This window comes from Emys orbicularis, chromosome 7, assembly GCF_028017835.1.
Source record: "Emys orbicularis isolate rEmyOrb1 chromosome 7, rEmyOrb1.hap1, whole genome shotgun sequence".
Lineage (NCBI taxonomy): Eukaryota > Metazoa > Chordata > Testudines > Emydidae > Emys > Emys orbicularis.
Window position 1 is genome coordinate 78419495 of NC_088689.1, and position 286082 is coordinate 78705576.

The 286082-nt window shown below is 50.4% G+C and overlaps 3 protein-coding genes across 3 annotated transcripts; 1 reads left to right on the plus strand and 2 right to left on the minus strand.

The window, feature by feature from the left end:
- Positions 1-31343: 31343 nt before the first annotated feature.
- On the plus strand, positions 31344-168017 carry RNF123 (ring finger protein 123). Its single transcript, XM_065408775.1, is given in 41 exon segments — positions 31344-31381; positions 44920-45037; positions 45885-45969; positions 48457-48536; positions 49503-49600; positions 51075-51129; positions 51475-51560; positions 52525-52611; positions 54808-54875; positions 59089-59214; positions 59963-60077; positions 72282-72386; positions 73513-73638; positions 78968-79060; positions 87973-88046; positions 88597-88714; positions 91653-91752; positions 92098-92159; positions 93137-93208; positions 94557-94677; positions 96598-96699; positions 99852-99958; positions 100368-100560; positions 100801-100830; positions 100833-100895; positions 101614-101759; positions 103746-103829; positions 104677-104784; positions 106496-106673; positions 108203-108277; positions 109000-109087; positions 109444-109531; positions 109740-109824; positions 113263-113402; positions 113595-113783; positions 116621-116696; positions 117905-117989; positions 158151-158293; positions 166677-166771; positions 167449-167534; positions 167918-168017. Coding segments are annotated over 40 exon segments (4014 nt in total). The 5' UTR covers positions 31344-31381; positions 44920-44955.
- On the minus strand, positions 144856-146391 carry AMIGO3 (adhesion molecule with Ig like domain 3). Its single transcript, XM_065408758.1, has one exon. It carries the CDS (start codon positions 146389-146391, stop codon positions 144856-144858), a length of 1536 nt encoding a protein of 511 aa, XP_065264830.1.
- Positions 168018-169342: 1325 nt separating the features above from the next.
- Positions 169343-180121, minus strand: GMPPB (GDP-mannose pyrophosphorylase B). Its single transcript, XM_065408776.1, has 9 exons — positions 179970-180121; positions 179813-179893; positions 179484-179532; positions 179078-179220; positions 177244-177402; positions 176737-176815; positions 176332-176459; positions 170198-170380; positions 169343-169527 (listed from the first exon to the last, which is right to left on the minus strand). The coding sequence occupies exons 1-9, from the start codon at positions 180096-180098 to the stop codon at positions 169396-169398; spliced, it is 1083 nt and encodes a 360-aa protein (XP_065264848.1). The 5' UTR covers positions 180099-180121; the 3' UTR covers positions 169343-169395.
- Between the last annotated feature and the right edge of the window lie 105961 nt (positions 180122-286082).

Consider the following 286082-nt stretch of genomic DNA (forward strand, 5'->3'; position numbering starts at 1 on the left):
AACCCTGTTATAGTTTTGGCCTTCACAACAACCCCTGGCAAAAAGTTTCATGGGTTGACTGTGTTGTGTGAAGAAGTACTTCCTTTTGTTTGTTTTAAACCTGATGCCTATTAATTTGATTGGGTGACGCCTAGTTCTTGTGTTATGTGAAGGAGCTTATTCCCTTTCTCCTCACCAGTCAAGATTTTATAGACCTCTATCATATCCCCTCTTAGTCCTCTTTTTTCCAAGCTGAAAAGTTAGCCTTTTAAATCTCTCCTTATATAGAAACTGTTCTATACCCCTAATCATTTTAGTTGCCCTTCTCTTTATCTTTTCCAACTCCAGTATATCTTTTTTGAGAGGGGGCGACCAGAACTGTATGCAGTATTCAAAAGGTGAGCATACCATGGATTTCTATAGTAAAAGTGGAGGAGCTTGGCTTGCCAGACTGATCAGCAAAGCCAATGCTGACAAACTATGTGAAAAGGCTGCAAAACACCAATCCTCTGGACTGTATTGACATACAGGCCTGGTGTACACGATGAGTTTAATTCTAATTTAGCAGCGTTAAATCGAATTAACCCTGCACCCGTCCACACAACGAAGCCATTTATTTCGAAATAAAGGGCTCTTAAAATCTATTTCTGTACTCCTCCCCGACGAGCGGAGTAGCACCAAAATCAATATTGCCATTTCGAATTAGGGTTAGTGTGGCCGCAATTCGATGGTATTGGCCTCCGGGAGCTATCCCACAGTGAACCATTGTGACCGCTCTGGGCAGCAATCTGAACTCGGATGCACTGGCCAGGTAGACAGGAAAAGCCCCGTGAACATTTGAATTTTATTTCCTGTTTGCCCAGCGTGGAGAGCACAGGTGACCACAGAGAGCTCATCAGCACAGGTAACCATGCAGGCCGATAATCGAAAAAGAGCACCAGCATGGACCGTACGGGAGGTACTGGATCTGATCGGTATATGGGGAGAGGATTCAGTGCTAGCAGAACTTCGTTCTAAAAGACAAAATGCCAAAACTTTTGAAAAAATCTCCAAGGGCATGATGGAGAGAGGCCACAATAGGGACTCAGATCAGTGCCGCGTGAAAGTCAAGGAGCTCAGACAAGCCTATCAAAAAACAAAGGAGGCAAACGGTCGCTCCGGGTCAGAGCCGCGGACATGCCGCTTCTACACTGAGCTACATGCAATTCTAGGGGGGGCCGCCACCACTACCCCACCTCTGACCGTGGATTCCGAGGCGGGGGTAATCTCATCAGCCATTCTGCGGACGGGGAAGAGGAGGACGAGCTTGCGGAGAGCATACAGCACTCCGTTCTCCCCAACAACCAGGATCTTTTTCTCAGCCTGACTGAAGTACCCTCCCAAGACCATGACCCCATGGAAGGGACCTCAGGTGAGTTTACCTTTTAAAATATAAAACATGGTTTAAAAGCAAGCGTTTTTTAATGATTAATTTGCCCTGAGGACTTGGGATGCATTCGCGGCCAGTACAGCTACTGGAAGAATCTGTTAACGTGTCTGGGGATGGAGCGGAAATCCTCCAGGGACATCTCCATGAAGCTCTCCTGGAGGTACTCCAAAAGCCTTTGCAGAAGGTTTCTGGGCAGTGCAGCCTTATTCTGTCCTCCATGGTAGGACACTTGACCACGCCATGCTAGTAGCAAGTAATCTGGTATCATTGCATGACAAAGCCTGGCAGCGTATGGTCCCGGTGTTTGCTGGCATTCAAGCAACATCCGTTCTTTATCTCGCTGTGTAATCCTCAGGAGAGTGATATCGCTCATGGTAACCTGGTTGAAATATGGGAATTTAATTAAGGGGACAGAGGTGGCCGTTCCTACTGAGCTGTTTGCCTGTGGTTGAAAAGAAATCCTTCCCTGCAGTTAGCCAAGCGCGGGGGGGAGGGGGTGGAATTGGCCCTGAGCTTTTCACGTTTCGCTAGCAGGGATCTTCCCTGATACCAGCCACGCAGTGGGGGGAGGGATAAAGCGATCATCCAGAGAATTGGATGGGGGGGGGGGGTAGTTTGTTTGCTGCTGCTGAAGGTTAACAGGAAAACCGCAGCACTCAACAGGCTTTGCTTGGTATGTGGGAAAGGAGGGCGCAGAAGCCGAAAGACAATGGCTTACCATGGCCGCATGCAAGCCGAATTCTGTTGCCCGGACCTGCGTCTGTGATCTCTAGCAGCAAAGCCACAGGCACTCAATATTTACGAGGCAAAATGCGACCTTGCACAGAAATCACATGTGCTATGTAATGTGAATAGTGTTGTTCACTGTGAAAGAGTATAAGCATTGTTTTGTAAAATGTATCTTTTTAAAAAATTCTCTCCTTTTTTCCCTCCCTCCAGCAGCTGCAAATTTTTCAAGCCTCCCTCCTCCGTCCCGAAGGCTATCTCAGATAAGGCGTCGGGAAAAAAAGGACGTGAGACGAGATGTTCGCGGAAAACATGGAATCCACCCGCAGTGAAAGAGCTCATCTGAATGAGTGGAAGGACACGGTTTCAAAGTATAGGAAAGATGCCAGTGAACGTGAGGACAGGAGGGACCAACGTGAGGAGAGGAGAGACGCTCGAGATGAGAGGTGGCGGCAGGAAGATCAGAGGAGGCAGGATGCAACGCTGGGGCTGCTGCGTGAGCAAACAGACATGCTCTGGCGTCTGGTGGAGCTTCAGGAATGGCAGCAGGATCACAGACTGGCGCTACAGCCCCTGTATAATCCCCCTCCCCATGTTCCATAGCCTCCTCACCCAGACGTGTAAGAATGCGGGGGGGCTCCATGCACCCTCCCATTCCACCCCAGTGGACAGCCCAAGCAAAAGGCTGTCATTTTTTTAACCTTTTTTTTAGTGGCCTTTTCCTTCCCGCCGATCCTCCTCCCAAACCCCACCCGGGTTCTCTCCCTCTTTTTATAATCAATTAATAAAGAATAAATGATTTTTAAACGATAGTGACTTTATTTCCTTTGAAAGCAAGCTGTGATCGAAGGGGGAGGGTGGGCTCCTTACAGAGAATGAGTCAATAAAGGGGGCGGGTTTTCATCAAGGAGAAACAAAGAGAAATTTCACACTGTAGCCTGGCCAGTCATGAAACTGGTTTTCAAAGCTTCTCTGATGTGCAGCGCTTCCTGGTGTGCTCTTCTAATCGCCCTGGTGTCTGGCTGCACGTAATCAGCAGCCAGGCAATTTGCCTCAGCCTCCCACCCTGCCATAAAGGTCTCCCCCTTACTTTCACAGAGATTGTGGAGCACACAGCAAGCAGCAATAACAATGGGGATATTGGTTTGGCTGAGGTCTGACCGAGTCAGTAACGATCGCCAGCAACCTTTTAAACGTCCAAATGCACATTCTACCACCATTCTGCAGTTGCTCAGCCTGTAGTTGAACAGCTCCTGACTCCTGTCCAGGCTGCCTGTGAATGGCTTCATGAGCCATGGCATTAAGGGATAGGCTGGGTCCCCAAGGATAACTATTGGCATTTCAACATCCCCAACGGTTATTTTCTGGTCCGGGAAGTAAGTCCCTTGCTGCAGCCATTTAAACAGAGTAGTGTTCCTGAAGACGCGAGCATCATGAACCCTTCCCGGCCAGCCCACGTTGATGTTGGTGAAACGTCCCTTGTGATCCACCAATGCTTGCAGCACCATTGAAAAGTACCCCTTGCGGTTTATGTACTGGGTACCCTGGTGCTCCAGTGCCAAGATAGGGATATGGGTTCCATCTATCGCCCCACCACAGTTAGGGAATACCATTGCAGCAAAGCCATCCACTATGACCTGCACATTTCCCAGAGTCACTACCTTTCGTAGCAGCAGCTCAGTGATTGCTTTGGCCACTTGCATCACAGCAGCCCCCAACAGTAGATTTGTCCACTCCAAATTGATTCCTGACTGACCGGTAGCTGTCTGGCGTTGCAAGCTTCCACAGGGCTATCGCCACTCGCTTCTCAACTGTGAGGGCTGCTCTCATCTTGGTATTCTGGCGCTTCAGGGCAGGGGAAAGCAAGTCACAAAGTTCCATGAAAGTGCCCTTACGCATGCGAAAGTTTCGCAGCCACTGGGAATCGTCCCACACCTGCAACACTATGCGGTCCCACCAGTCTGTGCTTGTTTCCCGGGCCCAGAATCGGCGTTCCACGGATAGAACCTGCCCCATTAACAACATGATCTCCAAAGCACCGGGGCCCGCGGTTTGAGAGAATTCTGTGTCCGTGTCCATGTCCTCATCACTCTTCTCGCTGCGCTGCTGTCGCCACCTCCTCCTCGCCTCGTTTTTCTGGTCCTGGTTCAGCATAAACTGCACAAGAATGCGCGAGGTGTTTACAATGTTCATGACTGCTGTCTTGAGCTGAGCGGGCTCCATGCTTGCCGTGGTATGGCATCTGCAGTGTTCAACCAGGAAAAAAGGCGTGAAACGGTTGTCTGCCGTTGCTTTCATGGAGGGAGGGGTGAGGCTGTACCCAGAACCACCTGCGACAATGTTTTTTGCCCCATCAGGCACTGGGATCTCAACCCAGAATTCCAATGGGCGGGGGAGACTGCGGGAACTATGGGATAGCTATGGGATAACTACCCACAGTGCAACGCTCCGGAAATCGACGCTAGCCCCGGTACATGGACGCACACCGCCGAATTAATGTGCTTAGTGTGGCTGCATACATTTGACTTTATACAATCTGTTTCCAAAATTCAAATTCTGTAAATTCGGATTAATCCCGTAGTGTAGACATACCCACGGAAAGCCTTATAAACCAGTCATTGTCAAAGCCAATTTTAGTAGTACTTAACGAGGCTGTTAAAAATGCTGGAGACACAACACGGTTTATTCAAACAAACACGGCTGTCACACAATACTTTCTCTTTAAGCAAGAGATGCCACACACCAGAAACTGGAGACCAAAGTTAAGTGCACTGTCATTTGTTAATCCTGAAGTTGGACACTGGTTCCGACCAAGACCAGCAAATGCTCACTATCTTTCTGCAAGAAACTCAACTGACTGGTTAGAATCATGCAGTGTAACAGTGAAAGACTCAGCTGTTGAAAAAGTGAAGAACTCTCACCGCATTCAGAAAATATGCATACATGGCTGATGAATGAACCGATGCAAATGGGTGTTAAGTAGTATTAAGTCACTGCATACGTTTTCTTGATGTCAGTGGTAGGGCAGTAGATGAATTTCTAGATGTTCAGGTTATAGAAGACACATTGGCTGTATCTCTGACAACCCACATCTTAGAAGAGTTAAATGCTTGTAAATTGAACCCCAAAGAGATGGCTGCTTGTGCATTTGATGGAGCTGCAAACTTCTCTGGAAAACGTGGTGGAGTACAAGCTTTGCTCAGAGAAAAGTGTAACTAAACTCTCCTATATACACTGCAGAGGCCATCTGTGATGGGTTCGGTCACAGAGACACCCCCTTGGGACTGTCACCTGATGTGCTGAAATTACCTCTGAGCCCGTTTTCCCTGCCAGCTTGGGACTCCAGAACCCTGCCTTGTTGAGCCAGACACGCTAGCCTGCTGCAACACAGACTCAGGGTCTGGGCCACGCCCTCAAAGCTGCAGACTTTAACCAAAAACAGTTCATCAGGTTACCTCTCCAGTACCCAGACATGCAGTTCCCAATGGGATCCAAACCCAAATAAATCTGTTTTATTCTGTATAAAGCTTATACCAGGTAAATTCATAAATTGTCCGCCCTCTATAACACTGATAGATTTGCACAGCTGTTTGCTCCCCCAGGTATTAATCACTTTGAGTTCATTAATAAACAAAAGTGATTGTATTAAGTATAAAAAGTAGGATTTAAATGGTTTCAAGTAATAACGGACAGAACAAAGTAAGTCACCAAGCAAAATAAAGCAAAAACATGCAAGTCTAAGCCTAATACATTAAGAAACTGATTACAGGTAATATCTCACCCTCAGAGATGTTCCAATAAGCTTCTTTCAGAGACTAGACTCCTTCCTAGTCTGGGCCCAATCCTTTCCCCTGGTACAGTCCTTGTTAGTTCCAGCAGACATCTCAGATGGTAAGCCGGGGCTTTCTCATGACTGGCAGCCTCCTTTGTCCTGCTCCACCCCCTTTTCTAGCTTTGGCACAAGGCAGGAATCTTTTGTTTCTCTGGGTCCCCACCCCTCCTTTAAATGGAAAAGTACCAGATTTAAGATGGATTCCAGTGTCATGTGACATTGTCCTGTGAGACCCCAGCCTCCATTCTTCATGGGCTGGCCCATACCTACACAGGAAGGTTTGCAAGTAAACAGAGCTATTTACAGTTCATTGATTCGGAAGCACCCTTAATGGCTTCCACTTAATATGTTTACATCAGTAATACAAGTTTATATCTTATTCTCCTAACTCCAGACATAGAAATAATACATGCAAACAAATAGGATGAACACACTCAATAGATTATAAGCTTTGTAATGATACCTTACAAGAGACCTTTTGCATAAAGCATATTCCAGTTAATTCATATTCACATTCATAAGCATATTTTCATAAAGCATATGGAGTGCAACATCACACCATCTACTTCAACTAGTACTAGCATGAGCTGCAGAATCTTCAAAAGGAATTTAAAAAGCTATAAATTTAATGTCTTTCTTTTTTCAGCATGAGTCCAAAGGGACTGAACGTCTTGGAAAATATAGAAGATACACTGGGACTGAAGTTCAAATTTGTCAAATTTGAAAAACTCGCTGGCTTTCTCATGAGCAATCCTTGGCTGTTGTCTTAAATTTACTGCAACCATTATTATTGGCTTTGGAAAGTATCTACCGAGATGGGATGGATCTAAGTAGTGAGGCTGGTGGACTACTTTTGCTACTAATTTCAGAGAAGACAATCACCATTCTCTCTTGTAAGTCTACTGTTGAAACCACTTCGGTCATTAAACAATGCCATCCAGACATCTGCTACAACAGTACTAGATCTCTGTCTAGCAATGGAAGCTACTCTTGGATCAATCAGAGAGATATCCATTGAAAACGTACTGGAAGAAACAAAGACTTCAGTTCAGAAATTGACTAATTGGGGCACTTATATTTACTCCTTAAATGAAGAGGACAAGAAGTGTTTGGTAAGCCGGCTGAAAAAGTAAAATACACAGACTTGATTTTTACATCTCTACAACAGCAACTTCTGGATTCTGTCAACCTCTACGTAGCTTTTACAGATGCCTGTCTTATAAAACACTGACAGTTGAGTGGAGTGAGGCACTACCTGCAATGGGGCTGCCATGTGATCAGGACAGAATAGAGAATTTGAACAGAGTGGAATATCATATGATGAATAAATGAAGATTTGACTTCAACTTCTTCTTTATCATCACTAGTGGTTCAACCCAATTTTTGTGCTATGTTTCCTGGGATGAAAGAAGTAGGAATTCATCTTTTTCTACTCCCAGTCACAACGGCTGCAGTTGAGCATTCTTTTGTGTTCTGAAAGAAGTCGCCTTCTGCATGATCATGAGCATATCATGAGGGACTGGAAGTCCCGGACACATGAGGACTGTGACAGGGTAATAATCCAGCACCCTGTTCAGTAAAGCTCTCCCAGACTGGGCCCTATTACCTCGCCTGCATTAGCGGCAGAAGGACTCGCACCCACCTTCTCGGCCGCTGTGTGGCTTAATCCAGAGCACTACTAGATCCCCAAGGGCAGCTGAGTGTGTTTTCAACCATCATTTCCAGGCTGGAGATTCCAAAACCTGGGATGAAGCCCCACCCCATCCACAAACGAGCTGAGGCCGCTGAGTCAGACTCATCCTTGAGTAACTGTGCCAGGGTTCCAAGGTTCCATCCTTCACGGGTGTGTAGGATAGTCCTAGAGCTAATATGGGGGAGGGATGGCTGCTGCTGCCACAGCTGTGCCAGCCTGGGGCTTCCTATCTTTGCCCTAGCACCCTTCAGGGTGCACAGAAGCTCCGTTGCTCCATTCTCATCTGGCCACTAGGGAGGAGGGGCTGAAGTCTTTGGTGGGAGACATGGACTTGAATATGGACTCCAGCGAGCAAATGTGTGTGAAAAAGCTAAAAAATGAGTACTCTGTGGGAAGAAGACTTCACTGCCAGCCCCTAGTAAGATCTGGAAATGTATGGTTTTCAAATTCATATTCACTAATTTCACAAGTAACTCAATTCAAAGTCGTTTTCAGATTATACATGACACAGTAAAGTCAGGCGATTCTGCCTCCCAGTTAGGTTGTAGGGTGAGGTGCCCTCTCTCACATCAACAGGGACTTGTCCTGCTATCGCTTATTTGGGGTCTAGGATTAAGCAAAAAATTCTACTGATCACAGGGTAAAATAGGCCTTTGGCCCTCTCAGCTTTTCTTTTAGATCTCTAACCTCTTATGAACTTTCTAGACCAGCATAAGTTTCCATGCACTTGTCTAATTCTAGATCCCAAGATTATTATGCAAGGACTTGGAAACAATGCCTTCCTTTCACCGAGACAGAGTAGCAGGGGAGTTTGGCTTCTCTTCATGACGGACACGTTTTCTCTCACATTTCAAGATAAACAGCAAACCTTCATTGCTTTTAGAACACATTTTTATTAAGTCAATACAAACCACCCTAATGTCAACAAGCCAATACATTTTAGTCATTTTGTTTTTCCATACCAGTCACATTCCTGCTGCTCTGTGTCACTATTCAGAACTATCAATATCAAGAGAAGAGCTGGGTGAAGAATTTTTGGTTTGCTGACAATTTTGAAAAAAATACTCTGTTTCAGGTGGAACCAAAAATAGTGTTTAAAAAATGTTCAGCAAATTGAAAAGTCAAAACCATCTCAAGTTGGGTCAAAATGAACCTTTTTTTTTTCAACCCAATTCAAAACTTTTCATTTTGATTTCAGGCGTTTTGACAAAAGCAAAGGAAGACAAGAGTTACAAAATGGCCAGGGAACGGAATATAGCCTTTCTTACAATGTTTAGCCCAGGGGTTAGGGATCTCACCTAGACTGTGGGAGACCCATATCTCCCAGAGGAGGTAATTGAACCCAAATCTCATGTCCTGGGTGAGTTCGTTAACTACTGGGCTAAAGGTTGTGAGGGAGCCCTCCTCCTCAGATCAAAATATTTTCATTTTTTTTAGTTTGGTTACAACTATTTGGCAAAAGCAACACAAATTCACAGATACTTTTGGGTTAACCAAAACTCAATTTTGACCAACTCTACTCAAGAACATGGTTATCTGATTTAGTGTGGGCAAGTGGCGGGTGGCAACCTCACTGGGATGAGTACACATGATAAACAAGATTTTGATACTTTTGATATCCCTCTAGCATCTACTTTCCTTCAAATGTATTACATCTGTATGATCATAGATAAATATAAAAATGGCTATCTTGGATCAGACCAATGGTCCTTCTAACCCAGTATCATGTTTTCCAAGAGAGGCCAATGAGGATGCTTCAGGGGGAATGAACAGAACAGGGCTATTATTGAGTGATCCATCCCCTGTCACCCAGTCCCAGCTTCTGGCAGTCAGAGGTTTAGGGACACCCAGATCATGTGGTTGCATCACTGACTATCTTAGCTAATAGCCATTGATGGATTTATCATCCATGAACTTATCTAATTTTTTTGGACTCAGTTAGTTTTGGCCTTCATAACATCCCCTGGCAATGAGTTCACCAGGTTGACTGTGCATTGTGTGAAGAAGTACTTCCTTTTGTTTGTTTTAAACCTGTGGCCTGTTAATTTCATTGGGTGACCCCTGGTTCTTGTGTTATGCGAAGGGGTAAATAACACTTCCCTAATTGCTTTCTCCACACCATTCATGACTGTATAGACCTCTCCTTCTTAGTTGCCTCTTTTCCAAGCTGAACAGTCCAAGGCTTATTATTCTCCCCTTATATGGAAGCTGTTCCACACCCCTAATAATTTTTGCTGTCCTTTTCTGTATTTTCCCCCAACTCTAATATTTTTTTTTTGAGATGGGGTGACCAGAACTTCATGCAGTATTCAAGGTGGGGGAGTACTATGGAGTTATATAGTGGCATCATGATATTTACTGTCTTATTATCTATCCATTTCCTAGTGGTTCCTAACATTGTTAGCTTTCTTAACTGCCCCTGCACATTGAGCAGATGTTTTCAGAGAACTATCCACAGTGACTCCAAGATCTCTTTCTTGAGTGGCAACAGCTAATTTAGACCCCATCATATCATATCTATAGTTGGAATTATGTTTTCCGATGTATATTACTTTGCATTTATCAATATTGAATTTAATCTGCTATTTTATTGCCCAGTTGTGTGAGAGCCCTTTGTAACTCTTCAGTCAGCTTTGGAATTAACTATCTTGAGTAATTTAGTGTCGTCTGCAAACTTTGCCATCTCACCATTTACCCTTTTTTCCAGATAATTTATGAATATGTTGAACAGTACTGGTACCATTACAGATCCCTAAGAGACACCACTATTTACCTTTCTCCATTCTGAAAACTGACAATCTATTCCTACCCTTTGTTCCCTGTCTTTTAACCAGTTACTGATCCATGAGAGGACTTTCCCTCTTATCCCTTGACTCTCTACTTACGAGCCTTTGATGTGGGACCTTGTGAAAGGCTTTCTGAAAGTCCACGTATACTATATCTACTGGATCACCCTTGTCCACATGTTTGTTGATCTCCTCAAAGAATTCTAATAGATTGGTGAGGCATGATTTCCCTTTCCAAAAGCCATGTTGACTCTTCCCCACAAATCATGTTCATCTATGTGTCTGATAATTCTGTTCTTTACTATAGTTTCAGCCAGTTTGCATGGTACTGAAGTTAGACTTAAGGGGCTGTAATTGCCAGGATTACATAAGAACATAAGAAAGGCCGTACTGGGTCAGACCAAAGGTCCATCTAGCCCAGTATCTGTCTACCGACAGTGGCCAATGCCAGGTGCCCCAGAGGGAGTGAACCTAACAGGCAATGATCAAGTGATCTCTCTCCTGCCATCCATCTCCATCCTCTGACGAACAGAGGCTAGGGACACCATTCTTACCCATCCTGGCTAATAGCCATTTATGGACTTAGCCACCATGAATTTATCCAGTCCCCTTTTAAACATTGTTATAGTCCTAGCCTTCACAACCTCCTCAGGTAAGGAGTTCCACAAGTTGACTGTGCGCTGCGTGAAGAAGAACTTCCTTTTATTTGTTTTAAACCTGCTGCCTATTAATTTCTTTTGGTGACCCCTAGTTCTTGTATTATGGGAATAAGTAAATAACTTTTCCTTATCCACTTTCTCCACATCACTCATGATTTTATATACCTCTATCATGTCCCCCCTTAGTCTTCTCTTTTCCAAACTGAAGAGTCCTAGCCTCTTTAATCTTTCCTCATATGGGACCCTCTCTAAACCCTTAATCATTTTAGTTGCTCTTTTCTGAACCTTTTCTAGTGCTAGAATATCTTTTTTGAGGTGAGGAGACCACATCTGTACACAGTATTCGAGATGTGGGCGAACCATGGATTTATATAAGGGCAATAATATATTCTCAGTCTTATTCTCTATCCCCTTTTTAATGATTCCTAACATCCTGTTTGCTTCTTTGACCGCCTCTGCACACTGCGTGGACATCTTTAGAGAACTATCCACGATGACGCCAAGATCTTTTTCCTGACTCGTTGTAGCTAAATTAGCCCCCATCATGTTGTATGTATAGTTGGGGTTATTTTTTCCAATGTGCATTACTTTACATTTATCCACATTAAATTTCATTTGCCATTTTGTTGCCCAATCACTTAGTTTTGTGAGATCTTTTTGAAGTTCTTCACAATCTGCTTTGGTCTTAACTATCTTGAGTAGTTTAGTATCATCTGCAAACTTTGCCACCTCACTGTTTACCCCTTTCTCCAGATCATTTATGAATAAATTGAATAGGATAGGTCCTAGGACTGACCCTTGGGGAACACCACTAGTTACCCCTCTCCATTCTGAGAATTTACCATTAATTCCTACCCTTTGTTCCCTGTCCTTTAACCAGTTCTCAATCCATGAAAGGACCTTCCCTTTTATCCCATGACAGCTTAATTTACGTAAGAGCCTTTGGTGAGGGACCTTGTCAAAGGCTTTCTGGAAATCTAAGTACACTATGTCCACCGGATCCCCCTTGTCCACATGTTTGTTGACCCCTTCAAAGAACTCTAATAGATTAGTAAGACACGATTTCCCTTTACAGAAACCATGTTGACTATTGCTCAAGAGTTTATGTTTTTCTATGTGTCTGACAATTTTGTTCTTTACTATTGTTTCAACTAATTTGCCCGGTACCGACGTTAGACTTACCGGTCTGTAATTGCCAGGATCACCCCTAGAGCCCTTTTTAAATATTGGCGTTACATTAGCTAACTTCCAGTCATTGGGTACCGAAGCCGATTTAAAGGACAGGTTACAAACCTTAGTTAATAGTTCCGCAACTTCACATTTGAGTTCTTTCAGAACTCTTGGGTGAATGCCATCTGGTCCCGGTGACTTGTTAATGTTGAGTTTATCAATTAATTCCAAAACCTCCTCTAGTGATACTTCAATCTGTGACAGTTCCTCAGATTTGTCACCTACAAAAGCCAGCTCAGGTTTGGGAATCTCCCTAACATCCTCAGCCGTGAAGACTGAAGCAAAGAATCCATTTAGTTTCTCCGCAATGACTTTATCATCTTTAAGCGCTCCTTTTGTATTTTCATCGTCAAGGGGCCCCACTGGTTGTTTAGCAGGCTTCCTGCTTCTGATGTACTTAAAAAACATTTTGTTATTACCTTTGGAGTTTTTGGCTAGCCGTTCTTCAAACTCCTCTTTGGCTTTTCTTATTACACTCTTGCACTTAAGTTGGCAGTGTTTGTGCTCCTTTCTATTTGCCTCACTAGGATTTGACTTCCACTTTTTAAAGGAAGTCTTTTTATCTCTCACTGCTTCTTTTACATGGTTGTTAAGCCACGGTGGCTCTTTTTTAGTTCTTTTACTGTTTTTCTTAATTTGGGGTATACATTGAAGTTGAGCCTCTATTATGGTGTCTTTAAAAAGGGCCCACGCAACTTGCAGGGATTTCACTTTAGTCACTGAACCTTTTAACTTTTGTCTAACTAACCCCCTCATTTTTGTATAGTTCCCCCTTTTGAAATTAAAGGCCACAGTGTTGGGCAGTTGAGGTGTTCTTCCCACCACAGGGATGTTGAATGCTATTGTATTATGGTCACTATTTCCAAGCGGTCCCGCTATAGTTACCTCTTGGACCAGCTCCTGCGCTCCACTCAGGATTAAATCTAGAGTCGCCTCTCCCCTTGTGGGTTCCCGTACCAGCTGCTCCATGAAGCAGTCATTTAAAGTATCGAGAAATTTTATCTCTGCATTTCGTCCTGAAGTGAAATGTTCCCAGTCAATATGGGGATAATTGAAATCCCCCACTATTATTGGGTTCTTAATTTTGATAGCCTCTCTAATTTCCCTTAGCATTTCATCATCACTATTACTGTCCTGGTCAGGTGGTCGATAATAGATCCCTAATGTTATATTTTTACTAGAGCATGAAATTTCTATCCATAGAGACTCTATGGAACCTGTGGAATCGCTTAAGATTTTTACTTCATTTGAATCTACACTTTCTTTAACATATAGTGCCACTCCTCCCCCTGCACGGCCTGTTCTGTCCTTCCGATATATTTTGTACCCCGGAGTGATTGTGTCCCATTGATTGCTCTCAGTCCACCAGGTTTCTGTGATGCCTATTATATCTATATCCTCCTTTATCACAAGGCACTCTAGTTCACCCATCTTATTATTTAGACTTCTGGCATTTGTGTACAAGCACTTTAAAAACTTGTCCCTGTTTATTAGCCTGCCTTTTTCTGATGTGCCAGATTCTTTTTTATGTGGCTGTTTATCATCTGATCCGGCCCTTACATTATACTTTTCAGTCCTCTGCTTCTGACTATAACCTGGAGATTCTCTATCATCAGACTCTCCCCTAAGAGAAGTCTGTGTCCGATCCACACGCTCCTGTGCAGCAGTCGGCTTTCCCCCATCTCCTAGTTTAAAAACTGCTCTACAACCTTTTTAATGTTTAGTGCCAGCAGTCTGGTTCCACTTTGGTTTAGGTGGAGCCCATCTCTCCTGTATAGGCTCCCCCCATCCCAGAAGTTTCCCCAGTTCCTAATGAACGTGAACCCCTCCTCTCTACACCATCGTCTCATCCACGCATTGAGACTCTGAAGCTCTGCCTGCCTACCTGGCCCTGCGCGTGGAACTGGGAGCATTTCTGAAAATGCCACCATAGAGGTCCTGGATTTCAGTCTCTTCCCTAGCAGCCTAAATTTGGCTTCCAGGACATCTCTCCTACCCTTCCCTATGTCATTGGTACCTACATGTACCACGACCACCGGCTCCTCCCCAGCACTACACATAAGTCTATCTAGATGCCTCGAGAGATCCGCAACCTTCGCACCAGGCAGGCAAGTCACCATACGGTTCTCCCGGTCATCACAGACCCAGCTATCTACATTTCTAATAATCGAATCTCCCATTACTAACACCTGCCTTTTCCTAGAAACTGGAGTTCCCTCCCCCGGAGAGGCAACCTCAGTGCGAGAGGCAACCCCAGAACCATCTGGAAGGAGGGTCCCAACTACGGGAAAGTTTCCCTCTGCTCCCATTGACTGCTCTACTTCCCTGGGCCCTTCTTCCTCCTTAACAGCACAGGTGCTGTCTAAGCGGAGGTGGGACAATTCTACAGTGTCCCGGAAAGCCTCATCAACATACCTCTCTGCCTCTCTCAGCTCCTCCAGTCCCGCCACCCTGGCCTCCAAAGTCCGTACATGGTCTCTGAGGGCCAGGAGCTCCTTGCACCAACTGCACACATACGCCACCCGCCCACAGGGCAGGTAATCATACATGCAACAGTTGGTGCAATAAACTGGATAGCCCCCACTCTGCTGCTGGGCTTCTGCCTGCATTGTATCCTAGTTAGTGAAAGGGTGGTTTACAGAAGGGAGTTTTGGAATGTGGTTTGGTTTATAGGTTTTAGGGGGGGGCCACGGGGATGGGGTTACGGCTGGCGAGGGACTCCCACTCCCTTCACACTCCCCTTCTAAACTCCCTTGCGAAACTCCCTGTTAGCAGCCCCTGGTCGCTTGTGTGCGGCTTTATAAAGCCCTGGCCTGAGTGAATGCCCCGCCCACTGATTAAGGCTCAGCCAATTACCAGAGGCTTCGAGCTTTCAAACCTGCCTCCAACTGCCAGCCAGAGCACACGGTCCCTCAAACAACCAAACACAAGCTCAGCACACAGCAAGTAACCCCCAAACACAAACACACACTACAGACAGTCACTTACCCCACAGATGCTGTATTAGCTCCTCCTTCACCTGGAGAACTCCCTTGCGAAACTCCCTGTTAGCAGCCCCTGGTCGCAAAGCTCCCTGGTCGCTTGTGTGCGGCTTTATAAAGCCCTGGCCTGAGTGAATGCCCCGCCCACTGATTAAGGCTCAGCCAATTACCAGAGGCTTCGAGCTTTCAAACCTGCCTCCAACTGCCAGCCAGAGCACACGGTCCCTCAAACAACCAAACACAAGCTCAGCACACAGCAAGTAACCCCCAAACACAAACAAACACACACTACAGACAGTCACTTACCCCACAGATGCTGTATTAGCTCCTCCTTCACCTGGAGAACTCCCTTGCGAAACTCCCTTTTAGCAGCCCCTGGTCGCTTGTGTGCGGCTTTATAAAGCCCTGGCCTGAGTGAATGCCCCGCCCACTGATTAAGGCTCAGCCAATTACCAGAGGCTTCGAGCTTTCAAACCTGCCTCCAACTGCCAGCCAGAGCACACGGTCCCTCAAACAACCAAACACAAGCTCAGCACACAGCAAGTAACCCCCAAACACAAACAAACACACACTACAGACAGTCACTTACCCCACAGATGCTGTATTAGCTCCTCCTTCACCTGGAGAACTCCCTTGCGAAACTCCCTGTTAGCAGCCCCTGGTCGCTTGTGTGCGGCTTTATAAAGCCCTGGCCTGAGTGAATGCCCCGCCCACTGATTAAGGCTCAGCCAATTACCAGAGGCTTCGAGCTTTCAAACCTGCCTCCAACTGCCAGCCAGAGCACACGGTCCCTCAAACAACCAAACACAAGCTCAGCACACAGCAAGTAACCCCCAAACACAAACAAACACACACTACAGACAGTCACTTACCCCACAGATGCTGTATTAGCTCCTCCTTCACCTGGAGAACTCCCTTGCGAAACTCCCTGTTAGCAGCCCCTGGTCGCTTGTGTGCGGCTTTATAAAGCCCTGGCCTGAGTGAATGCCCCGCCCACTGATTAAGGCTCAGCCAATTACCAGAGGCTTTGAGCTTTCAAACCTGCCTCCAACTGCCAGCCAGAGCACACGGTCCCTCAAACAACCAAACACAAGCTCAGCACACAGCAAGTAACCCCCAAACACAAACAAACACACACTACAGACAGTCACTTACCCCACAGATGCTGTATTAGCTCCTCCTTCACCTGGAGAACTCCCTTGCGAAACTCCTTGACTCTGGAACCTTTTTAAAAAATCAGCTTGATAGACTGACCTGATCTTGAACAAACCTTATGGAATTAAAATAAACTCTATCAAATTAAGTTAAATCTTACTGAGTTAGGGTTAATACCTTTGGGGTATATTGTATTAAAAATGAAATTAAGTATGTGTTACTGTGGCATTGTATGTATTTTCTTTAGTAGCAGGAGGAGGCTAATGTACTTCCTCCATTATCTGCCCTTTGAAGCCACCCGCTGGAGATGTCCATGTATACTAGTACAAACCAGATTCTCCGTGGACCAATAGACAAAGAGGATTTTTGGATAAAGAGCCTGGTTTTAAACTGGCTCAGGGCCTTCTTTCTGATGAAGCAAACATAGGACTCCTGGTCCATGGAGGCCCTCCCATCCTTACGAAAGTGTTGGAAGGACTGGGCTGCTGAAGCCCCATGAGACTGGGTGCTTGTTCTGAACTGATCTGTGACCACACAGGAGACCCCATGGATGTTTAAAGACTGCTGTTGCCAGAGACCATGTTAGGACTGGGGTGAGCTGTGGTAACCGTATTAGCAGGCATGTAGGCTCTTTTATTGTTATTTATTTGTTTTTGGTTTTTTTTGTAATGCTTTCACCTTAAGAATAAGACAGGCTTGCATAAGTAGTACAGTGTGGTAATTTATTGACAGTCACTCTTATCCCTCTCTAAAGAGAAAGCAAGCCTCTGCTGGGAATAACACAGTGAAGGCAGAGAGCTGGCAGCCTGGAAATAACCCCAGTCAGAAGGGAGAGAGACATAGGTCTCCACCCAGAAAGGCAACAGTTGGGGAGTTTGAAAGCCCGGGAGCGGGTGCCCTTCCTGGATCACAGTCGGGAAATACAGGTCCAGTTGCTCTCAACTGTGACAACAAAGTCAGAATTCAAAGCCAGAAGGCACCAGATCATCTAGTTCAGTGGCTCTCAACTTTTTCAGACTACTGTACCCCTTTCAGTTGTCTGATTTGTCTTGCATATCCCCAAGTTTCGCCTCACTTAAAAACTACTTGCTTACAAAATCAGACATAAAAATACAAAAGTATCACAGCACACTATTGCAGAAAAATTGCTTATGTTCTCATTTTTACCATATAATCATAAAATAAATCAACTGGTTTATAAATATTGTACTTACATTTCAGTGTTTAGTATATAGAGCAGTATAAACAAGTCGTATGAAATTTTAGTTTGTACTGACTTCACTAGTGTTTTTTATGTAGCCTGTTGTAAAACTAGGCATGTATCTAGATGAGTTGATGTACCCCTGGAAGACCTCTGCGTATCCATGGTTGAGAACCGCTGCTCTAATCTGACCACCTGCTGTATAGCACAGGCCCCCAGCACCTGCCCACTAAACCCAACAAACAAAATTAGACCCAAGTATTACAGCACACGGGAGACAAGACTATTATGTGCCACAGGCAGAGAACAGGAGGGACTGGGTGCTGAAGGCTCCTGCAATGGCAGGGAAATGATGAAGTGAGAGAGACTCAGATAATCCTGGCAAGTGACCCATACCCCACATTGCAAAGAAAGGTAAAAAAATCCCCAAGGTCCCTCTCAGTCTGACCTGGGGGAAAATTCCTTCCTGACCCCACATACGGTGATCATTTTAGATCCTGAGCACATGAGCAAGAATCAACCAGCCAAGCACCTGAGAGAGAATGCCCAGTTCCACCTCAGAGCCCTGGCCCACCTTGCCCAATGTCCCATCTCCATCCATGGCCATCCCTGATGCAGAGGAAGGAGACCAACCCTCATCCCCCTTAAAGCTCCAGAAGGTGGCTGAAACCCTGAAGCATGAGCTGTAGGCACATAAGACAATAACCCGAAGGGACCCTCCAGTGCTGCTGAGCCCCGCCCCCTACTATCACAAGCATAGGGGCTGACTCCATGGGTGCTCCAACCCTGGAGCACCCACGGGAAAAAATTAGCGGGTGCTTTGCACCCACTGGCAGCCAAGCTCCCCTCTTGCCCTTGCTCCTCCCACCTGCCGGTGGCCCCACTGATCAACTCTTCACCCTCCTCCCATTGCCTCCTGCATGTTCCGTGGCATGCAGGAGGCACCGGGAGGGAGGGGGAGCAGTGGGGATGGGGCATGCTCGGGGGAGGGGGCGGGAAGAGGCAGAGCGAGGGTGGGAACAGGCAGGACAGGGGTACGGTTTGGGGAAAGGGGTATAGTGGGGGTGGGCCTGGGGCAGGTCAAGCACCCCCCCGGGGAAGAGAGGAAGTCGGCACCTATGATCACTAGCAACCCTGTCGTACAATCTCACTCATAAATTTGTCCAGCTCGCTCTTAAAACTAAGTAAGTTGTTTGGCCTCACAACTCCTAGTGGGAGGCTGTTTCAGAACCTGGTCCTCTGCGAGTCGGTCTCTTGAGGTTCCACTCAGCTCTCTGTGATTTCAGCTCTCAAGGGGGGAACCTTACAGCGCGTGCAGGCTGGGCTGTTTTTTCCACAGAAATGCTGTCCTGCAGCAGATCTAATCACTCAGACCTGATTACACTGCTCTACAGCCAAAATGCTTCTGAAATAAATGTAGTCAAACTTTACTAATTCTGGCCACTGAGAACGAAAATGATGCTTAAAATTGTTGATTGGCTCTAGTTTTCAAGATATGCTATTGGGTCAGTATATACGACCCTTGACTTGGGAATGGCGGAGGATAAGTGAGTTATAAAGGGAAGGGATCTCAATTTAAACCAGAAATGACTAAAATACATCTTTGACTGGATCTATGAATAAATCTATGACTGGGTTTGGACAGTACTTGCTTTTTAGGCAAAACAAGGAATGATGCAATCTGAAGCTGGTATTGCGTCATACATGATATGAATTGCATCATGTTATTCCTAGAAGTCATGGATGATGCAATCATAACGAAGCTTACATCACTCTGCTGAACAAATTGCCCTATATCAGCTCTAGAAATCATACAGTGTCGTGCTCTCTTATTTGTCAGTGTTTGATTTTGCAAAGGGACACATTTCTGTTTAGCCAAAGTGAGCAGAGATGCCTCGTACTTGTGTGAACAGTGCAGATAACTTCTGCTATGTTTGTGGTGAAGTGACTTTTGCATCACAAAAGCGCAGTATAACCACTATGGTTAAGAAAGCCTAACACCTTTATTTTGGCTGCAAAATTAGAATCAGGACAAGAGGTGGGCCCCACACATATGCTGCAACACTTGTGCAACAAATCTTCGCCAGTGGTTGAACAGGAAAAGGAAATCTATGCCTTTTGCAGTGCCAATGATTTGGAGAGAGCCAACAGATCATACCAGCAATTGTTACTTCTGCATGGTGCCTCCAGTGGGGAAAGGTGTGTAAAGAAGAAAAAGTGGACTGTGCATTATCCAAACATTCCATCAGCTATACGCCCAGTACCCCACGGAGAAGGACTGCCGGTTCCTGATGCACCAGAATCATTCTCACTTGAGTCAGACGAGGAAGAGGATGAAACTTCTGGTCCTGAACCATCAATGTCACAGGACCCCCATTTTCTCCCATCCTCCTCCTCTGAACCACACCTCATAACACAAGGTGAACTGAATGACCTTGTCAGGGATTTGGAACTACCCAAAAGTAAGGCAGAGCTGTTGGGCTCCAGACTACAGCAGTGGAATCTCCTGGCAGGTGATGTTAGGGTTTCCATATTCCATGACCGTCAAAAGGATCTTGTCCCATCCTTCTTCATGGAAGGTGATCTTGTAGCCTGCAACAACATGGATGGTGTGATGGCAGCCCTCAACATTGTTCACGATCCAGATGAGTGGAGACTGTTCATTGATTCATCGAAGACGAGTCTTAAAGCTGTTTTACTGCATAATGGCAATGTTTTGCCATCAATTCCAGTTGGTCATGCAGTCCATATGAAGGAAACCTATGACAACATGAAACAACTTTTGAGGTGCATAAACTATGACCAACATCAGTGGCAGCTTTGTGGCGATTTGAAGGTTGTTGCTCTCTTGCTTGGTCTGCAGACTGGATACACAAAGTACTGCTGTTTTCTCTGCGAATGGGATAGTCGTGCAAGAGATTCCCACTACATCAAGAAAGATTGGCCACTCCGACAGTCATTGGAGCCTGGGAGGAAAAGTGTTCAGCATCCACCACTTGTTGAATCAAGGAAGATTTTGTTACCACCCTTACACATCAAGCTGGGTCTGATGAAGAACTTTGTCAAGGCCATTGACAAAACACAAGCAGCTTTCAAGTACCTCCGTGGAAAATTTCCAAGGTTAAGTGAAGCTAAGATAAAGGAAGGTGTCTTTGTTGGTCCTCAGATTCGTGAACTTCTTCGAGATGATGCATTTGACCATGCACTGCGTGGCAAGGAAAAGACGGCATGGAAAGCCTTCCAGTTAGTGGCAATAAATTTTCTCAGAAACAACAAGGCAGACAACTACAGGTTGTTGGTGGAAAATCTCCTCAAGGCATACAAAAGCCTTGGTTGCAACATGTCACTAAAGATACATTTTTTGCACTCTCATCTAGATTTTTTTCCCACCGAACTGCGGAGCAGTGAGCGACGAGCAAGGCGAGCGATTTCACCAGGACATTGCAACAATGGAGAAACGCTATCAGGGCAAATGGAGCCCATCAATGCTTGCAGACTATTGCTGGACAGTGACAAGAGATGCTCCATTTAATGAATACAAGAGACAAGCCAAGAAGCGCCGAGTAGACACTGAATAGGACTAAACTATGTACATAGTAGTTTTTTGCCTTTTGTTTCATAATAAATTTTATTTATATAACCCTTTTGCTGATTTTTAAAAAGTGTTACATAAACAGGACAGGTGAAATATTATCATGTAAAGCAACCATAAACACATGAAAAGACCTAGGTTTACAATTTATGATTAAAACTCTACTATCTACACAATATACATAGACATAAAATGTAAAAACTTAAATATCTTAGAAACAGTAGCCAATCAGTTGTTTTAATTGTCATATTTGAATTCAGCACATCAAAATACATAATAAATAGCACATTTTATCTCTGAAGCAGACGACTTCTCAAAAATTGTAGACCAGTGTTATTAGTGATTTCAACTCTAGTGGTCACTTAACAAAACAAAAGACTCTCTATGGAGCCTAATAAGCTCTATCTTTAAATAGGGGAGAGGGGCAAGTTAAATAGTGCCTGTGACTCTTAGGTCCCATCTACACTGGCAAGTTTGTGCGCAGTAAAGCAGCTTTAAACGCTGTAACTCCTGAGGTGTACACACTGCCAAGCCACTTAGTGTGCAGAAACTGCACAGATGCAGCACTCTAAAAAAACCACCTCGACGAGAGGCATAGAGCTTTCTGCGCCGGGGCTACAGCGCTGCGGTGCCACTGTAGACACTGTGGTGATTACAGCGCTGTGATTGGCCTCTGGGAGCTGTCCCACCATGCCTGTTCTCACCTCTCTGGCCATCAGTTTGAACTCTACTGCCCTGCCCTCCGGTGACCAACCATCAGCCCCACCCCATACTTCCTTTGCAAATTTGAAAGTCCCCTTCCTGTTTGCTCAGTGATGTGTGCAGTGGTCACAGCGCATCTTTCCAGGTGGCCATGCCTGCTCCATGCACCAGGCGATCCCGCACTTGGAGCAATGCCAAGCTGCTGGACATCATCAGCATTTGGGGAGAGGAGGCAGTGCAGTCACAGCTGTGTTCCAGCCATTGGAATTATGATACCTATGGACAGATTTCTAGGTGCATGATAGAAAAGGGCCATGACCGGGACACATTGCAGTGCAGGGGCGAAGTGAAGGAGCTGCGGAACGCCTACCAATCGCCGCTCCAGTGCTGCGTCCACGAGCTGCCGGTTCTACAAAGAGCAGGACACGATACTCGGTGGTGACCCCACCTTCACTGCGAAGGCCCCTGTGGATACTTTGTTGGCTCATGTGCCAGTCAAGAGTGGACCGAGCCAGGAGGAGGCAATCTTGGATGAAGAGGGGGAGGGGGAACCAGAGGCAGAGGATGATTCGGAGGCCAGAGATGCATGCAGCCAGGAGCTCTTTTCTTCCCTGGAGGAGCCTAGCCAGTCACAGCAGTTGGATCTTGGCAAAGCGCAAGCAGGAGAGGAGGCCCTTGGTAAGTCAATCTGATTTTGGGAATTGCTGAAGCGAGTTGTTGGTGGCAGGAGGGTTGCAGAAAGCAGGCTTGTCTCCCACCTCATGCCTAGTTTGAGCAGCAGAACAGCTGTTGATACACTCCCTCACTTCATGAGAATCTCCCTCAGAGATCACCAGGAAACTCTGGTGGAGACACTGGGCAATCCGCTCCCACAGGTTCCTCGGCAGAGCTGCTTTGTTTCGTGCCCCATTAACGATAACTTTCCCGCGCCACTGTGCCGTCACGGGTGCAGAGTGGGTGGACCATTGCTGTACACAGGCTAGCCACATAGGGGCCAGGGCAGAAGCCGCAGGCTTGGAGAAGACCCTCCCTTGATTCCCTGCTCAGCCTCAGCAGCAAGATATCTTCCATAATGATCACCTCCTGTGGAAAGTGTGGGGACAGGAATGATTATCAGGCCCACTCTACAGTGCTGGCTCTCCCCAAGTGCCCAAGAGCCACGTGTCCAGTGTACAGCAGGGTCCAGGAATAGTGATTTACCCTGCCCCTGCAGCTACTCACCATTTTGGGGGTCTTGTGGCTTATGTGTGCTTGCCTGGGGGTCAGCCAGTTAGTGACAGGTGTGTGAGTACTGGCTGTGTTTTAAAGCACTGAAACAGTATTGTCTGTGTTGCAAACAATACTACTTCTGTAAAATGTTGCATTTAAACTTCACAGAGATGACTTTGGGAGCACAGCCTCCCTCTTTGTTATTGGTGGCAGAATGGTTGCGAAGAATTAGGAAGCGTCCAAGAAAAACTAGGATAGGGTGACCAGACAGCAAATGTGAAAAATCGGGACGGGGTGGGGGGTAATAGGAGCCTATATAAGAAAAAGACCCCAAAATTGGGACTGTCCCTATAAAATTGGGCATCTGGTCACTCTAACTAAGGAGGACTTTATGCATGAGGTTATGATGCACTCCGCTGCTGAGAAAAAGGAATTGAAGGAGTGGCGGGACAGCAAGAAGAGGGAATGAAAGGAGAACGTGGCACACCAGAAAGAAGCCACGGAACGGCTCTTAACAGTTATGGAGTGCCAAGCAGACACGCTCCAGGCAATACTAGCTCTTTAAACCGAGCAACTCTGCACCCGCCCTCCCCTGCAGCTGCTGTCACAACACTCTTTCCCATGCGCCCCTTCCCCCCCCACACACCGCCAACACACTCTTATCAACATCCTGCTCCACTCTCTACCCGCAGCATTCCACTCCTCCCTCCTCACAGTCCAGCAGTGTGGACTCCCAATACCCACTGCACTCAACACCCATCCATTTGCAGTTTGGCCCTGCTGAAGTACAGCACCCGCTGCATCATACTCCAAAGGAGAAGGTTGGGTATGATCCCTGGACGTACACAAATCTGTAGCCGTCCCGAGACCCCTCCTCCTCGTGAGACCTTCCATTCCCCCATCCCCCTCCCTGCTGATGAATTTTTTTGTTTCACTATCTCCTCTGGTTGTTGTCTTTCAATAAAAGAATTGTGTTTGTTTGAAAGCAATCTTTATTCTATTAAGTGAAAGCAAAAAGAGCACTGCAAAGCAACATACAATTATGTTAAGGCCCCTTCTTGCATAATGTGCACCAATCACCTCCTAGCATCACAAGCACTGCAATCCTGAGCATAGCAACAAATATTAGTGGCTTTCAGTTTCTAATTTCTGCCCCAAAGCATCCCTGATCCTTATGGCCCCGCGCTGTGCCCTTCTAATAGTCTTGGTCTCTGGCTGTTCAAACTCAGCCTCCAGGCGCTGAGCCTCTGCGGTTAGGGCCGGCTTTAGGCCGATTCAGCCGAATCAGAGGTTCGCGGGAAGTCTGAAAAGAAGCAGGGGCGGACAGGCAGCACCAGGTAAGCTGGGGTGGCGGGGGGCGCGAGAAGGGCTCCGGGGAGGCGCGGCCCAGTCCGGCCCCGGTTCCGGCCGAGCACGCAGGCCCCAGCGGCTCTGGCCCGGCTCGGGTCCGGCCCGGCCCCCGCGGCGCGGCTCGGGTCCGGCGCGGCTCGGGTCCCGCGGCGCGGGTCCGGCGCAGCTCCGGCCCAGCGCGGCCCCCGCGGCGCGGCTCCGGCCCGGCCCGGCCCCCGTGGCGCGGCTCGGGCCCGGCCCAGCCCCTGCGGCGCGGCTCCGGCCCGGTGCGGCCCCCGCGGCGCGGCGCAGCTCCGGCCCGGCCCCCGCGGCACGGCTCCGGGCCGGACCCAAGCCCGGCAACCCCAGCCGGAGCGCGGCTCGATTCCTGGGGGCGGGGCTTGCAGCAAGCTTTCACCCTTCCCTTCCCAAATATTATGGAGCATACAGATGCGGCTATAAGCATAGGAATATTGTCATCAGCCATGTCCAGCTTCCCATACAGACATCGCCAGCGGGATTTTAAACAGCCAAATGCACACTCCACAGTCATTCTGCACTTGCTCAGCCTGTTGTTAAACCGCTCCTTGTGGCTGTCAAGTTGCCCTGTGTATGGCTTCATGAGCCACGGCATTAGGGGTAAGCGGGGTCTCCCAGGATCACAATGGGCATTTCGACTTCCCCATGGTGATCTTCTGGTCCGGGAAGAAAGTCCCTTCTTGCAGCTTCTTGAACAGGCCAGTGTTCCGAAAGATGCGTGCGTCATGCACCTTTCCAGACCAGCCTGCGTTAATGTCTGTGAAACGCCCACGGTGATCCACAAGCGCCTGGAGAACCATTGAGAAATATCCTTTGGGATTAATGTACTCGGTGGTTAGGTGGTCTGGTGCCAGAATTGGAATGTGCATGCCATCTATCGCCCCTCCGCAGTTAGGGAAGCCCATTTATGCAAAGCCATCCACAATCTCACGCACATTGCCCAGAGTCACGGTCTTTTGAAGCAGGATGCGATTAATGGCCCTGCACACTTCCATCAACACGACTCCAATGGTCTACTTTCCCATTCCGAACTGGGTAGTGACCGATCGGTAGCAGTCTGGAGTAGCCAGCTTCCACAGTGCAATCGCCATGCACTTCTCCAGTGACAGGGCAGCTCTCATTCTCGTGTCCTTGTGCCGCAGGGCTGGGGCGAGCTCATCACACAGTCCCATGAATGTGGCTTCCGCTTTCCTCATGTGAAAGTTCTGCAGCCACTGCTCGTCATCCCAGATGTGCATCACGATGTGATCCCACCATTCAGTGCTTGTTTCCCGAGCTCAAAAGCAGCACTCCATTGTGGTCAGCACCTCCATGAATGCCACAAGCATTCTCGTATCATAGCTACTACGTGTGGCGAGATCAGTGTCACACTCCTCTTGCCTTTGTAGTTTAAGGAATAACTCCACTGCCATTCGTGACGTGTTGGTCAGTGCGAGCAGCATTCTGGTCAACAGCTCGGGATCCATTCCTGCAGCCAGAAAGAGGCAGAGCAGGGCGTGCAGTACACAAACCATTGAAAGATGGTGCCAAATGCAGACGGAAGCACAGGGATTGCTGGGATGCGAAGCAATGCATCACAGGGCATTGGGACAGGACCCAGGATGCCCCGCGACCCCTTCTGCCTTCCCACAAGTCTTAGCGGCAAAAGAGAAAGAGGTGCTCTGTGGGATAGCTGCCCAGAGTGCATTGCTCTGAATAGCGCCGCAAATGTGAACACACTATTGTGCAGGCAGCTGTCAGTGTGAACACACAACAGCGGTTTTTCTTCAGCAATCTCTGAGCTGTGCTGTAACTTTGCCAGTGTAGACGTGCCCTAAGGCACAGCCCACACCACCAAGCAAAACCCCTGTGTCCCGTCCCCCCCAGCTCTCTCTCCACTGGGATCTGCCATCCAAACCCCTAGTGTGACGGGTTGGATCACAAAAACCCCCTTGGGGCTGCCAACTGATGTGCCAAGACTACTTCTGCCCCTGCTTTCCTGCCCTGGAAGCTTGGGACTTCAGTGCCCTGCCTGGTTTGAGCCAGCCCCGCTAGCCTGCTGCAAACCCAGACCCAGGTCTGAACCACGTCCCCTAACAGCTGTAAGCTTAATTGAAAGCAGCTTAAGAAGTGTTCCTGTCTTTAACACTCAGATGCCCAACTCCCAATGGGGGTAAACTCATAAATTGTTCGCCCTCTATAACACTGATAGAGAGATATGCACAGCTATTTGCCCCCTCCCCCTGGTATTAATACATACTCTAGGTTAATTAATAAGTAAAAGGTGATTTTATTAAATACAGAAAGTGGGATTTAAATAGTTCCAAGTAGTAACAGACAGAACAAAGTGAATTACCAAGTAAAATAAAACAAAATACGCAAGTCTAAGGGCTTGGCTACACTTGCGAGTTAGTGTACAATAAAGGAGCCCCTTGCGCACTAGCTCACTCCCCGTGCACACTGGCAAGGCACCTAGAGCGCTCTGACTCCGTGGCTAGAGCGTTCCTGGTACTCCACCTCGGCGAGAGGAATAATGTTTGCTGCGCTCCCGCTGGAGCGCTGCGGCGCCAGTGTGAACGAGGTGTTGCATTACTGCGCTCTGATCAGCCTCCGAAAACGTCACATAATCCCCTTAAGTCAAGTGGCCACTTTTGTCATTGTTTTGAATTGCTTCAGGAATGCGGAAGTGCCCTTTGAAAGTTCTGTTTCTGACAGCCGGCTGCTTATCTGCTCCGAGACAAATCAACCATTACTGTGGAACGCTGTGTGTGAGAGAGAGAGGCGGGGGGAGAGAGGGGGCCTTCTGCTGTCTGAACTTACAAGACAGCATGCTGACATGCTCTCAGACCCCCAAAAACCCAGTCTCTCTCCCCCCGCATACACACAACATACTCCCTGTCACACTCCACCCCACCACCCCCATTTGAAAAGCATGTTGCAGTCACTTGCATGCTGGGATAGCTGCCCATAATGCACCGCTCCCAATGCCGCTGCAAGTGCTGCAAATGTGGCCACGCCAGTGTGCTTGAAGCTGTCAGTGTGGACAGACTGCTGCACTTTCCCTACTGCGCTCTCCGAAGGCTGGTTTAACTCAAAGCGCTCTACGTCTGCAAGTGTAGCCATGCCCTAAGCCTAATACAGTAATAAAACTGAATACAGCTAAAACCTCACCCTCAGAGGTGTTCCAGTAAGCTTCCTTTTACAGACTAGTCTCCTTCTAGTCTGGGTCCAGCAATCACTCACACCCCCTGTAGTTACTGTCCTTTGTTCCAGTTTCTCTCAGGTATCCTTGGGGGTGGAGAGGCTATCTCTTGAGTCAGCTGAAGACAAAATGGAGGGGTCTCCCAAGGGTTTAAACAGACTTTCTCTTGTGGGTGGAGACCCCCTCCTCTCTCCTATGCAAAGTCCAGCTCCAAGATGGAGTTTTGGAGTCACATAGGCAAGTCACATGTCCATGCATGACTCAGAACTTACAGGTAAGCAGCCATGGTTCACATGCTGCCTTGAACGTCCTCAAGTAGACTTCTTATGTGGATTGGAGCCTTCCAAGATCCATTGTCCATTAAGTGCTTCTTGATTGGGCTCTTAACTTGCACATTCCTTTCTCAAGAAGCTGACCAAAGGCTACTTAGAAATCAAGCAAGTACACAGCCAATATTCATAACTTCGAACACAAAAATGATACATGCATACAAATAGGAGGAATAGATTCAGCAGATCATAACCTTCACCGAAATATGTTATATGGCATAGGTAGCATAAAACATATTCCAGTTATGTCATATATACATTTATAAGCAAATTTCCATAAAGCCTTATGGGGTGCAACGTCACACCTTGCTTAGTGAGTGCTGTTCAGTTAAGGGTGACCAGTGCTTAATTTGTAATGAAAGAGGTGCCAGGGCTCAAGCAAGTTTTTTACTTTCGTAACTGATGCAGCAAGCCCAGAGGTCCCGGGGCTATGAACTGCCAAGCCTAGAGGTGCCGGGCTCAGCCCTGGCAAAAATTAAGCATTGAGGGTGACCCCCTCAATCAGGACAGGCTAAGTATAGTTCTGCTGTCCTTTACTCATACAATAAGGGTAACAACATTCCATGACCCCCACATTCAATACTAAAGTCATTTTTAACCCAACACCAGCCAAAACTGATCACTTGGACAACACAAGCTCTGTCTGCTGGATACCTAGGTACAATAGGTGAGTTCATGTAAATACAGTCTGGTCCTAAAGCCTTCCCTCCCTCCCTTGGCTCATCACTAGCTGTCAGGGAAGAGCTCATTCAGACATTGCTTACAAATTATAATGTGAAATTATAAGGTTGGCCAACATTGCTGAAACGAATCTGCCAACATTGTCAAAAAAAACAACAGCTGCATGAAGACAAGATGCTAGTCTTTGTTCATACTTTTCAAACCTATTACACTTTTCCAGGTACAAGTATTTTATCATACACTGTATATGCTTTTAAAGTGTGTATTAATGTTTATATTTCAATTACAATTTCCAACCAATGACTCAATTGGTAACACTGCATGTGACCAGTTGACCACTGGGGGGTGTTGGGGAAATTCAGGGGGGTGTAGGGAAATCCCTGCCTGCATGGGCATGGGCGACAGGTTTGTATAATTTTTGGTGGTGCCCAGAACGGGTTGAAGCAGAGCCGTCCCGTCCATAGGACATAAGAACGTAAGACCAGCCGTACCGGGTCAGACCAAAGGTCCATCTAGCCCAGTATCCTGTCTACCGACAGTGGCCAATGCCAGGTGCCCCAGAGGGAGTGGACCAACAGGCAATGATCAAGTGATCTCTCTCCTGCCATCCATCTCCATCCTCTGACAAACACAGGCTAGGGACACCATTCCTTACCCATCCTAGCTAATAGCCATTAATGGACTTAACCACCATGAATTTATCCAGTTCTCTTTTAAACGCTGTTATAGTCCTAGCCTTCACAACCACCTCAGGTAAGGAGTTCCACAAGTTGACTGTGCGCTGCGTGAAGAAGAACTTCCTTGTATTTGTTTTAAACCTGCTCCCTATTAATTTCATTTGGTGACCCCTAGTTCTTGTATTATGGGAATAAGTAAATAACTTTTCCTTATCCACTTTCTCCACATCACTCATGATTTTATATACCTCTATCATATCCCCCCTTAGTCTCCTCTTTTCCAAGCTGAAGAGTCCTAACCTCTTTAATCTCTCCTCATATGGGACCCGTTCCAAACCCCTAATCATTTTAGTTGCCCTTTTCTGAACCTTTTCTAGTGCCAGTATATCTTTTTTTAGATGAGGAGACCACATCTGTACGCAGTATTCGAGATGTGGGCGTACCATCGATTTATATAAGGGCAATAATATATTCTCTGTCTTATTCTCTATCCCCTTTTTAATGATCCCTAACATCCTGTTTGCTTTTTTGATCGCCTCTGCACACTGCGCGGACATCTTCAGAGAACTATCCACGATGACTCCAAGATCTTTTTCCTGACTTGTTGTAGCTAAATTAGCCCCCATCATATTGTATGTATAGTTGGGGTTATTTTTTCCTATGTGCATTACTTTACATTTATCCACATTAAATTTCATTTGCCATCTTGTTGCCCAATCACTTAGTTTTGTGAGATCTTTTTGAAGTTCATCACAGTCTGCTTTGGTCTTAACTATCTTGAGCAGTTTAGTATCATCTGCAAACTTTGCCACCTCACTGTTTACCCCTTTCTCCAGATCATTTATAAATAAGTTGAATAGGATTGGTCCGAGGACTGACCCTTGGGGAACACCACTAGTTACCCCTCTCCATTCTGAGAATTTACCATTAATTCCTACCCTTTGTTCCCTGTCTTTTAACCAGTTCTCAATCCATGAAAGGACCTTCCCTTTTATCCCATGACAACTTACTTTACTTAAGAGCCTTTGGTGAGGGACCTTGTCAAAGGCTTTCTGGAAATCTAAGTACACTATGTCCACTGGATCCCCCTTGTCCACATGTTTGTTGACCCCTTCAAAGAACTCTAATAGATTAGTAAGACATGATTCCCCTTTACAGAAACCATGTTGACAATTGCTTTGGGGGCCCCTGTGTTTCAGGGGTGTGTGGGGTCCAGGGTGGCCTGGAAGGGTTAGCAGGGGGGCCTGGCGCTGGCAGCAGCAAGCGACCTGGCCCCAGCCCACCCTGCTGGCTCCCAGCGTTACTTGGGGGAAGAGGCAGAAGCAGGAAAGAAGGGGACCAAGGGCTTGGGGGCAGGGGCGGGGCCAGGTGGCTCGCTGCTGCTGTCGCCAGGCCCCCTGCTAGCCCCCCAGGCTGCCCTGGACCCCACGTGCCCAGTCTGTCCTCTGGACGGGATGGCTCTGATTAAATATAAGCCCAAACATTGGTGGAGCTAGGCCCATGTTCCTAAATATTGGTGGAGCCTGGGAAGGCTGGCTGTATTTTATATAGATAAGCTAACATAATATGCAGATGAGGGAGCCCGCAATCTCCACATCCCTGGCCCCCAGATCTGACAGCGCGCCCCCCAACGGACCCGGACTCGGCTCCGGGCCTGCTGCAGGGCCGCTCCGTGCAGCACCGACCGGGGCCCCTCCAGGTTCAGCACGGCACGGAGAAGCCGAGATCCCGCAGCTCCCGTGCACGCGCGAGACACCAGGCGCTAAGGCTGAGCCGGCGCTCTCCCCCAGCAGGGGGCGCTGCGCCGCCAGTCCAGCCCAGCGCTCCGCCCACGGGGAGCTGCCGGTTCCGCCAATCAGGCTGTCCGCGCGGAGAGGCGGGGCCTGTGGCGCGGCCCCGCCCCGGCCGCAGTGTCCCTGCCGGGGCTCCGTCCGTAGCCGGGTGGTTGTTGTGACTGAGGGGCGCGGGCGGGTGAGTGTCCGCGGGCCTGGCCCGAGCCCGGCTCCCGAGCGCCCTGGGCTGTGGGCGCTGTAGCCCCTGGGTGTGTCGGGGGCTGGGAGGCTGTCCCTGGGCGGGAGCGGACGGTCGGGGGCTGGAACTGAGGGGAAGGGGTCCTGGGCGGGAGTGGATGGATTAGGGGCTGGTGGGTGTGTGTGTGGTGTCCTTGGGCGGGAGTGGGCGTGTCGGGGGTTGGAGCTGGGGGGGCCTGGGCGGGAGTGGGTGGGTCGGTCGGTCGGGGGCTGGTGGTGGGGGGGGAGCAGGGGCCCTGATGGGAAGTGGGTGTTCCTAGACTAAAAGCCCATGGGCTCCCTCACAATAAAAGCAGTGAGACAGGTGAGTTAACTTTGCACCCAGCTGAAGCCTAGGGTAGTTCAGCAGGGAGCCTGTGCCTGCTGGGAGCAGGAGAACGGTGGTAGATTATTCAGGGTGATGGGGACTAAGTGCCCGCTGTGCTGGGTGTAGGGCTGCTTGCCTGGGTCCTAGGACAGATGTATCAGCAACTAGTGCAAGCAGCCTGTGGGCGTTGGAGCCCAAGTCCATCTTCTGCAGTCAGCGTTGCTGTGCTGCAGGCCCAAAGAGATGGCTCTAGTATGCATGTGGTAGCACCTCTGGGGTTCCCCCTTTCACTTCAGGCATTCATTCACTTTGTTCTGCATGAAAAGTGTGTTGTATATTCCCCCAGTGTGTAGCAATGATCTTTAGGTAAAACATGAATTTTCTGACAGATTAACTAAATCTGAGTTTATTTGTGAAAATTAATTAAAAGTGGGCTTTTTAAGAACTTTCTCCAGCATTTGACCTGTTGTTCCTCTCTTTCTTGCTAACAAAGGGCTGGCTTTCTGTATAGTTGAAGCTTGTTGCCAGCATTCCTCAAATGTATGCTGAGGCCTGGTCTACACCTAAAATTTACGTCAAACTAGCTACATGGCTCAGGGCTGTGAAAAATTTCGCGCTGGCACTTAGGTTGACCTAACCACTGTGGTCGCAGCCAGGTCAATGGGTGAACACCTCTCCACGGGTGGATCTGCTACAGCAGTGTTTCTCAACCTTTTTGTGCTGGTCACCCTGCCCCCCCCCCAAATTGTGACCCTTGCCCTTAAATATCATTAAGTAAATTATGATTAATACTTAGGGCTGGCAAGCAGGGCCCCGTGCCACATGGGGCCCCATAAAGCTAAGTTACATGCTTCAGCCCCAGGTGGGGCTCAGGCTTTGGTGTGGGCCACCTAGCCCGTGGGTCAGTGTCAATGCTTCCCGTCCAGTGCTGGCTCTGCTCCCAGAGACCATTGCACGTGCCTTCTGTGGGGTCCCACTCTTTAGTTTCTGCCCTGGTCCCCTGCAAGTCTTACTCCGGCCTTGCTTGTGACCCCTCTAAAACTGTCCTGCAATCCCCAGGTTGAGAGAAACTGTACTACAAGGACAGGAAAAACCCCTTTAGTCACTGTAATAAGTGTCTACACTACAGAGCTACAGCGGCATAGCAGCTGTGCCAGTGTAGTGCTTATAATGTAGACATACGCTTAAAAGATTGGGTTGTAAGGTAAGCAAAGTTTGTCTTTCTGTCTTGCCCGTTATATTACAATTTTCCTTTCCTTGAAATGGCTGTCAGTTCATATAACTTACAATGGACAGAAATTACTTATACTCTTAGTAAAAATGGTTGCAATTTAACTGGTGTGGGGGCCTTTGTTTCCAAGAGGACTGAAGCTACAGGCTGTTGTCAAGAGAAGTGGCCTCCATTTCCCTAAAGCCTCTGGCAGTTTTGGAGCAAGCCACTAGAACGTAGATTAGAATGGCTTTTCACTATAACATCTGGTTTTAAGACTATTTTCTTACTGTATGAAAAGATAAACATGTTTTAAGAGGGCACTGGAAAAAAGGAATGCTGTCCTCCTGTGGCCCATAAGACGCCCTAATAGTATTGAGCAAAACCTTAATTGCAGCCTTCCCATTCCCCATAAATACAGAATGCATAGTATGGCAACCCTGAATGTTTGCTGCTGTTGCTGAGTGTGTAGTCCAGGCTTTCTTGTAACCTGTGAGGGAGGTGAGTGTGCTGTGTAGCGTGTTTTCTTATTTGGAGTCAGTAGGAGGTTCAGCATGGTGTGGAGCCTATTGCTTTCTCTGGAAGTGGTGCTACATGGGTAGTTTGGTCCAGATAAGAGCTGTTCCATAACTTGCTTTTTAGGGTTTGCAGTAGAGGGGATATCATGTGTACCGAGTCTTAGTCCCTTTTAAGCACAAGCTTTTGTTTATGGCTATTATAGTGGCAATAGGGGCAGTAAAGTGGGCTGATCTCAGAACTGCCTGCTCTGATCATCTAGTTGATGAAACTGGCCTCATGAAGTGAGGGACAAAATAGAGGTAAGACAAGTGGATCATTCCTCACATGCTGGAGGTCACTAGAAGAGGGGGGTATAGTAGTGAGAGAGGCTGTGGTAAGGACACACTTGTGTGGGCATCATTATACTTTATCTCGTAAAACAGCCTAAAAATTTACTGTCTTGTGAATGCTGTTGTGTACTGAACAGATGTCTCCACTAGTCACCGATTTCTTTCCTGAGAATTTACAGATTTTACAGAACTTGTTTGTTTCCTATGTGCATTATGACCTTTTACATGCCTTCGCTGAACAACTTCTTCTCTTGTGCTGCTACTTCTGTTTGGCCTTTGTGGCACTCCTCACTGTTTTTTCTAGTATATGCTAACCAAAGTCAACATGTGCCTTTGGTAGATTGCTACAAACCACTCCATCTCCTCTCCCAGATAGTTATCAAATATCTTGGACCTCACCAGCTCTAGCACTAATCCATAAGTACCCAGCTTCTAGTCTTTCCATACTGAGAATTGGCCCTCTATCCCTGTGCCTTGCTTCCTTTTGCATTAAGCAGTTGTTAAATTAATTGCAGTGGCAGCGCTTCACCTTTCACACTGTTGCTATCATTTTTCCTTAACACTTGTTGGGGACTCTGTCAAAATTCTTTAGAAAATCCAAAGTGCTATACATTGGTGCCTGTTCTGCTGGTTTTTTTTAGCTGTTTTAAAGTGTTCTGGCAGGTTAAAATAAGTACAGTTTTGAGAAGGTGTGACGGAGCAGGGAGTGGGGCAGATTTGACCTGGGAATGTTGCAGGGGGGTTGCATTGGGGATGGGGGACTTCCCTTGAAGGAAGCTACCTGAGCTGTAACCTGAGCCAGGAGGGGGGTTGGGAGAAGTAACACCTTCTGCCTGGGAGACTGAACAAAGGAGGGAGGGGCTGCTAGGGAAGAAAGGAGTTTGGTCTTCGGAGGGCTAGGCTGGGTGGTGCAACGCAGGGAACCCCAAGCTGGGGTCTAAGCTCCCTGAACCTCCCAGAAGGGCCTAATTGAGGGGTTCTGGTCGTACCTACACGCTCTGCTTGAGACTGTATTCCTGTCTCCTAATAAACCTTCTGTTTTACTGGCTGGTTGAGAGTCACAGTCGATCTCAGGAAGAGGGGTGCGGGGCCCTGACTCCCCCTTACTCCGTGACAACTGGTGGCAGCGGTGGGATCTACTGCACCCCGTGGACAGCGCTTCCTGCAGTAAGTGACTGGGGAGAAGTAAAACGAAGGGGGATTGACGGGGACCAGGCGTGCTGAGGAGTCAGAGAGAGACGGTTATCACCCCTGGGAGTGTGTGACCAGCGAGAAGGACTTTTGCAGTAACAGGGTCCCCCGGGGGATCGCAGCGAGTGGTCCCAGGGGCGGAGGAGTCTGCAGCTCGACCCTGGGAGAGAGGTGGTGACCTCGAGAAGGGCTGGCACACTAGGGGTCTCCCTGGAAACTGTGGGGAGCGGTGGGCACACAGGCCTGTGAGTGGCCAGCAGGAAGATGTATGCCAAGCGGCTTAAGAGCGACCTGGTGGAGCTGTGCAAGCAGAGGGGGCTGCGCATTGGGAAGCTCACCAAAGAACAGCTCATTGCCCAGCTGGAGAAGGGAGATCGCGCGAATAAACTGATCCCTGTCTCTGAGGGAAGCAGCCTGACAGATGCAGCGCAGGCCCCAGTGTCTGTCCCAGCTGGGAGTGGTCAGCCGGCTGCTGAGGGCTTCCCGAGACCCCTCCTTCCTACACCTAGGGGAAGGGTGGGGAGGAGCCCAGCAAATACCGAGGGCGCAGGGACCCCCCCGGCCAGCAGGGGATCCTCCCGGCAACGCTCGCCGGCCAGCAGGGGATCCTCCCGGCCACGCGCAGCATCCGTGGAGCGGAATGGGCTGGAATGGGAGATAGAGCTAAAACTGAGAGAGCTGGAGGATCGTGAACACCAGAGACAGCATGAAGAGAAACTGAGGCAGCATGAACGGGAGGAGAATGAGAGACAAAGGCAGCATGAAGAGAGAGAGAGGCTGAGGCATCATGAACTGGAACTGGCGAGGCTGAAGGGCCGCGAGCCCCCGGCTGCGGTGAGTGAGGGGGGACCCAGGACTGCACGAAGCTTTGATAAGTGCATCCTGGCCCCACGTAAGGAGGGGGAGGACATGGATGACTTCCTGGATGCCTTTGAGACGGCCTGCGAGCTGCACCAGGTTGATCCTGCAGACAAACTCCGGGTTCTCACCCCCTTACTGGACCCCAAAGCCTTGGCCTTGTACCGCCAACTGGAAGAGGCGGAAAAAGGGGACTATGAACTATTCAAAAAGGCCCTGCTACGTGAGTTTGGGCTGACTTCTGAGATGTACCGGGAAAGGTTCCGGAGTCAGGATAAAACCCCGGAGATCTCATATCTGCAACTAGCCGTCCGCATGGAAGGATATGCCAGCAAGTGGGCTGCTGGGGCCCAGACAAAGGAGGACCTGGTTAAACTGCTGGTACTGGAGCAACTGTATGAGCGGTGCCCATCCGACCTGAGGCTGTGGTTGAGGGACAAAAAACCAGAGAACCCGCGACATGCAGGCCGGCTGGCCGATGAGTTTGTGAAGAGCCGGTCAGGGGCTGGCAGGGAGGAGTCCCAAAGGAGCAGGCCCGCCGCGATGCAGAGAGAGAGTCACCCGGGTACCTCCCAAAGGGGGAATATGGGGAACCCCCTTCCAAAAGGAATGCCCAGCGTCAGGGACAACCGACCGGCTCGAGGGGACCCACGGGACATGAGCTGCTATTACTGCGGCCGAAGAGGCCACATTCGGGCCAAGTGCCCCAAGCTCAAGGACAGACTGAGCAGACCGAACCCACACCGGATTAACTTGGTAGAGGCCCAGACGGACGGGGGGACGGCTTTCCAGGCAAGGGGGGCTGGCAGCTTATCAACTGCTCAAGAGAGAGAAGGGCCTCAGGCCAGCTTCTCTGGGGGGCCGGATGCTCCGGACTCAAAGTTCTCCGTTTACAGGGTGGGCGCGGGGCTGCCCCTGCGGAGCGAGTGCCTTGTCCCCCTGGAGGTGGATGGGAAGGAAGTTTATGGATACTGGGACACAGGCGCAGAGGTGACACTGGCCCGGCCCGAGGTGGTGGCCCCAGATCGGGTGGTGCCCAACGCCTTCCTGACCCTGACAGGGGTGGGCGGGACCCCATTCAAGGTTCCCGTGGCGAGGGTACACCTGAAATGGGGGGCCAAGGAGGGCCCCAAGGACGTGGGAGTGCACCACCATTTGCCCACTGAGGTGTTGATGGGGGGGACCTAGAGGACTGGCCAAGCAACCCCCAGACCGCCTTAGTCGTGACCCGTAGCCAGAGCCGGCGAGGGGCACTACGCCCTGACCTTGGGAAGGATGTCACATCGGAGGCACAGAACCCTACCCTGGTGGGGAGGGAACACCCAAGGACAAGGCTCGGGGTGGCTGTGGCTTCTGACCCAGCCGACAAGAGGGAGCAGGTTCCCGTCCCTTCCCCAGCTGCCGAGTTCCAGGCCGAGTTGCAGAAGGACCCCTCCCTGCGGAAGCTAAGGGACCTGGCTGACCTCAGTGTGGTACAGACCATGATGAGAGGTTGCAAGGAGAGGTTCCTGTGGGAGAAGGGATTCCTATACCGAGAGTGGGCTCCCCCAGGGGAAGTGGAGTCCTGGGGGGTCAGGAGGCAGCTGGTTGTTCCCCAGAAGTTTCGCCACAAGCTACTGCACCTGGCCCATGACATCCCTCTCGCAGGGCACCAGGGGATCCGGCGCACCAGGCAGAGGCTGCTACAGAACTTTTACTGGCCTGGGGTCTTTACCAACGTCCGACAGTACTGCCGATCCTGTGACCCCTGTCAGAGGGTGGGGAAGGCCCGGGACAAGGGGAAAGCGGCATTGAGACCTTTGCCCATCATAGAGGAGCCTTTCCAGAAGGTGGCCATGGACATAGTGGGACCTCTCAGCAAGACGACCCGGTCAGGGAAGAAATACATTCTGGTGGTGGTAGATTTCGCCACCCGCTACCCCGAGGCAGTGCCCTTATCGTCCATCGAGGCAGACACTGTGGCAGATGCGCTGCTGACCATTTTCAGCCGAGTGGGGTTCCCCAAGGAAGTCCTGACGGACCAAGGGTCCAACTTCATGTCGGCCCTACTCCGGTGCTTGTGGGAGAAATGTGGGGTTCGGCACAACTGGGCCTCGGCGTATCACCCCCAATCCAACGGGCTGGTGGAGAGGTTCAATGGGACGCTAAAAATGATGCTGAAAACATTTATGAATCAGCACCCGCAGGACTGGGACAAGTATTTACCTCACCTGCTGTTCGCGTACCGGGAGGTACCCCAGGAGTCTACCGGGTTTTCACCTTTCGAACTGTTATATGGAAGGCGGGTAAGGGGGCCCCTGGACCTGATGAGAGCCGAATGGGAGGGGAAGGCCACTTCTGATGGAGAGTCGGTGGTGGAGTATGTCCTGACCTTCCGGGAACGATTTGCCGAGCTCATGGGCCTGGCCAGGGAGAATCTGGCCAGAGCCCAGAGGAAGCAGAAGGTCTGGTATGACCGCACAGCACGGGCCCGCGCCTTCGCCACTGGGGACCAGGTGATGGTCCTCATCCCCGTGAGGAAAAACAAACTCCAGGCCGCCTGGGAAGGGCCCTTCAAGGTCGTCAAGCAACTAAACGAGGTAAACTATGTGGTGGAGCTGTCGAACCGGGCACACCACCACCGGGTGTACCATGTGAATATGATGAAGCCATATTACGACAGGGGGAATGTGGTGTTGGCTGTGTGTGGACACTGGGAGGGGCAGGGAGATGACCCTTTGGTAGATCTATTCCCTGGGACAAGAGCTGGTTCCCCCCTGGAAGCAATTCCCCTCTCTGAGCAGCTGACCCCGGCCCAGCAAGCTGAGATCAGAGGGGTGCTGCATCTGTACCAACAGCTGTTTTCCAACCAGCCTGGACGCACTAATCTGACTGTCCACCGGGTGCAGACAGGATCGCACCCGCCTATAAAATGCCCCCCCTTCCGGGTCACAGGGAAAACTGCTCAGGACCTGGAAAGAGAGGTCAATGACATGCTGGCTTTGGGGGTGATCCAGCCGTCTTCCAGCCCTTGGGCCTCGCCGGTGGTGCTGGTCCCCAAAAAGGACGGGTCGATCCGGTTCTGTGTGGACTATCGCAAGCTCAGTGCCATCACTGTAGCCGATGCCTACCCCATGCCCAGGCCTGACTAGCTCCTAGACAAGCTGGGAGGTGCTCGGTACCTTACCACCATGGATCTTACAAAGGGCTACTGGCAAGTGCCGCTGGAGGCCGATGCCAGGCTGAAATCGGCCTTTATCACCCCTCTGGGGCTCTATGAGTTCCTGACCCTGCCTTTCGGCCTCAAGGGAGCGCCGGCCACCTTCCAGCGCCTGGTGGATCAGCTGCTGAGGGGGATGGAGAGTTTTGCCGTGGCGTATATTGACGACATCTGTGTCTTTAGCCAGACCTGGGAGGACCATGTGTCCCAGGTTAGACAAGTGCTGGACCGACTCCAGGAGGCTGGGCTGACCGTAAAACCGGAGAAGTGCAAGGTGGGGATGGCTGAGGTATCCTACCTAGGCCACCGGGTGGGGAGCGGCTGCCTAAAGCCAGAACCAGCCAAAGTGGAGGTGATCAGAGACTGGCCCGCCCCGCAAACCAAAAAGCAGGTCCAAGCCTTTATTGGGATGGCGGGGTACTATCGAAGGTTCGTGCCCCACTTTAGCTCCATAGCCGCCCCCATCACTGAGCTGTGCAAGAAGGGGAAGCCAGACAAGGTGGTCTGGACCGAGGAGTGCCAGGGGGCTCTCCAGGAGCTGAAGGAGGCTCTGGTCAGTGGCCCAGTTCTAGCAAACCCCGACTTTGACAAGCCCTTTATGGTGTTCACCGATGCCTCAGACACGGGGCTGGGGGCGGTGTTAATGCAGGAGGATGAAAAGGGGGAGAGACACCCCATCGTGTACCTGAGCAAGAAGTTGCTACCTCGGGAGCAGAACTACGCGGCTATCGAGAAGGAATGCCTGGCCATGGTGTGGGCCCTCAAGAAGCTAGAGCCATATCTCTTTGGGCGACACTTCACCGTGCACACCGACCACTCTCCCCTGACCTGGCTGCACCAGATGAAAGGAGCCAACGCCAAGCTCCTGAGGTGGAGCCTGCTCCTGCAGGATTATGACATGGACGTGGTCCATGTGAAGGGAAGTGCCAACCTAATAGCGGATGCGTTGTCCCGGAGAGGGGGCCCTGAACTTCCCCAGGTCACTGGGCAGAGTGACCCCGCTCAGTTCAGTCTCGAAGGGGGGAGAGATGTGACGGAGCAGGGAGTGGGGCAGATTTGACCTGGGAATGTTGCAGGGGGGTTGCATTGGGGATGGGGGACTTCCCTTGAAGGAAGCTACCTGAGCTGTAACCTGAGCCAGGAGGGGGGTTGGGAGAAGTAACACCTTCTGCCTGGGAGACTGAACAAAGGAGGGAGGGGCTGCTAGGGAAGAAAGGAGTTTGGTCTTCGGAGGGCTAGGCTGGGTGGTGCAACGCAGGGAACCCCAAGCTGGGGTCTAAGCTCCCTGAACCTCCCAGAAGGGCCTAATTGAGGGGTTCTGGTCGTACCTACACGCTCTGCTTGAGACTGTATTCCTGTCTCCTAATAAACCTTCTGTTTTACTGGCTGGTTGAGAGTCACAGTCGATCTCAGGAAGAGGGGTGCGGGGCCCTGACTCCCCCTTACTCCGTGACAGAAGGGTAAACTGAGTTCCCTATCTCATAATACACCTCAAGGTGTTGTATTAACCTGCCCTCACCTCGTTTTCACAGCTATTTTTTCTGAAGCTAAAGTAAAGTGTCATGCTTGTTGACCGTTCCCAAACAACTTTTAAAACTGCACATGCAGCATAGCAACTAGCTTTAAGGGTAAAACATAGAACTGTGGAACTGGAAGGGATCTTGATATGTCTAGTCCAGTCCCCTGCACTGAGGCAGGGCTCAGTATTATCTTCTGGACCATCCCTGACAGATGTCTAACCTCTTCTTAAAAAAACCCACTGACAGATATTCCACAACCTCCCTAGGCAATTTGTTCCAGTGTTGAACTACCCTGACAGGAAGTTTTTCCTAATGTCCAACCTAAACCTCCCTTGTTGCAATTTAAGCCCATTGCTTCTTTCCCTATCCTCAGTGGCTAAGGAGAACAAATTATCACTCTCCTTTTAATGACAACCTTTTATGTACTTGAAGACTGTTATGTTCTCGCTCAGTCTTCTCTTCTCCAGACTAAACAAACCCAGTTTTTTCAATCTCTCTTCATAGGTCATGTTTTCTAGACCGTTGATCATTATTGGTGCTTTCCTCTGGGCTTTCTCCAATTTGTCCACATCTTCCTTGAAGTGTCGTGCCCAGAACTGGACACAATATTACAGTTGAGGCCTTATCAGCTCTGAGTGGAGTGGAAGAATTATTTCTTGTGTTTTGTTTACAACACTCCTACTAATACAGCTGTCACTGATCCACAGGATTGGTGCTATGCCCTAGTTTTGGGACACCCTGTAGGACAGGGGTGGGCAAACTACGGTCCGCCAGCCATTTTAAGCTGGCCCTCGAGCTCCCACTGGGGAGTGGGGTCTGGGGCTTGCCCCACTTGGCACTCCAGCCGAGGAGTTGGGGGCCACTCCACGTGGCTCTGGGAAGCTGTGGCATGGCCCCCCTCCAGTGCTTCAGCCAGGGAGCAGGGTCGGGGGCCACGCCACGTGGCTCCCCGAAGCCAGAGCGTGGCTCCCCGAAGCCAGAGCGTGGCTCCCCGAAGCCAGAGCATGGCCCCCCTCCGGCGCTCCAACCGGGGAGCAGGGTCAGGGGCCGCTCCACGTGGCTCCCGGAAGCAGCTGCATGGCCCCACTCTGGTGCTTCAGCTGGGGCACAGGGTTGGGGGACGCTCCACGTGGCTCCTGGAAGCTGCAGCATGGCCCTGCTCCAGTGCTCCAATGGGAGCTGCAGGGGTGGTGCTTGCGGGGCGGTGTGCAGAGCCGTCTGACCGCGCCTTCGTGTAGGAGTCGGAGAAGGGATATGCTGCTGCTTCCGGGAGCTGCTTGAGGTAAGCGCCGCCCGGAGCCTGCACCCCTGAGCCTCTCCCAATGCCCCAACCCCCTGCCCTGTCCCCGATCCCCTTCCTACTCTCTGAACCTTTGATCCCAGCCCGGAGCACCCTCCTGCAACCCAAACTCCTCATCCCCAGCCCCACCCCAGAGCCCACAACCCCAGCTGGAGCCTGCACCCCAACCTCCTGCCCCAGCTCTGATCCCCCTCCCGCCCTCCGAACCCCTCAATCCCAGCCCAGAGCACCCTCCTACACCCCAAACTCCTCATCCCCAGCCCCACCCCAGAGCCCACACCCCGAGCTGGAACTCTCCCTGCCCCCCTGCACCCCACTCTCCAGCTCAGAGCCCCCTCCCGCATTCTGAAGTCCTCATTTCTGGCCCCACCCAGAGCCTGCACCCCCAACTAGAGCCCGCACCCCCTCCCGCACTTCAACCCCAATTTTCTGAGCATTCATGGCCCGCCATACAATTTCTATTCCCAGATGTGGCCCTTGGGTCAACATTTGCCCACCCGTGCTCTAGGAGGAACCTCTTCAGTGTGCTGGACCCCCTAGGGCCTCACCCATCCTGCACAGGATTAGACTCTTTAGACTGAACTTCTGGTGCTCCAGCACTCCTGCCTCACCCCGTGAGCTCTGTTAAAGCTAGATGGACCCCGATAGACTTGTACATTCTTTAGGGATTAATGTGCCTCTCCAAACATTTGCAGTGATACTTCAACACCATTGTCAAAACAGTCAGGTTTATTAGTCAACTGGAACTCAGCTTAGGAAGTCCTTAGAGTAGCCCAGAGAACTGAAAGTTAAAGCATAGCCCAAGTCCATTCTGATTAGTCAGAGCCCAGACAAGCTGTCTCTCTCTCTCTGTCTGACCTCCTTGGTCAGTTCCCAGGTGAGAGTCCCAACTTCTTCCAGCAGCCAGGTCCTATTCCCCGCCACCTCACATCTCCCGGCCTTTGTTCTCAAGCTGGGGGATGTTACTCAGTTTTCCTACTGAGAGGTGGGGAAATCTATCTCCCTCTGGGTTGTTGGTTACTAGACGTTGATGTCCTGGTGACTGGTTTGCTATTGTTTTCTTGGCCAGGCTTTTCCCAATGACTCATTTAGTCTGACAGGTAGGCAGCATTCATACTGTACCTGAGTCACTTAGCCTGCCTTGAGAGCGAACAGTCCTTTCCCACCCACTGGGTATCACTACTATGTACAGGAGAAACTGAGGCACACAAAGGTTCATAAAAATTACAGAAAATTCTCACATCCTCACAACATCCCAGAATGATTATTTATTTATTTTTTGCATCAGTATTACACTGTTGACTCCTATTTAGTCTGTGATGTACTATAACCACCCCATCCTTCTCTGCAGTACTTCTTCCTAGGCAGTCATTTACCATTTTGTATTTGCACAGTTGATTATTCCTTCTGAAGTGGAATATCTTGCGTTTGTCCTAATTGAATTTCAATCTGTTTAATTCAGACTTTCTCCAGATTGTCAAGATCATTGTGAATTCTGTGTGGTGTGTTGCTTTCATTGTTGGGTTCTTGTCCGGCTCTCAGATGAAAGCTATTCTGGGGGTTTAGTACATCCTAACTTTGAGTTGTTCCCATAATTTTGTTTTTCATTACACTCCACTGGAGAGGTGAGAGAGTGCCCCACCATCACTACAGTCCAGGGCAACTGTGCAGTAGGGATTGCTCCATTGCTCTGGTGGAATTGGAAGAAATCCTGTTTTCTCTCTACAGTCCCTTGTTTCTTCCTTTGCTGCCTGTTGGCCTAGCAGTCCCAACTTAACCTCCCACCAATGGGCTTCCTGCGGTACTTAAATTGTTGGCTTGGGTCTCAATTTTTCCTCTGAGCTGCCCTAGTCTCCACCCGCACTTTGCTTGGTGCTGTTTCCACTGGGTGCAGGCACTTGCTTTGCACTGCCTGCTTCCTGTCTGCTCCTTTTCTTCAGAGCAGGGAACACACTGAAGTTGATCAGACAGCTGTTCTCCAAAGGACTTGTGGGAGGATTGTAGTGATTTTCAATAGAGTGCTTGCTCACAAACAGTAGATGCACAGCACTTGTGAGCCAGAACACAGCTGGCAACTGACACATCTGCTGTCCTTGGCAGCAGCCTTTAAACAACATGGGTGATGTCTAGAGAACCGTGCTTTCTGCCGGTGATCTGCTCAGGGTGAGAACTTGGGTACCTGGGGGTAGCTCCGAGGTAGTACTCTGTTCCCACTATTACTAGAACTCAATCAGAAATATTCAGGTTATGCTAGGTTTTCACCTTGAAAACTGCTTCACCAGTAGCTCATTCACTTCCAGCCAAATTAGTTGCTGTCCCTGTAAAAACCCCTTGGTGCTCTGTGGCTCCTCTGCTTTGTAAGCAATGTGGTTCTGCTTTTGTCTGGTTCAGGCCTCTCTCTGCCTTCCGCCATCCCTCTTGTACAACCTGTCAAACAGAAGAATGAGGTGTCAGTCTATTTCTATCTCTGCGGGCATGTGGGGTATTGTCAGGATGAGTGTGGGAACTGCTAGGTTGGTATTTGTTCCACATGGCTGTCCCTGAGCCCCTTCTCTAATGAGGCGTGTCTATGCTGGGCACTTCTGTACTGCTGCTGCCCAGTTTCTGTGCAGTGGTTCTAGTGTGGGGCAGCCTAAGCTCTTTGGTGGCTGTAGAGCCCATGGGGGTCGAGGGCACTATCTGGTGCATGCAGGCGCTGAGTCGCATGACCTGGGTCAGGTGTTGGGTATGGCTGAATTACAATGTGTTATGATTGCCTTGTCTCCCACTCCCCCAGGCCTCAGGTGAGACTGAGGGTGGGGCTGGCAGCCTACTCCAGTTAACGTCCCTGGTTGGATGGCAAGCTCTTCGGGCAGGGACCCTGTTAATTGACTGACATCATCATGTACACGTTTAGTGCCATGTTGGGCACTTCTAAAGCCAGGGAAACCTAAGTGACAGTCTGTACTTGCCTCTGATTCATAATGATGGGCAAGAGCTAAGGGACCTTTCTCACCAACAAGTCTCCTTGCTCCTAATGACAGACTGGTGTGCCTTCCTGTTTCAGCTTCGGCCTCTGTGGTGGTTCACACAGCCGTGAAGAATGACGTCGAGAGGTGCTGGGACTGCCTTTTCCCGGAAGAACTACAGGCTGAGCATTGAATCTGAGAAGCCCAAGGTCACAGGTACGTGCCCTTGCATAGTGTGTAGATGTGGGGGTAGGCTGGCACTCCTGTTTCCTAGGCTGAGTTCTTCGCAAAAGCCAGTTAGCAGTTTCTAGTTGACACTGAGGATTTTCCCCACTTCCACCCTTTAGTGCTGCTGTACCACTGCCACCTCCCCAGTGTGACAAGAGTAGCTGCAATTTGCACTGGGGCATCTTACCCCACTTTTGGGCAGGGACAAGCTGTCCTGGTGCCAATGGCAGTGAACTTACTTGTTGCCCCAGTGCAGCTGCACTGGGGGCTGCAGTTGGGCAAAATTCCAGGGCAGACAAGACCCAAACCCTTCCTAAGAGCCCAGAGGGGTTTTGTTTCTCCTGGGGTGGGGGCCCTTTTCATTGCTCTAAGAGCTTCTCCCTCTTGTCTGTGTCCAAGACTCCCTTGCCATAGTGGTTTTCCTCTGCACGCAGCTCCTCTACCTGAGGCAAAAACGTGATGCCTCAGACTCCTTGTCTTCACCCCTTCTGACTTGGGGAGCTGCTTGTGCAGTACTTCGAGGCTGCAGGGGATTATAGTTTTCATCTGAACCCCTTTCTGGGCAGCTTAAATGTCCACCAGGAACTCATCTTCCCATTTATAAGTCCATTGTTTCTGGGTGCAGCATCAGAGGCCTTGAAGTAAGAAGCTGTGCCAATGTTGTGCAGATGATTTTCCTTTGGGTGAAGTAGAGTGTAAGGGCTTGTCTGTATGGCAAGTTAATGTGCGACAAGCTGGGCTGTGAATGTACCATAGCAAAGGAGGTGCAGTTGATATTTCTGGGGTGTTCTTCCTGACTTCCCATTGCTTATCTTTCTTTTGCTGTTCACTACAGGGATAGTGAACAGCAAGCTGCTGAATGACTATCTGCACCGCATCTTCCCCAGTGCTGATGGGATCCAGCCTGCAGCTGCTTACAGGTACTGGTTGCCTTCTAACTCTTACATGGCGAGTGAAGCTGCACTTGCCTTCCTCCGGACACGTCATGACATGTCGGACTGGGAGATCCTTTCCAGAGTCAGTCAGTAACAAAGCCTCTCTGTGATGCTGGCATTAGGGAAAAACAAGCCAGTGGAAGTGCATTGTATTACAGAAGTCTCTTCTTTAATGGCTTCTCACAATTAGACTTCCAGTGCCTGACTTATAGAATTGTGCACATGTAATTGCAGGCCTAAGTTGCTTGGAGATGTACAGTAAATGTAGTGATTGCATGTACTTAGGGCCAGCTATGCATCTACCTGATCAATCATGCACACGCTTGCCCAGTTTGCTTATGCAGTGACAAGTGCTGCAGAAATGTTGTGTAAGCATTTGTGAAAATTGGGCAGTCAGTGCCCTGTAAACTAGACACAATGCTACTATTGTCATGTGTAATACAGAGACACTTCCTATGACAGTAATATTCCTTCTGTTGTCTCAGTCTTGGGAGCACTGTATGGTGACCTCTTTATTACTAAAACAACGAGGAGTCTGGTGGCACCTTAAAGACTAACAGACTTATTTGGGCATAAGCTTTCGTGGGTAAAAAACCCACTTCTTCAGATGCATGGAGTGAAAATTACAGATACAGGCATAAATATATATTGGCACATGAAGAGAAGGGAGTTACCTTATAAGTGGAGAACCAATGTTGAAGGCCAATTTAGTCAGGGTGGATGTGGTCCACTCACAATAATTGCTGAGGAGGTGTCAATACGAAGAGAGGGAAAATTGCTTTTGTAGTGAGCCAACCACTCCCAGTCCCTATTCAAGTCCAAATTGATGATGTACGTTTGCAAATGAATTGTCCATCCACCCTGACTAAATTGGCCTTCAACATTGGTTCTCCACTTATAAGGTAACTCCCTTCTCTTCATGTGCCAATATATATTTGTCTGTATCTGTAATTTTCACTCCATGCATCTGAAGAAGTGGGTTTTTTACCCACGAAAGCTTATGCCCAAATAAGTCTGTTAGTCTTTAAGGTGCCATCAGACTCCTCATTGTTTTTGTGGATACAGACTAACACGGCTACCTCTCTGATACTTGGTATCTTTATTATTAGGTGTCATCTGAAGGAAATTGCTTGTGCAGGGCAAAAGTAAAGCTAGACACCAAGCTGTGGCATTGAAATTCTTTTTATGCTTTCAACTCTGCTTCACATTCTGTGGGTCAGAATCCTGGGGCCTCTTGTTGCGTAACTCTTGTGTTCAGCTTTGCCACTGGAAGGCCTGTAGGCTCGGGGTGGGTACAGTTGCAGTTGGAATGGTGAGGAGCCCCTCTGGTGAAATGTTCCTCTTTCTGTCTGGCTGTGTTTAAAAGGCGCTAGGGGTCACATTCCTCCCACTATGCTTAGATTCTGAGCTCACATCTGATCTGTCATCACCTCTAAAAATAACACTGGGCCCTCTTGGCTGTTGGTAAGCTGAGGTTATGGGGGGAGGAGGGAGGACTGTCTCATGTTACTTTGCCACAAACTTTCCAGCCAGCATGCCTTGGAATATTCCATTTGCACCAGCGTGTCAGTTTTCAGAACTCCAATTCTTTTGTTTGATGACTGGAGCCTTAAGGACATAGGGGCTGATGACCAGGAAAGGGTGACTGGTCCAACAAACTGGCTTCTATTTGGTTTTCTCCTCTCTGCTTCCCTGGACTTAGCTGAGAAGTGGAAGGCTGTTGCCTGATCCCAGTACATTACCATCTCAACTCAGGTGCAGACAAACAGAGCTCTTGGCTAATGGAACTTGCCATATTGAAGCAGATCTTCTAGGCTGCTGTGCTCTCTGGTAGTGATCTGTACTGTGCTTGGGTGGAGCTCCCTTTAAACATCCGCACAGCTATCTCATTATCCTCCTTCAAAGCCCTCCTGCAGGTGCGCCAAGACCAATTCCTGTCATGCTGCCCAATACTGTCTCATTGTTTCCTTGAGCGCCCTCATCTGTCTGTCTACATTGTCTCTCGTTTTATATTTAGATTGTCAGCTCTCTGGGCCAGGGACTGTCCTTTTGCTCTGTTTGTTCAGCACCTAACACAATGTGTTCCTGGTCCATGAATGGGGCTTTAGGCACTGTGGTAATAGTAATGCAGTTGGCCAGTTTCACAGTACTCCCCATGGGATTGCTTCTGACCTCAGCTGATCAGCACCAAGACTTGAGGGCCTTTGGTAATTTAGCTTATCTCTCTGCAAATACTGTTCTTCACATGTCTCAGCCTTTGATCCTAGCATGCCTGTCTGCCTCAAGTTCCTTCCGTTAATGATATGTAACACAGATAAGTGGAACTTCTTACTGTGAGCTTTACTATAAATAGCAGCAAAGGACAATGCAGGGGACAGTCAAGCAGCTCTGGCTTACAAGCCACCCAAGGTGTGAACTCGTTAAACCTTGGTGACACACTGAGTTTTGAAGGACTCTCTTCTTTATTCCCAGGAAGCCACTGACATTCCAGAACCTGCAGGAGCACCTCGACAAATTGCTGGCAAAGGACAGTGGTGCGGAGGACAGTCGAGGTAGGAGATATTGGGTGTCTGGTCCTCTTGGAGCTTCCTTGTGTGCCTTATTGGGAGAAGAATCAGTCTCTTGGGAGACTGATTCCTAAATGAGCTTGGTTCTTGCTTTCCTATGTTCTGATTCATCATCTATTTAACTCCTGGATTCTAAGTACTTGTGGGCTAACCCTGCAACAGATCAGTTCTTAGTTGTAACAGCCATGTTTCCAGATGGATAGTGGGGTGCTTGCTCCAAAGAATGGACAAACTCATTATGCAGTGAACTCTTGTTTGGGCAGGTGTGTTGGAGACATCTCCTTAGCAATGATATAGCAAGCTCTTGCTGTTGAGATTTCATACTGCAGAATAGCTGGAGTGTCCCATTCTTCAATGGAATATGCAGGCTTGTTGATAGTCTCTGTGGCTTGTTCTTCTGATGCATTCCCCTACTATTGTTGAATTTCCTCAGCCCCACGCTTTTACCTGCCATGATCTGAGGCATTTGTTCCCTCCCCCAGTCATTAAAGCACAGTCCATAAGAGGTGATGCTTTGCCTCGTCATGTATCTAGTCATGAGCCTATATCTACTGTGTGAGTGTCTTGCTACCACTAGATGGGAATGTTTTTGGTCTAATGTTTGGCTTGGGGTTTAGCTTTGATGGCCTCCAGACTGTTTTGAGGCTACTGAAACTGTTGGGATAAATTTTCCAGGTGCTATATGAGACTGGGCATGTAACTTGGGTGCTGCATGGCTAAAACATCATGCATTGCTTTGAGAACTTCTGTTTAAATTCCACCCTGAGCCTGCTGCCTCCTGGAAGTGCTGATAATCTGATGCTATAACTCTGTTCTACTGCTCCTCCTCAGCTGCAGAATCCAGGTGTTCTTTTCTAGTCTATACCATGGTGTCCACGAAACTCTTGTACTGCAAGTGCCACGTGTCTTTCTCTGCTGCTCTGACTGGCTTTCATGCCACTCTCATTTCAGATCAGATATTAGAGGGGCGACTTGGTCCCTCTACTGTGGTGTTGGACCACACCAGTGGTTTTGAGGGACTCCTCCTGGTTGATGATGACCTACTTGGGGTGAGTGTGACAAGGAGTACAGTGTGTGTGGAATGGCCCATGGGGATTTAAAGGTCTCTCTTCAGGCCTGTGTTGTCCCCTTGCAACATGTTCTTCAAAGCAAATCCCCCCTGCCGCCGTTTTGGTGTGTTGTTAAATGATGCTCTGGGAGGCTGTAATACTCCTGAGTGAAACAGATTCTCCAAGAGGAGGAGTTCTGGCAGTGCCTTCAAACTGCATTTCGGGCAAGCTGCTCCTGCTCTGGTGGTATTGCATAGTCTGTATGAGATTCTGAGGTGGTTCTCAATTGTTTTTTGAAGTCACCTCGAGGTTGCATTGCACTTAGCCTGTATTCTGTGATACCCTGGTGCTGCAGGTTCAGTCAGTGAAAGATCAAACAAAAATCAAAAGCAGCATGCAGGGCCATTGGGTAACCAGAGGTCTCTGGTCAGCAGGGGCCAGGCAGTTCCCTCATCGTTCCCTTCACTAGCCTGTTGTCCATTCTCACTCCCTGGTTCACTCCCAACATCCATTCCCTCTGCTCCTGCCATGGTGCTGTGGGAGCCCCCAACACTGCACTGACTTGTTCTCTCCTCCTTCACTTGCTCTACCCCATTGGCCAAGCAGCCCTGCTTCCTGCCACCCTCTGCCCCCCCATGGAGCCCTACTGCCTCCACTTACTGCAGCCTTTTCTCCCCCAGCACACTCATTGAAAGAGCAAACTGGCCCAGTCTGCTGGGATCTAGCAGATTCTCCACCTGCCTTCAACGATCCTGCCCCTCACTGCCCCCTTATGTCCCTTGCCCCATGCTTACACCTCTATCTCAATCTCTCGTTGTTCTTCCTCCTCGGTCCTTCTTGCTTTGCCCACCACCGCCCCATCTCTATCCTCCCCTGGATCTAGAGTGCGTTGTCAAACTGATGTGTGTGTAAATTGCCTGTCACTCCCTGAACCCACATCTCCTTGTCTGCCCTGAAATCAGGAGCCCCTTAGAGCATGGGTTGTCATTTCTCAGTGTCCGGAAAGAACCCGGTGGGAACCCTAATAAATACTCACTAGTCCTTGTCTCCAGGCTGTCTATACTGAACCTGTAACTTCATCCTAGCTTCACATGGCTTATCTAGGATCCAGACATTTCTCCCGCTCCTCCTTGTACTCTCAGCAGCACCTGCAGCAAGCTATATTTACTTGGTGGCTGCTGCTGCTGGGCCCTCCTGGTGCTGCTGAGCTCCTACTAAGCTCCTAATGTATTTGCAAACACCATGCGTTATGGGATGTATGCAATCCAGGTAGCTCCAAACTGTTTGCTGCTGAAGATCCTGGGAATTGATATGCTTCCTTTGATAGCAACTGTCTCCCTGACTTATGATGGAAAAGTCTCCCCTGTGACTTGGGCTGCATGCAGTGGGAAGTGCCAGTGGTGGGGCCTGGGCTGGGGGAATCTATGGGCCTGCCTCAGCTGTACAAATCTCCCTTGTTTGTTCCTTGGTTCAGGTGATTGGCCACAGCAACTTTGGCTCCATCAGGGCCACAACCTGCGTGTATAAAGGTAAGTGCAGTGAGTGGATGGTGTGGCTAGAGAGCCTGCCATGGCAGAAGGGAGTTACAGGTTACCCAGCTGGAGAGGCAAGGGTGTTTGTGATATGCTGCAGCCTCATCAAGCCTTTAAAACCCCAATCCTTCCACTTGGTCTGTGGGGATGGAAGGGAGGGAAGCCATTGTCTGATACCAAATGGGAGGAGTTGGCAGAGGGGGTTGGTCTTGACTTTAAGGTCCCCCGGACATCACATCCTCTCCTGCAGTGGCAGTGTAGCTGCCTGCTCTTCTGTTGCACTGAGCTTTTAGCCTGTGCTGTCTGGCTCTGTCATCCCTGCTCTTCTCCTCTCTCTTACAGGGAAATGGATCTACGAGGTGCTCATCTCCTCCCAAGGTCTCATGCAGATTGGCTGGTGCACTCTCAACTGCAGGTTTAATCAGGAGGTACTGTAACTGCACAGCTCTGCAGCTTGTTCCTGGCCTGCATGCCGAGGTGGGGGGCGTGTTCTGTTGTCTTAGTGCGCTAAAGCTGCTTCCCAGCACGTGTGTACACTGTAAATGTCACATCTTCATAAAATAATAAAGACCTCATAAAAGCGGTTTCTGCTGCATTTGCAGACTAGGGTACAGTGCAGGTGTCCTCCAAATCCCTCGTGTGTTATGTGCTCATGCTGGATACACAACTGGGGACAGCAAATGCTGCATCTCAGGATACATAGGGCTCCCTGCTGCTCTCTCCTCTGGCACCCTGTTAGCATGATATACAGGGCTGATGGGAACAGTGGTGGCATCTGGGCCTCAACATGGTTCTTGCCAACAGATGCTACATGGCTTCTCAGGCTGGCATAAGCAAAGCCTGGTAACTTTTGCCAGGCATTTGGGGGCTGTTTGTTTCACTTGGAGTCTGGCCTGCCTGTTTTCAGTTTGTCCTTGAATGTTGATGTGTGATTGGCAGGGGGGACGGGGAGCAGCTGGTGGTGTCTCACTGGCTAGAGTGTTGGGTGTGTGGTTTGCTCCTGTTCTTTTTTTTGGGTTGAAGGTCAGTGGGGTGGTGGTCTGTAAAAAGGCATAGGAAGTGGGAGTGCAAGTGCCACTGGGTAACAGGATCTTTGCAGGTGCTGTAGGAGTGCAGAGAGCAATCTGCTGCTGCCCTGGGAGGATCACAGGTGATGCTCTGTGTTAGACTACAGATCTGGGGGCTGTGTGTGTCAATTACTAGAATTCTGGTCCAACGCTCTTTTCCTTCCCCCAGCAGAGTGCTCATGCTGCTGAGTGCCAGAAAGCCCACTTTCTCTGCCCCATGGCTTTGCTCCCATTGCAGTGGCTGCCCCTCTGGGTGTGAGGTGCTTGGGATGGGCTCCTTGCGCCCAGACAGCTTGACTCTATTCTTGGCCTCCTCTCTATGCAGGAGGGGGTTGGAGACACTCCGGATTCGTATGCATATGATGGAAACAGGGTGCGCAAGTGGAATGTCACCACCACCAACTACGGTAAAGTAAGTGCCTGCGCTCAGTGGCTCCCAAGAGGGAGCTCCCCTTTGCTCTTGGGCCTTCCCACTAGGTCACAAGTTAGGTCGCTAGTGGAGCACTGTGATTGCCGGGTCTAGCATTCCCCAGCTGCAGTGATGAGCTCTGCAGAAGCCTTAATTGGCATCGGCAGTGACACGGAGGTGTTGAGAGGAGCAGGCTCTGCAGGAGGGTGTGCAGCAGTTAGCAGAGCCCCGAGAGGCAGTGCTGCTCTCAAACCAAACTGAACCCCATCATCGTCTTTGTGAATGTCAGCTGGGGAAGAGCTGCTCTTTCCTTTGGGCAGGGGAAGAGAAGAGCTAGCAGAGCCATGTTCCCTTTAAAAGGGAAGGAAGAAGGTGGTCCCCTGGACTTTGTAAAACACTCCTGAGTAGTTTGGCGAAACAAGGGGCCAGCCCCAGGTGAGCTTGGGGATGCAGGCAGCCTGATGATCACTGACCTGTGCTCCTGGTAGCACATTGCACCCTTACAGCACCTACGTATTCAGACCTAGCTGCTTGGCCATCTAGTTTAGTTCAGTTCACTGAGCAGCTGCTGATGGGAATGAACCTCAGCTTGGCGCTGTTACTGCTCTTGGGAGGGCACCATTTGGATTGCTCCTTGTTAAACAGTGCTGCTGCCCTGTGGCTAATTCTGCTGGGTTTGTGGGTCTGACACAGCCACGGTCCTACGCATAAACCTAGTGATGGCCAACAAGGAGAGCCTCTGAGTGTTGTGTGCACAACTGTGCAGAGGTGGCTGACGATGCTGTGTGAGCTTCTGTGGGAAGGAGAAGTCCCGTGCTTTTCTCACTAGACTTGGCCAAAAAAGGTTGTTGGAAAACAACCCAAATTGTTCTCTTTGCAAAACTGAAATCTTCACTGTGAAAACTTCTGATTTCTGTCAGGAAAGTCAGAATGAGTGGTCCTGGCTGTGCCTGCCTGCAAGGCTCATTCTTAGAGAGACAATGATTCTATGATTCTAAGGTGGGTGAGATCATATCTCTTATTGACCAATTTCTGTTGCGGACTGAGACAGGCTTCTCAGGTCTGTGAAATGTACTCCAAGTGCCACAGCTAAATACAAGATGGAACAGATTATTGAAGTAAACACATTTCAAGGGACCATTCAAGGTGAAGTGGCCTGTTAACAGCCCTCCATTCATAGGGAGGAAAGGAAGGGCATGGGGAGCAGCTGGGGGAGGTTGGTAGTGGGTTATAGATTATTGTAATAAGCCATAAATCCAGTATCTCTATTCAGCCCATGATTTTTAGAGCCTAGCAAAGTTATGAATTTAAGCTCCCAGGCTTGTCTTTTGAGGGAATTGTGCAGGCTTCTTTGAGGATGAGGACTGAGAGGTCGGATATAGAGTGATCACTTTGGGAAAAGTGTTCACCCACAGGTGCTTGGGTGTGTTTTGTCTTTGGAAGGCTCTTGTCAGCTTCGCTTTCTGCAAATGAAATTGACACAAGCTTTTCCGGGGGGCTGCTGAGACATAGTGCCTGGGAGCACAGTGCCTGGTCCCCCACCAGCTCTGGGAGGCAGAGCCTCCCACTGTACAGACTACCCTGAGGTGAGGGACCCCAGTTTTCCATGGTGTCTGACTCTAGGGCAGCCTGGCTTTTCCAGAGCTTCCAGGGCCCCTGCTGTGGATCGGGGAGCCCTGACTCTAACTGGGGGTGGCTCCAGGGGCCCTGGAAGCTCCTGAGAACCTTGGATTGAGCCCAGACTTACAGGGCTTCCCAAACTGCCTGCTGAGAAACCAGGAGCTTGGAAGCCCTGAGACTTTCTTGGGATCTGTGACAGCACTGCCATGTGGACTGCCCTGGGCCAGGGACCCCCAGGGCTTCCAGACTCGTGGGCAGTGGGCTCCCTAAACTGACACTAGTGTTTGTTTTGGAAACATGTCCGTGTTACTGAAATGAATTTGGTGTGTGTGTGTGTGTGGGGGGGGGATTTCTGGTTCATGGGACACTTACACAAATTTTGATTCATTCCTTTTTGTAATGAAACCAAATTGCAAAAATGCAAAATTTCCCATAAACCCCATGTTTTGGCCAGTTTTTCTCTTCCCAGTCCAAGAGTCTGGGATAGGTATCTGGTCCTGCTCTGGTTTGGGAATATCTAATGGGAAGCTGGTCGAACACCTGGATAAGCCTCTAAACCTTTTCCTTCTCTTTGTGCAGTCCTGGGCGGCAGGAGACATCGTCAGCTGTCTGATAGACCTGGATGAGGGGACCATTGCTTTCTGCCTGTAAGCATCTTTGCAGGGCTCCCTGCTGCATTGACTAGCCCTGCTTAGTGTAAATATTCCTCTTTCCTCTATTCTCAGCAGATGCTGCCAGGCCTTGGTTGAGCTCCTCCTGGCAACCGCCAGGAATATTGTACTCCCATGGCTGAATTCTTGGCCAAAGTAGCAGCTTGGTAGGGTACTTACCCTTTCTCCCTGGCTCCTAATAGGCATGGAACCCACATGGTTTACTTCTGAGCATGACTTAAAGCACGGGTAGGCAACCTATGGCACGCGTGCGAAAGGCGGCACGCGAGCTGATTTGCAGTGGCACTCACACTGCCCGGGTCCTGGCCACCGGTCCAGGGGGCTCTGCATTTTAATTTAATTTTAAATGAAGCCTCTTAAACATTTTAAAAACCTTATTTACTTTACATACAACATAGTTTAGTTATATATTATAGACTTATAGAAAGAGACCTTCTAAAAACATTAAAATGTATTACTGGCACGCCAAACCTTAAATTAGAGTGAATAAATGAAGACTCGGCACACCACTTCTGAAAGGTTGCTGACCCCTGACTTAAAGGGTCTGTCTTTGGTGCAGAGCTAACACAGGTGAATGGCGCTTGGGTTAACCTAGCCCAGATGTGAGCAGCCACACTGCGAAGACCTGGTCAAGTTATTGGGTCCACACCTAAGTTCCCTCTAAGCTGCGCAGTCGCACAGCAGCCTATTAAGTGCCGTGCAGGCACTCAGGGCTGTGGCAGGGAGAGATGCCTCTTCCCCAGCCCTGGGCCTGCCGTCGCTGGGGCAGAGGCGCCCCTCCCCGCTGACCCGGGCCTGCTGCGGCCGGGGGAGAGGTGCCCCTCCCCACTGGCCCCAGCCCAGCCCCGGGCCTGCCGCAGCTGGTGGAGAGGCGCCTATTCTCCCCAGCCCAGGTGCTGATGCAGGGAGAGAGAGCTGGGGGAAGTCCTCTTTCCCTGCTGTAGCTCTGGGGCAGCCTGTCCTGCACCCGAAACCCCTCATTCCTGGCCCCACCCCAGAGCCTGCAACCCCAGCTGGAGCCCCCACGCTCTGAACCCCTTGGCACCACCCCCACCACGTGAATTTTGTGACACATCACCTCCATATTGGTGCACATAACAAAATTTGTTCCGCACATGTGTGGGGGGAAAATTAGAGGGAACACTGGTCCACACTGGTGCTGCACTCCTCCGAGTGTGTTGCTAGGACTACTGGGGGCATATCCCATGGTTCTTAGCACTGCAGTAAGCTGAGATGCTCTGATCGTTTTGCAGTGAGTCATGGGAGAACTTGTCTGTCCTGGGCACATGAGGAATTGTGGGAAGGTATTGGAGTACTATTGGCATAAACCTGCTTCCTTACTGCAAACTGGGTGGGTTACAAGCCCAAGTGAAAGCAGCACCTGGGCTTTAGCCTATAGCCCCAGATGAGCTAGCTGGTCTGGGTTGAAAGCTCTGTCAAATGTAGGTCAGAGGTTTGTTTGTATATGGGAGCCAGGTTAACTTTGTAGTGAAGACAGCTTAAAGCCCAGGGGTTCAGGCTGTGCCCTCAGGAGTGGGGCAGTGCCACTAGGCAGGCTAGGCGTGGTGGGGAATCACTCAGGTTCTCAGGGCTCTGGGTCAGGTGTCTGTGGCGTTGCATGGAGTTCTGCACCATCGCAATATTGCACTTGTGAAAACTCCCCCTGCCCCATTCCATGGACTCCCCTGCAGCAGTAGCTATCTGACAGATGCAGAGCTGTTGCAGGCACGCAAAGTGGTGAGCAGAGGGACTGTGCTAATGGGAAGGGCAAGTCTGCATCAGATCTTGGTTTTAAACTTCTAAAAGGCTGGTACAAAGCTAGAGAACTAGATGTAGGTGAGTGCTGGAATTAGCTGTTAAAGGGAGCTGCAAAGCAGACTGCGAATGGGGCTTGTTCTTTGCACTGTCTAGTGACTACAGAAAGCCTGAAAAGTGTCTTTAGAAACACTTTTTTTTTTCTGCTTGTGTTTTCCATGAAAAATTCCATTCGTGTCTAGCCTGGAAGACTCTGGGGCTGGAGAGCTAGTAAAATAATAGTGCATGATGCCGGAGAGTGAAAGTTGAGTGAGTGAGGAAAGGGAGCTCCAGTCAGACTGTCTAATGCTGCTGTAAATTGAACAGCTGTTTATCTTCAGTGACTTTGTTAAAGAGTCTATCCCCAGCCCTCTGATTAAAGGGTGAGAGTTCCAAATATGCCACCCACACCCCCAGCCATCCTGTGTGGGGGAGGGGTGGTGGTAGGGGAACCCTTGCAAGCTGCCTTTGGGCCTTTTTTGCTGCGTTCCAATGGATAATCTCTTGGGGGGAAAAAAAAAAAAATCCCTTGAAGGTCACCTTTAAACTCAGTCCCAGGCAGCTATGTGGCGAAGGGTAGATGAGCTCCCCCTTCTGGGGCACTTAGGGTGTAACAGCCTGCAATCCTGTTCCCGTTGAGTGTGAGGCACTTTCTCCGGGGCCAGGGCAAGTTGGGGGTTGCTGGGCTTGGCTCTATGACAGCTGGTTGATTGGCAAAACAGGCCCAGTGGAGTGTGGCAGTATTCTCTCCAGGGAATGGGAATCTCCGGTGTGGAGCAAACTGCTGCTGGGTGCCGGCCAGAGGCGGGGAGTCCAGAAAGTGATGGGCGTTTCTGATGCGCGGCAAGGACTGAATGCAGGTGCTTTGTGGAGAAGATGCTCTAAGGCTGCACAGTAGTACAGACTGCAGGTGTGTGAACTGCAGTGTCCACCAAAGTACTGCACTGTAGCTGCAGTGTGGACGCTGCTGGCATGAACTGCAAGGTGCCTAGTTTGCTCTGTACACACAAGACTACGTTAATGTGAAATAGAATAATGGAAGCATAGGACTGGAAGGGACTTCGAGAGGTTATCTAGTCCAGTCTCCTGCACTCATGGCAGGACTAAGTTCACGTCAGCATGGTCCAGTGCAGTTACATCACAGCACTTCAATGCATGCTGCAGTTTGCACCCCTGTAGTCCACATGAGGGACTGTGTAGACAAGCCCTTAGCTTCCCAGTCGGAATGGGAACAGCTCATGGCCCCTCCCTCCTAATTACATTGGCACCAGGGTTTGCTTCCTCCTGCTGGGAACTGGGAGTAGCACCATGAGAACACATTGCTGTTGGACCTGGTGGGCAAAGCACAGAGCACTTTCTGGCCCTGAAAAGTAAAGCCTATGGAGGGGCTGACGTTGAGAGTTCAGGGGCGCTGTGGGTGCCCAGCATCTGCAGACCAGGCCCTGCTGGAGTCCGGCTAGGCACAGGGCCTCTACTGGGGGGGGGAACGTCCTTCACCCAGGCGTGTCTGTTTTCAGTATTCCTTGCTAAACCGGTTAGCAAAGTGTTACCCTGCAATGCCTGTCCCAGTGCTAACATGGTCTGTCTGTGACATCCCTCACGTTCCCACCCCGCAGGCCCACAGCCATGGCTCTGGAGAAAATCCTCTTCAACATAACTTGCTTGATTTTGATGCTGGGTTCTTGTTGTGCTTGCTGACTGCAGGGACCTTGGCAGCATCGATTATGCCCAGGCCTGCCAATCTGTGTTGGAGACGGGGCAGCTTGTAGCCAGCATCAGCAGCTCATCTGCAGCTGCCTTGCTGCTCCAGCTGCACTTCCGGCTCCCTGGCTTCAATTCTACCTCTCTGACCCCCGCATTGCCTGGCACTATAGATCTGTGCAGGGAGCATACACTGGGGACCAAGAGGCAGCTGAAGGCAGGTCCCAGCCAGGCAGGGGGACAGGAAACCGGATGTGGGCAGCCTGATCAGCTGTGGAATTCACCCTGTGCTGCAAGTTGAATGCTGTGGCTGAGGAATCTGAGATCTGCGGGGCCCTGACATAGATGAACAGGGCAAATCACACCCGCTGAGTGTTATCTGTGGTGTATTGGATACCATTATTGCTACACATTCTGTTCATGTTTTCAGGGTTACCTCAGCACTAAAAAGGCTAGACACACATTTTCTGAATGAGATTCTGGAGCGCACGTCTGGTATGGATTCATGGGCCCCTGGTGCTTGGCGGTGATTTCCGTATCTGCCAGTGCACATCTCCCCCTTGCTGTGTGATCACAGTAAATAAGAGAAGTCTCTGGTCTATTGCCTCCTCCTCCAAACATGGTCTCTGAGATGGATCAACCACTAACCTCTTCCAGGCTAGTTAAGCCCCATGGAGGTTGTCTCTTCTTTCAGGAATGGTGTGTCTCTGGGAACAGCTTTCGATAACATCACCAGGGGAGCTGGCATGGCGTACTTCCCCGCTATCAGCCTCTCCTTTAAAGAATCAGTCGCTTTTAACTTCGGCAGCCGCCCACTCCGATATCCTTTCACAGTAAGCCTGGGGGAAGAACAGCCGGCACCTAGACCATTCTGGGTGAGGGGTGCTGAGTGCACAGCCAAACTCTGCAATCCATGATCCTGCCCTCGCTCATCCTGCTCAGATGCGCTCTTCGCTGTCCCTAGGGTGGGAAGTTAAGCAGGGGTGGCAATACGAAGGGCCTTCTCCTGTACTGGGGGTGTTTCACTTTGCTCTGAAGTGAAGTGGGTATAATGCTGCCTCAGCTGTAGGCTGACTGGTCTTTAGTGCCAAGACCCCTTCACTGTATCTTACTCTAAGTGTAGAAGTCCCAAAGGGGCCAGGAGTATGGGCCCCCTTTGCTATGGGCCCTTCCCATCCTCCACTCTGGGCTGAGGGTGCTCTAATGTATCTCCTAGCATGGCAAAACTGCCTCACACATTGGTGGGTGGGTTGGGAATGGCAGCCCATAGCTGTGTGGCTCTCTGGTCTGAGGAGCCCAGAGGTGATCTCAGTCACTGAGATGCAGAAGAGGGTCCTAGCAGTAGTTCAGTGAGCAAAGTCTGAAATACTTGTACTTCCTTGTGGCCTCTTGGAATGTCTGCGCCCTGCTTGCCACGCAGACTTGCAAGCATGGGGTGGCCTCAAGCTCTGACCAGAGACTATATGGACTGTATAATACAGCACATGCATGGCAGTCTCCTTGCAGAGCCAGTGGGACAGGTCTTCTGTTGCGTTCTGGCTAGTAGACTTTTCTTAACACTCCAGCACTTATCCGGTGGAGGGATATCACCCCCTGCAGGACCCGCCCAGCATGGACCTGGTGGAAGCTCACAAGCTGTTGGGCTATCTGAAGAATGTTATTCACATTGGGATAGACGTGTTGGTAAGTTGGCATCATCAGGTTAGTGAGGCTAAGATTCTAGGAAATTTATGCTGCTGCCTTCCCTCTGCCTGCCGCTTTAAAATCTCTTAAAACTCTGAGGATACTCCCTACCTTCAGAGGTATGTGCTTGTGGGGGCTCCTGTGACTTGGTGACTCCTAATTGCCTATCACTCAAAAGTTGTAATAGGTCATCTCTAGCTTGTTTAAAATATTTTTTGTTTGCAGTGGTGTTGTAGCCATGTTGGTCCCAGGACATTAGAGAGACAAGGTGAGTGAGGTCATGTCTCTTCCACCAACAGAAGCTGGTCCAGTAAGAGAGAAGTTTTCGAACTGCACAGAGGAGTTCTTCAGGTCTGGGAAAGGTCCTCAGTGTCGCAGCTAAATACAAGGTGGAACAGATTAAACATGAGGGGTTAACACACATTGCAAGAAACCACTTTAAACAAAGTGGTCAATTAATACCTCTGCAGTATCAGAAGTGAGCTCCCCACAGACCAGGACCCACAACTCAGAGGCACCAGACTCTGGCAGAATAAAGGATGCAAAACCTGCAGACATAGCTCCACCGTTAAGATGATCAGTACCCCCATAACACTTTTTAGGATCCATGGGTCCTACATATGTCTATCACAACCTGTGGTATACCTCATCCCATGCATCAAATGCTCCACAACACCAATGTGGGCAAGCTTGCACAGAAAAATGATAAAAGACCAAAACACCCTCGCACTTGTGGGGAATGCCTTTCCCAAAGCGATCTCTCAATGTCTGACCTCTCAGGCCTCATCCTCAAAGGAAACCTGCACAACACCTTCAAAAAATGAGCTTGGGAACATAAATTCATAACTCTGCTGGACTCAAAGTCCTGGTCTACATGCAAAGTTGGGTCTTTTAAGCTGCCTTGTGTTGACCTAGTTGTGCATGTGTCTACACTTAAGCGTGTGTCCTACTGATGTAAGCACCCTGTTACAGCAACACAGCATCACCACTTTCCCAAGGGGCACTGAGCCATGGTCGATTGTATGGAGGTGGCTGCAGCATGAATGTAGACACTGCATTACTTATGTCTACCCTAACAGTCCTCCAGCAGCCGTCCCACAATGCCTGACACTGACTGCTCTGGTCACGATTGTGAACTCCACTGCCCAGGGGTCACAGAGACCGGAAGGCCCCCCACTACATCTTTAAAGCCGTGTGAATTTTTGAAATGTCTTTGCTTGATTGGCTTGACGAGCACATCAAGCAGCTCTCTATTGTGTGCAACTGCCCAACTCACCATGCCAGCTACGTGCTCCAGACATTCTGGCTTGGAGTAGACAGGGAGCTATTGGATTCCTGGGCCTGTGGGGAGAAGAGGCTCTGCAGGCACAGCTACGGACCAGTAGTAGAAATCTGGACATCCATGAGCAGATTGTATGGGGGATGCAGGAGAAGGGGTATGACAAGGACCAGCACCATGCTGTGTGAAAGTGTAAGAATGCAACAGCTGTATCAGAAGGCCAGGGAGGCCAACAGTCAATCCATTGCCAAGCTGTAGACCTGCCGCTTTTACATACTCTGCGGAGACCCCATCACCACCCCACAGACCATCAGGGATACCTCCAAGGAGCCTGAGCCATAGGCCCCTGACGTGAACAGTGAGGAGGTGGAGGAAGAAGAGGATGGGGAATGTGTGACTGGGGGGTCCAGATATGCCACGAGCCAGGACCTGTTTGAGATTCCACTGCAGTCCCAGCTTTCGAGCATGGGCGAGCCCGATGTAGGGGAAGGAACCTCAGGTAAGTGTGTAATTGTATTTCCCATTACAATGCTATACCGATGGTGCTCCCATCTTAACAGGACACAACTATCAACTTTTCATTAATTTACTTGTACAAGAAGAGGTAGCGGTGGAACAAAGAGGTAGCATTATCATCTGCTTTTCAGTGCCCTGTAGAGTTAAGCAAGGGTGGTGGGGGGTGGGGGGGTACGCCAAGCAGTTTATGTACACAGGGATGTTCCTTGAATCTTCCTGAGAGATTTTGGTGAAACTTTCATGGAGGTTCTCTGCAATCCTCTCCCAAAGGTTTCTAGGGATGACGGCCTTATTACTTCCTCCTCGGTAGGACACTTCCCACTGCACTCAGCAATAACTTCAGCAGGCACCATTTATTTGCCTCAGTCTTCACAGACTAGGTCAGCTCCCAGACTACTGCACTGGGCAGCACAGTATGGAGAGGAGGTGAGCAGCCCTCAGTGGTGAAAGAACAGGTTCAGGACTATTTAGAAAAGCTGGACATGCACAAGTCCATGGGGCCGAATGCAATGCACCCAAGGGAGTTGGCTGATGTGATTGCAGAGCCATTGGCCATTATCTTTGAAAACTCGTGGTGATCGGGGGAGGTCCTGGACGATTGGAACAAGGCAAATATAGTGCCCATCTTTAAAAAAGGGAAGAAGGAGAATCCGGGAAATACAGACTGGTCAGCCTCACCTCAGTCCCTGGAAAAATCATGGAGCAGGTCCTCAAGGAATCCATTTTGAAGCACTTGGAGGAGAGGAAGGTGATCAGGAACAGTCAACATGGATTCACCAAGGGCAAGTCATGCCTGACCAACCTGATTGCCTTCTATGATGAGATAACTGGCTCTGTGGATATGGGGAAAGCAGTGGACGTGATATACCTTGACTTTAGCAAAGCTTTTGATACGGTCTCCCACAGTATTCTTGCCAGCAAGTTAAAAAAGTATGGATTGGATGGATGGACTATAAGGTGGATAGAAAGCTGGCTAGATCATCGGGCTCAACAGGTAGTGATCAACGGCTCGATGTCTAGTTGGCAGCCAGTATCAAGCTGAGTGCCCCAGGGGTCTGTCCTGGAGCCAGTTTTGTTCAGCATCTTTATGTAATGATCTGGATGATGGGATGGATTACACCGGGGTTCTCAAACTGGGGGTTGGGACCTCTCGGGGGGTTGTGAGGTGGTTTTATGGGGGGTTGCGAGCTGTCAGCCTCCACCCCAAACCCCGCTTTGCGTCCAGCATTTATAATGGTGTTAAATATATTTTAAAGTGTTTTTAATTTATAAGGGGGGTTGCACTCAGGGGCTTGCTATGTGAAAGGGGTCACCAGTACAAAAGTTTGAGAACCACTGGATTACACCCTCAGCAAGTTTTCTAATGACACTAAGCTGGGGGGAGAGGTAGATATGCTCGAGGGTAGGGATACGGTCCAGAGTGATCTAGACAAATTGGAGGATTGGGCCAAAATAAATCTGATGAGGTTCAACAAGGGCAAGAGCAGCGTCCTGCACTTAGGACAGAAGAATCCCATGCACTGCTACCGGCTGGGAACCGACTGGCTAAGCAGCAGTTCTGCAGAAAAGGATCTGGGGATTACAGTGGATGAGAAGCTGGATATGAGTCAGCAGTGTGTCCTTGTTGCCAGGATGGCTAACGGCATATTGGGCTGCATTAGTAGGAGCATTGCCAGCAGATCGAGGGAAGTGATTATTTCCCTTTCTTCGGCACTGGTGAGGCCACATCTGGAGTATTGCGTCCATTTTTGGGCTCCCTACTACAGAAAGGATGTGGACAAATTGGAGAGAGTCCAGCGGAGGGCAACGAAAATGATTAGGGGGCTGGGGCACATGACTTATGAGGAGCGGCTGAAGGAACTGGGCTTATTTAGTCTGCAGAAGAGAAAAGTGGGGGGGGGGGGATTTGATAGCAGCCTTCAACTACCTGAAGGGGGGTTCCAAAGATGATGGAGCTAGGCTGTTCTCAATGTTGGTAGATGACAGAACAAGGAGCAATGATCTCAAGTTGCAGTGGGGGAGGTCTCAGTTGAATAGGAAAAACTATTTCACTAGGAGGGTGGTGAAGCACTGGAATGGGTTACCTAGGGAGGTGGTGGAATCTCCTTCCTTAGAGGTTTTTAAGGCCTGGCTTGACAAAGCCCTGGCTGGGATGTTTTAGTTTGGTTGGTCCTGCTTTGAGTAGAGGGTTGGACTAGATGACCTCCTCAAGTCTCTTTCATCCCTAATCTTCTATGATTCTATCTGGGTCTGGGTGGCTTCGTGATGCCAATAGCAGCTGTGCTCTGTGCCTTTTGTTAGCCTCAGGAGTGAGAGATCTGCTAAAATCACTATTGTGTCTGGAAAACTGCCAGTATTGAATGCCATTGCCCTGTACTCGGTTTCATGGAGCCAAGCAGTTCCCTCCGCATTTCGCTCACCCCTTGCGAGCCGTACTCACCGTGGCTGGTGCTGAGTGGGGAGTCGTGCACAAGCACTCCAAAGCAGAAGTGTCAATAAGCACAGACATTCTTGTTTAAAGCTTTAGGGGAGCAAGAGAAGGGATTTCTGAAGCTTAATGTTCACTTTCCATTGGGCCTATATCAACAGTGGTACTTGTGTGTGTTATCTGCCTCTGCTGCCGTTGTCGCCTTGTGGGGTTCCCACTCCATGCCTGCGGGACACCTGAGCTAGGTGAGGGGAAAGGAGGATCCGGAATGGCATGTTCAGTGAGATCCTGCAAGCCAGTGCTGCATCAGAGTGTGAGCACAGGGCCTGGAGGGTGAACACTGCAGACAGCCCGGAGAAGGAAGGAAAGTCCCAGGAGTCCCATCAGGAAAAGGAGAGGGAGATGCACCAGGATGCAATGGGCTTCTCTGGCAGCAAATATAGGTGCTGCAGACTTTTGTGGATCTACAGGTTCAACAATCCGGGGTTCGTCTCCCTTTGCAGTCAATGGAGAACTCCACTGCAGCACCTCCTGACATCCCCCAATATTCCACATGACATCAGGGGCTGAATCCCTACCCTACCACTCCACCCCGAGGGACATTAAGGACAACCTCGGCTTCATGTGCACTGACCTGTGATAGCCACGGTTGTTGTAGGTGTAGGTAAAATGGACATGAATGTTCTTTCCCCTTAAGTTTTGTTCCATTAATTTATTAAGTTTTTAGTGTATTTGCTTTTAAATGGCACAGGTTTCTTTGCACTGGGTTTGTGACTGAATAAAATCCGGTCTGGAAAATAATTCATCTTCATAAGTTCACAACATATGCTTACAGCCTGCCTAGCAGTTCTGAAAGCACCCACTTGTTACTGGTTTCAGAGTAGCAGCAGTGTTAGTCTGTATCCTCAAAAAGAACAGGAGTACTTGTGGCACCTTAGAAACTAACACATTTATTTGAGCATAAGCTTTTGTGGGCTACAGCCCACTTCTTCGGATGCATAGAATGGAACATACATTGAGGAGATATATATACACATACAGAGAGCATGAAAAGGTGGGAGTTGTCTTACCAACTCTGAGAGGCCAATTAAGTAAGAGAAAAAAACTTTTGAAGTGATAATCAAGATAGCTGGAATCATAATACTCAAAAACCAGTGGGAGAACACTTTAACCTGTCTGGCCATTCTATGACAGACCTGCGGGTGGCTATCTTAAAACAGAAAAACTTCAAAAACAGACTCCAATGAGAGACTGCTGAGCTGGAATTGATATGCAAACTAGACACAATCAACTCAGGATTAAATAAGGACTGGGAATGGCTGAGCCATTACAAACATTGAATCTATCTCCCCTTGTAAGTATTTTCACACTTGCTTCTTATCAAACTGTCTGTACTGAGCTATCTTGATTATCACTTCAAAAGTTTTTTTTCTCTTACTTAATTGGCCTCTCAGAGTTGGTAAGACAACTCCCACCTGTTCATGTCCTCTGTATGTGTGTATATATATCTCCTCAATATATGTTTCACTCTATATGCATCCGAAGAAGTGGGTTGTAGCCCACGAAAGCTTATGCTCTAATAAATTTGTTAGTCTCTAAGGTGCCACAAGTACTCCTGTTCTTTTTACTGATTTGGTGGTTCTTGTGGCTCTGGAAATGCCAGAGGATAGTTCATCCTGTACTTGCAATGCTTATGACAATAGTGCAGAGCTGGGCAGGCTCCATACTGCAGTCAGATGGCGGACAGCGAGGAGGGCTGCATAGGTTCATAGGATTTTTAAAACAAATGCAAAAATTATGGGATATAGATGACATTATGTGGTGGAGACAGTTGCAAGCTGTGAAGTTAACCCCTTATTCGCAGTCATCCCTGCATGACTCTTTCCTGCCCCAGTATGCATTGCCAAAACTTCCCAAAAGACTCTGCTAGACAGTGGTGGATTGCACACTGGGATACCTGCCCATAGTGCATCACATTGTGCCTTGACACAACACTCCTGGTGAGTATGCTCAGCGCTGACACAAGGAACCAAGTATGCACACGCATAAACTATACACTAACTGCTGTGGCTTATACCAATGTAACTTGTGTAGCATAGACATGGCCTAAAAATCATGGGCTCACCAGAGAGCCCGGCTTTGTCTCATTACAACAGCTTGTAACCTTGTAATCCTCTTCAGTCCCATGACTGCAAGGATGTTAATTGCCCTGTTCATTTTAAGTAGTTTCTTGCATTGTGTTAATCTCTTATGCATTAACAATCTGTCCCAGCTTGTATTTAGTTGTGATACTCTGGTTACTTTTTCCAGACTTAAAGAAATTCTGTGAAGCTCAAAAGCTTGTCTCTCACCAACAAAATATTTCTTGTATCACAGCTTTCAGCAGTGAGAGTTCCCATCGATGCTATCCACTAAGGGAGACTGAATTTATAGCTTGTATGGTCATAACCACAGAATGTATTTATTTTTGCAACTATGTGAAACTGTTCTGCATATTTAACTCTCACTCGATCCCAACTCTACTAGTCCAATTTTTGACATGCCCCTCATGGCAGCAGTGTGGGCACATTTTAGAGAATCTGTATTCTCATCCCTGGCATCCAGCATCAGGCAAGAGAGGGAGATGAAAATAACCATTGCTGACGGTAGCTAGAGAATGCTTCTCTAGCAGTGACACTTACGAGGCTGCCTCATCATTACCCAGGCTGGAAACACTTGCTTTATCCCCCGGTGGGCTTGGCCTTCTGCTTTCCCACAGAGGGCAGGACTTGGATCTAGCCCCGGTCATGATTGCACACCACAAATCTTTCCTACCTCGCCTAGTTTAGAAACTTGCTCAGTTAGAACCTGTTGGGATAGGAAGTGCAGGCAGGTTGGGGGAGTAGCAAATAATGAAGAGGACAGGTGTGTCAGATTCACAGGGTTTGGTCTGTGCCCCAGCCTGGAGTGACCCTTTAATGTTCCAGATCTCAAGGGTCCACACAGTTCAACAGGTCAGGCCTATGGCCTCCACAACTCTGAGCTGTCTGCCCCTAGCAGCAATTCCTGTCTCTTTCCATGGCTCCCTGCAGCAAATCCAGCCGAGCCAGACTCCTGTGGGAGGTCTGTATGGTACCCCTCAGGGAGCAGTGCTCTCTGTAGGTATTTGCAGTGACACCAGACAACCTTTTCAAAAACAAGGTAACGCTTTAATAGTCATCTGGCCTACAGAATATGAAAGTCCTGATGCTCGTAGAGGGAAACCAAGGTTCAGACAGTCCATACTGCTGAAAGCCAGGGCTCTACCCAGTCAAGCTGCCCGTAGAATGTATGTTGGCTCTGTCCTTTTTTTTTTTTTCTTTTTTCTTTTTTCTTTCTTTCCCTCTTGTTTGTCTAGGGCACCCACATTTATCCTGTTCCTAGGGCTCAAGGCATAACCCTCTTAATTGAGGCACCCATCCATACCCCATTCCTAGGGCTCAGGGTGTAATAATCAATGCTCCTGATAAGGCAAATGAACTTTTCCTGGTGGCCAGTCAGGATCAGGTCATCTGGGGACTCCAGCTTCTGCATGATATGGCTGGCAGGATGTTGAGGTCTGGCAGCTCTGATCTTGGGCTGCATCCTGGAGTTGGTTCCCAAGAACTTCCTTTTGGACCCCAGTTTATATTGTGAAATTTGAGTCCTGCTTAGCTGTACCTTAACCAATCATTTTACTACAATATTACAAGATAATTCTTTGACCAATCCTAACATATTGTGAAATAATTCTTTAACCAACCAGACCCCACCACCTTAGTTGATTTAAATCTTGTAAAATTAATTATGCAACAGACAGAAAAAATCAAAGAACCAGACAGAAACCTTACAGATCAACAATAGAGAAGTAGGGACCATAAAGGCCAAACAGTAGAAGTATAGATTTCATAATCGCAACTATCAAACAGTTTTCTTTAAGGATCTGAAGATGTGTTTCTTTATCTGGTGATGGTGGGTGCTATTAGGACAGGATCGCCTTCTTAATAGCCTGATATTTCATTGTTTTAATGTAATTTAGATGGGATGTGACTTTCTGCTTCTTGGCTCATGGCTGCTGCTCTCCTAATATGGCTGCAGAAAAAAGCCTCAGACGTTGAAGTCAGTCCAGGTGAGAGCTCTTTGTCTCTCCAAAGGCCAGCTCTTAACTTAGCTACCTGCCACTTTCCCCCATTGTTCTCCAACTCTCTGCTTCCCAGCAGAGAGGTGGGTGTGGCCGGGGGAATCTTGCTTCTGGTTGGTGGTTGCTAGGTGTGAATGGCCTGGCCAGTGACATTCCCGTTTGTCTTTTGGACCCTCAATTGAGATGGGTCGCTTTCATCCTGTCTTTAATGGCCAATTCATCCCACCCCAGACAGGTAATCCAAAAACTTCATGCCTTCTGCTTCGCCCCAGGAGCATTTTAAACCTTCTGCATCCACTAGTTAGCAAGCCCTAGTCAGGTAAGTCCCTGGCAGGCACATCATCCATACAATGTTATGGACAATTCCCACTTTGTCACAACAGGTCACTGACAGAGCCAACTGGATGGCTTGGCAAACTGGGTGCAAGCAAACACTGTGTTCTGACGCAGCTAAGTGTAAATGTATACAGCTGGGAGCCAAGAATGTAGGTCAGAAGGGGGAGTTTCTTGGTGTGCTCTGGTGTGACCAGTGCTGGATACAAGTGCTGCACTCCCTGCAAAGCAGGGGGAGGTCAAACTTACAGGACGGGACTATTCAGGGAAGCAGTGATATTGCAAAAGATATGGGGGTCATGGTGGATAATCAGCTGAACATGAGTTCCAAGTGCGATGCTGCGGCTAGAAGGGCTAACGTGATTCTTGGATGCATAAATGGGTGAATCTCCAGTAGGAGCAGAGAGGTTATTTTATCTCTGGTTTTGGCACTGGTGTGACCACTGTGGGAATACTGTGTCCAGTTCTGGTGTCCACAATTCAAGAAGGATGTTGATAAAATTGGAGAGGAGTCAGAGAAGAGCACCAAGAATGATTAAAGGATTGGAAAACCTGCCTTATAATGAGACTCATAGCTTGGTCCATTCAGACTTGATTTCAGTGTATAAGTACCAGCTGGAAAGCAAATATTGGATAATGGATTCCTCAATCTAGCAGAAAAAGGTCTAACATGAGCCAATGGCTGGAAGCTGAAGCTAGAGAAATTCAGACTGGAAATAAGGTGTAAACTTTAACAGTGAGGCTAACTAATAATTGGAACAATGTACCAAGAGTTGTGGTGGATTCTCCATCACGGACAATTTTACAATCTAGGCTAGATGGTTTTCTAACAGCTCTGCTCTAGGAATTATTGTGGAGCAGGTCTCTGGCCTGGGTTACACAGGAGCTCAGACTAGATGAGCACAGTGGTCCCTTCTGGCCTTGGAGTCTCTGGATCTGTGGGTGCTCTCCTCACTCTGCATCTTGGGTACCATTGGTTTCTGTAGTGACTGTGCCTTACGGTATCTAAGGCCATTCTGCCCTGCACGTGGGGAGAGGGAAAAGAGCACTAATCATGTTCTGAACTCTTGTCTAAACTGCTCTGTGAAATGTGCAGCTTAACCAGGGCATGTGCTGGTGTGTGTTTAAAGTTCCAGTTCACCCCTGCACACGGCAGCTTAGCCCATCCCCCCCCATCCTTATTTGCCCCAATGCGTGGTGGCTTAGCTCATCCCCCATCCCCTGCTACCCTAGTTCACTCCAAAGCATGGCAGCCTAGCCCATCTCCCCTCCCTTCTCCTGCTCCCCCCCCTGTCATCCTAAGTCACTCCAGCCTGGGGGCAGTCTAACCCATCCCCCCTGCTGTCCTAGTTCAGCCAGGCATTTGGCAGCAGGTTGGCGTTAGGGCGTGCACCATGGCTCCTTCAGTGATTTTTCCCAAAGGGCTGTTAGGGTGTGACTTCTCCCATGATTCCCCAGGGCTCTGCAGTGCCTTTCATCATTTCCCAGTGCATGTTGCGGCAGGGAGCTGAGTCAGGTTCTGTGGGAGAGGTAGACAGAGAAGCATTGAAGCTGAGCAATAGTGTGGCCAGGGGCCACAACTGAAAGTGTCATTAATACAGTTCAGCCAGCTGATGCAGGAGCACGGACTACAGATATGCTGCTCTCTACTATAGGTAGGGCCCTACCAAATTCACGGTCCATTTTGGTAAATTTCACTGTCATAGCATTTTTAAAATCTTGAATTTCATGGTTTCAGATATTTGAATCTTAAATTTCACAGTGTTGTAACAAACCATGAATATGTATTTAAAAATGGTGAAATATACATGTGGAATGCCCTTTTGTCAGCATTTCTCAAACTGGGGGTCTTGACCCAAAAGGGGGTTGCAAGGCTAGTGGGAGGGGGGAGGTTTGTAGTATTGCCATCCTTCTCTGCTGCAGTCAGAGCTGGACGGCCGGGGAGGGGCAGCTCCTGGCCTGGTACCCAGCTCTGAAGACAGTGCTGCGCGGTGCCAGCAGCAGCACACAAGTAAGGCTAGGAATACTATGCCACCCTTACTTCACCGCTGCTGCTGGCAGTGGTCAGAGGAATGACGCCTCTGCTTCTCCATAAGCTGCTGCTTTTTTAACCCTACTGTTGACAAGCTAACTGAAACAGAAAGAAGCACACTATCTGCGACCAAACTAACTACTACCCAGGAACGAATTAACTACCAACTGCCGGTCTAATGACCAAGTAACAAGATTACTAGGGAGCAACATGGTTGTTCCCACTTCCTGCCTGAAATGGTTAGAAGGAACTGAGTGGCAACTGGGGTTGCTGTGCCCTTAATGACCTCAGAGGAGTGGGCGTGTGAGGCCATGCAGGGTGTGTGTACAACCCCCTCCCCCCCTTGGACACTGCTGGTGAAAACATTCCGAGCTCCTGTGCTGGGCACACGGACACTGTGAGTAGGATGCACACATGCAGTAACTTGAAGAGCTGAGCATGTCCCATGGCATGGTGGGAAAGGCTAGTGCTCTCTAGTCACCATCCCTGTAAATTCTTGTGCCTTCTTTTGTCCTAGCACAGTGGTTCTCAAACTTTTGTACTGGTGACCCCTTTCACACAGCAAGCCTATGAGTGTGACCCCCCCCCCACCTTCTAAAGTAAAAACACTTTTTTATATTTAACACCATTATAAATGCTGGAGGCAAAGCGGGGTTTGGGGAGGAGGCTGACAGCTTGCGACCCTGCATGTAATAACCTCACGACCCCCAGTTTGAGAACCCCTGTCCTAGCATCTGAGACGTAATGAACTCACATACATCCCCATGTCTGCATTCCACCCACTGCCTCCTGATTGGTCCCTTCCCCAACAGCTGAGCAACGGGGTGAAACAAACATAACTGTGGGCCTGGCGCCCAGCTGTACCAGGCAGCACCTGGAGATGCAGCTGCTGAGCCAGCACTGCCTGGTGGGCTCAGAGCACTCCTGGCACCCCCACAGCTGTCTGTATTTTGGAAAATTCCTTCCAGTGCTGGGAGTTGAGCCTCAGGCCTGCAGGCCTCTCTCTCACCTCCTCTGAGTGTGGATGGTGGGAGAGGAGGGAAAATGCACTTTGGGGGGAGGGGGGTATGGAGAAAATGAATGGGGTGGGGGTTTCATATAGCGGCGCAGTAACATGCATTTGTTTCTAAACATGTGCACCATCAGGCTGTCCTGGGGATGCAGGTTTATGGAAGGGGTTTTGCCTGACATCTGGTGTCAGGCCTGGCTGAGCTAGAACTCACCGCCCAAAGGCTGTTTCGGCATTGTGGCGTTTTGGATGCTGAGTTCTATAATGGCATCCCTGCTGAAAGCCGCCTTATGGGGCGGGGGGGATGTGCATGCCTTTGGGCATCCCTTCAGGGACATCCCCTGTGCTGCTGTCCTCTCTGCAGAGGCAGGGAGTGCTGCCCCCTCCCTCCAGCGTGCGTCTGATGATGGCGCTGCAGGCGGGATTGGGGTTGCTCAGAGCCTTATGTCTCCTGGGATTGGTTTTGCAGGAGGGGAAGTTGGTGGAGAAGGACATGTCGACGTGGCAGCTGCAAGGAGAGCCCACGATGCTGATCACCCTGGCACACATCTTTAACCACTTTGCCCCTCTCATGGTGAGTGCTGGCTGCTGGATGTGCGTGTGCTCCCCCCCAGTGCTTGCAGGGAGGGGGACCCACAACTCCTCCTTGGTTTTCATAGCTGCCTGCTCAGGCAGGAGAGGTGACATGCTCTGGTATCGGAGAATTCACAGGCCTAGAGTTATTTGTCAGGTAGTCCCAAGTCATGAATGGCCCCTCTCCCATGGGGTGGCAGCTCCTGCTACAGCCTGAATGAGGGAGTGATGTTGCAGAGCGAGTGTGAAGGCTTTGCGTTTACCAGGGTGTGTGCTTGCTATCTGGTCAGTGAACTGCAGAGTGGTGATGATAGGGGTGAGGTTGGCGCTGCATTGCAGGGGGTTAATGCATAGGCGCCAACTTTCTCCGGCGCCGGTGGGTGCCCGTGCCCCCCGCCCCTGCCCCTATTCCAACCCCATCCCCAAAGTCCCCACCCTAACTCCGCCCCCTCTCTGCCCCTATTGGATCCCTTCCCCAAATCCCCGCCCCAGCCCCGCCTCTTCCCCCAGTGCGCTGCGTTCTCCCTCCCTCCCTGCCCCACTAATCAGCTGTTTCGTGGCGCAAGCGCTGGGAGGGAGGGGGCAGAAGCAGGATATGGCAACGCGCTCGTGGAGGAGGTGGAGGTAAGCTGGAGCAGGGGGGTGGGGCGGGGCCATGGGGAGCTGCATCACCCACCAATTTTTTTCTGTGGGTGCTCCAGCCCCGGAGCACCCACAGAGTCGCCACCTATGGGTTAATGGGCTGCAGGACACACTCTTTTGGAGCCCTTTGTACCCTGAGTTCGGTAGTCAGGCTCTGCTTTCTTGCTTTCACATCTACTGTGGCCCACTTTTGCCTGGCACTTGTCAGAAATGGTACGGTTTCCATGTACTCCTGGAGTGGGCTGGGCTGTTCATGGCACCGAGCCGGGCACTGCTGCCAGACGTGTCATCTTCAGCCTGCTGTAACAGGAATATCCCATGGGCAGCAGTAAGTCACCGTTCCTACCTGATGCTGGCTCCCAGCAAATCTACAGCTTTCCACCTGAGCCTAGACCCTCTGTCTAGTGCTGAGAACCCATTCTCTGCTGCTGTTTGGCGGTGCTGCTGCTGGCTAGAGCTGCTGACCACAGGCTTTCTGTTTGCAGTGCAAAGTGTATCTGGTGGAAGATGTGCTCATGAACTTCCTGCTGAGCATTCTGGAGCGGGGAGGGGCTGTGGAAGCACATCCTCTCATCCAGCAGCTACTGGATCTCATGTGGCTTCTCATGGAGGTGAGTTGCTCAGGCACTTCCCCCTCTCTCTTTTAACTCTGCATCCCCTTGGTTCTCTGTGACAACGGGCAGGTGTCAGGATCTCGGCTGGGTGTTGGGCTTCCCCATTTGCCCATCTTGTCTGCACTCTGCACTGGCACGGTTTAACAGTTGAGTTGGTTTCTTGCCACCATCCCCCAAAGCAGCTTTGCCTGCCAGCTGCACTCCCTTAAGAATGCAGTACCAGCGTCTGGTGCCCTGGCACTGGCTGTTCTCAGCACGCCAGGCCCTGGCTACAGTGACTGCAGGGAGGGAGCTGGGAAGAACTAGATTTATAATTAGAAATTGCTGGCCATAGTGAGTTTCTCCTCCCACCCAGAACCCAGTGACCAGGTCCTTTCAGTGTTAACAACTGTCCCTTGTGGAGAGGGAAAGGCCGAGCTGCTACTAGGGAACTGGGAAGAGAGGAGGAAAGAGTTTGGTATTCTTGACCTCTGAAAAGCGATTTCAGAATCGGACTTTTCTAGCTTCCCTAACTGTAAATAAATGCCGATGTTAATTATTTAACTTCCTGCTTGTGTGACAGTAAAACTGTTACTCTTGATTAAAACTCTTTGAAAATAACCACTATTTAGTAATACTTCTGTAACACTGCTCTACAGCCAAAATGCTTCTGAAATAAATGTAGTCAAACTTTACTAATTCTGGGTCACTGAGAACGAAAATGATGCTTAAAATTGTTGATTGGCTCTAGTTTTCAAGATATGCTATTGGGTCAGTATATACGACCCTTGACTTGGGAATGGCGGAGGATAAGTGAGTTATAAAGGGAAGGGATCTCAATTTAACCAGAAATGACTAAAATACATCTTTGACTGGATCTATGAATAAATCTATGACTGGGTTTGGACAGTACTTGCTTTTTAGGCAAAACAATGAATGATGCAAACTAAAGCTGGTATTGCGTCATACATGATATGAATTGCATCATGTTATTCTTAGAAGTCATGGATGATGCAATCATAACGAAGCTTACATCACTCTGCTGAACAAATTGCCCTATATCAGCTCTAGAAATCATACAGTGTCGTGCTCTCTTATTTGTCAGTGTTTGATTTTGCAAAGGGACACATTTCTGTTTAGCCAAAGTGAGCAGAGATGCCTCGTACTTGTGTGAACAGTGCAGATAACTTCTGCTATGTTTGTGGTGAAGTGACTTTTGCATCACAAAAGTGCAGTATAACCACTATGGTTAAGAAAGCCTATCACCTTTATTTTGGCTGCAAAATTGGAGATCAGGACAAGAGGTGGGCCCCACACATATGCTGCAACACTTGTGCAACAAATCTTCGCCAGTGGTTGAACAGGAAAAGGAAATCTATGCCTTTTGCAGTGCCAATGATTTGGAGAGAGCCAACAGATCATACCAGCAATTGTTACTTCTGCATGGTGCCTCCAGTTGGGAAAGGTGTGTCAAAGAAGAAAAAGTGGACTGTGCATTATCCAAACATTCCATCAGCTATACGCCCAGTACCCCACAGAGAAGGACTGCCGGTTCCTGATGCACCAGAATCATTCTCACTTGAGTAAGATGAGGAAGAGGAAGAGGATGAAACTTCTGGTCCTGAACCATCAATGTCACAGGACCCACATTTTCTCCCATCCTCCTCCTCTGAACCACACCTCATAACACAAGGTGAACTGAATGACCTTGTCAGGGATTTGGAACTACCCAAGAGTAAGGCAGAGCTGTTGGGCTCCAGACTACAGCAGTGGAATCTCCTGGCAGGTGATGTTAGGGTTTCCATGTTCCGTGACCGTCAAAAGGATCTTGTCCCATTCTTCTTCATGGAAGGTGATCTTGTAGCCTGCAACAACATCGATGGTGTGATGGCAGCCCTCAACATCGTTCACGATCCAGATGAGTGGAGACTGTTCATTGATTCATCGAAGACGAGTCTTAAAGCTGTTTTACTGCATAATGGCAATGTTTTGCCATCAATTCCAGTTGGTCATGCAGTCCATATGAAGGAAACCTATGACAACGTGAAACAACTTTTGAGGTGCATAAACTATGACCAACATCAGTGGCAGCTTTGTGGCGATTTGAAGGTTGTTGCTCTCTTGCTTGGTCTGCAGACTGGATACACAAAGTACTGCTGTTTTCTCTGCGAATGGGATAGTCGTGCAAGAGATTCCCACTACATCAAGAAAGATTGGCCACTCCGACAGTCATTGGAGCCTGGGAGGAAAAGTGTTCAGCATCCACCACTTGTTGAATCAAGGAAGATTTTGTTACCACCCTTACACATCAAGCTGGGTCCGATGAAGAACTTTGTCAAGGCCATTGACAAAACACAAGCAGCTTTCAAGTACCTCCGTGGAAAATTTCCAAGGTTAAGTGAAGCTAAGATAAAGGAAGGTGTCTTTGTTGGTCCTCAGATTCGTGAACTTCTTCGAGATGATGCATTTGACCGTGCACTGCGTGGCAAGGAAAAGACGGCATGGAAAGCCTTCCAGTTAGTGGCAATAAATTTTCTCGGAAACAACAAGGCAGACAACTACAGGTTGTTGGTGGAAAACCTCCTCAAGGCATACAAAAGCCTTGGTTGCAACATGTCACTAAAGATACATTTTTTTGCACTCTCATCTAGATTTTTTTCCACCGAACTGCGGAGCAGTGAGCGACAAGCACAGCGAGCGATTTCACCAGGACATTGCAACAATGGAGAAACGCTATCAGGGCAAATGGAGCCCATCAATGCTTGCAGACTATTGCTGGACAGTGACAAGAGATGCTCCATTTAATGAATACAAGAGACAAGCCAAGAAGCGCCGAGTAGACACTGAATAGGACTAAACTATGTACATAGTAGTTTTTTGCCTTTTGTTTCACAATAAATTTTATTTATATAACCCTTTTGCTGATTTTTAAAGTGTTCCATAAACAGGACAGGTGAAATATTATCATGTAAAGCAACCATAAACACATGAAAAGACCTAGGTTTACAATTTATGATTAAAACTACTATCTACACAATATACATAGACATAAAATGTAAAAACTTAAATATCTTAGAAACAGTAGCCAATCAGTTGTTTTAATTGTCATATTTGAATTCAGCACATCAAAATACATAATAAATAGCACATTTTATCTCTGAAGCAGACGACTTCTCAAAAGTTGTAGACCAGTGTAATTATAAAGTTCTCTTCACTGGAGCGGCCGGGGCTACCTGGGAAATGTTATAGACCATGACATTGCATTGGCTGCAGTGGCAACTAGTGTCACACCATTGCCCTCTTAGTAGGGTTAATGAAATACAACCCATCCTCTGGCCCAGGCTCAGCCAGGCCAGGAGGTTGTGCCCCTTCCTGGGAGGTGTATGAGCTGGGCTTTGGCAGGTGTCTCCTGGGAACCCCCTGCTGAGAGTATCCTGGTGGGTCTAAACCCAGAACTGGCAGAAGCAGCCTGGCAGCTGATCTAACTGTTCCAGGAGCTGTAGGGAAGAGACACTCTTGGGTAGCTGGGGTCAGGCTTGAATAGGGTGTCCAGATGTCCCAATTTTATAGGGACAGTCCCGATTTTGGGGGCTTTTTCTAATATAGGCACCTATTATCCCCACCCCCGTCCTGATTTTTTTACACTTGCTATCTGGTCACCCTAGGCTTGCAGGAGTTCCAGGGTATTGCCCACCCCTGTGGTTGCACCTGGCTAGCAGATGGCTGCTACTAGCCCTCATCACCGTGGATCAGATGCTGCAGTGAAATCTCCCCTAGCATGTTCTGGACACTTGCTGGCCCCTAGCTCAGGTGACAGATTGGCCCCTGCCTCCCTCTCCTCCTCCCTCTCTCTCTCATTGCTGTCCTCCAGGAGTGAAATCAGAAGCCTTGGCAGGATGAAGTCCTGAGAGGTACCTAGAGGTACCTTTCGGTCTGGTATGGACCCGGGGAGCTGCATTGGCTTTCTGGGCTCTTCGCCAACAGAACCCGGGCCACATGGTGTCTAGGAGATGACTTGTCTCAATGTTCACTCTGGTATTAGACAGCTATTACTCTCTGCTGCCGACGCTGTGTCAGAGGCAGAGTGCCAGACTGCCCATCAGGTGGGTGGGTTCAGAGTGCTTGAGTGCAGGTCAGCTTCCAGAAACTAACCCTCCTCCCTCTTCATAAAGTCCATTGTTGGACTGTCTCTAGGGAATGGGATTTGCAGCCTGGCGAGGGCTGCAGAACAGAACTTCCCAGGTGTCCTCTGGATCTACAATAGGTGATGGGGTCTGGTGGGGCCATGCAGCAGGGGCGGGGCCTTCCCAAAAATGGTGGTGGGGGAGAGCCCCCCGCTCCCTCCTTGGCCCCTTCTGCACCAGGCCCTGGCCAAGCCAAAGCAGGCCAGGAGCCGCGGACCCTCCACCTGCCTGGGGTGATAGGGCCAAGAGCAGCCCCTGGCCCCACCCCGTGGGCCCCCAGGGCAGGTGGAGGGTTTGCGGTTCCCCACAGCTGCCTGCGCAGCTCTCCCTGATCTGGCTCTGGCTGGGGCCCGGGCCTTGGAGCCACAGCCAGGCAGCTGTGGGGAGCCGCAGCACGGACCCTCCACCTGCCCTGGGCGGAAGGTCTGGGGGGTGGGGACACGGGCTGGGGACTGATCTCAGCCCTCCCACCCCAGGCAAGTGGAGGGTCCTCAGCGCCCCACACAGCCCAGGCTCCCCGGCCAGGCTCCAGCTGCTGGCCTGGCCGGGCGGGGAGGCCTGTGGTGAAAAGTCCACTTTCAAAAAGTGGGAGGGCCATGGCCCCCTGGTCCCCCGGTTCTGACACCACTGGGGCTATGCTGGGCTAGAGGTGGCTTTGCATTCCTTGATTCAGGGGCTGGTTTGTACCTGAGGGCTGCTGCTGGCTGGTTCCAATAGCTGCAGACTGCTGATGTGTTAGAATGCCCTGGCATGCCCCGGGGTGTAGGCGCTGCTATCCCAGCTCTTGGCCATCTGGGGGTTCCTCCTGTGCAGGGAAATCTCGGGGCGGGGAGGAGTGTGAATCTGAGAATCGGGCCCTCTCTTTCTAGAACTCTTATGTTATGACTAAGCAAAAGCCAGGAAGGAAGGTAATGCCTACATGTGCTCTGTACTGTGAGATGCCTGGTTCATATCACTAGTGTCCGGCTGCAGTATGGGGGTCACATACAACCCAGGGGACTCCACTCTTTCCTGCCTAGGCAAACACCATTTCCATGTGTTCAGCTAGAGGCGATGCCTCTCTTGGTCCTGATTTGGTTATTTCTGAAATGCACACCTTCCAGCCCTCCCCACATCCCCGCAGATGTCGATTTCTGTTGAGTCTTTCTCTTACTCTCTCTCAGGATTACGAGGTGCATGAATGCCTCAAGCAGCTGCTGATGTCCCTGCTGCGGGCTTACAGGTTCTCTCCCATCATCCCAGACCTGGGTTTACAGGTGAGTGGTAACTGAGAGTGCCCGAGAACAATGACTAGCCAAGGATTCATCCTGCCCTGGCTTCGTGTCCCAACGCAGGGAGTAGTCTGGAGTCAGACAGATTTCTGCACCAGAAGGGACCACTGTGCTCATCTAGGGTGACTTCCTGAATAACACGGGCCAGAGACCTGCCCCAAAATAACACCTAACTCAGGTCTTTCAGAAAAACATCTAAACCATTTCAGTGATGGTCCCTATTGTATTCCATTGAGGGTAATGCACGTGCTCCTGGAACCAGAACTTTTCAAAGTAGTAGTGTTTGTCAGTCCGCAGATGCACCTCTGTGTTGCCTCATGGTTTTGCCCAAGGCAATAAAGGGCAGGGTGGACTTGACTGCATCTTCAGTTTCTTCTTACCACTGCATGGTCTGAGTTGGAGTTTCTGCTGTCCTCTCGTCCTTGGTGACACATTTCCTGGAAAACTGTTTTTATTCTTTACTTAGGAATTTTAATGTTTTGTGTAATAGTTTTGTTTCTCAAGGTTTCGTAGGGCTAAGGACTGGGGATGCCACTCCAGTGGTTTTCAGCCAAACAGTCCCCAACACCCCCACCCCCCAGCATCTGCATCTGGGTACTGAACGAAGTCAGGATCTTCCATGGTTTTTGGTAATAACTTTCTTTTGGGATGCCGCTTTGGCCTCTCCTGCCAAACGATCCTCCCCACCCAAGTCTGCGCTTCCTACCCTCGTTTGTTCTCCCTCAACGATGTGCATCAACATTGTCTGTACTGTTTGGGGGACGCCCACACCATGGCCAGGTGCAGGATCTGTCTCTCCTTCCCTGCTACACACGGGAAGGCAGAGCCCTCCGCCTTAAGAAGCACCTCATGGAGGTTGCCACAGGGCGGCAGTTGGATCCTGGCCAGGGAACAAGCCCCCCAACACCCTCTCTCCCTTCGGTCATACACCGCCCTGAACAATCCATGAGTGCACTTCTTACCACGGAGCCCCAATCCAACGTTGCTGGTATCAGTATTCTGGACCCCGCAGTGGGACCTAGCTATGAATTACGGAAGCATGCACATAAGCATGGAAGGAAGTCTCCCTCCAGATCTAAGAGAGACACTGTGCCATCCATGAATTCCAGCCAAGGGGGAGCACCATGCTCCAAGGCCCACAAGACCGACAAAAGACTGCATTGTTCGCCAGATCTGCTGGTACTGGTTATGGACCCACACGCCCTGGCATCGGTTCCAGTGAATTTCTGGTCCTGAGATAGGGCCTGTTACCAGCTCCAGTCCCATCCATAGACCTGGTACTACTGACTCTGGGGAGACTTGGAGATGCTCCCGGGCCTCATGAATTGTTCACCCTGGAAAGGATGACGTCTCTACGCGCTCTGGTACTCTTATCTACCAAGGGAGCTCTGTCCCCTGCATCTGATCTGCCGCCACCTGGCAGTGTTCATGTAACACACCCCATTCTGTCGGCTCCGTTGGCACTGCCATTGGTGCAAGATTCTGGTTCTTCCTCTGAGTCTGAGGATCCGGACATTACCCATGGCCTGCTGCTCCTGTTCCAAAAACATGATTATCAGATGGTTCTGACATGTAACCTTTTATGTTATTTAAAGTACATTTAGTGATGATGTATGACACCACTGTGGGTTATGTTCTGGTGGCTAAAGTCTCATGTTCTGGTGGCTAAAGTCTCAAGTTCAACAGAGTTACCTCTGCCACTTGTTTCAGATCTAGAGCTTCTAGGAATATATGAAGATCAAAGAAAGTAACCCATACAGTCACAAGAACAATGTCCAATATCTTTTATCAATTTTATTATAGTTACCGCAAAGTTATGACTATCCAAGCATATATAAATCCTAAATATATCCATGCATAATTTATAGCGACAGTCATACTCACATCCTCCTAGACAGTGTTAGGGTCTGGTAGGTTTCTCATTGATTGAGCATCAGTAGAAGGATGGTTCCTGCTGGAGTTTTCCCATAGGGAGCTCAATTTTTCCCAATCTGGGCACCCTCTTTTATAATGTGATTCTGACTGTATCTCATACCCTGCACATGTGCGTGAAAGTGTCAACCCTCTCTTTCCCTATCTATATTGTGTCCCCCTCATAATATTGTTGTACCCCATTTTCTATAGGTTGTGTATAGTTCCTTTTATTCTCATTAACATTGATGCACAACCTGTATCCTGTGGTTAAGGGAAAAAATGTGCCTCTAGAGTGTTTTGTGATCTAAAATTAAACTTATGGCTAATTTTTCGCAATATCACCCCTTGGCACATCTATTCCTGTAATCTTATGGCATTGGGTTACTCTTTGGTTACTTATGTCAAGCATTTCTTAACTCCTAAGGCCTAAAATGGCTAAGCTAAAATCTTACAGGCCTCCGCCTGTGGGCCTTGCATTTCAGCCCTCCTTACTTAGATACCTAATCCATATTTATCCCTTCTAACTACTGATCAATCTTATACTTCTATAATCCTAACATCACACAGCACACGATAAAATAAAATAATTGGCTACAGATGGCACCATGACAATTCCCTTACTTACCTCAGCCCAGGAGCCACTGGTACCCGACTCCCTGATGTTGCAGTGGTGGTACCAGGATTAACCAGGATAACTCAGCTGCAGCTTTTGGCCCCAATATTTGCCTTCAGAACTGTCCTGTTTGGCATGGGAGGGTTCTCCAGTATCACTATAGAATCATAGAAGTTTAGGGTTGGAAGAGACCTCAGGAGGTCATCTAGTCCAACCTCTTGCTCAAAGCAGGACCAACACCAACTAAATCATCCCAGCCAGGGCTTTGTCACGCCGGACCTTAAAAACCTCTAAGGATGGAGATTCCACCAGCTCCCTAGGTAACCCATTCCATCCTGTCCTTCATTGAGTAGAAGGGAGAGAAGGTGTTCCGCCTGCCAGGGCCGTGCTGCTCCTTTCTCTGGACAGGGGCTTGTCCATGCTGTTGGCTGAATGTGCCTGTGGAGTGGCCCAAGCATGGATATGGCCATGAGCACAGGATCATGCTAAATTCCAAGTGTGATGTTGCACTCCGTATGTTTTATGGAAGTATGCTTATGAGTGTGAATACAGGGATGAAAGTAATTTACAGGATTTACCGGTACTGCCGGAGTCCTGAGGGGGACGTGGCTTCATCCGGAAAAGGCGTGGCCTCAACTGGAAGTGGCGGGGCCTCTCGGGATTTAAAGGCCCTGGGGCACCAGCTGTGGCTGGGAGCCCCAGGGCTTTTAAATCAACCCGGGGCTCCCAGCTGCAGAGGTGGCTGGGAGCCCCCGGGGCTCACGGGCAAATTAAAGGGCCTGGGGCTCCAGCCGCCGCGGAGCTCCGGGCCCTTTAAATCACCACAGCAGCTCCAGCTGGGATTTAAAGGGCTCAGAGCTCCCGCAGCGGCGGGGAGCTCTGAGCCCTTTAAATCCCGGCCCCAGCCCGGCCGCCGAAGCTGCGGGTGGGATTTAAAGGACTCTGGGCTCTCCGCAGCGGTGGGGAGCTCTGAGCCCTTTTAATCCCGGCCGCGGAAGCCGGTGAGGTCCGGCACGGGGTACTGGCTCTTGCCGGTACACCGGACTGGACCGGCTTACTTTCACCTCTGTGTGAATATGATGTAACTGGAATATGCTTTATGCAAAAGATCTCTTGTAAGGTATCATAACAAAGGTTATAAACTACTGAATATATTCCTCCTATTTGTATGCATGTATCATTCTTGTATCTGAAGCTAGAAATATGAAGTATAACTCTGAGGTCCTATTGTAATTATGCGAAGTGTGGGCCATTAATGGTGATTTAGAATCTTGATGGCTCCCATTGACCCAGACAGTTGGTTGTAAATTGTTTATTTACCTGCAAACCTTCCTGTGTACGTGTGGGGCAACCCAGGAAGAATGGAGACACGGGCTCTTACCGTGACATGTGACTATGTCACATGATGCTGGAATCTATCATAATCCTTGTATTTTTCCATTGATGAGGCAGGAGTGGGGACAAGCACAGACAAAAGATTCCCGCCTTGTGCCAAAGCTATAAAAGGGGGTGAAGCAAGACAAAAAGGGCTGCCAGTCACGAGAGAACCCCTGCTTACCACCTGAGATGTCTGCTGGATCTAACAACGACTGTACCAGGGGAAGGGATTAGGCCCAGACTAGGAAGGAGTCTAGTCTGTAAAAGAAGCTTATTGGAACATCTCTTGTAATCAGTTTCTTAATATATTAGGCTTAGACTTGTGTGTTTTGTTTTATTTTGCTTTGTGACTTACTTTGTCCTGGCTGTTGTTACTTGAAACCACTTAAATACTACTTTTTATACTTAATAAAATTACTTTTGTTTATTAGCAAGATATTAATACCTGGGGGAGCAAACAGCTGTGCATATCTCTCTGTCAGTGTTACAGAGGGCAGACAATTTATGAATTTACCCTGTATAAGCATTATACAGAGTAAAACGGATTTATTTGGGGTTTGGATCCCATTGGGAGCTGGGTGTCTGGGTGCTGGAGACAGGTAACCTGCTGAGCTGTTTTTAGTTAAAGTCTGAAGCTTTGGGGGCATGTCCCAGACCCTGGGTCTGTGTTGCAGCAGGCTAGCGTGTCTGACTCAACAAGGCAGGGTTCTGGAGTCCCAAGCTGGCAGGGAAAACGGGCTCAGAGGTAATTTCAACACATCAATGACAGTCCCAAGGGGATCTCTTTGACCGAACCCATCACACCAAGCTAGTCTAGAGGAAGGCAGGTTGATAGCTATGTCCATACTTCAGGCCATGGTTGATTCAGCAGACACATCCTCGTGCATTTTGGCAACTGGAATCGTCATGAGGAGGGAATCCTGGTTCCACTCCTCTGGCTTCCATAGAGAAGTGCAGAACACGATCAAAGATGTCCCTTTTGACGAGTCACACCTGTTCAACCAAAAGATGGATGACTCGTTGCACTCGCAGAAAGATTCTAGAGCCACCTTGTGATCATTAGTCATTTACACGTCCGCATCAAAGTGAAAGCCGTATTGCCCACCGCCACGCAACGTTACAGAACTTCCCAATTTTACCACCAACGGGCCTACAAACCTCCACAGAAACGCCCCAAGGTTCACAGACCCCATCCATCTGTTTCGACAACGCAGTCCTCCATACAACACACTCAGTCTGTGTGTAAACAGTATTTCTGATTATGACCAGAGACCCATTATCCACACTGCACACACTGGCCTTGCCAGTCACTCCTTTCGTGGGCAGTCTCAAACTCTTTTTGCCAGCATGGAGCGGGATTACAATGGACAGGTGGGTTCTGAATGTCTTTCGGTGCAGCTACACTATTAAGCTTATGATGCTACGTCCCCCACCCCGCTCCTGTTCCAAGGATCATTCTCATGACGGTTTTCTTGCCCTAGAGGTGGACTCCCTCCTGCAAAGAGGAGTGGTGGAGCCAGTCCCTACACCCCTCCAAGGCACAGGGTTCTACTCCAACTATTTCTTCGTACCCAAGAAGACGGGAAGATGGAGACCAATCTTGGATCTCCGATGCCTCAATCGATACATTTGGAAACCAAAGTTCCACATGGTATGCTTTCGGCAATCATTCCCTCACTAGAAAAAGGTATGTGGTTTATGACTCTCGATTTGCAGGATGCTTGCTTCCATATCGACGTACATGCAACCCACAGACAATTCCTGAGGTTCATGGTGGGTCCTCAGCACTTTCAATACAGAGGTCTCCCATTTGGACTTATCATTTCCTCATGAGTCTTCACAAAGGTTTTCTCTGTGGTAGCAGCTTATCTCTGACCACGAGGAATCCTTGTCTTCCCTTACCTAGACAATTGGCTGCTGACGGGGCGGTCCAGAACAGAAACTAGTGTGTCAGCATTCCAGCTTCTTCAAGTCCTTATTGTATTCAACTGAGGAGGATTAACAAGCAGTACATAGGTAGGAGGAGGATGTAAAGAAGATGATGGAATTGTGGAACGGAGGGCCGCCACGCCGAAAGAGGCGTCTGTCGCAGAATTATGCACTAGGGCATAGAGAGAAGAAAAGGCGGGTACCAAACTCCATGTGACCGCCTTACATATATCTGTGATGGGGCACGTCATGGAGCGCTGCAGCAGCTAATGCCTGCGCTCTTGTGGAATGTGCCCCATCCCACCTGCTATCCCGATAATTGATAGCAGAGCGTAATGCACCCTGAGACCCACTTCGAGAGACTCTGGTGGGAGATGGCCTGCTCTTCAATTCTCTCTGGTATGGCAACAAAGAGTCTGGGAGACTTCCGGAATGGCTTTGTCCTTTGCAGGTAAATGGCCAGGGCCCTATGTACATCGAGGGAGTTGAGTTGTCATTCTGCACTGGAGGCGTGTGCTTTGGGGAAGAAAATGGGCAGGTGTATGGGTTGGTTGAGGTGGAAACGAGCTTTGGTAGGAACCTGGGATGCAGGTGAGACCATGTCCTTATGGAATGTGGTGAAAGGACGGGTTGCCAGCATAGCCCCCTAACCCAGTTCATTAACCCTCCTTGCAGAGATAATGGCGATCAGAAAGATGACTTCCATAGAAAGAAGAGAAAGGGGGCAGGAGGCCAAAGGTTCAAAGGGGAAGTTCATTAATGATGGGAGGACTAAATTGAGGAGCAACAGCCTGGATGGGTGGGTATTTGCATACAAGGCCCTTCCAGAACCTGGCAGTTAAGGGGTGGGTGAAGACAGAATGTCCATCCGTGGGAGGGTAGAAGGCACTAATGGCTGCTACATGCGTTTTGATGGAGTTGAGAATGAGCCCCTAGGTCTTTAGAAAGAGCAGATAGTCTAATAGCAAGGGGATGCCCATGGCCTCTGGGGCAAGACCTCTATGCTGGGCCCAGGTAATGAAACAAGCCCATTTGGCCTGATAGGACTACCTTGTGGACTCCTTTCTGCTATTGGAGAGAATTTCTCAGACCGCCTGCGAGCATTTGTGTGTTAGCGGAGGCATCCATCCAAATACCATGCTGTCAGGTGGAGCGCCCTCAGATCAGGGTGTCTGAGTCCGCAGTTGTGTTGCGTGAGTAGTTGCAGGAACATTGGGAGTGGGAGTGATGGACCCTGACATGTGGAGAAGAGGAGGAAACCACAACTGGTGAGGCCAATATGGGGTGATCAGGATGACCATCACCCCCTCCCATCTGAGATTGTATAGAATGCGTGGCAGGGACATTAATGGAAGGAAGGCATAGTTGATCTGGTCTGACCAGTTGATGATCAGGGTGTCCTTCTACGAGTGGGTAATGAGTCCTCCCCTCGAACAATACTGAACGCACTTGGTATTGGTGTGAGATGCAAAGAGGTCCCTGATGGGTTCCCCAGTGGCCGAAGATGTCTGCAACTATCAGTCGTGTAACTCCCATTCGTGGTCAGTCGCAAAGTTCCTGCTGAGAGCATTGGCAAGTACATTCTGGGTTCACGGTAGGTAGGCTGCCGACAGGAGGATATGATGTGAAATGCACCATTTCCACAGTGGCAAAACCGCAGTGGTGTTGTCTGACATGAGAAAAACAGACAGCTGTTAAGGACACGTGGCATGCCTTGTGTACCATACAAGGTTCCCGGATGTTGATGTGCACCCTGGTTTCCTGAACATTCCAAGTGCCTTACGTCATGTGGTATCCCATGTGGGCGCCCCAGTCTTCGAGCGACACATCTGTTATAATTGTAACGCTTGGCGAGGATGGAAGAAAGGGCATTCTGGAGCAAACGTGGAATGGGTTTGTCCACCATCGGAGGGAAGAGAGGACTCCACAGTTCCACCGGGTGTCCATGGACTGGTGCATGGGGGAGTAGACTCCCTGTAGCCAGAGCTGGAGACATCAGAACCACAGATGAGTGAAGGGCATGACATATGTGCACACTGCCATCTGACCAAGGAGGGAAAGGCAAGTTCTGGCTGATATTGAAGGGCTGGAGGTCACTAAGGTGAGCAGGTTCAGTAAGCTCAGGAATCTTGTCTTTTGGCAGATAAGCACAGGAGGCCGCATCAATGTGTGCTCCTATGAATTCTAGGGATTGTGTAGGGTGCAAAGTTGATTTTTCGACGTGGATGCTCACTTCTAGGGAGGAGAATGGGAGGTTACTTGTAACTGGGGTTTCTTTGAGATGTATGGTCCCTACCTGTACTCCAAACCTACCCTCCCTCCCGTCCGCTGCGGAAAAAGAACCGAAGACGCGAACCCATGAGGAGCCAGGAGCGTGAAGAGACTGACGGAGCTCTCTGAATCTATTTGGCTTAACAGAGACACGGTTCAGGGGTGACTTGGGAAACAAATATTTAACAATATGTTCTTCAATCTAGCCACAAAAGGTAAGATCTAGTGACTGGAAGCTGAAGCTAGATAAATTCAGACTGGAAATAAGGAGTAAATTTTCCACTGAGGGCAATGCGCATGCGCACAGAGCTACTTTGAAAGCTCCAGCTCTGTGCACATGCGCATTGCCCTCAGTGGAAAACAGACACGGACCATCCATCTCAAAGAACCTCCTGTTACAGGTAAGTAACTTCTCCTTTTGATTGAAAAATTGCCAGTGATGGAGAATCCAGCATGACCCTTGGTAAATTGTTCCAATGGTTAATTACCTCACTGTTAAAAATTTACTCCTTATTTCCAGTCTGAATTTATCTAGCTTCAGCTTCCAGTCACTAGATCTTACCTTTAGTGGCTAGATTGAAGAACATATTGTTAAATATTTGTTTCCCAAGTCACCCCTGAACCATGTCTCTGTTAAGCCAAATCGATTCAGAGAGCGCAGTCAGTCTCTTGAGTTGTTGACTTGAAACGTGGCAGCTCTTTGTTCCGGCTGTACTTGTATTGGTAACTGAACCCTTGTCGCTTCCCTGGGATACAGCTTTTCCTGTTGACTCTGTTTTATCTCTCTCCCCAGATCCATTACCTCCGGCTCACCATTGCAGTCCTGAAGCACGAGAAGTCCAGGAAATATCTGCTCAACAATGTCCTGTATCTTTTGCATTTACTCCCATTCCGACATACCCTCTAGAAAATCCAGTCAGTTTCCTCTCCCTGGGTGCCCCGTGTTCTGAGGCGAGTCATGCTGGGGGCATCTTGTATCTGCAGGAATGGCTGGTTCCATTCTCCATGGAACCTCACTTTTGAAGAAGGGAGGGGAGCTCTCCAGACTGTGCTGCATCCTGTTGGGTTCTTTCTCCTGTCCCGTGCCCTGCTTCTCTCTGTCTGTGCAAACCCCACACTCTATATCCATTAGCTGACTCATGGAGTGAAACCACAGAGAATTCACCAAAGCAGCTTTCACAGCAATCAGCCCCCCCCCTCCCCCCCGGGCACCCAGCCTGTCCGTTTCAGTGGGATCCCCCCAGTTTCAGAGCACCTCATGAAGATGGATTCAAGAGTTTGTTTGGAAAGGTGCCTAACCTCTAACCTCATCTTAGCGACGGGGTTGCTTTTCCCTCCCCTGGGGCTCTTTGTATGGCTGACCTCCTGTGCGTGCTCCCAGCTGAGCTGCTGGGCTTCTCACTTAACTCCTGCACAGCTTCGACGTGCTCCGCTCAGTGGTGTTCTTCTTCATCAAGAGCCCCCTGCGTGTGGAGGAGGCTGGCCTGCAGGAGCTCATCCCCACCACCTGGTGGCCAAACCGCTTCACCAAAGAGGTGTGCAACGACATGCCTCTGCTGGGAGTGGGAAAGATGCCTGGCCTGCCCAGTTGGGGGTGTGTGTGTGTGTGTGTGTGTATGTGCGCGCCTGTGATCATAGAGTGAAGGCCTAGCTGTGCTGCCACTGGCTAAGTAGGTGAAGCTGACTGCCTCGCCTGGTGTCTGGCTGAGACCTGAGGCAGGCGTGATGGTGGCAGGCTGGGGAAGGCATAGCTGCCTCCTGCTGGGGGGTGCCCCATTATCTGGGACATGCTTGCACTTTGAGGCTGGGTTAGATAGCCAGGTAGCCGTGCCAACTGGGATGGGTTTTCAGCTGTGTCTGGCCCGGAGGTTGTGGCCATTTCTTTCTATGTGGGGACCTCTGTCCCCTCCAGACCAGACTGCTGCGGTGTGGTGTTCAAGGATGTGGAGTCAGAACGATGGGTAGCAATCCTCCTCCATGATCAGAGCACTTGACACCAAAGGTTGGTATCCTCCCGTTTGACAGAGCCAGGGACTGGCCCAGCGACAGCATGGCAGTCCTGGGGATAGAACCCAGTTCCTGGGTCCCAGGTCGTTGCATTGTTATTGACACGTTCTGGCAGCACCTCAGGGCCCTGCTGGGGCCCGTTGTGCCAGCGCTGTACAAACATGGTCCCTATCTGGAGAGCTCAGTCTGCCGGGCACAGACGAGCCAGGTGCTGGGGCTGGAGAGTTGCCTGAGCGACTTAAGTGTGGTAGGGATGGTCCCGTTTGTAGTTGGGCCTTTGTTTGAAAGGTCTAACCAGGTTGCGGGGGGGAGAGCGAGGGGGAGAGACAGCACAGCCCCTACTGAGTGGCATCCCCAGGCCAGTTCTTGCAGCACCACAGTGGTGTGGAGACGCGAAAAGTGCGGTTTTGAGGGGGTAAAGGCAGTGGCTGGCTGGGGTTTCTGTGAGGCATGGGAGGAGCTGACAGGTGGGTGATGAAGGCTGGGGATGTTGGTGGGGTGAAGGCAGGTTGGGGAGGTACACTGCTGGGGAGGTGATGAGCCATGTTGGAGGCGGAGGTGAGTGGGGCGTGCAGGGTTTGGTAGGGGTGAGAGGGCAGAGCAGTGAGTCAGGAAGGTGACTGAGCTGCCTGCTCTGCGTGGAGCCCAGGGGAGTGAGGGGCCAGAGCCAGCCGGGAGGAGGTGGCAGCACCAAGGAGCGATACCCTGGGTGTGGCAGAGTGTGAAGAGGAAGCATCAGGGTTTGGACGTGGCCTGAATGCTGGGTCCAGTAAGAGGCGGAGTCAGCGAGCGACCTGGTTACGGGCCCAAGTGATGGGCAGGAGTGTGGTGGCTGGGGAGGAGGAGGTTTTGGGAGGAAGGTCCAGTGCTGCCCACTAGCCCCTGTTGTCTCTGGGGTTAACGGCAGTGAGTACCTTGCTGTGACCCTGTGCCAAGGAGCTGCACTGGCTGCTGACTGGCTTCTATGTAGGGACTGGGGGCTGTTAGCTCCCAGAGCTGCCTCTCTCTGCCTAGCATGCAGCTGCGATCGACAGAGGGGCTTGAGCAGGAGCCCCAGCAGGATGCTGGCAGGGCATTCTCTATGGAGGTTAAAATAGCTCACAGTGACTGAGCTGCTGTCTGCTGTCTCCAGCTGCTGGGGACAAGCTGGGTGGGGTGTCTGTCTGCTGGAGTGGGGTGGGGTGGGCTTGGCTGAGTCTGATATGTGGATGATGTGTCAAAAGCACCCTGAGCTGGAGAGAGAGAGATTAACTAGTGCTGTGCACGGGGCACCAGGGGGTTGAGGCTGGTGCAGTGGGACATGCTGAGGCCAGGGAGTGGAGGGATGTGTTGAAAAACTCCCTGATAGCTCCTTATTTTGTTCCCAGGCTGGGCAAGGGAGCAAAGCAGCCTTCAAGCTGTAGCTCCAGTGACAGGAAGGCGGGAGGGAGAGAGCAGGAGTTGAGCCCTGGACCCTTCAGTGGAGGGGGGCAGCTGGGGCTCCCAGGAGATGGAGCTCTCAGTAGGGTTTAGGGGCTCCCCTCCTTGCTCCCCACTGTGGTTGGTTTTAGGGGTGGGGGGTGGTTTGAGTGACTGACTTTAATTGGTTTGGGAGAAGGGAGAATTGCTTTTGGGAAGGTGTGTCAGGGGTTGGGGTTGAACTGAGGGATCCTGTACTGTGAGGGGGTCCTGGGGGAGGGGTTGGGTTCGGGGCTGTTCCTGGGAGTGGGTGCAGGGGGAGATGAGGCTGGGGGCTCCTGGGAAAGGAATGGTGTTTCGGGGGAGGGGGGAGAGACAGAGCTGGGTCACTCTGTGGGACAAGGCACTAAAAGCAGGGCTCTAACAAGGCAGCTGCTGCTTCCTTCTCCCAGCCCAGTGGGACTCAGCAGCTGCCAGCCCCCCAGCTCAGTGCTGCTTGTAGGCTCCTAGTTCAGTGTCTGAAGAACGTTGGAGAGGACTGCAGGGGGTAGCAGCCCTGTTCCCTTGCTGACCTCTTGACACTTTGGGGTGCAGTCCACTGGCTGGGTAGGCAGGGGAACCCCCTGGCTGTGCTCACACGAGAACTAGCAGATCTGTGCTGTATCCTCTGTGTGCCAAGGGCTCCCAGCCCCTCCACCGCCATCTGTCACGGTCTGACCTGGGTTGTGTGCTGCTGCGGGGTGGGGGCAGATATACCTTACAGGAGGGTAAGGGGCAGGGCTTCCCTCCCAAGTTGCTGTTGCAATTCTGCGGGGTTGTCCAGTTGCTCTCCACCCCTCAGAGGTCTGGCACTGTGGCAGGGGCGTGGCTCTGAGCAGGGTGGCTCCTTCCTGGCTCCCGTGTCTGCTGGGGGACCTGTGACACTCCAGGGAGGGCTCCCAGCTTGGCCGCCAGCTGCTAGGCCGCTCGCTGTCCCTGGGGGGGGAAGTGCCGCTGTCCCTCTGTGGTGCTGGGCTTGGTGTGCCGGTCCTGGGCTGGGGTTAACGGTTGACCACCCTCTCACCCCAGGGCAAGGAGAGCAAGGAGGTGAAGGAGGAGAGTGCCGAGGAGAGGCTGCGCCGGCGGGCATATGACAGAGGCTGCCAGCGGCTCAAAAAACGCATTGAAGGTCTGTGAGGGGGTCACTACTGGGGGACCAGCGCCTTGTAGAGCCGTGTGGTGAAATGCACTCACACCATCATAGAACGGGTATCTGAGCTGCCTCCAAGTGCCCTTGGCAGCCAGAAGCCAGCTGCGCGCCCATGTGTGCCGAGCTGGTCAGTGTTCCCATGGCCGCGCAGTGGGAGCCGGGGGCCAGGCCGAGAGGGCCCAGCAGCCATGGACAGTGCCGTGCTGGCCTGAGCATGCCTTCCTGACTCCTGGGGGGCAGTCTCTGCCCATGGCACGGGGGTGAATGGGCTCTGAGCTCTCAGGGCACTTCCTCTGATGGCTGACTTGTGTGTCCCTTTCTCAGTGGTGGAAGAACTCCAGGTTCAGATCCTGAAGCTGCTTCTGAACAACAAAGACCGAGGAGGGGTAAGTAGAATGGAAACACCTTGTGGGCCCCTCTAATGCGGCATCCATGGACTGCAGGGCTTTCAAGGCAGAGCTGCTCAGCCTTTCCCCACCCAGGGCTACTTCTGCCATACCATACCAATCACCCCCAGTCTTGGATGCGGAGAGGCAGCCTTGGAGAGGGCAGCGCTCCGTGTTGATCTGTGCAGGCAAGCTGCATTGCTCCCTGAGCTGTGGACTCTGTGTTAAGGGGGAGTGGAGGATCTCTGAACTGCATTTTCTCATTCTGTGAGTCACCTGCTTTGGCCCTTGGTGTCCAACACAGAAACCAGAGCTCTTCCCTCGCTCTGAATTTCCTTCCTCTGTGGGATTCTAGTGAAATGTTAGCCCGCACCCCATGGGTATGTGGCCTCTAAAAGCCTCTGCACATGTGCATTGCATACTGTGTTCACACTAACTGGCCACACTGGCAGATCCCAGCAGGGTCCTACTGACTAACCTGCACTCACATCAGGAGGCACTGATGATATTGGCAGGAAGGTGGAGTGGGTACTGGCCCTGCTAAGCCTAGCTCCCAGGTTACTTAGTGGCACTTGTTAAATTGCTGTCCAAATGGCAACAGAACATAGCTGTCCATAGGTCACTGGCTCCGTGGGGAGGGACCAAGTGTTGTTCTCAGGACATCGGTGCCAGTGGTGCGGGATGCATGTCTGCAGTGGGAATAGCTTGGTCTGCCTTAGTGCAGGCCAGAAGGGGAGCTGGGAGGGAGAAGTGGAGTGCACCGGGCATGCAGGCTAGCACGAGAAGACTTAAAAGGTCCCCAAAGATGAAACTGGCCCTTGTGCAGAGGGTTGTGCCAAGGCCTGTGTGGCACTCGATTCCCAAGGGGCTTCTGGGGGTGAATTTTGGGCCAGGTGAGCAGAGCAGTCCCAAAGCAGAGAGAAGAGCACAGGGGATTCTCACAGCTGGGTAAGCACCGCTGTTCTTTCTCCTGGCAGGGGGAAGCCTCCAGATACATCTTCCTGAACAAATTCCGCAAGTTCCTTCAGGAAAATGCTAGCAACCGAGGGGTAAGTCGTGGCGCCAGCACTCCTGTGAGGGGCCAGTGTTGTTCTCTAGTGCCTCCGGACTGGGCAGCCCAGCCCTGCGCCAATGTGAGCTGGCTGTGTGGCTGCACTGGGCCCTCTTGGCACAGGAAAGGATTGGCGCAGTGACTGTCCAGGGGATAGAACCCAGGGGCTTCAGCTCTTCCCCCTGTAACTGCCAGGCGTGCTGTCCTCCGGAGTGTGGCTTACGCACGCAGCGTGCACTGGGGAGGGACAGGTGCTGGGGTTGAGGCAGGCTGCGGGGAGGGAGAAGCCAAATGTTTTTAACCCCTCTCCCAGCCAAGGTTCTCATCCCTTTAGGACCCCATTGCTAGCCCCTCACAGGGAGAATATGACCCTACCTTCACTCAGGCACTGAGAGCAACACGCCGTTAGGGGCATGTTGGGTCTGTTGGGGAGGTGCTGTCGGAAGGCAGACAGCATGGTGATAGCTGGAGGTGCTCACGGCCCTGCTGTGATGCTGCTGCTGTCCTCACCTTCCCAGGCCGGACCCACTCGAGGGTAGTGAAGGGAATTGTGCCGCTGTCAATGATACAAAGCTGCCTGGTTCTTGCAAGAGGCTGTTTGTGATACCCTCATAGGCTCAGCACCCAGGAGGGATTGTCATCTTGGGACACAGCCTGTGTCTGCCCCAGCCTTCCCCTCTGATCTCATGGCTGCACTGGCCCCAGTGCAGTCCCACTACAGTAGCTGTGGGGGATACTAGTGTAGGTGGAGCACTGGCGCTTAACCCTGGTCAGAGCATCTCTGGGGACAAGATGTCAGTGACTAGCTAGGGTTAGTGCTTTCTCGCTGCTGCCGGTGGTGGAGCTGCTCCACAGTTAGTGCAATGGTGGGAAATTTGGGAGAAAGCCAGTGCAGCCCTGGCTCCAGGGAACCCCAGCTGGCAGCCTGCTTCACTTGCTGCTGTTGAAGGTCTCTGTGATGCTAGTGGTCACAGCTAACTCTGTGCTAGGTATTTGTGCTCTTCCCCACTGCATGGTTACGTTATTTAGCAGCTTGCCTTCTCTGCCACTGAGAGTGCCCAGCTGGTGTTCAAACGTTTGTCTGCTAGCATGCCTTCAGGCCAGCGGGCTGGCCCAGCACTCGATTTTGTGATGCCACCTGGCGATGCCATGGGGAGGGGCACTGTGCGAGAGGCTGCTGCCTTCTGGGGAGGTGCTGGGGCTGGGCTCTGCGGCCAATGCTCCATGCGGTCTGCAAGACCGCGGAGTGTACAGAGTGGGGCTGGGAGCAGAAAGTCCAAGCCGTGCTGCTGCTGTGACTTCCAAGTGTGACCCTCCCTCACTGTACGCTCTGCCGCCCCCTCCAGAACCTGACTGTACTGTGCCCGCCAGAATACATGGTCTGCTTCCTGCATCGACTCATCTCCACCTTGCGCTGCTACTGGGACGGGCACAAGGCCAAGGCTCCTGCAGCCCTGAGCAGTGAGGGTAAGGCCTCTCTATGCTCCAGCAATCAGCAGGGGAGCGGCGTTGCCGTGGAGGCCCCGCTACACTGGGGATGGGAATGGGATGGGGCCTGGCTGCTGTTTTCCAGGAGGTTGGACACTTGAGCTCCGTTCAGGAGCAGTGACCTTTCATGACCGTGCAGCCTGGGAACCTTTACACTTGGGCAGTGGTGCAAGTAGAAATCATTTTTTGCTGGTACGCTGCACTTATGGGAGGGACACAAAAGGGGGGGGCATGTGACCTCCCACATGACTCCTTCCTGCCCTACCCCCAGCCCAGGGCCCCGTGCTCTCCCCATCCCTTCCCCATGATCCACATCCATCCCACGTTACGGGGGGGGGGGGAGGAGGGCGGCTCTGTCCTCCTCCTGCTGCACTGGAGGCTTCTGCTGTACAGGTCTGTCTCATCTTACGCTGGGGTTACGTTCCGTGGTCAGCGCGTAAAGCGAAAACCGCGTATAGTCAAAATTACATTGAGTGTAATGGCGGGCGGAATTGCCCACACTACAGGAACAGTATTTAAATTGTTATTTTTCTTTTTTGTTTTTGTTTTTTTGTTTTTTCCTACCGCATAAAGCTGAATTTGCGCATGTTAAATGCCCGTAAGATGTGACAGACCTGTACAGACCCCAGTCAGGAGGACTCAGGAGATGCAGCTGTGTGGAAGGGCTAGGGGCAGTACAGCCGCGCTGGAGTAAGCTGCCGGCGTTCTCCTTTCGCCGCTGTGGTTCCTAGGGGATCAGGGCTTTCCGGAACTGCAGCAGCGAAAGGAGCAGAAGAACATGGGGCTGCTGGGCAGCCCCCTGCCGGCAGCTCCTCCGGCATGGCTGCTGTACTGCCCCCAGCCCTTCCACGCAGCTGCGTCTCCTGAGTCATCCTGCCTGGGGTCTGTACAGCAGCGCCGCCAGAGGACGGGGCTGGGAGGGGGCATGGCTGGTGGCGGTACAGCCATGCGGGAGGAGCTGCTGGCATTCTGTTCCTTTTCCCTGCTGCGGTTCCCAGCGGGTAAAGGAGCAGAACGCTGGCAGCTCCTCCGGCAGCTCTACCGCCCCCAGCCCTGTCCTCCGGCGGGGCTGCTATACGGAAGGAGGAGATGCAGCTCCGTGGAAGGGCAGGGGGCGGGGCTGGGGGTGGGTTCTTCCTCTGTCTTTCCGGTATGCAGTACCAGCTATAAATATCTTACTGGTATGGCATAATGAACCGTACCACTGCACTTGGGGCTTGGCAACACCTGGGAGGTTACTGGCATCGCTAATGCGGGATAGTGTGCTCCAGCCAGGTAACTCCACCGTGCACACTCACTGTTTCGGAATGGTCCTTCTGAGGACATGCCTCCGTAGCTCTGCCACTCAGGTTCCTCACACAGACCAGCCCTCCGAGGGGAGTGGATGGGCTTGTCACAGCCCTGAAGTGCAGGATGAACAGCACTGTCTGGCCAGTGGGGCCTGTGCTAGCTGCTTTTACCCCCTCTATCCCAGCATCATCTATTCCTCCTCAGTCCTGGCCTGCCACACCCTGCTATTCCAGCCTTAGCCCCGCCTCCCACTCTGTCCAGCCTGGAATTGGTCAGGAGCACCCCACTGTGTGGCTCGGTGGTTGGAGTGTGTTGCTAGGAACTGGGTGGAGACTTGCCCCACTCGTGGAATGAGTAGGCTGTCGAGGACAAGGCAGCTGCGGGGGAGCAGTGTGTGGCCAGTCAGGGCTCTGAGTGCCCTGTCTCTGTGCTCGTGTGGGGTGTGTTCCGCTCTGGAAACCAACTCTGCCAGAGTGGATTTGTGACACATCTGCGGGGCTGTCTGGCTCCCCAGGCTGGGGCCAGTGCTTAGTGCTCTCTGTCTCTTTGTGTTAGCTGGGCCACAGCCTGGGACGCTCGCCATAAATCTCTCTGTTCCCTTCCTGCCAGAGGCATATGTTCCTCCTCAGCTCTTCTATAACGGGAAGGTGGATTACTTTGACCTGCAGCGACTCGGTGGACTCCTGTCTCATCTCAAGAAGACTCTGAAAGGTGAGTGCTGGATCGGATCGCTTCACTTTACTGGCATGGTGTGGAGTCCTACCCTTCAGAGACCTTGGTCTAAATCGGGGGGAAGGGCAAGGAGGAGGTTGAGGGCAATGCAGTCTGCGGTAGCTTAGGGAGTAATGGGCATCTCCTTGTCCTTTAACTGCAGTGGGAAGGGGTTGGTTTCTGGGCACGTGCGGAGGGAGGGGCTGGCGTTCTGACTACAAGGAGAGGGCTGTCCGTTGCCCAGATTATCATCAATAGTAATGCAGAAAAGGCAGACGTGTTCAATAAATATTTCTGATCTGTATTTGGGGAAAAAACAGATGATGCAGTCTCATATGGCGATGAGAACACTTTCTATTCTATTGGTATCTTGGGAGGATGTTAAATAGATCCCGGGATGCATAAACAGACATTTGTAAATCAGCAGGTCCAAATAACTTGCATCCAAGAGTTTAAAAGAGCTGGGTGAGGAGCTTGCTGGACCATTAATGTTAATTTTCAATATGTCTTGGAGCACTGGGGAAGTTCTAGAAGAGTGAAAGAAAGCTAATGTGCCAATTTTCAAAAAGGATAAATGGGATGACCTGACTAATTGTGGGCCTGTCAATCTGACATCAATCCCTGGCAAGAGAATGGAGCAGCAGATACAGGACTCCTTTAATAAAGAATTAAAGGAGGGTAATATAATTAATGCAAATCAATGTGGGTTTAAGGAACTTAAAATATCTCTTTGATGAGATTACGAGTTTGGCTGATATATTACATCGACACTAGTAAATTTATGTGGACTTCAGTAAGATGTTTGACTTGGTACCATGTCATTTTAATTAAAAAAAAAAAATTAGAATGATATAAAATTAACATGGTACACCTTAATGGATTAAAAACTAGCTAACTGATAGGTCTCAAAATGTAACTGCATATGGGGAATCATCGTTGAGCCAGTGTGTTTCCAGTGGGGTCCTACAAGGGTCTGTTCTTGGCCCTACGCTACTTAACATTTTTATCAATGACATGGAGGAAGACATAAAATCATTACTAATACTTTTGTACATAACACAAAAATTGGTGGATTGGTAAATAATGAAGAGGACAGGTCACCGGTACAGAGCAACCTGGATTGCTTGATAAACTGGGCTCAGGCAAACAAGATGTGTTTTAATATGGCTCAATGTAAATGTATGTGTCTGGGAACAAAGAATGTAGGCTGTATGTACAGGCTGGGGGACACTCTTCTGGGAAGCAGTGACTCTGAAAAATCTTTGGTGATCGTGGTGGATAATCAGGTGAACAGGAGCTCCCAGTCTGACTCTGTGGCCAGAAGTGCTAATGAGATTCTGGGATGCATAAATGGGAATCTCAGTAGGAATAGAGGTTATTTTACCTCTGGATTTGGCACTGGTGCAACCACTGCTGGAATCCTGTGTCCAGTTCTGGTGTCCACAATTCAAGAAGGATGTGGATAAACTGGAGAGGGGTCAGAGAAGAGTCACAAGAATGATGAAAGGATTGGAAAACCTGCTTTCTAGTGAGAGACTCAAGGAGCTCAATCTATTTAACTTAACAGAGAGAAGGTTAAAGGTTGACTTGACCACAATCTATCAGTACTTACATGGGGAACAAATATTTAACAATGGGCTCTGCCGTCTAGCAGAGAAAGGTCTGACACAATCCAATGGGTGGAAGCTGAAGTTAGACAAATTCAGACTGGAAATCAGGCCTACATTTTTAACAGTGAGGATAATTAACTATTGGAACAACTTACCCAGGGGCATGGTGGATTCTCCATCATCTCTAACAATTTTTAACTCTGGATTGGCTGTTTCTCTAAAAGCTCTGCTGCAGAATGCTTGTGGGGCCGGTCTGTGGCCTGTGCTCTACCAGGGGTCAGACTAGGTGAGCACAATGGTCCCTAGTGGCCTGGGAATCTAGGCACCCCTAGGTGGAGTCTGCTGTGTCATTTGGCCCTAGCTGCCTTGCATGCTTCCCTTCCCTACTGCGTTATTTTAAATGGTGCCCTTCCTGGTGTGAGGATTGATTGATTGATAGAGAGGTTTGGGGGCAGGGAGAGGGGGGACAACGATAGCCCCATGGAGGGGGCCATGCCCAGGTTGGAGGGACTGGTGGCTAACAGACTGAAGGATGGAAGGTGGTGGGAGCCCTCAAGGTGCAGGGAGAACCTGAAGGAGAGGTGAGGGAGACTCTGGGGAAGGGAAGATGGAGGGGCCTGAGGGACTCAAAGGGGAGAGCAGGGGATTCCAGGATTGGGGAGGAGGGGAAGGGCACTGGACCCAGTGGAGGGAGGAAGGGCTTGCTGGGGGATGTCTGGGCTCTGGCCCCATTGCTATGATGCCTGAGCACCCCCAGCACTTACCCTGTCAGCACGAGGGAGCTTACCATGCCAAGGGACAGTTCACTTCATGCTCAGCAATGGTGGGCATTGCCTTGCTGTGAAGCCTGGGCAGCAACGGAGGAACCTGGACCCACAGCGTGGCCTACCTGCATGCCAGGCTGGCAGTACTATTGCCTTGGTTTAGCTTTCTGGCTTTCCCATGGCTGTTTGGCACCTGTGTCCCACAGTGCACACCTGGGGAGCTGGAATGGGGGTGCTAGGATCTCGCTGCGCAGGCAGCGCTGCAGTAATGGACAGGATCTTCCCCAGGTTAGATGGGGCAGAACAGTGCCCTGGTGTGTGCCCCGGCTGGGGGCACTGCTCCATCTCCCAGGAGTACCCCTTCTGCTTGCTCTGCGGCCCTGGCTCATTCCTCCAGCTCGGGCATGTCTGGTCCCTGGAGCCTGCCCATGGCCTCTCACGGGGGTGCCGCAGTGGGCAGAGCTGGGGCTGTCTCCAGTTCTGCAGCGTTGTTATTGTCATAGTGGGGTTGTGCCAGGGATGTGTGATGGCAGCACCAGCCCTGCTTCTGGTGTAGCAGACTTGGACTGTGCTAGCCCAGCTAGGGAGTAGTGGAGAGGAGCATAGGCTCACGTGAAATGGCAGGGGTGGGGAGAGCAAAGGGACCAGAAGCTGTGACTTCACTGGGACAGCGTCAGTGTCTCCCTCCCTGTACCCTCTGGGGCTGGCCATGTGCCATTTTGCGCTCCAAGAGAGCGGGTCCACAGCGAACCCTGATCCCATGGCTCCTTTCACGCAGATGACCTGGCTTTGAAAGCAAATATCCTGATTGATCCTGCGGAGCTGCAGGCTGTGACCATGGACGACCTGGATGAGGATGAGGAGTCTGCAACGTCCACAGCCCAGGTGGGCCCCGTGGGCATGTGCCCCCAGCAGCGGCTAGAGAAGCCACATGATGGGGAAGAGAGGGGACTTGGCCCTACTGCTCCAGTCCCTGCTGAGTGAGCCTGGCGGCTTCCGGTGTCCAGTGTTCAAGTGTTGCTGCCATCAGAGAAGTACCTGTAAAGGCGATTTCATCTCTGCACAGCTCTGCTCCCTGTGTGGCCGGAGCAGGGTGCTGCATCCTGTTGGTCCTGCACAGCCAGCCCAGTTGCGGCAGGGAGGGAGGGAGCAAGCTGGGGTCTGTCACATTAGCCCTGGGAAGCTAGGGAAGCTTTGGGCTGGCACAGTTGCGACCCTTGGAGATGGAGGGCTCGGAGTCAGTGGTCAGCCTAACGAATGGAGCTGCTTACATTTCTGACCTTCTGTGTCTCAGCGCCCAGTTGCAGCACTGGCCATTGGTGGTGCCCTTGCCAGGCCCAGTTGGCTCAGCTCACCCACCCTGGGCCGTGCCAACCGCTTCCTCAGTACAGCCGCCGTCAGCCTGATGAACCCGCGGCGGTCCCTGGGCACCCTGGAGAAGATGAAAGCACGCACGCTGAGTGTGGAGCAGCGGACAGAGGATGACAGTGAGTAGTTCCCACTGCATGCTTGCCAAGGTGTAAGGTAGGGGTGGGGGAAGCAGGCAAAGGAAAAGGCCCAGCCAGTCCCCGGGGAATGGATCAGCCCTGAGCCTAGCTGAGAAAGGGTGGCAGCAATTGCTCGCTGTCTGACTGAGGAGTTGTCGCTCAGCTGGTGAACTCAGTGTGTTGCTCAAAGCCTGGAGATGCTGGGGGCTGGCAATGACCTGGGCATGGCCCTGCTTGCAGGAGCTGCGGGAGAGGCGGGGTGCGTCCATGCGCTGTCACGGCAGCGCTGATCCTGGCGCAGGCAGCCTGGGCTGGTGAAGTGTCTCCTGAAGCAGGTTATCAAAGTGCCTGTATTTTCTTGAAAAATCATCCGGTTGCCTACCCAAAGGCGAGGAGGTGAGCCCGGTGGCTGAGGACTCAGCCCCGGCTGCTGCAGTGCAGGGGCAGGCCAGGCGGTGGGGCTCGGGGCTCACATGGGGGCAGGTTAGAGCCCAGGTGGTGGGGCCCAAGTCTGTAGTCAGAGGCACTCAGCACTGTGGACTAATGGCATGTAACGCAGACCTTGGGGCTGAGTTCCCGGCCCTGCCAACTCTTGATGATCTTAGCCTCACTCTGATTTTGGCAGAAGCTGTTGGGTTTGGCTCATTTGCCTGGCAGTGCCTGGAATGCCCCAGTTGTGCCCAGTCCTTTCCCAGCATGCAGTGGAAAGGGTTGGAGGCTCACACCGTTCTGCTCAATGAGTGTTTGCCAGGCACTTCCCTCCTTGGCCTGGGGAGGATAGGGGCTGTGCGCAGGGCCGGACTGCAGTAGCATGTCAGACAGGAGCACTGCTCACACTCTGAGAGCCAGCTTGGCCCCTTTGTGTGAGGCCCCCAGGCCTGTAGAGAGGGAACGAGGGCTGGGGAAAGGCATGGAGTGGGAGGGAGCTGTGCTATGGGCATGGTCCCTGAGAACACTGCACACTGGGGCGATGCATTGGCTGGGAGGCGTGCAGGCCTCGCACTGCCAGTGATGCTGCTGAGAAAACTCTTCTGTCTCGGGGCTGGGTTGCAGTAGAAGGCAGCCATGGAAATGAGGGTCTGTTACTGGGGAGACCCCCCGAGGAGCCGGAGCAGTCAATCACTGAGAACTCCCTTCTGGAGATCCTGGATGGAATAGTGATGATGTACAACCTCAGCGTCCACCAGCAGCTTGGTAAGGTGAGCATGATCCATAGGGGAGAAGGTCACAGCCCTTGTCGTGCTGCCCCACACTCGGCCGGCGCCCGTGGGTCCTTGCAGTGAGCCAGCTCCCTTGTGCCCATCGAGCCACCAGAGAGGGAGGGCCACCTTGGCCGGTGTGCACGTCTGTCTGTGGTACAGCCCTGTTTCTTTTGTTGTTGCACTCATCCCGGGGTGATGGCTCTGGCAGGAGGGGACCATGTGTCTCCAGTAGGGACTGCAGATCCTGTCCCAAATTGCATTTGCTATGCTTCAGTGTCACTGGAGGTTGCAGCTGAGTCCCTGATCTCCAGCCCTCTTCTCCTCCCCCCCTCCTCCCCGTTAGCGGTAGGGCTGAATCCCTTTCCTGGAGAATGGGAACTGAGTAACAGCAGCATGCTGGGGCCTAGAGCACAAGGATGCTGGGCCAGATGGCTGTTCACCTGAGTAGCCCAGGCCACGTTGGGATCTGGACGTCTGTGCTCAGTCCACCCAGTTCAATCCAGGACAGCGCAGGGCTCACTACTAGCATAGCATAGAGTGTTACAAGCTAGCATAAGTCTTGCTTTTGGTCCTTTAGCGTTTGCTCTGTTTGAGCAAGTGCCTGGGTTTGGTGAGGAGGAATTGCTCCTGTATCTGCAGTGAGAGCAAATCACAGCAGCTCCAGCCTTCTGACCCCCTGGCTTAGAATCATAGAATATCAGGGTTGGAAGGGACCTCAGGAGGTCATCTAGTCCAACCCCCTGCTCAAAGCAGGACCAATTCCCCACTAAATCATCCCAGCCAGGGCTTTGTCAAGCCTGACCTTAAAAACCTCTAAGGAAGGAGATTCCACCCCCTCCCTAGGTAACCCATTCCAGTGCTTCATCACCCTCTTAGTGAAAAAGTTTTTCCTAATATCCAACCAGTAGCATAGCTAGTGGGGTTCAGGGGAAGCGGCCGCTTCCCCTGACCATGTTCCCCAAAAGTGGCGCCTGCGGAACAGGGCCGCGGGCTGGCTCCCGGCGCTCCGGCCGGCGGAACGGGGCCGCGGGCTGGCTCCCGGCGCTCCGGCCGGCGGAACGGGGCCGCGGGCTGGCTCCCGGCGCTCCGGCCGGCGGAACGGGGCCGCGGGCTGGCTCCCGGCGCTCCGGCCGGCGGAATGCCGCCAAAGGACTTGCGCCTTTTTTCTCCGCCGCTCCTCCTCGGCTGCAACCCTGGCTACGCCACTGTATCCAACCTAAACCGCACCCACTGCAATTTGAGACCATTACTCCTTGTTCTGTCATCAGGTACCACTGAGAACAGTCTAGATCCATCCTCTTTGGAACCCCCTTTCAGGTAGTTGAAAGCAGCTATCAAATCCTCCCTCATTCTTCTCTTCTGCAGGCTTGCAGAGAGTAGCCCAGCCAGGGGACCGGAGTGCCACGATTCTGATTTATGAGGAGAGGCTGAAGGAACTGGGATTATTTAGTCTGCAGAAGAGAAGAATGAGGAGGCATTTGATAGCTGCTTTCAACTACCTGAAAGGGGGTTCCAAAGAGGATGGATCTAGACTATTCTCAGTGGTACCAGATGACAGGACAAGGAGTAATGGTCTCAAGTTGCAGTAGGGGAGGTTTAGGTTGGATATTAGGAAAAACTTTTTCACTAGGAGGGTGATGAAGCACTGGAATGGGTTACCTAGGGAGGGGGTAGAATCTCCTTTCTTAGAGGTTTTTAAGGTCAGGCTTGACAAAGCCCTGGCTGGGATGATTTAGTTGGGTATTGGTCCTGCTTTGAGCAGGGGGTTGGACTAGATGACCTCCTGAGGTCCCTTCCAACCCTGATATTCTATGATTCTATGGATGGTTTGCTGCTCTCAGGGGTCAGGCTGCTGAGAGCAGCCCAGCCAGGGGACCGGAGCGCCACGATGCTGGCCGAGTTGCTGCTCTCCGGGGTCGGGCTGCTCTTGACCATTCTGGAAAAGCTCTGTGCTGGCATCACTGGTCCCCGCTTGCCTTTCAGATGGTGGGTGTGTCCGATGATGTAAACGAATACGCCCTGGCACTGAAGGACACAGAGGAGAAGATTAGCCGATGTCCAAAGAGGGTAAGGAGTCCCTCCGGTAGCCCCCCCCAACTTCCATCTTTGTAACCTTGGCAGAGCCCTGTGGCAAAGGGCTCTGCTGGAGGATAGCTCAAGCCGGGGGCTGCAAGGAGGCTGGCAGGGAGGAGGGGCATGTGCACTGTGCGGTCCAGTTGCTGCTTCTCTAGAGTGCAGGCCTCAGCAGCAGGCCAGGAGGAACAAAAGCACTGGTGTTGCTCTCCATTTACCTCTGGGGCTCGCAGGCTGAGGGCCCTGCCTCATGGGACAGGTGCACCAGACTGGTCTGTTACAGGGTGTAGAGTTTCTATCCCCAAGAGTATTAAATAAAATAACCCTCCAACCCGAGCCCATGGCATAGATGCCTCCCCCCCCCCCCCAGCTTTTGGGGCTGGGCACCGCCACATGCAGCACTGGGGCTTAGTGGAAGGACACCTGGCTGGTGGTGCCACCGAGAAACCAGACAGGAAATGCCCAGAATGGTTTCTGGCTCAGGGCTCCTGCAGGTGGAGGGTAACTCCATCTGACCAGTCCTACCAAAGGCCACCTCTTAGAGCAGGTGATTTGAAAGCACTTGGACACCTAGGGGCTAATACCTGGCCAAGGTTCCTGGTCCTGGGGTTCTTGCTGGTCAGGGCAGCGATGGATCCCACCTGGGCGTTGCTTTGCTTCTGGCTTCCACTCCCCCAGCTTTCACATGGATGCCTCTTGGCTGGGCAAAACTGGACTCCGGCCCCCCTGTCCTCCCTTGCGAACCATAGAAGGGGGAACCTCTTGTGTCCTGTCCATTCTGCTCTGCACCGTGCCTGTCCGGTCAGGGAGGGGCTCCTCACACCCGCTATGCTTCTTTCAGAGGAGGGACATCTACGAGGAGCTGGTGAAAAGCCAGAAGGTTTTCTCAGAGAAACTCAACCACCTGAGTCGCCGGCTAGCCTGGATCAATGTCACCATCTACTCCAAGGTGAGAGAAGCGCGTGGTGGGAGGAGCCTGGGGGAGGGTGGGCAGCGGTTCAGCCTGACCCCTGTGAAATTCTGACCTGTGGTTTTGATTTTGATGGACTACATGGGCCCAGAGAGTCCCAGGGGTAAACGTGACCCTGCCACTGTTCCTGTTTAAAACTCTTTAATGTTGATTTGGAGCGGGGTGAGCAGAGATCTCGGCCAGCTAGTACCATGGCAAATGCACCATTACAAACCAGTCAGCATTTCAGTAAAGATCTAGAAAAAGAAGGAAACCCAGTTAAAATACTGGAAATGTGAAGTTAAATGGGGCTTTCATTGTAACAATATTTCTTCTCCTACCCTCATTCCCCCCCTTTGAGCTGTAGAGCCTTTCGCAGGAACCCCTCCCCCGGGACTGAGCCTTAGGTGGAAGTAAAGATGGTACTAGCTATTCTCTTTGGGGAAAAGAGAAACCGTGAGTTGGAATGGGCTGGAGCTGCCACTGCTGTTAAAGTTCAGTCCCCTTTCCTACAAAACAGAGCGAGACAAGCACATGAAAAGGGGAAAAAAACACAAAGAGAAAATGCAGCTTCCGTCTCTGGGGCTGGCTCTGACTTGCATCCTCGTTGCTGGAGAAACGCGGGCTCAGCATGTGGTCTGATCAGCCACTTCCGCACTTGGCAACTTGTCCCTGCACAGGTCTGTCCAGGGAATTGCTTTTAGCTGTGTTTTTGGTTACAGGCTTACAGCAGTGTTGCAGAGCATATGGTCCTTAGACAGAAGGAAAAAGAGGGCTAGGAAAACATAAAGCAGGGGGGAGGAGGGGGAAGAGACAGGCACCAATATCTTCATCCCAGGGGGTGATTGGGGTTTAGCTGGAACTGGTGGAGACAGCGATGTGTTTTGGCTCCCTTTCTCTGACCCAGTCTGGTCAGAACATTTTTTCAGAATTCGGACAGTAAAGGCCCAGTGGTGGCTCCTGGAGGCCCTGGAAATTGTGAGGGTGACGGCTCACTACTTTTGGGCAGTCCATCTCCCAGCTAGCATTTGTTGTTCGGCAGCTTTTTCGTTTGTCCCCCAAAGTCTTTTAAGGAACCTCAAAAAAAGTAATGGGCAAAATAGCACCTCCCCTCATTATTTTCTTTACCATTGGGCCTAATTCTCGACACCGGTTTTGGGTTACTAACTTATGGTCCCATTCCTCTTTTGTTTGCCAGGCATGATCCTAACCCAGTCCTTGAGTTATACCGGTAGGGCTTTTTGCTTGAACAAACCCAGTCCTTTTGTCTCTCTTTTGGATGTTTTCCCATTAACATTTATTGTTATAGTTATTGTCTAGGCAGCTGTTGATCCACTGCGTTATGGTGTACGCGTAAAAGGTCTAGTTAGGTGCCTGCTGAATCCGCTTATGGCTGACCAGCCCAATTTAAGGGTGACACAGCTTGCTAGAAGTTTTACAGATGCATCCATGTGTTGTCTGAGTTGGAGTCCAAGATGACAGCACTCTGCTTTCTTCTTTCACGCTTAGCTTCCATTCTCTGGTTCAAAGCTGCTTTGGGTTGAGCTGCCTGTGGCTATCCACATGGCATGGTGCTGGGGCTCTCCACTCAGTTCTCAGCCTCTTATCCTTCGTGCCCACAGCAACAGTCACTTTGGTATGTTGCCTAGAACCTTTTCTGGCCTGCCTGGGGTGGAAGCTGAGTCTTTCGTGGCTGTGTTCTCCCCGGCAGGAGAAGATGCAGGACATATACTGGCTGCTGCGAGTGTGCATCCGCACCATTGAGCACGGGGACAGGACGGGCTCGCTCTTCGCCTTCATGCCGGAGTTCTACCTCAGTGTGGCCATGAACAGCTACAGCGCGCTGAAGAACTACTTCAGCCCTGTCCATAGCATGGAGGAGCTCCCCGGTGAGGAGGGGGCTCGCGCTGCCATCACTGCTAACTTATGCTGGGCTGGGGCATGGTGCTGGGCAGGACAAAGCTGCGCCCTGGCTGCGAGCTCCCAGGAGACGGCGGGGCTGCTTCCCCTGCCATGTGCTCATCTCTGCACCGAGTGCTGGCCATTTCCTTGGGGGGGGGGCGGTGCAGCTTGTTGAGTTAGACTGGGGTTCCAAAGGGGCCCATTGGGATTTCCTGGGCTTGGTCATCTGCTCGCCCTCCACCTGCGGCATGTGGGGACCTGCAGGCAGCCAGGAGACCAGGCCGTCTTTGGCCATTGTGTTGCCTTTATTGTATGCTGCCCCTGCTCCTGCAGTGTGTTGTGGAGTTTGCCCTGTGGGTGTCTAGCTTGCCGCAATGGTGACTGGGGCGGGAGGGGGCTACTCCTGGCTCTTTGCGTAGCCAATGGCAATGCAAGCCTCCCTGCTGAGTCCTTTGGGTCTGAGAGCCAGGCTGGCCAAGACTGCTCCAGCGCCCCCTGGTTCTGTGCCATGTGCTCCTATGTCAGGGAGGAGGCCGTTTGGTGTGTTGTTCTGGCGGGTTTGAGTGAAAATCTGCTTGCTCTTTGAGGAGGGAAGGAGAGTGGGCAGGCAGGTGGGTGATACACTGCTTCTCTCCCAGCGAGAGGCAGCATGGGGCCGATGTGGGCATCCCCCCAGGATGAGGGCTGTGCCGACTGGGGAGCGAGAAGGTCTGAGGGGCGACGCTGGCCTGGGCTCTGTCAGCGTGTGCAGTGCCTGGCCCGGCTGGCCCGCTGCTGCCGAAGTGCTACTCCAAAATGGCCCTGTGTGTACAGCTGATTGAAGGGACTCCCAGACCTGCCAGCTCCTCTTGTCCAGCCCAGCCTGGTGTGCCATGGAGCCAGAGCCCTGCTCCTGAAGGGTTCAAACCCTGAGGCAGAGAATGGCAGTGTCCAGCATCCCCAGTGGGGTACCCTGGCAGTGTTTTCTAGCAGCGTGTAGCACAATGTTACATTGCTCCTAACTGTATCCCTTGAGCACATGGGCCACTCAGGGCCGCACTGCTGAGCCAGCTGCAGGAGCCATACCCTTTGTGTTCCCAGCTCGAAGGGGCAGTTGGGCTCAGGAGTGCTATCCTGAGCGTCCCGGAGCTGCCTCCTGTCCTTCCCTGCTGTGCTGGGGCTTCCCTATGTCCAGCACCCCTCGTCCCCATATGCGCAGCTAAGACTTGGAACTGTTGGTTATTTGCATGGCTGGCCTTTTGCTGAATTCTCCAGGCACCTGGCAGCCGCTACATCCGGGGAGGCTGACTCAAAACGGCCCCCTCAGAGCGATGATGTCAGGCTCTCTGCAGACTCAGGCAGAGATGCCTTGTCAGTTACTGTTCCCATGGTTATCGCTGCCCCACATGGGTGAGACCTAGTTATATTACATAGGAACCGACTCTGCCGCCCAGCTCCGCAGCAGGGGTGGTTCCCGTGGCTGCCTGAGGGCGTGGGACTGTGCCCCTCTCCACCTGCTCAATCCCTTTCCTTGCAGGCTATGAAGAGACTCTGACGCGTCTTGCTGCCATCCTGGCCAAGCACTTTGCTGACTCCAGGATCGTCGGCACTGGTGAGGCTGCTCTCTTGGGGTGACTGGTGACTGCTCTGCCTGTTGGGGGTGAGGGCCAGGCAATGACCAGCCCCCAGCTTGCTGCCAGACCCTGCCATGGAGCAGCAAGGGGCTGCTGGAGTGCAGCAAAGGGGGCAGGCTGGCTGTGTCAGGGCTGCTGGGCACCCTGGGGTGGCTTTCCTAGCAATTGCTGAGGTTATTGCATTAGTAGGGGAAGGGAAGGGGGGCAGAGAGTCCTAGCTACTGGCATGGGGTGGGTTCTCCTGGGTGGGCTCCTCTGCCGATGGCAAACCCTGGGCAGCTGCCTGGAGGTTCTCAGCACCATCCCTGGAGTCTTGGCTGGGCGCAGACTGGCCATTTCTCAGAGAGGTCTTGCATTTCCCAGCTGCATGGGGTAGGGGAATCCATGACCTCCCTGTTGTGCAGGTGATGGGCAGAGATGAGCAGGGACTAGGCAGTTCCCCTGTGACTGGAGAAGGCCTGAGGTGGCTCCAAGCCTGGCCCCTGGCCTGGCAGGGCCTGGGAGGCCGCAGGATGGAGCGATCCTGCAGGAGGGGACCCGTTGCCTGTGTTACTAGGGCCCTAGCTAGCCCCTGGATTGTACCATTTAAAATGCCACTTGTCCCTTCTGCCGGAGGCCAGTCCCTTCCCTGGCTCCCTGCACGGCTCAGCCATGGGCCTGGCCCTGCTGCTTCAGCCTAGCCCCTCTCGTCTGCCCCCAGACATCCGGGACTCTCTGATGCAGGCGCTGGCCAGCTACGTCTGCTACCCACACTCGCTGCGGGCCGTGGAGAGGATCCCAGAGGAGCAGTAAGTCCCGTCCCGCACCCTGAACTGCCATGGGGAGCTGGGGCAAAGGAGCTGGGAGTGGAAGAGTGGGTGTCAGGACAATGGGGCTGAGAGGTCCCTGGGCTGGGCTAAGGGCAGTAGCAGTGATTATGGCTGCTGGGGTAGATCAGCTGCAGACTAGCTGGGGACGGGAAGATATAGCTTAATTTTAACCCCTCCCCCGAGTGTGCCGCAGGTGCTGGCCCCGCCCCTCCCCCGGGTGTGCTGGCCCTACAGACATTGGTGCCCTGCCATCTCCCTTCCCCCTAGGAGCCCCGAATGTGCCACCCTGCCCTCCCTATATTCCTGGCTGCCAACCTGTGCCTTCCATCTGGCAGGCGAATATCCATGATGAGGAACCTGCTGGCTCCCTACGAGCAGCGGCCATGGGCGCAGACCAACTGGATCCTTGTTCGGCTGTGGCGGGTAAGGTCCCACTACCTGTCGCTGCCAGCAGCCTAGGCCCATGCCTCTGGGGCCATCACTCAGCTGCAGGCTAGAGGTCTCAGCCCTCTCCCTGGCAGGCTGGGCAGCACCTGCGGTGTCCCCTTCAGCCTCCTGGCACAGCTCAGCGCTCTGCCGTGGTGGCCTGGTGAGCCCTGCCCTAACCTTTCCCTTGTCTCCCTCCCTGCAGGGCTGTGGGTTTGGATACAGGTACACGCGGCTCCCGCACCTGCTGAAAACCAAGCCCGAGGATGCCAATCTCCCCAGCCTGCAGAGTGAGTGGGGCTGGGGCAGGGTCTTGCGCCGGGGCGCTCACAACATTGCGGGGGGGTGTGTGTGTCTGGTGCTGGAGCACTCACGACATTGGGGGGGAGGCTGGGATCTGGCGCCAGGGCAATCGCGGCTGTGGAGGGGGAGAGTGGGGTCTGGCGCGAGACGCTTGCGGCATTGGGAGCGGTGGGGGGGGCAGGGTCTGGTGCTGGGGCGCTCGCAGCCTGGGGGGGAGAGTGGGGTCTGGTGCCAAGGTGCTCACAGCATTGGGGGCGGTATGGGGGGGTGGGGTCTGGCGCCGGGATCTAGCGGGGCTCTACTGGTGGGGAACCAGGGATGTGTCCAGCAGGCCCAGCCGGGGGTGCTGGGAACAGCCCCAGCAGTGTGCAAATGCTGAGCCAGGGGTTCTTCAGCAGGTGATGGAGGAGGCGTGAGCAGAGGCTTCTTGGGACACCAGGGAGCATAAGATGGCAGAAGCCTGAGTAGGGCCTGTTCCCTTCTCCATACCCTGGTGCCCTTGTTCCATCGCACTCCTGTGCTGCTGTGGCCTGGGGCCTTGCTTGTGGACAGCAGCGGGGGCTAGGGCAGCTGGCCGCAGCCGGCTTTGCTGCAGCAGTGACTGGAGCCGTGTCCCTCTGGCTCCAGCCAACCGGGAGTTGGAAGGGCCAGTCTTGGTCTGTTCACTGGGGCAACAGGTGATCTGGGGAGCCAGCAAGTTCTGTAAGCAGGCCATGCTGTTCCCAAGCGCCCCGTCTCCACCCAAGCCCTGGGCAAACCAGCTGCACTAGTGTCAGTGGAGGCCACAGAACAACAAACAAATCCAAATGTCACACGGCCACCCAGGCACCTGGCATGCCCACGCTGGTTAATAGAGGAGTGACGGTGGCATTTTCCTTTGTGTCCTCCCTTTGTCTGTTCCCTTTGCTGCTCAGCCCCTGGAGCTCTGCTCCCTATGTGGAGCTGTGTGAGGGCCACTGGGCCTTGGGGGCGTGCGTGTGTGTGTGTGTGTACACGCGCACACAAGCCGCTGGGTCTTGGGGGGGGGTGTGCGCACGTGCAGCTGGGCTCTCGGGGGGGGGGGGGGGAGAGTGTGTGCGCATACAAGCCGCTGGGCCTCCGGTGGGGTGTGTGTGTGTGTGTGCGTGCGTGCACGAGATGCTGGGCCTCGCTCTCATCCGATGGAGAGCTCTGGTGATGCCAGGTCAGCGGCTGGCGCGCCGCTCTGGGTGTGGGTGTAGGGCCCTGCAGCCATAGGTGCTGCACCCAGGCGGCACTGCCCCCTCTGTAATGCCGCTGTCTTGTCTCTCTCTCTCTTGGGGGCTCAGGAGATCTGTCTGTTGCTAGCCTCCAGCGTAAGTTTGCTGTTTGCTCGGCCCTGTCTTGCGTGGTGGTGCAGTAGCTCTTAGTCCCCTGGTGGTGCTTCCCCTCCAGGTGTGCCTCTGGCCCTCCCCCCACCCACTCCAGTCCTGGTGGGAGCCCTAGCGGGGGAGGGGCTCCTTGGCCTTCATCTCAGCTCTGTGCCAGGGAGAGGGGGCAGCTCATGCCAGTGCCCTGAGCCCCTGCTGCAGCTGTGCAGAGGGGAGCCACTCACCTAGGGCTGCCATCACCATGGTGGTGGCTTCCTGACTCATGGAGCAGGGCGGCTGCCTCCTGCCTGAGAGATGGGGGAGTTGCTGTGACTGGAGGGTGGACAGAGCTGGCAGATCCAGGGTATGAGCTGCACCAGCCTCTGCCTTGGCCTGCGGGCTAGAGAGCGCCATGGCAACATCCCCATGTCCTGTGCTGGCAGCTGTGTGGCACGCTTGCTGCACCCCGAGGGGCAGCGGTGGTGTGGCTCTGCTCCTGGGTGCCCCTGCATCTGATTGGGAAAGGTCTGAGCAGGCAGAGGAATGGGCCTGGCTCCTGGCACTGCTGGTCTGTGCAGCCCCTGAACCAATAATGAATGCTGCTCTAATTGCAAGGGAGCATGTTCTGCAGAGGTGCCCTTGGGTCCTGCCCCTGCCTGGGTGGGGCAGGGGGACAAGGGGCTGATTCCAATGCAGTTCCCATTTGCATGGGCTGTGTCTCAGGGGCGGCTTGAGGGAAGTGCTGCTCCCCCACCCCAGAGCACCAGGTCCAACTGCCAGAGGTGCCCCCCAAGCAGCTTGAGCCATTGGGAGTCCATGCAGGCAGTCCACGCTGGCACAGCCCTTGCTCCCTTCCGGCCTGGTGGCCCTGGAAAGCAGGCCCACCTCCCTTAGACCCGGGCATCTTGGCCCTTGCTAGAGGCAGGAGGGAGTGTTCAGAGGAGCAGCACGCTGCCAGGCCAGGCACCCTTCCCTCCCTCAGGAGGGCAGGGAAGAGTGCCCTGGTCTGCAGCATGCGGGCTCCCTGCTGCAAGGGGGAGGGCAAGGGCCAGGAAGCTTCAGGCCCTGCTGCTCATTGTCTGAGCCAGTCCCAGGGTCGCTGTTGGCGCCAGTCGGTCCCTCCTGGGAGCGGGGCTCTGGCTGCTGAGACCGGGGTGGCTCCACTCAGCAGGACATGCGGGGGCACTGCGCTGCAGCTGCAGGGAGCTGCTGCTATCTGCTTTCCCCGCCGGGGCTCTGCCCCACACGCAGGAACATGACAGCTCTCCTGCTGCAGCAGGCATGGCTCAGTGCTGGGCCCTGCGGCTGTGGCAGTGATTAGGGGCTGCGGTGCAGTGTTCGTTCCCCTCCCTTCCCCTTCCCTGTTGGGCAGTGCCTAGGCCCGAGCCCCAACTGTGCCAGGGAGGGACGCTGGCTGAGCCACATTGGGCCCCAGTGTGTTTGTGCCGGGGGCTGCCAACGCCGAGAGGGCTGAGCCGGGGAGCAGTGGTGGGAGTGCCAAGAAACAGCCTTAGGTTCTCTGCAACAGCCTGCCTGGGCCGTGGGAGTGCAGCCCTGGGGGAGGGCTCTGCCCCATCTTAGGGAGGGAGCACCTTCCTCACTGGCCTTCTGAGTGCAGCCGGGCAGACCAGGGCCCACGTGAGGGGGTGGGTGTCTGGGCGCGGGGCAGCGACTGAGATGCTGGCATCAGGAGAGTTACTGCTGAGCTGGTCTGGGGCTTTCTGGAGCCGAGCACGAGAGGCTTGGTTAGCACTCGGCTGCAGGGCTGCTGTTCCCCTGGGAGGAAGGAAGGGAGCAAGAGCCGCAACGGTGCACAGCTGTGGCCCAGTTTATGCAGGGCAGTGCTGGCAGCCCATGGGCAAGCTCTGCTCAGAATAGTCTCTGCACCTAGCCTTGCAGGGCACCTGCCATCTCTACTCACTGTCCAGCAGCCAGGCACGAGGGGCTTCATGCTCAGTCTCCTGCCTGGCCTTAAAGTGCTGCATGGCACCAGGCCTCTGCCTACCCCAGCTGCCCGCCTCCCTGAGCTGGGCATCCCAGGCTGCCCCCTGCCCCAGTGCTGGGTCTGCCCTTGATGCTACTGCCCTTTGGTCCTAGAGCCGTGCCCCTCCACCCTTCTGCAGCGGCACATGGCCGATCTGCTGAGCAGTGACTGCGACATGGCACCCAGCTTCCTCAACAGCGTCCTCAACCAGCTCAACTGGGCCTTCTCGGAGTTCATTGGCATGATCCAGGAGGTGAGTGCCAGGGCTTGGCTGGACGGCACCTAGCGGGGACCCCAGCAGGCTATGCAGGGGTGGGTTCTGGGAGCCAGGCCAGGGCAGCCTGCCTATGGAGTCCAGCAGCACAGCCCTGATGGGTGCATGAGCGGGTGGAGGCCTCTGTTCCTTTCAAGGCCCTGTACTGAGCTGTGCCCTGTGCCCGGGCAGATCCAGCAGGCAGCAGAGCGCCTGGAGAGGAACTTCGTGGACAGCCGTCAGCTGAAGGTGTGCGCGACGTGCTTCGACTTGTCCGTGAGCCTGCTCAGAGTGCTGGAAATGACCGTCACACTGGCCCCTGAGATTTTCCTCGACTGGAGCCGCCCCTCCTCGGAGCTGCTGCTCAGGAGACTCGCCCAGGTACATCCCCATGCTGGGAGCCGGTGGAGCAGGCGAGAGCACCCCCTGCTGGTGGCAGGATGGCATGAATAAAGAGCCCCCTTCCCGAGTGTCCCTGTTAAAACTACCAACCCAGGGGATCCAGCATCAGTTTCTCAGGCTGATGCACCTGCGGGCAGCTATTGTGGGAGAAATCTGGCTGACTCTAGACGCTGCCAAGCCCTCCTGTGTGATTAAGCTTTTCCAGCAGGCACCTCATCAGCCCCCTACCCCACAGAAACCCGTCCCAGGCAGAACTCCCTGCAGCCCCATGAGGGAGACGAGATGCACGCTCCGGACTGCACACTGGGGACCTCCCCATGCCAGTGGCTTTCACATGGTAGCTGCTCAGATCATGCGGAGATGGCAGTTGTACAAAGCCCTGAGAGAGAGGAGATGCATTAATCTGCTTGCTGTGAACTCAAGGGAAGCAGGGGAGGGGGATACCTGGCCTTACTTTGAACCTGAAATCAAGTTAGGTTGGGTATTCCAGACCTGGGCGCACACTCTGGCTGTGCCAATGCCCTTCAATCCTAATCGACAGCCCTCTGCTGTTCCAGTCCCTAGCTTCCACCCCTTCTCAGCTCTGCCAGTGCCCCCGGCGACTGACCTGCAGCCCCCTGCTGTTGCTGTTCTAGGATTTCCTCCTCCACAGCTCTGCCCTTGCTCTTTAATCATGACCCATTGCTATTCCCACCCTGGCACCTCCATCGCCAGCCACAGCCCTGTGGCTAAAACTAGTATAACTAAAGTCAGTTTAGCAACTTCCCTTCTGCAGTCCCCATCCGCACGTAGCCTTGAACTGACACAATGCTTGGTTTTACAAGTCCCCTTTGGTGTGCAGAGCAGCTGCACTAGCAGCTTATTGAAATGAGGAGTAAAAGGTGACTTGACCCCAGGCCAAGTTCCTCTGCAGGGAGAATGTGGCTGTGAGCAGAGGGCTCTGACATCCAGCAGCCAAAGGCAGAGCACGAGCCAGGACAGGTTGCTGAATTTGGCAAAGATCAAACGAAGCATGACCCCAGCTGTCTGAGTGAGGCCCTAGTCCCTCGGAGCAGATTGCCTGGGCCGGGGGGATTCTCCGTCCTGGGAATCTGTAAATCGAGACTGGACGTCCCTTTCCCAGAGCTCTGCTCTGGCCAGTCACCAGTCATTGGCTGGAATTGCGAGGTGATGTTCCCTGGCCTGTGCTAGGCCCAAGGCTGCACTAGGTCTTAAGGCTCTCTTCTGTGTCTCCACTCTCGGAGAGGTTACTTTGGGCAAGGCCATGTCATCTGGCCAGGGCTCCAGGCAGGGGATGCTGTGCCAGGAGTGACTAGGTACAAGCCCCCTGGGGCCCACATTGGCCAGCTGAGCTGGCAGCACAGCTCCGAGCCCAGCCACCTGCCGGAGCGCAGTGGCATGCCCCTCGCTTCCTGTATGCTCAGGGTTGTAATCGGGGGGCTGCAGGAGGGGTGCAGTACAGGAGAGGGGAGCACCACCAGCAGCTTTCCCCGGGCATGCTGTTGTGTGCCATGCCTGTATCCCAGGATAGACCACAAGAGGGCGTGCTGGCAGGGTCAGACGGTATGTAGCCAGGGTGGGGCCTCGCTGCCTTGAGAGGGGACAAGGCCAGTGAAGGGAGTTATACATATGCAGGTAGGGCAGAGTGAGGGCTGGGGTGGGGGAGTGAGAGTGGGCCTGTCTGCTCCCGTGGCTCGCCCTGCTGCAGACAGGGAGCACTGGGTGCCCAGGTGGTGCTGGCACCAGACCTGCCCTGTGCCATAGGGGTCCCGCTGGAGCCGGCCCTACTTGGCTGCCCCAGGGATTTGCTTTCAGATGAAAGAAGAGTAGCCATGATGGCAGCAGAGCAGGCGTGCTGAGTGAGCTGAGGTGGGCTGTGTGCTGGAAAGGGCACGCCCAGAGCCTCAGCTGTCCCAGTGGGGGTTCACCCTGGAGCCTAACAACATTCAGTTTCACTGCCAGGCAAGGCAGAAGTCTGCTGCTCGTCTGGGTGGAGCTTGGTTGTATGTGATTGCTCAGCAGCCTCCTGGGCCTGAGCTGTTTCCTTGCTGTGCTTGGGGACCAGCAGTCCTAGTCCTGTTAGATCCTGGGCTCAGCAGAGAGCTCCTCAGGCCATTGGCAGCTGTTAGCCAGCAAGCGCCTACACCCAGCCCTGCTCACAGCTGGCATTTGGTTGGCCCACTCTGACTAGTTCTGCCATTGGCCACGATGTGGCCTGGGACTGTAGCTTTTCCTTGGTGAGAGCTTCCTTCGGACTGACTGCAGCCTGGAATGCAGCCGGTGTGACTGCCCATGTGTTCAGCCTCTCACCGCTGCAGACTGTGGCCCATTGCCCACCAGGGGCTACCTGCACTGCGTGCCCTGCTGATGTGCGTGTGGCCTGCTGGGAGTCAGCGTGCACCCACAGAGGAAGTGTTGCACTGCTGCTGCTGTCTCATGCAGTGCAGCTGCACTGTCCACTCCTGATGGAACGCTGCATGCTGGGAGCTGCAGTTCCCCCAGGCATCGCCCTGGTAGGGATGGGAGGGCTGCAGTCAGCTCTGTTGTTGTGCTCTGTGGTGTGGATCCTTAGCAATCCATGGGATGCGCTCAGCCAGATGCCTCTTGTCTGGCTGGCGGGAGGTTCAGGAGTAGCTAGTGGAAGAGGGGCTATCTCCTGCCAAGGCCCTGCACGTGGCAGGTGTGCTCTCAGGGCGATGTGCTGACTTGGGGCTGGGGCTGACAGCTGGAAAGGGGCTGTTCCGTCCTGCTCAGGCGGGCTCCCTGTCCAGGAGATAGGAACAATCTCTCCTGACATCTCTCCTGTCCCCGCACAGCTGTTGAACCAGGTGCTGAATCGGGTGACAGCCGAGCGGAACCTGTTCGACAGAGTGGTCAACCTCCGGCTGCCAGGTGAGTCACTCTTGTTGGGCCTGGCTGCCTCCTTGTTTGTCAGGAACTCACTGGTGGCTGTGCGGGGGGCCCAGGGGATTCAGGTGCTCCCCCTTGCCAGTGGAGTGATGTGGCTGTGTGAGTGCTTTGCAGAGATAGGCCCGGTCTGTCATCTTCTGGGGCTGTCATTGGGTGCTGGGCTATGTGGCCAGGAACCTCAGGTGTTGCGGGCTGGGGATATAGCACGGGGCATTCTTCTTCTGAGTCGGACAGAAGGGTGACCTGCCAACCCAACCATGGGTACTTGCAGGACAGGCTCTAGGAGATGTAAACAGGACTTCTGAGCATTGTGCTCACTCCCGATTCCTTGGCTGTTTCCATGAGACCCTCTGTCCTACCGCATGTGTCTCTGCCTCCCTCACTTCCCCTTTGGGTCCTGGCCTCTGGGGTCTACAGGCACCAAACTCTGAGCAGCTGTTAAACTGCTGCCATGTGGCACTCTAGGGAACTGGAAAGGGGGCTGGGAGCTGGGATGGGAGGTGCCCGTAGAATGGAGGCTGATCTCCCTGCCCTTCACTGGCACAGGCAGAAGTCCTTGTCTAGTTACGCGTTGCTGAGTCTGTCCTTGGGCTGCGCGGCTGGATTTGGGGAAGGATAGTGCTGTGCTAGCAGCCACCTGCTGTCCCTGCATCGCAGACCATCTCCCCACTTGCATTGCCAGGGGACGGCTGAAGCATAGCCAGCAGATTTAACCAGCATGCTGCTGGGAAGTAACTGGAGGCGAAGCCCCTGGGCCATGTGGTACTGCTGAGTCAGCCTCTTTCTCCTCCGGGAATGATGTCTCATCAATGTCGCCTGTTCCCTTGAGACACAGCTCATCTACACTCCCCGTGGGAAGGCTCCAGTCAGCGCCCCCCTCCCATATCACACCAGAGCAGGGCACCAGCCCCAGGGTGGGGGGGAGCCCCTCTTTCCTGAGGCTTTGGAGAAGTCAGTGGTGGCCATGGGGAGATGCCTGCGACCAGGGCCATGTGAAAGGTGCTTATGTGGTTTGGGGGAGTACGAGGCAGCGCCTCTGGCCCAAGGCTCCCCCAGCGCAGCCATGGGTGCAGCTGAGGTGGGCTGCTGCAAACAGAAGGATGGCTGTCAGAGCCGGGCATGTGCTGGGGTGGGGTACGGCCTGGCCTTCCCAGCCATGGTCATTGCTCTGGCTTTGCTCTGTCCCTCAGGGCTAGAGAGCGTGGATCATTATCCAATCCTTGTGGCTGTGACGGGGATTCTGGTCCGACTCCTCATGGACACTGACTTCCAAGGGTGAGTGACTCCTCCTGCGAGAGGCAGTGTCGCCATGGGGCTGTGCTGTGGTGTAGCTGGAGATGGACTCAGCCTTTCAGAGCCTGGGGATGGGAGTCCCTGCCGGGTGTGTGCTGGTCGCTAGGGCCAACATATCTGCCCCACAAGGTGGGCTGGACAACACATTCACTTCACTCCCTCTGTACTGGCCCAACTGCTGCTCTGCCCTGCCTCGGCTCTGCTGAGACTTCTTCCGTCTCCTAGGCCTGCCTGCCCAGTGATGAGCTCCCAAAATCCTAAGAACCAGTTCCCTACCGGTTCCTCGGCGGCACTTTGATGGCTGGGGGCGGTGTCTTCACTCGCTCTGGGTGAAGTACCTGCCGCCGAAATGCCGCCGAAAACCCGGAGCAAGTGAAGACACACACACACCCCGCCACCAAAGTGCTGCCGAGGACCCGGTAGGGAACCGGTTCTTAGGATTTTGGGAGCTCATCACTGGGCAGGCAGGCCTAGGAGACGGAAGGAGACCCGGTAGGGAACCGCGCGGTGAGTACAAGCCGCGCATGCCTGTCTCTTCCCCCCCCCCCTCCCCCCCCCCCCAATCGGACTCCAACCCATGTCCTGCCCCCGACTGCCCCCCTCAGAACCTGCAACCCATCAACCCCCCCTGCTCCTTGTCCCCTGACCACCCCCTCCCGAGACCCCCCCCACCCTAACTGCCCCCCAGGACCCTACCCCCTACCCAACTCGTCCCGCTCCCTGTCCCCTGACTGCCCTAACCCCATCCACCACCACCCCAACAGACCCCCAGAACTCCCACGCCTACCCAACCCCCCCCCCGTTCCCCGTCCCCTGACCACCACCCCCAGAGCCTCTGCCCCCTCCAACCGCTCCCTGCCCCTTATCCAACCCCTCCTCCTGGCCCGGCCCCCTTACCATGCTGCTGTATAAGGATGCCGCGTGGCCGCTGGAGCTCGCAGCCCCACCCCCTTACCATGCCACTCAAAGCGGCAGGAGCTGCAGAGCTGCCCAGAGTGCTGGCGGCACAGCGTGCTGGGGCTCTGCGAGGGTGGGGGGGAGCGGGAGAGGGGCTGGGGGAGCCTCCCCAGCTGGGAGCTCAGGCGGGCCGGACGTGGCCGCGGACCGGAGTTTGCTCACCCGTCCGCCCCTTTAGGAACCGGTTCTACACCGGCTTCTAAATTTAACAACCGGTTCTTGCAAACCGGTGCAAACCGGCTCCAGCTCACCACTGTGCCTGCCTAGCTGTGGAGGGGGCAGGCGTGCTCCCTTGAGCACAGAGCTAGCCCTGCTGTCCTCCTGCCGCAGCGCCCCCACTGCTCCGTACACCCCGCTCCTTTTCAGATTGGCCTGTGTCCCATGGCAGCAGCGAGCGGACACCTGCCCAGCCTGCTGGTGCCTCACCTCCACTGTGCTGCTGTCTGGGGTGTTGCCTTTCTTCTTAACTGGTGGCAGTTTAGCCCTCAGGCAGGGCTGCACACACGTGTACACCTCTAGAACTAGCTGTGTAAAATACTTCGTGGCCCTCATCGCCGTAGCGTCTGGGGGCCACTCCAGCTCACGTGTCACTCCCCAGCCTCACTGGGGCAGGGCAGGGCTCCTATCCCGCTCTACAGATGGCAGCTGATGGCTGGAGAGCCCGAGTGACTTGCTGAGACCAGGGAATCAGTTGCAGAGTAGGGAATGGAACCCGGGTCTCCTGCGTCCCAGGTTAGTCCTCTACCCCATGCGCTAACTGCCTTTCTAAGCTGGCTGCTCTTAGGGTGTCCTGGCAGGAGACTCAGCCCTTTGTGCGGCTGAGATGGAGCCTGCTTTGGCAGCCTAGGTGAGTCAGGAGAACAGCTCTGCCTTCTGGGGTCCCAAAGCCTTGATGTGCTGTTACTATAGGAAATGGCAGGGTGGTGCCATGCGACCCTCGACTTTTTCATGTGCAACCTTCTGCCTCCCTCAGTTGGCTCTGGGCTGGCGGCTTCTTAGTGCCAGGGTGGTGAGCTGCCCTTCTAGGCTCCATGTGGGCTGCCTAGCACTGGGCACATACAGATTGAGCTCACCTGGGCAGGCGGGGGCCTGGCACTTGCCTTGCCTCACATCAGTCACAGGCCCTGGCGTGGCCACTTCTCTCCAGTCCCCATCCTGGCCAGCACTGCTGCGAGGCAGGGCCACCTCTCCCAGGGGTGTTCTGGGTGGATGAGGGCTTGCATTGGCTGTGTGTGAGGTAGGCAGGGGCTGGAGGGACACCTGGGAACTATGGAGATCCCAGACGTAGCCGGCAGCAGCTCCCAGTGTCCTGCTCCTGCCCCACGGCAGGAGAGGAAGGTGTCGAATCCTTGCTGTCCTTGTGTCCCTGTGGTGTAAGGAAGTGACACAAATGCCTGTAGTCCACTGCAGCAGCCTGTGAGCAAAGGGGCCTCTGAACTAGGTGCCCCCTGAAATCACCATGCATGGAGCTTACTGTGGGGAAGGGGCTGGCAAATCCATGAGTGATTTCACTGGCCAGGTGGCTGAGTGTCATGGCAGCAACAGTTGTTGCCCCCTTTCAGGCTGTGCTGTGCCCAAGCACGCTGCTGTGCTCACGGCCATATCCATGAGGCCAACAGCATGGACAAGCCCTGTCCAGGGAAGGGGAGCAGCACGGTCCTGCCAGGCAGGACACCCTCTCCTCCTTCTTGTCTCAGAACGCCCAGGGGCCATGGTGCAGGCTGAATGCATGTCCTGCAGGCTCTGGGTATGTATGTGTGCTTCCTGCTGAGATCCCAGCCCATGTCCAGGTGGGCCGCTCAGGCTAGCTAAGATCCACTTGGCTTTGTCTGTAAACGCATGTGCATTCTCCCCGAATGCCTTCTGCCTCCAGCTCTGCCTCGTCCCCTGCTGGGAGACCCCAGTCCCCATCCTCCGCATCCCACTTTCCCTCTGTGCATGTGGAACAAGTTAGTCCCTGGCTTTGCAGAGAGCAGAGCCCCATCTGGCTGGGCCGCTCAGCCCTGCAGTCAGACTCGCTCTGATCCTTCTCTCAAGGACTCAAAGATGTACACAAATGCATCTAATTATATCCTGTCTCCTGCGGTCCCTGCACCAGTCACACAGCCCTGAGCATGACTGTGCCAAGTGTTCAGCGCAAGGTCACTAATCAGTGGCCTTTTCTGCTTTGCAAATGCAAACAGGCTTTGCTCTCCCATAGACTTCACAGAACTGCTTGTTGTTGCTGGCAGCTCTCCCTTTGGAAGGGGCTCAGTACTGTGATGGGGAGTGAGCTCCGGGGGCACCTCCCTGCCCTGGCCTCTACAGCTCCTGCCCCTACTCAGGTTGCTGGACCTGTCAGCCAGAGGGAGGGGCAAAGGCTTTCCTTTGTGCCCGCAATCAGACCCATGCAAACTCTGGGAGGGCAGCACGAAGAGCGTGGTGTTAGGGGTATGCAGGGGCCCAGCGGAGCCTCCATAAGGGGACGTGTGAGATCCCAGCTCAACTCTCGGCAGCTGGCAAGGCTGTGGGTTGGCACTTGGTAAAACCCATCTCTGTCCTTATGTGAACCAAGCAGTTCTGACATGGAAATCAGCAAGGCTTCCAAGCTGTGGAACCTCGGCAGGCCCCTTCTTGGGCCCCCTCTTCCTCTCCCTTGCTGGCTGTCAGAAAGAAGGGTGAGCAGCAACCCCGACCATGGACACTACTAACCCTTGGAAGGGCAGGCATCATATTCCAAGCAGTGAGGCAAGCGCCGCCCCCACACACACCCCGACCCCCTGAACAGTGCACATCTGAGTTAAACCTCATGGTTGGAACAGGAGTATCCAGATGCCCTTGGGGGCAGTGGCCAGCAGCTCAGACAGGAGATTGCCATGTGGCAGGGCAGTGAGCAAAACGCAGCGACTGTAATCCAGCCCCCGCAGGCGTGGAGGCAGCAGCTTCCTGGGCGGCATGGACCTCAGCTCTGATCCCATCTGGCAATTCCTGTGCTCCTGAAAATATCAGGGAAAGTTCCTTGCACTGTGGCTTGTTTAGTCAGGAAAACATCTCCCCCAGGGCTGGGATTGGAGCCCTGTTGCTTGGGGCATTTGTGGTTAGGCTAGTCCTGGCCAGGCCCAGAGGGACCTAATAGAGCTCTTCCATCGCTGCGTGATTTTGTTTGCCTGTTGTTTGATCCATTAAACCCTGCACTCGCTTGTCTGCAGGGGAGATTCCTGGGCTGGCACTCTCCTGTTTCAGAGCTCAGGCGGCTGCAGCCAGGGCTGGAATACTCAATGGGCCGCTGTTGCACTCTGGCCCATGCTTTGGCTCCTCTTGGAGTACAGGGGCCTGGACCCCGCTCCCATGACTGAATTGCCCTGAGCTGGAGGTGGTGTAGTGGTCAAGTGAGAGGAGAGTTCAGAAGGTGCCTGACAGGAGGGGGCCTGGAGCCAGGCAGACTCAGCTGGTGTTTGAGTGTAGCATCAGAGAGCAGTCCAGTTACCCCAGCAACGCATTGCCATGGGGCAGGAGGCGACAAGGCATCTCATTACAGACCTTCTCTGGTGGGGCGAGCCCCCTGGAGCCAAGAGAGGAGCGTTTCCCCAGCAGAGCTGATGAGAGGACCTGCACTGACCATCATCCTATTTCAGGGCTGGACAGAGTGGGCTCGAGAGAAGCACTGCAGTATTTAATACCTCCGGTCACGCTGGTGTTAATTGTGGTGAGTCACAGCTCTCCCATCACACCCTGTCCTACTGCTCATTATACAGCTCTCCCTGGGTGGTTGTTACCACATGACTTCCCAATGCTTCCCGGAGGGGGAAGGCAGAAAGGGATGGCTCTAACTACCGGTGTTCAAGTGTGGGGAGCATTCTCTGCAAAGAGAATCGGGGGCTTGTTTGACTGGGGCACAAGTCCCAGTGCTTTACCCCTCTGCTTTGGCTGGGCAGGCCACTTTTATCACTTTGGAGGCCTGGATTCCAGTTTGCTTGAAATCACTAGGGAAGCTGAGTTTGGCCCCATGTAATCCTTCCTGGATGTCAAGTTCAGCACCAGCATTTTGCTGCTCGGCAGAACAGAAGAGTAGCGGGGGGCTGAGAGTTGGATTGAGGGGCACTGACAGCTGTGTTGGGGGAAGCCCAAGCTAGAATAGCAGAGACTGCAGTGCCAGGCCAGGATTTGTCAGCAGAGCTGTGGGGAACCCTGCTCGGTGCGCCCCTGCCTTGCGCTTGGTTCTAGTTATTGTTGATCTGTTTTCACTAGCACAGAAATGTACTAATGAGAACAATTGACAGGCAGGGCTGGCCGCAGCAGGGCTGCCCGCAGTGGGCCAGTGGGAAGGGATTAAATGTAATCCCTCCTGGAGCAGCTTTAGGGAAGGGCCCTGCCACACCTGACTCCCCTGCCCTGCCAGTTCAGACCCTCTCCCATAGTGGGACAGCAGAGGGAATGGGCCACAGGCTGGTGTGGGGGTGCCTTATTTCCTTTCCCTCGGTGGCAGCCTGGCAAGGGATGGGGCTGGAGACAGGGAGCTGGCACCAAGCGGCAGAGATCAGGGACTCTAACGAATCCAATGAGTCCCTGAATCCGGATCTCCAACAGCTGCCTGTGCTGGTGAGAAGCCATGCCCTGGTGTCCAGCAGGGGCCAGCGCACCACCTGGGATAGACCATATGACTTCTGTTGCCTGGCCTATAGGAGTCCCGCTCCACCCAGTTGGGGAGGTGGCTGCTGGTGATCACTGGACACCCCAGATCCGCTAGTCCCCTCCCTAGGGCTCCCAAAATACCATAAAGGACTTAAACCTTTATCTCACAGGATATTTTTGCTCTGCCCTATCCAGAGTCTCCTCTTCTATGGGGTTCAGTTGTACTTAGACATTTCTACCCTCAAAAAACCCACATCAAAGAAGAGTCTTCCCCTTCTACGTCCACAAGCTGGAGTATCCTCCCACCGCTACCAATGGCACCACTGGTAGAGCAGGACCCTACCTTTTCATTGAGCAAATCCAATGCTCCAGACGAGCCTCCCCGTGAGGGAAATGAGCCCAGACAGAACCCATAGGAGGCACAGAGGAGGCTGGGGTGTGTCAATCTCCTCACCGGATGAGGTAATTGCTCCATCCTCCCCTTGCCTCTCCAACGACCACGCGCAGTACCAGGAGCTGTTACAGAGGGCAGCAAGCGAGCTTCAGATATATCAAGGAGGTCTAGAACACACAGCATAGTTTACCGAACATCCTTCAGCCCTCTGGCCCTACTAGGGTGGTCCTTCCAGTGAATGAGACCATTTGGAAACCCACCAGGTCTGTGTGGCACATCCCTGCCTCCTGTGTCCCTACCCCAAAGAGGACTGAAAAATGATATTTCATGCCAGCTAAAGGGGCAGAGATTTTATTTACTCATCCAGCGCCCAACTCCTGAGTGTTGCAGGCAGCTACAGGGAGGTCCAGAGCACAGCACCCCAAGACCACCCCAACTGACAAGGGTGCTAAATATCTTGACCTCTTGGGAAGAAAATATTTTCATCAGTTACTCTCCAATTCAGTGTTGCTAACTACCAGTTATTAACAAAGTACGACTTTGCAAATTATTCTAAATTTCTGGAATTCAGAGACAAACTTCCTCAGGAAGACAGGGCTCAGTTCCAAGCCCTCATTGATGTAGGCAGATTGGTGGCTAAGACATCACTCCAAGAGGCAGTGGAGAGCCATCACCACAGCTGTAGTCATGAGGCATGAATTGTGGCTGCATTTTTTGGGGTTCCCCAGGAAGGTTCAGCATGTCAAAGGGAAGGTTCTGAATGATAAGTCTAACATCTTCAATGAGAGGTCACTATGCTCTCTTAAGGACTCAAAGACAACCCTCTGCTTCCTAGGTATTTACACTTCATCCTCGAAGAGAAGACACCACAAGCAAACTTAGACCCAGAGTTTCCCCCACAGACCTTTCAGCACTAGTGCCCTTATGAGCCACTACGCAAGCAGAGTTCAGAGACCCTAATACATGGCTTCTTCCACCTCTACGGCCACTGCCCAGCCCCACTTGCTAGCTAAGGGGTTCTTTGGATGGAGTGCTCAAGGACCGCACACAAGTATTGATGCCATGCCCGGTGTCCTGTCTCCTGTCTCCAACAGAGGCTAGTAACAAAGCTTAAGGGGGAGTGAGCAGAACAAGGCAATTTTTTGAGAGATCCACCCCATGTTCCCTTCCTTGCTTCTGACAGTCAGACATTTATGTTCCCCCTGAGTAAGGGGTTACATCCCTGACCACCTTGGCTAATAGCCATTAATGGACCTATCCTCCCTGAATTTATCTAGTTCTCTTTTGAACCCAGTCATACTTTTGGCCTTTACAACATTCCATAGCAATGAGTTGCACAGGTTAATTGTGCATTGTGTGAAAAAGTACATCCTCTTGTTTGTATTAAACTTGGGTGACCCCTGGTTTTTAGTATTGTGGGAAAGGGTAAATAACACTTCTCTTTTCACTTTTTTCACACAATTCTATCCTATCACCCCTTAATCATCTCCTTTCTAAGCTGAACAGCGCGAATCTTTTTAGCCTCTCCTTGTATGGAAGCTGTTCCATTCCCTTGATTATCTTTGTTGCCCTTCTCTGAACCTTTTCCAGTTCCATTACATACTTTTTGAGATGGGGCAACCAGAACATCATTATTCCAGGTGTGGGCGCACCATGTATTTTTATAGTAGCTTTATATTTTCTGGTTTTCTATCCTTTTCGTAATAGTTTCTATCATTCTGTTAGCCTGTTTGACTGCTTCTGCACACTGAGCTGAAGTTTTCAGAAAGCTATCAATGATGACTCCCAAGATCTTTCTTGAGTGGTAATAGCTAATTTAGAGCCCATCATTATATATGTATAGTTGGGATTATTTTTTCCAGTGTGCATTACTTTGCAATTATCAACACTGAATTTCATCTGCCATTTTGTTGCCCAGTTTTGTGAGACCCTTTTGTAACTGTTCAGTCAGCTTGACTATTTTGAGTAATTTTGTATCATCTGAAAACTTTGGGACTTCTGTTCACTCCCTTTTCCAGTTCACTAATGAATATGTTGAATACAGGACAGGTCCCAGTATGGATCCCTGGGGGACCCCGCTGTTTACCTCTGTCCATTGTGAAAACTGACCATTTATTCCTACCTTTTGTTTCCTGTGTTTTAACCAGTTACTGATCGATGAGGGGACCTTCCCTGTTATCCCGTTATTGCTTAATTTCCTTAAGTGACTTTGGTGAGAGTTTTTGTCAAAGGCTTTCTGAAGATGCACTATATCCACTGGATCACCCTTATTCGCATGTTTATTGACACACTCAAAGAATTCTAATAGATTGGTGAGGCATGATTTCCCTTTACAAAAGCCATGTTGACTCTTCCCGAACAAATCATGTTCATCTACGTGTCTGATCATTCTGTTCTTTCCTATCGTTTCTACCAATGTGCCGGCTACAGAAGTTAGGCTTACTGGCCTGTAATTAAATATATATATAATCCTGGATATAGTGCCAGGATTGCCTCTGGAGCCTTTTTAAAAATCAGCATTACATTAGCTACCTTCCAGTAATTGGTTCAAGTGATAGGTTACATACCACAGTTAGTAGTTCTGTAATTTCATATTTGAGTTCGTTTAAAACTCTTGGGTGAATCCCATCTGGTCCTGGTGACTTCTTATTGTTTAATATATCGATTTGTTCTAAAACCATGTTCTACTGACACATCAATATGGGACAGTACTTCAGATTTGTCTCCCAGAAAGAATAGTGCTGATGTGGTTATCTCCCCCACATCCTCCACAGTGACCACAAAGGCAAAGAATTCATTTAGCTTTTTTGTAATGGCCTTGTCTTCCTTGGTTGCTCCTTTAACACCTTTGTCATCTAGTGGCCCCACTGCCCTGTTTGACAGGCTTCCTGCTTTTAGATAGATTCATAGACTCCAAGGTCAGAACAGACAATTTGAGATCTAGTCTGACCTCCTATATAACACAGGCCAGAGAACTGCCCCACAATAATTCCTAGAGCAGATTTTTTTTTTTTAAATCCAATCTTGATTTAAAAATTGCTGGTGATGGAGAATCCACCACGACCCTTGGTACATTGTCCCAGTGGTTAATTGCTCTCACTGTTAAAAATGCATGCCTTATTTCCAGTCTGAATTTGTCTAGCTACAAGTTCTTCTGATGCATTTAAAAAAATTCTTACTATTTTTGCATCTTTAGCAAATTATTTCTCAGATTTTTTTTTTCTTGGCCTGCCTTCTTACATTTAACTTGTCGGAGTTTGTGCTCTTTCCTATTCTCCTCACTAGGTTTTGACTTCCAAATTTTAAAGGTTGCCTTTTTACCTGGCCTCCATTACTATGCTGTTTAGCCATTGTGGCATTCTCTTGGTCCTCTTAGTCTTTTAGTCTGTTCCTTTATTATGGTGATTTAATTAGTACCCATGCTACCTGCAGGCATTTAACCCTTGTGACAACTCCTTTTAATTCCCATCCAACAAATGTCCTCATTTTTATGTGGTTCCCCTTTTTAAAGTTAAATGTTACTGTCTTTGGGTTTTTTGGTATTATCCCCTCTACTGGGATGTTAAATTTTAATTACATGTGGTCACTATTACTCGTGGGAGAGTTCAGCTATAGTTATCTCTTGGACCAGATCCTGTGTTCCACTTAGGATTAAATCAAGAATTGCCTCTCCTTTTGTGGGTTCCAGGACTAGCTGCTCCACGAAGCAGTCACTGATGGTGTCTTGAAATTTTCTCTCTGCAGGTAACATTTACCCAGTCAATATGAGGATAGTTGAACTCCCATATTGTTTCAATTTTTGCTTTTGTAGGCTTTCTTTCACATACAGTGCCACTCTCCTACCAGCACAACTGTCAAGGCTGTATCCCTACTTTGAACTTTAGGGTACAAATGTAGGGGCCTGCATGAAAACTGCTAAGCTTATCTACCAGCTTAGCTCTGGTCCCGCTGCCACCATTCTCGATGGATTCCCTCCCTGGGAAGCCTTGAGAAACCTTTCACCAATTCCCTGGTGAATACAGATCCAAACTGCTTGGACCTTAAACAAGGAGAGATTGACCCTTCCCCCCTCCTTCCTTTCACCAACTCCTGGTGAATACAGATCCAAACCCCCTTTGGATCTTAAAACAAGGAGAAATCAATCAGGTTCTTAAAAAGAAGGCTTTTAATTAAAGCAAAAGGTAAAAATCATCTCTGCAAAATCAGTATGGAAAATAACTTTACAGGGTAATCAAACTTAAAGAGCTCAGAGGAATCCCCTCTGTCTTAGGTTCAAAGTATAGCAAACAAGATAAGCACTCTGGTAAAAGGTACATTTACAAGTTGAGAAAACAAAGTAAATCTAAGACGCCTTGCCTGGCTTTTACTTACAATTTTGAAATAAGAGAGACTTGTTTAGAAAGATGGGGAGAACGTGGATTGATGTCTGGTCCCTCTCAGTCCCAAGAGCGAACAACCCCTTAAACAAAGGACACACACAAAAGCCTTTCCCCCCCCAAGATTTGAAAGTATCTTGTCCCCTTATTGGTCCTCTGGGTCAGGTGTCAGCCAGGTTACCCGAGCTTCTTAACCCTTTACAGGTAAAATGATTTTGGAGTCTCTGACCAGGAGGGATTTTAGTACTGTACACAGAGAGCTGTTACCCTTCCTTTTATAGTTATGACACGCCCCCCAAATTACAGATAGTGTTGGACGTTTGGTTCCACACTGGCTGTGATTTCTTTCCTGGAGCTTTAGGAGAAAACAGAGTTAATAAGACACACGTATCTTTAGACATACTACTGATTATATAAAAACTAACAATATGTTTTATTCCAAAAACAATTGTTAACCAGTTAACTCTGGGAAACTTTCCCGGGAGAGTGCATCAGCCACTTTGTTAGAAGCTCCCGAAATGTGTTGTATTTCAAAATTAAAATCTTGGAGAGCTAAACTCCACCGAAGAAGTTTTTTGTTATTTCCCGTGGCGGTATGAAGCCACTGTAGCGCAGCATGGTCTGTTTGTAGTTGGAAACGCCGTCCCCAAACATATGGGCGTAGCTTTTCTAGCGCGTACACAATGGCGTAGCATTCCTTTTCGCTGATTGACCAGTGGCTTTCCCTCTCAGACAGTTTCTTGCTGAGAAACACGACAGGATGGAATTCTTGATCTGGTCCTTCCTGCATTAAAACTGCTCCCACGCCTCGCTCGGAAGCATCTGTGGTTACTAGGAACGGTTTGTCAAAGTCTGGGGCCCTTAGCACAGGGTCAGACATGAGTGTTGCCTTAAGCTGGTTAAAGGCCTTTTGACACTTATCAGTCCACTGAACTGTATTTGGCTGTTTCTTTCTGGTTAGGTCTGTCAGCGGGGCGGCGATTTGGCTGTAGTGTGGTACAAATCGCCTATAATATCCGGCCAAGCCTAAGAAGGATTGGACCTGTTTCTTTGACTTTGGAACCGGCCACTTTTGGATAGCATCCACTTTGGCCTGTAAGGGATTTATAGTTCCTTGACCCACCTGGTGCCCCAGGTACGTCACTCTGTTTTGGCCTATTTGACACTTTTTAGCCTTAACAGTTAGTCCTGCCTGCCGGATGCGCTCGAAGACTTTTTTCAGGTGCTCCAGGTGTTCTGTCCATGAATCAGAAAAAATGGCCACATCATCGAGGTAGGCAACTGTAGATTCTCCCAATCCTGCTAGGTAACCATCTACAAGTCTTTGGAAGGTGGCGGGTGCATTTCGCAACCCGAAAGGGAGTACATTGAATTCATACACCCCTGCCTGGGTGACGAAGGCTGACCTTTCCTTAGCGGGTTCATCTAGTGGTACTTGCCAGTACCCTTTGGTTAAGTCTAAAGTAGAGATGAATTGGGCATGTCCCAATTTTTCCAATAGCTCATCTGTGCGTGGCATTGGATAGTTGTCAGGACGAGTTACAGCATTTAGCTTACGGTAGTCCACGCAAAAGCGTATTTCCCCATCTGGTTTGGGAACTAGAACCACTGGAGATGCCCATGCACTGGTAGAGGGGCGGATTATACCCATCTGTAGCATGTCCTGGATCTCCCTTTGTATAGCCGCTTGGGCATGAGGTGACTCCCGGTAGGGTGGGGTTCTAATTGGGTGAGCATTACCTGTGTCAATGGAGTGGTATGCCCGTTCGGTCCGCCCTGGAGTGGCTGAGAAAATCGGTGCAAAGCTTGTGCACAGCTCCTTTATCTGCTGTCGCTGCAGACGTCCCAGGGTCGTGGAGAGGTTCACCTCTTCCACGCCACCATTCCTTTTTCCTTCATAGTAGACACCTGCAGGCCACTCCGCGTCATCAGTTTCCTGGGCTGTAAACTGGCAAACGTTTAATTCTCTAGAATAAAAGGGCTTAAGAGAATTAACATGGTATACCTTAGGCTTTATGTTGGAGGTGGGGGAGGCTATGAGATAGTTAACAGCTCCTAGGCGCTCCTGGACCGTGAATGGTCCTTCCCACGACGCTTCCATTTTATGGGCCTGGAGCGCCTTTAAGACCATGACTTGGTCTCCTACTTTGAAGGACCGTTCTCTGGAATGTTTATCATACCAGGCCTTTTGCTCTTCCTGAGCATCCTTTAGGTTTTCTTTAGCAAGGGCTAAAGAGTGTCGGAGGGTGTTTTGTAGGTTGCTTACAAAGTCCAGAATGTTAGTTCCTGGAGAAGGCGTAAACCCCTCCCATTGCTGCTTCACCAACTGTAATGGCCCCTTAACCTCGCGGCCATACACAAGTTCAAATGGTGAAAACCCTAAACTGGGATGTGGTACAGCCCTGTAGGCAAAAAGCAACTGCTGCAACACTAGGTCCCAATCATTGGAGTGTTCATTTACGAATTTACGTATCATGGCCCCCAAAGTTCCATTAAACCTCTCCACCAGACCATTGGTTTGATGGTGATGAGGGGTGGCAACCAAGTGATTCACCCCATGAGCTTTCCACAGGTTTTTCATGTTCCCTGCCAGGAAATTAGTTCCCGAATCTGTAAGTATGTCGGAGGGCCACCCTACCCTGGCAAAAATGTCTGCTAATGCCTGGCACACACTTTTAGTCTTGGTGTTGCTTAAGGGTACAGCTTCCGGCCATCGGGTAGCAAAATCCATGAAAGTCAGTACGTACTGCTTTCCTCTGGGTGTCTTCTTTGGGAAAGGACCCAGAATATCCACAGCTACTCGCTGAAATGGGACCTCAATTATGGGTAGTGGCTGGAGAGGGGCTTTAACCTGGTCTTGGGGCTTTCCCACTCGTTGGCACACCTCACAAGACCGGACATAATTAGCAACGTCCTTGCCCATTCCCTCCCAGTGGAAGGACTTCCCCAACCGGTCTTTGGTTCTGTTCACCCCAGAATGGCCACTGGGATGATCATGGGCTAAGCTCAAGAGCTTTACCCGATACTTAGTGGGAACTACCAACTGTCTTTGAGGATGCCAGTCTTCCTGGTGCCCACCAGAAAGAGTCTCCTTGTATAAAAGTCCTTGTTCTACAACAAACCGGGATCGGTTAGAAGAGCTGAGAGGCGGTGGGGTGCTCCGTGCCGCCGCCCAAGCTTTCTGAAGGCTGTCATCTGCTTCCTGCTCGGCCTGGAACTGTTCCCTTGATGCTGGAGACATCAGTTCCTCCTTGGACTGTGGACTGGGGCTTGGTCCCTCTGGAAGCGATGTAGGTGCTGGGGCTTTTTCCATTGACTGTGAACCGCTGTCCGCTGGTGCACTATGTGGTATTTCAGGCTCTGGCTGAGCCTCTTGGGTAGGGTTATCTGCTGCTTCCGCCAGTTTAGGCTCGCTGGTGTCCTCTGGCATTGGAGTTGTAGACGGGGTTGCAAGCGCTGGACTCAGTGCTGGCAATGGTTCTGGTGCTGGTTGTGTTGCCAGTTCCGGTTCTGGGACTGGCTTTGGCTGGGTCTCTGGGATTGGATCCACTACGGCTGTTGCAGTCGTTGGCAGGGGATCCGGTTCCACCACCTGTGGTTGGGTCTCCGGTAACACAGACGGGGTCCTGGTGGACGGCTCAGGAACAGGGATGGGGGTGAAAGCTTGCTTAGCCTGGCTGCGGGTGACTATTCCCACCCTCTTGGCTAGCTTCACATGGTTAGCCAAGTCTTCCCCCAGTAGCATGGGAATGGGATAATTGTCATAGACTGCAAAAGTCCACATTCCTGACCAGCCCTTGTACTGGACATGCAACTTGGCTGTAGGCAAGGTTACAGACTGTGACACGAAGGGTTGAATTGTCACTGTAGCCTCCGGGTTGATGAGTTTGGGGTCCACTAGGGATTGGTGAATAGTTGACACTTGTGCCCCAGTGTCCCTCCAAGCGATAACCTTCTTTCCGCCCACTCTCAAGGTTTCCCTTCGCTCCGAGGGTATGAGAGAGGCATCTGGGTCTGGGGTTCTTTGGTGTGATTGGGGTGTAATGAACTGTAATCGGTTGGGGTTCTTGGGGCAGTGAGCCTTTATATGCCCCAGTTCATTACATTTAAAACATCGCCCTGCTAAGGTATCACCGGGGCGATGTTGGTTGATGGAGACTGGTGTGGTGGGGTGAGAAGGCGTCTGGGGTTTCCCTTGGGATGTGGGTGGGGCCTTGGGTTGTCCCCGGTGATAAGGTTTTGTTTCGGTTTGCCCCTTCTGATATTCGCTCCAACTGCTACTAGCTTTTTTCTTTTCTGTCACCTCCACCCATTTGGCTCCAATCTCCCCCGCCTCGGTTACAGTTTTGGGCTTCCCATCTAGGATGTACCTTTCTATTTCCTCAGGAACACCCTCTAAAAACTGCTCCATTTGCAATAGGAAGGGCAACTCTTCCGTAGATTTAACATTTGCTCCTGATATCCAGGCATCCCAATTTTTCCTAATGTGGTAGGCATGTCGGGTAAATGACACATCAGGTTTCCACCTTAGGGCTCTGAACCGCCGACGGGCATGCTCAGGTGTTAGCCCCATTCTGATTCTGGCCTTGTTTTTAAAAAGTTCATAACTGTTCATGTGTTCCTTAGGCATTTCAGCCGCCACTTCTGGTAAGGGTCCACTGAGCTGCGGCCTCAGCTCTACCATGTACTGGGTTGGAGGGATGTCGTATCCAAGGCAGGCCCTTTCAAAATTTTCTAAGAAGGCCTCAGTATCATCGCCTGCCTTGTAGGTGGGGAATTTCCTGGGATGGGAAGTGGTACTTGGAGAGGAATTGTTAGGATGGTCTGATGCATCCTGCTTAGCACGTGCTGCTTCCAGTTCATGCTTCCTTTCTTTTTCTCTCGCCTCCTCTTTGGCTTTTTCCTGCTCCATCTCTCTCTTGTGGGCCTCCTCTTTGGCTTTCTCCTCTCTTTCATGGGCCTCCTGTTTGGCTTTTTCCTCGAGTTTTTTAATTTGAAGTAGTCTCTGATGTTTTTTCTCATTTTCTTCTGCTTCTAGTCTGGCCAGTTCTAGTTTGCTAGCTGCTTCACTGGTAGTCATTTTCCTGGTTTTCTTGTGCTGGGTCTCACCCTCTGCAGTTGACTGAAACTGGGATGTATTTAGCTCAGGCTCCTGCTGAGTGCTGCTGAGTTAACAGAGAGTTTCTAACTAGCTACTTCCGAGGATGTAAAAAAGAAAAAAAACACAATTCAGCTTGTAAATTATCTTTACCAGTTGTTTGCTCATTAATTGAACCCTTCTCTTAACAAAGGACCTTGTTAAAAAAACTTAACACCTCTGCCTTCAGGCAAGGAGAGATAAGATATGCATCTACCTTCAGCTCTGCTCTCCAAGCAGCTAGAAGGAAAAAAAAATCTCTTACTGGCTTTTGGGTTTAAAACGATCCCACCGCTGTGCCACCATGTCAAGGCTGTATCCCTACTTTGAACTTTAGGGTACAAATGTGGGGGCCTGCATGAAAACTGCTAAGCTTATCTACCAGCTTAGCTCTGGTCCCGCTGCCACCATTCTCGATGGATTCCCTCCCTGGGAAGCCTTGAGAAACCTTTCACCAATTCCCTGGTGAATACAGATCCAAACTGCTTGGACCTTAAACAAGGAGAGATTGACCCTTCCCCCCTCCTTCCTTTCACCAACTCCTGGTGAATACAGATCCAAACCCCCTTTGGATCTTAAAACAAGGAGAAATCAATCAGGTTCTTAAAAAGAAGGCTTTTAATTAAAGCAAAAGGTAAAAATCATCTCTGCAAAATCAGTATGGAAAATAACTTTACAGGGTAATCAAACTTAAAGAGCTCAGAGGAATCCCCTCTGTCTTAGGTTCAAAGTATAGCAAACAAGATAAGCACTCTGGTAAAAGGTACATTTACAAGTTGAGAAAACAAAGTAAATCTAAGACGCCTTGCCTGGCTTTTACTTACAATTTTGAAATAAGAGAGACTTGTTTAGAAAGATGGGGAGAACGTGGATTGATGTCTGGTCCCTCTCAGTCCCAAGAGCGAACAACCCCTTAAACAAAGGACACACACAAAAGCCTGTCCCCCCCCAAGATTTGAAAGTATCTTGTCCCCTTATTGGTCCTCTGGGTCAGGTGTCAGCCAGGTTACCCGAGCTTCTTAACCCTTTACAGGTAAAATGATTTTGGAGTCTCTGACCAGGAGGGATTTTAGTACTGTACACAGAGAGCTGTTACCCTTCCTTTTATAGTTATGACAACAACCTACTCTCATTCTTGTATATATTATACCCTGTATTACCATGTCCCATTGACTATCCTCATTCCACCAAGTTTCTGTGATGCCTGTTACACCAGTATCCTTATGTAATGCCAGGTACTGTAGTTCACCCATCTTAGTATTTAGACTTCTAGCATTTCTGTATAAGCACTTGTATATTTTGTCAACATTCAGTTGCTTGCCTTCATGTGTTATATTTAAATGGGACACTGTTTCATCTGGCTGTTCCTCACTAGCTCTTACCTGTACTTTACAACTTTTTTCATACACTCTTTACTAGGATATAGAATTTCCCCCTTTAATAAATTAATCACTAAGGGATGGCTCTGCCCAAACCATGTACTCCTCTACACCAGTCAGCTGTCCCCCAGCCCTTAGTTTAAAAAAATCCTCTATAACCTTTTTAATTGTATATGCCAGCAGTTGAGTTTCTCTCACCTTCTCACCACACACCCCCTTCCCCGCCCCTTCGCAGGGACCACTCTCACAAGGTGTCAAGGCTGTATCCCCACTTTGAACTTTAGGGTACAAGAGTGGGGGCCTGCATGAGGACTTCTAAGCTTAACTACCAGCTTAGTTCTGGTCCGCTGCCACCATTCCCTACCCTGGGAAGCTTTTAGAAACCTCTCACCAATTCCCTGGTGAATACAGATCCAAACCCCCTTGGATCTTAAAACAAGGAGAAATCAATCAGGTTCTTAAAAAGAAGGCTTTTAATTAAAGAAAAAGGTAAAAATCATCTCTGTAAAATCAGTATGGAAAATAACTTTACAGGGTAATCAAACTTAAAGAGCTCAGAGGCCCCCCCTCTGTCTTAGGTTCAAAGTACAGCAAACAAAGATAAACACTCTAGTAAAAGGTACATTTACAAATTGAGAAAACAAAGTAAAACTAAGACGCCTTGCCTGGCTTTTTTACTTACAAGTTTGAAATATGAGAGACTTGTTTAGAAAGATGGGGAGAACCTGGGTTGATGTCTGGTCCCTCTCAGTCCCAAGAGCGAACAACCCCTTAAAACAAAGAGCACACACAAAAGCCTTTCCCCCCCCCCAAGATTTGAAAGTATCTTGTCCCCTTATTGGTCCTTTGGGTCAGGTGTCAGCCAGGTTACCCGAGCTTCTTAACCCTTTACAGGTAAAAGGATTTTGGAGTCTCTGGCCAGGAGGGATTTTAGTACTGTACACAGGAGAGCTGTTACCCTTCCCTTTATAGTTATGACACAAAGACATCCTTAATCAGGAGGTGGGGTCTTCCTCTTTCAGAGTTAGGTGGTAGAGCAGGTGTCACTCCAACATCAAGGAAAGGAGTTCTACTCCCCATATTTGAGTCCCCCCCCCCAAAATGGAGGATAGAGACCAATTCTTGATCTATGCCACCTAAATGTCTTTATTCACAAATCAAAATTTTGCATGGCAACATTGTCATCTGTAATTCCCTCCCTGCAGTTTGTGGCCCTCAACATGAAAGATCCTTACTTTCATGTGGATTTTCACTAGTCCCACAGAAGGTTTCTCAGATTCATGGTAAGGCAAGAGCGCTGCCAGTTCAGAGCACTCCCATTTGGGCTGACAACAGCACTTAGGGTCTTTGCAAGAATCTTCTCAATGGTGAGTCTTCTCCCAGCTGAGACGCAACGGCCGCACTGTTTTCCTGTATGTGAACGATTGGTTACTAATGGGCAGCTCAAGCCAGGTGGCCTGGTTGGCTATCCTGTTCTTGCTCCACCTTCTGGGATCACTGGGGATCTGCATAAACAAATAAATTCTCACTTTGACTCTGAGGACTATAGATTTCATAGGAGCGACCCTAGAGACATCCTCAGGAGAAGCCTACCTGCCTATAAACAGAGTTCAGGCTGTGAACGGTCTGATTAAACCAAGTCACCCTCTGACCTCTTGCCACAATCAGGATCTGCCTTTCCCTACTAGGCTGCATGGTGGCATGTACGTCTGTGACACCGTTTGCCAGACTCCACCTTTGTTGCCTGCAGGCCTGGCTTCGGTCTGTTTACACACTGGACAAGGACAACATGAATGACAGGGTAACAGTCCTACCAAAAGTCAGAGCCTCTCATATGGTGGATGAAACCAGATCAGCTGTGAGAAGGAGTTTCTTTTCTTCCACCCATCCGCAACGCAACCATAATTACAGATTCATCCCTTATAGGATGGGGATCCCACATGGACAATCATAGTGCACAAGGCACATGTCAGAACAGGTTGTGGAGTAAAAGCCCCATTGCCCAGACCCTTAAAATTAGCCTGGCCCCAGCCTGAGGTAATGTGCTGTGGGCGCCAGCCCTGCCGGGGCTCTGCAGATGGGCTAGCTGGCTGCCAGGAGTTGAGCTGCTCCCTTGGTCTTCGGGTGACTGCTCTAGCATCAGCCTAGCTGTAGTCCCTGGTGGTGCTGAGGTTACTGACTCATGGGAGAGTGGCAAGTGCTCTCTAAATGCCAGTCAGGAGTAGTCTCCCTCCAGCAACCTGCTGGCAACCCAGCTGCCTTTGACTTTGGTGGTTCGTAGCAAGAGCAGTAAGTGCTTGGTGAAGATCAGGACCTACATGGCTCAGCCAAAGGCCTTGTCGAGCTAGGGAAATGAGTGGTGCCCAACACCTACTGACATTGGGAGGTGCGTTAGCCCCAGTGCCTGCGTCCCGCTCTTTGCTCCTCTGTGCTGTGCTGGCATCCCACTAACTGAGTGGGTGCAGAGCCGCTTGGCCAGCTGAGCTGTACAGGGCTCAGAGGAGGTGGCTCAGGGCCTGTCTCTCCCAACCACGCACGTGCTGGGACTAGTGAGTGGCAGGAGCAGGGATCCAGGCTGTGTTGGCGGTTTTCTGGCAAGTGCAGGCCTGGCAGAACTTTGCATGGACTCAGGACAAGTTTGATACCCTGCATTGCTGTACACAGCCCGGGCTGTGGTGTCTGCCCAAGGACAGGCCGAATGGGGCACAGCCCTGTGTGTCATGGATCCAGCCCACACAGCAGCAGTAGCTCAGTGGGCCTGTGTGCTCTCCCAGAGCACAGCCAGGGGTGGCAGCTCCCAATGTACCATAGTGATCTAGCAGCTAGGACCCGAAATGCCAGCCCCCGGGAGGCTCAGCAGGCTGCTCCCAGCCACCTGATCAGGGCCCTGAGTGGGTTTGCTGAGAGAGGATGGTGTGTTCTGGGGGGACAGCCCTCAGTAGGGAGGCTGGGTCCAGGACTGTGGTCTTCATTGCTAGTCTGATCCCTGCTAAGAGACCTGAGTGGCTTCAATGAGCCTCTGTGCTCTGAGTACCCCCTTCCCCCCTGCAGGAGCTGAGGCAGTGTGGGCGCTGGACCCCTCCCACTTGGGCCTTCCCCGAGAGAGGCAGCTGTGCAATGGCGGCAGGGCTTTCCTGTGCACAGCCAGCTTCAGAGAGCCCCCTGGAGCAGCCAGGCTGGCACTGGGCTGCTGTGGGAAGGGGATGGCTGGTTAGAGCCTAGAGTGAGCGCTCCCATGGGGCAGCAGGCTGCAGCGCTCTGCCCTGCTCCCTCAGCTGTCCTGTGTGTGTCCCTGGGCTCCTCCTCAGGGCATAGCCCTGCATCCCCGCCAGGCTCCCTGAGGCAGGAGCGGGGGAGTTTGGCTCCCACTGGAATCCTGCAGGGATGTGAGCCTGGCACCCTGCGCTGCCCCGCCTCCTGACGCTGAGGGAAGCGCCTGGTCAGAGAGTTAAAGCTGATGCGCCCATAATGCAAGGGGCCTGTGATGTGGGAGGCTGGCCTGATGGGGGTGTGTGTGATTGAAACAACCTTGGTTTCCTTGTTTCTTCCATGGCTGGCCTGGCCCTGCTCTGCCCAGCTGGGTGGGGTGGGGGACAGGCAGTGAGATCACATTACTGGAGAGGGGGAGAGATTCTTGTCTGGGTTCTTCTCACCCATTTAACTCCACTGCCTGGGAGGCAGCTGTCTCCACGCATAGGCTCCGGGGACTCCCACCTCAGTTCTCTGCTCCTCCAAGGAGACCTCCAGCAGCACCGGGGAGATCAGAGCACAGGGAAAGCACAAACCGGAGCAAAGCCTTGTTGGGCAGGAGGCAGGGTGAGTCCTCTCTACCCCACGGAACTGCAAAGCACTCTCCTCCCCCCTCCCCGCAACAGAACAGTCAGGACTAAGACATGTCGCCTGGGCACTGTGCTGGGAGTAGGGAGAGGGCGTCTGCTGTGGGATTCTTGCTCCCCTAGTCTGCTCTCCTGGCTGCCCTGGCAGATCCTCCCACCCCTCGTGCTGGACCCGGGTGGGCACCATGTCTGACTGACGTAGCATAAGAGCCTTTCTGCCAGGACTTGGCCATCAATGCTGGGCTGTGCTGGCCATTGCACTGAGCATGGCAGCAGGGACTAGCGTGAGCTTGGCCCCTACCTTGGCCCACAGCGCTGGAGGCAGCTCCTCCTGGACCATGCCCTGCATCCAGGCTGCCCTCGGCTCCTCCCAGAGCATTCATCCCCTGGTTGCATGCGGTCCTGTGCCACCATTCTCTGACTGGCCAACTCGTGCCCCAGGCGTGCCCTGGGATTGTTTCCAGAAGGGGATGGATGCTGAGGCTAGCCTGTGCCCCAGTGCCCTGGGAACGATTTAGCCCCGGCCTTAGACCTTTCTGTATGATAGTGCACGGGCACACAGCTGGCTTCCCCCAAGCAAAGCTCTCAGGGTGGCTGGCCCTGCTCAGACCAGAGCTTCCCACACTTGGTCATGGCATGGCCCATCTCTTAGATGAGTGCCCGTTGGGGTGTGAGGGGGTCCATGAATAATAGCTCATTGTAGGGAGGTAGCTAATGTTGGTACAGCTGTGAGCAAGGGGCAGCTGATCCCAGCACACATGTACCCCTCATGTTGCTACTCCCTTCCTGCAACCTGCCTCCTTGCCATGTGCTGTGCCCATCACCTAGCTGCCCACTGCTGTCTCATGAGAAAACAGGGTCTGTCTACAACTGACTGGGGCTTGGGCTGCAAAACAGTGGTGAAGACGTGCGGGCTTGGATGGGAGCCTGGGCTCTGGAACCCTGCTGGGGGAGGGTCCCGTAGCCTGGGCTCTAGCCCATAGGTGCCAACTCTGTGGGTGCTCCAGGACTGGAGCACCCATGGGGAAAAATTGATGGGTGCAGAGCACCCACTGGCACCTCCCTGCCCCCACCCCACTTCTGCCTCCGCTCCACCTCCGCCTCCTCCCCTGAGCAGGCCGCCGCGTCCTGCTTCTCCCCCCTCCCTCCCAGCACTTGCACCGCGAAACAGCCCAAGTCTGAATGTCTACACTGCAGTTTTATAGCCCTGCAGTCTGAGTCAGCTGGCACGGGCCAGCCTTATGTGCTGTGTCGACAGACCCAGAGCAACTGTAAAATGAGTCGGTGGTCAGAGTGAGGCTGAGCTGCATCCCGGGTCTCCCTGTGTCTACTGTGGGGGGTGGAGGCGCAGGAGCACCTGAGCCCCTCCGTGCTGCCTGGTGCATGGGCATTCTAAGTGTCGATGGGAGGTGTCGAGTTTAGAAACCAGTGGGGGAGGAATCCTAGCAGAGATTTCCCACTCCTTCTGGGGTCTGGTTGCTGCTGTTGGTCTGTGACCTTCCCTGGAGCAAGCAGGATGGCGGTGAGGGGAGGGCGCTAGGTTCTGTTCCTGGCTCTGCCGTGGAGTTGCTGCAGTTAACCAAGTCTCTACTTCAGTGTCTCCATCTGTCCCGTTGGGCTGCTGGGGTGAGGCTGAATGGACTGTCAGGGAAGAGGCTGAGTGCTGTGCAAGATGCTGCCCGACGTCAGTAACCGGCTGATACCTGCGCAAAGCTCCACAAAGGCTGCAGGCGTGAACCCAGCCTTGCTGTCTACACCCCTCTAGGGCCCTGCAGCACCCCCTGCCAGGCACTCGGAGCAGGAGTTACGGCTGGGCACCTGAAACACACAGGGGGTTGAACTAGATGACCTCCTGAGGTCCCTTCCAACCCTGATATTCTATGACTGCCCCTTTCCCCAGCTGTGGCTGGAGTGGAGCTGAGGCCCCCTAGCTCTCCTGAGGGTCTGTGCTGCGTGCCCACATTTGACCATTGCCCCTGCTGCGTGTGCTGGCACTGAGAGCCGCTGACACCGTGGCTGTCTTTCATGCAGCATCCGTGTGCGCACACCTCCGGCCAGCTGTGTGTGTGGGGACGAGCCTGTCAGCCAGCAGCAGCAGAGCGCTAATGAGACCAGACAGGGCCCTTGGGTGCGGGAAGCAGGCGTTCAGGCTCATGTAGCTTGTCACGTCCTGGACACAGCTCCCAGAAGGCGCCTGGGGTCCAGAGCAGGAGGGGGTGTTTTGCACCCAGCAAGGGATGAGGCTTGTTGACATGGCAGGCTGTGAATGTGAACCCCGGAGAGAGTCCCCTGGGGACACACTTCCCCAGCATGAGGGGGCTGGGCTCCGGGTTAGCGTGCTGCTTGGGAAGCAGCGTAGACAGGCAGGACTTGGGGATAGGGGGTGGCCTGCCCGTGGGGGACGGGTGGCAGCTCAGGGCACCTATGCCAGGTGCCAGAGCGCTCTGCAGCTGGAGAAGCTGGAGTGTAACTGGCCCTGTGGCCCACAAGTTGCTGTGGGTGGGGCATGGGGGAGCCAGCACACTGGGAGGCCTGCTTGAATGTCTTGGCCCCAAGGCCGGGCGTGCGTGGGTGGGTGGGTATGCGGGGGAGAGGGGGAGTTATGCGTTGTGGAGGGATGGGGTGCAGGGTGTTGGGGGGAGGGATGGGGCAGGGAGCATGGGGTGATGAAGAGGGATGGGGTGCTGGGGATGTTGAGGGAGGGATGGGGTGCTGGGGGTTTTGTGGAGCGATAGGTCAGGGGGCACAGGATGGGGTAGGGGGCTCAGGGTGGTGTTGAGAGGGATGGGGGTAATGGAGGGTGGGGTGCATTGGGGGAGCGATGAGGCGGGGGCTCAGGGTGGAATTGTAGGGGGATGGGGATATTGTGGGGGGATGGGGCAGAGGATGTTGGGGGAGTGATGGGGCAGGGGGCTCAGGCTGTTGAGGGGAGATGGGGGGCTCGGTGGTGTTGAAGGGGGTTGGGAATTTTGTGGAGGGATGAGGTGGGGGGCGTTGGGGCAGGGAGCTCAGGGTAGTGTTGTGGGGGGGTGGGGTGGGGGCAGGGGGCTTGGGGGGGTGGGGTGGGGGCATTGAGGAGAGTGAAGTGGTTGGATTGTGTTTGTTGGTCCCTAGGGGGGTGGGGGCACTGCTCTCCTGGGGCTGGAGCAGAGGGAGCTGGGGGGCACTCCTAAGCCCGCTCAGCCCGCTAGGCTCTGTGGTGTGGGAGCTCCCCTCCTGCAGAGGCGGCGGGCAGGTGAGAGCTGGGGTTGGCAGCTCAGAGGCTGTATTCCCGCGAAGGGGGCTGCAGTGTGTACCTCCTCTGCCCCTTACCCCCCCATTGGCTTCTGCCTCAGGGACTCTCCCAGCTCTGCAGAGAGTGGCTGAGTCTGCTCAGTGCAAGTCCAGGCCCTCGTGGAGCTGGACTGAGATCTTGGGGCTGGTCACCAGAGCCCAGCAGGCGAGGGTGGGGTGTGAAGTGGTGCAGAGCTGCCTGAGATCTGGGTGTTTGTGTTCAGTGGTGGAGCTGTTACAATCCCCAGGCTGGCAGTTTCTATGTGAGGGATCCCTCACCACCATCATGCACCTGACCCAGAGCTCTCCCCTGCCCCACCCCCAGTGGCTATGCTGCTCCTGCCTGCCTGCCGAGTTCAGAGCCAGATCCCATGTCTAGGGAGGGACAAGGCTGGGAGCAGAGCTGTGAGCCAGCACTGTGTGTGGGGCATTCTGGGGCAGTGGGAGTCCATCTCTCATGCTGCTCCCAGACACAGCTCCATTAGCTTCTCACCAGGGCCAGGCTGACCCCTGCTGGGACCAGCCGGCTTGAGCTGTGCGCAGTTACTCTGCGGGATGTGCTGCTGCTTCTCTCAGCTGGGTGCCCAGGCATGTGCCGGGCAGGCCAGCACTGGCTCCTGTGCCTGCAGCACCAGGGTGCCTGCATCCAGCACAGGCTGAGCCACTGACAGGTGCTTGGTTCACAGCCTGTTAACTGTGCCAGGCTGTGGCACTTCTGCATGGGCATTTAATGCAGCTCGCTGAATGCCTGGGTGTGCCATCAAAGTCCATGGAGAGACAGGCTGCTGGAGCCTGCTGTGGAGAAGGCTGTTCCTGCTCTGCGTAACTCTCCATGCAACCTCCTAGGACTGGTCAGTGCAGCAGGGTTCCCATTCACCTACTGCCCCTGCTCCTGCCTGCTCTGCAGAGCCATGCTCTGTTAACCTGGCTAGCGCCTGTCTGTGTGCTGCTCGTGCAGCAGGCTCCCTTTTGAACAGATTTGGCTTTGCTCACTGACACCCCTGCCACTTGGAGGCAAACCTAAATCTCATCTGATGGCAGCACCTGGCCAGATGCTGAGGCTGCTGTCAGGGAGCAATGGCCTGGCCCCCTGTGCAGGGGCAGCAGGAATGCCAGCCCCCTCTGTTAGGACAGGACGTGGGCAGTGGTCCTGGGTAGAGAGGTTTGTCCTGCTGACAGATACTGGGGCGGTGGGGACAGACTGAGGTGGGCTCCATTCCAGGCCCCACACAAGGGCAAAGAGACTCTTGGACCAAGTTGAGTTTAAAAAAATAGGCATTTTTTATTTCAATGTAACTAGAGAATTTATGGTGCAAGAAAGTGAGAGATGGTTTTAGTCCCAATCCTGGATACACTATTGGGTTATTATCTAAACAGCCTAGCAGCAGGTCTGCCCTGCTCAAGAAGAGAGCGCCCAGGGAGATGATGGTGCGTGTAGGAACTGCTCCTTCTGTTACAGGGGGAGCATGGAGCAGTGCAGGGTTGGGTCATTAGTATCACACTATGCACAATCATAATCTATTACATTTCTGAACTCAACTGCTTACAGCTGCTTGTGTGTAGCAGAGGAGGGGAGTAATTGCATTGTTTACTTCACTGAATGGCTTTGTCCAGTGAAGATCCCAGTGAAATTCCCCTCCTCACTAGGACCACACACAAACTAGGCAGCACTTCCCTAATTCTAGGGCCAGCTGGTTGAAGGAGCTGACAGTGGGTTAGTTGTACGTAGTAGGCAACATCAGCCTGTGCCAGGAGAATGTTCTCCTTACCCCTGTGCTCTGGGGATGGCGCATGCTGCTCTCCTTCTCTAGGGCATATAGTCTGTACTGACTTGTTTGCTGCTGCTGCTACTGTCCTGAGCTAGCAGAATTCTAGTGTAGCAATGCAGGTGCCCCAGTGCTATTGGAGACTATGGGCTGGAGAAGAGTTCTCACTAGGAAAGAAGCCCAGTACACTGGGCTGGCCATGTGGCTTTGTAATTAAAGCAAACAACTCACTAAGCTAGGTCAAGCAAAAGTCTAGCTGACAGTCTCCAGCACTTACGGTGCTCTCTGTACGTGCCCAGTGGGCAAGTGGTCAAGTTGGGCTCAGCCTTGCCCAGGAGAGTGCTAAACCCTGCAGTGCACTATTCAAGGAAGTCTAGGACTGGTTGGAAGTGGAGGGCTCAGCCATGCATGTTTCCCTGCGTCCAGTGTTAGACATGTGAATGGGGGGGGGGGGTGAGAGAGAGGTGGGAGGCAGACGGGTTGCCCAGTCATGTGCCACTGCTAGGGCATTCTGGAAAGACAAATCTGTAAGGATGTTAATTAGCCAATGTGCATCATCCTGAAAGTCAAAGCTGCAGTACTAGCTAGACAGGCTGCTCAACAGAGCCAGGAGCTACCCAATGGGCTTCTCTTGAATCAGCCACTGGACAGCACTCGGAAGAAATTGTCCCTGTTCCATTGACAACAATCTAAAGTGAGGAGAACCCTCTGCTACACCATATTGTCTGGGTGGTGCAGAACAGGATGCAGTCACTTGTGATCCTTCAAAGAGCATTTGATCTCTTTGTTTTTGGGGTGACCTGCCTACCTTTAAGAGGAGAGGCCGAGGCCATCAGACTGCAGTCATGGGGGCTATTCTTATCTTCTCTCTCCCCTGGGTTGTTTTACAATGTGGCAGTGGAGCCTGGAAGTAGCTGGAGCCTTATAAGGATGCATCATAATTCTCCCTCTAGGAGTAACAAGTACAAGAAAACGCAGCTCTTCTGCGCGGCAAATTGCATCTCAGCATGGTGCCTCTTTCTCCCTCCCCAGCGGTGGCTGCTAGCGACCCAACACACACCAATTTCGTCTCCTGGGAGACTGCCCCCTCCCATTTCTGCTCCCCAGCCCGCCTACCTCCTAGGACATGATGGGAGTGTCTGAAAAGATGGAACTAACGGATTCTGAGTCTGACTTGAGCTGCAGGAGGTTGGGATTCTTGGTGTCAGTGACGTCCTTGTTGGCAGCCAGCCTGATCTTACCATTGTGCACTTCCTTGATGGGCTCAAGGAACACCACGTGCTTGCTGGTGCTGATCTTCCGTCTGGGCCCATCTGGGGCTGGGGGGGTGGTACTCAGAATGGAGGATTGAGCGCTGCATTCCTGGGGAGGGCTAGGAGCAGCGGCTTTCTTGCAGCACTGGAAGCAGTGGCACGGAGTGAGGTACAAGTACATGAGGACTAGCACGAGGCTCACTATGCACCCGAGGAGGGTTGTGAGGCCGGTGCTGAAGGACTCCCCATCCAGCATGGGGTAGTGGATGGTCACGTTGACCTCGTGCGTCTTGTTGAGCTGGTGGTGCTTGCCAATAGCCATGCACACATACACCCCAGAGTGCCAAGGCTTGGCTGCGATGATCTTCAGGCTCCCATTGTGGTAAACTTCAAGTGTGCGATTGCCATTTCCAGGGTGCATGATGGGCTCGTGGCGGGGCGAGAGCCATATGTAGGTGGCAGATGTGTCGTGCGTGCTCGTGTTGCAGTTGATTAGCAGAGTCTCTCCTACGAGCACTGTGGCATGCACATCTGAGGTGCCAGGTGAGCCCTGGCTCAGGGAGCAATTCTCAAAGATCTTGTTGTACTTGAGGAACCTGACTAAGGATCGTGCTGTGTTGTCAAACGCCATACATGTGTGTTCCTCTAGGAAATCCTGCACTGAGCTGAGGTGCCGCTGCTGCCACTGCTTGAACATCTGGTAGAGCGAGCAATCACACTTTACTGGATTGTTGTGCAGGTACAAGCCATTTCTGATGTACACAGGCAAGGCTGTGACCTCCTCGATGGGGATTCTGTTCAGGTTATTGGTGGAGAGGTCCAGGGTCGTTAGGTTAGGGTGGCTAAGCCCCTGCATGGAGCTGAAGGGGAATTGGGTTAGGTTATTCCAACTTAGGTAGACCTTCTGCAAGCTGCTTAGCCTGAGGAAGGCTTGTTCATCTACCTGTACAATCCAGTTGTTGTAGAGCAGGAGCTCCTCGAGGCGCACCAGCGCTTCAAAGTAGTGCTTCTCGATGGCATGCAGGTAATTGGAGGACATGTCCAGGTGTCTCAAGTCTGTGGCATTGTGGAACGCCTGAGGCAAGAGGTCCATGATGCGATTGTGACTGATGCGGAGGGCCTGGAGGCGTGGTAGGGCTGCCAGCCAATGGTTGTGAAGCTGGAAGAGGGCGTTGTGGCTGAGATCCAAGGTGGTAGCTGTGGGAGGAAGTGCAACTGGCACCTGCTGGAGACCTTGCTTGGCACAGCTCAGAAGGTCCGAGGTACATATGCAGACAAGGGGGCATCTGCGGGGGATGGCCGATGTGTTTAAGAAGTTGCCTTGAACAGACAGCTCTAGGATCACCAGCAGCTTTCCCAGGCATTTCCAGAGAGTGTGGGCCAATGCCTGTGCGTTCATCATGTGGCCGTAAGGTCCTGCTGAGCGCCCAGCAGCATGGAGAGGCGCTATCCTAGGGTAAGTCCGGCCTGAGCAAAGGCTCACCAGGCACCGTTAGAGTGAGCACGCTGCAGCATCAGTTAACCGGGAAGCACTGCTCTGCAAGGAGAGCTTTGGGTGTTCTCGGCCGCCAGGCAATCCTGTAATAGTCCAGGACACACAGGCAGGAGACGAGTCCCAAGGAAAGGTCCAAGGCTTGAAAAGAGTTAAAGAAAAACAGCCCAGCTCTGTCCTGCTGCACTGGGGATTAGGGCAGCCTCTCATGGGCCCTGGCTGGCTCTAGGGGTCCTGGCAGAGGGGCAGATGCAGGCCAGGGTCTGGCTTCAGGACTGCTGGCACCTCCTGAGAACGTCCGAGTCCCTGCCTCTGAGCCGGGGTTCCTGGAGCCCAAAGTTTCCATGAGTCAGTGCTCGCCTCCTGGCTGAGCCCTGTGGCACGCCCCGGCCGGGAGCCCAGCTGCGGAACAGCCGAGGAGTGAGCGGGGGCTGGGTCGTGCCCTAGCAGAGCCCTTCCCGGAGTCCTGGCGGAGTCACGCCCGCCCGCTGCTGCGGCCGCTATTTACCAGCAGCCGGCAAGCATGGGGGCGGTGCCTGACGGGCAGGGGCAAGCCGATTGGTTCGCGTAGGAGGGAGTGGGGGGTGGAGGAAGGAGGAAATTTCTGAATGGCGCGTTGTTCCCCCATCGTATCACTAGTGGGCAGCGCAGCCCTGCGAAGGCTGCTGCGAAGCACTGAGCGATTGCAGCAGCGGCAGCGGGAGGTTTTATTTCCAAGGGGAAGTGGTGGGGAGCAGAGCGGCCAACTGCCTGGGGGAGTCTCCGCTGCTAGTCTTGGGGCCCAGGCAATGCTTGGTACTCACCAATTCCCAGGGGCCACTGCTCCTTGCTGCGGGGTGCCCCCCCCCCCCCGTGTGAGGCGCCGCAAGGACAGTGGGATGGGGAATGGGCACTCCAAAGGGGAAGGGACTTGCCCAAGTTCACAGCACGTCAGTGGCAGAGCGAGGGACAGAATGGCACTGCCAGTCCAGTGCTCTGCTGTTGCCCTGGGAGGGGATTCAGTGTCCCCACCAGTTCACTGATGGGGAAACTGAGGCACGGAGGTGTGGCGTGACTTACCCCCAATCTCTATCTGTGGTGGTCTCGGGACTAGACCCCAGCACTCTGCCTAGTCCTCTAGCCCCAGCTGTCTGTCATGTGGAAGCCTACATGCCAGACAAAGCTGGCGGGGAGGTTTCCTACATGGTGCATGCAATCCAGCTCCCTGTGCCTTTGATGTGGTGAGTGAGGCCCCTGGTGCTGCTTTGAAACAGTCCCCACTCTGCCTCCAGCCGCAGGGACTGCTGTCCTCTGGCAGACACGGCTACTGAGCATAGGCCGCTCTCTGTCGCATGCTGGGATCAAGGGAGCAGCCAGGATATCCTCTGTGCTGCACCCTCCCCAGGGACAGCGGAACAGAGCAGGGGGCTTGGCAGCTGTTTCCCCTCATTAGCATAGAGGTGTGCTGCATGTCTGAGTTTGCCTCAGGAAGGGCTTGGGCTGGATGCAGACCCTAATTGTGAGCAGCCGCTGGAAGCCCTGGCCTTTGAATCAGCTTGTTGGTGACTGCTCCACAGAGCAGCCTCCTGCATTGTGTGTTCTTCCCACTCTGTTCCAACAGCCCTGCCCTGGTCTGTGCTGGGGGCATGGGCCCTCTCCTAGCTCCAGCCCTGGCTTTCAGAACAGACCTCTCTCTGCTGCTTGGGGCCCGCAAACAGCGAGCCCCTTGTTCCCTCCTGAAATCCCACTTCTCGTTCTCCCATTGGCACATGGAGGGTGGTTTGCTGTTGTAGGGCTGGGCCCGGGCCGTGGCATTCGCCTTGTCCCTGGAGAGAGAATTGAAGCATGTTGGCGTGTCTGAGGTGGGGAAGGGGAGGGTCCTGTTTTGGAGGGCAGAGTGGGGAGAGAGAGAAATAGACCTGAATTTGCAGACGATAAGAGTTCAGATTTTGATGAGACCGGTGTGGCTTGTGGCCTTTTAAATCACCCACCCCCTGCTCTCTTTGGTCAATCGTGTGTCTTGCTTCCCTTGCTCGTTCCTAGATTAGGTGGTGGGAGAAGAACCTGTCCTTTCATGCTGCCCGGCCTGGCACCCCCCATTGCCTGTCAGCTCTCTGTGCTGGGGGCAAGGGGACAGAAGGGGCCGGTGGGCTTGGATTGCTTGTGATGGGGCTACCTCTCTCCTGCATGTGGGGGGTGGCCAGGAGGGTGCTGTGTGTGAGTGCCCCTGCCCCTCTGCAATGACGGGCACTAGCTGTGAGCAGAGGCTGGTTGGGGCAGGCGAAAGCAGTGCAGTGCATCAGGTGCAGGAGTGCAATGCTGACAAACTGGGCTGCTTTATTGGAGACGTGGAAATCAAGGCTGGGTGACTGGTTTCCTTTAGGGCAGCAAATAGCTAATTTGGCTGCTGCTGCAGCTGCCAGGTGTGAGGGCTGTTAGCTCACAGCAAGGGGCAGCCTCCCCTTGGGGTGTCAGCATGGTGCGGAGCTCTCTGCACACACGTCCTCCTGAGGTGCCCTAAAGATAGGGCGCAGGCACCTGTCCCCAGTGCCCACAGGCTCGGGCACCCTGATGTCTGCTTTGCTGCCACACAAGGGATAGCAGCAGGTTCTGCTGTGTTACGTTACATGGGTGCCGTCAGATCCCGAGCAGCCTGTGCATGGTGAGCTGGGCTGAAGGGGCTTGGCTACGTGGCACTAGGACAGAGGACTCCAAGGCCAATGGGCAGGCTGGGTGGAGTCTCTGGGCCCTGCACAGGCAGAGTGCTCCCAGGGCCAGGCAGGATGCTGAATGGATTGGGCCCCTCAATGGGCACCTGTCAGCCAAGGGGTCCATGCAGAATGATCCCTGCAATGGCTGCCTTGGCAGGAGCCATGTTGGGCTATTCCCTCCTCTCCATCACCTTCTCCACCCTCTGGAAGCGGAGCCACAAAGAGCAAGAGGTTGCCATGTTGCATGGTCCTGTTGTGCCAGCCCTGACAGTCTCATGTGCAGCGTGGCATGGGAACATGCTAGGAGCCAGCCTTGGAGCCAGGGCGGAGGGTGCAGGGCTGCCTGTGAACTGAGCACATGTGCTCTGGGGTCACCTGGACCCGCAAGCCAAGATCAGCTCCATAGCACCACAGAGGGTAAGGGTGCCTTATCCTTTCCACTGCCCCAGCCCCAAAGAGTTGGAGTCTGTCTGGGCTGCTTGCCGTTCTGGGTGAATGGGCAGGGTCAGCACTTAGTGCTGCAGCAGGGTGTTGCTGCAGTTGTGCTTGCGGGCTGCCAGTGTCCACCAAGTGGAGGCCGCACCCACAGGCAGGGTGGTTGGTTACTTGCCCCCTTTTCATTATCTTCTGGGTCCATGGGCCAGGCAGCAGCAGCAATCTGCAGGCGCTGTGCCCATAGCGGAGCCCCCAGCAGGGCTGTGCTGTGGATCTCACAAACCCAGCAGCGTGACCCTGGGCTCAGGCTCAGATCAGCTGGCCAATTGAAGAAGGCTGGGCAGGAAAGGTCACTCCTGTGAAGGACTCCATGCCAGGATACCAGGCCAGGAGGAGGTATCGGTGTCTCCTGAATGTGACCTTGAGCTGCCTGCAGAGCCGCTGTGCTGATGCTGTGCTCTGGCAGAGAGCATCGCCTTTCAGCACTCACGAGGAGGCTGCTGCAGTTGTCCTGCCCAGCCCCCTCCTTCATCCCTGTCCCATTGGGAGCCCCAGGGAAGAGACGGGAAAGCATTTCCTTTGGTGGGCTGCCCCAGCACACCCAGCCTACGAGGCTGGGGAGCAGGAACTGTTCCCCTTGGCTACACCCAGGAATCGAGGAGCAGCATATATAACCCTGCACATGGGAACCAGCCCCGGCACTGGCTTCACTGCCATACCCATGAGCCCCCCTTTTGCCAGCTGGCAGCATCCCATCCCCCAGGTGGCCCTGCTGGAGACCAGAGGCAGCTACTCAGGAAACAGGGCACCTGTTCCTGGTGCATTTGCCAAAGAGCACTGGGTGGCTGGAGCTGCTAAGGTGGGGCCTGTGGGTCGCAGGCAATGGGGGCATTAATGCCATTCTGGTTCAGAGGGGTTTAAAAGGTTCCCCTTAATCTATCTCAGAGTTTACCTGACCATCAGGCCAGCGTGCTGCTCGCCTGGCCTTGGAGAGCTGCCCTGGTGGCAGCGTGGTATGTTTCTGTGCTGGCTGAGCAGGCTCTGTGCAATCCACCACTACCCATGAAAACAAGTTGGGACCTGTCTGTCCTGGCTCGTGCTGCCTGGCACACTGCCAGTTGGTGATTTGGCTTTACTTCTGGGGAGGGGAGTTGAACTAGGGACATTAACTGCTGTCTGCTGCAGAGCCTTTCTGCAAATCCTTCCTGGAGACCCAGCGTGAGGCTGCCAAGTTTTGGAGCTTGATATCACCTGCCTTTGTTGTTGCCATATTGATTCAGGCAGCTGAAAGATACAGGACCAAGGGGCTGCAGTGAACGTTTGCAGGAATGATTGATCCCTGCTGGGAAGGGCAGTGTTTTTGGACAGGGAGCAGGTTAAGCCCCGAGCCCTCCCCTTCAGAGCTGGTGGTGGAGAGCAGAACCTGCAGGGGGGTTGCAAGGAATGGGACAGACTTGGAACCACTTACTTTTGAAAGCTAGCTAACCTGCCCCTGTCCCAGGACAGCTGCTTCCTGCAGGGCAGCTCTGAGACTCCCTGGCTGCAGCATGGATAGCTGTCTTGGGCCCGGTGGCTGCAGAGGGGTGATAGTTCTGTGTTTGCTTGGAAAATGTGACCCTCGGGTCTGACTGCATTTTGCAAGGATGAGGCGCAACCTAATGTGGAGGCTGGACCTGTTGTATTAATTTACATGGGCTGAAAGTGTTAACGTGACCCAGTCCAACATTAAACTGTTAAACAAGGTCTGAGGTTTGGGATCCAGAGACCTCAGCCTGCTCAGCCCCAGGGCAAACACCCCAGCAAACAGCCCTGTAATCTTGTATTAACAATACAGAAAAGAGGGAAAACCAGCTGATTCATGTGAAATGGAAAGTCATTGTAACAACATCCCATGTTCCCTTTCCCTTTGGCTGGAGAGTGGTTTTAGAGGGGAAACCCCCTTGTCTGAAATCTCTTAGGTGATATTAAAGATGGTACCAACGGGCCTTTTGGGAACAATGAGAAGTGAGTTGAGCTGGACTGATTTCTGGTTCCACACCTCTGTTCACCAGGCATGAACTTACCACAGTCCTTGAGTTATTATAGCTGTAGGATTAACTCAGTCTGTCTCCCCTTTGGACCTTTCCCCATCAGTGTTTATTGTGACAGGTGGTGTGACCCTTGAGAGACTTTCACTCACTTTTCACAGTTGAGCTCACAATTAGGGAAGATGTGTACTTATCCCCATGGACGCTTTGTTGTCTAGAAGCTTTCCTCTAAATCATCCCAGCACTGGGCTGGGGCCAGGGCAGTCCCTAGCTCTTTGGAAGCTGATGGGGTAAGTCAGCACCAGATCCATGGACAGTTCCCTGTGTCCAGTTTGCAGGCAGTGTCTGGGGACCTCCTACCAGAAGGCGCTCTGTCCCCCTGGGCATTTACTGGGGCACTTCCTCCAGCAGAAGACCTGTGGGGTTGTAATTCTTTGGCTTCTGGCCCCAGGCTCATTCCCTAGACTGAGCAGGCTCTGGAGGCCAAGGGAGCAGTGTGTAATAATGCTAGGCCCCCTGCTGCTTCTAGTTCCTAGAAGCTTGATAAGATTAAGGACTTGGGTCAGGTGACCATATTTCCCTATGCTGAATATGGGACAACTGGTAAAATTACTTGTATTCAGGCAAGTTCAACGGCAATCAAACAGAACTATGCAGTACAAAAGTTCAAATTAACATCAAGTTAACTAAGCCCCTGGTAAAAAGAAATACTGCGTAGTTGGATTCTTTTTATTTACTTTCTTATCTTTAAGACTTTAGGGTTCATATGGGGAGAGTGACTGACTGACTGACACACTCACTCTCTCTCTCTCTCTCTCTCTCTCTCTCTCTCTCTCTCTCCTATACCCCTTCTATAGCCCTACCTGCCTGGCCTCTCTGCCCTCCATTCCTGGCAGGGCCCCTAGGATGGACCCGCCTCTCCTTGTACCTGGCACTGCGTCTTCCCAAGGCAACACATGTGGGGCACTCAGGGTCACATTCCCCCCCCTAGAATGGGGCCTGTAGCAGCCTTTTGTCACTGTGCGGGAGGGAAGGAATGGGAGCTGCTTCCAGACGCAGGGTGGGGAGTGGGATGACTTGGACCATGTCTTTGCAGAGCTCATCTCTTCTCCCCTACACCTCCCCCATGTGGCTGGAAGCAGCTTGTACCTTCCTGTCCACACAGTATCGAAAGGCAGCTAACATCTCCAGGCTGCTGATGGCCAGTGACGTAACCCAGCTGCTTCCAGCTACAGTATGGGCAGGAAGGGGTTAAGCGGATGCGTTGTGCACCAGGGCCCAGGGAACCTGACTGCAGGGGCTTCAGTGAACCAGGCCAGAGAGGGGACTAAGCAGGGGAGGATGCCTAGGGGACAGAGCAGCCCTGTGCTCCCTGGGGCAGGACACAGGGCGAGGGGTGCAGTGAAGAGGGTTAGGGTGACCAGAGAGCAAGTGTGAAAAATCGGGATGGGGGTGGGGGGGTAATAGGAGCCTATATAAGAAAAAGACCCAAAAATCGGGACTGTCCCTATAAAATCGGGACATCTGGTCACCCTAAAGAGGGTGCTAAGCCTCTCCCCCGGGAGCTGCTATGGAGCCTGCAGGGTCGGGGTGTGAACAGGCTGGAAATCTTTCTCCTCTCCCCCCCCCCCCCGCTACTCCAGAGCTTAGCTGAGGGATGGAGAGGCTTCCTCGTGCCAGCTCTGTGTGGGGCTTCGGTAGATGCAGGACATGGCTCCTCCTGGCCAGCACCCCGGGCTGGAGGGTCTTGGGCTTTCCCAGGGTGCTGGCCCAGCCAGAGGCAGTGGGGGAAGAAAGGAGCCTGCTGGCCAGGCTATCAGTGAGCTGAGCACTCAGACAAGGGGCTGGTTCTCAGCACAGCGCTGGGAGTGGGATGTGCCCTGCTGGGGGGGATATGGCAGAGCAGTGGGGCTTGGGGGGCGAAGGGGCAAAGCAGGGAGAGGACAGTGAGAGGGGGAGCATGTAAAGGGCTGATGGGTGGGCAGCAGAGGCGACACATAACTAGCCACTGCCTGGCGCCTTCCCACACTCACCAGCTGCTGCAGCACGCAGCCAGTTCCATCTGGAAATGGGATGGGGGGCAGGGCCCTGCTGGCCGAGAGCTGGTATGCAGCGAGGGGCTGCGCTGACTGACCAGCAGGGGGAGTGGCTGGCCCTGTGTGCTGCATCTTTGCCCCGTTACCAGCCTCGCACACCCACCCCCATCGTTGGTCACTGGATCCCCCCACTCACTGCTGGTGGGTGGGTAACTGGTGAGCAGGGATCCAGCCAGCATCAGGATCGGCTGGGACTGATTTTTTGGGAGGGAAGGAGACAGAAAATAGGGGACAATTTGCTTGTTTTTAAGAAAAAGTCAGGTCACCTGCAGGAGGACTTAAATATGGGACTGTCCCTTTAAAAATGGGACGTCTGGTCATCCTAGACTTGGGACACAGCTATGGTGGTTTCCTGCCAAACAATTCTCTCCCCCCCACCCCCAGCACTCAGATCTGGGAACTGGATTATGCCAAAGATGCTGGGATTCAGTCTGTGCTTCCTTGCCTCGCTCATTTTCCATCAGCAATGAGCACCAACGCTGCCTGTACTGCTTGGGGGAAGCCCAAACCACATCCAGGTGCAGTATCTGCCTCTCCTTCCCTGCCCTTATGAGGGAAGGCTGAGCCCTCCATCTCAAGAAGCACCTCATGGAGGTCTCCAGGGGGCCACAGTCAGTCTCTGGCTGGCAAACTCCCCTGTACATCGGCCTGAACAATCTGAGCACTCCCTCTACCGTGGAGCTCCACTGGTACCACTGCTACAGACCCCTTCGGAGTGGGGATGCATGTGGCCAGCTCCTGTTTGGACTTACCACTGCCCCACAAGTCTTCACAAAGATTTTCTCTGTGATAGCAGCTCATCTGCTGCATCAAGACTGAAATCAAGGAGTCCTTGTCTTCCCCTACCTGGACGACTGATTGCTGGCAGCGCAGTCCAAAGAGGAAGCTTGAAAATTGACTTCCCGGCTTCTTCTACTCCTCTCCTCTCTAGGAGTGAGCGTCAATATTGAAAAATCAACTTTGCACCGTACACAGTCCCTGGAATTCATAGGAGCATGCATCAACGTCACCTCCACATGTGCTTATCTGCCAAGGGACAGGTTCCAGAGCCTACTGGACCAGATTGCCCTAGTGACTGATAACCCTTCAGTCTCAGCCAGGACCTGCCTTTCCTACCTAGGGCACATGGAGGCATGCACATACATCATGCCCTTCGCTCGTCTGTGCCTTCGCTGTCTACAACTATGGCTGCAAAGAGTCTACTCCCCTATGCACCAAATCATGGACATCATACTCAGTTTTCCATGGGAGGTCACCTCTTCACTTTGTTGGTGGACAGATCCACTACAAGTCTGCTCTGGGATGTCCTTCTTTCCATCCTCACAAGTGGGGGTGCTCACATGGGAGATCACATGACACAAGGCACCTGGACCATGCAAGAGGCCCAGGATGCACATAAACATACTGGAACTTTGGGTGGTGCACAAAGTATGCCATGTGTTCTCACCAGCTATCTGTTATCATTATGTCCTCATCATGTTGGACAACACCACCACAGTATACTACATAAACAAGGGGGCACGAGATCCCCCAATGCTGTGTATGTAAATGGTACACCATTTCCATAGGTGTACTATCGCACACCGTATCCTTTTGTTGGCAGCCTACCTGCCTGGCACCCAGAATGTGATTGCTCATGCTCTCAGCAGGAACTTTGCAACCAGCCATGAATGGGAGTTGCATGACATGGTAATTGCGGACATCTTCGGGAAATGCCAATCAGGGACCTCTTTGCATCCCACACCAACACCAAGTGCACCCAATATTGCTCAAGAAGGCGACTTGGTGCCTACTCACTGGGAAACACTCCGGTCGTTGATTGGTCAGACCAGCTGAACTATGCCATTTCCCCCTTCCCACTCTTACCCTGCATCCTCCACAAACTCCAGCGGGAGAGAGTGACAGTCATTCTGATTGCTCCATTCTGGCCTTGTAAATTTGGTCTTCTCTGCATGTCAAAACATCCTCCACTCCTGGTCCAGGCATTTCTGGAACTGCTAGCACAATACAGTGGCAGACTCAGGCACCCCAATCAGTGGACTTCCACCTGACAGCTTGGTTTTTGGATAGACACCTCTGTTAATACAAGAATGTTCGTTGCTAGTAAGACTTCCTCTCCAGAAGGCAGAAGGCTTCTGTGAGATACTTCTGTGAGATACTCCTATCAGGCTAAATGGGCACATTTCACTTCCAGGGCACAAGAACAAGGCCTTGCCCCCGAAGCTGTGGGCATCCTGATGCTCTTAGACTATTTCCTCTATTTAAAGATCTTGGGGCTCGCTCTCAATTCCAGCAGGGTGAGTGGAGCAGCCATTAGCGCCTTCCACCCACCAGTGGAGGGGCATTCAATATTTACCTATCCCTTGACTGCTCAATCTGGAATGGCCTTTTATGTAAATACCTGCCCATTCAGCCTATTGCTCCCTAGTGAGATCTCAACCTGTTAAAGAACTCTCCCTTTGAACCTCTGGCTTCCTGCTCTGTCTCACCTCTCCATGAAGGTCGCTTTCCTTGTCTCCAAGACTTTAGCGAGGAGGGTGGTGAACTGGGGGCTATGGTGGCCACATTCCATAAGGACAAGGTCTCCCTGCATTTGCATCTGAAGTTCCTACCAAAGATGGTTTCCCGTTTCCATCTCAACCAACCCATACACCTACCCGTTTTCTTCCCCAAACCGCACGCCTCCAGTGCAGAAGGATGACTCCACTTCCTCGATGTACGTAGGGCCCTGACCATTTACCAGCAAAGGACAAAGCCATTCAGGAAGTCTCAGACTATTTGTTGCCATAGCAGAGAATTAAAGAGCAGGCCGTCTCCCCCCAGAGACTCTCAAAGTGGGTCTCAGGATGCATTACACTCTATCAATTTTCGGGACAGTCCCCAGCAGGCAGGATAGAGGCCCATTCCACGAGAGCTGCTGCTGCACTCCATGATGTTCCCCCTCACAGATACCTGTAAGGCGGCCACGTGGAGTTTGGTTCCCACCTTTTCTTCTCACTATGCTCTAGTGCATGATTCTGTGACGGACGCCTCGTTCGGCGTGGCAGCCCGCCGTTCCACAGTTTCGTCTTCTTCCTCACACCTTCCTCCTACCTGCATACTGCTTGTAACTCCCCCCTCAGTGGAATACAATAGGGACCAACACTCGAAGGGGAGTTTACTTACCTGTAACTGGAGGTTTTTCAAGATGTGTGGTCCCTACCTGTACTCCAAATCCACCCTCCTTCCCCTCCGCTGCGAATCTGTAGATCTGCAGTGGAGAAGGAACTGGAGATGTGGTTGGTTCACCCCACTCTTCAGGCGAACCCCCGGGACAACACAATGCAGTCTGACAGACAGTACTACTTTGAAAAGCTCTGGCTGTGGGTGCACAGCGCATGCATGTTGCCCAGGGCCAGCTCCAGGGTTTTGGCCGCCCCAAGCAGCCCAAAAAAAAAAAAAAAAAAAAAGCCGCGATCGCGATCTGCGGCGGCAATTTGGCGGGAGGTCCTTCGCGCCGAGCGGGAGTGAGGGACCGTCCGCCTAATTGCCGCCGAATACCTGGACGTGCCGCCCCTCTCTGGAGCGGCCGCCCCAAGCACCTGCTTGCCAGGCTGGTGCCTGGAGCCGGCCCTGATGTTGCCCTCAGTGGAGTACAGACAGGAACCACCCATCTTGAAGAACTTCCAGTTACAGGTAAGTAACTGCCCCTTCTACCCGCTGAACACCTTCTGCTCCCCAGGCTGTTCACTGGGCCCTGGGAGCTTAGCACCTTGCACTGCCCTGGCCTCTGCTAGAGTCAGTGTGAAGCAGGGACTGGAGCCAGCAACAGATCTGGGGCTCAGCCACGTGTGCAATGGGGCAGGGCTGCCCCCGGTGGACTCCAAGGGACCTGATTCCTTGTCTGCAGTTACTCTCTTTCCTCCAGCCAGCACTCGATTGGGTCCTTCCAAAGAGCCTGCAGCCCTTTCTGTCTGAGCAGGGAGCCTTTATCTAGTGTGCTGGGGTGATTTGGCTAGTCCTTCACAGGCTGCCCTCTCCTGCCTGGCTCCCTGACCTATGGGTTGCATGAGGTGCTGCCGCAGCTGTCAGCTCCTGGAACTGAGAGCTCTGCTGCTGGCAGTGCCCTGGCCAAGGTGGTCAAGCGCCTGGCAGGATCAGCCAGGCTGTCGGTTGCTCTGGGGTTCTGGAGGTGCTGGCCTCAATGCCAGGGCAAACCCGTACTGTCACATAGTCCTCGCCCAGCAGAAGTCTGGTCCCAGTGCCCCACTGGTATTGGTGGGAGGGTCAGCCCTGGCTAATGACCTGTGGTGCAGGGCTCCAGGTCAGCGCAGCTCTTCCCTGGAGTCTAAGAAGCAGCTGGCTGCTGTGATTCGATTCCCAGCACCCTGCCCTTGCTCTCCATGGAGCATAGAGGCCTGATATTGTGTGTTTGTTTGCAGGGCCAAGCGGGCGACAGCTGTGCTCCTGGCAGACCCCGGCTTCCAGCTCCGCTCCATCCAGTACCTGCTGGGCCATGCAGAGCCATCAGCACTGGCAGCCACGCCTCCCTCTGCAGACAAGAGACATTTCTCCCTGCACACCTGTAAGTGTCTGCACCGCACCAGGCGAGGGCCATGGGGGTGTCCCCTTGGGGCATCTGGCTGGGCCGACTCTGGGCACTGGAGCTCGGTCCTCCTCAGAGGCAGACTGGCCCCCTGGGCCATGCTCTGGGGTGGGGTGGGCCAGGCCCTCCCCCGCCCTGGGAAGCAACATGGGGTTGGGTTTTCCAGCTGGGTCTTCTCCCTGTTTGTGTAAGAGACTCAACTTGGCAGGGAGAGATTCCCACGGCAGCCTGTAGCCAGCAGGGGATGGGCCACGAAGGACGCTGCTCCTCCATGGGCACCGTGTGCACACCTCAGGGCAGGACAGCGAGCCGAGGCACAGCTCGGTGCCAGGGAGCAATGTGGGTGCACCTGGGCCCCGGCACAGAGCTCCCCCTCAGAGTCTGCTTTTCCCAGGCACCTTCTGGCAAGAAAGGAGAGAGAGTCTTTGCCAGCTGCCCTGTCCTACCCCAGGATCGAGGCCCACCCCCTGGCCATGTCCACAGCCCCTCCAGTCTTCTCTCAGTATCAGGGGAATGAAGCAAAATGGAGGGATGACAGAGAAGTGGCAGCTCCCAGGGCACTAAAGGCACGTCTCAGCAGTGCTTGTTGGTCCCTGGCAGGGTGGCAGTGTCATGGAGTCACAGGGCCTGGTCTATGCCCCCTGGCCTCTCACCAGTATCCTGGGAGTGTCCCCTCTAGTGTGCCAGGCCCCACATAGTTCCACTGGGACAGGCCCATGGCCTCCATGCCTGGGCCATGAGCACCAGCGATCTCTGGTTCTCTGGGTGGCTCCCTGCAGCGAGTCCAGCCTAACCAGACCCCTGCTGGAGGCTTGTACTGTCCCCTCCAGGGCACAGTGCTCAGAGTATCTGCAACAACACCTGCAGTCTGTTCCTAGCCAGGGGACCATTTACTAGTCACCTGACTACAGAATCAGGGAGTCTGAGGGGAGCCCAGGGAGCTGACGGGTAACGCCCAGCCCAAGTCCCGTCTGGGTAGCCAGGGCCCAGCCATGCTGTCATGAATCCCATGGTTCAGGCTCTGTGTCTCTGTCTGACTCCTTGATCAGTTCCCAGGCAAGAGCCCCAATTCCTTCCAGCAGCCAGCTCCTATCCCTCACACCTCCCGGCCTTTGTGCTCAGGCTGGGGCCTGAGGAGGGGACTCCAGCTCCCTCCAGGCTGCTGGTCAATAGGGGTCCGTGTCCTGGGGGACTGGCTTTGCCATTTGTCTTCTGAGATTTGCCCTTGATACGGGGTCGGCCTCAAGCCAGTTTTTTCCAAGTGACGCATCCCAGTTCAGACAGCTAGGTGCCATTCATACCATTCCTTCAGCCTGCCCCGAGAGCGAACAGTCCCCTGCCCCATCCCACACCCACACTGGGTAGACTTGCAAAATAAGAGGGAAACTGAGGCATGCATAGGCTTCATAAAAACGACAGACAATCCCCCCTAGTCATAGGAGGGACAGGGCAGTCATGGTGCCCTCTGGCTGGAGCTCCAGGTGGCCCAGCTGAGGATGGCTCACAGCCCAGGTGCTGTGGTGCCCATTGGGGAAGGGAAAGGCTGCGCTGTCCCCTTTGCTCCCGGCAGTAAGGCTGTGCCACAGCACTATGCTGCAAGGGGGAAGGGGGGCGTGCCAGGAAGCAGCTGGAATCCCCACTCTGCCAGCACAGAGCAGCTCTGAGCACCTGCCCTGCCCAGACTGCTGGTCTCTCTGGGCAGGCACGCATCTTGGGAGCAGGCTGGAGCTTCCCACCACTGCTGAGACAGGAGTCCCTGCCCCAGGGGAAAGGGTCTGGTCCTGCTGCAAGCTGGCCTGGGGTTGGCTCTGTTGGTCTTCAGGATGCTGGTGTTGCTGCTTTCTGCCCCAGCTGGCTGAGCACTGCTCTCGTTACAGCTGAGAGTCCACAGTGGTCTCCTAGTGCCACAGCAGGGTGGGCACTCAGCGTATGGGTCATTGCCTGGTATGTGGAGATGGCCTTGGGTAGCTGGCCACTTGCACGTTAGTGCAGCTCAGAGCCAGGGGCGGGGAACAGCCTCCCCCGTGCTGGTGTCTAGTAAGGCCCTGTAGGCTGCAGCTGGTGTGGGTCCCCTTAGTGTGGGGGTGTTCACTGAGCTCTGCCTAGCAGTGCTAGGTATTGTCTCCTAGTGCTGCAGAGGGAAGGTGTGCTGGAGATGCAGTGGCCAGGTGGCATGTGCTCGTGCATGGCTCTGGGCACCTCTCCTTATGCACAGGTATGTGCTGCCAATTAGCTTCCCAGAACATGTCTCAGAGCACGCTGTGCTCGGCTCAGTCACTCACCACTTGGATCCCAGTACCTGTGGGAATGCCCTGCCCAAGCCCTTCTGCGTAGTGAACGCTGAGTGCTCAGGCTCTGCTCCCCTCCCTGTGGCACTGTGGTTCTAGCACAGTGACTGGGTGCTGTGGAGCGCTGTTCTGCAGCCCAGCATCTCCCCTGGCTCTGGACATCTTGGCCGCTCTCATCTCTCTGCAGCGCATAGAGGTGGATCAGCATTTTGGCGCCAGACGTTCTGGTCACTCCCCCCATGTTCCCACTTGCTGCTGCATTCTCTGCCTCTGTGGCAGCAGACAGTGGCTGTTCCTTTTGCTCCTGCCCTTACTCCTTCTATTTTAACTTTTCTGCCTTGTTCTTTGGGCAGTGGGGAGCAGGGTTCTCCCTCCTGGACATTCCTCCTACGTGGGTGGTTAACCCTTCCTGAGCCTCGGCTGCAGTGTTTCCCTGCTTGCTCCTCTGTCCATTACAGGCACGGCCAAGCAGCCAAGAGAGCACTGAGTCAAATCCAAGCAGTGCTCGATTTGTGAGGCAGCCTTCCCAGGCTTGGCAGATGATGAGTTGTGCCCAGCCTGCACCCAATTCTGTTAGGTCCAGGGGCTACGATTCGGGCAGGCAAGTGGGGTTCCTACCCACCAAGGCAGCTGCGAGTCCAACGGGGGGAAATGGACCAGGAACCCCAGTGCAGAACAGGGAGAGGCTCCAGAAGCAAGGAGAACCCTGACCACTTGACTAAGGGGATAAGTCCCAGGGGCCTCTTGCAGAACTAAGAGGGGAGGATTGCAGGGCCACAAGTGTCCTCTGCCTCCCTGCAAGTCGTAAAGTGGGTCATGAGCACCCTGGGGAAAGAAGCAGGGCTTCTAATCAGCCCCCTCCCTCCCGAGCTGTCCAGGTGGGCCCTGACTAGTTCCCCCAGCCCCCCGCCTAGGGGGAGTGGGACCCAATGGGGGAGGTTTCAGAGCCAGACCTCTTGAGAGGGCTCCAGGCCCTAAGGAAGACAAGCCATAGGTGGCCTCCCCAAAGCCGCAGCAGAGTTTCTATGCTCCCAAAGTTCGCAAAAAAGATGAAAAAATCTGAAAGGGGAAAGAAGGCACACAAAATCCAGGAGGTCTGAGTCCTCCAATTCCCCCTCCCCGCTCCCCTGCGGAAGGCGAGCTGTCTGGTGCTGACTCCAAACAGGCTGGGGGGAAAACTCAGCAAAGGCTTTTTCTCCTGGAGAAATGTCAAGCCATGTGCAGCAAGGTTATCCGCATGATTCAAACACAACCTCAGCAGGCTCCTGAGAGTGAGCCTTGGAGTCAATTTCTTCCCTCAAAACCCTCCCCAGTGGCGGTGATACCCCTTCATTCCTCCTTCCAGGAGGTGAGTAGGGTGAGTGGGGTAAGCTAGGTAAGGGCCAGCATGTTAACAAGAGCGATGTCAGGCTCCATAACATTCCAGACCCAAAGGGCTCCAATGCTGAGATACCAAAGGTTGATGCTGCTGTAGCGTCCCTCCCCAGGGATACGGTTGGAGGTCATTCTCAAACAAGACTTTGAAACCTCCACTGCCACTTTCCGACCATCCCTGGGAGCAGCTGCCTGCGTTGCAAGAGCATCTCTCCTGGCTGGGAGATCACAAAGCCCTTAAGGAGTGAGATCACCCTGACTTTGGCTCCATTTTAATGAATGTCTCTCTAGCAACAGGTTTCAGAGTGGTAGCCGTGTTGGTCTGTATCAGCAAAAACAACAAGGAGTCCTTGTGGCATCTTAGAGACTAACAAATTTATTTGGGCATAAGCTTTCATGGGCTAAAACCCACTTCATCAGATGCATGGAGTGGAAAATACAGTAGAACAGTATAAATACACAGCATATGAAAAGATGGGAGTTGCCTTACCAAATGGGGGGTCAGTGCTAACGAGCCAATTCAATTAAGGTGGAAGTCTGGCCTTTCGCTACTTGTCCTCACAGAGGTACCTGCGAAGGGACAGCAGGTTCCCCAAGGGAAAACAATAGGGTCAAAGTCCATGGGGAAAGTCCAGAGGGACCTCAGCTCCCCTAAAATCCAATTTATGACAAAGATTACGTAGGCCTCCGCCCCGGAGAGAAGCGAGGGGGCAGAATTCCCCATTTTCTAGAAGAATGTTTTTCTTTAACCACAGAGAAGTTAATCAGGGTGATAGTGAGCCAGGGATAGTCCCTCGAACTGTGGGCTCCACCCCATCCATTCTTCATCCAGTCACCTAGTTTCAACAACCCTGTAAAAAACAATTTGATCCAGAATGAAATATCTCATCTTCTGGATATTGGCATGACAGAGACTGTTCCCTCAGAAAAAGGTTTGCCGGGTTGTACTCCATCTTCTTCATTGTGCAGAAGCACATGGTGGGTATCAGAGCCATTCTCAACCTCAAAAGGCTGAACAAGTGGATGAAGAAAACAATGTTTCTGATGGAGACCCTGGCCTGTACAGTGTCCTCCCTGTCCAGAGGGACTTCTTGACTTCAGTACCTCTTGCAGACGCATATCTCCATATCCCCATCCGATCATGCCACCGCAGACTTCTGAGGTTCACCTACAGCAGGAAACATTATGAGTACTGAATGCTCCTGGTTGGCCTGTCTTTGGCCCCCAGGGTTTTACACAGATGGTGGTAATAGCCAGACTCAGGTTGCAAAGAACTCACCTGTACTCTATTCTCGACAACATCCCAATCAGAACTCCAGCGGTGCAGAGGACCACATCTTGGATGTTGAATCTCCTCCAGGGGCACGGCTTCATCATCAGTGCCAAGAAAAGTTCTCTGGTTCCATCCAACAGAATAACCACCTGGGGGCAGAAATAGACACCTTGATAGCAAAGGTCTACCCATCATTAGAAAGGTTTCAGAAAATCCAGAAATGTATTATCTTGCTCCAGAGATGCAACAGGCCTACCATAGCACTGTGCTGTGCTAGGACTCATGGTACTGTGCATAGGCATCACTCCATGGGCACAATCACTCATCAGACGCCTTCAAGCCTTCATACTAAAGGTGTGGGACCATTCCCTGGAACACATGAAAGATCAAGTACAGGTTCCAACATAGGTATTTAACTCCTTACAGTGGTGGTCAGCCCATGATAATGCCTGCAAAGGTATGTCCATCTGCCTTCCAGATCCTTCAGTCCTCGCAACCAAGGCCAGCTTGGAGGGCTGGGGAGCTCACTTGGAGACCCAAACAGCCCAGGGCCTCTGGAGCTAGGAGAAAAAGGCAAAACTGCATAAACCTCCTAGAGCTGAGAGCTGTCCAGCTAGCTCTGCAAAGGTTCCAGCTCACTCTAAGGGGGAACCATGTCCTGGTTCAATCAGACAATATGACTACGTTTGCATATTTAAACAGCCAATGGGGAACAAGGCGTCCAGCACTAAGTGTGGAAGCAATGGAAATAGTGAGGTGGATGGAACAGTTCTGCCTTTTCCTCAGGGTGATCCACATCAAAGTGGACCTGAACCACAAAAGGGCAGATGGTCTCACCAGGCGCAGGGTCAAAAACTCCAAATGATGCCTGAATCAGGACTCACCATTCAGACGTTCTGCCTCCCTTCAACCGATCCATTTGTGAATCATACAAATGCAAAGAAGCCAAAATACTTCACAAGTGAAGCAGACCCCAGAGTCATGGGCACAGATGCCTGATCGCACAGTTGGCCATAGGGCCTACTTGATGCGTTTCCACCTTTTCTGCTACTGAGGAAGGTGATTCAGAAAATAAAACGAGAGCAGGCGACAGTAATTCTTATAACTCCTCATTGGCCAAGGAGACCTTGGTTCTCAGACCTGATAGAGCTGAAACTGGAACTCCCACTCCAGGTTCTGTGGAGACCGGACATCCTTTCAAAGGTCCTGTTCTTCAGCTAGACCCAAAACAGCTTCAACTAACAGCCTGGCAATTGACAGGGAAACACTAGAAGGTCTTGATCCATCTTCCGGATTCATTAAAACATTGCTTTCATCTAGGAGAGTATCAGTACTAAAAATATCCTGCTCTCTCTGATCCAGATTCTACAACTGGTACCAAGAACACAATAGAAATCCTGGAATTCCAGCCATTCTGGACTTTCTCCAAGAAGGCATAGTCAGAGACCTTCAGCTGAGTATCATTTCATGTCAGGTGTCTGCTCTTAATATTGTGCTATTTGTAGGATCCTTGCCCTCCTTGCAGACCATCCATAGGTAGCCAGATTCCTTCTAGCATTCCGATTAGCCAGACCAGCAGCCAGGCCAGTCTTCCCAGCATGGGACCTACTGCTAGTTTTGAGGGCCCTGCCAGCCATCCCTTTGAGCTGCCGACTCCAGTGTCGGCCTTTCATTTATCCATTAAGACTTGTTCTTAGTAACTGTCACGTCCGCCAGGCAAGTGTCGGAGCTGGCAGCCTTATCCACATGTGAGCCTTACTGGGTGTTCCATGAGGTCAAGGTGGGGCTCGGGACACCAGCATCCTTTCTTGCTAAGGTAAATTCCTCCTTCCACACTTCCCAAGAGGCTGTGCTTCCTTTGTTCTGTCTAAAACTACAATATCCAATGGCAAAGATGTGGTAGACCTGGAATGTCAGAAGAGCTTTGAAAATCTCTCAAATGTGCAGAATCCACAAGAAGATCGGGCTCCCAATTTGTGTCGTCCTACTTGAAATGCCAGAGAATCAGAGCTTCAAAGTCCTCCATTGCTAGGTGGATCAGACTATGTATTATGGAACCCTGAATCCTCAGAGGCTCCAGTCCCAGAAGGGATCAAGGTGCACTCCATGAGATCCTTAGCAGCCTCATGGGAGAGATAAGCAAGTGCTTTGGAAATTTACAAAGTGGCCACTTGGTTTACAACTAACACCTTCATTAAGCTCCACAGGGTGGGCCTTCTGTCTTCTGCAGAGGCTCCTGTGGCAGAATGGTGCTGCAGGCAGTGGCTCAGAAATAGTACAGACTTTTGAGCAAGTTCACAAAAGGGGTAGGGGGTACTTTCCTATCAAACTTTTGTTTCATAACCCTCCCTACATCTGCTCACTACTTTCCAGACAGCCAGAACTGTGGGAGACACTGGGCTGCAGAACAGAAGATTTTGTAGAAATAATTTCCTTTCTGCTAGCATCGTCTCCCACAGTTGTCCCCACCCTGGATGGCTCAGGAGCCAGAGTTGGATACTAAGTGGAATATTTACCATAGGATTGTCTTCCTTGGTTCAATGTACATAATGTCATTATCTCTGGAATATTTGTTAACGCTGTTCCAGTTTTACCGCTTGGAAATATTCCTCTGGCAGCAAGCGGGAGCAGAGGGGGCATGGCCACTGCGTGCTGATCCAGCTCCGTGAGCTGCAGTGAGAGGAGATGCTGCTAGCTAGCAGAAAGGAAATAATCTTTGAGGAATTTTCCCTGCCCCTTTTGGAAACAGCATGGCTGGCCCAGGGTCCCTCAAACACTGTGTGCCTCCAACCTCTCTTGTCTTGTCAGGGTTGCCCAGCCTCCCATCAAACAGCTTTTGTGCCCCCTTCCCACACCATCCCTTCATTGCCCTAGGCCTTGACACTGCAGCCTCTCCCAGGACCAGCATCTGCCCCCTCACATCCCTGCTGGCCTAGGCCTGTTGCCATCTTGGTCCTCCCTAGCTCCCCCCAGCCCAACCTACTTGTTTGGATGCCACCTTCGGGCCCTCAGTGCCCTCTCCAAACCCCACTCAATGCTGCTTACCCACCAGCGGCTTCCAGGCAGGCTCTAATGCATGCACACAGCTGCTGGTAGAGAGCAGGTGACCATCTCTCTGGCCATGCCCTGCAGGCAGGGAGAGGCATGACCAGCGCTCTGCTTGTCTCCTATGCTGCTGGGATCCTGGACACCCCCTCCGGCTCATCCTGTGCCTGCCTGTGGGGACACATTGCAGCTCACACAGGGCCACGGTCCTGTCCAGCCAACACAGCTGCAGTTTGCCATTCCTGGGCAGCCCCCAGCCAGTGGGGTGTCCTGGCATGAAGTCAGCCACAGAGCTGTGCTGTGTGCCCCACAAGTACCACCCTCCCGTTTGGGGCCAGCCCTGGTGCTCTCTTCCCTTTCACTTCAGCCCTTCTCTCCACAGACACCGACTACATCAGCCAGGAGGAGCTGGCCAAGGTGGAGCGGATGCTGAGCCACCTGCGTGAAGAGTCAAAGCAGGCAGCTGCCTCCATGCTGGTGAGTCCCTGCCTGGTATGCACCCAGCCCAGAAAGCAGCAGCCTTGCGGGGGAGGGGGCAGTGCCCTTCCTGGGGTGGAGTGGGGGAACCCGTCATGCCAGCTCAGATGGTGACTTGGGAGGGTTCAGCCTGGGCAGCCGGGGGGCTGGCTTCGCACATGCTGCTTGGCTTGGCCACACACTGCACAGCCCAGCCGGCTGTGTACCCAGCGCTCTGCTGAATGCTACATGCACCCACTTCTCTATGCCTGGCAGCTGGAACCACTGGGAACTGGCCACACAGGGTGGGGGGTTGCTGCCCTGCTGCACAGTGGGCATGTCGGAGTGAGGGCTGGCTGGGAAAACTCCCCCAGGCAGAGGCTCGTTTGGCCAAACCTGGGGTGTGAGGTGCGATTGGGAGTCCCCAGGTAGTCTGAGTATCTCCAGGATTAAATCCCTGCCACGCTGGGTGAGACTGCACAAGGCTGTGTCCCACTGCCCTGGCCCAGGGGTACTGCACAGGCCACAAGCCTGAGCAATCCAGGGGCAGCTGCCAGTCTGGGCTACAAGGGACAGGAGGGCTGGGCTCAGGCTGCTTGGTGCAGCACCCCCAGTGCTGCTGTCTGGCAGGAGGCAACCACCGGGGTGTGTGTGGGTGCCTTCAGCTGCTAATCAAGGCCGGGTGCTTGTCTTTGCAGCCCACCAGTGAGGAAGACCTGTGCCCCATCTGCTACGCACACCCTATCTCGGCCATCTTCAGGCCATGCTCCCACAAGTCCTGCAAGTGAGTAACTGCGGTGGCCCTCTGCCCCTTCCCTCCCTGCTGGGGAGTCTGGTCGGCCCCACAGGCTAGGAGCTAGGGAGAGCTCTGCTTCTCTGCTCCCCTTGAACCCCTCTACTGGTAAAGACTACTTGCGTCTGGAGCCCAAGGACCTGGCTCATGCTCTATGGAAGCTCTTGGACCTTTTTGCATGTGCTGGGAGGGGCTCCCCTGGGGAGAGGGCCAGGCCCCATCCCTCACCACACTGGGGCTCCAGGCCTCGCTGCAGGGTGACAGAGCAGGGGTGCAGTCGTGGGCTCCACTGCTCAAGGGAAGCACTTTGCCTGGGAGTGCTTGGGTGCAGGGCTGGGCACAGCTCCCTCATGGTACAAGCTTTGTCTTTTCAGAGCCTGCATCAACCAGCACCTGATGAACAACAAGGACTGCTTCTTCTGCAAGGCCACCATCACAGGCGTGGATGACTTCACCAAGCCAGGCAGCTCCTAGTGGGGGGATTGACCCTGCAGGCTGCTGAGGCTCCTTTCCCTCAGCCTCCAGAAGTGGGTTGCCCAGCTCTGGTTAGTTGTGGGCCCTTCCACAGCCCAGCCCCCTTGCTCACAAGTGTGAGGGACACCAGCAGATGGTAGAGGTGCTGCTTTTGCCCTGTCTGAGCCAAGGCTGGGCTCAGTCTGTTCAACAGGCGGGGGGGAGGCCTGAGCAGTAAGGCCTGAGGGGTGATGCCTTTCCCCGGTGAGGCTAATGCCAGCATGTACCTACTGGAGTCTCAGCCACGGCTTGCAGGCGCCTGCCTGAGCCCAGGGCCTGTCCTGCTGCTGTTGCCATTTGCTATGGAGCGTTCGTTCATGTGTGAGCCTGTGTGCTGCGATGGGCCACTGCCAGCTTCCCTTCGCTGGGGGTGGGGCACACTTTGGCCCAAGCTCTGGGTACTGGGCAGCCAGACTGCGGAGAGCAACTGCTTCTGTGCTAAGCTAGACAGAGCAGAGGCTGTTCACAGCTGGCTTGGTCTAGGCCTGGGCCCTCGTGGCTGAGTTCTCTGATGGGCAGTAATTGGCTGGGGCCTGGCAGCCTGCAGTCCCCCAGCTTCAGCCTGGTGGGGGAGAAGTATGTGGCACCTTGCCCTGCAGCTGCAGGAGGATGTGCTAGCTGGCAGCGGGGGTGGGGATCCCTGCTGCTTGGTGCAGAATCCTTGGCCTGGGTCTCTCAGCTGGGGGAGAGGCTAATGCTTGAGCTCTGCTGCAGGTGGGGTGGGACTAGCAGTAGCGTGTGATTTGTGACCAGCCCTGTGGGATTGCTCTGTGCTGTGCATCGGGTGCTGTGTTACCTGCCCCAGCTGGGGTCACTTCTCTGCATGAGAGCATTAAATTATTCTTCCTTATGGGGTGGCATCTTGTGTGTGCGACAGATGGGAATGCAAGGCCTGTGGATCTAAGAGCAGCTGGGCCAGGGCAGCTGCCTCAGGGATGGAGACACACAGGAGTGATATGGGGAGGGTAGGGGCCACAGGACCAGCCACAGCAAGAAGGTGACATGAGGCCATTCAGCGCTTTTAGAGAGTGTAATTGTATTGGGTGGGGCCCTGTAGGCCTGGCCCTCAGTGGCACACCTGGCTCCTACCAGCACCCAGGACAGGCATGTCACAGCTGTGGCCCCCTGCTTTCTACTGCTCCACCATGGAGCTCCCTTCCCCCCCTCCCAGACCCTCCCAACAGCAGCCTTCTCAGAGCCCAGCAGCCCATGAGGGCCTAGTACTGCTCCATGCTGTGCCAGCAGAGCCAGTTCCCATGCCCCCCCCGTGTGCAGGGCTCTGCTCCAGGAAACAAAGTGTTAACAGTTCAGTAGCAGGGGAGCTGGCCTGGCCCAGCAGCTACATGATGATGCGAGGCTCTGGCACCGACTCGGCAATGGACTTGTGTGGCAGCACGTTGGCCCCGTTGAGATAGAGCTCGTCATTGACGATGACATCCTCGCCCAACACTGTCACGTTCTCCATCCGCACCTAACCGAGACAGGCCCCGTCAGCCAGGCCCCACCACATACATGCTCCCTGCATCAGAGGCAGCATGTCTTCCACAGCTTGGGTATGTGGGTGGACTTGCCTTGTGCCCAGTGCTTCAGCCACCCAACTCTGAGCTGCCTCTCCTGCCTCCTGCTTGGGCCCCTCCCCCCATGACAAGCTGGGGCCATAGGCTGGAGGAGAGATGGGGACCCCCCCTCCCCCACTGCAGCCAGGCACAGCAACAGCCCCTATTCTCAGGGCTGGGAGCAGCCTGGTCCTTTCAAGCTGCCAAGCCCCTCCCGTGCCTGCTCACAGAGGAGGGATGAACTGGAATCTAGTCTCTCTAACTCCAGCCTGTCCTAAAGGCAGATTCTCCACCCCAGAGGTGGGGGTGAGGAGACAAACTCCAGCTGCCACCTCTGTTCTTGTGCAGGAAGGGACTGTGTCCTGGGCATTGCTGCCACTGTGTGCCCTGGCACCCCCAAGCCAGCCAGGCATGGCCCCCTCCAATGCCCCCCAAAAGAAAATGGTCACAGCCATGACTCACCAGGGAGCACCAGCAGCCATGTGTAGAGTCAACTAACCAGCAAGTGTCTGTGATAGAGACACAGCCAGCCCCCTGGCTGCTGGGCCCTGCTGCAGGCATGCGCCAGCCTACCAGGTAACTCACCCACTGGCCAACAGACGACAGCCAGCCAACAATGCAGGACTCTAGCCAGGAGTGGGAGCAGATACGGGAGCCTTTCAGGATGGTGCAGCGCTTGATCCGTACCCCATCCTCCACCACCACCCCAGCCCCAATGGTGACATTGGGGCCAATCGTGCAGTTCTCACCGATCTGAGCACTTGGGTCCTGGAAAGGAAGAGCGAGATGGGTGTAGGCCCACACTACAGGGGCAGTTGCCTGCCCTGGCACCAATCCCCACTGCTCCAGCCCTCATGGTGCTAGGGGTGTCTGGCCAGGGCCTGGCATGTATGCCTTCAGATGAATGGCTGGCTGGAGGGGCTGCCCCTTGAGAACAGAGCAGATGGCTAAGCAAGGAGAGCCATGGACCCAAGTCCTGGCTGATTCACTATCAGCATAGGGGACCCTCACCCAGCAGCAGGGAGCTCCCTGGTTCAAGGCAGCCCTGTGCTAGGAGATACCAGCCCAAAGGAGTCACACTCCCAGCCTGCTCTGCTGGAGGAGGCCCCATAGCTCTCCCACAGAGATGAGAGCCTGCCTGCACCCCCACAAATGCTGCACCCACCAGTACTTAGGCACAGATGCCAGACCTGGTAGCCCAGCAAGGGCCTGCTCCTCAGGTCAGTTGCTGAGCTCACTGTAACCCCCACTGTTGCAGGTAGGCAAGAGAGAGAGAGGAGCCTCCACCCCAGGCTCCCCCCTTCCCAGTAGGCAATCCCAGGGTCATCCTGTCCCTACATAACCACGCCTTGGCACAGAGTCCTGCATGAGAAGGGGTAGCTACCTCTAAGGGAAGTGCTGTTACAGATGCTTGCAATTGCCTGTGCCCTCAGAAGGGGCCAGCCCACCTCGCTCAGCCCATACAGACTGTTCGAGGGGGGAGCTGCAGTGCTCAGCCACGCTCAGAGTGCTGTGGGTCAGAGGCCTCCTCAGGACCCCAATGACAGCACAGCTCTAGGGCTACTCTTTATGCCCATCCCTCACCTTTCTGGGACTTGCTCAGCCAGTGAGGCTGCAGGTTTGTAGCACTCCACAGAGCTCTGCCTGACCCTTGGGATGAGTATGGCGTGTGCTCTTGCTATGGGCCTGTTTGACTGAAGTGTATAGTGTGGGCTGGTTGGGGACCATGTGCTGAGGTTAGCTGAGAGCTTTGATCCCTAAGTCTTGAACCCTTAGCCAGAGGGCACAGCTACTCGGGTAGACGGGGGTTGAAAAGCCAGTGCCAAAGCAACGAGGGGAGGTTAGAGAGTGAGCAAGAGAGCCAGATATACTTTCTATTCCCTAAAGTTAGGCCAAGAAAGACTCCCCTCTCCCACCACAGGCTCCAAGAGTACAAATACTGCAGGCAAGAGTACAAGTCCAGCAGCAGAGCAGGGGCTCTCCAGTTTATTGCACTGAATGTAGGATGGATGATTACCTGCCTCATGGGCACATGGCTGCAAGCAGCTCCTGGCCCTCAGAGACTAGAGTGGCTGAACCGATGGAGCTAAGGGAGACAGAACGGTACAACGTCAAGACTTTCTGGGACACAGCAGAGCGGGCTCACCCTTGGTCTGACAGCCTCGGGGCTTCTGAGGAGGATGAAGGTCTCAGGGAAAGAGAGCATCAAGCTGGAGCGGAAGGCAATAAACCCTTACTTAGGACCCTCATCTCACCCTGAGGACACCCTTCCAGGGGAGGGGACTCCACTAATTAGGAAGAGACAGCTAATAGTAATGGGGGATTCAATTATTAGAAAAACAGGTTGGTTTGTGAGAACCGCATGGTGAATTACCTGCCAGGTGCAAAGGTTGCAGCTCTCAAGACATCTAGACAGATGTATGTACAGTGCTTGGGAGGGGCCAGTGGTCATGCTACATCTAGGTACCAGTGACATAGGGCAAGGCAGGTGAGGTCCTGGAGGCCAAATGTAGACTGCTAGGTAAGAGGCTAGAGTCCAGGAAAAGGGAAGTGCTCTATTACACTGAAATGCTTCCAATTCCATGTGCAGGTCCAGACAGGCAGAACTGCAGGGTCTCATTGTGTGGATGAGACAATGGTGTTAGGAAGAGGGGCTTAGGTTTATTAAGGAAAGAAGGTGCTAATACCAGAGGGAGGGGCTCCACCTAACCCAAACAGAACCAGATTGCTGGCATGTCAAATTAAAAAGGTTGCAAAGGAGTTTTTAATCTAAGGGCTGAGGGAAAGCGGACAGGTGCAGAGGAGTGCGTGGTTTAGGCAGCCACATCCCTTAGGGGAGGATCTACTAATGGGGATTCTCTATGTCTTAGTAAAGAGGCGAGGACAAAAGTTGATAAAGTGCAAGTAGGAACTGAAGAGAAACAGTCAAATGAAAGAGTCCCATTCAATTATATCACAAAGGCAGACAACCAAATATTAACCAGTTTTATATGTGCTTGTATACAAATGCAAGGAGTCTAAATACTAAGATGGGAGAACTTGAGTGCCTAGTGTTAAATGATGATAACCAATGGGACACGGTAATACCAAGATCCTATATATGTTGTAATGACAGAGCAGGTCATGCTAGTGGGGGAGTGTGAAAGAAAACAGAGTGAAACTTGTAAAAATCTTAAATTAATCAAACAGCACCACAGAATTGCTGTGGATAGAAATTCCATGCTTGAATAATAAGAATATAGCAGTAGGAATATACCACCTGACCAGGATAGTGACAGAGATTAGAAGTGAATATAGTTGAACCGCTTGGTGAGAGTGTCAATAATGTAATTAAATTTAACATCTGGGGGGTGGAATATCAAAGGAACTCATCATAGTAGCATTTAACTTTAAAAAAAAGGGGAATTGCACAAAAATGAGGAAGCTAGTTAAACAGAAATTAAAACTAACAGTCTCAGTAGTAAAATGCCTGCAAACTGCATGGAAACGCTTTAAAACACCATATTAGAGGCTTAAATGTATACCACAAATAAAAAAAATACAGTAACTCCTCACTTAAAGTCATCCCGGTTAACATTGTTTCGTTGCTGATCAATTAGGGAACATGCTCGTTTAATGTTGCGCAATGGTCCCTTATGTTTGGCAGCCGCCTGCTTTGTCCACTGCTTGCAGAAAGAGTAGCCCATTGGAGCTAGCTGGTGGGGGCTTGGAACCAGGGTGGACCGGCAGCCCCCCTATCAGCTCCCCTCTCCCCTAAGTTCCCTGTGCAGCAGCCGCCCAGCAGGCTATCAATTGCCAGCAGTTCAGCTGTCCCTCCCCTCACTGCCATGTGCTGCTCCTGCCCTCTGCCTTGGAGCTGCTCCCAGGAGCCTCCTGATTCCTGTGCAGGGGGGTGGGGGGGAAAGAAGGGACGCTAATGTCAGGGTGTTCCCCTTCCCGTTGCTCCTGACCCCCGCTTACTCCTTCTCCATATAGAGCAGGGTGGGGACAGGACGGAGAGAGCGTGCTGGCCGCAGCTGCTGTCTCAACTTGCTGATATACTTAAAAAGGCAATGTACTTAGAGTGGGGTCAGCGTAATTAAAGGGGCAATGCGCATCTCTCTCTCTCTTTCCCCACACACAGGGTATATGTGTCTGTCTGCCATGCTGTCTCCCCATCTGTGCTGCCTTGTAGAGTGTGAAGCTACATTAACAACAATGTGTTAACCCTTGAGGGCTCAGCCGAGTGCTAGTTCATCATTTAGCAGAAAGGCATTCCCTGGGAAATATCCCACCCTCTGACTTCACCACCTCAACCAAGCTTCACAATCACCATTGCTGTGTACAGTATTAAATTGTTTGTTTAAAACTTATACTGTGTATGTGTATGTGTGTATATATACTTTTTTGTCTGGTGAAAAATTTCCCTGGAACCTAACCCCCCTTATTTACATTAATTCTTATGAGGAAATTGGATTTGCTTAAAGTCGCATTTTTCAGGAACATAACTACAACATTAAGCGAGGAGTTACTGTAGTAAGAGGAACAAAAAAATACTACATGGCTAACCAACAGGGTAAAAGAGGTGGTTAGAGGCAAAAAGGCATGCTTTATAAATTAGAAGTCAAATCCTACTGAGGAAAATAGGAGCCTAAACTCTGGCAAGTGAAGTGTAAAATTATAATTAACATAAGAACAACCATACTGAATCAGACCAACGGTTCATTTAACCCAGTATCCTATCTGCAAACAGTGGCCAATGCCAGGTGCTTAAGAAGGAATGAATGAGTTAGACAGCTGAAAAAAGAATTTGAAAAGTAATTAGCAAAAGAGAAACTGCCAGTAAAAAAATCCTTTAAGCTCATCAGAAGCAGGAAGCCTTCCAAACAATCAGTGGGGACACTAGGCCATCAAGGTGCCAAAGGAGCACTTGGACTTTCAGAAAGCCTTTGACAAGGTCCCTCACCAAAGGCTCTTAAGGAAAATAAGTTGTCATGGGATAAGAGGGAAGGACCTCATTGATCAATAATTAGTTAACAGGAAACAGAGAAGGAATTAATGTCAGTTTTCACAGTGGGCAGAGGTAAATAGCAAGGTCCCCTGAAAATCTGTACTGGGACCAGTGCTGTTCAATATATTTGTAAATGATCTGGAAAAGGGGTAAACAGTGAGGTGGCAAAGTTTATAGATGATGCAAAACTATTTAAGATAGTTAAGTACAAAGCAGACTGCGAAGAGTTACAAAGGGATCTCCTACAACTGGATGACTGGGCAACAAAATGGCAGATGAAATTAAATGTTGACAAATGCAAAGTAATGCACATTGGAAAACATAATCCCACCTATACATACAAAATAATGGGGTCTAAGTTAGCTGTTCCCACTCAGGAAAGAGATGTTGGAGTCACTGTGGATAGTTTTCTGAAAACATCCACTCAGTGTGCAGCGGCAGTCAAGAAAGTGAACAGAATGTTGGGAATCATTAGAAAAGGGATAGATAATAAGACAGAAATATATGCCACTATATGAAGCCATGGTACGCCCACACTTTGAACAGTGTGTGTATTCTGGTTGCCCCATCTCAAAAAAGATATATTAGAATTGGAAAAGGTTCAGAGAAGGGCAACAAAAATTATTAGGGGTATGGAACAGCTTCCATAGGAACAGAGATTAAAAAGACTGGGACTGATCAGCTTGCAAAAGAGACCTCTAAGGGATGATATGATGGAGGTTTATAAAATCATGGCTGGTGTGGAAAAGGTGAATATGGAAGTGTTATTTACCCCTTCACATAAGACAAGAACCAGGGGTCACCCAATGAAATGAATAGACAGCAGGTTTAAAACAAACGTTCTTCACGCAATGCACAGTCAACCTGGGGAAACTCATTCACAACATCCCCTGGCAAGGCCAAAACTATAACTGAGTTCCAAAAAAGAATGAGATCAGTTCTTGGAGGATTGGTTCATCAGTGGCTATTAGCCAAGATGGTCAGTGATGCAACCCAAGCACCAGGTGTCCCTAGCCTCTGATTGCCAGAAGCTGGGACTGGACAACAGGGGATGGATCACTTGATAACGGCCCTTTTCTGCCCACCCCCTCTGAAGCACCTGGCATTGGCCATTGTCGGAAGACAGGACACTGGAGTAGCTGGACCTTTGGTCTGACCTAGTGTGGCCGTTCTTATATTCTGTTCTTTTCACTCCCTCGCTGTGGGCTGGGCCCCACGCACTGCCCAAGGGAGAGAATTACAGTCAGCCCCTTTCCTTGGGCTGGAAAGCCTGAGCCTAGATGGCCCCTTGGCCAGGACTAGCCCAGGCTGTTGTCAGAACAGCAAGGCCCCTATCTCAGCTTCCTCAGACAGGGGCCAGGCAGTCCACACTCCCTGTCTGGGAGGGTCCAGGCCCAATGGGATGAGGGACCTGGCTGGGCTGGCCATAGCAGGCCTGCTGGAGTCCCACATGGGGTGCACAGGTTGGAGGCCAGTGCTAGTTAGTGTCCTGGGTCTGAATTTCCTAGCAGACAGCAGCAGGGCTCAGCAAGCCAAAGCCCACGGCCCATTACAGGAGCCACATGAGCCAGCTCAGCTCCCAGGGAACGGGGGGAGGCCAGCAGCAGGGTGACCGGAGTACTGCAAGCCCACCACAGGGTGCCATACTGGGGTGCATCTACACCCACTCATGTCAGGAAGGAAGCAGCAGCCCAAGCACACCGCTGGGCGGAGAAGCATAGGCACTCACCACCAGCACGTTCCCCACAAAGCCAGGGCCCGTGTGCAGCCTCTCTGGGTGCTGGACCCTCAGCGACTGCAGGAACATGCACATGCCCGTCAGAAAGTCCTTGGGCTGCCCAATGTCCATCCAGAAGCCTGTAGGGACAGAGCAGCACTCTCAGCCTACGGGGAGGGCAACAGGGACAGGACAGGACAAGCCCCCGCAATAAGCACAGGAGATTCCCCCCCATCCTCCTGGATGGGCCCAGAGGAGGCAGCTCATATACCCACTTGATGCCACTGGCATAAGAGGCATACAGACTTGGGGCAGGAGGGTTCCTTTGTGCTGGGGCAGAGATGGGGAGCAGAGGGTGGGGAGATGGATGTCTCCTTTACTCCGGGGCTGGGAAGGGGTCTCAGCGGGGTCCCTTACCCTGCAGCTCCATGGCATAGAGCTCCGCATCCTGAGCCATCACCGGAAAGATCTCCTTCTCTATGGAGGTGGGCCGCAGCTACAGACAGACACACAGGGCCCAGTCAGGGGCATCTCCTCCAGACTGGTGCTCCCGTTAACCCTGAGTGCACAGCCTCCCAGTTCCCACAATGCCCTGCAAGCACGTGGCTGTTAAATCTACATGCAGCCTAGAGATTCCAGATGGTCATGAGTGCTCCTGGATGGACCTGATCTCTGCCTCCATCCCCCCTGGCTCCAACTCCAGCTCAGTGCCCCAACTGCTGGGAATCCCTCCCCTTCCACAGCCTCCTCTGTCTCCTGGAAAACCCCCAGCCCAACACTCAGCCTCCACCTGCCCTCTGCTACACATGCACACAAACCCGGGGAGGGAGGGGGTGCGGACCAGGAGACATGCATCCCTCCCTCTCACCCCCAGCCATCGCTCTCCCTGCTGAAGGCTGGGCCCACAGCTGGCCAGCTCCCTACCTGGATCCTGTGCAGGAGGCTGGGGTTGAAGATGTACATGCCGGCATTTATCTTATTTGAGACAAACACCTGGGGTTTCTCCACGAACCGGTGGATGCGTCCCGTCTCAGCTTCGCACACCACCACCCCGTACTTGGAGGGCTCCTCCACCTTTGTCACCTGCAAGGCAAAGTCACTGCAAGGCACCTCGCTGTGGAATGACTGAGGGAAGACCAGGTAGGCTCTGCCAGGCCAGTCACTACACTGTTGCCCCTTTTTACAGACAGGGAAACTGAGGCATGGGGCAAGGACTTGGCCAGGATTGCACAGCCAGAAGTCCCATTTCTGCCAGCTGTACTCGGGGGGGGGGGGGGGGGGGGGCGAGGGCAGGGGCAGCAGGTTTGTATAATTTTTGGTGGTGCCCAGAAAGGGACCAAGTCCGCCGCGCTCCCCCCCCCCCCCCCCCCCCGCACACCTGCCTAAGGCTTTGGGAGAGAGTTTGGGTGCAGGAGAGGGTTTGGGATGCAGGCTCTAGGAGGAAGCTTGGGTGCGGGAGGACTGCGGGCTCTAGGACGGAGTTTGGCTGCTGGGGGCAGGCTTTGGGCAGAGCAAGAGATTGGGGTGTAGGAGGGGGTGCAGGAGGTTTGGGTGTTGGGTGCGGGCTCCGGGAGGGGGTTTGGGTGCTGCGTGCAGGCTTTAGGCTGGGAGAGGGTTGGGGTGCGGGGCTGGGCCGGGGATGAGGAGTTTGGGGTGCAGCAGGCAGGCTGCCCCGGGGCTAGGGCAGGGGGCCAGAGAGGACTTCCCCCAGCCCTCTCCCTGCCGGCAGCAGCGAGCTCCGAGGGAGGGGGGCCCCCTCCCCAGCCCAATACTCACCCAACTCAGCCCGACACACCCAAGCTCCCCCAAGCTGCTGCTCAGGAGGTCCAGCCAGGATAAGTCCCCCCCGCCCACCCTGGAGTCAACTTGGAGTTGCCTGCCAGGAGGGAGGAGAGGGGCTGTCATGTGCCTCCTCCCTTCCTCCGGCACAGCAGCCCCCTCAGCCTGCCCCCGGCACCACTCCCTTGTAGCTGGCTGCGGCAGCGACCGGCGAGGAAGCGCAGTGCGGAGCAGCCGCCAGCTGCCCAGGGCAGGCAGGGACGCTCGGGGGAGGTGCGCGGGGGTGGCAGGCAGGGGTGGGGGAGAGACCCAGCCCCAAACATTGGTGGAGCCAGGCCCCCCCATACAACTTGCCGCCCCTGGGGAAGGGTCATAGAGGCAGCAGCAGGGCTGTGCTTCATGCCCGGGGAGCTGATAAGGTGATCAGTCCCCCCCACCACGAAGCGTTGCCCCTGCCAGTAGCACCAGCCTCTTCCCAGGGGGGAACTGAGGTGGGCCTTAGCCCCTCACATTTCACCAAGGAGCCCTGCCCCCTGCTCCTCCTCTCCTCCTGAGGCCCCGCCCCCGGCCAGGCCAGAAGCCAGAGCCAGGCCATGGTAATAGCTGCCCAGGGAGCCTGGGCAACTGTGGGGAACCTCAGACCCTCCACCTAGTCTGGGTGGCGCACCTCTAGGAGCAGGAATACAGGCTGGGGGCTGCTCTTGGGCACCCTGGCCCCCCACCCAGGGCAGGTGGAGGGTCCTGGGATCCCCACAGCGGCCTGGGCAGCTCTTATCCCAGCCCGGCTCCAGCTTCAAGCCAGGCCAGGGAGTGGGGTCTGGGGGTGAGGGGCATGGCCCCCCATTTTTACACAGGATCCAGCACTCTTGGCTGTGCCCCTAAAAGCCCAGGAACAAGTGCAGTGTGGTACACCAAGTCAGTAGGGGGTGGCAGGAGCCAGTCGTGTTCCGACCCCCCGGAGCCAGCCCTGGGCACTCACCACGATGGAGCCCTCCTTGCCGTGGTGCTTGTGGAAGCGCACCATGTCTGTGAAGGGGAAGTCGCAGATCACGTCACTATTAAGGACGAAGAAAGGCTCCGAGCTCTCAGTCAGCAGCTCCCGGGCCAGCGCCAGGGGCCCCGCTGTGGAGGGAACATGGCTCAGAGAGAGCTGGCAGGGGGGCAAGGCCACCTGCTACTCCCCAAGGTGGATACAACAGCTACAAGCAAGCACAGGCTCTACCCTGTGCTGAGCCAGCCTCTTAGCTTCAGTTTTATGCAAGCAGGGGTGGCGTTGGAATGAGAAGCCTCACCCCATCCCTGTAAACTGCATGAGCAGGTAGTCGGGCCCCTCGGCCGACCCTGTAGGGGGCCCCACTGAGCATGTGGGATGGGCACAGACTCACCTGTGCCCAGTGGCTCCTTCTCATGGGACAGGGAGATGCGAATGCCCAGCTGAGAAAGATAACAGAATCCAGGGTCAGGAGGATGCACTGCACCAATGGCCATTCGCTGCCCCCCAACAGGCCCCCGATGCCACGCTGCTCTGCCCAACTCCCTCTGCCCCTCCCACATGACCCCCTTGTCCCCACACATAGCCCCGCCCCTCCCCCACCTAGCTAACCAACCCCCGCACCTCCCACATGCTCCCACCCGCCCAACCCCTCACCCAGCCCCGCCCACATAGCCCCCGCCCCGCGCTGTGACCCGATGGCTCCCCGCGGCCCGGCCTCACCCGCTGCTCCTGCTCCCGCATCGCTCCCTCCAGCACCCCCGACATGTAGCTGACAGCCAGGATCACGTGATCGACGCCCGCCTGCCGGGGAAGGGGAAAGTGCGTTAGCGGCGGGGGCCTGGGAGCCGCCGGGGAGGGGTTCGGGGCCCGGCCCTACCTGGCGCAGAGCCTCCAGCTGGTGCAGCAGTATGGGCTTGTTACAGAACTCCACCAGCGGCTTCGGGGTGCTGAGCGTCAACGGCCGCAGCCGGGTGCCGTAGCCGCCCACCAGGATCAGCGCCTTCATCGCCCTGTGCGGGAAGCCGCCACGTCAGGCCAGCGCGCGGGGGGGCAGGGCCTGTTCCGCTCCCTTTCCGGGTCCCGCCCCCTGTCCGACCGTCACCCCGACTCCTCTCCCGACTGCCCGGCCCGGCCCAGCTCACGCTCATTCACGGGCCTCATCACCTGTCCGGCTCCGCCGCGCCCCTCCGGCGGGGGAAGCCCAGGCCGGGCCGCGCACCAATCCGAGCGGCAGACGTGTCCCTCCACCCTGCCAGCCAATCACACAGCACGCAACGGCATTGCCATAGTAACCGCAAACGTCACAGCAGCGACTCCCGCGCGCGGGGCGACAGTCTGGCGCAGGAACAATCACATCTCAGGAGCCAGAGCAAAGCCCGCCCCTCGCGTAGTGGTGCCGGCTGGTTCCGTCAGAGCGGTGTCCCGTGCTGCTCGTAGCTAGGGCAGGCGGCACCCCGCCAGGCAGCTCCAGGGGGCAGCCTCCAGGCCTCGGCCCCGCCCTAGCCTCGGGGGCAGTGTGCCAGGATAGGGTGGAGGCGGTGAGGTGTTTCTCTAGCACAGGATGGCTGTGCCAGGGCAGGGCTAGAGAGCAGGCTGCACACAGAAGAGCTATGGAAGTGTAAGCAGAGTCAGAACGGGCTCTACCCTGACATCTGGTGGTGAGCTGTGGAAAAGGACTTCAGGGGCTGATCTTGTTTGCATGGGCACACCCACCCTGCCTAGCCTGATGGGACTGCTGGCCCAAATGGTCACTCTGGCTGCTGTGGGAAGGACAGTAGAACTGTGGTTGGCACTTTATGATGGAGGGACTTGCCCTCAACTAAGTAGCTCTTGCTAGGCAAGGGACATGGGTTCCAAAATCCAGTGAATTGAGAGATGTTGGGGACAGGTATTTGTATCTGGTAGTGTAGGCCCCTTCTGAGGGCCCTAAACACCACTTTGACTCCTCCTCTCTCCACTGTGTAATAACAGCTAATTTTGACTCCATTAGGAGTATTGTTACATGCTGCAGAGCTGAAATCACAATACTCAGGTCTAAGCATTAGACCTACTTTGGGCTAGTGGTGCACCAGCACTGAGGCTCCCCTACTACCAGCTGAAATCACTAAAGAGCTAAACTTACTAAGAGCTGAAATCACTGGGCGCTGTGTTAAGTAGGGGGGGAGCCGGAAGATATATTGGTGAGCAGCTAACGGGACGGCTGGCAGAGAGGAGCGGCTTGTGGTGAAGACTGCAGCAGAACCCCACGGAGAGGCGTGCCAATTGACCACGAGCAGCGGAGCACGTAAGGTGCCCCAGACTGTTGCCGGCACAGAATGCCCGAGGAAAGCAACAGCGGGGTTCGTTGCCCGGTGTGCTTCGCGCCAATGAACACACCAGGGTGGAGAAGCAATCAAAGTTTATTTGAGATCTCAAAGCGGTGCAAGGAGACTGGCACATCTCAGATCAAGCACACCATCATAAGCAGCTTTTCTCTTTTTATACATTTTGCAGCTAAGCTTTTCCCCCCTTCCCTCCCCTTCCTCCTATAATAGTTTACATTAAGCAAGTAGCAAGCAATTACATTGAAGCAGTTAAATCATCTTGGCAGCTTTAAGTCCAGCTTGTTAGTAACTTCTCTTTGAGTTATTATCTTGTCCCTTTCCTTTGATTTGTTATTTTGCCTTTCAGCCAGAAGTATGCAGGCCTCATTATTACCGCTTGGCATCGGTATGAGCGGTGCTGCACCTGATAACTGGCTGTTACACATTCCAATTTCTGCATCTGGCTTTTGAGGTCGATTACAGTTTAAACATGGAAGGACTTTGGTTCATTTAGGCCTAGTGCAGGAAGGCTTCATCGACACTCGTGGTCTTCCACCCTCCTGAGTTACCTAGAGTTATGTCTAATGACACCAGCAACACCCTCCTTTGAGAATACTCAACAAGCCTTTGGGTGAGTTTTCTCATATTCTGTGGACAAGATACGATTGAGTGCCATGGAGCTGGGGTTATAAATGAGAGGGCATGTCGGTACTTTTGGGGAACGGGGGGCACAAAGCTTACGGAGGAGCATTTTAAAACAAGCGATCAGGAGGAGGGTGGCCAGGCACAGTACCACACCTGTGAGGAGGAGACGCACAAGGCCACCCCCCAGTCCTCCCAGGTCGGGCAACCAACTCCAAAGGGAATTGAAAACCGTGGGTTCCCTTTCCTGGGCCTTCCACTGCTCAAAAGCCTGTTCGGCCGACAGGACGTGCTTGTTAATGTCCTGTGAGTTTTCCGGGACATAAGTACAACATTCACTCCCAATAAGGGCACACAGCCCGCCCTGGGAGGCTAAAACATAATCTAGGGCCTGTCTGTTTTGCAGGGACAGCAACCGGAGCTGGTAAAGCTCTGAGTTAAGGCTTTTCTCTATGGCCAAGGTTTCATTGGCGAACTTGGTGAGAAAAACAGAGAGCCTACGATAAAATTGAGCCAGCCGTCCCACCCCATAGGATGGGAGGAGGATCATACCCAACCTGTCTCTTTCCGTAATGGGCTCTGGGGTGGCATACAAAGATCTACGCTGTCTGGGGCGGCCAGGAGGCAGTTTAGGGAGGACACGAAGGGGAGGGGCAAGATATCCTACATAGCAGCTTCCATACCACCGATGCGGTAGCCACTTATAGGCAGAGGTACCGCAAATGTAAAAGGAGTGGCCATTCCCTACCAAGCCATTATAACCGCTACTCCACCTACTTGTTTGGGTGTCTCTAAACGCTCCGAACTGGGCGGTAGAGTCGGATCTGCCGTTAACTAAGGCCTGGTCCACACTAACCCCCCACTTCGAACTAAGATACGCAACTTCAGCTACGTTAATAACGTAGCTGAAGTCGAAGTACCTTAGTTCGAACTTACCGCGGGTCCAGACGTGGCAGGCAGGCTCCCCCGTCGACTCTGCGTACTCCTCTCGCGGAGCAGGAGTACCGGCGTCGACGGCGAGCACTTCCGGGATCGATTTATCGCGTCTAGACAAGACGCGATAAATCGATCCCAGAAGTTCGATTGCTTACCGCTGGACCCGGAGGTAAGTATAGACGTACCCATAGACAGGGATGGAAGCGTCACTGTCGGGATAAATAATACTGACAGGTGCTATTTCCAGCGGGCCAGGTGTGATTGCTAGACTTGAACTGTTGATAGCACACCAACCCGGGGGCCACTGACTGCAGCCTAATAGGGGAAGGGAGATGTGTTGAGTTGGCCTGCGGCTTCCAGGGGTCGTCCCTTAATGCATACTGGGATTCAATGGTACAGTTTTGCGACAAGGGGCTACCCGAGGTATTTTTTCCCCTACTGAACCATCCCCAGCAGATATCTGACCAATTTTGGGGGACCACCCTCCAAGGTAACCCTGCCGCATGGTGCAGGATTTGGGAGCATACCCAGCAGTTAGAGAGGTTAAACTCTTGGGCAAAGCAAACCTTCAGGGCCTCATACGTATTTGTTTCTAAGTTGATAGGGATTTTTCTCCATCCCGCATGTGCCTGGGGGAAACGGGAATCAATGAGAGGAGTGCCCCTATGGCAAAGAGTAACACAGTGGCAGACCCTGGACTTGATTCCATTTTGGGCAGGTGACACTGGTGTCTAACAATTACAATTCCCCAAATACCCACAAAATAACAATTACCAATAGCAGGCAGACTAAAAACAAAAGGGACCAGGCCACCAGGTTAGGCCGGCCCTGTGTAAATAAACACAACCAATGCTCAGAGTTTTCACGGGGAGTGTGCTGCGACTGTCCAAAGAGGTCACAGGGCATTCCCAGCAGACCTTATTGTCTTTTGAATAACAGTTTAAGTCCCAGGTTTTCGCTGGCAGTCTTTTCCGTAGGCTGGACGGTCCACTGTTCAGGAGCGGGCACTGCTTTTAGACGACAGTGATGGATCCAGTTTTTGTGTCCCTCAACCTTTGCTGCTGTGTGCGAGACCAGCAGGACGGTGTGGGGTCCCTTCCACTTCTCTTGGAGAGGCTCGTCCTTCCAGGTACGAACGAGAACGGAGTCACCTGGTTGCAGGGAGTGGACAGGGGCATCCAGTGGGAGAGGCTGCAAATCTTTGGTATACCTGTGGAGAGAACAGCAGACAGAGAGCACATGTACTGAGATAAGAAGCCACAGCCTACCTCCCACTCCCCTAACAGAACCGGTGTACCGTTCATAGGCCATGCCCTTCCAAACATAATCTCGAAGGGACTGAGCCCTAATCTGCCCTTTGGGAGAGCGTGAACTCGGAGCAAAACAAGGGGTAAAGCATCAGGCCACCGTAGGGAAGCCTCCTGGCAGACCTTTGAGAGATGTCGCTTGAGTGTCTGATTTGTACGCTCCACTACCCCACTGGCCTGCGGTCGCCATGGAGTGTGGAGCTTCCAGGGGATTTGCAGGGCATCCGATATCTTCTGAACGACTTGAGATGTGAAGTGTGTTCCGTTGTCAGATTCCATCCACTGGGGGAGTCCGAAGCGGGGAATGATTTCCTTGACAAATTTAAGAGCCACCGTTTTGGCAGTGTTGTTTCGGCATGGGAAGGCTTCAGGCCATCCGCTGAATCGATCCACCAAGACGAGGAGGTATCTGAACCCTTGGGTTTGGGGGAACTCAGTAAAGTCTATTTGCCAAACCAATTCCGGGCCTGGGGTAGGTTCCAGAGTGGCTGGTGGCACTGACACTCCCGGTCGAGGGTTATTCTTTTGGCAGATCAGACATTCAGCCTGTACCTGGGATGCTATGAGTCTAAGTCCAGAGGTTAGAAAATATTTACTCATAAGCTGGGTAAGAGCCTCTCTGCCAGCGTATAATTCTTTGTTTCTTCACCAGGGTCAGTTCTTAATGTCTTTTGTAGTCAGGAATTCCTGGACTTTGTGGTTTCAATGAAGCAAGTGTTCCTTCTTTTCTTTTCCTGAAACAGTGTGGTTCAGCATCATACAAGGGAGAGGTTACTAGCACATTACCCTGTAATGGTTTTGCTTCTTTTAGAAAAATCCAAAGGCACAGTAGGTCTGTCAGTGGACAAGGGAGAGGTTACTAGCACTTCACCTTGTCCTTTTCCCCCCTCCCCTCTTTTTTCCCCCTGCTGTCCAGAAGGCACAGCAGAGCTAGAAGGAGAAATAGGCTTATCATCAGTCGGAGAGTTCTCCCGAGGTGCAGGGGTCTTTTTACAGTGAGAAGCATGGGTCCAGGTAGGCAGTCCTTGGCACTTCACAGCGGTGTTGGTGTTTAACAGGACTTAGAAAGGGCCTTTCCAGTGTGGAGCCAAAGCAGTCTTTCGTTGATGGACTTTACGTAGACTCAGTCTCCTTGTTTCAGTGAATGGCAGGGCTGCTAGGGGTCTTTGGTTAGCACTTCTTTTATTTGTGAGAAAAGAAACCTAACACATTTCATTAATGCCTGGCAGTGTTTTGCAGATCTCATAGTTGCTTGGGCACATTCAGGCCCCCCTTTTCTTGGTTGTCAGCCAAGTCTTAGCTGTGAACAATGTCCTTGGATGGGGCCAGCATCTTATCTTTGGACTGAGCTTGCTAGCTATATTTTCCAGTTAACTCGTTCTGTTCTTTTTCCTGGAGCCCAAGTGTGTCGGCCAGGTTCCTCTCTTCGTGAGAGTACTGAGGGGCTGGGAGCTCCCCCACTGATGCGATGAGGGCATGCATATGGGCATCCTCAGCTTCCCGTGGTTCCAGGGTAGCAGCTCGCTTGGCCTCCCTGTCCGCCCTGGCGTTACCCCTAGCCACATCTTGATCTTCCCTTTGATGAGCTTTGCAGTGCGCCACTGCTACCGCTGAGAATTTGAAGCCCATGCTTGACTGGAGAGCCTTGGGCTGTTAGCATTCCTCTCTGCTTCCACAGACCTGCATGAGCGTGTAGCACTCCAAAAGCATATCTGGAATCAGTAAAAATGTTAACTCTTTTTCCTTTTGACAGTTCAAGTGCATGGGTTAAGGCTATCAATTCAGCCAGCTGGGCTGATGAACCCTCTGCTTCCACAGTTTCGTGGAGAGTTACAACAGCATAGCCTGCCCTCCTTTGTCCGTTTGTAACAGTACTACTGCCGTCGGTGTACCACTCACAGTCTGCATTAGGGAGCGGTTGATCTTTTAAGTCCGGGCGGCTGGAGTATTGGGCATCTATGACCTCTAAACAGTCGTGTTCCTGCTCCTCTGTTTCTGGCAGCATGGTGGCTGGGTTAAGGGAGGGTAACTTCAGGATTTTCTAAAAGTTTAGCCTGATACCGAGCTACCCGAGCCTGTGTAAGCCAGAGACCACGCTTAATATCCAGCAGGGCTTGGACCATGTGGGGAGTATACACTTGCACAATTCCCCCCAGTGTCAGTTTCTCGGCTTCCCCAAGCACAAGGGCAGTTGCTGCGACCGCCCATAAACATGCCGGCCACCCCTTGGCAACTTGATCCAGTTGTTTAGAGAAATATGCCACGAGATGTTTCCAGGTGCCTAATAACTGAGTAAGCACTCCCAGGGCCACCCCTTTCCTTTCATGCACATACAGTTGGAATGGCTTAGTGAGGTCCGGCAGACCCAGGGCTGGGGCTTCCATCAGTTTCCTTTTAATATCAGGGGCGGCACGGCTGGTAAAGATACCCTTTATAATTGCCTCGGTGGCCGGATCATCGGGATTGGCATTAGTAGTTTGCCTGATGGTATCCCGAATACGCTGCAGAAAAGCAACCGGACTTTCTTTTGGCTCCTGTACTAGCTCATACGGCTTTGCCCAATTGTTATGTCGGACAGCCAAGTGTCGGAGACCATGTAAAAGCAATTCTTTATACGTATTGAGGCGGGTCTGATCCTGAGGCTCATTAGGATTCCACCGGGGGGTCTGCTATAGGGACCTGGTCTGCAGCAGCAGGGATGTGTGCTGCGTTTTCCTCATGTCTACGCTGTGCCTCCTCCCGTGCCTTTGACACGACCTGATTACGCTCCACCTCAGACAGCAGGGTCCGCATAAGGACATTACAATCATCCCAGTCAGGCTTATGGCTAGCCAGGCACCCTTCAAAAACCGAGATAAACTTGCTTGGGTTCGTGGAGAATTCCCCTGCCTGTGCCTTAAAGGCTGCTAGGTCCACCGGGTTAAAAGGCACATGCGTATAGACCTGCATAGTAGTGGCCGGGCGATTGTTTGCTTCAGGACGGGCTATCCGAGTCTCAGTAGTCAATGGATAGAATCCCACCGAGGGGGAAATCTCTGGGACCTGAAGCACCTTGTCTTTATATGGTGGAGGTGTTGGAGTCTAAGGGGACACCGGCTCCGCCATCACAACCAGGGAGGGGTTCGAGGGACTAACATTAGCTACTGCTGATCCTGTCGGGGTTAAATTACACCTCTGCAAAAGATCTGACCTATCTTTTAGCAACATAAACAACTGTACATACATATGTTCATTCCATTTACCCATTCGCTGACAAAACAGAAGTAATTGAAGGATCGTATTATAATTAAGTGATCCTTCCGGTGGCCACCTTTCCTGGTCCTCCAGCTGGTACTGAGGCCAGTCTACTGTACAGAACCTTTTCAGTTTACTTTTAGTCAACGGATCCGATTCAAACACTTTCCAGTTCACCAGAATGCATTCTAAGGGCGTACACCATGCCCTGCCTGTAGTACTCTGTCCCTGCCCCATACTCTAGGGAGACACTGGGCGTCCCCAGGTCAAAACAGGTAAAGTCCCCACTGAACTGTTCCTACCTTATCCAAGGGTCCGGTTTCGCACCGTCGCCCTATCCACGGGACCGGTTCCCCACCGTCGCCCGCAGCCGCTTCTCCACTGTACGAGCATGTTGCACCGTTGTGCCCTCTGGTGTCGACCAAACCGCGTCTCCGCCGAGGCCCCCGATGAAGTCACCGGTGCGCGCTGGGCGTCGGTCGTCGCCGCAATCCGTCGACCTCCGAGAGGGGTCCGGGCAAGGCTAAATTTCAGCCTCGAGCCCACCCAGGGACGCCAAGACTGTTGCCGGCACAGAGTTCCCGGTTCGTTGCCCGGTGTGCTTCGCGCCAATGAACACACCAGGGTGGAGAAGCAATCAAAGTTTATTTGAGATCTCAAAGCGGTGCAAGGAGACTGGCACATCTCAGATCAAGCACACCATCATAAGCAGCTTTTCTCTTTTTATACATTTTGCAGCTAAGCTTTTCCCTTCTTCCCCCCTTTCCCCCCCTTCCTGCTATAATAGTTTACATTAAGCAAGTAGCAAGCAATTACATTGAAGCAGTTAAATCATCTTGGCGGCTATAAGTCCAGCTTGTTAGTAACTTCTCTTTGAATTATTATCTTGTCCCTTTCCTTTGATTTGTTGTTTTGCCTTTCAGCCAGAAGTATGCAGGCCTCATTATTACCGCTTGGCATCGGTATGAGCGGTGCTGCACCTGATAACTGGCTGTTACACATTCCAATTTCTGCATCTGGCTTTTGAGATCGATTACAGTTTAAACATGGAAGGACTTTGGTTCATTTAGGCCTAGTGCAGGAAGGCTTCATCGACACTCGTGGTCTTCCATCCTCCTGAGTTACCTAGGGTTATGCCTAATGACACCAACAATACCCACCCACCCCCCCTTCCACCTATGCTGGGAGGTAGACTCAGCAGAGGAACTTCTGAACTTTGGGGGGGGCTGCATTGACTAAGGGCAGAAACTGTGGGGGGGGGGGGTGAATTTGGGTTATTGGACTCAAGAACCAAAGGGAAGGGACATGGTCCAATCTGCTTGGGGGTGGGTCTTCGGGTTCATGGTTTGTGTTTATGAACCCTAGTTATGGTATTTTCCCAATTTAATGCTGTGTTGTTTACCTCATGTTATTAATGATTTTTGCTACACCGAGACTCTGTGCTTGCGAGAGGGGAAGTATTGCCTCTTTGAGGCGCCCAGGGGTGTCTGTGTAATTTTCCCAGGTCACTGGGTGGGGGCTCGAGCTGGTTTTGCATTGTATTGTTGAAAGGGACCCCCTATGTGCTGAACCCGGCCCTTGCTGCTGTCAACTCGGCCTCGCAGAAGGGTTACAGAAGAAAAAGAGAGAGGAGAAAGAAAAGACCAGCTGGACCTGCTAGAGAAGCAGAAGCAGAACCAGAACCCCCTGGCCCCAACGACTTCCATCACTCCAAAAGTCCACAAATGGGAAAACTTGTATCCTGCATACAGCGAGGATGATGATATTGCTGAATATCTGACTAACTTTGAAAGGCTGTGTGTAATACATGAAATCCCTGATGATAAGAGCGTTCCTACTCTGATTGCAAAATTAACTGGTAAATCTTGAAATGTATTAAATGGAATGCCTATTGAGGATGCTTTAGACCAGGGGTCCCCAACACGGTGCCCGCGGGTGCCATGGCACCTGCTGGGGCATCCATGTGCGCCCATCTACTCCCCCGCTCTGCAATCTCATCCGCCAACTCCTTTAGCACCCTCGGATGCAGCGCATCCGGCCCCATGGACTTGTGCACGTCCAGTTTTTCTAAATAGTCCCGAACCACTTCCTTCTCCACAGAGGGCTGGTCACCTTCTCCCCATCATATAGAGTGCAACATCACACAATGGATTTGGCCTGATGTGAGGGGTTCTCTCCAGATGCTGTTTTTAAACCGGTCTCAGAAAATAGCTCACGAACAAGAGAAGCGGCTAATCATACCTGAGAGTGACAAATGGTGAACACTTGGGTTTCTGGAATGGCAAAGAACCCTTCCCATGGGCTTGGGTGCCATGAGGCTTCTCTATGAGACGGGAAGCATCACCAAGTTAAGGGCTCCAGAGAAACTGGCCAATATTTTCAAACTTTAGGATGCCTGAATTTCAGCCCCTAAACCCACTTTTAAGCAACTAACTAAAAGTGACCTGATTTCCATAGGTGCTGAGCACTCAAAACTCCTAGTGAAATCAACAGGAGCTGTGGGTGCTCAGCTCCTCTTCAAATCAGACCACTTTAAGTTATTTAGGTGCCTAATTTAAGGCATCTAATTTTCAAAATGTAACCAAAGCCTATTTCATGCCGTTACAGGATGAGTTTTGTTCTTAGCAGATATCACTGACTAAAAATCCAACACAAACGGTGAATCAATGGGAATGATGTCATCAAAGGATGACATATCCCCTCTGGCTTGGGTAACAAATGAAGAAGCTGCCCATTGGTTCTCAGACAACCAATCAGAAAGTATGTTTTCTCTGTCTGCACTGAGGTTATAAAAGGCTGCAGGCTCAGACAGGGTCAGCATACTACTGTGGTGATTTCAAGAGGTGGCTTAGCCAAGCCACACTTTGTCAGGCCAGTCATAATCAGGCCAGACCAAGAAGAAATCAAAGAAGGCAAAATAAGAGAGAGAAAACCAAGTGAACAGAGCCAGGAACAGAAGGAAAGAGAGTCAGGCAAGCCAAGCAAAGAAACACACAGGCAAGTGGAGCCAAGCAAGGACACATCCACTGAAGCCAAGCAAGTCAAGAAAAAAGCTAGGCAGGCCAATTCCTGAGTAAAGACTCAGGTAAACCAAGCAGAGAAAACAAAAGAAAGTCAAGCCAAGTGTTGCTGGAACACTAGAAGTCTGCCACATGTCTGAGACTGAGACTGAGTCTGAGTCTGAGCACTCTGGTGAGAGCTCAACCGCAAAAGACCCTAAGGCCAAAATCACCCGTTCTTCCCGGGCTGGGCTGCAGTTCTCTGTCAGTCGCATAGACAGATTGCTCCGCAAAGGACAATTTGCAGACCGTATTGGAGCTGGAGCCCCAGTATATATGGCCGCGGTGCTTCAATAAGTGACTCCTGAGATTGTGGATATTGCTGGGGAAGTCGCTGCACGCAGCAAGAAGCGTCGGATTTCCCCACGGCACTTGCAGCTGGCCATTCACAGCGACTCAGAGCTCAAGAAACTGCTGGGAGGTGTCACCATCTCTCAGGGTGGAGTCCTGCCCTTAAATCAGCCTGTGGTTTTACCTTCCAAGAAGAGGAATGGCAGGAGAGCCATCAAGAGAAGGATTGTCCCTGCTCCTGTCCCTGTTAAGTGAGAACAGAGCAAAGGGGAGACTGCCACCCCAGATTTGGGAGAAATGACATTCACTTGATTGCAAGGCTCTTTTCAAATGCATCAGTCTGGTCTAATAAAAGCAGTTAAAAAATGCCTGGTCTTCTTTTGTGAATTAATTTCCTCTTTCACTATCCTACAATTTTAAGGGATCATTCAGTTGGTCAGGTAGCTGCATTGATAATATGGTATAAAAGCCTAGAAAGATAGAACTCAATCATTTCATTAAGAAATTTACATCAGAAATTGTCTAAATGGTGTCACGTATCAGCGGGGTAGCCGTGTTAGTCTGGATCTGTAAAAAGCGACAAAGAGTCCTGTGGCACCTGATAGACCAACAGACGTATTGGAGCATAAATGTCTAAATCGTGTAAATTCTGGGAGGTGATTTCTGTGTTTTTTTCAGGCATTTCCCCAATAGATTGAAGATTAGGACCATTTTTCCCATAGTGAAGTTGATGTGTATTGCATGTTTTGTGAAAACAGAAAAAAGAACAAACTCATGACAGAAAAATTGAATCCACTACACATGAAGGATAAAGCCTATGGGCCTGGTTTTTCTTTTTGTTTTGTTCTTTTTCTTTTCTTTTCTTTTGTTATTTTTTAGTTACCCCATTATAAAACCATTGACTCGTTTGGAGTAATATCAGATTTATACAGTATAAGTGATACTAGAATCAGGCTTTCTGAAATTACTAAATACCTGGAGGGGTTCACATAAACTTTGATCACCTTTTTAAAGGGAAAACATTACCCACTTGCCAGCACACAGGTATACAGGGAGACTTACAAGTAAAAGAGAGCCATCTGCAGACGATTGTCCTGGTTAATGGGAGTCATCAAGATTCCAAACCACCATTAATGGCCCGCACTTTGCAAAATTACAATAGGCCCTCAGAGTTATATTTCATATTTCTAGTTTCAAATACATGAGTGGTACATTGATACAAATAGGATGACCACTCTCAGTAGATTATAAACTTTGTAATGACACCTTACAAGAGACCTTTTGCATGAAGCATATTCCAGCTACATTATATTTAACACATTAGCATATTTTCATAGAATCATAGAATATCAGGGTTGGAAGGGACCTCAGGAGGTCATCTAGTCCAACCCCCTGCTCAAAGCAGGACCAATTCCCAACTAAATCATCCCAGCCAGGGCTTTGTCAAGCCGGGCCTTAAAAACCTCCAAGGAAGGAGACTCCACCACCTCCCTAGGTAACGCATTCCAGTGCTTCACCACCCTCCTAGTGAAATAGTGTTTCCTAATATCCAACCTAGACCTCCCCCACTGCAACTTGAGACCATTGCTCCTTGTTCTGTCATCTGCCACCATTGAGAACAGCCGAGTTCCATCCTCTTTGGAACCCCCCTTCAGGTAGTTGAAGGCTGCTATCAAATCCCACCTCATTCTTCTCTTCTGGAGACTAAACAATCCCAGTTCCCTCAGCCTCTCCTCATAAGTCATGCGCTCCAGACCCCTAATCATTTTTGTTGCCCTCCGCTGGACTCTTTCCAATTTTTCCACATCCTTCTTGTAGTGTGGGGCCCAAAACTGGACACAGTACTCCAGATGAGGCCTCACCAATGTCAAATAAAGGGGAACGATCACGGCCCTCGATCTGCTGGCAATGCCCCTACTTATACAGCCCAAAATGCCGTTAGCCTTCTTGGCAACAAGAGCACACTGTTGACTCATATCCAGCTTCTCATCCACTGTGACCCCTAGGTCCTTTTCTGCAGAACTGCTACCTAGCCACTCGGTCCCTAGTCTGTAGCAGTACATAGGAGTCTTCCGTCCTAGGTGCAGGACTCTGCACTTGTCCTTGCTGAACCTCATCAGGTTTCTTTTGGCCCAATCCTCTAATTTGTCTAGGTCCCTTTGTATCCGATCCCTACCCTCTAGTGTATCTACCACGCCTCCTAGTTTAGTGTCATCGGCAAACTTGCTGAGAGTGCAGTCCACACCATCCTCCAGATCATTAATAAAGATATTAAACAAAACCGGCCCCAGGACCGACCCTTGGGGCACTCCGCTTGAAACTGGCTGCCAACTAGACATGGAGCCATTGATCACTACCCGTTGAGCCCGACGATCTAGCCAGCTTTCTATCCACCTTACAGTCCATTCATCCAGCCCATACTTCTTTAACTTGGTAGCAAGAATACTGTGGGAGACCGTATCAAAAGCTTTGCTAAAGTCAAGGAATAACACATCCACTGCTTTCCCCTCATCCACAGAGCCACTTATCTCATCATAGAAGGCAATTAGGTTAGTCAGGCACGACTTCCCCTTGGTGAATCCACGCTGACTGTTCCTGATCACTTTCCTCGCCTCTAAGTGTTTCATAATTGATTCCTTGAGGACCTGCTCCACGATTTTTCCAGGGACTGAGGTGAGGCTGACTGGCCTGTAGTTCCCCAGATCCTCCTTCTTCCCTTTTTTAAAGATGGGCACTACATTAGCCTTTTTCCAGTCCTCCGGGACCTCCCCTGATCGCCATGAGTTTTCAAAAATAATGGCTAATGGCTCTGCAATCTCATCCGCCAACTCCTTTAGCACCCTCGGATGCAGCGCATCCGGCCCCATGGACTTGTGCACGTCCAGTTTTTCTAAATAGTCCCGAACCACTTCTTTCTCCACAGAGGGCTGGTCACCTTCTCCCCATCATATAGAGTGCAACATCACACGATGGATTTGGCCTGATGTGAGGGGTTCTCTCCAGATGCTGTTTTTAAACCGGTCTCAGAAAATAGCTCACGAACAAGAGAAGCGGCTAATCAAACCTGAGAGTGACAAATGGTGAACACTTGGGTTTCTGGAATGGCAAAAAACCCTTCCCATGGGCTTGGGTGCCATGAGGCTTCTCTAAGAGACGGGAAGCATCACCAAGTTAAGGGCTCCAGAGAAACTGGCCAATAGTTTCAAACTTTAGGATGCCTGAATTTCAGCCCCTAAACCCACTTTTAAGCAACTAACTAAAAGTGACCTGATTTCCATAGGTGCTGAGCACTCAAAACTCCTAGTGAAATCAACAGGAGCTGTGGGTGCTCAGCTCCTCTTCAAATCAGGCCACTTCTAAGTTATTAAGGTGCCTAATTTAAGGCATCTAATTTTCAAAATGTAACCAAAGCCTATTTCATGCCGTTACAGGATGAGTTTTGCTAATAGCAGATATCACTGACTAAAAATCCAACACAAACGGTGAATCAATGGGAATGATGTCATCAAAGGATGACATATCCCCTCTGGCTTGGGTAACAAATGAAGTAGCTGCCCATTGGTTCTCAGACAAGCAATCAGAAAGTGTGTTTTCTCTGTCTGCACTGAGGTTATAAAAGGCTGCAGGCTCAGACAGGGTCAGCATACTACTGTGGTGATTTCAAGAGGTGGCTTAGCCAAGCCACACTTTGTCAGGCCAGTCATAATCAGGCCAGACCAGGAAGAAATCAAAGAAGGCAAAATAAGAGAGAGAAAACCAAGTGAACAGAGCCAGGAACAGAAGGAAAGAGAGTCAGGCAAGCCAAGCAAAGAAAGACACAGGCAAGTGGAGCCAAGCAAGGACACATCCACTGAAGCCAAGCAAGTCAAGAAAAAAGCTAGGCAGGCCAATTCCTGAGTAAAGACTCAGGTAAACCAAGCAGAGAAAACAAAAGAAAGCCAAGAAAGTCAAGCCAAGTGTTGCTGGAACACTAGAAGTCTGCCACATGTCTGAGACTGAGACTGAGTCTGAGTCTGAGTCTGAGCACTCTGGTGAGAGCTCAACCGCAAAAGACCCTAAGGCCAAAATCACCCGTTCTTCCCGGGCTGGGCTGCAGTTCTCTGTCAGTCGCATAGACAGATTGCTCCGCAAAGGACAATTTGCAGACCGTATTGGAGCTGGAGCCCCAGTATATATGGCCGCGGTGCTTCAATAAGTGACTCCTGAGATTGTGGATATTGCTGGGGAAGTCGCTGCACGCAGCAAGAAGCGTCGGATTTCCCCACGGCACTTGCAGCTGGCCATTCACAGCGACTCAGAGCTCAAGAAACTGCTGGGAGGTGTCACCATCTCTCAGGGCGGAGTTCTGCCCTTAAATCAGCCTGTGGTTTTACCTTCCAAGAAGAGGAATGGCAGGAGAGCCATCAAGAGAAGGATTGCCCCTGCTCCTGTCCCTGTTAAGTTAGAACAGAGCAAAGGGGAGACTGCCACCCCAGATTTGGGAGAAATGACATTCACTTGATTGCAAGGCTCTTTTCAAATGCATCAGTCTGGTCTAATAAAAGCAGTTAAAAAATGCCTGGTCTTCTTTTGTGAATTAATTTCCTCTTTCACTATCCTACAATTTTAAGGGATCATTCAGTTGGTCAGGTAGCTGCATTGATAATATGGTATAAAAGCCTAGAAAGATAGAACTCAATCATTTCATTAAGAAATTTACATCAGAAATTGTCTAAATGGTGTCACGTATCAGAGGGGTAGCCGTGTTAGTCTGGATCTGTAAAAAGCGACAAAGAGTCCTGTGGCACCTTATAGACCAACAGACGTATTGGAGCATAAATGTCTAAATCGTGTAGATTCTGGGAGGTGATTTCTGTGTTTTTTTCAGGCATTTCCCCAATAGATTGAAGATTAGGACCATTTTTCCCATAGTGAAGTTGATGTGTTTTGTGAAAACAGAAAAAAGAACAAACTCATGCCAGAAAAATTGAATCCACTACACATGAAAGATAAAGCCTATGGGCCTGGTTTTTCTTTTTGTTTTGTTCTTTTTCTTTTCTTTTGTTATTTTTTAGTTACCCCATTATAAAACCATTGACTCGTTTGGAGTAATATCAGATTTATACAGTATAAGTGATACTAGAATCAGGCTTTCTGAAATTACTAAATACCTGGAGGGGTTCACATAAACTTTGATCACCTTTTTAAAGGGAAAACATTACCCACTTGCCAGCACACAGGTATACAGGGAGACTTACAAGTAAAAGAGAGCCATCTGCAGACGATTGTCCTGGTTAATGGGAGTCATCAAGATTCCAAACCACCATTAATGGCCCGCACTTTGCAAAATTACAATAGGCCCTCAGAGTTATATTTCATATTTCTAGTTTCAGATACATGAGTGGTACATTGATACAAATAGGATGACCACACTCAGTAGATTATAAGCTTTGTAATGACACCTTACAAGCGACCTTTTGCATGAAGCATATTCCAGCTACATTATCTTTAACTCATTAGCATATTTTCATAGAATCATAGAATATCAGGGTTGGAAGGGACCTCAGGAGGTCATCTAGTCCAACCCCCTGCTCAAAGCAGGACCAATTCTCAACTAAATCATCCCAGCCAGGGCTTTGTCAAGCCGGGCCTTAAAAACCTCCAAGGAAGGAGACTCCACCACCTCCCTAGGTAACGCATTCCAGTGCTTCACCACCCTCCTAGTGAAATAGTGTTTCCTAATATCCAACCTAGACCTCCCCCACTGCAACTTGAGACCATTGCTCCTTGTTCTGTCATCTGCCACCATTGAGAACAGCCGAGTTCCATCCTCTTTGGAACCCCCCTTCAGGTAGTTGATGGCTGCAATCAAATCCCCCCTCATTCTTGTCTTCTGGAGACTAAACAATCTCAGTTCCCTCAGCCTCTCCTCATAAGTCATGCGCTCCAGACCCCTAATCATTTTTGTTGCCCTCCGCTGGACTCTTTCCAATTTTTCCACATCCTTCTTGTAGTGTGGGGCCCAAAACTGGACACAGTACTCCAGATGAGGCCTCACCAATGTCAAATAAAGGGGAACGATCACGGCCCTCGATCTGCTGGCAATGCCCCTACTTATACAGCCCAAAATGCCGTTAGCCTTCTTGGCAACAAGAGCACACTGTTGACTCATATCCAGCTTCTCGTCCACTGTGACCCCTAGGTCCTTTTCTGCAGAACTGCTACCTAGCCACTCGGTCCCTAGTCTGTAGCAGTACATAGGAGTCTTCCGTCCTAGGTGCAGGACTCTGCACTTGTCCTTGTTGAACCTCATCAGGTTTCTTTTGGCCCAATCCTCTAATTTGTCTAGGTCCCTCTGTATCCGATCCCTACCCTCTAGTGTATCTACCACGCCTCCTAGTTTAGTGTCATCGGCAAACTTGCTGAGAGTGCAGTCCACACCATCCTCCAGATCATTAATAAAGATATTAAACAAAACCGGCCCCAGGACCGACCCTTGGGGCACTCCGCTTGAAACTGGCTGCCAACTAGACATGGAGCCATTGATCACTACCCGTTGAGCCCGACGATCTAGCCAGCTTTCTATCCACCTTACAGTCCATTCATCCAGCCCATACTTCTTTAACTTGGCAGCAAGAATACTGTGGAAGACCGTATCAAAAGCTTTGCTAAAGTCAAGGAATAACACATCCACTGCTTTCCCCTCATCCACAGAGCCACTTATCTCATCATAGAAGGCAATTAGGTTAGTCAGGCACGACTTCCCCTTGGTGAATCCATGCTGACTGTTCCTGATCACTTTCCTCGCCCCTAAGTGTTTCATAATTGATTCCTTGAGGACCTGCTCCACGATTTTTCCAGGGACTGAGGTGAGGCTGACTGGCCTGTAGTTCCCCGGATCCTCCTTCTTCCCTTTTTTAAAGATGGACACTACATTAGCCTTTTTCCAGTCCTCCGGGTCCTCCCCCGATCGCCATGAGTTTTCAAAAATAATGGCTAATGGCTCTGCAATCTCATCCGCCAACTCCTTTAGCACCCTCGGATGCAGCGCATCCGGCCCCTTGGACTTGTGCACGTCCAGTTTTTCTAAATAGTCCTGAACCACTTCTTTCTCCACAGAGGGCTGGTCACCTTCTCCCCATCATATAGAGTGCAACATCACACGATGGATTTGGCCTGATGTGAGGGGTTCTCTCCAGATGCTGTTTTTAAACCGGTCTCAGAAAATAGCTCATGAACAAGAGAAGCGGCTAATCAAACCTGAGAGTGACAAATGGTGAACACTTGGGTTTCTGGAATGGCAAAGAACCCTTCCCATGGGCTTGGGTGCCATGAGGCTTCTCTAAGAGACGGGAAGCATCACCAAGTTAAGGGCTCCAGAGAAACTGGCCAATAGTTTCAAACTTTAGGATGCCTGAATTTCAGCCCCTAAACCCACTTTTAAGCAACTAACTAAAAGTGACCTGATTTCCATAGGTGCTGAGCACTCAAAACTCCTAGTGAAATCAACAGGAGCTGTGGGTGCTCAGCTCCTCTTCAAATCAGGCCACTTCTATGTTATTTAGGTGCCTAATTTAAGGCATCTAATTTTCAAAATGTAACCAAAGCCTATTTCATGCCGTTACAGGATGAGTTTTGCTCTTAGCAGATATCACTGATTAAAAATCCAACACAAACGGTGAATCAATGGGAATGATGTCATCAAAGGATGACATATCCCCTCTGGCTTGGGTAACAAATGAAGAAGCTGCCCATTGGTTCTCAGACAAGCAATCAGAAAGTATGTTTTCTCTGTCTGCACTGAGGTTATAAAAGGCTGCAGGCTCAGACAGGGTCAGCATACTACTGTGGTGATTTCAAGAGGTGGCTTAGCCAAGCCACACTTTGTCAGGCCAGTCATAATCAGGCCAGACCAGGAAGAAATCAAAGAAGGCAAAATAAGAGAGAGAAAACCAAGTGAACAGAGCCAGGAACAGAAGGAAAGAGAGTCAGGCAAGCCAAGCAAAGAAAGACACAGGCAAGTGGAGCCAAGCAAGGACACATCCACTGAAGCCAAGCAAGTCAAGAAAAAAGCTAGGCAGGCCAATTCCTGAGTAAAGACTCAGGTAAACCAAGCAGAGAAAACAAAAGAAAGCCAAGAAAGTCAAGCCAAGTGTTGCTGGAACACTAGAAGTCTGCCACATGTCTGAGACTGAGACTGAGTCTGAGTCTGAGTCTGAGTCTGAGCACTCTGGTGAGAGCTCAACCGCAAAAGACCCTAAGGCCAAAATCACCCGTTCTTCCCGGGCTGGGCTGCAGTTCTCTGTCAGTCGCATAGACAGATTGCTCCGCAAAGGACAATTTGCAGACCGTATTGGAGCTGGAGCCCCAGTATATATGGCCGCGGTGCTTCAATAAGTGACTCCTGAGATTGTGGATATTGCTGGGGAAGTCGCTGCACGCAGCAAGAAGCGTCGGATTTCCCCACGGCACTTGCAGCTGGCCATTCACAGCGACTCAGAGCTCAAGAAACTGCTGGGAGGTGTCACCATCTCTCAGGGCGGAGTTCTGCCCTTAAATCAGCCTGTGGTTTTACCTTCCAAGAAGAGGAATGGCAGGAGAGCCATCAAGAGAAGGATTGCCCCTGCTCCTGTCCCTGTTAAGTTAGAACAGAGCAAAGGGGAGACTGCCACCCCAGATTTGGGAGAAATGACATTCACTTGATTGCAAGGCTCTTTTCAAATGCATCAGTCTGGTCTAATAAAAGCAGTTAAAAAATGCCTGGTCTTCTTTTGTGAATTAATTTCCTCTTTCACTATCCTACAATTTTAAGGGATCATTCAGTTGGTCAGGTAGCTGCATTGATAATATGGTATAAAAGCCTAGAAAGATAGAACTCAATCATTTCATTAAGAAATTTACATCAGAAATTGTCTAAATGGTGTCACGTATCAGAGGGGTAGCCGTGTTAGTCTGGATCTGTAAAAAGCGACAAAGAGTCCTGTGGCACCTTATAGACCAACAGACGTATTGGAGCATAAATGTCTAAATCGTGTAGATTCTGGGAGGTGATTTCTGTGTTTTTTTCAGGCATTTCCCCAATAGATTGAAGATTAGGACCATTTTTCCCATAGTGAAGTTGATGTGTTTTGTGAAAACAGAAAAAAGAACAAACTCATGCCAGAAAAATTGAATCCACTACACATGAAGGATAAAGCCTATGGGCCTGGTTTTTCTTTTTGTTTTGTTCTTTTTCTTTTCTTTTGTTATTTTTTAGTTACCCCATTATAAAACCATTGACTCGTTTGGAGTAATATCAGATTTATACAGTATAAGTGATACTAGAATCAGGCTTTCTGAAATTACTAAATACCTGGAGGGGTTCACATAAACTTTGATCACCTTTTTAAAGGGAAAACATTACCCACTTGCCAGCACACAGGTATACAGGGAGACTTACAAGTAAAAGAGAGCCATCTGCAGACGATTGTCCTGGTTAATGGGAGTCATCAAGATTCCAAACCACCATTAATGGCCCGCACTTTGCAAAATTACAATAGGCCCTCAGAGTTATATTTCATATTTCTAGTTTCAGATACATGAGTGGTACATTGATACAAATAGGATGACCACACTCAGTAGATTATAAGCTTTGTAATGACACCTTACAAGCGACCTTTTGCATGAAGCATATTCCAGCTACATTATCTTTAACTCATTAGCATATTTTCATAGAATCATAGAATATCAGGGTTGGAAGGGACCTCAGGAGGTCATCTAGTCCAACCCCCTGCTCAAAGCAGGACCAATTCTCAACTAAATCATCCCAGCCAGGGCTTTGTCAAGCCGGGCCTTAAAAACCTCCAAGGAAGGAGACTCCACCACCTCCCTAGGTAACGCATTCCAGTGCTTCACCACCCTCCTAGTGAAATAGTGTTTCCTAATATCCAACCTAGACCTCCCCCACTGCAACTTGAGACCATTGCTCCTTGTTCTGTCATCTGCCACCATTGAGAACAGCCGAGTTCCATCCTCTTTGGAACCCCCCTTCAGGTAGTTGATGGCTGCAATCAAATCCCCCCTCATTCTTGTCTTCTGGAGACTAAACAATCTCAGTTCCCTCAGCCTCTCCTCATAAGTCATGCGCTCCAGACCCCTAATCATTTTTGTTGCCCTCCGCTGGACTCTTTCCAATTTTTCCACATCCTTCTTGTAGTGTGGGGCCCAAAACTGGACACAGTACTCCAGATGAGGCCTCACCAATGTCAAATAAAGGGGAACGATCACGGCCCTCGATCTGCTGGCAATGCCCCTACTTATACAGCCCAAAATGCCGTTAGCCTTCTTGGCAACAAGAGCACACTGTTGACTCATATCCAGCTTCTCGTCCACTGTGACCCCTAGGTCCTTTTCTGCAGAACTGCTACCTAGCCACTCGGTCCCTAGTCTGTAGCAGTACATAGGAGTCTTCCGTCCTAGGTGCAGGACTCTGCACTTGTCCTTGTTGAACCTCATCAGGTTTCTTTTGGCCCAATCCTCTAATTTGTCTAGGTCCCTCTGTATCCGATCCCTACCCTCTAGTGTATCTACCACGCCTCCTAGTTTAGTGTCATCGGCAAACTTGCTGAGAGTGCAGTCCACACCATCCTCCAGATCATTAATACAGATTTTAAACAAAACCGGCCCCAGGACCGACCCTTGGGGCACTCCGCTTGAAACTGGCTGCCAACTAGACATGGAGCCATTGATCACTACCCGTTGAGCCCGACGATCTAGCCAGCTTTCTATCCACCTTACAGTCCATTCATCCAGCCCATACTTCTTTAACTTGGCAGCAAGAATACTGTGGGAGACCGTATCAAAAGCTTTGCTAAAGTCAAGGAATAACACATCCACTGCTTTCCCCTCATCCACAGAGCCACTTATCTCATCATAGAAGGCAATTAGGTTAGTCAGGCACGACTTCCCCTTGGTGAATCCATGCTGACTGTTCCTGATCACTTTCCTCGCCCCTAAGTGTTTCATAATTGATTCCTTGAGGACCTGCTCCACGATTTTTCCAGGGACTGAGGTGAGGCTGACTGGCCTGTAGTTCCCCGGATCCTCCTTCTTCCCTTTTTTAAAGATGGACACTACATTAGCCTTTTTCCAGTCCTCCGGGTCCTCCCCCGATCGCCATGAGTTTTCAAAAATAATGGCTAATGGCTCTGCAATCTCATCCGCCAACTCCTTTAGCACCCTCGGATGCAGCGCATCCGGCCCCATGGACTTGTGCACGTCCAGTTTTTCTAAATAGTCCTGAACCACTTCTTTCTCCACAGAGGGCTGGTCACCTTCTCCCCATCATATAGAGTGCAACATCACACAATGGATTTGGCCTGATGTGAGGGGTTCTCTCCAGATGCTGTTTTTAAACCGGTCTCAGAAAATAGCTCATGAACAAGAGAAGCGGCTAATCAAACCTGAGAGTGACAAATGGTGAACACTTGGGTTTCTGGAATGGCAAAGAACCCTTCCCATGGGCTTGGGTGCCATGAGGCTTCTCTAAGAGACGGGAAGCATCACCAAGTTAAGGGCTCCAGAGAAACTGGCCAATAGTTTCAAACTTTAGGATGCCTGAATTTCAGCCCCTAAACCCACTTTTAAGCAACTAACTAAAAGTGACCTGATTTCCATAGGTGCTGAGCACTCAAAACTCCTAGTGAAATCAACAGGAGCTGTGGGTGCTCAGCTCCTCTTCAAATCAGGCCACTTCTATGTTATTTAGGTGCCTAATTTAAGGCATCTAATTTTCAAAATGTAACCAAAGCCTATTTCATGCCGTTACAGGATGAGTTTTGCTCTTAGCAGATATCACTGACTAAAAATCCAACACAAACGGTGAATCAATGGGAATGATGTCATCAAAGGATGACATATCCCCTCTGGCTTGGGTAACAAATGAAGTAGCTGCCCATTGGTTCTCAGACAAGCAATCAGAAAGTATGTTTTCTCTGTCTGCACTGAGGTTATAAAAGGCTGCAGGCTCAGACAGGGTCAGCATACTACTGTGGTGATTTCAAGAGGTGGCTTAGCCAAGCCACACTTTGTCAGGCCAGTCATAATCAGGCCAGACCAGGAAGAAATCAAAGAAGGCAAAATAAGAGAGAGAAAACCAAGTGAACAGAACCAGGAACAGAAGGAAAGAGAGTCAGGCAAGCCAAGCAAAGAAAGACACAGGCAAGTGGAGCCAAGCAAGGACACATCCACTGAAGCCAAGCAAGTCAAGAAAAAAGCTAGGCAGGCCAATTCCTGAGTAAAGACTCAGGTAAACCAAGCAGAGAAAACAAAAGAAAGCCAAGAAAGTCAAGCCAAGTGTTGCTGGAACACTAGAAATCTGCCACATGTCTGAGACTGAGTCTGAGTCTGAGTCTGAATCTGAGCACTCTAGTGACTCTTGGCCCGGGAAGTGAGACAAAGGCCAGAGGAGGAGCAACGGGCAGGGCCGGGGCCAGGCAGCTGGAAGCGAGTCGGTCTTGACTGTCGTGGGGCGCAGGGAGAGGACCAGAGCTCTGGCTCTGGGCTCCCCTCCCCGCAAGGTGGACTTGTCTGAAAGTCACTGATTTCCATGCTAACAAGTTCTGTTCTATGCTGTGTTCCTGTTGACTAATAAACCTGTTTTACCAGCTTGCCGAGAGTCACGTCTGACTGCGGAGTTGGGGTGCAGGGCCCTCTCGCTTCTCGGGAGCCCCGCCTGGGTAGACTTGCTGCAGGAAGCGCACAGTGTGGAAGGGGATGCTGAATGCTCTGAGGTCAGACCCAGGAAGGTCGAAGCTGTGTAAGCTTCTTGCCCTTGAGACAGTATGCTCGGAGAGAGGAGGCATGCTCCCCCAGAGTCCTGACTGCCTTCATATGGAGTAGTTCCAGAGCATCGCTCCAGTGACTCCGTGACAACTGCTGGCAGTGGTGGGATAAACTGCACTCCGAGGACAGAGCATCCTGCAGTAAGTGACTGGGGAGCACTAAAACAAAGGGGGATTAGCAAGAAACAGGCATGCTGAAGGCTCCAAGAGGTGAGGTTCCAGGAGGCGGAGGAGCCTACGTCTTAACCTCGAGAGAGAGTGGACCCCCAAGAAGGGCTGTCACACTGAAGGGGTTCCTCCCAGGGATTGTGGGGAGCTGAGAGAGCACAGGCTTGTGAGTCTGTGACCACTTGGGAACAGCATGGAGATGGCCTATAACCACCTCCTTAAGAAGGACATTGTAGAGCTGTGCAGAGAGAGAGCTGCGCATTGGAAAGCTCACTAAGGCACAGCTGATTGCTCAGTTGGAAGAGGAGGATTGCTCTAAGGAGCCAGTTCCTGACCTAGCTGGGGCCGCAAGAGAGGCTGGGAGCAGCTGGGTGTCCCAGAGACCCATGTTCCTGACCAGCCGGGTCTCCATTGGGTTCCCCGTCGGTGGATCTGAGACAGATGGAATTGGAGCTGAGATCGAAGGCGTCAGAGGACCATGAGAGACAAGGAAGGCATTAAGCAGAACAGCAGGAGAGACAGCAGCATCATGAACTGGTGATGGTTGAGCTGAGAGGCAGAAGAACCCGTCCAGGGAAGAGTGGGGATGGACCTCAGGGCGCCAATTCCACAGGGAACTTCAATACTAAATTGCTGCCCCAAGTTAAGGAGGGGGAAGATCTAGATGCCTGTCTCGCAGCCTTTGGGAAGGCTGGCAATCGGAACCAGGCTGGCCCTGCGGAAAGGTGTCTAGCCCCCTTCCTGGGTCACATGGCCATGGAGCTGTTCAGCCAGATGAGCGGGGTGGCAGACAGGCTCCCACTCCTGGCCCCAGCACATATTTCTGCGTGGACTGTCCTGGGCTCAGGCCCCTCGGACCCCCAATGAGCGCAGAAGGTAGTGGTCAATGGGGAGACATTCCTGGGGTGGCGAGATCCTGGGACAGAAAGAATCGGGTGGTGCAGCCTCACCAGATGCTGAGGGGCTGTGTGATCTGGGTGAAGGTCCCATGAATGAAGCCTCTTGCCCTGCCTTTGGCCTAGATCCCTGTGCACACACAGGAGGGGTTGGGCTGGCTGGTAGTTGGGGTTCTCCAAGATATCAGTGTGACGGGTTGGATCACAGAAACCCCCTTGGGGTTGCCAACTGAGGTGCCAAGACTACTTCTGCCCCCTCTTTCCCTGCCAGCTTGGGACTCCAGCACCCTGTCTTGTTGAGCCAGACACACCAATCCACTCCAACGCAGACCCAGGGTCTGAACATATGCCCCAAAACTGCAAATTTAACTGAAAGCAATTTACAGAAGTGATCTTGTCTTTAACACTCAGATGCCCAACTCGCAATGGGGTCCAAACCCCAAATAAATCCGTTTTACCCTGTATAAAGCTTATACAGGGTAAACTCATAACACTGATAGAGCGATATGCACAGCTGTTTGCGCCCCCCCCCCCCCGGTTATTAATACATACTGTGGGTTAATTAATAAGTAAAAAGTGATTTTATTAAATACAGAAAGTAGGATTTAAGTGGTTCCAAGTAGTAAAAGGCAGAACAAAGTGAATTACCAAGCAAAATAAAATAAAAGACGCAAGTCTAAGCTTAGTATAGTAATAAAACTGAATACAGATAAAATCTCACCCTCAGAGCTGTTTCAATACATTTCTTTCACAGACTGGATGCCTTCCTAATCTGGGCATAATCCTTTCCTCTGGTCCAGCCCTTGTTCCAGCTCAGGTGGTAGCTAGGGGATTTCTCATGATGGCTCCCTAATTTGTTCTGTTCCACCCACTTATACATCTTTTGCATAAGGCAGGAATCCTTTGCCCCTCTCTGGGTTCCCACTCCCTCTTTCTCAATGGAAAAGCACCAGGTTAAAGATGGATTCCAGGTCAGGTGACATGATCATATGTCACTGTAAGACTTCATTACCCACTTGCCAGCATACAGGTATACAGGAAGACTTGCAAGTAAAACAGAGCCATCTACAGTCAATTATCCTGGTTAATGGGAGCCATCAAGATTCCAAACCACCATTAATGGCCCACACTTTGCATAATTACAATAGGCCCTCAGAGTTATATTTCATATTTCTAGTTTCAGATAGAAGAGTGATACATTTATACAAATAGGATAAACACACTCAGTAGATTATAAGCTTTGTAATGATACCCTACAAGAGACTTTTTGCATGAAGCATATTTTAGTTACATTATGTTCATACTCATCAGCATACTTTCATAAAATCATATAGCGTTCAACGTCACAATCAGCTGTGACCTCCTGTTGGAGGATGACTGTGTCTATTTGGTACAGGATCCAGGCCCTGCTCCTGTAATGACCAAGGATTTGCATTTGAATCCAGGGAACCAATCAGCTGAGATTGACGCAGTCAGTGAAAATGGAAATGATCTGGCTGGCAGGGGAGAAGGCGCTGCTAAGCTCAGGATACTTGCCTGTCTGTAACCAGAGCCCTGGAGCTGAGTGGGACAGAGAGATGCTCCCCAGCCCCCTGCACACGGGGGAGGTGGCTCACGCTGGCTCTGATGCTGTGAGCAAAGCAGCGGGCTTGCTGCCTGCCCTCACTGGGACAGCAGGAGCAAAGCTGAGCCCAGGGGGATCGGAGACCCCAGCTGAGTGTGGTGAACCACTCCCAGAGTGGGACAGCTGCCAACCAGGGCTGCCTTGTCCAGAGGTGCAAAAGGCCAGGGACAAGGGTAAAGCAGCCTTGAGACACCGGCCTGTCATAGAGGAGCCTTTTCAGAAGGTGGCCCTGGACTTGGTGATGGACGAATGGGAGGGTAAAGACTCCCCCGATGGAGAATCAGTGTTGGAATATGTACTGACTTTCCGGGAAAGGCTCGCTGAGTTCGTGGGTCCAGCTAGGGAGAAACTGGCCAGGGCCCAAGGGAGTCAGAAGATCTGGTATGACCACTCAGCCTATGGCACCGGGGACCAGGTGAGGGTTCTCATCCCGGTGAAGAATAAGCTGCCTGGGACGGGCCCTTCAAGATCATCAGGCAGCTGAATGAGGAGAACGATGTGGTGGAACTGCCCAACTGGGCTCTCAGCCACCGAGGGGACCAGGATGGAGCCGTATTGTGAGAGAGAGGCTGGTACTGGCCATGTGTGGCCAGTGGGAGAAGGGGGAAGATCCTCTGGTGGGTCTCTTCCCTGAGACAGGACCTGACCCCTTGCTGGAATCAATTCGCCTCTCTGACCAGCTAAGTCCTGCCCCACAGGTAGAGATTAGCGAGGTCCTGCATTCGTACCAACAGCTGTTTTCCAACCAGTCTGGGCTCACTAACGAAGCTATTCACTGAGTGGAGACAGGAGCCAGCCCTCCATCGGGTGTTCCCCATTCAGAGTAACTGGGATCAAAGCCCAGGCCCCGGAGGGAGAGGTCGGAGATGTGATGGCTTTAGGGGTGATCCAGCCATTCACCAGCCCTGGGGGCCTCTCCCATGGTGCTGGTCCCCAGGAAAGATGAGTCGATCTGATTCTGTGTGGCCTATCGGAAGCTCAGTTCCATCACCATGTCTGGTGCCTGCTCATGCCTAGGCCTGATGAGATCCTAGACCAGTTGGGAGGGACTCAGTATCCCATGACCAGGGATTTCACCAAAGGCTATTGGTGCCTTTCAATCCAGATGCCAGGTTGAAACCTATTTTTGTCACCCCTTTGGGGCTGTACAAGTCCCTGGTCCTACCTTTCAGCCTCAAGGAGGCGCTGGTCACCTACCAGCGCCAGGTGGATGGAGAGTTTTACCCTACTGGACATTGATGATATTTGTGCCATTAGCCAGACCTGGGACAACCATGTGTCCCAGGTAAAGAGGGGGCTGAGGTGCCTCCAGGATGCAGGGCTGACTGTAAAAGCTGGGACGTTCAAAGTGGGGATAGCAGAGATGTTGTACCTAGGCCACAAGGTGGGGAGCGGCTGCCTAAAGCCAGAGCCGACCAAGGTGGGGGCAATCAGAGACTGGCCTGCTCCCCAGACTAAGAAACTGGCCCAGGCCTTTATTGGGATGGTGGGGCACTATCGGAGGTTTGTGCCCCACTTTAGCTCTGTGTCAGCTCTCATCACTGAGCTATGCAAGAAGGATAAGCCAGACAAGCTGGTCTGGTCTGGGCAGTGCCAGAGGGCTTCTGCACACTGAAGGAGGATCTGGTCAAGGGCCCGGTACTGGGAAACCCAGACTTTGACAAGCCCTTTATGGTGTTCACCGATGCCCCAGGGCTGGGTGCGGTGCCGAGGCATGCCAATGAAACGGGGGAGAAACACCCCATCATGTACCTGAGCAGGAAGCTGCTGCCCCGGGAGCAGATCTATGCAGACATAGAGAAGGAATGCCTGGCCGTGGAGTGGGCTCTTAAAATGCTGCAGCCTGATCTATTTGAGCGGCGCTTCACTGTGTACACGTGGCTGCACCAGATGAGAGGGGCCAATGCCGAGCTCCTGAGGTGGAGTCTGTCCTTCCAGGATTATGAGATGGAGGTTGTCCATGGTAAGGGGAGTGCAAATGTTATAGCTGATGTTTTGTCCAGAGAGGGGGGTCGGAACTTCCCCAGGTCACTGGCAAAATGACCCAGCTCAGTTCGGACTTGAAAGGGGGAGAGGTGTGATGAAGTGGGGATTTTCCCTTGTTATGTTGTATGTGAGCCTATGTGAGTCTTACTGTTTTGCATGGATGCTGTGTGCTTTTCACTTTCCCTGTGTTTTGCACCTATGTCTAGTTGGTGGAAATAAGGGTGTGTGACTTTTGCTGGGGCTGATCCAGCTGCCTGCACGGATACTATGGCCGGCCCTTCGTAATCTGAGACCCAGGAGGGGGATGCGATCAGGTGACTCTTGGCCCGGAAAGCGAGACAAAGGCTGGAGGAGGAGCAACAGGCAGGGCAGGGGCCAGGCAGCTGGAAGCAAGTCAGTCTCGGCTGGCTTGGGAGCACAGGGGCTCAAGACTCCCCTCTCCCCAAGATGGACTTGGCTGAAAGTCACTGATTTCTGTACTAACAAGTTCTGGTCTACAGTATGTTCCTGTCGACTAACAAACCTTCTGTTTTACCAGCGAGCTGAGTGTCACGTCTGACTGAGGAGTTGTAGTGCAGGGCCCTCCATCTTTTATGGTCAATCTAGCCTCCTGGAGTCGGTTCAGCACTTGTTTAACCTAGGACACATGGTCCTCCGAGGTCTGGCTGAAGACACAGATGTTGTCAAAGTACGCCACGGCAAAACTCTCCATCCCCCTCATTAGCTGATCCACCAGGCGCTGGAAGGTACAGGTGCACCCATGAGGCCGAAAGGCAGGGCCAGGAATTCATAGCGCCCCAGAAGGGTGATAAAGGCAGATTTCAGCCTGTCATCTGCATCCAGTGGCACTTGCCAGTAGCCCTTTGTAAGATCCATAGTGGTAAGGTAGCGAGCTCCTTCCAGCTTGTCTAGAAGCTCGTCAGGCCTGGGCATGGGGTAGGCATCAGACACTGTAATGGGCATTAAGCTTCCGATAGTCCACACAGAACTGGACTGACCCATCCTTTTTGGGGACCAACACCACAGGAGAGGTCCAAGGGCTGGATCACCCCCAAAGCCAGCATGTCACTGACCTCTCTTATCATAGAATCATAGAATATCAGGGTTGGAAGGGACCTCAGGAGGTCATCTAGTCCAACCCCCTGTTCAAAGCAGGACCAATCCCCAGACAGATTTTTACCCCAGTTCCCTAAAATGGCCCTCTCAAGGATTGAACTCACAACCCTGGGTTTAGCAGGCCAATGCTCAAACCACTGAGCTATCCCTCCCCTCCCTCTTTCCAGGTCCTGAGCAGTTTTCCCTGTGATTTGGAAGGGGGAGCATTGTGCGATCCAGTCAGATTGAGGCATCTGATGAAGTGGGTTTTAGCCCACTAAAGCTTATGCCCAAATAAATTTGTTAGTCTCTAAGGTGCGATAAGGACTCCTCATTGTTTTAGTCAGATTAGTGAGTCCAGGCTGGTTGGATATGAAGCCACAGCCCCTCTGAGCCTTGTCCCTGGGCACTCCCTCCCCAATAGGGTAGAGTCCTGCGCCTCCGGTGAGATACCCTCCCTGTTGTCAGGGTGTAGTGCCCTTTGCCAGCTCTGGCTATGGGTCATGACTAGGGCGTTCTGGGGGTTGCTTGGCCAATCCTCTAGGTCACCACCCCGCAACACCTCAGTGGGAAAATGATGGTGCACACCCACATCCTTGGGGCCCTCCTTGGCCCCCCTTTCAGATGTACCCTCTCCAGGGGCACCTTGAATGGAATTCCGCTCATGCCTGTCAGGGTCAGGTAGGTATCGGGCACCACCCGATCTGGGGCCACCACCTCGGGCCGGGCCAGTGTCACCTCAGTACCCGTGTCCCAGTATCCATTGACCTTCCTCCCATCCACCTCCAGGGGAACAAGGCACTCGCTCCTCAGGGACAGCCCCGCACCCACCCTGTAAACTGAGAACCTTGAGTCCGGAGCATCAAGTCCCCCAGAGGAGCTGGTCTGGGAAACTCCTCCCTCCTGAGCAGTTGGTAAGCTGCCAGCTCCTCCTACCTGAGACGCCTGCCCCTCCTCTGGCTGGGTCCCTACACAGTTAACCCTGTGAGGGTTCAATTTGCTTGGGGCACTGGGTCCATATGTGGCCTCTCTGCCCATAATAATAACAATTCACGTTCCGTTGGTCCCTTCGAGCCAGTCGGTTGCTCTGGCCGCCGGGGAGAGCGGAGCCCCGGCCGGGCTCTCCGCCCTCCTCCCGGGGCTCCGACCACCAGCGGAGCCGCGGAGGGCTCGCCGCCCTCCCCGCAGCGCTCCGGCCGGTCGGGGAGCATGGCCCGCGGCCGGGCTCGGCGCCCTCCCCTGCCGCGCTCCGGGGGGGGGGGGGGAGGGGGCGTGGTGGGAGGCTTTTTTGCCTGGGGCGGCAAAAAAGCCAGAGCCGGCCCTGGTTCTGGGCCTCCCCCTCTCTCCCCAGCCAGCTCCAAACTGAAACCCCTTCCTGCAGCCTCACCCAGCCACACCCCCAGCCCCTCCTCCAGTCTTTGTCCAGTTTGCCGGGCAGAAGGTGTAACCTGGACCCAACCCCCTCCTGGGCTCAGGTTCCGAAGGGAAGGCGCCATTGTTTACATGCTGACCGTCAAGTATCATCCCTCAGTGAAGTCAGACCCTTATTTCCCATTACCATCTAGTATTGGTGCAGTACCCCAGGGAAACGGAGGCACGCCCCATGTTAGCAGAAGACAATAAACTAGTAAAACTCCCATTCAACATTACCAGGTTAATACTCCCTATTCTCTACTCTGTCACATCTCCTCCCACTCTGCCTGCCCTGGCATGGCCGCCCCCGGGCTAGAGAAACACCTCACCTTCCCCCAACCCCCGCCCTGCCCTGGCATGGCCACCCCAGGCTAGAGAAATATCTCACCTCCCCCTGCCCAGCTCTAGCACGCACGCCCCGGGCCAGAGAAACCCCTCACCCCCCTCTCCCAGCCTACCCTGGCATGGCCCCCCCAAACTACAGAAACACCTCACCTCCCAGCTTGCCCATGGCCGCCCCGGGCTAGAGAAACACCTCCCCTCCCCCTACAGCCTGCCCTGGACTGGCACGCCCCCCCCAGGCTAGAGAAACCCCTTGCCTCCCCCCACCAGCCTATCCAGGCACAGCCCCCCAAGCTAGAGCAACACCTCGCCTCCCCCCCCCCCGCCTGCCTGGTCACAGCCCCCCGTGGCTAGAGAACTGGGGGAACTACAGACTAGTCAGACTCACCTCAGTCCCTGGAAAAATCGTGGAGCAGGTCCTCAAGGAATCAATTATGAAACACTTAGAGGCGAGGAAAGTGATCAGGAACAGTCAGCATGGATTCACCAAGGGGAAGTCGCGCCTGACTAACCTAATTGCCTTCTATGATGAGATAAGTGGCTCTGTGGATGAGGGGAAAGCAGTGGATGTGTTATTCCTTGACTTTAGCAAAGCTTTTGATACGATCTCCCACAGTATTCTTGCTGCCAAGTTAAAGAAGTATGGGCTGGATGAATGGACTGTAAGGTGGATAGAAAGCTGGCTAGATCGTCGGGTTCAACGGGTAGTGATCAATGGCTCCATGTCTAGTTGGCAGCCAGTTTCAAGCGGAGTGCCCCAAGGGTCGGTCCTGGGGCCGGTTTTGTTTAATATCTTTATTAATGATCTGGAGGATGGTGTGGACTGCACTCTCAGCAAGTTTGCCGATGACACTAAACTAGGAGGCGTGGTAGATACACTAGAGGGTAGGGATCGGATACAGAGGGACCTAGACAAATTAGAGGATTGGGCCAAAAGAAACCTGATGAGGTTCAACAAGGACAAGTGCAGAGTCCTGCACCTAGGACGGAAGACTCCTATGTACTGCTACAGACTAGGGACCGAGTGGCTAGGTAGCAGTTCTGCAGAAAAGGACCTAGGGGTCACAGTGGACGAGAAGCTGGATATGAGTCAACAGTGTGCTCTTGTTGCCAAGAAGGCTAACGGCATTTTGGGCTGTATAAGTAGGGGCATTGCCAGCAGATCGAGGGACGTGATCGTTCCCCTTTATTTGACATTGGTGAGGCCTCATCTGGAGTACTGTGTCCAGTTTTGGGCCCCACACTACAAGAAGGAAGTGGAGAAATTGGAAAGAGTCCAGCGGAGGTCAACAAAAATGATTAGGGGTCTGGAGCGCATGACTTATGAGGAGAGGCTGAGGGAACTGGGATTGTTTAGTCTCCAGAAGAGAAGAATGAGGGGGGATTTGATAGCAGCCTTCAACTACCTGAAGGGGGGTTCCAAAGAGGATGGAACTCGGCTGTTCTCAATGGTGGCAGATGACAGAACAAGGAGCAATGGTCTCAAGTTGCAGTGGGGGAGGTCTAGGTTGGATATTAGGAAACACTATTTCACTAGGAGGGTGGTGAAGCACTGGAATGCGTTACCTAGGGAGGTGGTGGAGTCTCCTTCCTTGGAGGTTTTTAAGGCCCGGCTTGACAAAGCCCTGGCTGGGATGATTTAGTTGGGAATTGGTCCTGCTTTGAGCAGGGGGGTGGACTAGATGACCTCCTGAGGTCCCTTCCAACCCTGATATTCTATGATTCTATGAAAATATGCTAATGAGTTAAATATAATGTAGCTGGAATATGCTTCATGCAAAAGGTCTCTTGTAAGGTGTCATTACAAAGTTTATAATCTACTGAGAGTGGTCATCCTATTTGTATCAATGTACCACTCATGTATCTGAAACTAGAAATATGAAATATAACTCTGAGGGCCTATTGTAATTTTGCAAAGTGCGGGCCATTAATGGTGGTTTGGAATCTTGATGACTCCCATTAACCAGGACAATCGTCTGCAGATGGCTCTCTTTTACTTGTAAGTCTCCCTGTATACCTGTGTGCTGGCAAGTGGGTAATGTTTTCCCTTTAAAAAGGTGATCAAAGTTTATGTGAACCCCTCCAGGTATTTAGTAATTTCAGAAAGCCTGATTCTAGTTTCACTTATACTATATAAATCTGATATTACTCCAAACGAGTCAATGGTTTTATAATGGGGTAACTAAAAAATAATGAAAGAAAAGAAAAGAAAAAGAACAAAACAAGAAGAAAAACCAGGCCCATAGGCTTTATCCTTCATGTGTAGTGGATTAAATTTTTCTGTCATGAGTTTGTTCTTTTTTCTGTTTTCACAAAACATGCAATACACATCAACTTCACTATGGGAAAAATGGTCCTAATCTTCAATCTATTGGGGAAATGCCTGAAAAAAACACAGAAATCACCTCCCAGAATCTACACGATTTAGACATTTATGCTCCAATACGTCTGTTGGTCTATAAGGTGCCACAGGACTCTTTGTCGCTTTTTACAGATCCAGACTAACACGGCTACCCCGCTGATACGTGATACCATTTAGACAATTTCTGATGTAAATTTCTTAATGAAATGATTGAGTTCTATCTTTCTAGGCTTTTATACCATATTATCAATGCAGCTACCTGACCAACTGAATGATCCCTTAAAATTGTAGGATAGTGAAAGAGGAAATTAATTCACAAAAGAAGACCAGGCATTTTTTAACTGCTTTTATTAGACCAGACTGATGCATTTGAAAAGAGCCTTGCAATCAAGTGAATGTCATTTCTCCCAAATCTGGAGTGGCAGTCTCCCCTTTGCTCTGTTCTAACTTAACAGGGACAGGAGCAGGGGCAATCCTTCTCTTGATGGCTCTCCTGCCATTCCTCTTCTTGGAAGGTAATACCACAGGCTGATTTAAGGGCAGGACTCCGCCCTGAGAGATGGTGACACCTCCCAGCAGTTTCTTGAGCTCTGAGTCGCTGTGAATGGCCAGCTGCAAGTGCCGTGGGGAAATCCGACGCTTCTTGCTGCGTGCAGCGACTTCCCCAGCAATATCCACAATCTCATGAGTCACTTATTGAAGCACCACGGCCATATATACTGGGGCTCCAGCTCCAATACGGTCTGCAAATTGTCCCTTGCGGAGCAATCTGTCTATGCGACTGACAGAGAACTGCAGCCCAGCCCGGGAAGAACGGGTGATTTTGGCCTTAGGGTCTTTTGCGGTTGAGCTCTCACCTGAGTGCTCAGACTCAGACTCAGACTCAGTCTCAGTCTCAGACATGTGGCAGACTTCTAGTGTTCCAGCAACACTTGGCTTGACTTTCTTGGCTTCCTTTTGTTTTTTCTGCTTGGTTTACCTGAGTCTTTACTCAGGAATTGGCCTGCCTAGCTTTTTTCTTGACTTGCTTGGCTTCAGTGGATTTGTCCTTGCTTGGCTCCACTTGCCTGTGTCTTTCTTTGCTTGGCTTGCCTGACTCTCTTTCCTTCTGTTCCTGGCTCTGTTCACTTGGTTTTCTCTTGATTTCTTCCTGGTCTGGCCTGATTATGACTGGCCTGACAAAGTGTGGCTTGGCTAAGCCACCTCTTGAAATCACCACAGTAGTATGCTGACCCTGTCTGAGCCTGCAGCCTTTTATAACCTCAGTGCAGACAGAGAAAACATACTTTCTGATTGGTTGTCTGAGAACCAATGTGCAGCTACTTCATTTGTTACCCAAGCCAGAGGGGATATGTCATCCTTTGATGACATCATTCCCATTGATTCACCGTTTGTGTTGGATTTTTAGTCAGTGATATCTGCTATTAGCAAAACTCGTCCTGTAACGGCATGAAATAGGCTTTGGTTACATTTTGAAACTTAGATGCCTTAAATTAGGCACCTAAATAACTTAGAAGTGGCCTGATTTGAAGAGGAGCTGAGCACCCACAGCTCCTGTTGATTTCACTAGGAGTTTTGAGTGCTCAGCACCTATGGAAATCAGGTCACTTTTAGTTAGTTGCTTAAAAGTGGGTTTAGGGGCCGAAATTCAGGCATCCTAAAGTTTGAAAATATTGGCCAGTTTCTCTGGAGCCCTTAACTTGGTGATGCTTCCCGTCTCTTAGAGAAGCCTCCTGGCACCCAAGCCCATGGGAAGGGTTCTTTGCCATTCCAGAAACCCAAGTGTTCACCATTTGTCACTCTCAGGTTTGATTAGCCGCTTCTCTTGTTCGTGAGCTATTTTCTGAGACCGGTTTAAAAACAGCATCTGGAGAGAAACCCTCACATCAGGCCAAATCTATTGTGTGATGTTGCACTCTATATGATGGGGAGAAGGTGACCAGCCCTCTGTGGAGAAGGAAGTGGTTCGGGACTATTTAGAAAAACTGGACGTGCACAAGTCCATGGGGCCGGATGCTCTGCATCCGAGGGTGCTAAAGGAGTTGGCGGATGAGATTGCAGAGCCATTAGCCATTATTTTCGAAAACTCATGGCGATCGGGGGAGGTCCCGGATGACTGGAAAAAGGCTAATGTAGTGCCCATCTTTAAAAAAGGGAAGAAGGAGGATCCGGGGAACTACAGGCCAGTCAGCCTCACCTCAGTCCCTGGAAAAATCGTGGAGCAGGTCCTCAAGGAATCAATTATGAAACACTTAGAGGCGAGGAAAGTGATCAGGAAAAGTCAGCATGGATTCACCAAGGGGAAGTCGTGCCTGACTAACCTAATTGCCTTCTATGATGAGATAAGTGGCTCTGTGGATGAGGGGAAAGCAGTGGATGTGTTATTCCTTGACTTTAGCAAAGCTTTTGATACGGTCTCCCACAGTATTCTTGCTGCCAAGTTAAAGAAGAATGGGCTGGATGAATGGACTGTAAGGTGGATAGAAAGCTGGCTAGATCGTCGGGCTCAACGGGTAGTGATCAATGGCTCCATGTCTAGTTGGCAGCCAGTTTCAAGCGGAGTGCCCCAAGGGTCGGTCCTGGGGCCGGTTTTGTTTAATATCTTTATTAATGACCTGGAGGATGGTGTGGACTGCACTCTCAGCAAGTTTGCCGATGACACTAAACTAGGAGGCGTGGTAGATACACTAGAGGGTAGGGATCGGATACAGAGGGACCTAGACAAATTAGAGGATTGGGCCAAAAGAAACCTGATGAGGTTCAACAAGGACAAGTGCAGAGTCCTGCACCTAGGACGGAAGACTCCTATGTACTGCTACAGACTACGGACCGAGTGGCAAGGTAGCAGTTCTGCAGAAAAGGACCTAGGGGTCACAGTGGACGAGAAGCTGGATATGAGTCAACAGTGTGCTCTTGTTGCCAAGAAGGCTAACGGCATTTTGGGCTGTATAAGTAGGGGCATTGCCAGCAGATCGAGGGACGTGATCGTTCCCCTTTATTTGACATTGGTGAGGCCTCATCTGGAGTACTGTGCCCAGTTTTGGGCCCCACACTACAAGAAGGAAGTGGAGAAATTGGAAAGAGTCCAGCGGAGGTCAACAAAAATGATTAGGGGTCTGGAGCGCATGACTTATGAGGAGAGGCTGAGGGAACTGGGATTGTTTAGTCTCCAGAAGAGAAGAATGAGGGGGGATTTGATAGCAGCCTTCAACTACCTGAAGGGGGGTTCCAAAGAGGATGGAACTCGGCTGTTCTCAATGGTGGCAGATGACAGAACAAGGAGCAATGGTCTCAAGTTGCAGTGGGGGAGGTCTAGGTTGGATATTAGGAAACACTATTTCACTAGGAGGGTGGTGAAGCACTGGAATGCGTTACCTAGGGAGGTGGTGGAGTCTCCTTCCTTGGAGGTTTTTAAGGCCCGGCTTGACAAAGCCCTGGCTGGGATGATTTAGTTGGGAATTGGTCCTGCTTTGAGCAGGGGGTTGGACTAGATGACCTCCTGAGGTCCCTTCCAACCCTGATATTCTATGATTCTATGAAAATATGCTAATGAGTTAAATATAATGTAGCTGGAATATGCTTCATGCAAAAGGTCTCTTGTAAGGTGTCATTACAAAGTTTATAATCTACTGAGAGTGGTCATCCTATTTGTATCAATGTACCACTCATGTATCTGAAACTAGAAATATGAAATATAACTCTGAGGGCCTATTGTAATTTTGCAAAGTGCGGGCCATTAATGGTGGTTTGGAATCTTGATGACTCCCATTAACCAGGACAATCGTCTGCAGATGGCTCTCTTTTACTTGTAAGTCTCCCTGTATACCTGTGTGCTGGCAAGTGGGTAATGTTTTCCCTTTAAAAAGGTGATCAAAGTTTATGTGAACCCCTCCAGGTATTTAGTAATTTCAGAAAGCCTGATTCTAGTATCACTTATACTATATAAATCTGATATTACTCCAAACGAGTCAATGGTTTTATAATGGGGTAACTAAAAAATAACGAAAGAAAAGAAAAGAAAAAGAACAAAAGAAAAAGAAAAACCAGGCCCATAGGCTTTATCCTTCATGTGTAGTGGATTTAATTTTTCTGTCATGAGTTTGTTCTTTTTTCTGTTTTCACAAAACATGCAATACACATCAACTTCACTATGGGAAAAATGGTCCTAATCTTCAATCTATTGGGGAAATGCCTGAAAAAAACACAGAAATCACCTCCCTTGAGTCTACACGATTTAGACATTTATGCTCCAATACGTCTGTTGGTCTATAAGGTGCCACAGGACTCTTTGTCGCTTTTTACAGATCCAGACTAACACGGCTACCCCGCTGATACGTGACACCATTTAGACAATTTCTGATGTAAATTTCTTAATGAAATGATTGAGTTCTATCTTTCTAGGCTTTTATACCATATTATCAATGCAGCTACCTGACCAACTGAATGATCCCTTAAAATTGTAGGATAGTGAAAGAGGAAATTAATTCACAAAAGAAGACCAGGCATTTTTTAACTGCTTTTATTAGACCAGACTGATGCATTTGAAAAGAGCCTTGCAATCAAGTGAATGTCATTTCTCCCAAATCTGGGGTGGCAGTCTCCCCTTTGCTCTGTTCTAACTTAACAGGGACAGGAGCAGGGGCAATCCTTCTCTTGATGGCTCTCCTGCCATTCCTCTTCTTGGAAGGTAATACCACAGGCTGATTTAAGGGCAGGACTCCGCCCTGAGAGATGGTGACACCTCCCAGCAGTTTCTTGAGCTCTGAGTCGCTGTGAATGGCCAGCTGCAAGTGCCGTGGGGAAATCCGACGCTTCTTGCTGCGTGCAGCGACTTCCCCAGCAATATCCACAATCTCATGAGTCACTTATTGAAGCACCACGGCCATATATACTGGGGCTCCAGCTCCAATACGGTCTGCAAATTGTCCCTTGCGGAGCAATCTGTCTATGCGACTGACAGAGAACTGCAGCCCAGCCCGGGAAGAACGGGTGATTTTGGCCTTAGGGTCTTTTGCGGTTGAGCTCTCACCAGAGTGCTCAGACTCAGACTCAGTCTCAGTCTCAGACATGTGGCAGACTTCTAGTGTTCCAGCAACACTTGGCTTGACTTTCTTGGCTTCTTTTGTTTTCTCTGCTTGGTTTACCTGAGTCTTTACTCAGGAATTGGCCTGCCTAGCTTTTTTCTTGACTTGCTTGGCTTCAGTGGATTTGTCCTTGCTTGGCTCCACTTGCCTGTGTCTTTCTTTGCTTGGCTTGCCTGACTCTCTTTCCTTCTGTTCCTGGCTCTGTTCACTTGGATTTCTTCCTGGTCTGGCCTGATTATGACTGGCCTGACAAAGTGTGGCTTGGCTAAGCCACCTCTTGAAATCACCACAGTAGTATGCTGACCCTGTCTGAGCCTGCAGCCTTTTATAACCTCAGTGCAGACAGAGAAAACATACTTTCTGATTGGTTGTCTGAGAACCAATGGGCAGCTACTTCATTTGTTACCCAAGCCAGAGGAGATATGTCATCCTTTGATGACATCATTCCCATTGATTCACCGTTTGTGTTGGATTTTTAGTCAGTGATATCTGCTATTAGCAAAACTCGTCCTGTAACGGCATGAAATAGGCTTTGGTTACATTTTGAAAATTAGATGCCTTAAATTAGGCACCTAAATAACTTAGAAGTGGCCTGATTTGAAGAGGAGCTGAGCACCCACAGCTCCTGTTGATTTCACTAGGAGTTTTGAGTGCTCAGCACCTATGGAAATCAGGTCACTTTTAGTTAGTTGCTTAAAAGTGGGTTTAGGGGCTGAAATTCAGGCATCCTAAAGTTTGAAAATATTGGCCAGTTTCTCTGGAGCCCTTAACTTGGTGATGCTTCCTGTCTCTTAGAGAAGCCTCATGGCACCCAAGCCCATGGGAAGGGTTCTTTGCCATTCCAGAAACCCAAGTGTTCACCATTTGTCACTCTCAGGTTTGATTAGCCGCTTCTCTTGTTCGTGAGCTATTTTCTGAGACCGGTTTAAAAACAGCATCTGGAGAGAACCCCTCACATGAGGCCAAATCCATTGTGTGATGTTGCACTCTATATGATGGGGAGAAGGTGACCAGCCCTCTGTGGAGAAAGAAGTGGTTCGGGACTATATAGAAAAACTGGACGTGCACAAGTCCATGGGGCCGGATGCGCTGCATCCGAGGGTGCTAAAGGAGTTGGCGGATGAGATTGCAGAGCCATTAGCCATTATTTTTGAAAACTCATGGCGATCGGGGGAGGTCCCGGATGACTGGAAAAAGGCTAATGTAGTGCCCATCTTTAAAAAAGGGAAGAAGGAGGATCCGGGGAACTACAGGCCAGTCAGCCTCACCTCAGTCCCTGGAAAAATCGTGGAGCAGGTCCTCAAGGAATCAATTATGAAACACTTAGAGGCGAGGAAAGTGATCAGGAACAGTCAGCATGGATTCACCAAGGGGAAGTCGTGCCTGACTAACCTAATTGCCTTCTATGATGAGATAAGTGGCTCAGTGGATGAGGGGAAAGCAGTGGATGTGTTATTCCTTGACTTTAGCAAAGCTTTTGATACGGTCTCCCACAGTATTCTTGCTGCCAAGTTAAAGAAGTATGGGCTGGATGAATGGACTGTAAGGTGGATAGAAAGCTGGCTAGATCGTCGGGCTCAACGGGTAGTGATCAATGGCTCCATGTCTAGTTGGCAGCCAGTTTCAAGCGGAGTGCCCCAAGGGTCGGTCCTGGGGCCGGTTTTGTTTAATATCTTTATTAATGATCTGGAGGATGGTGTGGACTGCACTCTCAGCAAGTTTGCCGATGACACTAAACTAGGAGGCGTGGTAGATACACTAGAGGGTAGGGATCGGATACAGAGGGACCTAGACAAATTAGAGGATTGGGCCAAAAGAAACCTGATGAGGTTCAACAAGGACAAGTGCAGAGTCCTGCACCTAGGACGGAAGACTCCTATGTACTGCTACAGACTAGGGACCGAGTGGCTAGGTAGCAGTTCTGCAGAAAAGGACCTAGGGGTCACAGTGGACGAGAAGCTGGATATGAGTCAACAGTGTGCTCTTGTTGCCAAGAAGGCTAACGGCATTTTGGGCTGTATAAGTAGGGGCATTGCCAGCAGATCGAGGGACGTGATCGTTCCCCTTTATTTGACATTGGTGAGGCCTCATCTGGAGTACTGTGTCCAGTTTTGGGCCCCACACTACAAGAAGGAAGTGGAGAAATTGGAAAGAGTCCAGCGGAGGTCAACAAAAATGATTAGGGGTCTGGAGCGCATGACTTATGAGGAGAGGCTGAGGGAACTGGGATTGTTTAGTCTCCAGAAGAGAAGAATGAGGGGGGATTTGATAGCAGCCTTCAACTACCTGAAGGGGGGTTCCAAAGAGGATGGAACTCGGCTGTTCTCAATGGTGGCAGATGACAGAACAAGGAGCAATGGTCTCAAGTTGCAGTGGGGGAGGTCTAGGTTGGATATTAGGAAACACTATTTCACTAGGAGGGTGGTGAAGCACTGGAATGCGTTACCTAGGGAGGTGGTGGAGTCTCCTTCCTTGGAGGTTTTTAAGGCCCGGCTTGACAAAGCCCTGGCTGGGATGATTTAGTTGGGAATTGGTCCTGCTTTGAGCAGGGGGGTGGACTAGATGACCTCCTGAGGTCCCTTCCAACCCTGATATTCTATGATTCTATGAAAATATGCTAATGAGTTAAATATAATGTAGCTGGAATATGCTTCATGCAAAAGGTCTCTTGTAAGGTGTCATTACAAAGTTTATAATCTACTGAGAGTGGTCATCCTATTTGTATCAATGTACCACTCATGTATCTGAAACTAGAAATATGAAATATAACTCTGAGGGCCTATTGTAATTTTGCAAAGTGCGGGCCATTAATGGTGGTTTGGAATCTTGATGACTCCCATTAACCAGGACAATCGTCTGCAGATGGCTCTCTTTTACTTGTAAGTCTCCCTGTATACCTGTGTGCTGGCAAGTGGGTAATGTTTTCCCTTTAAAAAGGTGATCAAAGTTTATGTGAACCCCTCCAGGTATTTAGTAATTTCAGAAAGCCTGATTCTAGTATCACTTATACTATATAAATCTGATATTACTCCAAACGAGTCAATGGTTTTATAATGGGGTAACTAAAAAATAACGAAAGAAAAGAAAAGAAAAAGAACAAAAGAAAAAGAAAAACCAGGCCCATAGGCTTTATCCTTCATGTGTAGTGGATTAAATTTTTCTGTCATGAGTTTGTTCTTTTTTCTGTTTTCACAAAACATGCAATACACATCAACTTCACTATGGGAAAAATGGTCCTAATCTTCAATCTATTGGGGAAATGCCTGAAAAAAACACAGAAATCACCTCCCTTGAGTCTACATGATTTAGACATTTATGCTCCAATACGTCTGTTGGTCTATAAGGTGCCACAGGACTCTTTGTCGCTTTTTACAGATCCAGACTAACACGGCTACCCCGCTGATACGTGACACCATTTAGACAATTTCTGATGTAAATTTCTTAATGAAATGATTGAGTTCTATCTTTCTAGGCTTTTATACCATATTATCAATGCAGCTACCTGACCAACTGAATGATCCCTTAAAATTGTAGGATAGTGAAAGAGGAAATTAATTCACAAAAGAAGACCAGGCATTTTTTAACTGCTTTTATTAGACCAGACTGATGCATTTGAAAAGAGCCTTGCAATCAAGTGAATGTCATTTCTCCCAAATCTGGGGTGGCAGTCTCCCCTTTGCTCTGTTCTAACTTAACAGGGACAGGAGCAGGGGCAATCCTTCTCTTGATGGCTCTCCTGCCATTCCTCTTCTTGGAAGGTAATACCACAGGCTGATTTAAGGGCAGGACTCCGCCCTGAGAGATGGTGACACCTCCCAGCAGTTTCTTGAGCTCTGAGTCGCTGTGAATGGCCAGCTGCAAGTGCCGTGGGGAAATCCGACGCTTCTTGCTGCGTGCAGCGACTTCCCCAGCAATATCCACAATCTCATGAGTCACTTATTGAAGCACCACGGCCATATATACTGGGGCTCCAGCTCCAATACGGTCTGCAAATTGTCCCTTGCGGAGCAATCTGTCTATGCGACTGACAGAGAACTGCAGCCCAGCCCGGGAAGAACGGGTGATTTTGGCCTTAGGGTCTTTTGCGGTTGAGCTCTCACCAGAGTGCTCAGACTCAGACTCAGTCTCAGTCTCAGACATGTGGCAGACTTCTAGTGTTCCAGCAACACTTGGCTTGACTTTCTTGGCTTCTTTTGTTTTCTCTGCTTGGTTTACCTGAGTCTTTACTCAGGAATTGGCCTGCCTAGCTTTTTTCTTGACTTGCTTGGCTTCAGTGGATTTGTCCTTGCTTGGCTCCACTTGCCTGTGTCTTTCTTTGCTTGGCTTGCCTGACTCTCTTTCCTTCTGTTCCTGGCTCTGTTCACTTGGATTTCTTCCTGGTCTGGCCTGATTATGACTGGCCTGACAAAGTGTGGCTTGGCTAAGCCACCTCTTGAAATCACCACAGTAGTATGCTGACCCTGTCTGAGCCTGCAGCCTTTTATAACCTCAGTGCAGACAGAGAAAACATACTTTCTGATTGGTTGTCTGAGAACCAATGGGCAGCTACTTCATTTGTTACCCAAGCCAGAGGAGATATGTCATCCTTTGATGACATCATTCCCATTGATTCACCGTTTGTGTTGGATTTTTAGTCAGTGATATCTGCTATTAGCAAAACTCGTCCTGTAACGGCATGAAATAGGCTTTGGTTACATTTTGAAAATTAGATGCCTTAAATTAGGCACCTAAATAACTTAGAAGTGGCCTGATTTGAAGAGGAGCTGAGCACCCACAGCTCCTGTTGATTTCACTAGGAGTTTTGAGTGCTCAGCACCTATGGAAATCAGGTCACTTTTAGTTAGTTGCTTAAAAGTGGGTTTAGGGGCTGAAATTCAGGCATCCTAAAGTTTGAAAATATTGGCCAGTTTCTCTGGAGCCCTTAACTTGGTGATGCTTCCTGTCTCTTAGAGAAGCCTCATGGCACCCAAGCCCATGGGAAGGGTTCTTTGCCATTCCAGAAACCCAAGTGTTCACCATTTGTCACTCTCAGGTTTGATTAGCCGCTTCTCTTGTTCCTGAGCTATTTTCTGAGACCGGTTTAAAAACAGCATCTGGAGAGAACCCCTCACATGAGGCCAAATCCATTGTGTGATGTTGCACTCTATATGATGGGGAGAAGGTGACCAGCCCTCTGTGGAGAAAGAAGTGGTTCGGGACTATTTAGAAAAACTGGACGTGCACAAGTCCATGGGGCCGGATGCGCTGCATCCGAGGGTGCTAAAGGAGTTGGCGGATGAGATTGCAGAGCCATTAGCCATTATTTTTGAAAACTCATGGCGATCGGGGGAGGTCCCGGATGACTGGAAAAAGGCTAATGTAGTGCCCATCTTTAAAAAAGGGAAGAAGGAGGATCCGGGGAACTACAGGCCAGTCAGCCTCACCTCAGTCCCTGGAAAAATCGTGGAGCAGGTCCTCAAGGAATCAATTATGAAACACTTAGAGGCGAGGAAAGTGATCAGGAACAGTCAGCATGGATTCACCAAGGGGAAGTCGTGCCTGACTAACCTAATTGCCTTCTATGATGAGATAAGTGGCTCAGTGGATGAGGGGAAAGCAGTGGATGTGTTATTCCTTGACTTTAGCAAAGCTTTTGATACGGTCTCCCACAGTATTCTTGCTGCCAAGTTAAAGAAGAATGGGCTGGATGAATGGACTGTAAGGTGGATAGAAAGCTGGCTAGATCGTCGGGCTCAACGGGTAGTGATCAATGGCTCCATGTCTAGTTGGCAGCCAGTTTCAAGCGGAGTGCCCCAAGGGTCGGTCCTGGGGCCGGTTTTGTTTAATATCTTTATTAATGACCTGGAGGATGGTGTGGACTGCACTCTCAGCAAGTTTGCCGATGACACTAAACTAGGAGGCGTGGTAGATACACTAGAGGGTAGGGATCGGATACAGAGGGACCTAGACAAATTAGAGGATTGGGCCAAAAGAAACCTGATGAGGTTCAACAAGGACAAGTGCAGAGTCCTGCACCTAGGACGGAAGACTCCTATGTACTGCTACAGACTAGGGACCGAGTGGCTAGGTAGCAGTTCTGCAGAAAAGGACCTAGGGGTCACAGTGGACGAGAAGCTGGATATGAGTCAACAGTGTGCTCTTGTTGCCAAGAAGGCTAACGGCATTTTGGGCTGTATAAGTAGGGGCATTGCCAGCAGATCGAGGGACGTGATCGTTCCCCTTTATTTGACATTGGTGAGGCCTCATCTGGAGTACTGTGTCCAGTTTTGGGCCCCACACTACAAGAAGGAAGTGGAGAAATTGGAAAGAGTCCAGCGGAGGTCAACAAAAATGATTAGGGGTCTGGAGCGCATGACTTATGAGGAGAGGCTGAGGGAACTGGGATTGTTTAGTCTCCAGAAGAGAAGAATGAGGGGGGATTTGATAGCAGCCTTCAACTACCTGAAGGGGGGTTCCAAAGAGGATGGAACTCGGCTGTTCTCAATGGTGGCAGATGACAGAACAAGGAGCAATGGTCTCAAGTTGCAGTGGGGGAGGTCTAGGTTGGATATTAGGAAACACTATTTCACTAGGAGGGTGGTGAAGCACTGGAATGCGTTACCTAGGGAGGTGGTGGAGTCTCCTTCCTTGGAGGTTTTTAAGGCCCGGCTTGACAAAGCCCTGGCTGGGATGATTTAGTTGGGAATTGGTCCTGCTTTGAGCAGGGGGGTGGACTAGATGACCTCCTGAGGTCCCTTCCAACCCTGATATTCTATGATTCTATGAAAATATGCTAATGAGTTAAATATAATGTAGCTGGAATATGCTTCATGCAAAAGGTCTCTTGTAAGGTGTCATTACAAAGTTTATAATCTACTGAGAGTGGTCATCCTATTTGTATCAATGTACCACTCATGTATCTGAAACTAGAAATATGAAATATAACTCTGAGGGCCTATTGTAATTTTGCAAAGTGCGGGCCATTAATGGTGGTTTGGAATCTTGATGACTCCCATTAACCAGGACAATCGTCTGCAGATGGCTCTCTTTTACTTGTAAGTCTCCCTGTATACCTGTGTGCTGGCAAGTGGGTAATGTTTTCCCTTTAAAAAGGTGATCAAAGTTTATGTGAACCCCTCCAGGTATTTAGTAATTTCAGAAAGCCTGATTCTAGTATCACTTATACTATATAAATCTGATATTACTCCAAACGAGTCAATGGTTTTATAATGGGGTAACTAAAAAATAATGAAAGAAAAGAAAAGAAAAAGAACAAAACAAGAAGAAAAACCAGGCCCATAGGCTTTATCCTTCATGTGTAGTGGATTAAATTTTTCTGTCATGAGTTTGTTCTTTTTTCTGTTTTCACAAAACATGCAATACACATCAACTTCACTATGGGAAAAATGGTCCTAATCTTCAATCTATTGGGGAAATGCCTGAAAAAAACACAGAAATCACCTCCCAGAATCTACACGATTTAGACATTTATGCTCCAATACGTCTGTTGGTCTATAAGGTGCCACAGGACTCTTTGTCGCTTTTTACAGATCCAGACTAACACGGCTACCCCGCTGATACGTGACACCATTTAGACAATTTCTGATGTAAATTTCTTAATGAAATGATTGAGTTCTATCTTTCTAGGCTTTTATACCATATTATCAATGCAGCTACCTGACCAACTGAATGATCCCTTAAAATTGTAGGATAGTGAAAGAGGAAATTAATTCACAAAAGAAGACCAGGCATTTTTTAACTGCTTTTATTAGACCAGACTGATGCATTTGAAAAGAGCCTTGCAATCAAGTGAATGTCATTTCTCCCAAATCTGGGGTGGCAGTCTCCCCTTTGCTCTGTTCTAACTTAACAGGGACAGGAGCAGGGGCAATCCTTCTCTTGATGGCTCTCTTGCCATTCCTCTTCTTGGAAGGTAATACCACAGGCTGATTTAAGGGCAGGACTCCGCCCTGAGAGATGGTGACACCTCCCAGCAGTTTCTTGAGCTCTGAGTCGCTGTGAATGGCCAGCTGCAAGTGCCGTGGGGAAATCCGACGCTTCTTGCTGCGTGCAGCGACTTCCCCAGCAATATCCACAATCTCATGAGTCACTTATTGAAGCACCACGGCCATATATACTGGGGCTCCAGCTCCAATACGGTCTGCAAATTGTCCCTTGCGGAGCAATCTGTCTATGCGACTGACAGAGAACTGCAGCCCAGCCCGGGAAGAACGGGTGATTTTGGCCTTAGGGTCTTTTGCGGTTGAGCTCTCACCAGAGTGCTCAGACTCAGACTCAGTCTCAGTCTCAGACATGTGGCAGACTTCTAGTGTTCCAGCAACACTTGGCTTGACTTTCTTGGCTTCTTTTGTTTTCTCTGCTTGGTTTACCTGAGTCTTTACTCAGGAATTGGCCTGCCTAGCTTTTTTCTTGACTTGCTTGGCTTCAGTGGATTTGTCCTTGCTTGGCTCCACTTGCCTGTGTCTTTCTTTGCTTGGCTTGCCTGACTCTCTTTCCTTCTGTTCCTGGCTCTGTTCACTTGGATTTCTTCCTGGTCTGGCCTGATTATGACTGGCCTGACAAAGTGTGGCTTGGCTAAGCCACCTCTTGAAATCACCACAGTAGTATGCTGACCCTGTCTGAGCCTGCAGCCTTTTATAACCTCAGTGCAGACAGAGAAAACATACTTTCTGATTGGTTGTCTGAGAACCAATGGGCAGCTACTTCATTTGTTACCCAAGCCAGAGGAGATATGTCATCCTTTGATGACATCATTCCCATTGATTCACCGTTTGTGTTGGATTTTTAGTCAGTGATATCTGCTATTAGCAAAACTCGTCCTGTAACGGCATGAAATAGGCTTTGGTTACATTTTGAAAATTAGATGCCTTAAATTAGGCACCTAAATAACTTAGAAGTGGCCTGATTTGAAGAGGAGCTGAGCACCCACAGCTCCTGTTGATTTCACTAGGAGTTTTGAGTGCTCAGCACCTATGGAAATCAGGTCACTTTTAGTTAGTTGCTTAAAAGTGGGTTTAGGGGCTGAAATTCAGGCATCCTAAAGTTTGAAAATATTGGCCAGTTTCTCTGGAGCCCTTAACTTGGTGATGCTTCCTGTCTCTTAGAGAAGCCTCATGGCACCCAAGCCCATGGGAAGGGTTCTTTGCCATTCCAGAAACCCAAGTGTTCACCATTTGTCACTCTCAGGTTTGATTAGCCGCTTCTCTTGTTCCTGAGCTATTTTCTGAGACCGGTTTAAAAACAGCATCTGGAGAGAACCCCTCACATGAGGCCAAATCCATTGTGTGATGTTGCACTCTATATGATGGGGAGAAGGTGACCAGCCCTCTGTGGAGAAAGAAGTGGTTCGGGACTATTTAGAAAAACTGGACGTGCACAAGTCCATGGGGCCGGATGCGCTGCATCCGAGGGTGCTAAAGGAGTTGGCGGATGAGATTGCAGAGCCATTAGCCATTATTTTTGAAAACTCATGGCGATCGGGGGAGGTCCCGGATGACTGGAAAAAGGCTAATGTAGTGCCCATCTTTAAAAAAGGGAAGAAGGAGGATCCGGGGAACTACAGGCCAGTCAGCCTCACCTCAGTCCCTGGAAAAATCGTGGAGCAGGTCCTCAAGGAATCAATTATGAAACACTTAGAGGCGAGGAAAGTGATCAGGAACAGTCAGCATGGATTCACCAAGGGGAAGTCGTGCCTGACTAACCTAATTGCCTTCTATGATGAGATAAGTGGCTCAGTGGATGAGGGGAAAGCAGTGGATGTGTTATTCCTTGACTTTAGCAAAGCTTTTGATACGGTCTCCCACAGTATTCTTGCTGCCAAGTTAAAGAAGAATGGGCTGGATGAATGGACTGTAAGGTGGATAGAAAGCTGGCTAGATCGTCGGGCTCAACGGGTAGTGATCAATGGCTCCATGTCTAGTTGGCAGCCAGTTTCAAGCGGAGTGCCCCAAGGGTCGGTCCTGGGGCCGGTTTTGTTTAATATCTTTATTAATGACCTGGAGGATGGTGTGGACTGCACTCTCAGCAAGTTTGCCGATGACACTAAACTAGGAGGCGTGGTAGATACACTAGAGGGTAGGGATCGGATACAGAGGGACCTAGACAAATTAGAGGATTGGGCCAAAAGAAACCTGATGAGGTTCAACAAGGACAAGTGCAGAGTCCTGCACCTAGGACGGAAGACTCCTATGTACTGCTACAGACTAGGGACCGAGTGGCTAGGTAGCAGTTCTGCAGAAAAGGACCTAGGGGTCACAGTGGACGAGAAGCTGGATATGAGTCAACAGTGTGCTCTTGTTGCCAAGAAGGCTAACGGCATTTTGGGCTGTATAAGTAGGGGCATTGCCAGCAGATCGAGGGACGTGATCGTTCCCCTTTATTTGACATTGGTGAGGCCTCATCTGGAGTACTGTGTCCAGTTTTGGGCCCCACACTACAAGAAGGAAGTGGAGAAATTGGAAAGAGTCCAGCGGAGGTCAACAAAAATGATTAGGGGTCTGGAGCGCATGACTTATGAGGAGAGGCTGAGGGAACTGGGATTGTTTAGTCTCCAGAAGAGAAGAATGAGGGGGGATTTGATAGCAGCCTTCAACTACCTGAAGGGGGGTTCCAAAGAGGATGGAACTCGGCTGTTCTCAATGGTGGCAGATGACAGAACAAGGAGCAATGGTCTCAAGTTGCAGTGGGGGAGGTCTAGGTTGGATATTAGGAAACACTATTTCACTAGGAGGGTGGTGAAGCACTGGAATGCGTTACCTAGGGAGGTGGTGGAGTCTCCTTCCTTGGAGGTTTTTAAGGCCCGGCTTGACAAAGCCCTGGCTGGGATGATTTAGTTGGGAATTGGTCCTGCTTTGAGCAGGGGGGTGGACTAGATGACCTCCTGAGGTCCCTTCCAACCCTGATATTCTATGATTCTATGAAAATATGCTAATGAGTTAAATATAATGTAGCTGGAATATGCTTCATGCAAAAGGTCTCTTGTAAGGTGTCATTACAAAGTTTATAATCTACTGAGAGTGGTCATCCTATTTGTATCAATGTACCACTCATGTATCTGAAACTAGAAATATGAAATATAACTCTGAGGGCCTATTGTAATTTTGCAAAGTGCGGGCCATTAATGGTGGTTTGGAATCTTGATGACTCCCATTAACCAGGACAATCGTCTGCAGATGGCTCTCTTTTACTTGTAAGTCTCCCTGTATACCTGTGTGCTGGCAAGTGGGTAATGTTTTCCCTTTAAAAAGGTGATCAAAGTTTATGTGAACCCCTCCAGGTATTTAGTAATTTCAGAAAGCCTGATTCTAGTATCACTTATACTATATAAATCTGATATTACTCCAAACGAGTCAATGGTTTTATAATGGGGTAACTAAAAAATAACGAAAGAAAAGAAAAGAAAAAGAACAAAAGAAAAAGAAAAACCAGGCCCATAGGCTTTATCCTTCATGTGTAGTGGATTAAATTTTTCTGTCATGAGTTTGTTCTTTTTTCTGTTTTCACAAAACATGCAATACACATCAACTTCACTATGGGAAAAATGGTCCTAATCTTCAATCTATTGGGGAAATGCCTGAAAAAAACACAGAAATCACCTCCCAGAATCTACACGATTTAGACATTTATGCTCCAATACGTCTGTTGGTCTATAAGGTGCCACAGGACTCTTTGTCGCTTTTTACAGATCCAGACTAACACGGCTACCCCGCTGATACGTGACACCATTTAGACAATTTCTGATGTAAATTTCTTAATGAAATGATTGAGTTCTATCTTTCTAGGCTTTTATACCATATTATCAATGCAGCTACCTGACCAACTGAATGATCCCTTAAAATTGTAGGATAGTGAAAGAGGAAATTAATTCACAAAAGAAGACCAGGCATTTTTTAACTGCTTTTATTAGACCAGACTGATGCATTTGAAAAGAGCCTTGCAATCAAGTGAATGTCATTTCTCCCAAATCTGGGGTGGCAGTCTCCCCTTTGCTCTGTTCTAACTTAACAGGGACAGGAGCAGGGGCAATCCTTCTCTTGATGGCTCTCCTGCCATTCCTCTTCTTGGAAGGTAATACCACAGGCTGATTTAAGGGCAGGACTCCGCCCTGAGAGATGGTGACACCTCCCAGCAGTTTCTTGAGCTCTGAGTCGCTGTGAATGGCCAGCTGCAAGTGCCGTGGGGAAATCCGACGCTTCTTGCTGCGTGCAGCGACTTCCCCAGCAATATCCACAATCTCATGAGTCACTTATTGAAGCACCACGGCCATATATACTGGGGCTCCAGCTCCAATACGGTCTGCAAATTGTCCCTTGCGGAGCAATCTGTCTATGCGACTGACAGAGAACTGCAGCCCAGCCCGGGAAGAACGGGTGATTTTGGCCTTAGGGTCTTTTGCGGTTGAGCTCTCACCAGAGTGCTCAGACTCAGACTCAGTCTCAGTCTCAGACATGTGGCAGACTTCTAGTGTTCCAGCAACACTTGGCTTGACTTTCTTGGCTTCTTTTGTTTTCTCTGCTTGGTTTACCTGAGTCTTTACTCAGGAATTGGCCTGCCTAGCTTTTTTCTTGACTTGCTTGGCTTCAGTGGATTTGTCCTTGCTTGGCTCCACTTGCCTGTGTCTTTCTTTGCTTGGCTTGCCTGACTCTCTTTCCTTCTGTTCCTGGCTCTGTTCACTTGGATTTCTTCCTGGTCTGGCCTGATTATGACTGGCCTGACAAAGTGTGGCTTGGCTAAGCCACCTCTTGAAATCACCACAGTAGTATGCTGACCCTGTCTGAGCCTGCAGCCTTTTATAACCTCAGTGCAGACAGAGAAAACATACTTTCTGATTGGTTGTCTGAGAACCAATGGGCAGCTACTTCATTTGTTACCCAAGCCAGAGGAGATATGTCATCCTTTGATGACATCATTCCCATTGATTCACCGTTTGTGTTGGATTTTTAGTCAGTGATATCTGCTATTAGCAAAACTCGTCCTGTAACGGCATGAAATAGGCTTTGGTTACATTTTGAAAATTAGATGCCTTAAATTAGGCACCTAAATAACTTAGAAGTGGCCTGATTTGAAGAGGAGCTGAGCACCCACAGCTCCTGTTGATTTCACTAGGAGTTTTGAGTGCTCAGCACCTATGGAAATCAGGTCACTTTTAGTTAGTTGCTTAAAAGTGGGTTTAGGGGCTGAAATTCAGGCATCCTAAAGTTTGAAAATATTGGCCAGTTTCTCTGGAGCCCTTAACTTGGTGATGCTTCCTGTCTCTTAGAGAAGCCTCATGGCACCCAAGCCCATGGGAAGGGTTCTTTGCCATTCCAGAAACCCAAGTGTTCACCATTTGTCACTCTCAGGTTTGATTAGCCGCTTCTCTTGTTCCTGAGCTATTTTCTGAGACCGGTTTAAAAACAGCATCTGGAGAGAACCCCTCACATGAGGCCAAATCCATTGTGTGATGTTGCACTCTATATGATGGGGAGAAGGTGACCAGCCCTCTGTGGAGAAAGAAGTGGTTCGGGACTATTTAGAAAAACTGGACGTGCACAAGTCCATGGGGCCGGATGCGCTGCATCCGAGGGTGCTAAAGGAGTTGGCGGATGAGATTGCAGAGCCATTAGCCATTATTTTTGAAAACTCATGGCGATCGGGGGAGGTCCCGGATGACTGGAAAAAGGCTAATGTAGTGCCCATCTTTAAAAAAGGGAAGAAGGAGGATCCGGGGAACTACAGGCCAGTCAGCCTCACCTCAGTCCCTGGAAAAATCGTGGAGCAGGTCCTCAAGGAATCAATTATGAAACACTTAGAGGCGAGGAAAGTGATCAGGAACAGTCAGCATGGATTCACCAAGGGGAAGTCGTGCCTGACTAACCTAATTGCCTTCTATGATGAGATAAGTGGCTCAGTGGATGAGGGGAAAGCAGTGGATGTGTTATTCCTTGACTTTAGCAAAGCTTTTGATACGGTCTCCCACAGTATTCTTGCTGCCAAGTTAAAGAAGAATGGGCTGGATGAATGGACTGTAAGGTGGATAGAAAGCTGGCTAGATCGTCGGGCTCAACGGGTAGTGATCAATGGCTCCATGTCTAGTTGGCAGCCAGTTTCAAGCGGAGTGCCCCAAGGGTCGGTCCTGGGGCCGGTTTTGTTTAATATCTTTATTAATGACCTGGAGGATGGTGTGGACTGCACTCTCAGCAAGTTTGCCGATGACACTAAACTAGGAGGCGTGGTAGATACACTAGAGGGTAGGGATCGGATACAGAGGGACCTAGACAAATTAGAGGATTGGGCCAAAAGAAACCTGATGAGGTTCAACAAGGACAAGTGCAGAGTCCTGCACCTAGGACGGAAGACTCCTATGTACTGCTACAGACTAGGGACCGAGTGGCTAGGTAGCAGTTCTGCAGAAAAGGACCTAGGGGTCACAGTGGACGAGAAGCTGGATATGAGTCAACAGTGTGCTCTTGTTGCCAAGAAGGCTAACGGCATTTTGGGCTGTATAAGTAGGGGCATTGCCAGCAGATCGAGGGACGTGATCGTTCCCCTTTATTTGACATTGGTGAGGCCTCATCTGGAGTACTGTGTCCAGTTTTGGGCCCCACACTACAAGAAGGAAGTGGAGAAATTGGAAAGAGTCCAGCGGAGGTCAACAAAAATGATTAGGGGTCTGGAGCGCATGACTTATGAGGAGAGGCTGAGGGAACTGGGATTGTTTAGTCTCCAGAAGAGAAGAATGAGGGGGGATTTGATAGCAGCCTTCAACTACCTGAAGGGGGGTTCCAAAGAGGATGGAACTCGGCTGTTCTCAATGGTGGCAGATGACAGAACAAGGAGCAATGGTCTCAAGTTGCAGTGGGGGAGGTCTAGGTTGGATATTAGGAAACACTATTTCACTAGGAGGGTGGTGAAGCACTGGAATGCGTTACCTAGGGAGGTGGTGGAGTCTCCTTCCTTGGAGGTTTTTAAGGCCCGGCTTGACAAAGCCCTGGCTGGGATGATTTAGTTGGGAATTGGTCCTGCTTTGAGCAGGGGGGTGGACTAGATGACCTCCTGAGGTCCCTTCCAACCCTGATATTCTATGATTCTATGAAAATATGCTAATGAGTTAAATATAATGTAGCTGGAATATGCTTCATGCAAAAGGTCTCTTGTAAGGTGTCATTACAAAGTTTATAATCTACTGAGAGTGGTCATCCTATTTGTATCAATGTACCACTCATGTATCTGAAACTAGAAATATGAAATATAACTCTGAGGGCCTATTGTAATTTTGCAAAGTGCGGGCCATTAATGGTGGTTTGGAATCTTGATGACTCCCATTAACCAGGACAATCGTCTGCAGATGGCTCTCTTTTACTTGTAAGTCTCCCTGTATACCTGTGTGCTGGCAAGTGGGTAATGTTTTCCCTTTAAAAAGGTGATCAAAGTTTATGTGAACCCCTCCAGGTATTTAGTAATTTCAGAAAGCCTGATTCTAGTATCACTTATACTATATAAATCTGATATTACTCCAAACGAGTCAATGGTTTTATAATGGGGTAACTAAAAAATAATGAAAGAAAAGAAAAGAAAAAGAACAAAACAAGAAGAAAAACCAGGCCCATAGGCTTTATCCTTCATGTGTAGTGGATTAAATTTTTCTGTCATGAGTTTGTTCTTTTTTCTGTTTTCACAAAACATGCAATACACATCAACTTCACTATGGGAAAAATGGTCCTAATCTTCAATCTATTGGGGAAATGCCTGAAAAAAACACAGAAATCACCTCCCAGAATCTACACGATTTAGACATTTATGCTCCAATACGTCTGTTGGTCTATAAGGTGCCACAGGACTCTTTGTCGCTTTTTACAGATCCAGACTAACACGGCTACCCCGCTGATACGTGACACCATTTAGACAATTTCTGATGTAAATTTCTTAATGAAATGATTGAGTTCTATCTTTCTAGGCTTTTATACCATATTATCAATGCAGCTACCTGACCAACTGAATGATCCCTTAAAATTGTAGGATAGTGAAAGAGGAAATTAATTCACAAAAGAAGACCAGGCATTTTTTAACTGCTTTTATTAGACCAGACTGATGCATTTGAAAAGAGCCTTGCAATCAAGTGAATGTCATTTCTCCCAAATCTGGGGTGGCAGTCTCCCCTTTGCTCTGTTCTAACTTAACAGGGACAGGAGCAGGGGCAATCCTTCTCTTGATGGCTCTCTTGCCATTCCTCTTCTTGGAAGGTAATACCACAGGCTGATTTAAGGGCAGGACTCCGCCCTGAGAGATGGTGACACCTCCCAGCAGTTTCTTGAGCTCTGAGTCGCTGTGAATGGCCAGCTGCAAGTGCCGTGGGGAAATCCGACGCTTCTTGCTGCGTGCAGCGACTTCCCCAGCAATATCCACAATCTCATGAGTCACTTATTGAAGCACCACGGCCATATATACTGGGGCTCCAGCTCCAATACGGTCTGCAAATTGTCCCTTGCGGAGCAATCTGTCTATGCGACTGACAGAGAACTGCAGCCCAGCCCGGGAAGAACGGGTGATTTTGGCCTTAGGGTCTTTTGCGGTTGAGCTCTCACCTGAGTGCTCAGACTCAGACTCAGACTCAGTCTCAGTCTCAGACATGTGGCAGACTTCTAGTGTTCCAGCAACACTTGGCTTGACTTTCTTGGCTTCCTTTTGTTTTTTCTGCTTGGTTTACCTGAGTCTTTACTCAGGAATTGGCCTGCCTAGCTTTTTTCTTGACTTGCTTGGCTTCAGTGGATTTGTCCTTGCTTGGCTCCACTTGCCTGTGTCTTTCTTTGCTTGGCTTGCCTGACTCTCTTTCCTTCTGTTCCTGGCTCTGTTCACTTGGTTTTCTCTTGATTTCTTCCTGGTCTGGCCTGATTATGACTGGCCTGACAAAGTGTGGCTTGGCTAAGCCACCTCTTGAAATCACCACAGTAGTATGCTGACCCTGTCTGAGCCTGCAGCCTTTTATAACCTCAGTGCAGACAGAGAAAACATACTTTCTGATTGGTTGTCTGAGAACCAATGTGCAGCTACTTCATTTGTTACCCAAGCCAGAGGGGATATGTCATCCTTTGATGACATCATTCCCATTGATTCACCGTTTGTGTTGGATTTTTAGTCAGTGATATCTGCTATTAGCAAAACTCGTCCTGTAACGGCATGAAATAGGCTTTGGTTACATTTTGAAACTTAGATGCCTTAAATTAGGCACCTAAATAACTTAGAAGTGGCCTGATTTGAAGAGGAGCTGAGCACCCACAGCTCCTGTTGATTTCACTAGGAGTTTTGAGTGCTCAGCACCTATGGAAATCAGGTCACTTTTAGTTAGTTGCTTAAAAGTGGGTTTAGGGGCCGAAATTCAGGCATCCTAAAGTTTGAAAATATTGGCCAGTTTCTCTGGAGCCCTTAACTTGGTGATGCTTCCCGTCTCTTAGAGAAGCCTCCTGGCACCCAAGCCCATGGGAAGGGTTCTTTGCCATTCCAGAAACCCAAGTGTTCACCATTTGTCACTCTCAGGTTTGATTAGCCGCTTCTCTTGTTCGTGAGCTATTTTCTGAGACCGGTTTAAAAACAGCATCTGGAGAGAAACCCTCACATCAGGCCAAATCTATTGTGTGATGTTGCACTCTATATGATGGGGAGAAGGTGACCAGCCCTCTGTGGAGAAGGAAGTGGTTCGGGACTATTTAGAAAAACTGGACGTGCACAAGTCCATGGGGCCGGATGCTCTGCATCCGAGGGTGCTAAAGGAGTTGGCGGATGAGATTGCAGAGCCATTAGCCATTATTTTCGAAAACTCATGGCGATCGGGGGAGGTCCCGGATGACTGGAAAAAGGCTAATGTAGTGCCCATCTTTAAAAAAGGGAAGAAGGAGGATCCGGGGAACTACAGGCCAGTCAGCCTCACCTCAGTCCCTGGAAAAATCGTGGAGCAGGTCCTCAAGGAATCAATTATGAAACAGAGGCGAGGAAAGTGATCAGGAAAAGTCAGCATGGATTCACCAAGGGGAAGTCGTGCCTGACTAACCTAATTGCCTTCTATGATGAGATAAGTGGCTCTGTGGATGAGGGGAAAGCAGTGGATGTGTTATTCCTTGACTTTAGCAAAGCTTTTGATACGGTCTCCCACAGTATTCTTGCTGCCAAGTTAAAGAAGAATGGGCTGGATGAATGGACTGTAAGGTGGATAGAAAGCTGGCTAGATCGTCGGGCTCAACGGGTAGTGATCAATGGCTCCATGTCTAGTTGGCAGCCAGTTTCAAGCGGAGTGCCCCAAGGGTCGGTCCTGGGGCCGGTTTTGTTTAATATCTTTATTAATGACCTGGAGGATGGTGTGGACTGCACTCTCAGCAAGTTTGCCGATGACACTAAACTAGGAGGCGTGGTAGATACACTAGAGGGTAGGGATCGGATACAGAGGGACCTAGACAAATTAGAGGATTGGGCCAAAAGAAACCTGATGAGGTTCAACAAGGACAAGTGCAGAGTCCTGCACCTAGGACGGAAGACTCCTATGTACTGCTACAGACTAGGGACCGAGTGGCAAGGTAGCAGTTCTGCAGAAAAGGACCTAGGGGTCACAGTGGACGAGAAGCTGGATATGAGTCAACAGTGTGCTCTTGTTGCCAAGAAGGCTAACGGCATTTTGGGCTGTATAAGTAGGGGCATTGCCAGCAGATCGAGGGACGTGATCGTTCCCCTTTATTTGACATTGGTGAGGCCTCATCTGGAGTACTGTGCCCAGTTTTGGGCCCCACACTACAAGAAGGAAGTGGAGAAATTGGAAAGAGTCCAGCGGAGGTCAACAAAAATGATTAGGGGTCTGGAGCGCATGACTTATGAGGAGAGGCTGAGGGAACTGGGATTGTTTAGTCTCCAGAAGAGAAGAATGAGGGGGGATTTGATAGCAGCCTTCAACTACCTGAAGGGGGGTTCCAAAGAGGATGGAACTCGGCTGTTCTCAATGGTGGCAGATGACAGAACAAGGAGCAATGGTCTCAAGTTGCAGTGGGGGAGGTCTAGGTTGGATATTAGGAAACACTATTTCACTAGGAGGGTGGTGAAGCACTGGAATGCGTTACCTAGGGAGGTGGTGGAGTCTCCTTCCTTGGAGGTTTTTAAGGCCCGGCTTGACAAAGCCCTGGCTGGGATGATTTAGTTGGGAATTGGTCCTGCTTTGAGCAGGGGGTTGGACTAGATGACCTCCTGAGGTCCCTTCCAACCCTGATATTCTATGATTCTATGAAAATATGCTAATGAGTTAAATATAATGTAGCTGGAATATGCTTCATGCAAAAGGTCTCTTGTAAGGTGTCATTACAAAGTTTATAATCTACTGAGAGTGGTCATCCTATTTGTATCAATGTACCACTCATGTATCTGAAACTAGAAATATGAAATATAACTCTGAGGGCCTATTGTAATTTTGCAAAGTGCGGGCCATTAATGGTGGTTTGGAATCTTGATGACTCCCATTAACCAGGACAATCGTCTGCAGATGGCTCTCTTTTACTTGTAAGTCTCCCTGTATACCTGTGTGCTGGCAAGTGGGTAATGTTTTCCCTTTAAAAAGGTGATCAAAGTTTATGTGAACCCCTCCAGGTATTTAGTAATTTCAGAAAGCCTGATTCTAGTATCACTTATACTATATAAATCTGATATTACTCCAAACGAGTCAATGGTTTTATAATGGGGTAACTAAAAAATAACGAAAGAAAAGAAAAGAAAAAGAACAAAAGAAAAAGAAAAACCAGGCCCATAGGCTTTATCCTTCATGTGTAGTGGATTAAATTTTTCTGTCATGAGTTTGTTCTTTTTTCTGTTTTCACAAAACATGCAATACACATCAACTTCACTATGGGAAAAATGGTCCTAATCTTCAATCTATTGGGGAAATGCCTGAAAAAAACACAGAAATCACCTCCCTTGAGTCTACACGATTTAGACATTTATGCTCCAATACGTCTGTTGGTCTATAAGGTGCCACAGGACTCTTTGTCGCTTTTTACAGATCCAGACTAACACGGCTACCCCGCTGATACGTGACACCATTTAGACAATTTCTGATGTAAATTTCTTAATGAAATGATTGAGTTCTATCTTTCTAGGCTTTTATACCATATTATCAATGCAGCTACCTGACCAACTGAATGATCCCTTAAAATTGTAGGATAGTGAAAGAGGAAATTAATTCACAAAAGAAGACCAGGCATTTTTTAACTGCTTTTATTAGACCAGACTGATGCATTTGAAAAGAGCCTTGCAATCAAGTGAATGTCATTTCTCCCAAATCTGGGGTGGCAGTCTCCCCTTTGCTCTGTTCTAACTTAACAGGGACAGGAGCAGGGGCAATCCTTCTCTTGATGGCTCTCCTGCCATTCCTCTTCTTGGAAGGTAATACCACAGGCTGATTTAAGGGCAGGACTCCGCCCTGAGAGATGGTGACACCTCCCAGCAGTTTCTTGAGCTCTGAGTCGCTGTGAATGGCCAGCTGCAAGTGCCGTGGGGAAATCCGACGCTTCTTGCTGCGTGCAGCGACTTCCCCAGCAATATCCACAATCTCATGAGTCACTTATTGAAGCACCACGGCCATATATACTGGGGCTCCAGCTCCAATACGGTCTGCAAATTGTCCCTTGCGGAGCAATCTGTCTATGCGACTGACAGAGAACTGCAGCCCAGCCCGGGAAGAACGGGTGATTTTGGCCTTAGGGTCTTTTGCGGTTGAGCTCTCACCAGAGTGCTCAGACTCAGACTCAGTCTCAGTCTCAGACATGTGGCAGACTTCTAGTGTTCCAGCAACACTTGGCTTGACTTTCTTGGCTTCTTTTGTTTTCTCTGCTTGGTTTACCTGAGTCTTTACTCAGGAATTGGCCTGCCTAGCTTTTTTCTTGACTTGCTTGGCTTCAGTGGATTTGTCCTTGCTTGGCTCCACTTGCCTGTGTCTTTCTTTGCTTGGCTTGCCTGACTCTCTTTCCTTCTGTTCCTGGCTCTGTTCACTTGGATTTCTTCCTGGTCTGGCCTGATTATGACTGGCCTGACAAAGTGTGGCTTGGCTAAGCCACCTCTTGAAATCACCACAGTAGTATGCTGACCCTGTCTGAGCCTGCAGCCTTTTATAACCTCAGTGCAGACAGAGAAAACATACTTTCTGATTGGTTGTCTGAGAACCAATGGGCAGCTACTTCATTTGTTACCCAAGCCAGAGGAGATATGTCATCCTTTGATGACATCATTCCCATTGATTCACCGTTTGTGTTGGATTTTTAGTCAGTGATATCTGCTATTAGCAAAACTCGTCCTGTAACGGCATGAAATAGGCTTTGGTTACATTTTGAAAATTAGATGCCTTAAATTAGGCACCTAAATAACTTAGAAGTGGCCTGATTTGAAGAGGAGCTGAGCACCCACAGCTCCTGTTGATTTCACTAGGAGTTTTGAGTGCTCAGCACCTATGGAAATCAGGTCACTTTTAGTTAGTTGCTTAAAAGTGGGTTTAGGGGCTGAAATTCAGGCATCCTAAAGTTTGAAAATATTGGCCAGTTTCTCTGGAGCCCTTAACTTGGTGATGCTTCCTGTCTCTTAGAGAAGCCTCATGGCACCCAAGCCCATGGGAAGGGTTCTTTGCCATTCCAGAAACCCAAGTGTTCACCATTTGTCACTCTCAGGTTTGATTAGCCGCTTCTCTTGTTCGTGAGCTATTTTCTGAGACCGGTTTAAAAACAGCATCTGGAGAGAACCCCTCACATGAGGCCAAATCCATTGTGTGATGTTGCACTCTATATGATGGGGAGAAGGTGACCAGCCCTCTGTGGAGAAAGAAGTGGTTCGGGACTATTTAGAAAAACTGGACGTGCACAAGTCCATGGGGCCGGATGCGCTGCATCCGAGGGTGCTAAAGGAGTTGGCGGATGAGATTGCAGAGCCATTAGCCATTATTTTTGAAAACTCATGGCGATCGGGGGAGGTCCCGGATGACTGGAAAAAGGCTAATGTAGTGCCCATCTTTAAAAAAGGGAAGAAGGAGGATCCGGGGAACTACAGGCCAGTCAGCCTCACCTCAGTCCCTGGAAAAATCGTGGAGCAGGTCCTCAAGGAATCAATTATGAAACACTTAGAGGCGAGGAAAGTGATCAGGAACAGTCAGCATGGATTCACCAAGGGGAAGTCGTGCCTGACTAACCTAATTGCCTTCTATGATGAGATAAGTGGCTCAGTGGATGAGGGGAAAGCAGTGGATGTGTTATTCCTTGACTTTAGCAAAGCTTTTGATACGGTCTCCCACAGTATTCTTGCTGCCAAGTTAAAGAAGAATGGGCTGGATGAATGGACTGTAAGGTGGATAGAAAGCTGGCTAGATCGTCGGGCTCAACGGGTAGTGATCAATGGCTCCATGTCTAGTTGGCAGCCAGTTTCAAGCGGAGTGCCCCAAGGGTCGGTCCTGGGGCCGGTTTTGTTTAATATCTTTATTAATGACCTGGAGGATGGTGTGGACTGCACTCTCAGCAAGTTTGCCGATGACACTAAACTAGGAGGCGTGGTAGATACACTAGAGGGTAGGGATCGGATACAGAGGGACCTAGACAAATTAGAGGATTGGGCCAAAAGAAACCTGATGAGGTTCAACAAGGACAAGTGCAGAGTCCTGCACCTAGGACGGAAGACTCCTATGTACTGCTACAGACTAGGGACCGAGTGGCTAGGTAGCAGTTCTGCAGAAAAGGACCTAGGGGTCACAGTGGACGAGAAGCTGGATATGAGTCAACAGTGTGCTCTTGTTGCCAAGAAGGCTAACGGCATTTTGGGCTGTATAAGTAGGGGCATTGCCAGCAGATCGAGGGACGTGATCGTTCCCCTTTATTTGACATTGGTGAGGCCTCATCTGGAGTACTGTGTCCAGTTTTGGGCCCCACACTACAAGAAGGAAGTGGAGAAATTGGAAAGAGTCCAGCGGAGGTCAACAAAAATGATTAGGGGTCTGGAGCGCATGACTTATGAGGAGAGGCTGAGGGAACTGGGATTGTTTAGTCTCCAGAAGAGAAGAATGAGGGGGGATTTGATAGCAGCCTTCAACTACCTGAAGGGGGGTTCCAAAGAGGATGGAACTCGGCTGTTCTCAATGGTGGCAGATGACAGAACAAGGAGCAATGGTCTCAAGTTGCAGTGGGGGAGGTCTAGGTTGGATATTAGGAAACACTATTTCACTAGGAGGGTGGTGAAGCACTGGAATGCGTTACCTAGGGAGGTGGTGGAGTCTCCTTCCTTGGAGGTTTTTAAGGCCCGGCTTGACAAAGCCCTGGCTGGGATGATTTAGTTGGGAATTGGTCCTGCTTTGAGCAGGGGGGTGGACTAGATGACCTCCTGAGGTCCCTTCCAACCCTGATATTCTATGATTCTATGAAAATATGCTAATGAGTTAAATATAATGTAGCTGGAATATGCTTCATGCAAAAGGTCTCTTGTAAGGTGTCATTACAAAGTTTATAATCTACTGAGAGTGGTCATCCTATTTGTATCAATGTACCACTCATGTATCTGAAACTAGAAATATGAAATATAACTCTGAGGGCCTATTGTAATTTTGCAAAGTGCGGGCCATTAATGGTGGTTTGGAATCTTGATGACTCCCATTAACCAGGACAATCGTCTGCAGATGGCTCTCTTTTACTTGTAAGTCTCCCTGTATACCTGTGTGCTGGCAAGTGGGTAATGTTTTCCCTTTAAAAAGGTGATCAAAGTTTATGTGAACCCCTCCAGGTATTTAGTAATTTCAGAAAGCCTGATTCTAGTATCACTTATACTATATAAATCTGATATTACTCCAAACGAGTCAATGGTTTTATAATGGGGTAACTAAAAAATAATGAAAGAAAAGAAAAGAAAAAGAACAAAACAAGAAGAAAAACCAGGCCCATAGGCTTTATCCTTCATGTGTAGTGGATTAAATTTTTCTGTCATGAGTTTGTTCTTTTTTCTGTTTTCACAAAACATGCAATACACATCAACTTCACTATGGGAAAAATGGTCCTAATCTTCAATCTATTGGGGAAATGCCTGAAAAAAACACAGAAATCACCTCCCAGAATCTACACGATTTAGACATTTATGCTCCAATACGTCTGTTGGTCTATAAGGTGCCACAGGACTCTTTGTCGCTTTTTACAGATCCAGACTAACACGGCTACCCCGCTGATACGTGATACCATTTAGACAATTTCTGATGTAAATTTCTTAATGAAATGATTGAGTTCTATCTTTCTAGGCTTTTATACCATATTATCAATGCAGCTACCTGACCAACTGAATGATCCCTTAAAATTGTAGGATAGTGAAAGAGGAAATTAATTCACAAAAGAAGACCAGGCATTTTTTAACTGCTTTTATTAGACCAGACTGATGCATTTGAAAAGAGCCTTGCAATCAAGTGAATGTCATTTCTCCCAAATCTGGGGTGGCAGTCTCCCCTTTGCTCTGTTCTAACTTAACAGGGACAGGAGCAGGGGCAATCCTTCTCTTGATGGCTCTCCTGCCATTCCTCTTCTTGGAAGGTAATACCACAGGCTGATTTAAGGGCAGGACTCCGCCCTGAGAGATGGTGACACCTCCCAGCAGTTTCTTGAGCTCTGAGTCGCTGTGAATGGCCAGCTGCAAGTGCCGTGGGGAAATCCGACGCTTCTTGCTGCGTGCAGCGACTTCCCCAGCAATATCCACAATCTCATGAGTCACTTATTGAAGCACCACGGCCATATATACTGGGGCTCCAGCTCCAATACGGTCTGCAAATTGTCCCTTGCGGAGCAATCTGTCTATGCGACTGACAGAGAACTGCAGCCCAGCCCGGGAAGAACGGGTGATTTTGGCCTTAGGGTCTTTTGCGGTTGAGCTCTCACCTGAGTGCTCAGACAGACTCAGACTCAGTCTCAGTCTCAGACATGTGGCAGACTTCTAGTGTTCCAGCAACACTTGGCTTGACTTTCTTGGCTTCCTTTTGTTTTTTCTGCTTGGTTTACCTGAGTCTTTACTCAGGAATTGGCCTGCCTAGCTTTTTTCTTGACTTGCTTGGCTTCAGTGGATTTGTCCTTGCTTGGCTCCACTTGCCTGTGTCTTTCTTTGCTTGGCTTGCCTGACTCTCTTTCCTTCTGTTCCTGGCTCTGTTCACTTGGTTTTCTCTTGATTTCTTCCTGGTCTGGCCTGATTATGACTGGCCTGACAAAGTGTGGCTTGGCTAAGCCACCTCTTGAAATCACCACAGTAGTATGCTGACCCTGTCTGAGCCTGCAGCCTTTTATAACCTCAGTGCAGACAGAGAAAACATACTTTCTGATTGGTTGTCTGAGAACCAATGTGCAGCTACTTCATTTGTTACCCAAGCCAGAGGGGATATGTCATCCTTTGATGACATCATTCCCATTGATTCACCGTTTGTGTTGGATTTTTAGTCAGTGATATCTGCTATTAGCAAAACTCGTCCTGTAACGGCATGAAATAGGCTTTGGTTACATTTTGAAACTTAGATGCCTTAAATTAGGCACCTAAATAACTTAGAAGTGGCCTGATTTGAAGAGGAGCTGAGCACCCACAGCTCCTGTTGATTTCACTAGGAGTTTTGAGTGCTCAGCACCTATGGAAATCAGGTCACTTTTAGTTAGTTGCTTAAAAGTGGGTTTAGGGGCCGAAATTCAGGCATCCTAAAGTTTGAAAATATTGGCCAGTTTCTCTGGAGCCCTTAACTTGGTGATGCTTCCCGTCTCTTAGAGAAGCCTCCTGGCACCCAAGCCCATGGGAAGGGTTCTTTGCCATTCCAGAAACCCAAGTGTTCACCATTTGTCACTCTCAGGTTTGATTAGCCGCTTCTCTTGTTCGTGAGCTATTTTCTGAGACCGGTTTAAAAACAGCATCTGGAGAGAAACCCTCACATCAGGCCAAATCTATTGTGTGATGTTGCACTCTATATGATGGGGAGAAGGTGACCAGCCCTCTGTGGAGAAGGAAGTGGTTCGGGACTATTTAGAAAAACTGGACGTGCACAAGTCCATGGGGCCGGATGCTCTGCATCCGAGGGTGCTAAAGGAGTTGGCGGATGAGATTGCAGAGCCATTAGCCATTATTTTCGAAAACTCATGGCGATCGGGGGAGGTCCCGGATGACTGGAAAAAGGCTAATGTAGTGCCCATCTTTAAAAAAGGGAAGAAGGAGGATCCGGGGAACTACAGGCCAGTCAGCCTCACCTCAGTCCCTGGAAAAATCGTGGAGCAGGTCCTCAAGGAATCAATTATGAAACAGAGGCGAGGAAAGAGATCAGGAAAAGTCAGCATGGATTCACCAAGGGGAAGTCGTGCCTGACTAACCTAATTGCCTTCTATGATGAGATAAGTGGCTCTGTGGATGAGGGGAAAGCAGTGGATGTGTTATTCCTTGACTTTAGCAAAGCTTTTGATACGGTCTCCCACAGTATTCTTGCTGCCAAGTTAAAGAAGAATGGGCTGGATGAATGGACTGTAAGGTGGATAGAAAGCTGGCTAGATCGTCGGGCTCAACGGGTAGTGATCAATGGCTCCATGTCTAGTTGGCAGCCAGTTTCAAGCGGAGTGCCCCAAGGGTCGGTCCTGGGGCCGGTTTTGTTTAATATCTTTATTAATGACCTGGAGGATGGTGTGGACTGCACTCTCAGCAAGTTTGCCGATGACACTAAACTAGGAGGCGTGGTAGATACACTAGAGGGTAGGGATCGGATACAGAGGGACCTAGACAAATTAGAGGATTGGGCCAAAAGAAACCTGATGAGGTTCAACAAGGACAAGTGCAGAGTCCTGCACCTAGGACGGAAGACTCCTATGTACTGCTACAGACTAGGGACCGAGTGGCTAGGTAGCAGTTCTGCAGAAAAGGACCTAGGGGTCACAGTGGACGAGAAGCTGGATATGAGTCAACAGTGTGCTCTTGTTGCCAAGAAGGCTAACGGCATTTTGGGCTGTATAAGTAGGGGCATTGCCAGCAGATCGAGGGACGTGATCGTTCCCCTTTATTTGACATTGGTGAGGCCTCATCTGGAGTACTGTGTCCAGTTTTGGGCCCCACACTACAAGAAGGAAGTGGAGAAATTGGAAAGAGTCCAGCGGAGGTCAACAAAAATGATTAGGGGTCTGGAGCGCATGACTTATGAGGAGAGGCTGAGGGAACTGGGATTGTTTAGTCTCCAGAAGAGAAGAATGAGGGGGGATTTGATAGCAGCCTTCAACTACCTGAAGGGGGGTTCCAAAGAGGATGGAACTCGGCTGTTCTCAATGGTGGCAGATGACAGAACAAGGAGCAATGGTCTCAAGTTGCAGTGGGGGAGGTCTAGGTTGGATATTAGGAAACACTATTTCACTAGGAGGGTGGTGAAGCACTGGAATGCGTTACCTAGGGAGGTGGTGGAGTCTCCTTCCTTGGAGGTTTTTAAGGCCCGGCTTGACAAAGCCCTGGCTGGGATGATTTAGTTGGGAATTGGTCCTGCTTTGAGCAGGGGGGTGGACTAGATGACCTCCTGAGGTCCCTTCCAACCCTGATATTCTATGATTCTATGAAAATATGCTAATGAGTTAAATATAATGTAGCTGGAATATGCTTCATGCAAAAGGTCTCTTGTAAGGTGTCATTACAAAGTTTATAATCTACTGAGAGTGGTCATCCTATTTGTATCAATGTACCACTCATGTATCTGAAACTAGAAATATGAAATATAACTCTGAGGGCCTATTGTAATTTTGCAAAGTGCGGGCCATTAATGGTGGTTTGGAATCTTGATGACTCCCATTAACCAGGACAATCGTCTGCAGATGGCTCTCTTTTACTTGTAAGTCTCCCTGTATACCTGTGTGCTGGCAAGTGGGTAATGTTTTCCCTTTAAAAAGGTGATCAAAGTTTATGTGAACCCCTCCAGGTATTTAGTAATTTCAGAAAGCCTGATTCTAGTATCACTTATACTATATAAATCTGATATTACTCCAAACGAGTCAATGGTTTTATAATGGGGTAACTAAAAAATAATGAAAGAAAAGAAAAGAAAAAGAACAAAACAAGAAGAAAAACCAGGCCCATAGGCTTTATCCTTCATGTGTAGTGGATTAAATTTTTCTGTCATGAGTTTGTTCTTTTTTCTGTTTTCACAAAACATGCAATACACATCAACTTCACTATGGGAAAAATGGTCCTAATCTTCAATCTATTGGGGAAATGCCTGAAAAAAACACAGAAATCACCTCCCAGAATCTACACGATTTAGACATTTATGCTCCAATACGTCTGTTGGTCTATAAGGTGCCACAGGACTCTTTGTCGCTTTTTACAGATCCAGACTAACACGGCTACCCCGCTGATACGTGATACCATTTAGACAATTTCTGATGTAAATTTCTTAATGAAATGATTGAGTTCTATCTTTCTAGGCTTTTATACCATATTATCAATGCAGCTACCTGACCAACTGAATGATCCCTTAAAATTGTAGGATAGTGAAAGAGGAAATTAATTCACAAAAGAAGACCAGGCATTTTTTAACTGCTTTTATTAGACCAGACTGATGCATTTGAAAAGAGCCTTGCAATCAAGTGAATGTCATTTCTCCCAAATCTGGGGTGGCAGTCTCCCCTTTGCTCTGTTCTAACTTAACAGGGACAGGAGCAGGGGCAATCCTTCTCTTGATGGCTCTCCTGCCATTCCTCTTCTTGGAAGGTAATACCACAGGCTGATTTAAGGGCAGGACTCCGCCCTGAGAGATGGTGACACCTCCCAGCAGTTTCTTGAGCTCTGAGTCGCTGTGAATGGCCAGCTGCAAGTGCCGTGGGGAAATCCGACGCTTCTTGCTGCGTGCAGCGACTTCCCCAGCAATATCCACAATCTCATGAGTCACTTATTGAAGCACCACGGCCATATATACTGGGGCTCCAGCTCCAATACGGTCTGCAAATTGTCCCTTGCGGAGCAATCTGTCTATGCGACTGACAGAGAACTGCAGCCCAGCCCGGGAAGAACGGGTGATTTTGGCCTTAGGGTCTTTTGCGGTTGAGCTCTCACCTGAGTGCTCAGACTCAGACTCAGACTCAGTCTCAGTCTCAGACATGTGGCAGACTTCTAGTGTTCCAGCAACACTTGGCTTGACTTTCTTGGCTTCCTTTTGTTTTTTCTGCTTGGTTTACCTGAGTCTTTACTCAGGAATTGGCCTGCCTAGCTTTTTTCTTGACTTGCTTGGCTTCAGTGGATTTGTCCTTGCTTGGCTCCACTTGCCTGTGTCTTTCTTTGCTTGGCTTGCCTGACTCTCTTTCCTTCTGTTCCTGGCTCTGTTCACTTGGTTTTCTCTTGATTTCTTCCTGGTCTGGCCTGATTATGACTGGCCTGACAAAGTGTGGCTTGGCTAAGCCACCTCTTGAAATCACCACAGTAGTATGCTGACCCTGTCTGAGCCTGCAGCCTTTTATAACCTCAGTGCAGACAGAGAAAACATACTTTCTGATTGGTTGTCTGAGAACCAATGTGCAGCTACTTCATTTGTTACCCAAGCCAGAGGGGATATGTCATCCTTTGATGACATCATTCCCATTGATTCACCGTTTGTGTTGGATTTTTAGTCAGTGATATCTGCTATTAGCAAAACTCGTCCTGTAACGGCATGAAATAGGCTTTGGTTACATTTTGAAACTTAGATGCCTTAAATTAGGCACCTAAATAACTTAGAAGTGGCCTGATTTGAAGAGGAGCTGAGCACCCACAGCTCCTGTTGATTTCACTAGGAGTTTTGAGTGCTCAGCACCTATGGAAATCAGGTCACTTTTAGTTAGTTGCTTAAAAGTGGGTTTAGGGGCCGAAATTCAGGCATCCTAAAGTTTGAAAATATTGGCCAGTTTCTCTGGAGCCCTTAACTTGGTGATGCTTCCCGTCTCTTAGAGAAGCCTCCTGGCACCCAAGACCATGGGAAGGGTTCTTTGCCATTCCAGAAACCCAAGTGTTCACCATTTGTCACTCTCAGGTTTGATTAGCCGCTTCTCTTGTTCGTGAGCTATTTTCTGAGACCGGTTTAAAAACAGCATCTGGAGAGAAACCCTCACATCAGGCCAAATCTATTGTGTGATGTTGCACTCTATATGATGGGGAGAAGGTGACCAGCCCTCTGTGGAGAAGGAAGTGGTTCGGGACTATTTAGAAAAACTGGACGTGCACAAGTCCATGGGGCCGGATGCTCTGCATCCGAGGGTGCTAAAGGAGTTGGCGGATGAGATTGCAGAGCCATTAGCCATTATTTTCGAAAACTCATGGCGATCGGGGGAGGTCCCGGATGACTGGAAAAAGGCTAATGTAGTGCCCATCTTTAAAAAAGGGAAGAAGGAGGATCCGGGGAACTACAGGCCAGTCAGCCTCACCTCAGTCCCTGGAAAAATCGTGGAGCAGGTCCTCAAGGAATCAATTATGAAACAGAGGCGAGGAAAGTGATCAGGAAAAGTCAGCATGGATTCACCAAGGGGAAGTCGTGCCTGACTAACCTAATTGCCTTCTATGATGAGATAAGTGGCTCTGTGGATGAGGGGAAAGCAGTGGATGTGTTATTCCTTGACTTTAGCAAAGCTTTTGATACGGTCTCCCACAGTATTCTTGCTGCCAAGTTAAAGAAGAATGGGCTGGATGAATGGACTGTAAGGTGGATAGAAAGCTGGCTAGATCGTCGGGCTCAACGGGTAGTGATCAATGGCTCCATGTCTAGTTGGCAGCCAGTTTCAAGCGGAGTGCCCCAAGGGTCGGTCCTGGGGCCGGTTTTGTTTAATATCTTTATTAATGACCTGGAGGATGGTGTGGACTGCACTCTCAGCAAGTTTGCCGATGACACTAAACTAGGAGGCGTGGTAGATACACTAGAGGGTAGGGATCGGATACAGAGGGACCTAGACAAATTAGAGGATTGGGCCAAAAGAAACCTGATGAGGTTCAACAAGGACAAGTGCAGAGTCCTGCACCTAGGACGGAAGACTCCTATGTACTGCTACAGACTAGGGACCGAGTGGCAAGGTAGCAGTTCTGCAGAAAAGGACCTAGGGGTCACAGTGGACGAGAAGCTGGATATGAGTCAACAGTGTGCTCTTGTTGCCAAGAAGGCTAACGGCATTTTGGGCTGTATAAGTAGGGGCATTGCCAGCAGATCGAGGGACGTGATCGTTCCCCTTTATTTGACATTGGTGAGGCCTCATCTGGAGTACTGTGCCCAGTTTTGGGCCCCACACTACAAGAAGGAAGTGGAGAAATTGGAAAGAGTCCAGCGGAGGTCAACAAAAATGATTAGGGGTCTGGAGCGCATGACTTATGAGGAGAGGCTGAGGGAACTGGGATTGTTTAGTCTCCAGAAGAGAAGAATGAGGGGGGATTTGATAGCAGCCTTCAACTACCTGAAGGGGGGTTCCAAAGAGGATGGAACTCGGCTGTTCTCAATGGTGGCAGATGACAGAACAAGGAGCAATGGTCTCAAGTTGCAGTGGGGGAGGTCTAGGTTGGATATTAGGAAACACTATTTCACTAGGAGGGTGGTGAAGCACTGGAATGCGTTACCTAGGGAGGTGGTGGAGTCTCCTTCCTTGGAGGTTTTTAAGGCCCGGCTTGACAAAGCCCTGGCTGGGATGATTTAGTTGGGAATTGGTCCTGCTTTGAGCAGGGGGTTGGACTAGATGACCTCCTGAGGTCCCTTCCAACCCTGATATTCTATGATTCTATGAAAATATGCTAATGAGTTAAATATAATGTAGCTGGAATATGCTTCATGCAAAAGGTCTCTTGTAAGGTGTCATTACAAAGTTTATAATCTACTGAGAGTGGTCATCCTATTTGTATCAATGTACCACTCATGTATCTGAAACTAGAAATATGAAATATAACTCTGAGGGCCTATTGTAATTTTGCAAAGTGCGGGCCATTAATGGTGGTTTGGAATCTTGATGACTCCCATTAACCAGGACAATCGTCTGCAGATGGCTCTCTTTTACTTGTAAGTCTCCCTGTATACCTGTGTGCTGGCAAGTGGGTAATGTTTTCCCTTTAAAAAGGTGATCAAAGTTTATGTGAACCCCTCCAGGTATTTAGTAATTTCAGAAAGCCTGATTCTAGTATCACTTATACTATATAAATCTGATATTACTCCAAACGAGTCAATGGTTTTATAATGGGGTAACTAAAAAATAACGAAAGAAAAGAAAAGAAAAAGAACAAAAGAAAAAGAAAAACCAGGCCCATAGGCTTTATCCTTCATGTGTAGTGGATTAAATTTTTCTGTCATGAGTTTGTTCTTTTTTCTGTTTTCACAAAACATGCAATACACATCAACTTCACTATGGGAAAAATGGTCCTAATCTTCAATCTATTGGGGAAATGCCTGAAAAAAACACAGAAATCACCTCCCTTGAGTCTACACGATTTAGACATTTATGCTCCAATACGTCTGTTGGTCTATAAGGTGCCACAGGACTCTTTGTCGCTTTTTACAGATCCAGACTAACACGGCTACCCCGCTGATACGTGACACCATTTAGACAATTTCTGATGTAAATTTCTTAATGAAATGATTGAGTTCTATCTTTCTAGGCTTTTATACCATATTATCAATGCAGCTACCTGACCAACTGAATGATCCCTTAAAATTGTAGGATAGTGAAAGAGGAAATTAATTCACAAAAGAAGACCAGGCATTTTTTAACTGCTTTTATTAGACCAGACTGATGCATTTGAAAAGAGCCTTGCAATCAAGTGAATGTCATTTCTCCCAAATCTGGGGTGGCAGTCTCCCCTTTGCTCTGTTCTAACTTAACAGGGACAGGAGCAGGGGCAATCCTTCTCTTGATGGCTCTCCTGCCATTCCTCTTCTTGGAAGGTAATACCACAGGCTGATTTAAGGGCAGGACTCCGCCCTGAGAGATGGTGACACCTCCCAGCAGTTTCTTGAGCTCTGAGTCGCTGTGAATGGCCAGCTGCAAGTGCCGTGGGGAAATCCGACGCTTCTTGCTGCGTGCAGCGACTTCCCCAGCAATATCCACAATCTCATGAGTCACTTATTGAAGCACCACGGCCATATATACTGGGGCTCCAGCTCCAATACGGTCTGCAAATTGTCCCTTGCGGAGCAATCTGTCTATGCGACTGACAGAGAACTGCAGCCCAGCCCGGGAAGAACGGGTGATTTTGGCCTTAGGGTCTTTTGCGGTTGAGCTCTCACCAGAGTGCTCAGACTCAGACTCAGTCTCAGTCTCAGACATGTGGCAGACTTCTAGTGTTCCAGCAACACTTGGCTTGACTTTCTTGGCTTCTTTTGTTTTCTCTGCTTGGTTTACCTGAGTCTTTACTCAGGAATTGGCCTGCCTAGCTTTTTTCTTGACTTGCTTGGCTTCAGTGGATTTCTCCTTGCTTGGCTCCACTTGCCTGTGTCTTTCTTTGCTTGGCTTGCCTGACTCTCTTTCCTTCTGTTCCTGGCTCTGTTCACTTGGATTTCTTCCTGGTCTGGCCTGATTATGACTGGCCTGACAAAGTGTGGCTTGGCTAAGCCACCTCTTGAAATCACCACAGTAGTATGCTGACCCTGTCTGAGCCTGCAGCCTTTTATAACCTCAGTGCAGACAGAGAAAACATACTTTCTGATTGGTTGTCTGAGAACCAATGGGCAGCTACTTCATTTGTTACCCAAGCCAGAGGAGATATGTCATCCTTTGATGACATCATTCCCATTGATTCACCGTTTGTGTTGGATTTTTAGTCAGTGATATCTGCTATTAGCAAAACTCGTCCTGTAACGGCATGAAATAGGCTTTGGTTACATTTTGAAAATTAGATGCCTTAAATTAGGCACCTAAATAACTTAGAAGTGGCCTGATTTGAAGAGGAGCTGAGCACCCACAGCTCCTGTTGATTTCACTAGGAGTTTTGAGTGCTCAGCACCTATGGAAATCAGGTCACTTTTAGTTAGTTGCTTAAAAGTGGGTTTAGGGGCTGAAATTCAGGCATCCTAAAGTTTGAAAATATTGGCCAGTTTCTCTGGAGCCCTTAACTTGGTGATGCTTCCTGTCTCTTAGAGAAGCCTCATGGCACCCAAGCCCATGGGAAGGGTTCTTTGCCATTCCAGAAACCCAAGTGTTCACCATTTGTCACTCTCAGGTTTGATTAGCCGCTTCTCTTGTTCGTGAGCTATTTTCTGAGACCGGTTTAAAAACAGCATCTGGAGAGAACCCCTCACATGAGGCCAAATCCATTGTGTGATGTTGCACTCTATATGATGGGGAGAAGGTGACCAGCCCTCTGTGGAGAAAGAAGTGGTTCGGGACTATTTAGAAAAACTGGACGTGCACAAGTCCATGGGGCCGGATGCGCTGCATCCGAGGGTGCTAAAGGAGTTGGCGGATGAGATTGCAGAGCCATTAGCCATTATTTTTGAAAACTCATGGCGATCGGGGGAGGTCCCGGATGACTGGAAAAAGGCTAATGTAGTGACCATCTTTAAAAAAGGGAAGAAGGAGGATCCGGGGAACTACAGGCCAGTCAGCCTCACCTCAGTCCCTGGAAAAATCGTGGAGCAGGTCCTCAAGGAATCAATTATGAAACACTTAGAGGCGAGGAAAGTGATCAGGAAGAGTCAGCATGGATTCACCAAGGGGAAGTCGTGTCTGACTAACCTAATTGCCTTCTATGATGAGATAAGTGGCTCAGTGGATGAGGGGAAAGCAGTGGATGTGTTATTCCTTGACTTTAGCAAAGCTTTTGATACGGTCTCCCACAGTATTCTTGCTGCCAAGTTAAAGAAGAATGGGCTGGATGAATGGACTGTAAGGTGGATAGAAAGCTGGCTAGATCGTCGGGCTCAACGGGTAGTGATCAATGGCTCCATGTCTAGTTGGCAGCCAGTTTCAAGCGGAGTGCCCCAAGGGTCGGTCCTGGGGCCGGTTTTGTTTAATATCTTTATTAATGACCTGGAGGATGGTGTGGACTGCACTCTCAGCAAGTTTGCCGATGACACTAAACTAGGAGGCGTGGTAGATACACTAGAGGGTAGGGATCGGATACAGAGGGACCTAGACAAATTAGAGGATTGGGCCAAAAGAAACCTGATGAGGTTCAACAAGGACAAGTGCAGAGTCCTGCACCTAGGACGGAAGACTCCTATGTACTGCTACAGACTAGGGACCGAGTGGCTAGGTAGCAGTTCTGCAGAAAAGGACCTAGGGGTCACAGTGGACGAGAAGCTGGATATGAGTCAACAGTGTGCTCTTGTTGCCAAGAAGGCTAACGGCATTTTGGGCTGTATAAGTAGGGGCATTGCCAGCAGATCGAGGGACGTGATCGTTCCCCTTTATTTGACATTGGTGAGGCCTCATCTGGAGTACTGTGTCCAGTTTTGGGCCCCACACTACAAGAAGGAAGTGGAGAAATTGGAAAGAGTCCAGCGGAGGTCAACAAAAATGATTAGGGGTCTGGAGCGCATGACTTATGAGGAGAGGCTGAGGGAACTGGGATTGTTTAGTCTCCAGAAGAGAAGAATGAGGGGGGATTTGATAGCAGCCTTCAACTACCTGAAGGGGGGTTCCAAAGAGGATGGAACTCGGCTGTTCTCAATGGTGGCAGATGACAGAACAAGGAGCAATGGTCTCAAGTTGCAGTGGGGGAGGTCTAGGTTGGATATTAGGAAACACTATTTCACTAGGAGGGTGGTGAAGCACTGGAATGCGTTACCTAGGGAGGTGGTGGAGTCTCCTTCCTTGGAGGTTTTTAAGGCCCGGCTTGACAAAGCCCTGGCTGGGATGATTTAGTTGGGAATTGGTCCTGCTTTGAGCAGGGGGGTGGACTAGATGACCTCCTGAGGTCCCTTCCAACCCTGATATTCTATGATTCTATGAAAATATGCTAATGAGTTAAATATAATGTAGCTGGAATATGCTTCATGCAAAAGGTCTCTTGTAAGGTGTCATTACAAAGTTTATAATCTACTGAGAGTGGTCATCCTATTTGTATCAATGTACCACTCATGTATCTGAAACTAGAAATATGAAATATAACTCTGAGGGCCTATTGTAATTTTGCAAAGTGCGGGCCATTAATGGTGGTTTGGAATCTTGATGACTCCCATTAACCAGGACAATCGTCTGCAGATGGCTCTCTTTTACTTGTAAGTCTCCCTGTATACCTGTGTGCTGGCAAGTGGGTAATGTTTTCCCTTTAAAAAGGTGATCAAAGTTTATGTGAACCCCTCCAGGTATTTAGTAATTTCAGAAAGCCTGATTCTAGTATCACTTATACTATATAAATCTGATATTACTCCAAACGAGTCAATGGTTTTATAATGGGGTAACTAAAAAATAATGAAAGAAAAGAAAAGAAAAAGAACAAAACAAGAAGAAAAACCAGGCCCATAGGCTTTATCCTTCATGTGTAGTGGATTAAATTTTTCTGTCATGAGTTTGTTCTTTTTTCTGTTTTCACAAAACATGCAATACACATCAACTTCACTATGGGAAAAATGGTCCTAATCTTCAATCTATTGGGGAAATGCCTGAAAAAAACACAGAAATCACCTCCCAGAATCTACACGATTTAGACATTTATGCTCCAATACGTCTGTTGGTCTATAAGGTGCCACAGGACTCTTTGTCGCTTTTTACAGATCCAGACTAACACGGCTACCCCGCTGATACGTGATACCATTTAGACAATTTCTGATGTAAATTTCTTAATGAAATGATTGAGTTCTATCTTTCTAGGCTTTTATACCATATTATCAATGCAGCTACCTGACCAACTGAATGATCCCTTAAAATTGTAGGATAGTGAAAGAGGAAATTAATTCACAAAAGAAGACCAGGCATTTTTTAACTGCTTTTATTAGACCAGACTGATGCATTTGAAAAGAGCCTTGCAATCAAGTGAATGTCATTTCTCCCAAATCTGGGGTGGCAGTCTCCCCTTTGCTCTGTTCTAACTTAACAGGGACAGGAGCAGGGGCAATCCTTCTCTTGATGGCTCTCCTGCCATTCCTCTTCTTGGAAGGTAATACCACAGGCTGATTTAAGGGCAGGACTCCGCCCTGAGAGATGGTGACACCTCCCAGCAGTTTCTTGAGCTCTGAGTCGCTGTGAATGGCCAGCTGCAAGTGCCGTGGGGAAATCCGACGCTTCTTGCTGCGTGCAGCGACTTCCCCAGCAATATCCACAATCTCATGAGTCACTTATTGAAGCACCACGGCCATATATACTGGGGCTCCAGCTCCAATACGGTCTGCAAATTGTCCCTTGCGGAGCAATCTGTCTATGCGACTGACAGAGAACTGCAGCCCAGCCCGGGAAGAACGGGTGATTTTGGCCTTAGGGTCTTTTGCGGTTGAGCTCTCACCTGAGTGCTCAGACTCAGACTCAGACTCAGTCTCAGTCTCAGACATGTGGCAGACTTCTAGTGTTCCAGCAACACTTGGCTTGACTTTCTTGGCTTCCTTTTGTTTTTTCTGCTTGGTTTACCTGAGTCTTTACTCAGGAATTGGCCTGCCTAGCTTTTTTCTTGACTTGCTTGGCTTCAGTGGATTTGTCCTTGCTTGGCTCCACTTGCCTGTGTCTTTCTTTGCTTGGCTTGCCTGACTCTCTTTCCTTCTGTTCCTGGCTCTGTTCACTTGGTTTTCTCTTGATTTCTTCCTGGTCTGGCCTGATTATGACTGGCCTGACAAAGTGTGGCTTGGCTAAGCCACCTCTTGAAATCACCACAGTAGTATGCTGACCCTGTCTGAGCCTGCAGCCTTTTATAACCTCAGTGCAGACAGAGAAAACATACTTTCTGATTGGTTGTCTGAGAACCAATGTGCAGCTACTTCATTTGTTACCCAAGCCAGAGGGGATATGTCATCCTTTGATGACATCATTCCCATTGATTCACCGTTTGTGTTGGATTTTTAGTCAGTGATATCTGCTATTAGCAAAACTCGTCCTGTAACGGCATGAAATAGGCTTTGGTTACATTTTGAAACTTAGATGCCTTAAATTAGGCACCTAAATAACTTAGAAGTGGCCTGATTTGAAGAGGAGCTGAGCACCCACAGCTCCTGTTGATTTCACTAGGAGTTTTGAGTGCTCAGCACCTATGGAAATCAGGTCACTTTTAGTTAGTTGCTTAAAAGTGGGTTTAGGGGCCGAAATTCAGGCATCCTAAAGTTTGAAAATATTGGCCAGTTTCTCTGGAGCCCTTAACTTGGTGATGCTTCCCGTCTCTTAGAGAAGCCTCCTGGCACCCAAGCCCATGGGAAGGGTTCTTTGCCATTCCAGAAACCCAAGTGTTCACCATTTGTCACTCTCAGGTTTGATTAGCCGCTTCTCTTGTTCGTGAGCTATTTTCTGAGACCGGTTTAAAAACAGCATCTGGAGAGAAACCCTCACATCAGGCCAAATCTATTGTGTGATGTTGCACTCTATATGATGGGGAGAAGGTGACCAGCCCTCTGTGGAGAAGGAAGTGGTTCGGGACTATTTAGAAAAACTGGACGTGCACAAGTCCATGGGGCCGGATGCTCTGCATCCGAGGGTGCTAAAGGAGTTGGCGGATGAGATTGCAGAGCCATTAGCCATTATTTTCGAAAACTCATGGCGATCGGGGGAGGTCCCGGATGACTGGAAAAAGGCTAATGTAGTGCCCATCTTTAAAAAAGGGAAGAAGGAGGATCCGGGGAACTACAGGCCAGTCAGCCTCACCTCAGTCCCTGGAAAAATCGTGGAGCAGGTCCTCAAGGAATCAATTATGAAACAGAGGCGAGGAAAGAGATCAGGAAAAGTCAGCATGGATTCACCAAGGGGAAGTCGTGCCTGACTAACCTAATTGCCTTCTATGATGAGATAAGTGGCTCTGTGGATGAGGGGAAAGCAGTGGATGTGTTATTCCTTGACTTTAGCAAAGCTTTTGATACGGTCTCCCACAGTATTCTTGCTGCCAAGTTAAAGAAGAATGGGCTGGATGAATGGACTGTAAGGTGGATAGAAAGCTGGCTAGATCGTCGGGCTCAACGGGTAGTGATCAATGGCTCCATGTCTAGTTGGCAGCCAGTTTCAAGCGGAGTGCCCCAAGGGTCGGTCCTGGGGCCGGTTTTGTTTAATATCTTTATTAATGACCTGGAGGATGGTGTGGACTGCACTCTCAGCAAGTTTGCCGATGACACTAAACTAGGAGGCGTGGTAGATACACTAGAGGGTAGGGATCGGATACAGAGGGACCTAGACAAATTAGAGGATTGGGCCAAAAGAAACCTGATGAGGTTCAACAAGGACAAGTGCAGAGTCCTGCACCTAGGACGGAAGACTCCTATGTACTGCTACAGACTAGGGACCGAGTGGCTAGGTAGCAGTTCTGCAGAAAAGGACCTAGGGGTCACAGTGGACGAGAAGCTGGATATGAGTCAACAGTGTGCTCTTGTTGCCAAGAAGGCTAACGGCATTTTGGGCTGTATAAGTAGGGGCATTGCCAGCAGATCGAGGGACGTGATCGTTCCCCTTTATTTGACATTGGTGAGGCCTCATCTGGAGTACTGTGTCCAGTTTTGGGCCCCACACTACAAGAAGGAAGTGGAGAAATTGGAAAGAGTCCAGCGGAGGTCAACAAAAATGATTAGGGGTCTGGAGCGCATGACTTATGAGGAGAGGCTGAGGGAACTGGGATTGTTTAGTCTCCAGAAGAGAAGAATGAGGGGGGATTTGATAGCAGCCTTCAACTACCTGAAGGGGGGTTCCAAAGAGGATGGAACTCGGCTGTTCTCAATGGTGGCAGATGACAGAACAAGGAGCAATGGTCTCAAGTTGCAGTGGGGGAGGTCTAGGTTGGATATTAGGAAACACTATTTCACTAGGAGGGTGGTGAAGCACTGGAATGCGTTACCTAGGGAGGTGGTGGAGTCTCCTTCCTTGGAGGTTTTTAAGGCCCGGCTTGACAAAGCCCTGGCTGGGATGATTTAGTTGGGAATTGGTCCTGCTTTGAGCAGGGGGGTGGACTAGATGACCTCCTGAGGTCCCTTCCAACCCTGATATTCTATGATTCTATGAAAATATGCTAATGAGTTAAATATAATGTAGCTGGAATATGCTTCATGCAAAAGGTCTCTTGTAAGGTGTCATTACAAAGTTTATAATCTACTGAGAGTGGTCATCCTATTTGTATCAATGTACCACTCATGTATCTGAAACTAGAAATATGAAATATAACTCTGAGGGCCTATTGTAATTTTGCAAAGTGCGGGCCATTAATGGTGGTTTGGAATCTTGATGACTCCCATTAACCAGGACAATCGTCTGCAGATGGCTCTCTTTTACTTGTAAGTCTCCCTGTATACCTGTGTGCTGGCAAGTGGGTAATGTTTTCCCTTTAAAAAGGTGATCAAAGTTTATGTGAACCCCTCCAGGTATTTAGTAATTTCAGAAAGCCTGATTCTAGTATCACTTATACTATATAAATCTGATATTACTCCAAACGAGTCAATGGTTTTATAATGGGGTAACTAAAAAATAATGAAAGAAAAGAAAAGAAAAAGAACAAAACAAGAAGAAAAACCAGGCCCATAGGCTTTATCCTTCATGTGTAGTGGATTAAATTTTTCTGTCATGAGTTTGTTCTTTTTTCTGTTTTCACAAAACATGCAATACACATCAACTTCACTATGGGAAAAATGGTCCTAATCTTCAATCTATTGGGGAAATGCCTGAAAAAAACACAGAAATCACCTCCCAGAATCTACACGATTTAGACATTTATGCTCCAATACGTCTGTTGGTCTATAAGGTGCCACAGGACTCTTTGTCGCTTTTTACAGATCCAGACTAACACGGCTACCCCGCTGATACGTGATACCATTTAGACAATTTCTGATGTAAATTTCTTAATGAAATGATTGAGTTCTATCTTTCTAGGCTTTTATACCATATTATCAATGCAGCTACCTGACCAACTGAATGATCCCTTAAAATTGTAGGATAGTGAAAGAGGAAATTAATTCACAAAAGAAGACCAGGCATTTTTTAACTGCTTTTATTAGACCAGACTGATGCATTTGAAAAGAGCCTTGCAATCAAGTGAATGTCATTTCTCCCAAATCTGGGGTGGCAGTCTCCCCTTTGCTCTGTTCTAACTTAACAGGGACAGGAGCAGGGGCAATCCTTCTCTTGATGGCTCTCCTGCCATTCCTCTTCTTGGAAGGTAATACCACAGGCTGATTTAAGGGCAGGACTCCGCCCTGAGAGATGGTGACACCTCCCAGCAGTTTCTTGAGCTCTGAGTCGCTGTGAATGGCCAGCTGCAAGTGCCGTGGGGAAATCCGACGCTTCTTGCTGCGTGCAGCGACTTCCCCAGCAATATCCACAATCTCATGAGTCACTTATTGAAGCACCACGGCCATATATACTGGGGCTCCAGCTCCAATACGGTCTGCAAATTGTCCCTTGCGGAGCAATCTGTCTATGCGACTGACAGAGAACTGCAGCCCAGCCCGGGAAGAACGGGTGATTTTGGCCTTAGGGTCTTTTGCGGTTGAGCTCTCACCAGAGTGCTCAGACTCAGACTCAGTCTCAGTCTCAGACATGTGGCAGACTTCTAGTGTTCCAGCAACACTTGGCTTGACTTTCTTGGCTTCTTTTGTTTTCTCTGCTTGGTTTACCTGAGTCTTTACTCAGGAATTGGCCTGCCTAGCTTTTTTCTTGACTTGCTTGGCTTCAGTGGATTTGTCCTTGCTTGGCTCCACTTGCCTGTGTCTTTCTTTGCTTGGCTTGCCTGACTCTCTTTCCTTCTGTTCCTGGCTCTGTTCACTTGGATTTCTTCCTGGTCTGGCCTGATTATGACTGGCCTGACAAAGTGTGGCTTGGCTAAGCCACCTCTTGAAATCACCACAGTAGTATGCTGACCCTGTCTGAGCCTGCAGCCTTTTATAACCTCAGTGCAGACAGAGAAAACATACTTTCTGATTGGTTGTCTGAGAACCAATGGGCAGCTACTTCATTTGTTACCCAAGCCAGAGGAGATATGTCATCCTTTGATGACATCATTCCCATTGATTCACCGTTTGTGTTGGATTTTTAGTCAGTGATATCTGCTATTAGCAAAACTCGTCCTGTAACGGCATGAAATAGGCTTTGGTTACATTTTGAAACTTAGATGCCTTAAATTAGGCACCTAAATAACTTAGAAGTGGCCTGATTTGAAGAGGAGCTGAGCACCCACAGCTCCTGTTGATTTCACTAGGAGTTTTGAGTGCTCAGCACCTATGGAAATCAGGTCACTTTTAGTTAGTTGCTTAAAAGTGGGTTTAGGGGCTGAAATTCAGGCATCCTAAAGTTTGAAAATATTGGCCAGTTTCTCTGGAGCCCTTAACTTGGTGATGCTTCCTGTCTCTTAGAGAAGCCTCATGGCACCCAAGCCCATGGGAAGGGTTCTTTGCCATTCCAGAAACCCAAGTGTTCACCATTTGTCACTCTCAGGTTTGATTAGCCGCTTCTCTTGTTCGTGAGCTATTTTCTGAGACCGGTTTAAAAACAGCATCTGGAGAGAACCCCTCACATGAGGCCAAATCCATTGTGTGATGTTGCACTCTATATGATGGGGAGAAGGTGACCAGCCCTCTGTGGAGAAAGAAGTGGTTCGGGACTATTTAGAAAAACTGGACGTGCACAAGTCCATGGGGCCGGATGCGCTGCATCCGAGGGTGCTAAAGGAGTTGGCGGATGAGATTGCAGAGCCATTAGCCATTATTTTTGAAAACTCATGGCGATCGGGGGAGGTCCCGGATGACTGGAAAAAGGCTAATGTAGTGCCCATCTTTAAAAAAGGGAAGAAGGAGGATCCGGGGAACTACAGGCCAGTCAGCCTCACCTCAGTCCCTGGAAAAATCGTGGAGCAGGTCCTCAAGGAATCAATTATGAAACACTTAGAGGCGAGGAAAGTGATCAGGAACAGTCAGCATGGATTCACCAAGGGGAAGTCGTGCCTGACTAACCTAATTGCCTTCTATGATGAGATAAGTGGCTCAGTGGATGAGGGGAAAGCAGTGGATGTGTTATTCCTTGACTTTAGCAAAGCTTTTGATACGGTCTCCCACAGTATTCTTGCTGCCAAGTTAAAGAAGAATGGGCTGGATGAATGGACTGTAAGGTGGATAGAAAGCTGGCTAGATCGTCGGGCTCAACGGGTAGTGATCAATGGCTCCATGTCTAGTTGGCAGCCAGTTTCAAGCGGAGTGCCCCAAGGGTCGGTCCTGGGGCCGGTTTTGTTTAATATCTTTATTAATGACCTGGAGGATGGTGTGGACTGCACTCTCAGCAAGTTTGCCGATGACACTAAACTAGGAGGCGTGGTAGATACACTAGAGGGTAGGGATCGGATACAGAGGGACCTAGACAAATTAGAGGATTGGGCCAAAAGAAACCTGATGAGGTTCAACAAGGACAAGTGCAGAGTCCTGCACCTAGGACGGAAGACTCCTATGTACTGCTACAGACTAGGGACCGAGTGGCTAGGTAGCAGTTCTGCAGAAAAGGACCTAGGGGTCACAGTGGACGAGAAGCTGGATATGAGTCAACAGTGTGCTCTTGTTGCCAAGAAGGCTAACGGCATTTTGGGCTGTATAAGTAGGGGCATTGCCAGCAGATCGAGGGACGTGATCGTTCCCCTTTATTTGACATTGGTGAGGCCTCATCTGGAGTACTGTGTCCAGTTTTGGGCCCCACACTACAAGAAGGAAGTGGAGAAATTGGAAAGAGTCCAGCGGAGGTCAACAAAAATGATTAGGGGTCTGGAGCGCATGACTTATGAGGAGAGGCTGAGGGAACTGGGATTGTTTAGTCTCCAGAAGAGAAGAATGAGGGGGGATTTGATAGCAGCCTTCAACTACCTGAAGGGGGGTTCCAAAGAGGATGGAACTCGGCTGTTCTCAATGGTGGCAGATGACAGAACAAGGAGCAATGGTCTCAAGTTGCAGTGGGGGAGGTCTAGGTTGGATATTAGGAAACACTATTTCACTAGGAGGGTGGTGAAGCACTGGAATGCGTTACCTAGGGAGGTGGTGGAGTCTCCTTCCTTGGAGGTTTTTAAGGCCCGGCTTGACAAAGCCCTGGCTGGGATGATTTAGTTGGGAATTGGTCCTGCTTTGAGCAGGGGGGTGGACTAGATGACCTCCTGAGGTCCCTTCCAACCCTGATATTCTATGATTCTATGAAAATATGCTAATGAGTTAAATATAATGTAGCTGGAATATGCTTCATGCAAAAGGTCTCTTGTAAGGTGTCATTACAAAGTTTATAATCTACTGAGAGTGGTCATCCTATTTGTATCAATGTACCACTCATGTATCTGAAACTAGAAATATGAAATATAACTCTGAGGGCCTATTGTAATTTTGCAAAGTGCGGGCCATTAATGGTGGTTTGGAATCTTGATGACTCCCATTAACCAGGACAATCGTCTGCAGATGGCTCTCTTTTACTTGTAAGTCTCCCTGTATACCTGTGTGCTGGCAAGTGGGTAATGTTTTCCCTTTAAAAAGGTGATCAAAGTTTATGTGAACCCCTCCAGGTATTTAGTAATTTCAGAAAGCCTGATTCTAGTATCACTTATACTATATAAATCTGATATTACTCCAAACGAGTCAATGGTTTTATAATGGGGTAACTAAAAAATAACGAAAGAAAAGAAAAGAAAAAGAACAAAAGAAAAAGAAAAACCAGGCCCATAGGCTTTATCCTTCATGTGTAGTGGATTAAATTTTTTGTCATGAGTTTGTTCTTTTTTCTGTTTTCACAAAACATGCAATACACATCAACTTCACTATGGGAAAAATGGTCCTAATCTTCAATCTATTGGGGAAATGCCTGAAAAAAACACAGAAATCACCTCCCTTGAGTCTACACGATTTAGACATTTATGCTCCAATACGTCTGTTGGTCTATAAGGTGCCACAGGACTCTTTGTCGCTTTTTACAGATCCAGACTAACACGGCTACCCCGCTGATACGTGACACCATTTAGACAATTTCTGATGTAAATTTCTTAATGAAATGATTGAGTTCTATCTTTCTAGGCTTTTATACCATATTATCAATGCAGCTACCTGACCAACTGAATGATCCCTTAAAATTGTAGGATAGTGAAAGAGGAAATTAATTCACAAAAGAAGACCAGGCATTTTTTAACTGCTTTTATTAGACCAGACTGATGCATTTGAAAAGAGCCTTGCAATCAAGTGAATGTCATTTCTCCCAAATCTGGGGTGGCAGTCTCCCCTTTGCTCTGTTCTAACTTAACAGGGACAGGAGCAGGGGCAATCCTTCTCTTGATGGCTCTCCTGCCATTCCTCTTCTTGGAAGGTAATACCACAGGCTGATTTAAGGGCAGGACTCCGCCCTGAGAGATGGTGACACCTCCCAGCAGTTTCTTGAGCTCTGAGTCGCTGTGAATGGCCAGCTGCAAGTGCCGTGGGGAAATCCGACGCTTCTTGCTGCGTGCAGCGACTTCCCCAGCAATATCCACAATCTCATGAGTCACTTATTGAAGCACCACGGCCATATATACTGGGGCTCCAGCTCCAATACGGTCTGCAAATTGTCCCTTGCGGAGCAATCTGTCTATGCGACTGACAGAGAACTGCAGCCCAGCCCGGGAAGAACGGGTGATTTTGGCCTTAGGGTCTTTTGCGGTTGAGCTCTCACCAGAGTGCTCAGACTCAGACTCAGTCTCAGTCTCAGACATGTGGCAGACTTCTAGTGTTCCAGCAACACTTGGCTTGACTTTCTTGGCTTCTTTTGTTTTCTCTGCTTGGTTTACCTGAGTCTTTACTCAGGAATTGGCCTGCCTAGCTTTTTTCTTGACTTGCTTGGCTTCAGTGGATTTGTCCTTGCTTGGCTCCACTTGCCTGTGTCTTTCTTTGCTTGGCTTGCCTGACTCTCTTTCCTTCTGTTCCTGGCTCTGTTCACTTGGATTTCTTCCTGGTCTGGCCTGATTATGACTGGCCTGACAAAGTGTGGCTTGGCTAAGCCACCTCTTGAAATCACCACAGTAGTATGCTGACCCTGTCTGAGCCTGCAGCCTTTTATAACCTCAGTGCAGACAGAGAAAACATACTTTCTGATTGGTTGTCTGAGAACCAATGGGCAGCTACTTCATTTGTTACCCAAGCCAGAGGAGATATGTCATCCTTTGATGACATCATTCCCATTGATTCACCGTTTGTGTTGGATTTTTAGTCAGTGATATCTGCTATTAGCAAAACTCGTCCTGTAACGGCATGAAATAGGCTTTGGTTACATTTTGAAAATTAGATGCCTTAAATTAGGCACCTAAATAACTTAGAAGTGGCCTGATTTGAAGAGGAGCTGAGCACCCACAGCTCCTGTTGATTTCACTAGGAGTTTTGAGTGCTCAGCACCTATGGAAATCAGGTCACTTTTAGTTAGTTGCTTAAAAGTGGGTTTAGGGGCTGAAATTCAGGCATCCTAAAGTTTGAAAATATTGGCCAGTTTCTCTGGAGCCCTTAACTTGGTGATGCTTCCTGTCTCTTAGAGAAGCCTCATGGCACCCAAGCCCATGGGAAGGGTTCTTTGCCATTCCAGAAACCCAAGTGTTCACCATTTGTCACTCTCAGGTTTGATTAGCCGCTTCTCTTGTTCGTGAGCTATTTTCTGAGACCGGTTTAAAAACAGCATCTGGAGAGAACCCCTCACATGAGGCCAAATCCATTGTGTGATGTTGCACTCTATATGATGGGGAGAAGGTGACCAGCCCTCTGTGGAGAAAGAAGTGGTTCGGGACTATTTAGAAAAACTGGACGTGCACAAGTCCATGGGGCCGGATGCGCTGCATCCGAGGGTGCTAAAGGAGTTGGCGGATGAGATTGCAGAGCCATTAGCCATTATTTTTGAAAACTCATGGCGATCGGGGGAGGTCCCGGATGACTGGAAAAAGGCTAATGTAGTGCCCATCTTTAAAAAAGGGAAGAAGGAGGATCCGGGGAACTACAGGCCAGTCAGCCTCACCTCAGTCCCTGGAAAAATCGTGGAGCAGGTCCTCAAGGAATCAATTATGAAACACTTAGAGGCGAGGAAAGTGATCAGGAACAGTCAGCATGGATTCACCAAGGGGAAGTCGTGCCTGACTAACCTAATTGCCTTCTATGATGAGATAAGTGGCTCAGTGGATGAGGGGAAAGCAGTGGATGTGTTATTCCTTGACTTTAGCAAAGCTTTTGATACGGTCTCCCACAGTATTCTTGCTGCCAAGTTAAAGAAGAATGGGCTGGATGAATGGACTGTAAGGTGGATAGAAAGCTGGCTAGATCGTCGGGCTCAACGGGTAGTGATCAATGGCTCCATGTCTAGTTGGCAGCCAGTTTCAAGCGGAGTGCCCCAAGGGTCGGTCCTGGGGCCGGTTTTGTTTAATATCTTTATTAATGACCTGGAGGATGGTGTGGACTGCACTCTCAGCAAGTTTGCCGATGACACTAAACTAGGAGGCGTGGTAGATACACTAGAGGGTAGGGATCGGATACAGAGGGACCTAGACAAATTAGAGGATTGGGCCAAAAGAAACCTGATGAGGTTCAACAAGGACAAGTGCAGAGTCCTGCACCTAGGACGGAAGACTCCTATGTACTGCTACAGACTAGGGACCGAGTGGCTAGGTAGCAGTTCTGCAGAAAAGGACCTAGGGGTCACAGTGGACGAGAAGCTGGATATGAGTCAACAGTGTGCTCTTGTTGCCAAGAAGGCTAACGGCATTTTGGGCTGTATAAGTAGGGGCATTGCCAGCAGATCGAGGGACGTGATCGTTCCCCTTTATTTGACATTGGTGAGGCCTCATCTGGAGTACTGTGTCCAGTTTTGGGCCCCACACTACAAGAAGGAAGTGGAGAAATTGGAAAGAGTCCAGCGGAGGTCAACAAAAATGATTAGGGGTCTGGAGCGCATGACTTATGAGGAGAGGCTGAGGGAACTGGGATTGTTTAGTCTCCAGAAGAGAAGAATGAGGGGGGATTTGATAGCAGCCTTCAACTACCTGAAGGGGGGTTCCAAAGAGGATGGAACTCGGCTGTTCTCAATGGTGGCAGATGACAGAACAAGGAGCAATGGTCTCAAGTTGCAGTGGGGGAGGTCTAGGTTGGATATTAGGAAACACTATTTCACTAGGAGGGTGGTGAAGCACTGGAATGCGTTACCTAGGGAGGTGGTGGAGTCTCCTTCCTTGGAGGTTTTTAAGGCCCGGCTTGACAAAGCCCTGGCTGGGATGATTTAGTTGGGAATTGGTCCTGCTTTGAGCAGGGGGGTGGACTAGATGACCTCCTGAGGTCCCTTCCAACCCTGATATTCTATGATTCTATGAAAATATGCTAATGAGTTAAATATAATGTAGCTGGAATATGCTTCATGCAAAAGGTCTCTTGTAAGGTGTCATTACAAAGTTTATAATCTACTGAGAGTGGTCATCCTATTTGTATCAATGTACCACTCATGTATCTGAAACTAGAAATATGAAATATAACTCTGAGGGCCTATTGTAATTTTGCAAAGTGCGGGCCATTAATGGTGGTTTGGAATCTTGATGACTCCCATTAACCAGGACAATCGTCTGCAGATGGCTCTCTTTTACTTGTAAGTCTCCCTGTATACCTGTGTGCTGGCAAGTGGGTAATATTTTCCCTTTAAAAAGGTGATCAAAGTTTATGTGAACCCCTCCAGGTATTTAGTAATTTCAGAAAGCCTGATTCTAGTATCACTTATACTATATAAATCTGATATTACTCCAAACGAGTCAATGGTTTTATAATGGGGTAACTAAAAAATAATGAAAGAAAAGAAAAGAAAAAGAACAAAACAAGAAGAAAAACCAGGCCCATAGGCTTTATCCTTCATGTGTAGTGGATTAAATTTTTCTGTCATGAGTTTGTTCTTTTTTCTGTTTTCACAAAACATGCAATACACATCAACTTCACTATGGGAAAAATGGTCCTAATCTTCAATCTATTGGGGAAATGCCTGAAAAAAACACAGAAATCACCTCCCAGAATCTACACGATTTAGACATTTATGCTCCAAAACGTCTGTTGGTCTATAAGGTGCCACAGGACTCTTTGTCGCTTTTTACAGATCCAGACTAACACGGCTACCCCGCTGATACGTGATACCATTTAGACAATTTCTGATGTAAATTTCTTAATGAAATGATTGAGTTCTATCTTTCTAGGCTTTTATACCATATTATCAATGCAGCTACCTGACCAACTGAATGATCCCTTAAAATTGTAGGATAGTGAAAGAGGAAATTAATTCACAAAAGAAGACCAGGCATTTTTTAACTGCTTTTATTAGACCAGACTGATGCATTTGAAAAGAGCCTTGCAATCAAGTGAATGTCATTTCTCCCAAATCTGGGGTGGCAGTCTCCCCTTTGCTCTGTTCTAACTTAACAGGGACAGGAGCAGGGGCAATCCTTCTCTTGATGGCTCTCCTGCCATTCCTCTTCTTGGAAGGTAATACCACAGGCTGATTTAAGGGCAGGACTCCGCCCTGAGAGATGGTGACACCTCCCAGCAGTTTCTTGAGCTCTGAGTCGCTGTGAATGGCCAGCTGCAAGTGCCGTGGGGAAATCCGACGCTTCTTGCTGCGTGCAGCGACTTCCCCAGCAATATCCACAATCTCATGAGTCACTTATTGAAGCACCACGGCCATATATACTGGGGCTCCAGCTCCAATACGGTCTGCAAATTGTCCCTTGCGGAGCAATCTGTCTATGCGACTGACAGAGAACTGCAGCCCAGCCCGGGAAGAACGGGTGATTTTGGCCTTAGGGTCTTTTGCGGTTGAGCTCTCACCTGAGTGCTCAGACTCAGACTCAGACTCAGTCTCAGTCTCAGACATGTGGCAGACTTCTAGTGTTCCAGCAACACTTGGCTTGACTTTCTTGGCTTCCTTTTGTTTTTTCTGCTTGGTTTACCTGAGTCTTTACTCAGGAATTGGCCTGCCTAGCTTTTTTCTTGACTTGCTTGGCTTCAGTGGATTTGTCCTTGCTTGGCTCCACTTGCCTGTGTCTTTCTTTGTTTGGCTTGCTTGACTCTCTTTCCTTCTGTTCCTGGCTCTGTTCACTTGGTTTTCTCTTGATTTCTTCCTGGTCTGGCCTGATTATGACTGGCCTGACAAAGTGTGGCTTGGCTAAGCCACCTCTTGAAATCACCACAGTAGTATGCTGACCCTGTCTGAGCCTGCAGCCTTTTATAACCTCAGTGCAGACAGAGAAAACATACTTTCTGATTGGTTGTCTGAGAACCAATGTGCAGCTACTTCATTTGTTACCCAAGCCAGAGGGGATATGTCATCCTTTGATGACATCATTCCCATTGATTCACCGTTTGTGTTGGATTTTTAGTCAGTGATATCTGCTATTAGCAAAACTCGTCCTGTAACGGCATGAAATAGGCTTTGGTTACATTTTGAAACTTAGATGCCTTAAATTAGGCACCTAAATAACTTAGAAGTGGCCTGATTTGAAGAGGAGCTGAGCACCCACAGCTCCTGTTGATTTCACTAGGAGTTTTGAGTGCTCAGCACCTATGGAAATCAGGTCACTTTTAGTTAGTTGCTTAAAAGTGGGTTTAGGGGCCGAAATTCAGGCATCCTAAAGTTTGAAAATATTGGCCAGTTTCTCTGGAGCCCTTAACTTGGTGATGCTTCCCGTCTCTTAGAGAAGCCTCCTGGCACCCAAGCCCATGGGAAGGGTTCTTTGCCATTCCAGAAACCCAAGTGTTCACCATTTGTCACTCTCAGGTTTGATTAGCCGCTTCTCTTGTTCGTGAGCTATTTTCTGAGACCGGTTTAAAAACAGCATCTGGAGAGAAACCCTCACATCAGGCCAAATCTATTGTGTGATGTTGCACTCTATATGATGGGGAGAAGGTGACCAGCCCTCTGTGGAGAAGGAAGTGGTTCGGGACTATTTAGAAAAACTGGACGTGCACAAGTCCATGGGGCCGGATGCTCTGCATCCGAGGGTGCTAAAGGAGTTGGCGGATGAGATTGCAGAGCCATTAGCCATTATTTTCGAAAACTCATGGCGATCGGGGGAGGTCCCGGATGACTGGAAAAAGGCTAATGTAGTGCCCATCTTTAAAAAAGGGAAGAAGGAGGATCCGGGGAACTACAGGCCAGTCAGCCTCACCTCAGTCCCTGGAAAAATCGTGGAGCAGGTCCTCAAGGAATCAATTATGAAACAGAGGCGAGGAAAGAGATCAGGAAAAGTCAGCATGGATTCACCAAGGGGAAGTCGTGCCTGACTAACCTAATTGCCTTCTATGATGAGATAAGTGGCTCTGTGGATGAGGGGAAAGCAGTGGATGTGTTATTCCTTGACTTTAGCAAAGCTTTTGATACGGTCTCCCACAGTATTCTTGCTGCCAAGTTAAAGAAGAATGGGCTGGATGAATGGACTGTAAGGTGGATAGAAAGCTGGCTAGATCGTCGGGCTCAACGGGTAGTGATCAATGGCTCCATGTCTAGTTGGCAGCCAGTTTCAAGCGGAGTGCCCCAAGGGTCGGTCCTGGGGCCGGTTTTGTTTAATATCTTTATTAATGACCTGGAGGATGGTGTGGACTGCACTCTCAGCAAGTTTGCCGATGACACTAAACTAGGAGGCGTGGTAGATACACTAGAGGGTAGGGATCGGATACAGAGGGACCTAGACAAATTAGAGGATTGGGCCAAAAGAAACCTGATGAGGTTCAACAAGGACAAGGGCAGAGTCCTGCACCTAGGACGGAAGACTCCTATGTACTGCTACAGACTAGGGACCGAGTGGCTAGGTAGCAGTTCTGCAGAAAAGGACCTAGGGGTCACAGTGGACGAGAAGCTGGATATGAGTCAACAGTGTGCTCTTGTTGCCAAGAAGGCTAACGGCATTTTGGGCTGTATAAGTAGGGGCATTGCCAGCAGATCGAGGGACGTGATCGTTCCCCTTTATTTGACATTGGTGAGGCCTCATCTGGAGTACTGTGTCCAGTTTTGGGCCCCACACTACAAGAAGGAAGTGGAGAAATTGGAAAGAGTCCAGCGGAGGTCAACAAAAATGATTAGGGGTCTGGAGCGCATGACTTATGAGGAGAGGCTGAGGGAACTGGGATTGTTTAGTCTCCAGAAGAGAAGAATGAGGGGGGATTTGATAGCAGCCTTCAACTACCTGAAGGGGGGTTCCAAAGAGGATGGAACTCGGCTGTTCTCAATGGTGGCAGATGACAGAACAAGGAGCAATGGTCTCAAGTTGCAGTGGGGGAGGTCTAGGTTGGATATTAGGAAACACTATTTCACTAGGAGGGTGGTGAAGCACTGGAATGCGTTACCTAGGGAGGTGGTGGAGTCTCCTTCCTTGGAGGTTTTTAAGGCCCGGCTTGACAAAGCCCTGGCTGGGATGATTTAGTTGGGAATTGGTCCTGCTTTGAGCAGGGGGGTGGACTAGATGACCTCCTGAGGTCCCTTCCAACCCTGATATTCTATGATTCTATGAAAATATGCTAATGAGTTAAATATAATGTAGCTGGAATATGCTTCATGCAAAAGGTCTCTTGTAAGGTGTCATTACAAAGTTTATAATCTACTGAGAGTGGTCATCCTATTTGTATCAATGTACCACTCATGTATCTGAAACTAGAAATATGAAATATAACTCTGAGGGCCTATTGTAATTTTGCAAAGTGCGGGCCATTAATGGTGGTTTGGAATCTTGATGACTCCCATTAACCAGGACAATCGTCTGCAGATGGCTCTCTTTTACTTGTAAGTCTCCCTGTATACCTGTGTGCTGGCAAGTGGGTAATGTTTTCCCTTTAAAAAGGTGATCAAAGTTTATGTGAACCCCTCCAGGTATTTAGTAATTTCAGAAAGCCTGATTCTAGTATCACTTATACTATATAAATCTGATATTACTCCAAACGAGTCAATGGTTTTATAATGGGGTAACTAAAAAATAATGAAAGAAAAGAAAAGAAAAAGAACAAAACAAGAAGAAAAACCAGGCCCATAGGCTTTATCCTTCATGTGTAGTGGATTAAATTTTTCTGTCATGAGTTTGTTCTTTTTTCTGTTTTCACAAAACATGCAATACACATCAACTTCACTATGGGAAAAATGGTCCTAATCTTCAATCTATTGGGGAAATGCCTGAAAAAAACACAGAAATCACCTCCCAGAATCTACACGATTTAGACATTTATGCTCCAATACATCTGTTGGTCTATAAGGTGCCACAGGACTCTTTGTCGCTTTTTACAGATCCAGACTAACACGGCTACCCCGCTGATACGTGATACCATTTAGACAATTTCTGATGTAAATTTCTTAATGAAATGATTGAGTTCTATCTTTCTAGGCTTTTATACCATATTATCAATGCAGCTACCTGACCAACTGAATGATCCCTTAAAATTGTAGGATAGTGAAAGAGGAAATTAATTCACAAAAGAAGACCAGGCATTTTTTAACTGCTTTTATTAGACCAGACTGATGCATTTGAAAAGAGCCTTGCAATCAAGTGAATGTCATTTCTCCCAAATCTGGGGTGGCAGTCTCCCCTTTGCTCTGTTCTAACTTAACAGGGACAGGAGCAGGGGCAATCCTTCTCTTGATGGCTCTCCTGCCATTCCTCTTCTTGGAAGGTAATACCACAGGCTGATTTAAGGGCAGGACTCCGCCCTGAGAGATGGTGACACCTCCCAGCAGTTTCTTGAGCTCTGAGTCGCTGTGAATGGCCAGCTGCAAGTGCCGTGGGGAAATCCGACGCTTCTTGCTGCGTGCAGCGACTTCCCCAGCAATATCCACAATCTCATGAGTCACTTATTGAAGCACCACGGCCATATATACTGGGGCTCCAGCTCCAATACGGTCTGCAAATTGTCCCTTGCGGAGCAATCTGTCTATGCGACTGACAGAGAACTGCAGCCCAGCCCGGGAAGAACGGGTGATTTTGGCCTTAGGGTCTTTTGCGGTTGAGCTCTCACCTGAGTGCTCAGACTCAGACTCAGACTCAGTCTCAGTCTCAGACATGTGGCAGACTTCTAGTGTTCCAGCAACACTTGGCTTGACTTTCTTGGCTTCCTTTTGTTTTTTCTGCTTGGTTTACCTGAGTCTTTACTCAGGAATTGGCCTGCCTAGCTTTTTTCTTGACTTGCTTGGCTTCAGTGGATTTGTCCTTGCTTGGCTCCACTTGCCTGTGTCTTTCTTTGCTTGGCTTGCCTGACTCTCTTTCCTTCTGTTCCTGGCTCTGTTCACTTGGTTTTCTCTTGATTTCTTCCTGGTCTGGCCTGATTATGACTGGCCTGACAAAGTGTGGCTTGGCTAAGCCACCTCTTGAAATCACCACAGTAGTATGCTGACCCTGTCTGAGCCTGCAGCCTTTTATAACCTCAGTGCAGACAGAGAAAACATACTTTCTGATTGGTTGTCTGAGAACCAATGTGCAGCTACTTCATTTGTTACCCAAGCCAGAGGGGATATGTCATCCTTTGATGACATCATTCCCATTGATTCACCGTTTGTGTTGGATTTTTAGTCAGTGATATCTGCTATTAGCAAAACTCGTCCTGTAACGGCATGAAATAGGCTTTGGTTACATTTTGAAACTTAGATGCCTTAAATTAGGCACCTAAATAACTTAGAAGTGGCCTGATTTGAAGAGGAGCTGAGCACCCACAGCTCCTGTTGATTTCACTAGGAGTTTTGAGTGCTCAGCACCTATGGAAATCAGGTCACTTTTAGTTAGTTGCTTAAAAGTGGGTTTAGGGGCCGAAATTCAGGCATCCTAAAGTTTGAAAATATTGGCCAGTTTCTCTGGAGCCCTTAACTTGGTGATGCTTCCCGTCTCTTAGAGAAGCCTCCTGGCACCCAAGCCCATGGGAAGGGTTCTTTGCCATTCCAGAAACCCAAGTGTTCACCATTTGTCACTCTCAGGTTTGATTAGCCGCTTCTCTTGTTCGTGAGCTATTTTCTGAGACCGGTTTAAAAACAGCATCTGGAGAGAAACCCTCACATCAGGCCAAATCTATTGTGTGATGTTGCACTCTATATGATGGGGAGAAGGTGACCAGCCCTCTGTGGAGAAGGAAGTGGTTCGGGACTATTTAGAAAAACTGGACGTGCACAAGTCCATGGGGCCGGATGCTCTGCATCCGAGGGTGCTAAAGGAGTTGGCGGATGAGATTGCAGAGCCATTAGCCATTATTTTCGAAAACTCATGGCGATCGGGGGAGGTCCCGGATGACTGGAAAAAGGCTAATGTAGTGCCCATCTTTAAAAAAGGGAAGAAGGAGGATCCGGGGAACTACAGGCCAGTCAGCCTCACCTCAGTCCCTGGAAAAATCGTGGAGCAGGTCCTCAAGGCATCAATTATGAAACAGAGGCGAGGAAAGAGATCAGGAAAAGTCAGCATGGATTCACCAAGGGGAAGTCGTGCCTGACTAACCTAATTGCCTTCTATGATGAGATAAGTGGCTCTGTGGATGAGGGGAAAGCAGTGGATGTGTTATTCCTTGACTTTAGCAAAGCTTTTGATACGGTCTCCCACAGTATTCTTGCTGCCAAGTTAAAGAAGAATGGGCTGGATGAATGGACTGTAAGGTGGATAGAAAGCTGGCTAGATCGTCGGGCTCAACGGGTAGTGATCAATGGCTCCATGTCTAGTTGGCAGCCAGTTTCAAGCGGAGTGCCCCAAGGGTCGGTCCTGGGGCCGGTTTTGTTTAATATCTTTATTAATGACCTGGAGGATGGTGTGGACTGCACTCTCAGCAAGTTTGCCGATGACACTAAACTAGGAGGCGTGGTAGATACACTAGAGGGTAGGGATCGGATACAGAGGGACCTAGACAAATTAGAGGATTGGGCCAAAAGAAACCTGATGAGGTTCAACAAGGACAAGTGCAGAGTCCTGCACCTAGGACGGAAGACTCCTATGTACTGCTACAGACTAGGGACCGAGTGGCAAGGTAGCAGTTCTGCAGAAAAGGACCTAGGGGTCACAGTGGACGAGAAGCTGGATATGAGTCAACAGTGTGCTCTTGTTGCCAAGAAGGCTAACGGCATTTTGGGCTGTATAAGTAGGGGCATTGCCAGCAGATCGAGGGACGTGATCGTTCCCCTTTATTTGACATTGGTGAGGCCTCATCTGGAGTACTGTGTCCAGTTTTGGGCCCCACACTACAAGAAGGAAGTGGAGAAATTGGAAAGAGTCCAGCGGAGGTCAACAAAAATGATTAGGGGTCTGGAGCGCATGACTTATGAGGAGAGGCTGAGGGAACTGGGATTGTTTAGTCTCCAGAAGAGAAGAATGAGGGGGGATTTGATAGCAGCCTTCAACTACCTGAAGGGGGGTTCCAAAGAGGATGGAACTCGGCTGTTCTCAATGGTGGCAGATGACAGAACAAGGAGCAATGGTCTCAAGTTGCAGTGGGGGAGGTCTAGGTTGGATATTAGGAAACACTATTTCACTAGGAGGGTGGTGAAGCACTGGAATGCGTTACCTAGGGAGGTGGTGGAGTCTCCTTCCTTGGAGGTTTTTAAGGCCCGGCTTGACAAAGCCCTGGCTGGGATGATTTAGTTGGGAATTGGTCCTGCTTTGAGCAGGGGGGTGGACTAGATGACCTCCTGAGGTCCCTTCCAACCCTGATATTCTATGATTCTATGAAAATATGCTAATGAGTTAAATATAATGTAGCTGGAATATGCTTCATGCAAAAGGTCTCTTGTAAGGTGTCATTACAAAGTTTATAATCTACTGAGAGTGGTCATCCTATTTGTATCAATGTACCACTCATGTATCTGAAACTAGAAATATGAAATATAACTCTGAGGGCCTATTGTAATTTTGCAAAGTGCGGGCCATTAATGGTGGTTTGGAATCTTGATGACTCCCATTAACCAGGACAATCGTCTGCAGATGGCTCTCTTTTACTTGTAAGTCTCCCTGTATACCTGTGTGCTGGCAAGTGGGTAATGTTTTCCCTTTAAAAAGGTGATCAAAGTTTATGTGAACCCCTCCAGGTATTTAGTAATTTCAGAAAGCCTGATTCTAGTATCACTTATACTATATAAATCTGATATTACTCCAAACGAGTCAATGGTTTTATAATGGGGTAACTAAAAAATAATGAAAGAAAAGAAAAGAAAAAGAACAAAACAAGAAGAAAAACCAGGCCCATAGGCTTTATCCTTCATGTGTAGTGGATTAAATTTTTCTGTCATGAGTTTGTTCTTTTTTCTGTTTTCACAAAACATGCAATACACATCAACTTCACTATGGGAAAAATGGTCCTAATCTTCAATCTATTGGGGAAATGCCTGAAAAAAACACAGAAATCACCTCCCAGAATCTACACGATTTAGACATTTATGCTCCAATACGTCTGTTGGTCTATAAGGTGCCACAGGACTCTTTGTCGCTTTTTACAGATCCAGACTAACACGGCTACCCCGCTGATACGTGATACCATTTAGACAATTTCTGATGTAAATTTCTTAATGAAATGATTGAGTTCTATCTTTCTAGGCTTTTATACCATATTATCAATGCAGCTACCTGACCAACTGAATGATCCCTTAAAATTGTAGGATAGTGAAAGAGGAAATTAATTCACAAAAGAAGACCAGGCATTTTTTAACTGCTTTTATTAGACCAGACTGATGCATTTGAAAAGAGCCTTGCAATCAAGTGAATGTCATTTCTCCCAAATCTGGGGTGGCAGTCTCCCCTTTGCTCTGTTCTAACTTAACAGGGACAGGAGCAGGGGCAATCCTTCTCTTGATGGCTCTCCTGCCATTCCTCTTCTTGGAAGGTAATACCACAGGCTGATTTAAGGGCAGGACTCCGCCCTGAGAGATGGTGACACCTCCCAGCAGTTTCTTGAGCTCTGAGTCGCTGTGAATGGCCAGCTGCAAGTGCCGTGGGGAAATCCGACGCTTCTTGCTGCGTGCAGCGACTTCCCCAGCAATATCCACAATCTCATGAGTCACTTATTGAAGCACCACGGCCATATATACTGGGGCTCCAGCTCCAATACGGTCTGCAAATTGTCCCTTGCGGAGCAATCTGTCTATGCGACTGACAGAGAACTGCAGCCCAGCCCGGGAAGAACGGGTGATTTTGGCCTTAGGGTCTTTTGCGGTTGAGCTCTCACCTGAGTGCTCAGACTCAGACTCAGACTCAGTCTCAGTCTCAGACATGTGGCAGACTTCTAGTGTTCCAGCAACACTTGGCTTGACTTTCTTGGCTTCCTTTTGTTTTTTCTGCTTGGTTTACCTGAGTCTTTACTCAGGAATTGGCCTGCCTAGCTTTTTTCTTGACTTGCTTGGCTTCAGTGGATTTGTCCTTGCTTGGCTCCACTTGCCTGTGTCTTTCTTTGCTTGGCTTGCCTGACTCTCTTTCCTTCTGTTCCTGGCTCTGTTCACTTGGTTTTCTCTTGATTTCTTCCTGGTCTGGCCTGATTATGACTGGCCTGACAAAGTGTGGCTTGGCTAAGCCACCTCTTGAAATCACCACAGTAGTATGCTGACCCTGTCTGAGCCTGCAGCCTTTTATAACCTCAGTGCAGACAGAGAAAACATACTTTCTGATTGGTTGTCTGAGAACCAATGTGCAGCTACTTCATTTGTTACCCAAGCCAGAGGGGATATGTCATCCTTTGATGACATCATTCCCATTGATTCACCGTTTGTGTTGGATTTTTAGTCAGTGATATCTGCTATTAGCAAAACTCGTCCTGTAACGGCATGAAATAGGCTTTGGTTACATTTTGAAACTTAGATGCCTTAAATTAGGCACCTAAATAACTTAGAAGTGGCCTGATTTGAAGAGGAGCTGAGCACCCACAGCTCCTGTTGATTTCACTAGGAGTTTTGAGTGCTCAGCACCTATGGAAATCAGGTCACTTTTAGTTAGTTGCTTAAAAGTGGGTTTAGGGGCCGAAATTCAGGCATCCTAAAGTTTGAAAATATTGGCCAGTTTCTCTGGAGCCCTTAACTTGGTGATGCTTCCCGTCTCTTAGAGAAGCCTCCTGGCACCCAAGCCCATGGGAAGGGTTCTTTGCCATTCCAGAAACCCAAGTGTTCACCATTTGTCACTCTCAGGTTTGATTAGCCGCTTCTCTTGTTCGTGAGCTATTTTCTGAGACCGGTTTAAAAACAGCATCTGGAGAGAAACCCTCACATCAGGCCAAATCTATTGTGTGATGTTGCACTCTATATGATGGGGAGAAGGTGACCAGCCCTCTGTGGAGAAGGAAGTGGTTCGGGACTATTTAGAAAAACTGGACGTGCACAAGTCCATGGGGCCGGATGCGCTGCATCCGAGGGTGCTAAAGGAGTTGGCGGATGAGATTGCAGAGCCATTAGCCATTATTTTCGAAAACTCATGGCGATCGGGGGAGGTCCCGGATGACTGGAAAAAGGCTAATGTAGTGCCCATCTTTAAAAAAGGGAAGAAGGAGGATCCGGGGAACTACAGGCCAGTCAGCCTCACCTCAGTCCCTGGAAAAATCGTGGAGCAGGTCCTCAAGGAATCAATTATGAAACAGAGGCGAGGAAAGTGATCAGGAAAAGTCAGCATGGATTCACCAAGGGGAAGTCGTGCCTGACTAACCTAATTGCCTTCTATGATGAGATAAGTGGCTCTGTGGATGAGGGGAAAGCAGTGGATGTGTTATTCCTTGACTTTAGCAAAGCTTTTGATACGGTCTCCCACAGTATTCTTGCTGCCAAGTTAAAGAAGAATGGGCTGGATGAATGGACTGTAAGGTGGATAGAAAGCTGGCTAGATCGTCGGGCTCAACGGGTAGTGATCAATGGCTCCATGTCTAGTTGGCAGCCAGTTTCAAGCGGAGTGCCCCAAGGGACGGTCCTGGGGCCGGTTTTGTTTAATATCTTTATTAATGACCTGGAGGATGGTGTGGACTGCACTCTCAGCAAGTTTGCCGATGACACTAAACTAGGAGGCATGGTAGATACACTAGAGGGTAGGGATCGGATACAGAGGGACCTAGACAAATTAGAGGATTGGGCCAAAAGAAACCTGATGAGGTTCAACAAGGACAAGTGCAGAGTCCTGCACCTAGGACGGAAGACTCCTATGTACTGCTACAGACTAGGGACCGAGTGGCTAGGTAGCAGTTCTGCAGAAAAGGACCTAGGGGTCACAGTGGACGAGAAGCTGGATATGAGTCAACAGTGTGCTCTTGTTGCCAAGAAGGCTAACGGCATTTTGGGCTGTATAAGTAGGGGCATTGCCAGCAGATCGAGGGACGTGATCGTTCCCCTTTATTTGACATTGGTGAGGCCTCATCTGGAGTACTGTGTCCAGTTTTGGGCCCCACACTACAAGAAGGAAGTGGAGAAATTGGAAAGAGTCCAGCGGAGGTCAACAAAAATGATTAGGGGTCTGGAGCGCATGACTTATGAGGAGAGGCTGAGGGAACTGGGATTGTTTAGTCTCCAGAAGAGAAGAATGAGGGGGGATTTGATAGCAGCCTTCAACTACCTGAAGGGGGGTTCCAAAGAGGATGGAACTCGGCTGTTCTCAATGGTGGCAGATGACAGAACAAGGAGCAATGGTCTCAAGTTGCAGTGGGGGAGGTCTAGGTTGGATATTAGGAAACACTATTTCACTAGGAGGGTGGTGAAGCACTGGAATGCGTTACCTAGGGAGGTGGTGGAGTCTCCTTCCTTGGAGGTTTTTAAGGCCCGGCTTGACAAAGCCCTGGCTGGGATGATTTAGTTGGGAATTGGTCCTGCTTTGAGCAGGGGGTTGGACTAGATGACCTCCTGAGGTCCCTTCCAACCCTGATATTCTATGATTCTATGAAAATATGCTAATGAGTTAAATATAATGTAGCTGGAATATGCTTCATGCAAAAGGTCTCTTGTAAGGTGTCATTACAAAGTTTATAATCTACTGAGAGTGGTCATCCTATTTGTATCAATGTACCACTCATGTATCTGAAACTAGAAATATGAAATATAACTCTGAGGGCCTATTGTAATTTTGCAAAGTGCGGGCCATTAATGGTGGTTTGGAATCTTGATGACTCCCATTAACCAGGACAATCGTCTGCAGATGGCTCTCTTTTACTTGTAAGTCTCCCTGTATACCTGTGTGCTGGCAAGTGGGTAATGTTTTCCCTTTAAAAAGGTGATCAAAGTTTATGTGAACCCCTCCAGGTATTTAGTAATTTCAGAAAGCCTGATTCTAGTATCACTTATACTATATAAATCTGATATTACTCCAAACGAGTCTATGGTTTTATAATGGGGTAACTAAAAAATAACGAAAGAAAAGAAAAGAAAAAGAACAAAACAAAAAGAAAAACCAGGCCCATAGGCTTTATCCTTCATGTGTAGTGGATTAAATTTTTCTGTCATGAGTTTGTTCTTTTTTCTGTTTTCACAAAACATGCAATACACATCAACTTCACTATGGGAAAAATGGTCCTAATCTTCAATCTATTGGGGAAATGCCTGAAAAAAACACAGAAATCACCTCCCTTGAGTCTACACGATTTAGACATTTATGCTCCAATACGTCTGTTGGTCTATAAGGTGCCACAGGACTCTTTGTCGCTTTTTACAGATCCAGACTAACACGGCTACCCCGCTGATACGTGACACCATTTAGACAATTTCTGATGTAAATTTCTTAATGAAATGATTGAGTTCTATCTTTCTAGGCTTTTATACCATATTATCAATGCAGCTACCTGACCAACTGAATGATCCCTTAAAATTGTAGGATAGTGAAAGAGGAAATTAATTCACAAAAGAAGACCAGGCATTTTTTAACTGCTTTTATTAGACCAGACTGATGCATTTGAAAAGAGCCTTGCAATCAAGTGAATGTCATTTCTCCCAAATCTGGGGTGGCAGTCTCCCCTTTGCTCTGTTCTAACTTAACAGGGACAGGAGCAGGGGCAATCCTTCTCTTGATGGCTCTCCTGCCATTCCTCTTCTTGGAAGGTAATACCACAGGCTGATTTAAGGGCAGGACTCCGCCCTGAGAGATGGTGACACCTCCCAGCAGTTTCTTGAGCTCTGAGTCGCTGTGAATGGCCAGCTGCAAGTGCCGTGGGGAAATCCGACGCTTCTTGCTGCGTGCAGCGACTTCCCCAGCAATATCCACAATCTCATGAGTCACTTATTGAAGCACCACGGCCATATATACTGGGGCTCCAGCTCCAATACGGTCTGCAAATTGTCCCTTGCGGAGCAATCTGTCTATGCGACTGACAGAGAACTGCAGCCCAGCCCGGGAAGAACGGGTGATGTTGGCCTTAGGGTCTTTTGCGGTTGAGCTCTCACCAGAGTGCTCAGACTCAGACTCAGTCTCAGTCTCAGACATGTGGCAGACTTCTAGTGTTCCAGCAACACTTGGCTTGACTTTCTTGGCTTCTTTTGTTTTCTCTGCTTGGTTTACCTGAGTCTTTACTCAGGAATTGGCCTGCCTAGCTTTTTTCCTGACTTGCTTGGCTTCAGTGGATTTGTCCTTGCTTGGCTCCACTTGCCTGTGTCTTTCTTTTCTTGGCTTGCCTGACTCTCTTTCCTTCTGTTCCTGGCTCTGTTCACTTGGATTTCTTCCTGGCCTGATTATGACTGGCCTGACAAAGTGTGGCTTGGCTAAGCCACCTCTTGAAATCACCACAGTAGTATGCTGACCCTGTCTGAGCCTGCAGCCTTTTATAACCTCAGTGCAGACAGAGAAAACATACTTTCTGATTGGTTGTCTGAGAACCAATGGGCAGCTACTTCATTTGTTACCCAAGCCAGAGGAGATATGTCATCCTTTGATGACATCATTCCCATTGATTCACCGTTTGTGTTGGATTTTTAGTCAGTGATATCTGCTATTAGCAAAACTCGTCCTGTAACGGCATGAAATAGGCTTTGGTTACATTTTGAAAATTAGATGCCTTAAATTAAGCACCTAAATAACTTAGAAGTGGCCTGATTTGAAGAGGAGCTGAGCACCCACAGCTCCTGTTGATTTCACTAGGAGTTTTGAGTGCTCAGCACCTATGGAAATCAGGTCACTTTTAGTTAGTTGCTTAAAAGTGGGTTTAGGGGCTGAAATTCAGGCATCCTAAAGTTTGAAAATATTGGCCAGTTTCTCTGGAGCCCTTAACTTGGTGATGCTTCCCGTCTCTTAGAGAAGCCTCATGGCACCCAAGCCCATGGGAAGGGTTCTTTGCCATTCCAGAAACCCAAGTGTTCACCATTTGTCACTCTCAGGTTTGATTAGCCGCTTCTCTTGTTCGTGAGCTATTTTCTGAGACCGGTTTAAAAACAGCATCTGGAGAGAAACCCTCACATCAGGCCAAATCCATTGTGTGATGTTGCACTCTATATGATGGGGAGAAGGTGACCAGCCCTCTGTGGAGAAGGAAGTGGTTCGGGACTATTTAGAAAAACTGGACGTGCACAAGTCCATGGGGCCGGATGCGCTGCATCCGAGGGTGCTAAAGGAGTTGGCGGATGAGATTGCAGAGCCATTAGCCATTATTTTCGAAAACTCATGGCGATCGGGGGAGGTCCCGGATGACTGGAAAAAGGCTAATGTAGTGCCCATCTTTAAAAAAGGGAAGAAGGAGGATCCGGGGAACTACAGGCCAGTCAGCCTCACCTCAGTCCCTGGAAAAATCGTGGAGCAGGTCCTCAAGGAATCAATTATGAAACACTTAGAGGCGAGGAAAGTGATCAGGAAAAGTCAGCATGGATTCACCAAGGGGAAGTCGTGCCTGACTAACCTAATTGCCATCTATGATGAGATAAGTGGCTCTGTGGATGAGGGGAAAGCAGTGGATGTGTTATTCCTTGACTTTAGCAAAGCTTTTGATACGGTCTCCCACAGTATTCTTGCTGCCAAGTTAAAGAAGAATGGGCTGGATGAATGGACTGTAAGGTGGATAGAAAGCTGGCTAGATCGTCGGGCTCAACGGGTAGTGATCAATGGCTCCATGTCTAGTTGGCAGCCAGTTTCAAGCGGAGTGCCCCAAGGGTCGGTCCTGGGGCCGGTTTTGTTTAATATCTTTATTAATGACCTGGAGGATGGTGTGGACTGCACTCTCAGCAAGTTTGCCGATGACACTAAACTAGGAGGCGTGGTAGATACACTAGAGGGTAGGGATCGGATACAGAGGGACCTAGACAAATTAGAGGATTGGGCCAAAAGAAACCTGATGAGGTTCAACAAGGACAAGTGCAGAGTCCTGCACCTAGGACGGAAGACTCCTATGTACTGCTACAGACTAGGGACCGAGTGGCTAGGTAGCAGTTCTGCAGAAAAGGACCTAGGGGTCACAGTGGACGAGAAGCTGCATATGAGTCAACAGTGTGCTCTTGTTGCCAAGAAGGCTAACGGCATTTTGGGCTGTATAAGTAGGGGCATTGCCAGCAGATCGAGGGACGTGATCGTTCCCCTTTATTTGACATTGGTGAGGCCTCATCTGGAGTACTGTGTCCAGTTTTGGGCCCCACACTACAAGAAGGAAGTGGAGAAATTGGAAAGAGTCCAGCGGAGGGCAACAAAAATGATTAGGGGTCTGGAGCGCATGACTTATGAGGAGAGGCTGAGGGAACTGGGATTGTTTAGTCTCCAGAAGAGAAGAATGAGGGGGGATTTGATAGCAGCCTTCAACTACCTGAAGGGGGGTTCCAAAGAGGATGGAACTCGGCTGTTCTCAATGGTGGCAGATGACAGAACAAGGAGCAATGGTCTCAAGTTGCAGTGGGGGAGGTCTAGGTTGGATATTAGGAAACACTATTTCACTAGGAGGGTGGTGAAGCACTGGAATGCATTACCTAGGGAGGTGGTGGAGTCTCCTTCCTTGGAGGTTTTTAAGGCCCGGCTTGACAAAGCCCTGGCTGGGATGATTTAGTTGGGAATTGGTCCTGCTTTGAGCAGGGGGTTGGACTAGATGACCTCCTGAGGTCCCTTCCAACCCTGATATTCTATGATTCTATGAAAATATGCTAATGAGTTAAATATAATGTAGCTGGAATATGCTTCATGCAAAAGGTCTCTTGTAAGGTGTCATTACAAAGTTTATAATCTACTGAGAGTGGTCATCCTATTTGTATCAATGTACCACTCATGTATCTGAAACTAGAAATATGAAATATAACTCTGAGGGCCTATTGTAATTTTGCAAAGTGCGGGCCATTAATGGTGGTTTGGAATCTTGATGACTCCCATTAACCAGGACAATCGTCTGCAGATGGCTCTCTTTTACTTGTAAGTCTCCCTGTATACCTGTGTGCTGGCAAGTGGGTAATGTTTTCCCTTTAAAAAGGTGATCAAAGTTTATGTGAACCCCTCCAGGTATTTAGTAATTTCAGAAAGCCTGATTCTAGTATCACTTATACTATATAAATCTGATATTACTCCAAACGAGTCAATGGTTTTATAATGGGGTAACTAAAAAATAATGAAAGAAAAGAAAAGAAAAAGAACAAAACAAGAAGAAAAACCAGGCCCATAGGCTTTATCCTTCATGTGTAGTGGATTAAATTTTTCTGTCATGAGTTTGTTCTTTTTTCTGTTTTCACAAAACATGCAATACACATCAACTTCACTATGGGAAAAATGGTCCTAATCTTCAATCTATTGGGGAAATGCCTGAAAAAAACACAGAAATCACCTCCCAGAATCTACACGATTTAGACATTTATGCTCCAATACGTCTGTTGGTCTATAAGGTGCCACAGGACTCTTTGTCGCTTTTTACAGATCCAGACTAACACGGCTACCCCGCTGATACGTGATACCATTTAGACAATTTCTGATGTAAATTTCTTAATGAAATGATTGAGTTCTATCTTTCTAGGCTTTTATACCATATTATCAATGCAGCTACCTGACCAACTGAATGATCCCTTAAAATTGTAGGATAGTGAAAGAGGAAATTAATTTGAAAAGAGCCTTGCAATCAAGTGAATGTCATTTCTCCCAAATCTGGGGTGGCAGTCTCCCCTTTGCTCTGTTCTAACTTAACAGGGACAGGAGCAGGGGCAATCCTTCTCTTGATGGCTCTCCTGCCATTCCTCTTCTTGGAAGGTAATACCACAGGCTGATTTAAGGGCAGGACTCCGCCCTGAGAGATGGTGACACCTCCCAGCAGTTTCTTGAGCTCTGAGTCGCTGTGAATGGCCAGCTGCAAGTGCCGTGGGGAAATCCGACGCTTCTTGCTGCGTGCAGCGACTTCCCCAGCAATATCCACAATCTCATGAGTCACTTATTGAAGCACCACGGCCATATATACTGGGGCTCCAGCTCCAATACGGTCTGCAAATTGTCCCTTGCGGAGCAATCTGTCTATGCGACTGACAGAGAACTGCAGCCCAGCCCGGGAAGAACGGGTGATTTTGGCCTTAGGGTCTTTTGCGGTTGAGCTCTCACCAGAGTGCTCAGACTCAGACTCAGACTCAGTCTCAGTCTCAGACATGTGGCAGACTTCTAGTGTTCCAGCAACACTTGGCTTGACTTTCTTGGCTTCCTTTTGTTTTTTCTGCTTGGTTTACCTGAGTCTTTACTCAGGAATTGGCCTGCCTAGCTTTTTTCTTGACTTGCTTGGCTTCAGTGGATTTGTCCTTGCTTGGCTCCACTTGCCTGTGTCTTTCTTTGCTTGGCTTGCCTGACTCTCTTTCCTTCTGTTCCTGGCTCTGTTCACTTGGATTTCTTCGTGGTCTGGCCTGATTATGACTGGCTTGGCTAAGCCACCTCTTGAAATCACCACAGTAGTATGCTGACCCTGTCTGAGCCTGCAGCCTTTTATAACCTCAGTGCAGACAGAGAAAACATACTTTCTGATTGGTTGTCTGAGAACCAATGGGCAGCTACTTCATTTGTTACCCAAGCCAGAGGAGATATGTCATCCTTTGATGACATCATTCCCATTGATTCACCGTTTGTGTTGGATTTTTAGTCAGTGATATCTGCTATTAGCAAAACTCGTCCTGTAACGGCATGAAATAGGCTTTGGTTACATTTTGAAAATTAGATGCCTTAAATTAGGCCCCTAAATAACTTAGAAGTGGCCTGATTTGAAGAGGAGCTGAGCACCCACAGCTCCTGTTGATTTCACTAGGAGTTTTGAGTGCTCAGCACCTATGGAAATCAGGTCACTTTTAGTTAGTTGCTTAAAAGTGGGTTTAGGGGCTGAAATTCAGGCATCCTAAAGTTTGAAAATATTGGCCAGTTTCTCTGGAGCCCTTAACTTGGTGATGCTTCCCGTCTCTTAGAGAAGCCTCATGGCACCCAAGCCCATGGGAAGGGTTCTTTGCCATTCCAGAAACCCAAGTGTTCACCATTTGTCACTCTCAGGTTTGATTAGCCGCTTCTCTTGTTCGTGAGCTATTTTCTGAGACCGGTTTAAAAACAGCATCTGGAGAGAAACCCTCACATCA

Bases quoted from the DNA above. Each gene is read 5' to 3' on its own strand.
- AMIGO3 (XM_065408758.1), bottom strand. From the start codon at position 146,391: ATGATGAACGCACAGGCATTGGCCCACACTCTCTGGAAATGCCTGGGA.
- GMPPB (XM_065408776.1), bottom strand. From the start codon at position 180,098: ATGAAGGCGCTGATCCTGGTGGGCGGCTACGGCACCCGGCTGCGGCCG. The intron at 176,460-176,736 runs GTAAGGGACCCC...CTGTCCCTACAG, and splicing joins CTATGCCATGGAGCTGCAGG to GCTTCTGGATGGACATTGGG. The intron at 170,381-176,331 runs GTGAGTGCCTAT...CTTCCTTTCCAG, and splicing joins TTGTGGGGAACGTGCTGGTG to GACCCAAGTGCTCAGATCGG.